General features: G+C 44.4%; 1 long non-coding RNA gene across 2 annotated transcripts; it reads right to left on the bottom strand.

Annotated features, from left to right (window-relative positions):
* Positions 1-173,045: 173,045 nt before the first annotated feature.
* LOC137546021 (uncharacterized) lies at positions 173,046-281,880 on the bottom strand. Of its 2 annotated transcripts, none has more exons than XR_011026153.1 (3): positions 281,807-281,880; positions 230,654-230,749; positions 173,046-173,102 (listed from the first exon to the last, which is right to left on the bottom strand). It is a non-coding gene; the product is annotated as an uncharacterized lncRNA (long non-coding RNA). The 2 variants fall into 2 exon arrangements; XR_011026152.1 differs by lacking the exon at positions 173,046-173,102 and adding an exon at positions 229,469-229,532.
* Between the last annotated feature and the right edge of the window lie 6,478 nt (positions 281,881-288,358).

The raw sequence follows: 288,358 nt of genomic DNA, 5'->3' as shown, positions 1-288,358 counted from the left end.
AGAAATCCACTTAGAACAGGTGTATGAACTTATAGGATAGAAGAAATAAGAATGAAAATTTTGTTACAGAGTCTCTTTAACATATATTGACACTTTTATGGAAAAAATATTTGAAGGACACTAACAAGGGGAACTCCAGATGCCTGTGCCCCCCCCCCCCCCCCCTCCTCCTCTGGTGAAATGGGTATAGAGGCATTAATGTGCCCCTTACCCACTTCAACAAAGGGTTAAAAGTTAAATACAGTGAAAATACAACAAAAGAACCGCCAACAAAAAAAGTTCCTTAATAGTCTTAATTAACAATACATATGTTTAAAGCGGTTTAAAACTCTGACAAAAAATTCAACAAAAATGTGTTTTCCTACTTTTTATAACCCATACAATTATCATATTTGCTTTTCTGCACAAGTATTATTATTCATTTAGAAATTATAACTTCCCAAAGTTAGTGTATTTACTTTGAAAGCTTCTGGTGCATTGTATTCATAACTGTTGTAATTCTGTTGTAAATGCAGCCGCCAGTGATTTCTGACCTGTGTTTCAGTTTGGGACTCATTAGCATAAGTTTCTGCACAGCCAGAGAATGTTTACTTATTTGTATCAAGTAAAGAATGTATACAGAATAAGCTTATCACCAGTTCAGCAGCAGCCCCTGCAGGAGAAAAGGTCAGTCCTGTGATGTAACCCTTTAAATGCTGTTTTACTAAAAGAAAAAAAAGACAATGGCCTCAATTCACTAAACTTATCTCCTGTCTTTAATAACTCTTCTAGAGTTGTTACCATGGTGATAAGGCATGTAGTATTCAGGAAACATTTTACCTCAGGCAAGCCTAAAGTTAACTCTTCTGTCTTTAAATTAACTCTCCAATCCTTAAAATAACTCCAGAGTTAAAGACAGGCTATTAACTGCGTGTGAAAATAACTACAGAGGAGGTAAATTAACTACAGAGGAGGTAAATTAACTACAGGAGAGGTAACTTAAGGAATGAAGAGGTAAGATAACTCTCTCACGTGTGGAGGTAAGTTTTCTCTTGCCTTATTATATAGTTACATAGTTACATAGTTATTTTGGTTGAAAAAAGACATACGTCCATCGAGTTCAACCAGTACAAAGTACAACTCCAGCCCGTCCCCCACATACCCCTGTTGATCCAGAGGAAGGCGAAAAAACCCCCACCAGGCATGGTCCAATTAGCCCCAAATGGGAAAAATTCCTTCCTGACTCCAGATGGCAATCAGATAAAATCCCTGGATCAACATCACTAGGCATAACCTAGTAATTGTAGCCATGGATGTCTTTCAACGCAAGGAAAGCATCTAAGCCCCCTTTAAATGCAGGTATAGAGTTTGCCATAACGACTTCCTGTGGCAATGCATTCCACATCTTAACCACTCTTACTGTAAAGAACCCTTTCCTAAATAAATGGCTAAAACGTTTTTCCTCCATGCGCAGCTCATGTCCTCTAGTCCTTTGAGAAGGCCTAGGGACAAAAAGCTCATCCGCCAAGCTATTATATTGCCCTCTAATGTATTTATACATGTTAATTAGATCTCCTCTAAGGCGTCTTTTCTCTAGACTAAATAAACCCAGTTTATCTAACCTTTCTTGGTAAGCGAGACCTTCCATCCCACGTATCAATTTTGTAGCTCGTCTCTGCACCTGCTCTAAAACTGCAATATCTTTTTTGTAATGTGGTGCCCAGAACTGAATTCCATATTCCAGATGTGGCCTTACTAGAGAGTTAAACAGGGGCAATATTATGCTAGCATCTCGAGTTTTTATTTCCCTTTTAATGCATCCCAAAATTTTGTTCGCTTTAGCTGCAGCGGCTTGGCATTGAGTACGATTATTTAACTTGTTGTCGATGAGTACTCCTAAGTCCTTCTCCAAGTTTGATGTTCCCAACTGTATCCCATTTATTTTGTATGGTGCTAGACCATTGGTACGACCAAAATGCATGACTTTACATTTGTCAACATTGAATTTCATCTGCCATGTATGTGCCCATATAGCCATCCTATCCAGATCCTGTTGCAATATGACACTATCTTCCTGAGAGTTGATGATTCTAGCATGATCTTAGTGAATTGAGGCCATTGTGTTATATTATATGCTGTAAATAATCTTTTAGAGCAAAGAAGAAATGCTAGGTTATATTCCACTTTAATTAATCCTCCCACTCCAGTATACTCGGAAATTATCCCACTCCAATATCCTCTAAGGCAGTGATGGCTAACCTTGGCACTCCAACTGTGACAAAACTACAAATCCCATCATGCCTCTGCCTCCCCAAGTTATGCTTAGAGCTGTCAGAGTATTGCAATGCCTCATGGGACTTGTAGTTTCACCACAGCTGGAGTGCCAAGGTTAGCCATCACTGCTCTAAGGTCTTAATTAAAGATCCCCGAGGAGCAACACTGCACCAGTGCCAACAGCGGGGAGTGAAGTGTTGGAAATGCTCCAAATCGTCCCTAAAGGAAATGAGCCATAAGTGTTCAGAGATGGTCAGTGAGTTGCAGGGCACATGAAAACGTCAAGCAAATTGTTTTCATTGCAACGTGAAACTGGACCAATTAAAATCAACAGGTAGTGCGTTCTGTGACCTGAATTCCAAGTCGCATACAGTTTGCATGACATTTGCATGCAAGACAGAATTGCTTACATGTCATTGACCATCTCTATTAGTGTTAATAAGGCAAGGGATTTGGGGGTGCAGATTGCTATAAGCAAGGCTTTATGCTGCAGCTGTACCAAAGAATTCTGCTGTCCTCCAATATTTTTTTACAGTAACAACTCTAATGCAATAAATTGGTAAATATGTTAATACTTCTACAGCGCTTTTCTTCTGTTGAACTCAAAGCCCTTTATAACTGCAGCTGCTAAGAGTATGCTCCTTATGCCACCCTGGGGCTGGAGGGTGTGGGACTCTTGCCCAAGGACTCCCTACTGAAAAAGTAGCAGCTCCAGGTGTGATCTGTAAAGCTTTTGTGTGAAGAAAAAAATCACGTCAGTTATCATTTAACGTAAGTAAAAGACAATTACAATTACAATGTTATTTTCACTATACCTGTAGGGGCTTCTTAAGTACATTGTTGTCAAAGAAAATATAATTTATTATAACCTTTATCCTTTCAAAGGGCAAATCCAGTTAATTAAACCATATCTCAGACCAGGCATTGACTGAATACCACTAATGATTAATGCCTTGTAAATACATTGTCTTTCAACAAATACAGCAACTTCAGTCATCTCTCAGTACTTGTTTTACATTGTCAGTTTAAACTAAGATTTTCTAATGACCGTGTTGTCTCTGCTGCTTAGCAAGGTGTTCTGAGAGATGGACATTCACAGATTACTTGGGTGTTAATTGCTTTCTGCTTTATTGTTCCTGGTCTTGCAGTGAAGCTACTTATAAATATGCTATTATAGCTGGATATGCAAAGCACGAGCTGATTTTAAATGAAACATCACTCTAAGAAAACCAATGCTTCACTTGACTGAGCTTGCATGCTCTTGCCTATGGAGGAGGGAGGGAGGGAGAGGTGGAGCTGTATAGCTCATAGATTTCAATCCACTAAGGGCTATATAGCGACTGTATCATCTCAAAAATATTTCCAGAATTCGTCCCTTCCTTTCACTGGAGGCAACCAGAATGCTTGTTCATGCTCTAATCCATACATGTCAAACTCCGGCCCGTGGGACAAATCTGGCACTCAGAGCCATTAAATTTGGCCCTCAAGTGGTTTCCCCATTTTACATTATGTTTGGCCCACTCTAGACCACCAGATAATCTATATTGGAGGTGGAGACCTAGAACACCAGGTAAGTCATATTAGGGAGCTAAGGGGGAAAGCACTAAACTCTAGGGAACTGTGTATGGGGAGGGTGGTGGACTCTAGACACCAGGAAACTGTATATTGGAGGGAAGACCTCTAGACACCTGGGAACTGTATAGGAGAGGGAGGACCACTAGACACCAAGGAACTGTATAGGGGTTAGAGGGGGGCCATTAGACCAGGGAACTTCATAAGGGAGAAAGGTGGCCAGTAGACTAGGTCCCGCTGTACAATTTCGGTGCACTTTGTATTTGAGTTTGACACCCCTGCTCTAGTCATATCCCATCTTGACTACTGTAACACCCTACTCTGTGGTTTACCAAAGACCAGACTGGTACCTCACTCCAGTCCCTACTAAACTCTGCTGCCCATCTCCTCCACCTCTCCTCCCACTCCTCTGAGGCAGGTCCTCTCTGCCAATTTCTCCAATGGTTACCAATTGCCCAAAGGATCTAGTTTAAAGGGACTCCGAGCAGTGCCTGTGGGTATGCCTTTAAGCATACCCACAACTAATTAATTATATCCTCACACCTACCGGCATGATGTTTGTAATTACATCCCCCTGGGTTCCTTGTATTTCATTGCATTGCACTGAATGGAGCTGCCAACACTGGGGAAAGTGTCGTCCTGCATAATACAATGCTGAATAAGGAATCCAAGATGGCGCCGCGATTTCGATCACGACAATAACGAAAACTAAAAGGCGTAGGGTGGCGGTTTATATATCATTGGAAAGAGGTGAAAGAGAGCTTCAAAATGGTATACATCTTTCCATAGTTACTGCACTGCTCGGAGTCCCTTTAAACTCCTCACACTATCATACAAAGCTCAACACAATCTTTACCTCCATACATTTCCTCATTAATCTCCAGATACATCCCCACCCGGAACCTCAATTCCTTCCAGGAGACTCTTTTGTCCTCTAGTTTGGTCACCTCCTCTGACTTCCTCTTTCAGGATTACTCAAGGGCAGCCCCTCTCCTTTGGAATTCTCTCCCACAGGCTGTCTGTACAGCGCTGTGGGAGATGGCAGCACTATATAACTAATGATAATAATTTAGGGTTACCCTTGTGACAGCTTTGGTCATCATTTTATCCTTAGTCATTAGCTATGTTTCTGACATTGAACATAACGTACCTATCCTCAGTCTTTGTTGTGTTATATTAAAATGTAATTCTTCGGTAATGTAAATTCTGTTCATGTTTGCAATATATCTTCTTTATTGTAATTACCAGTTAAAATATGCTAAGTTAGTGTAATCCTTACTGGGAATTTGGATACATTTATCTTTGTTATTCATATCTAATTCACTTTTAAATGTCCTGCTAAGCTTTCACATAGTTTAATTTGCAGTGTCTTATTCATACTTTTGGTTCAAAGAAACTAGTTGAAACTTATTAAGTATCGGCTCCCAAGTGTAAGAGAAAGAGCTTAGAGGTTAAAATGCGAGTTCTTGTCACCAATGGGATTGACAATAGGACACAATGAACCAAGCTGACCCTTTATCCCACGTGACCTTCTAACAAAGTCAAGCTTTACACAATGCCTCTCAGACTTTGCTTCTGCATTCACTGACCTCATGATAACGTGTTTATCTTATGCTAGCACAATTATTATGAAAACGTTTTTTTTGTAGTCTTTCTCAAGTTACCGACATTGCCAGCATACTTAATTGGTATTGCTAATGAATGTTGCTAATGAACATAAAATAATCTTTAAAGGTGAACTAGTCCACCTAGTTGTTATAGGAACAAAACTAGGGTCAAATAAAGACAGCAGGTTAACCAAAGTCAATATAGTAACATTTTTTGGGGGGGTGTTTATCTTCTAAAATAGGATCAAATGTTATCAAAAGTGTGTTTTGAGCCATGCTTACTTTATTGGAACTGCAGCATTAAACTCTAAGTACAGGAATTTATATTTACTTCCTACCCTCCCACTGAAATTACTTAAAGTAAGCCGGAGCAGGGCTATTTAAAAGATTTTATACTTACCCAGGGCTTCCTGCAGCCCCATGTGCATCACTGCATCCCTCCCGCCAGTCAGCTCTGCACATGTGTGGCCCCTCCACGCATGTGCAAAAGAGCCAACTAGAGCCACTGAGCCAGATTACTGGGACCAATACCAGGCGAATGGAGAAGAATGGAGGAAGCCAAGGGTAAGTATAAAATCTTTTGAATAGCCCATCTCAGGTATACTTTAACATTAAGAAGGGCTCCCCCACTAGTGGCATAGATATAAGCTGCAGGTTCACAAGGTTCATTGGCCTGCTGTGATCTTTGGTACATTCGTAGACTAGCAATGCCCACCATTTATCCCTGTAGTGCCCTCTATTGCCCCATATTATAGCAGTGCTCTGTTTTGGATCCTGTTATTACCATGCCATGCTCTGTGTAGAGCCCCCGCTCCACCCTCCTCTGTCGTCCTTCAGCAGCAGTCATCCCTGGTGCTACCTGGAGGACGCTACGATATTGTGCACTGTAGTAAACTTCTTAGCTGTCCCATGAAGTGCCTGCATTTGATGTCCCCAGCAGTGCCCCCCCCCCCCCCATGCACCCCTTTCTGGTGCAGAGTAATGGAAGAGGAGCTTGTCAGAGATTGTCATTATCTCTCCTGGTCTGCCAACCGATTAGTGCCTGAGCCTGCTGGCATCTGATGTAATATTAAGTGGGCACAGGTGTGTACAGGTAAACAATCAATATCAATCAGCCTACATGGAATGATACACAGTAACCGTTAAACTAGGCATTCACATTTATAATTGATAAGTCATTAAATTAAAAATAAAAATGATCAAAATTAATGACAAGTCAAAAATATTTCAGGAAATAATGTTCAAAACCTGATCAGTAAAGTCGGCTTTATCGACAGAGATGATGAGGAAGCACAAGTGGGAGTGGGCTGCCCGTTCCTGAGATGGTGAATAAAAATAGTGATAGGGCAAGCTTTTCTGTCATGTCCAATCGCTAACTAGTTGATGACGGATGTTAGAGAACACCTGTGCACCCTTGGAAAAGATGCCTAAAATGATCTTGAATGATCCCTCTAGGTGGCCTAACCTGCAAATATGTACAGGCTGAAAGGGAACCCGAGGTGAGAGAGATATGGAGGCTGATATGTTTATTTCCTTTTAACCAGCTGGGCGGTATGGACGAGCTCAGCTCGTCCATCACCGCCGGAGGCTGCCGCTTAGGCCCTGCTGGGCCGATTTTAGTGCAATAAAAAGCAGCACACGCAGCCGGCACTTTGCCAGCCGTGTGTGCTGCCTGATCACCGCCGCTCTGCGGCGATCCGCCGCGAGCAGCGGCGAAAGAGGGTCCCCCCAGCCGCCTGAGCTCATTGCGGCCTTCCTTGTTTATTCTGGGCGCCGGAGGCGATCGGAAGAACGCCTCCGGAGCGCCCTCTAGTGGGTTTTCATGCAGCCAACTTTCAGTTGGCTGCATGAAATAGTTTTTTTTTTATTTAAAAAAAACCCTCCCGCAGCCGCCCTGGCGATCTTAATAGAACGCCAGGGTGGTTAAAGGGAGTCTGAATCGATTTAAAAAACAAAAAAAAGATACTTACCTAAGGAGAGGGAAGGCTCTGGGTCCTATAGATCCTTCCCTCTCCTCACGGTCCTTGTGTTCAGGGCCGGTTCTAGACTTTTTGCTGCCTGAGGCAAACTTGTGAGGATGCGCCCCTTTAGCCACCACCCCCTGATTTGGAATGATCGCACAGCACCCAACAATTTACTCTGATGCATTAAATGTTCTCACATGACATGCTGCAGCTCTACAAAATAGCACACTGGCTGACTGTGAGTCTGTGACAAACAAACTGCTGACCCTCAGCCACTCCATCCTCCTCAGGAAGGTACACACAGTACAAAAATGCTGCCCCTGAAATCTCTGCACCTGACCCCTGTCACTCCGTTCTACTGTGTCCCTGTGTACGTGCATCCATTACGTCTGGCGCCTATGCACAGCATGCAGCCGTGGGTGGGCATCGGGCAGCGGGTGTAGATGGGCGCGGGCGTGCATATGTGTGGATCACCGTCATACATGCGTTGCAGGGAGGCAAGCGCAAGGTCACAGGCAGCACATGGCCAGTTGCCTAGCGCTCGTTATTTAATGGGCAGGCTATATATATATATATATATATATATATATATATATATATATATATATATATATATATATATCTGGTGTCTATAAGAGACCAGCAGGGCCAGACCATAAACTCTAAAAACCTTGACATATGTGGCTTCCCATATACCTAGTCTTGTTTATGCTGACATGATATTTCAGCACTTCCTAATTGTTGTCTGCAGTTTGGTATCAGCATGGAAAATTTACTTCATGCAGCAGGTTTTCTGAAATAAGACGAAGTGAATTTTTGCTCCCTCAGCAGTATTCAGTGTGAAATGTTTATACAGACATGTGGCAACAGCAATTCCATTCAATAATCATCCAGGTTATGTGTGAAGAAGAAGAATGAAAATTGTTTGGTTACCGGCTATTCTAGATCAGCCCTCCTGTCACTCATGCAGTGATTGTAGGCGGCAGTGCGATGTGCGTGACATACGCTGCTTAGGAATCTTTATAGACAGATGCGGTTTATGGTTAAGTTGGAAGTTAATTTTTAAAAAACGGGCTGAGGCAGTATAAAATTAAACCTGACCTCAAGGTAAATATAGACAAAGCTCCACCATTTAATTTTGTAATGAATTCAATGATAAATAGATAAGTACATTTTTAAAGTGTAACCCCAACTTTTTAAAAGAAAACTATGGTAAAAATAAATGATACATAGACTTTCTTTTGTTAATGTTATTGTGCTCAGTAGTCACAGATGCAGCATAACTTACACTAGGTTTATTTACAGGATTTACCAGCTTTCTAAACTGTTAAGCAGTGTCTTCACTCATTTTTCTAGCCAAGGCACAACAGGAACCAATGACCCGCAACAGTCTAGATAATTGTATCCAGCAATACAAGTAGAACAGTGCCATCTACAGGCCAGATGTATGAACACCATGGGCTTGATTCACAAAGCGGTGCTAACCTACTTAGCACGTCTAAAGTCTTTAGACACGCTAACCAGGGTGCTAAGTAGGTTAGCACCGGTTTTCTCAATAAGATTGCTAAGTACCGCGCGCAAAGTTTTTGCGTGCGCAAAGTCCTATGCGCGCGCTAACTCCCATAGGCTTTAATGGGCACTTCGCGTGGAGCGCCCTGCGCTCTGTGCAGTGCGCGCGTAAAGTTTTACGCACATAAAGTAAGTAAGGTGTAAGGTGTAAGTAAGGTAAGTAAGGTGTTACGCGCGAAAAGTTTGTTTAGACGCGCTAAGGGGGTTTTCACAGGCGTGCTAACAGTTAGCACCGCTTTGTGAATTTGTGAATCAAGCCCATAAATGTTCTAGCCAAGAAATCTTTATTACATACATATGCAGGAATTTCCACTTCCACTACTTCCAAGCAACTATGGTAACAGTTAACTGCTAGGTGGCTGAAAGTGGAACATTATTCTGTGAGTGTAAATAAATAAAGAAGTAAAAAATAAACTTTTTCCATTGCAATGCAAACTCCTTCGATTTTCTATCTTGAGTGCTCCATTTTAATGGCGAAGCAAACATTCTAGAGTGTCATCAAAACCCTATGTTTCTGTTCACAGCCCCACGTACATCAAATACATAAATAACCAGCTACTGCTCTCTTTCAGCTGGTAATACATATCTGAACTCTAGTACAAAAACTGAAAGAGCAAAACAAAGATGTAAGCTGTTTTTAATAAAGTCTGCTAAAATATTTTTCCCATAAAAGTGGTGATATAGATTAAGTACCATATCTTGCTGTAATATCAGCTTCAATAATCCTCCACTGTAAACATTATGATCTCATACCGGTAATGGCTGCATTGTAAGCTATTTCCGCCTCCTCTCGCAGATGCACTGCACACCACACACCGCTCTCCATCTTCCCTACACTTCCAACAGAAGTGTGGCTGTGAAAACGGAATTGTCGGGAAGATGGAAGCAGCAGACAGCTCGGTGGTGAGAGGTGGTGACATGGCTAAGTTAACCATCTGTGCCATGGGCCCTTGTACATGCCAGAACAGTTTTGCATTTTGCAAATCTGGTCTCACTCATCCTTAATGAAGAAGACTTAATAAGTGTGATGTTATTTCACATTACCAATTAGGAGACCTGAGGAGGGGCTTTGCCCAGGCTATGCTGTTTAAATGGAGAGTAAAGGAAGGTGTGGTCATAGTTTAGATTAGGCTAAATATGCTCAATAGCTTGGCCATATGAATTATGGGTCTGGTTGTACAGGGGCGTAACAATAGAGGATGCAGCCCCTGCTCAGGGCCGTTTTGGAGGGCAGGAGGGGTCACAACTTAAGAGGAAAGCGTGGCCGGGGAGGGGGGACAGTACCTCCTCCCTCACCTCGGGCTCATCACCCCTCAGTGCGCTCCCCTCCTGCAATTATCAGTGGCAGTGGCCGGGCGGAGGCAGGATCACATACCTCCCTGCGTTCCACCGCCGAAGCTTCCTCTAAGAGTCTGATGCTGCTTCCTGTTTAAACAGGAAGTAGCATGAAGCACTTACAGACGGACCTCTGCGGTGCATAAAGGTATGTGTCCTGTCACCGCCCCCCCCCCCCCCCCCCCCCCCCCGCTGCCATTGATAATTGCAGGAGGGGAACAGTGAGAGGAAAGCCCGAGGTGAGGGAGGGGGCCGATGTGCGGCCATGCTTTCCTCTCATGTTGTGAACTCCCCTGCCCTCCAAAATGGCCCTGAGTGGGCCCAGTGATTTTTTTTTTGCAGGGGGCCCCGGGGATTTCTAGTTATGCCCCTGTGGTTGTACTAAATGTATTAACATTTTTTCGCAGCTTAGACATTTTATTTAGAAAAGGGTTTTGTACAGTAACAGTGAGTAAAATGTGGTATATCTTACAACAGAAAGTAGTTACAGTAAATTCTATTCCTGAATTTAAAGTGAATCTAAAGTGAAAATAAACAAATGCGACAATATGTGTAGTACAGATAATAAATAGAATATTAGTAGCAAAGAAAAGAGTTTCATATTTTTATGTTTAGTTTTTTTCACACAATCTCACCCGGGTCTGGTGGGGGTCTCTGGGGTCAGCATGGACGGGTGCACGGCTCTCCACATGGGTTCTGTATGCCAGTGAGTGCTGCAGGCTCGTGGAGATGGACTTTACTTCGTGTCGCTGGGAGACAGGGAAGCACTCTCCAGCGCCGTATCTAAACCAGGAAGTGGTTTACTCACACAAAGTCAATCACAAGAGACTGGTCTGGTTTCTATTGGCAGGCTACGTTATTGGCTACGGTGGTTAGACCTCCTATTTTGGCGGTGGCTGGCATTTAATTGTGGATGATGCAGTCAGTCATTGCTTGTGATAGCGTTAAGTCGCTAAAGCTAGCTGCTGGGCTTCCCTTGCTGTAGCTTCATGTTACTTGCTTGATACCTGTCTGGACTTTTGTTTGTACCTTGACTATTCTATTGCATGGACTGACCCCTGCATGTCTGACCACTCTCTGGTCTACTCCCGCTCTTTTGATAATTGTGTTTGGCCCCTGGCTTGCTGACTTTGAGTTTGAAAACAATTGTGATTGACAGTCATCTGATATATGTGTATGACCCCTGGCTTGCTGACTTTAAGATTGACTCCAATCATTACTGACCATTATCTGTCTATGACTCAGAACTGTGTAACTACACTAGTGGCCTGAATCATTGTTTAGTGGGAACTAGTAGGACCATTGTGTTACGGTCTTCAGTCCCTATACCTTGCGCATTAAGGCTTGGGTGTAACCGTAGTCAAACAGACTGTACTTTTCTCCCGTTCAAGTGGGGACACGCTACCCCAGGTGAAGATTATTGAGGCAAATCGGGGCATAGGGACTGATATAAGATGGTGGAACTACTGGTCCTAACAGTTATATAGCTTTATTTATAGCACTGTCACAGTTGCAGTTTAGAATCCATACTCTGCCCTTTTTCTGCAGTAAAGCCTGATCTTAAGCTGTGTCTCACTGTTTCTTAGCTGTTGAAGCTATTATTTGTCTTTCAGAAAATGGGGCTTGGGGTCTTGGTCACGGAAGTATATTCGACCATTCGGTCAAGCGGCAGTAAAGGGGTAACAGTGCTGGATCGAGAAAACTGAAAGAGGACAGGGAAGGCTCTATAGAATCCAGAGGCTCCCCTGTCCACAGGTTTGTATCTGACTTTTTTTCTGTGTTCACTTCACATTTACTGTAACTGTCTGCCTGGAGTACAATTTTGGTTTTTAAATATAGAACCCAAGTTATAGTGCTGCTCTACTGGCATGCAGACAATCTGTGAAACAATTCATTTGGTACTGGCAGAATAATTTATATATTATTTAGAACGTTCCTAGAAATGGTTGCTAGTTATGCTATTTTTGTTTTGTGTATAATTAACATTTTACAACTTTGTCTTGTAGCAGGTGGCGGAAGAATGAAACTCATATCCTTAAAAATAAATCAGACGTATTTGAAGTCTAAGAATACATGAATAGATTGCTTGCTACATAACACAACACAAAGAAATCTGCTCTAGGGCCATTTCACATGGCAAACACAGCTGAGGCATCTGATTTGCCATGACTAGAAACGGCAACAAGACTTAAATATATTTCAATGGAGGTGTGAGTGATAGTGCTCGGTTAATAACATGAGCAACTAATCGATGGGGTATTTCAACAGGTTAGCTTATCAGAGCTCGATTTACATCTTAGAAGCATCTCTTGCAGAGGTATAACTATAGTCCCATTGACCTCCTGCATCTTTGATGGTGCGCCCGTTGCCAGGAGCATTCTGCACATGCATGCTACATAGTCGTTTCACAACTACATAGTGCGCATTCACAGAGAGGTCCCAGCCATGGGCGCGTGTTCAATGACATGCAGCACCGGGCAGCCCCTGCGCACTGCTCACCAACCCTGGCCGACCCAGAAGTAGCTTCGGGCGGTCTTTATAAGGTAATGGAGGGGGGGGGAGAAGACCATTTTAAACATTTTTTAGCACTAAGGTATCCTTTAAATCAGGGGCATAGCTAGAAATGACAGGGCCCCATAGCATTTGTTTTCCTGTCCCCACCAGCAGCTTAACATGAGGGAGGGGAGAGATGCAATCAGAGAAAGATTGAACCCCACCCTACATGGCAAGTGAATTTCAATCAATTTCAATAGCAGAAGTCTATGGCACATCAATTAGACTGCTAGCATTGCCCTCCTCAATGTAATGCTCCACTATGGGCCATTGATCCTCTCCCCTCCCTCACAGTAAGCTACACTGCGCACGCACACACACACACACACACACACACACACACACACACACAGTAAGGGTAGAAAGAGGAGAGGAGAGGAGAGACGGGCACTGCTGCGTAAAAGTCCTTTATTGTGGCCGGGTTACACAGTGGTACAGCAGTGGGGGGAAGGTATGCCTGACAGCTGTTTCACAACTGTCAAAGTGGCTTCTTCAGAGGCTTTTATGCAGCAGTTCCCGTCTCTCTTCTCCTCTTTCCAGAATGTTGATGTTACCGGAGCCCGCTGCAGGTAAGCCCAGTGGTGGCCGTTCCGTCTCTGCCGCATACTGGTGCCAGCTTCTTTCTCTTTTCTTCTATTGTTGCCACACAGTAAGTGTGGGTACACACCATGCAAGTTTCCTGTGAAATGAACAGGAAATTTACTGACACTCAATACTTTCCAACATGTCTGATCTACTTCCGATCGGTAAAGGGATTAAGCACTACCCAAAATTGTTCCATTTCTCAATCAAAAGGAGATTGGATATGGGATTACGATGGGAAATGTCCTGATGATCTGATGGGAAAATTGCATTATGTGTACCAGGCATACATTGCACACCTTCACCCCCCCCCCCCTCCCCAACACTGTACATTATACGGCACTACACACACACACACAGTAAATTACACCTCTCCCCCACACACACACAGCAAGTTATAGCCCTTCACCCCCCCCCCCCCCCCATAGTAAATGACCCCAGCACCACACACACACAGTAAGTTACAGATAAAAATTAGATTGGACAGGCTGGGGGGCTGGGCTAAATTTAGTACCCGGCCTTGTGGCCTAAAGATAAGAAGCAGCAGCATGCTGCCAGGTTCGGGAGGCATTGGATCAGTAGCGTATTGGCCGTAGTGATGGAGGGGCCCATACTACTCACATATGCTCCAGCAGTGCCTGGGGGGAGCCAGGAGGATAGGCTGGGAACAGAGATCACTTTCGCCTGGAGGCATGCCAAGCAGAACCACTGATTGGAGGATTGGGGCTGACTGGGGTCTTGAAGCCGGAGTGTTGCCTCATTGCTGATGCAGGAGAGTATAAGATGGTGCAGAGGCGATGTGCTGACTTGCTAAAAAAACAGGCGGTGAGGCAGCCTACAGATCTGTGGAAGAGGCTGGCTGGATGGATCTTCAGGGGCTTCATGTGCAGCAGCGAGGAACCAAGCTTCTGTGTCAAGGTCCTGAAGCGTGGTTGCAGTGGCCTAAGAAAAGGGAAGCCTCTGGATCCTAGTGAGGCTTCCTTCACTGTCCTCTGATCCAGCATCACTGAGCGCGAACCCTCCAAAGATTACGGACAAGGGCTTGTCGGTAATGAGATTGGGGCTGTGCTCTTCTTTAACCATGCATGCGGCCGTACCGTGCTTGTGCGAGTACGGCCTGCCTGCACAGTAAACCAGAGCTGCTCGTGCATGAGTGGCTGCATGCTACTGTGCAGGTGTGGCCATGCTCGCACAGCTGCAGCAGGGCCGCGCTTGTGCCAAAATAGAAGTGTGTACCCGATCAGCTGGAGGATCCCGGGGAGCAGCGGAGGACGCGTACGTTAAAAAGGGGCGCTGGGAAAAAAGGGCGCCGGGTTTTTAACGATAAGCATGGATAACGTTTAAAAATGTATTGTACTGTATTTCGTTTAAAATTAATGTTTTTTAAAGTTATAAATCATTAAATAATGTGCATTAAATCGGCAATTGTAAAAACGTTAATCTTTCGTTTAAATACTGAAACGTATAATAACGTTTAAAAAAAAAATTACTAAGTAACCCTCCCTGTACCTACCCCTAACCCCTAGACCCCCCTGTTGATGCCTAAACCTAAGACCCCCCCTGTTGGTGCCTAAGTAACCCTCCCTGTACCTACCCCTAACCCCTAGACCCCCCTGTTAGTGCCTAAACCTAAGACCCCCCTGTTGGTGCCTAAACCTAAGACCCCCCTGTTGGTGCCTAAACCTAAGACCCCCCTGTTGGTGCCTAAACCTAAGACCCCCCTTTTGGTGCCTAAACCTAAGACCCCCTGTTGGTGCCTAAACCTAAGACCCCCCCTGTTGGTGCCTAAACCTAAGACCCCCCTGTTGGTGCCTAAACCTAAGACCCCCCTGTTGGTTTTTTTCGTTTAAAAATAATGTAAAAAAAAAAATGTACTGTTTTTCGTTTAAAAATAATGTTTGAAAAAAAATATTGTACTGTTTTTCGTTTAAAAATAATATTTAAAAATGTATAAATCATTAAATAATGTGTAATCATGAGAAGCAGTAATAAAACATTAAGTCTCCGGGTGCCGCTTTTAAAACGTTATTTTTCACCGGCGCCCTTTTTTCCTATCGGGCGCCCATTAAACGATATTTATTATAGGAGTGAATGGCGGCGCCCGATTTGTCCACTAGCCTCAGGCGCCCGAATTTACTGTTACCGCGGAGGACAGTGAGGGAAGCCTCAATAGGATCCAGAGCCTTCCCGCTATTAAGGTAAGTATGTATTTTTGAACCAGAGCTTCAGCTTGGGTCCTCTATAACTGATATGCTTACTGTACCAAGGGAGTGCCTATTTGCAGAATCTTGATAGTAAAAACTGAAGAAAATAATATTAAAAAAAAACAGAGAAAAGGAGAAGCTTATAAAAAAAAAACCCTAACGGCACTTGGTGAATTATGTGGTAATGTTGCACATGTAGCTGCTCTGTATAGCAGCGGTCCCTTAGATAGGCTTTACATGTGACTGGAGTGACAATATAAAGACAAATGATCAAGCGGAGTGCCGTGCTTCCCGGGAGATGAAACAAAAGTGGGCAGCCCTCACACAGAGGCACAAGCAGTCTCAGGTAAGAGTGTAGCGGGTACAAGATCTTCCTTTTAGTAAAAGCATCTCCCCTGAGAGGCGCTATCACAGCTGGTATTAGTGTTGATATTAACACTTACACATTGCGCACCTTTTGTTTTCATCCTCAAATGTTGTCAGCGTCGATAATGAAATATTCATTGTGGTGATATTACCAAAGGTTAGAGTTATATGAAGCGGTGGCGTGTGTCTGCGGCTGACTGCTGCTGGGACACATACATTATTAAGTGTGAAGACACCAGCAGATCAGTGGCAAACATTTGTTTGCCTTGCATTTTGTCTTATTCAGTCATTTTACCGTCTGGGGAAGAGAAATGTGACTAGCAGGCAGGATCTGTGTAGGTGTTTGTGCATGTAAACAGCCACTACATTAAAACACCTGACAGGTGATGTGAAGAACATTGATCATCTCATTAAAAAGGCTCTTTTCAAAGAGTGGGGAATTAGAGCAATAAGTAAACAATCAGTTCTTCAAGGGTATACATCTTAAAGGACAAGTATCACAAAAGTGCAACCTTTAGAATTCCTACTTTACATATAAAATGTACATTTCTTCCAGAGTAACTATATTTCTTTAAAAGTGGACTATAAATTACCATATTTTTCGGCATAAAAGATGCTCCGGATTATAAGACGCACCTAGGTTTAGAAGGCAAAAACCAGAGGAAAAAATATACTAAATCTTGTGCGCCCATGGTCCTGGAGCATCTTGGAGATGTTCTCCCCCTAACTATTTTGTCCTCCTTGTTCCTCATGTGTCCCCATGTGTCCTCCTGTGTCCCCTTCTGTTCTTCTCTGCCCCGATTTATCCCCCTCTGTCCTTTTCTGCCCCCCATTTGTCCTAATCTGCACACCATGTGGCCTTCTCTGCCCCCCATTCATCCTCCTCTGCCTCCCATTTGTTCTACGCTCCCGCGGAGTGTCCTCCTCTGCCCCCCAGGGGGAGCGGAGGATAAGACAGTAGGACAATACAGGGAGCCCCAGACATTGCAGCTTGTCGGTGGTTCATATCGGTGGGTGTTTGTAAGTTGGGGACCGCCTGTATTTAGCATATAAAACACAGGAACTTTTTCTCCCCATTTTTGGGGGGAGAAAAACTGCATCTTACATGCCGAAAGATGTGAGATTTTGGAATAGTCCATCTCCTCATGGGAAATTCTCAGTACTGCCTTTATTCTTTTCAAAAAGCATTCCCTGGAAAGGATCTATACAAAGATGTCAGCCAGCACACTATTTTGGCAGTTGGACTGAGCAACTGTGGTTCAGTATAGTGTTGGGCGAACAGTGTTCGCCACTGTTCGGGTTCTGCAGAACATCACCCTGTTCGGGTGATGTTCGAGTTCGGCCGAACACCTGATGGTGTTCGGCCTTTTAAGTTCGGGTTCGTTCCGAACTACTGAATGGCCGCCGAACAGGGCCCTGTTCGCCCGAACATGCCGCAATACGGCCCCCCTATGGGGTCGCAGGCATAAGGGGGGAGCATGCCCCGATCGCGGGGGGGGGGGTCGGAAATTCCCCCCACCCCCTCCGCTAGCGCTCCCTCCTCTGCCCGCTTCCCCATACAAAAGTTTAAGGCAAGTTAAATAGTACTTGGTGGCTGGCACTGGCAGTGGAGTGAGGAGGAGGAGGAGTCCGAGTAGCAGAGTGACGCGTTGAGGCCAGGCAGCGGGCGGTTCAGCGGTAGTACCCTTGTGGTACTTCCGCCCTTTCTCTGACCTCACGTCCTCTGCATACGAGGGTACGCGTCACGCGTACCCTCGTATGCGTCATCACGTAGAGGATGTGAGGTCAGAGAAAGGGCGGAAGTACCACAAGGGTACTACCGCTGAACCGCCCTCTGCCCGGCCTCAACGCGCCACTCTGCTACTCGGACTCCTCCTCCTCCTCACTCCACTGCCAGTGCTAGGCCAGCCACCAAGTACTATTTAACTTGCCTCAAACTTTTTTTTATGGGGAAGCGGGCAGAGGGGGGAGCGCTAGCGGAGGGGGTGGGGGGAATTTCCGACCCCCCCCGCGATCGGGGCATGCTCCCCCCTTATGCCTGCGACCCCATAGGGCCCCCAAAATGGGCATGTTCGGGGGTCCCATTGACTTCCATTGAGTTCGGCGTTCGGGCCGAACATGCCGAACATCTGGCCCATGTTCGGCCTGTTCGGCCCGAACCCGAACATCCAGGTGTTCGCCCAACACTAGTTCAGTATGCGCTTTTGTAAATAAGAAAAAAACTAATAATCCCTATGAGGAAATGGACTTGTCCAAAAACTATCAGATCTCTCAGATTTGTCTTGCCTACTGTAAGTGAAACCGACATAAACAAAAAAAAAGTAATTTAGAGTGCATTTTACTCCGCGAGAAATGTACATTTATATGTATGCATTTAAAATTTTACAGTTTTTTGTGATAGTTGCCCTTTAAGCAGAATAAACTGTCAAGTGTAACGATACAAACAACTTTACATAGTTACATGGTTAGTTTTGTTGTCAAAAGACATTTCTTTATCACGCTCAACCAGAAAAATACACAAAGGCCAAACTGTGAAGGTTAGATAACTGGGCCAGGGCATCTCCAAAATGGCAGGTCTTGTGGAGTGTTTCTGCTGTGCATTGGTTAGTGTCTACCAACAGTGGTACAAAGAAGCACAAATAATGAACTGGCATCAAGATCCTGGTCAATCAAAGCTCATTGATTCAAATGAGAAATAAAGCCTTGTCTGCCTGTTTCATCTCTCAAAAGCACAGGGTGTTGTGAATAGAACTCCTGCCTAGCAGTGCTGAGTCTCTGGTCCAACTCTAGGCCAGTACAGTATCTGCAGCAAGGAGTTTGAATGCTCTCCATATGTTTCTGTGGGTTTCCTCCAGGTACTCCAAATTCTTCCCACATCCCAGAATCATAAGAATAACACACACACACATACAGCCTTAGACTACAAAAAGAATAAGAACATAACACAATGATCGACATTGGAAGAGATCACAGATCAGATTGTGAGCTGCTCTGGGGAACAGTTAGTGTCATGAATATATACTGTGTAAAGTGCTGCAAAAGATGTCAGTGCTATATAAATACACAATATTAATTATTACGGCTGCCGTCAACATAATGTTGGGCATGAAAGAAAAGCATCAGAACAAACAAGGCATTGAAACTTGCTGTTTGTTGTGTGGTCTGCAGACCAGTGTACCCGTGCTGACCCTTGCCCACAGGGCCAGGCTGAGGCAGAGGTGAGAGAGGCTCCAGCCTCAGGGCACAGTGTAGGAGGGGGTGCAAAACTCACTCAGCTATCATTCTCCTATTGCGTTTGAAGCAGAGAGAAATAGGAAAAGGGGATACATGACAGTGACTGCAAGCCAGATAATTAGAGAATAATGTGTTGGGAGGTTGGGGGCCCTCGGGCGCCTCTTAGTCTAATACCATAATACCAATCAGTGTGTGACGGCTGGGGTGGGAGGGACCGAGGGGCGCACTTTGGTGTCTCAGCCTTGGGTGCTGGAGGACCTTGTCCCGGCTCTGCTTGCCCTTCATAGTGCTTACAATGGGTATGTCAGACCTGCACTATGGAGCAATGGAGGAAGCTGGACTGCTGTGATTAATATGTTTTCTTTTACATATTCCCAAGATCTCATAGCCTTCAAGCTTTTTTGGACATGTGCTGGACCAACAGTTTTAATCCATGGAGCTGCCACCTCCCAATTTAAGGGGCTTAAAGAATCTCTTGCTAATGTCTTGTTCTATATACCACCCGAGTCCATGACTCATTAGAACAGGCAGCACATGGGAGGCCTACACAATGTTAGGCATATGATGTTAAAGTTTTGTCTGATACTTGATTGTTAGAAAGATTATTGAAGTAACAATGAAGTCTCCCAAAAATAAAAAGAGAACTAAAGAGAGGGAAGGCTCTGGATCCGATAGGGCCTTCCTGGTCCCCTCACCATGTCCTTGGTCCACCACTGTAGAGCACTCAGAGACACAAGTGCTTCCAAAGCCTTCCAAAGATTCCCAGAGGTGGCAAATGTAAACGATGGACATTTGGGGAACAAGGACACCGAGAGAGGACCGGGAAGGCTTTATGAGAACCAGAGCCTCCCCCATATCTATTTTTTTTCTAGGACACTTAGGACAGATTTATTTTGACAGTCTCCTTATCATCATTATTACTACAGATGGGCCCCCGGTTCGAATCCCAGCCAGTGCACAATCTGCACTGAATTTGTATGTTCTCCCCGTGTCTGCGTGGGTCACCTCCAGGCACTCCGGTTTCTTCCCACTCCAGTTTCTTCTAACATCCCAAAAACATAGAGATAAGTTCATTGGCTACCCTCTAAATTGTCCGTAGACTACGATACATACACTATACAATACATGCATAAACCAATGACTGTGGTAGAGACAAGATTGGGAGCCCCTCTGAGGGACAGTTAGTGACAAGACAATGTACTCAATGTACAGCACTGCGGAAGATGCCAGCGCTATATAAACACTGAATAATAATAGCAACAGATTAAGGTGGCGAGGTCAACAGGCAATCAGATCATAAAACATAGGCATATTCCTACTTCCAATTCTATAATATAATGTATAGATAATTATTCTATTCTGTTTATTCATAGCTAGCCGTATCTCAAGGAAAAGCTAATTTTTGTCTTTTGAGGTCAAACTAGTGCAGCACAAGAGTGGTGACGTTGCTGATGTTGATGTGAAATGGGAACATACTGGACAATTAAGTGGGGGTCTGAAATCATAAATAAGAGATGAGTCACAAGTAACATTATGCTTTGTTATTATAGTCACTATGCATTTACGCAGTACCAACATATTTCTTGCCATAAATATTTTACCAACCAGTTACATGGACAAGCATGGGCAATGTGGATCCAAACAATACAGGACATTAAAATTTGGTGTGAAAGTGGTATGAAACTCAGCATTTCCTCTTTGTTCTAAAAAATTATTTACAGCATAAAATCTACTACCACAAAAAATTGTAGCAGAACAGCATTCAAACAGTTATGCTAAGTACACACGATGCATTTTTTTCGGTCGATTTTCCATTAAATCGATTTTCGATTCGTTTTTCCGCTCGATTTCCCGCTCTATTCTCTTACTTTTTTCTTATCAATTTCCAATCACTTCTATGAGAAATCAAGCAGTAAAACGATCGAAAGTAATATCGGACATGTCAGAAATTATCGAACGCATCTATCAAATGCAAAAACGTATCTTGTGTACCTAGCATTAAACACAGTTTTTCTTCAGTGGCTGCATCAGAAGAGGTGATAACATTATCTTTTGTTTACATTCCTCTGTTGCTACAATTAGTATCCAGCCAGCAGCGTGCTGAAAGGGAACTGTACTGAGCTGAGAGCGGAGGGAGATAAGAAGATATCAACAGATAAGTTTTAATATATAAATACAGCAGCTATTAAATTAAATGCAATGGCAGCTTTCAGAGCAGATAAACGGTACTTTGGGAACTTGTAATTTATAAACAGGCAATATTACTTGTGCAAAAAAGAGATTATGGTAACTTTATGGGTAAGAAAAAATTTTATGTCAGTGTTTTATTCCACTTTAAATATACATTCTACTTTAATTATACATACAAACATATTAGGCAAATTTAATTTTAAAGTCAATTCGATTTATTTAATAAAAAAAAAAACCTAGAGTAGCCAGTTTTAGACGCATGATGGATTCAGTAATGACTTATGACCTTTCGAGCACCACCTGTAGATGTAGCCACTCTATTCTGTTGAATATTTATGCCTTCCTGCCTGAGATGACACTGTGAATATTATATTTATTTGTCAGCATGGCCTTGATGTCGGGCCGCATTTCACCCAGACATGCAATAAAGTAGGCACTGTGGCATACCAAGATATTTTTTTCTTCCTCCCTCCGCTAATAAAATCAGCGAATGCACGGAATGTATAAGAGAGGGCCACTGAGCTCATATGACATTCATGCAGTAAATGCGCAAGCTTTCCCCACGCAGGGGTCTCTATTAGCCCAGCGTGGTGCCAATAGAAAGTCAGCGAGAAGTAGCTTTGCATTTAGTTTCACCGAAGTGAATTAATTTTCACGTCCCATGCCATGCAAACTGCGTTTCAGCTGAGTCAGCGCTCTTCATTTATGTGACCTGGTTTCGTAATCCCTTTATTAATATTATGAAAATAGCTTTCCACCACCATTTGAAGAGATCAATAGGAAAAGCACAGTACAGAAAATACATTAGCTCTCAGAGGTCTCTGTTAGGATTATTTGCATCAATACAAAATGAATTAATCATGGAGCCCATTTGAATAATCAGTCACAGGCTCGCCTCCACTATACGTTCCAAGCTACGCTTAATTTCTTCTGTAGATTCCTTTGTTCTTTGTCTGTTCAACACACTGAGCAATCCCCATTTTCGGAGTTCGCTTTCTCGGGCTTGTCTCGCACTTTATCTATTAATTTATTTTCAACTTTATTATTTTTAGACAACATTTTTTTCTTTCTTTCTTTGTAGTTTTCAGATGCAAGCTTAGGAGTCGCACCTGCTCTACAAGATAAGAAGGTCACAGAGAATGCCTGTCTGTGGAAAGATAATTGAAGGAATTTGGAAAAATAATTGAGAAGCCTATTTCCACTAATGTATTTGTGCATTATTTTATTTTTATGCATTTTTTTTTCTAGTCTGGCAGACGGTTGATGATGTCCTTTTATTCAGAGGCCAACAACGGGTTTGAAGAGAATGACAACAAGGAGGACCAATTTAAAGTCCAGTTCAAACTAAAATTTTTGTTGGGTAATTTTAAAATGAATAACAATATGACCTCCATCAATTTGTTATTGCTATTCATTCAATGTTGTTCCTATTTGTGTCTTTATTGAGATTTTACCTTATTTCCTGTCCTGTATACATCAAAGTGTTTGATGGGAATTCTGAAGGTACTGAGGAGGAACAGGAAGTGAGGCAGAGCAATAAAGAGCAGCATTACTAATGCCTACCTACCATGCAAAATGCATTTAAGGTGGACCTGAACTCTTGCGCAGGACAGAAGGAAAACGGAGAGAAATGCACCCTGTATATATTTAAAGCGTTTAGCCTGTCTTTTCCACCTCATCTGTGTCTAATAACAAGTTGTAATTTGATCCCTCAGCTGTATCAGCTGACTTCCACAGCAGAGAGGCTAATTGGAAGGCACAGAATGTGAACTATATGTCTGTTTCCAAGAAAGCAAGAAGTAGATACATTGCAGATTTATTGCAGGATTTGTATCGTCTGTAACAAAGAAATGTTTTTTCTTTGTTACGTATCTTTTAGAGCAGACAGGAAGTTCTGAGTTCAGGTCCGCTTTAATTTGTTGCTTCCTCTTACTCACAGAAAGGGTTTTCTTTTTTTTTGTCACATGTATCTAATCTTTTTTGCTTATAGAAAGCAATAGGTACCAATAGGGATGCTTAAAGGCATATTCAAGTACTGTATATACTTGCGTATAAGCCTAATTTTTCAGCATAAAAAATGAGCTAAAACGTTACCTCCTCGGCTTATATGTGGGTCAGTGGAGCAGAACAGATGGTGGCGCAGGTTTTGTTACTGGCAGAGGATTCTAAGGAATGTACACTAGTGATCCTGCTCTTGCCAGGTGGCTCCCTGCTGTGTCCATGCCACTCATTCCCCTGCAAAATGTTGTGCAGAGTGCACTGCTCAAGACTACCTGTGTCCCCTGGCTTGTGGAGCGGAGAGTGCAAGCAACATGTCAGCGGTGCAATGATTGGGTGTCCATCCTGTGTGACAATCACTGTCTCTCATATTTATGACGCCATCTAGCGGCGTCTTAAAACACAGCTGTATCATCCTTGGCGCGCATCTGGCTATAGGGAGAGGTGCTGACTTGCACTGTAGGAACATCAGACTACTGTGGAGGGGGCTATACTGGGTAGGGGGCTTATACGCAAGTCAATCACTTTTTCTGGGTACCTTGGCTTATACACGGGTCGGTTTATATGCGAGTATATATGGTAAACCCCAGTAGAACTTATTTGAATTTCCTTCTTAGGCCTTTCTGGATTTTATGCCAACAATTCACATTAATCCAGAACAATTTAAATATGATGATACTGTGTATATATACCACTGGAAATAATCAGCACTACCAGCTGCCAGTTATTTGTATTGGTGTTGTTCGAATTTGGCATAGCCAATTCGGAACACCGGAATACTGCCGACTGCCACTGCTCAGCCCTAAACAAGCAGACAGGGTCAGGAGGAGTTTGCTTCCTTACAAGTCACATCTTGCATTTCACATCTAAACCAGAAGAAAGAATCTGTGTCCCATGAAACGCAACGTGACTTGCAAGGAAGTGTAGTCCTCTTGGCCCAGTTCGCATGTTGGGTGCTGAACAGTGGCAGTCATGAGTGTTCAGGTGATTCGACTTGCCTATGCTTAATTCATACACCAACACTACCAGATATTGATCGCCATTCATAGCAGCCATCACCATAAGCATTGGAGCAAAGTGATGGCTGGGAATTATATTCTAAATTATGTATGCTCCTACGAGTGGACATGTCTACAGGCATACACAAGGCCAGATTTAGTTAAGTGCACATGAAAATGAGAGTTTTTTTACCTACAGTAACATCAAGGGCCTAAAATACAAGTTAATTAAAAAATATAGGACAGATGGTAAACAAACAAAACAAAACAAACACAGAAAACTTATATCGCGCTTTTCTCCTGGCGGACTCAAAGCGCCAGAGCTGCAGCCACTAGGACGCGCTCTATAGGCAGTAGCAGCGTTAGGGAGACTGGCCCAAGGTCTCCTACTGAATAGGTGCTGGCTTACTGAACAGGCAGAGCCGAGATTCGAACCCAGGTCTCCTGTAAACCATGGTATGGCATGCAGACATAATGCTAAAATCTTATGTGGGTGTATATTTTTAGTGCGATTGTGTGTTTTTGTTGTCACGCTATCATCAAAGATGCCTGCTGGCTACACAACACCGTGTAACAGCTACACTGTTGGCATGAAAAACAAAATATTACTCTCAACTCCTCCCCAGCCCAAAGCAACAATAATCTAATATAAATAAACATATTACTTTAATACTATCCCACTTCCAAACCAAACATAATGTCCTCAATTCACTAAGCTTATCTCCTGTCTTTAATAACATTTCGATCACCATGGTCACCAGTTATCACCATGGTGATGAGGCATGGAGTATTCAGGAAACATTTTACCTCAGGCAAACCTAACATTAACTCTTCTGTCTTTAAGTTAACTCTTCAATCCTTAAAATAACACCAGAAGTTAAAGACAGGCTGTTAATTAACTGTGTGTGAAAATAACTACAGAGGAGGTAACTTAAGGAATGAAGAGATAAGATAACTCTCTCACTGGGCAATATGCAATTCGAAGAGATAAGAAGCTTAAAACATGCGAGCTTCTTATCTCCTCACATCGCTCAGGATTTACCGGCAAATTCAATTGCCAGTTTCACCTGAGCGATGTCCTTGCGTAAAGGAGCATAACTCAGGCGAATACTAAGTATTCGCTGAGCGATGCTCCTGTGTGGCCAGCGATGTGGAGCGAGGCATTTGTGCCGTTGAGCTGTCCTTCATCACCACAGCACTGCAGCCTCGCTCCCCGGAAGATGCGCGCGCATCGTCGCAAGAGCCAGCGCATCGTCGCAAGGCTCTTACTCGCCGCCTGTCACCCCCTGCCGCTCGTCGCTACCGCGGGACCCGGCAAAAAACATATCATACATCCACTAGGTGGCCCAATGAGAATCATCCTGATTCTAATTAGACCAATGAGAATCAGGATGATTCTCATTGGGCCACCTAGTGGACGAATGGGGAGCCCCGGCGGGAGACTCAAAGATGGGTTGCCGGCTCCGAGAATAGAGATAGAGAAAGAATGAGCGGAGGAGCGGCGTGGGACATGCGGGGAGACGGAAACGATGGTGGTATGTTTTTTAGCTACATTTTAAATAGGTAAGGAGTCAAAACTGACTCCTTTACCCATTTAAATCCTTGGCATCTGGGGTTTCCTTAGTAAAGGAGGCTCCCAGATGCATAAAACAGCTTGTCGACACCGGCGATAGGTCTTTTTACCTGCTCAGAGCAGGCGAAAAGTTATAATCAATGTTTGGCGGGAAGCATTGCTTCTCGGGGGGTGTAAAATGCAATTGCATAGGGGGAAAGGAACTTGCTAGGCGTTTATATCGCCCAAGCGAGTTCTTTTCTGCCCCGGGGGGTGTAAAATGCAATTGCATTAGGCGACCTTACTGACGCCTAATTTAAGAACTCGCCAGCACTCATCGCTGGCAAGTTTGGTAGTTGCATAGGGCCCACTGTGTGGCGGCACGTTTTCTCTTGCCTTATTGTCTCCAGCATGATCTTAGTGAATTGAGGCCAATGTCTTAACCATTAAGTCTATTTTATTAGTGTACAGTGGTACTTCCAACCCAACACTGACTAGTGGTTATCAAATACATATAGCACAACATGTGCAGGGCCAGTTGAGATTTGCCAAGATTGCCAGTTTTTTGTTACAATCATTTTTTTATTAAGTTTTATAAAATAAAGAACATGCAAGGAATATATGAACAGAATATCACATGAGATCAAATAAGAACTATCGTCTAAACAAGAATAGACAATGATCAACGATATTAAGAAAAATAACATCTGTGAAACACATTGATAACATATAACTGGTAAACACAGATACAATTGGCAAATCAATTAACCAGGAAAATGTAATATGGCAATTGTATTTCCGTGAGGAATAATGTTATTAGAGATGTGATGGTTGAAAATATATCTCAGATTGCCAGTTTCTAAACAGCCGATAGAACATTTGTTTGAGTTTGTAATGAGGACTGAATAATGATTTGTGTGACTATTAGCCCTAGGCGTCTGTGCGTGATGATGCAGTTTTGCCCCTATTGTATACTTGAGCACTACCTGCAGTGGCATAATTAAAATACATGGTGCCCCCCAGCAAAATGTTGATGGGGCCCTCCAGTGTTCATACCCCTTCCTTTCATGCCTTTCATGGCATTAGGGCCCATCTCACAAGAGTCATAAAAGTAGTGTGACCATCATGATCTTCACATCCATAACAAGTGAAGCTACCAAAACACCTGATCTGCAGTACAGTCCCCTGTATCACGGTAACGATACTTCACAGGACCATTACGCACATTGCTATGTACGCAATGTGCGTAACTAGGGAAGGCATGCTCCTCAGTAAGGCAGGGAGAGCGGGCACTCTTTCTCATTAAGCTGCGCTGCTTAGTAGTGCAGCTTGATGAATCAGGCTGATTGTTTTCTAGTACAGGAAGAGTTAAAAACTTCAATTGAAATATATGCAAAAGAGCTTCTCTGAGCTATTCAACCCACTGGGTTGAATACAGATCTTTTTTTCTGAAGCGCTTAAAGGGACACTTAAGTCAAACATAAAAAAATGAGCTTTACTCACCTAGGTCTTCCAATAGCCCCCTGCAGCTGTCCGGTGCCCCCGCCGTCTCCCTCCTATCCTCCTGGCCCCGCCGGCAGCCACTTCCTGTTTTGGTGACAGGAGCTGACAGGCTGGGGACGCGAGTGATTCTTCGCGTTCCCAGACACATTAGCACCCTCTATGCTGCTATATGGTATATGATATATGCTATAGCAGCATAGATGGCGCTATTTTGGCCAGGAACGCGAAGAATCACTCACGTCCCCAGCCTGTCTGCTCCTGTCACCGAAACAGGAAGTGGCTGCCGGCAGGGCCAGGAGGATTGGAGGGAGACGGCGAGGGCACCGGACATCTGCAGGGGGCTATTGGAAGCCCTAGGTGAGTAAAACTAATTTTTTTTTGTTTGACTTAAGTTTTCCTTTAAACAGCAAAGAAACAGTGAAAGACAGCTTAAAGAGGAACTTCAGCCTAAACAAACATACTGTCATTAAGTTACATTAGTTATGTTAATTATAATAGATAGGTAATATAATCTCTTACCCACCCTGTTTTAAAAGAACAGGCAAATGTTTGTGATTTCATGGGGGCAACCATCTTTTTGGTTGAAAGGAGGTGACAAGGAGCATGAGCCACAGTTCCAACTGTCCTGTGTGCTGATCACCCATCCCAGTTGCTAGGCAACATGAATAACAACATAGGAAATACCATCATGCTTTGCACAGCATCAGGGAAAAAAGCCTGGGCAGTTTTCTTTGATGGGGTGGAGCTTTTGTGCAGCTAAAAATAAGGCTTCTGTAAGAAAAACAAAGTTCTGACGCGGTGAAACTGTTAAAGAAACACCAAGCCTTTTCAGTGCTGCTGAGTAGATTTTTAGTCTGGAGGTTCACTTTAAGGTAAGGTTTTACTGCAGGAAAGTTCAAAGGGTCATTTGGTATTTCTTTGTTTAATAGCTTAACCACTTGCCGACCGCCCACAGCCCATGGGCGGCGGCAAAGTGGATGCCTTAAGGACCGCAATACGCCTTAGGGCGTTGCGTCCTTTTCCTATGCCGGGGGAGCGATCGCGTCATTGATGACGCGCGCTTCCCCCGGCAACTGGCTCCGCCCACCCGCCGTAACATCCCGCCGGCCATACGGAAGCGCCGGCGGGATGTTAACCCCGCGATCGCCGCTACAAAGTGTATAATACACTTTGTAATGTATACAGGCTGCCTCCTGCCCTGGTGGTCCCAGTGTCGGAGGGACCACCAGGGCAGGCTGCAGCCACCCTAGTCTGCACCCAAACACACTGATCTGCCCCCCCCCGCCCACTGATCGCCCACAGCACCCCTCAGACCCCCCCCTGCCCACCCCCCAGACCCCTGTTTGCACCCAATCACCCCCCTAATAACCCATCAATCACTCCCTGTCACTATCTATCAACGCTATTTTTTTTTATCTCCCCCCCTGCCCCCTGCCCCCTCCTGATCACCCCCCCACCCCTCAGATTCTCCCTAGGACCCCCCCAGACCCCCCCCCCCCTGTGTACTGTATGCATCTGCCCCCCCTGATAACCTGTCAATCACCTGTCAATCACCCATCAATCACCCATCAATCACCCCCTGTCACTGCCACCCAACAATCAGCCACTAACCTGCCCCTTGCGGGCAATCTGATCACCCACCCACACCAATAGATCGCCCGCAGATCCGACATCAGATCACCTCCCAAATCCATTGTTTACATCTATTCTCTCCTCTAAACACCCACTAATTACCCATCAATCACCCCCTATCACCACCTGTCACTTTTACCTATCAGATCAGACCCTAATCTGCCCCTTGCGGGCACCCAATCACCCGCCAACACGCTCAGATTGCCCTCTGACCCCCCCCTTATCAATTCGCCAGTGCATTAATTACATCTGTTCTTCCCTGTAATAACCCACTGATCACCTGTCAATCACCTGCCAATCACTTATCACCCATCAATCACCCCCTGTCACCCCCTGTCACTGCCACCCATCAATCAGCCCCTAACCTGCCCCTTGCGGGCAATCTGATCACCCACCCACACCAATAGATCGCCCGCAGATCCGACATCAGATCACCTCCCAAATCCATTGTTTACATCTATTCTCTGCTCTAAACACCCACTAATTACCCATCAATCAACCCCTATCACCACCTGTCACTGTTACCTATCAGATCAGACCCTAATCTGCCCCTTGCGGGCACCCAATCACCCGCCCACACGCTCAGATTGCCCTCAGACCCCCCCTCCCCCCCTTATCAATTCGCCAGTGCATTAATTACATCTGGTCTTCCCTGTAATAATCCACTGATCACCTGTCAATCACCTGCCAATCACCTATCACCCATCAATCACCCCCTGTCACCCCCTGTCACTGCCACCCATCAATCAGCCCCTAACCTGCCCCTTGCGGGCAATTTGATCACCCACCCACACCAATAGATCGCCCGCAGATCCGACATCAGATCACCTCCCAAATCCATTGTTTACATCTATTCTCTCCTCTAAACACCCACTAATTACCCATCAATCACCCCCTATCACCACCTGTCACTTTTACCTATCAGATCAGACCCTAATCTGCCCCTTGTGGGCACCCAATCACCCGCCAACACGCTCAGATTGCCCTCTGACCCCCCCTTATCAATTTGCCAGTGCATTAATTACATCTGTTCTTCCCTGTAATAACCCACTGATCACCTGTCAATCACCTGCCAATCACCTATCACCCATCAATCACCCCCTGTCACCCCCTGTCACTGCCACCCATCAATCAGCCCCTAACCTGCCCCTTGCGGGCAATTTGATCACCCACCCACACCAATAGATCGCCCGCAGATCCGACATCAGATCACCTCCCAAATCCATTGTTTACATCTATTCTCTCCTCTAAACACCCACTAATTACCCATCAATCACCCCCTATCACCACCTGTCACTTTTATCTATCAGATCAGACCCTAATCTGCCCCTTGCGGGCACCCAATCACCCGCCAACACGCTCAGATTGCCCTCTGACCCCCCTTTATCAATTTGCCAGTGCATTATTAAATCTGTTCTTCCCTGTAATAACCCACTGATCACCTGTCAATCACCTGCCAATCACCTATCACCCATCAATCACCCCCTGTCACCCCCTGTCACTGCCACCCATCAATCAGCCCCTAACCTGCCCCTTGCGGGCAATCTGATCACCCACCCACACCATCCGATCGCCTGCAGACCCGCAGTCAGATCACCTCCCAAGTGCATTGCATCTGTTCTCTCCTCTAAACACCCACTAATTACCCATCAATCACCCCCTGTCACTGCTACCCATCAGATTAGACCCCCATCTGCCCCTAGGGCACCCAATCACCCGCCCACACCCTCAGACCCCAGCCCTGATCACCTCGCCATTGCATTACTTGCATCTATTCCCCCCACTAATCACACCTTGAGACACCCATCAATCACCTCCTGTCACTACCTGTCACCCCCTAGCACACCTACCCATCAGATCAGGCCCTAATTTGCCCCGTGTGGGCTCCTGATCACTCGGCCAAACCCTCAGATCCCCCTCAGACCCCCTTCTGATCACCTCCCCAGTGCATTGAGTGCATCTATTTTCCCCTCTAATCACCCCCTGAGACACCCATCAATCACCTCCTGTCACCCCCCTAGCACTCCTATCCATCAGATCAGGCCCAATACAACCTGTCATCTAAAAGGCCACCCTGCTTATGACCGGTTCCACAAAATTCGGCCCCTCATAGACCACCTGTCATCAAAATTTGCAGATGCTTATACCCCTGAACAGTCATTTTGAGACATTTGGTTTCCAGACTACTCACGGTTTAGGGCCCGTAAAATGCCAGGGCGGTATAGGAACCCCACAAGTGACCCCATTTTAGAAAAAAGACACCCCAAGGTATTCTGTTAGGTGTATGACGAGTTCATAGAAGATTTTATTTTTTGTCAAAAGTTAGCGGAAATTGATTTTTATTGGGTTTTTTTCACAAAGTGTCATTTTTCACTAACGTGTGACTAAAAATAAAATCTTCGATGACCTCGCCATACACCTAATAGAATACCTTGGGGTGTCTTCTTTCTAAAATGGGGTCACTTGTGGGGTTCCTATACTGCCCTGGCATTTTAGGGGCCCTAAACCGTGAGGAGTAGTCTAGAAAACAAATGCCTCAAAATGACCTGTGAATAGGACGTTGGGCCCCTTAGCGCACCTAGGCTGCAAAAAAAGTGTCACACATGTGGTATCGCCGTACTCAGGAGAAGTAGTATAATGTGTTTTGGGGTGTATTTTTACACATGCCCATGCTGGGTGGGAGAAATCTCTCTGTAAATGGACAATTGTGTGTAAAAAAAATCAAACAATTGTCATGTACAGAGATATTTCTACCACCCAGCATGGGTATGTGTAAAAATACACCACAAAACACATTATACTACTTCTCCTGAGTACGGCGGTACCACATGTGTGGCACTTTTTTACACCCTAAGTGCGCTAAGGGGCCCAAAGTCCAATGAGTACCTTTAGGATTTCACAGGTCATTTTGCGACATTTAGTTTCAAGACTACTCCTCGCGGTTTAGGGCCCCTAAAATGCCAGGGCAGTATAGGAACCCCACAAATGACCCCATTCTAGAAAGGAGACACCCAAAGGTATTCCGTTAGGAGTATGGTGAGTTCATAGAAGATTTTATTTTTTGTCACAAGTTAGCGGAATATGACACTTTGTGAAGAAAAACAATTCAAATCAATTTCCGCTAACTTGTGGCAAAAAATAAAATCTTCTATGAACTCACCATACTCCTAACGGAATACCTTGGGGTGTCTTCTTTGTAAAATGGGGTCATTAGTGGGGTTCCTATACTGCCCTGGCATTTTAGGGGCCCTAAACCGTGAGGAGTAGTCTTGAAACAAAAATGACCTGTGAAATCCTAAAGGTACTCATTGGACTTTGGGCCCTTTAGCGCAGTTAGGGTGCAAAAAAGTGCCACACATGTGGTATTGCCGTACTCGGGAGAAGTAGTATAATGTGTTTTTGGGTGTATTTTTACACATACCCATGCTGGGTGGGAGAAATACCTCTGTAAATGACAATCTTTTGATTTTTTTACACACAATTGTCCATTTACAGAGGTATTTCTCCCACCCAGCATGGGTATGTGTAAAAATACACCCTAAAACACATTGTACTACTTCTCCCGAATACGGCGATACCACATGTGTGGCACTTTTTTGCACCCTAACTGCGCTAAAGGGCCCAAAGTCCAATGAGTACCTTTAGGATTTCACAGGTCATTTTGAGAAATTTAGTTTCAAGACTACTCCTCACGGTTTAGGGCCCCTTAAATGCCAGGGCAGTATAGGAACCCCACAAATGACCCCATTTTAGAAAGAAGACACCCCAAGGTATTCCGTTAGTAGTATGGCGAGTTCATAGAAGATTTTATTTTTTGTCACAAGTTAGCGGAAATTGATTTTAATTGTGTTTTTTCACAAAGTGTCATTTTCCGCTAACTTTTGACAAAAAATAAAATCTTCTATGAACTCACCATACTCCTAACGGAATACCTTGGGGTGTCTTCTTTCTAAAATGGGGTCATTTGTGGGGTTCCTATACTGCCCTGGCATTTTAGGGGCCCTAAACCATGAGGAGTAGTCTTGAAACGAAATTTCTCAAAATGACCTGTGAAATCCTAAAGGTACTCATTGGACTTTGGGCCCTTTAGCGCAGTTAGGGTGCAAAAAAGTGCCACACATATGGTATCGCCGTACTCAGGAGAAGTAGTATAATGTGTTTTGGGGTGTATTTTTACACATACCCATGCTGAGTGGGAGAAAGATCTCTGTAAATGGACAATTGTGTGTAAAAAAAATTAACAAATTGTCATTTACAGAGATATTTCTCCCACCCAGCATGGGTATGTGTAAAAATACACCCCAAAACACATTATACTACTTCTCCTGAGTACGGCAATACCACACGTGTGGCACTTTTTTGCAGCCTAACTGCGCTAAGGGGTCCAAAGTCCAATGAGCACCTTTAGGCTTTACAGGGGTGCTTACAATTTAGCACCCCCCAAAATGTCAGGACAGTAAACACACCCCACAAATGACCCCATTTTGGAAAGTAGACCCTTCAAGGTATTCAGAGAGGGGCATGGTGAGTCCGTGGCAGATTTCATTTTTTTTTGTCGCAAGTTAGAAGAAATGGAAACTTTTTTTTTTTTTTTTTTCCTCACAAAGTGTCATTTTCCGCTTACTTGTGACAAAAAATAATATCTTCTATGAACTCACTATGCCTCTCAGTGAATACTTTGGGATGTCTTCTTTCCAAAATGGGGTCATTTGGGGGGTATTTATACTATCCTGGAATTCTAGCCCCTCATGAAACATGACAGGGGGTCAGAAAAGTCAGAGATGCTTGAAAATGGGAAAATTCACTTTTTGCAACATAGTTTGTAAACGCTATAACTTTTACCCAAACCAATAAATATACACTGAATGGGTTTTTTTTTTAATCAAAAACATGTTTGTCCACATTTTTGCGCTGCATGTATACAGAAATTTTACTTTATTTGAAAAATGTCAGCACAGAAAGTTAAAAAAATCATTTTTTTGCCAAAATTCATGTCTTTTTTGATGAATATAATAAAAAGTAAAAATCGCAGGAGCAATCAAATAGCACCAAAAGAAAGCTTTATTAGTGACAAGAAAAGGAGCCAAAATTCATTTAGGTGGTAGGTTGTATGAGCGAGCAATAAACCGTGAAAGCTGCAGTGGTCTGAATGGAAAAAAAGTGGCCGGTCCTTAAGGGGTAGAAAGCCCTAGGTCCTCAAGTGGTTAAAATATAGTGTGGTTTTAAAACTGCAACTGTAACAGAATGATGCAATTTTATTAAATGAAAAAAAATCTATATAACTGAAAATACAAACATGAGACTCTTTTCTTTGTAATTAATGTTCTATTCATTATTTGTACTACACATACAATTCATTATATAATAAGGGTTTTTTTATCACTTCAGATTTGCTTTAGGGTTGGTTCTCATTGGGCGCTTTAGCGCGAACGTGTTTGCGTCCGTGATCGTGATTCAGCAGCCCAAATCTCACAATTTGCGCTTGTGATTCCCGTTCAATAGAATGAGAATCACAGCACAATCGCCCCTGAAATGCTGCATTCAGCGCTTTGATATTAATCAAAATCGCAACCGCTGCAGTGTGAATGTAGCCATAGGGATACATTAGTAGCATCGCTTTGCTGATCGCCGCCAATCAGCAAAGTGCTGAAGAATCGCCCCAGTGTGAACCAGCCCACAATCTGTAGTTCTTAGAGAAGGCAGTTGCAAAAAAACACAAAAATCTATGATAAGACCAAGATGCTATCTTGACCTGAAAATCTGATTCAGTCTGTTCAGGAAAACTCTTAGGGCTTGTTTCCACTGTTGCGACGCGATTTCGGCCGCATTCCGACGCTTGTAAAAACGCATGCGGATGCGTTTCCACATGCGTTTTTACCCGCGATTTCGCATGCGATTTCGCATGGCAGGGTGCCATGCGAAATTAACCATGACACTGCCAGGGCTAAATAAAATTGAAAAAGGTGCGAAATCGCACGCGAAATCGCGGGTAAAAACGCATGTAACAAACGCATGCGTTTTTACTATTAAATACATTAGCGGCGATTCGCACGGATTCCCGACGCAGGCGAAATCGTTGGCTCTTTTGTGCATTTTTTTCACGCTGAAAAAAACGCACCTCAACAACGCTACAGTGGAAACAGGCCCATCCACTTGTATTACATGTGCGGATCTGCATGCGTTGGACGCATGCAGATTCGCGATAGTGGAAACGAGCCCTAAAAGTGAATCTCCAGACAAAAAATCTACTCAGCAGAACTGAAAAGGCCTGGTGTTTCTTTAACAGTTTCACAGCATCAGAACTTTGTCTTTCTTATAGAAGTCTCATTTTTAGCTGCATTTTTAGCTAATCTCCGCCCCATCAAAGAAAACAGCCAGGGCTTTTTTCCCCTGATGCTGTGCAAAGCATGATTTGATCTCCTATGTTGTTATTCACGTTGCCTAGCAACTGGGAGGACACAGGACAGTTGGAACTGTGTCTCATGCTCCCTGTCACCTTTTTTCATTCAAAAAGATGGCTTCCCCTATGAAATCACAAACCTTTGCCTGTTCTTTTAAAACAGGGTGGGTAAGAGATTATATTACCTATCTATTTTAATTAACATTACTAATGTAACTTAATGACAGTATGTTTGTTTAGGCGGAAGTTCCTCTTTAACCACTTGCCGACCACCTACTTCATATTGGCGGCGGCAAAGTGGCAGCCCCAGGACCACGTAACGCAGAATGGCGTCAGGTCCTGGGGCACTGTTTTGCCGGGGATCGCGCGCTGGGATGCGCGCGCATCCGCCGGCAATAGACTCCGCCCACCCGCGACGTCAACCCGCCGGCCAATCGGAAGCGCCGGCGGGTTGTTAACCCAACGATCGCCGGATAGGAAGCGTATAATACGCTTTGTAATGTTTACAAAGTGTATTATACAGGCTGCCTCCTGCCCTGGTGGTCCCAGTGTCCGAGGGACCACCAGGGCAGGCTGCAGCCACCCTAGTCTGCACCCAAACACACTGATCTGCTGCCCCCTGATCGCCCACAGCACCCCTCAGACCCCCCCCCCTGCCCACCCCCCAGACCACTGTTTGCACACAATCACCCCCCTAATCACCCATCAATCACTCCCTGACACTATCTATCAACGCTATTTTTTTTTTAGTCCCTAAACTGCCCCCTGGGTACTCCTGATCACCCCCCACCCCTCAGATTCTCCCCAGACCCCCCCCCCCTCTGTACTGTATGCATCTATCCCCCCTGATCACCTGTCAATCACCTGTCAATCACCCATCAATCACCCCCTGTCACTGCCACCCATCAATCAGCCCCTAATCTGCCCCTTGCGGGCAATCTGATCACCCACCCACACCAATAGATCGCCCGCAGATCCGACATCAGATCACCTCTCAAGTGCAGTGTTTACATCTGTTCTCTACTCTAAACACCCACTAATTACCCATCAATCACCCCCTATCACCACCTGTCACTGTTACCCATCAGAATAGACCCTAATCTGCCCCTTGCGGGCACCCAATCACCCGCCCCACACGCTCAGATTGCCCTCAGACCCCCCCCCCCCTTATCAATTCGCCAGTGCAATATTTACATCTGTTCTTCCCTGTAATAACCCACTGATCACCTGTCAATCACCTGTCAATCACCTATCAATCACCCATCAATCAACCCCTGTCACTGCCACCCATCAATCACCCCCTGTCACTGCCACCCATCAATCAGCCCCTAACCTGCCCCTTGCGGGCAATCTGATCACCCACCCACACCATCAGATTGCCCCAAACCTACCCTCAGATCACCTCCAAAGTGCAGTGTTTACATCTGTTCTGCCATCTAATCACCCACTGATCACCCATCAATCAGCCCCTGTCACTGCTACCCATCAGATTAGACCCCGATCTGACCCTAGGGCACCCAATCACCCGCCCACACCCTCAGAACACCCTCAGACCCCAGCCCTGATCACCTCGCCAGCGCATTGCTTGCATCTATTCCCCCCACTAATCACACCTTGAGACACCCATCAATCACCTCCTGTCACCACCTGTCACCCCCTAACACACCTACCCATCAAATCAGGCCCTAATTTGCCCTGTGTGGGCTCCTGATCACTCGGCCAAACCCTCAGATCCCCCTCAGACCCCCTTCCGATCACCTCCCCAGTGCATTGATTGCACCTATTTTCCCCTCTAACCACCCCCTGAGACACCCATCAATCACCTCCCGTCACTCCCCTAGCACTCCTATCCATCAGATCAGGCCCAATACAACCTGTCATGTAAGAGGCCACCCTGCTTATGACCGGTTCCACAAAATTCGCCCCCTCATAGACCACCTGCCATCAAAATTTGCAGATGCTTATACCCCTGAACAGTCATTTTGAGACATTTGGTTTCCAGACTACTCACGGTTTTGGGCCCGTAAAATGCCAGGGCAGTATAGGAACTCCACAAGTGACCCCTTTTTAGAAAAAAGACACCCCAAGGTATTCTGTTAGGTGTATGAAGCGTTCATAGAAGATTTTTATTTTTTGTCAAAAGTTAGCGGAAATTGATTTTTATTGTTTTTTTCACAAAGTTTCATTTTTCACTAACTTGTGACAAAAAATAAGATCTTCTATGAACTCGCCATACACCTAACGGAATACCTTGGGGTGTCTTCTTTCTAAAATGGGGTCACTTGTAGGGTTCCTATACTGCCCTGGCATTTTAGGGGCCCTAAACCGTGAGGAGTAGTCTAGAAAACAAATAGGACGTTGGGCCCCTTAGAGCACCTAGGCTGCAAAAAAAGTGTCACACATGTCGTATCGCCGTACTCAGGAGAAGTAGTATAATGTGTTTTGGGGTGTATTTTTACACATACCCATGCTGGGTGGGAGAAATCTCTCTGTAAATGGACAATTGTGTGTGTAAAAAAAATCTAATATATGTCATTTACAGAGATATTTCTCCCATTTGGTTTCAAGACTACTCCTCACGGTTTAGGGCCCCTAAAATGCCAGGGCAGTATAGGAACCCCACAAATGACCCTATTTTAGAAAGAAGACACCCGAGGTATTCCGTTAGGAGTATGGTGAGTTCATAGTAGATTTTATTTTTTGTCACAAGTTAGCGGAAAATGACACTTTGTGAAAAAAAAAACAATTAAAATCAATTTCCGCTTACTTGTGACAAAAAATAAAATCTTCTATGAACTCACCATACTCCTAATGGAATACCTTGGGGTGTCTTCTTTCTAAAATGGGGTCATTTGTAGGGTTCCTATACTGCCCTGGCATTTTAGGGGCCCTAAACCGTGAGGAGTAGTCTTGAAACCAAATGTCGCAAAATGACCTGTGAAATCCTAAAGGTACTCATTGGACTTTGGGCCCCTTAGCGCAGTTAGGGTGCAAAAAAGTGCCACACATGTGGTATCTCCGTACTCAGGAGAAGTAGTATAATGTGTTTTGGGGTGTATTTTTACACATATCCATGCTGAGTGGGAGAAATATCTCTGTAAATGGACAATTGTGTGTAAAAAGAATCAAAAAATTGTCATTTACATAGATATTTCTCCCACCCAGCATGGGTATGTGTAAAAATACACCCCAAAACACATTATACTACTTCTCCTGAGTAGGACAATACCACATGTGTGGCACTTTTTTGCAGCCTAACTGCGCTAAGGGGCCCTAAGTCCAATGAGCACCTTTAGGCTTTACAGGGGTGCTTACAATTTAGCACCCCCCAAAATGCCAGGACAGTAAACACACCCCACAAATGACCCCATTTTGGAAAGTAGACACTTCAAGGTATTCAGAGAGGGGCATGGTGAGTCCGTGGCAGATTTCATTTTTTTTTGTCGCAAGTTAGAAGAAATGGAAACTTTTTTTTCCCTTTTTTTTGTCACAAATTGTCATTTTCCTCTAACTTGTGACAAAAAATAAAATCTTCTATGAACTCACCATGCCTCTCAGTGAATACTTTGGGATGTCTTCTTTCCAAAATGGGGTCATTTGGGGGGTATTTATACTATCCTGGAATTTTAGCACCTCATGAAACATGACAGGGGGTCAGAAAATTCGGAGATGCTTCAAAATGGGAAAATTCACTTTTTGCACCATAGTTTGTAAACGCTATAACTTTTACCCAAACCAATAAATATACACTTAATGTTTTTTTTTTTATCAAAGACATGTAGCAGAATAACTTTCGCGCTCAAATGTTTGACTAAATTAATGTCTTTTTTGATGAATATAATAAAAAGTAAAACTCACAGCAGCAATCAAATCGCACTAAAAGAAAGCTGTATTAGTGACAAGAAAAGGAGGTAAAATTCATTTAGGTGGTAGGTTGTATGAGCGAGCAATAAACCGTTAAAGCTGCAGTGGTCTAAATGGAAAAAAGGCTCTGGTCCTTAAGGGGTTTTATGACTGCAGTCCTTAAGTGGTTAAGAAACATCAAGCTTACAGATTTGATTCAGCATGTCTGCAATGTGTTCTATATAGTAACCAAAGTTAACAAAGTTATCCTCCAAGTTTCCCTTTATTACCTTGAGTTACATGAATCACGTTAAATCATTAGAAACAAGACTCAAGTGAAATGCATTTCCTTTTTGGACACAGAACCTTACAAAGATCTAATACTGAACAAAATAAAGTGCCTGCTCTTGTCTTGAGGACGCAAATGTCTAAAATAGTAGTAAATCAAGAGATGCAGGAACAAGTCATGCAGGAACACTATACGCAATATAGCATCATAAGTGTCCTGAATGGAATGGCAGCCCTGCTCCTCACAACCATTACATATGAGCAAGAGGTTATTTAGCCAGTACATGTTATTGTGCTCCCTAAGGAGTTGTGGTTCACTAAAGAGGTGTAACTAAATAAAGGTCAAACAGATAAAAATATGGTCGGAGAGAAGGCTGGAAGCTGTGAGCGAGCGTTAAAGTGTCTTATTTTCTTCAACATTTAGTTCTGATTATTAAAAGCTTTTGAAATGTCACTGCCTTTCATTTGCCACAGTTTTTCTTTCCACTGTCAAAAAGGTTTAAATTATATGGGAGTGTTGGAAATAACAGATTTGTTAAATTTCAGGGAAAGCCCTCCGGAACACGATTTCAGTGGCACTCTGGCTTTAGTGCACGGTAATTAAGAGAACTCTTGCTATTTCAAGGCACTTGTAAGAGAACAGTATTCTGCTGCATGTCGATAACATTAAAAAATAAATAAATAAATAACACTCACAAAGAGGTAAGAAAAAGAAAAAAAAACACCCAGTCCATTTTATGTATATGTTTCTTTATAATAATATGGAACGTGCATCTTTATGATATCACGTACTTTAAAAGAGGAACTGTAGTCAAAATAACACAATGGATGAAATTGCTTATTTTTAGTTATTTATAAATGATTGAATCAGTGTTTGCCCATTATAAAATCTTTCCGCTCCCTGATTTATTTTCAGAATATTTATCACTGGTGGTAACATCTTTAGTCCTGGCAGGCAATCACTGTGGAATGTTCGTTTTGCTATATTCACAGTGACCGTTACGTTGCATTCCTTGTGACAGCAGGAATGCAATGGATGGTCAATTTACACACAAACAACAATCATTAACCCTCTGCAATCATGACACTCATATCACGCTGCAACACAAGAAGCAATAAAAATAACTAGGTTGCAAAGTTATGCAGTTGTAGAAAGGGAAAATTTGCTTTCAAAATGGACTGCATGCAATAGCATTCTGCACTAGACTGAATGTGAATTATGTTGCATGTCCACTCTTTCTATTGTCCAACTTTTTGTATGCAAATATTTACTCTGTTGTATGTCCTGCTAAGGCCTTGTAAACTACTAATAATTCTGGGTATGGCAATAGTCGTATTTGTTGAATAAAGTTGATTCTGATTCTAGACCTTTACACAGCGATGAGGTTTTTCCTGTTATGGTAAGGGACCCTTCTCTACACATACCAGCACGCAAACAAACACAATTCATGCTCATAACCTGGGATTCACACTGAGTCGGGTTTAACCATTTTGGTTTGGTTGATTTGATTACTCTAGCATTGAAGTCCCAGGTTCGAATCCCAGCCACCACCATTTGCATGGAGTCTGCATACTCTCCAGTTTACTCTGCTTTTTCCCACATTACAAAAACATACTAATCAGTTAATTGGTTCACATCCCCAAAAATGGTGTTATACCAAAAAAAGGGACATGACTATGATAGGGATTTGACAGTGAGCTTCTTTGGGGGACAGTTAATAATACCATGAAGCCCAAGTCATATACTGTATATCAGCGCTGGTCAATCTACGACCTGCGGGCAGTATTCCTCTCCTTCCCCCCTCCCTCCCTGCAGAGAAGTTAAAACTCACCTGATCGCCGAATCTAGCGTTGCGTCTCCATGGCAAATGGGCATCACATGACAGGTTGTTCGGGACGTGCCAGCGTGTTACATGCTGACTGCCAGTGTGTAATACGTTTGCAAGTCTCGACGTCCCGTTGCCATGGAGACGTGATGCTGGATTCAGTAACCAGGTGAGTTTTAAGTTCCCCCTTACCACTTGTGACTCTGCAGGGAGGGAGGGAGGAAGGAAGGAGAGAGGAGGGGGAGAATTTCAGGAATGCGGCCCACGGTCTGCAGAATGTGGTCTGGGCCATGTACAGTTTGACCAGCACTGCTGTAGAGCATACTATTTTTACCTTGTTGGCAAGGTTCTTAGTGCCCCTAGGTCAATTTCCCCTTTTCTCCCCTTCCATGTGCAGCCCCCCTCATCCATGTGTAACATCCATGCACAGCAGCCCTTCTCTTTCAAGTACAGCTCTCTTGGGCAGGAGCACCCCTGTTCCATGTGTTTTTGCTTATTTTCAGGCACTCTTTTCAATTTGCAGCCTTCTCCTCCATATGCAGCAGCCCCTCTTCCATGTCCAGCTGCCCCTCTTTTATGTCGAGCTGCCCCATTGAGCTGTAGCCCCCCAAGACCCAGGCCTTTGGGGGCTTTCCAGAAATCCAGTCCTGCTTGTTGGTGGTATTTTACTAGTGAAGAAAGTGCAGGAAATGTATCAACATAAAAATTAATAGTTTTGTTTTGTTGCAGTGGCGTAGCAATAGCCATGGCAGCTGCCCTGGCCCTGGACCAGAGGGGACTCATGTGGTAATTGATGTGTTCGCTATTCATTTTTTGTGTGTGTTTCTCCCCCCTCTGTTTGCCGTGTACATTGCATAGAAATGTACGTTGCCAGTCAACTCATATCCCATAGGGTAGGAGCACAATGTTCTGATGGCCCTTCCAATATTCTGCTATGGGGCCCCATAGTCTTTTGCTATGCTTCTGTTTTGTTGTTTGCACGCATATAACTAAGTAAAATAACTAAGGTATTTTAAAGAGACTCTGTAACAAAATGTCCAGCCTTATTTCTTCTATCCTATAAGTTCCTATACCTGTTCTAATGTGCTCTGGCTTACTGCAGCCTTTCCTAGTTGCCCAGTGGCTGTGTTATCTCTGTTATCAAATCTAATCTTCTTACCTCTGTCGGCTCTGTCGGGCTCAGGCATTCAGGCTGGAATGTGCAGGTCTGCTTGTGATATCATAGAAGCTATACACACCCTCTCCAGGCCCCCTCCAAGCTCTGTATAACTCACACACTTAGCTAGTCTCAGCCTATCACATGCTGTTAGCAGCCATGTCTTTTGTTTGTAAACACTGCCTAAAACTGGCAATTACAATCCAGGATTGCAGCAGGGAGTGGCAGAAACAGCACAGGAGAACATAGTGAATAGAATGGTATGCTTTTTATTGTAAGAACTTTAGAGTACAGATTCTCTTTAAAGAGGAGCTGTCAGCCATACTATCTCAGAAAAAAACACATATATAAGTAGATAAATACTTGCTCTACGTACTTAAAATATGTATTGCGCTGTCCACATTTTGATTTTAGTGATTTTTCTATAGTTAAAAAAAAAGAGAAAATCCTTCTTAACATTTCCCATTTTAACTATGGCTATTTTGAAGTCAATCCCAATGTCATTTCCTCCCTTCCTCTCCTCTATCTGATTGTGTATGCATTACCCACGCTTGTCCCAGTCTTCAGGCACTCCCACCCAGCTCTACAACAGAAAGTGCATTGTCTCAGCATGAGAAATATTGACCAATCAGAGAGGAACAAAGGTGTGGGAGGGGAAAACAGGAGGGAAAGAGGCTTCAGCTAATCAGGCTGCATTAATTAAAGGGGAACTTCAGCCTAAACAAACATACTATCATCAAGTTACATTAGTTATGTTAATTAGAATAGATAGGTAATATAATCTCTTACCCACCCTGTTTTGAAAGAACAGGCAAATGTTTGTGATTCATGGGGGCTACCATCTTTGTCATGGGGGCAGCCATCTTTTTGGTTGAAAGGAGGTGACAAGGAGCAGGAGACACAGTTCCAACTATCCTGTGTCCTGATTACCCCTCCCAGCTGCACACGCTAGGCTTCAAATGTCAAATTCAAAATGTAAATAAAAATAAAATAAAAATTGCACCAAAACAGCAGAAAGAGAACAACAACACCAGAAATCCCATCATGCTTTGCACAGCATCAGGGGAAAAAAGCCTGGGCAGTTTTTTTCTGTGCAGCTAAAAATGAGGCTTGTATAAGACAAACAAAGTTCTGATGCTGTGAAACTATTAAAGAAACACCAAGCCTTTTCAGTGCTGCTGAGTCGATTTTTAGTCCGGAGGTTCACTTTAAGTCTGAGGGGAAAGTAGAGAAGCAAAAAAGGACACCCCAGCATGCCCTGCAACTTCCTTTTTGCGGCAAAGTGCCAAATAAGAGTTAGGTAAACTGGGGAATGATCATTTATAAACAAGAAAAGTATTAGTATTTTTAGCTTTTGGACTGCGTGGTTAGCATCCTTATTACTTGTTTACCAGATAAAAATAAAGAAATAATTGATTTTTTATTTTATACCGGACAGTTACTCTTTAACTATTATGTTGCTGTACTTGATTCCTCAGTAGAAGTGTGTCACCACCAGTTAAGATTAAGGAGAATATAACCCATGTAATACAGGCCTTTAAAAAAGAAGATTCAACCAACACATGAGAAGTGAGCTTCAGCACGGCAACAGTGCAGAAGATTACATGATGCAAGCCAGATTAAGGCAAACTGTCTGACTTTTTTACTCAGATATTATCAGCAGCTCCCTGATTGAGTTCACTTCTTACCTTGAGCTGCTCTCCAAATGTACTTTTATCCCTAGGAATGAAAAATGTAATTATACAGTTGTTTAAAAGGTTATTGCAAGTACACCAGACTTGTGTTGTTTTAGAAATTCCATATAAACAGTATAGCTGGGCAGGCAAGTCTGTGTACCGCACAGTAAGTAACGATCATTATGAGCATTGCATTATAGAAAGCTTCCGTAATAGTAGTAGCTGTTGAAAGGCTCTGTTTAAGATCCATTAACAATATCACTTACTAGTCCATTAATTTACATTAAGCAAATTAGATGTATTTAATGTTAACTAAATATCTTGTTAAAGTGCCCTAATGAAATGGCTTGGTGAATAAGATGGATTGATCTTTGCGTAGTCTGTTTCCAGCTAATATTTTTTTCTATTAGTTAGCATTTGTTTTAGAGTACATCACACTGCAGTTTGGTAATGTACATCTCCAGGGCATTTTGTTCTCATCTATAAAAGGTCCTTATTGCAAATGTTCTAGAATTCCTCACTTAAACATGAGTGGCATAAACAGACAATATATGGAATATTTTTGAAGGGCCTTGTTACAAGGGGCCATACACTAATAGATAGCCCCAGATCAATGATCAGATAGATCCCTCTCTGAATCTGATCACAAAGGGATCTGTTAGTTGCTAACACACTGTACAAGGCCGGCTTTATACTTTCTCCACCCCTAGGCCAACTTTCTTGCAGCTTCCCTTCCATGTGCCGCACCCCCTCCTATTCCTTGTGCAGCCTCCTCTTCCATGTTTAACATTCATGTTCAGCAGCCTCCTTCAGTTCTCTAAAGGTCCCTTGGGCAGCAGCTCCCTATTTCCATGTGTTTCGCCTTATTTGCAGCCTCTCCTTCCATATGCATCAATCTCTCTTCTATGTCCAGCTGCTGCCCAAGGCCTGGACCTTAGTGGCCTTTCCAGAGATCCAGGCATGAAGTCTATTGAAAATCTGTGGCGTCACCTCCACCTGCCAAGCCCCCAGGTCTCCCCCATGTAATGTGTTCACCTGGATGTTTGTTTGAGGAGATAACTCTCACTTGTCCACCAGTGTACCCTACCCAGTGTCTTCTCTGCATGCCGCAGTGCTCCTCGCCTGTTTCTTCTCTCCCGGGGCTCCTGTTTCATTTGACAAACCCTAGAGATCAAACTCTAGTGCTTCAGCGTGAATGCTGACAGGCCTCTAGTGTTAGGCCTTTAGCGTTTGTCACATGGCACAGGCACCACAGGTGAGAAGACACCAGGAGGAACAGCGTGTCATGGAGAGATGATACCATAGGAGAATGTACACTGGCGAGCAGATGAGAATTAACTCTGTTGCCAACACTCCTGATCAAGCAATATGTTCCATCCAGCGTGATCGACCAATTCAATAAATTTCAGTCAAAAATTGATCGATCAGCCATAGCTTGTGACATCAATTTCTAGCAGATGCAGTCACCATGCATGTGGTGACAACATGCCTTGTGGCCATGTTTCTTCTTTAAGTGATACTAGCCGACCCACGGCGTAGCATACGCTGCATAAGTGGGTAGCGGGCAGGAAGGGGGTATTGGGCACAGCGGCGGGGATGGGGGTTGGACCCCTCCTCCCTCACCTGGGTCCCCCATGTGCGCTTCCCCTCCAGCTTAAGCTCAGCCGAACCCCCCTCCCTCACCTGGGTCCCCCATGTGCGCTCCCCTCCAGCTTAAGCTCAGCAGGACCCCCCTCCCTCACCTGGGTCCCCCATGTGCGCTCCCCCTCCAGATTAAGCTCAGCAGGACCTCCCCTCCCTCACCTGGGTCCCCCATGTGCGCTCCCCCTCCAGATTAAGCTCAGCAGCAGCCGCCACTATTATTAAGAGGCAGCGGGTGGGGATGACTCACCTCTTCCGCGTTCCAACATGCATTCCACTGTCGTCACTTCCTGCAATGCCGCCCACTGTATTGTAAGTGGACGACATTGTAGGAAGTGACCACAGTGGAACGCACACTGGAATGCAGAAGAGGTGAGTCATCCCCGCTCACTGCCTCTTACTAATAGTGGCAGCTGCTGCTGAACTTAAGCTAGAGTCCGACCCCTCTCCCTGCCGCTGTGCCCAATACCCCATTCCTGCCCGCTACCCCCTCCAGCTCAGCGGCAAGTCTAGGACCGTCCCTGGGGGCAGGGCGCTACTTAATAATAATCTGAACATTTATATAGTGCTTTTCTCCTGCCGGACTCAAAGCGCTCAAGAGCTGCAGCCACTGGAACGCGCTCAGGAGGCCACCCTGCAGTGTTAGGGAGTCTTGCCTTGAACTCCTTACTGAATAGGTACTGACCCTAGCCAGGATTTGAATCCTGGCCTCCCATGTCAAAGGCAGTGCACTTAACCAGTACTCTATTCAGCCACTGCTACTTTTCTTCTTGCTTGGACCGGTTCTGAGGGCAGGGCGCTACTTCTTCTACTTGCTTGGACCGGCCCTGGGAGCAGGGCGCTACTTTTTCTTCTTGCTTGAAGGTTGAGGCATGTACTCTATTATATATATATAGATATTCCACCCAGCGTGACTGACCATTTCAATTGATTTCAGTCCAAAATTGATCAATCAGCCATAGTTTGTGACATCAATTTCTAGCAGATTCAATCACCTTGCATGTGGTGACAACATGCCTTGTGGCCATGTTTATACTTTAAGTTGTAAAGAAAAAAAAAAAAAAAAACCTGCTTGCTCTGCTTGATAAAATAGTACTTTGTTCAGTTTCCAAGAGGTTAAAATTCAATCAAGTAAATTGAAATGTTGCTGTTATTTATGGGGGTTTATTTAATGTGTGAAATGGATAATGCAAGATTTCTGTTTGTTGCATTTCAGTGGTTTCCAGGTCAGAGAAACCCTAATTAACAGTGATATATGTTTTCCCTTGGATCATAGATTGAGCTCTTCTAACTACAAACATGTAAAATAATTAATCTGTATTAACTCATCGTACTAATGAGCATTTCATATCAACAACTTGCAACCAATATATGTAATGTCTGAGATAAGTCCCAGAAATGCCTACAGCTACAGTTAAAGGGCCCGATCTATTGCCATTTTCCATGACAAACCTTACCTGGATTATTTTTAAATTGCCTGCTATCACTAGGCAAACATTTCATTCCCTTGCCTGGGTCATTGCAGGCTATAGCAAGAATTGGAAAAACACTAGTAAAATACTGTTGAAGCATGCATGTATCTGCAGCACCATGCAACCGGGGCTTGCTAGGACCCTGAAAGATCCAATTCACCGTGTGTCACCAGAAAGAAAGGAAGAGTGTGGGTGGCACTGTGGTGAAAAATGGGCATAGCCAAGAGTGGATGTGGGTGGAGCCAACTAATGTTGTAACTCAAAGGCAGTGGGCCCTGAGTGTCCCCCCAAAACACATTTGGGCAAAGGGTAAAGACTTTTTTAACCACCAAAAAACATACACATAATAAGGCACCGTTTCCATGATGTTGTGGATAAGAAGATTTGTATCATGGATATGCAGTAGATAAATTTGCAGAAACTGCATGATGCTATCATGTCAATGTGGACCAAATGAGAAATTAATGCATTTCTGAAGGCAAACAGGGGTCCAACTCAGTACCAGCAAGATGTACCTAATAAAGTGGCCAGCAAAATATATCAGTTTTCTTGTCATTGTGTTTTTTGTGGGTTATGTATTAGTGTATCAGTTAGTAAACATGAGGGTCACATTCTGCAACAATAGCCCCAAAAGGTCAAATGCAGCCACTATGACCATCAAATAATAAATGCAACAGTCAATACCCCATACAAGCAATTCAGGAAACATTACACCTCATATGAAATACAGGAAACGTTACGCCACATAAAGGAAATGCAGAATACGTTATGCCACATATAGGAAATGTAGGAAACATTTGGCCTCATATGAAATACAGGAAACATTATTCCGCATATAGGAAATGTTACAAAATATATGGGAAATACAGGAAACATCACACCACATATAGGAAATGCAGAAAACATTCTGCCCATCTTTGAAAGCACTCGGGGACATGAGTGCTTTCAAGCAGGGCACGATTTACCATAAGGCATTGTAGGCACGTGCCTACAGGCACCTGTTGATGGAAAGGCGGATCACTCCTCTTCCTGGGTGCTTCCCTCCAACCTTCCCTATGCAGAGTCCTGAGCAGAGTGTGAATGAGAGGTTACTCACACGGGTCTCTGTATTCCACTGACAAGAGCTCCCTTCAGTCAGGTGCACCTCTAGCTACTTAATACCGAGGTCCATGTAGCTACCTAATACTTGAGGGCACCTCTAGCTACTTAATACTGAGGGCACCTGTGGCTACCTAATACTAAGGGGCACCTATGACAGGCAAGGGAAGTAAGGGAGAAGTGACAGCTTGGACAGCCAGCACACTTACGGTGCAGTGTGGTGGAGGTTTGTAGGTTCATGCAGGGCAACTGTGCCTATAGGCTCCTGTGAGTAAATCCGGGCCTGCTTTCAAGACTTTAAATTTTAAATGAGGGTGACGGCGCTGGAACAAGAGGAGCAAGAGAGGACAAGGAAGGCTCTATAGGATCCAGAGCCTTCCTTGTAACTTCACATTTACTTTAATTTACTTTAATTTAAAACATGTCACCATGACCATGTGTATACACACACATCTGTACACACACACTTCAACAGCACACCAGTTCTCCTTTAGGAAAATCAAGCAACATAAAAAACCTGAAAGGTGTGTTCACTAAAGCACATTATAGTTTTCATTTAACTTTATTGGTTGAGACTGGAGTATAGTATCTTCTTAAAGAGAACATGAGCTAAAGCTCGGGTTCAAAAATACTTATTTACCTGAAGAGAGGAAAACCTCAGGACTCTATTGAGCCATCCCTCTGTTGTCCTTTCTCCCCCTCTAATCATCCTCTGTTATGAGTGCGGCCGTGCATGTGCAGTAGCAAAGAGCTTCTTGCACACCAGTGGCTCCGGCTTACTGTGCATGCACAGACATGGCTGCATGAAAGAGGAGGTGTGTGGCCCTGATATGATTGTCGTCATCTTCCAGTGGCCCGCACTCAGCGCATGGGGTCATCAGAGCACTGAGGGAAGCTTCAATAGGATCCTGAGGCTTCCCACTCTTTAGGTAAATATCTCATTTTGTACTTGATCTTCGGCTCGGGTACACTTTACTCAAGTGAAACATTCTTATTGTGAACTAACATAACGATCTTCTCTAACAGGGGCGCCTCTAGCCATTTTGTCACTCCAGGCAAGAAAACCTGTGGCGCCCCCCCCCCCCCCCCCCATGAAAATAATCTTAAAGTACCCCTGACTTAGACCTTGGTCCCGATATTTTTAATATCGTTTACGTTATTGGTGCTGTGTGACTAGCACACAGCACCATCCTCCCCCTCCTGTGCCCCCTGTAGACCCCATTATGCTCAGTCGTAATCTTCGACTGAGCAGAACGTCGAATATGGACGGGGAGGAAGTGGCGGTTCCTTGTCCCCTCTGCCCATCCATAATGCAGCTCCTCCACCTGACGTTCTAGTTCCGCTCATGAAACACTGCATGCAGCAGGCCGCGGAGCTGCGCTGTGTGCGGACTTGTGATTATTGAGGTCGGATATCCTTTCAGCCTCAATCACCACAAGACCGCACACAGCACAGCTCCCCTGCGCGCTGTCTGCAGCAGATCATAATGGGAACTGAAGCGGCAGGTGGAAGGGGCTGAGTTGAGCACGGGCACAGGGAGGACGAACTGCCACTTCCTCCTTGCCCATATGTGATGTCAGAACGGGGGCCGCAGGGAGTGCTGGAGGTGGAAGGATGACGCTGTTTGCTAGTCACACAGCACCAGGGAGGAAAACATATTAAAAATACTGGCATCTGGGGTACATTAATGCTGCAATGTTTCACCATAAAATAATCATAAGGCTGCAATGTTTCAGCAGAAAATAATCATAATGCAGCAATCTTCCACCAAAAAATAATGGTAACATGCAGTATACATCACCAGTCTGTGTCCACCAATGGCTCCGCCTCCGCACTGTCTCACATACACATGCCCCGGGTGGTTACCAGCGTATAAGTGGGTGCCTGTGTGATGTCACATATACACCGCCGTAGGGCACATGTATGCGAGGCAGAGCAGAGACGGACACTGCCAGGTAACCTATACTGCACAGGGTACCTGGGGACACAATTTACATTAGGGGGATAGCGTCGGGCGGTCAGATGCGGCGTCACAAGTCCAATTCCTGATCAGTTTCAGCATGAAATTGATCGGGAATCAGACTGTGGTGTATGGGCAGCTGACAGATCTCTCTCTGATCAGATTCGTTCAGAGAGAAATCTGTCTCTTGGTTGATCTGCCTATCATGGCTAGATGTACGGGCACCCAGAGCAAAGTCCTAGATAATTGCTCTAACTTGTGTGCCCTTGTTCATCTCCCCCACCCTTCCCCCCACTGTCAGTATGCATGCAGCTGTATATTGCTTCTCTCCCCCCCAGCACGTGACGTCAGCAACGGTTTTTTATCAGGAGTGACGATCTCCTGGCAGCAGCAGCGCTGATAAGAGCAGCAGGGGTCAGGGGATGTGTGTCAGTCTCCGACAGGCAGCTGTGCACTGTGAGCTGCTCAGAGCTGTGTATACCAGCATCGTACAGCTCACATGTTACAATGCCGATATACACAGCTATGGGCTCACACAGTGCATAGCTTCCTTGTCCTCCTCTCTCTCCTGTACTGATCAGCATTGCTGCGCTGATCTCAGTCTCCCCCCTGCAGCTCACCTCTGCCTGCTCGTCACACGGGGACACAGGGGAATCTTCAATTGGTCAGACAGCGTGAAGCCCAGGGACCCGAACTTCTTGCTGGCGAGGGGGCGGAGTTAGAGGCAGCACCGCACGCACGCAGTAAACAAATCGTGCGGCTGCTGCTAGGAGAGGGGCGGGATAGGCGATTAGGAGGAGGTGGAGGAGCGGGTGATTTCCTGGCTGCAAGTCTATTGGCTGGGCCTGGGCGTGGGGCGTGGATACAGGCGGCAGAGCACGTGGTGTAAATAAACCACGATCAGAGCAGCCGCAGCTGATTGTAATAGCGCTGATCAGCCGCAGTCTCCCCCCCCCCCCCCCCCCCCGCAGCAGTGCGCCCCCCTTTCATGCTGCTCCAAGCAGCTGCCTTTAGTGCCAGTGGCTTTAGGCGCCCCTGTTCTCTAATGTAAATATGTATATACGCTGTGATGGCAAGAAGCTGCTAAAGAGTTACAGCTTATGTGTGCAATTAAGAAATGTATTCTTCCTCATCAATAAATCTGGAGGGACCAATAAGAGGATGGTTAATTGATGCCAGTGCCATATGTGCCATGGGAGTTCAGAGCTGAAACATGCCGCTCTACAAGGGGGATTATTTAGTTAGAAGATAAACACCTCCAAAAATAACTGAGGTTTAATTAGGTTTAAATAACATGTATTCTTGTTTGCAGCCAGTTTTGTGACGCGTAATGATAGTAGTCAGAACCGTTACTACAGGAACGTGAGGCAATGGATTCAAATGACTCTGGAACCATGAAGCCATGAGCTCCCAGCATAACTACATCATTTATTTGTCAGCTGTGTGTTTATACAGTATGACATATAATAACATTTTGATTCTCATCCTCATATTTTTTGTTAAGTTATTTGTTCTTTTGACTGAGGTCAGTAGACTTATTAATAGCGATGGCCAAATATGATGTCTTCGCTCTACTGCTGACCCAGTAGATCAAATCCCAGTTTGCCAACCTTATCTCATCACTTCTGTTTTTGTTGTTGTTGCTGCTTTCTTTTGTTTTGTTTTTTATTTGTTTTTTATTGGCACCACCTACTCACAAAATGAACTGTTGGTTTGGGATTTCCTACTACCGCTTCAAATGTATACCCAATTACAAAAACAGGTTACCAGTGAGAAAAAGTAAAATTTTTGGGTGAAAGCGGGTTTTTTTAAGTTCAATTCTAAGAAACTAGAGTATCCTCAAAATGCCTATTTCCAGTAGTTCTGCATCAGTTCTGCATCCGTTTTTCTGCATCCAGATTTCTGGACGTGGCTATTTTATATTACGATTCTATTTACGATCCAATTAAATCCGAAATGTCCGATCGGGATTCGATTTGATTCAATTTGATTTGCCGTTGCAAAACAATGGCAAATCGAATTGAATCAAATCGAGTCCTGATGGGACACGTCGGATTTAATCCGACCGTAAATAGAATCATAATCGAATCGCACAAAGAATCATATCGTGTAGATGGGGCTTTAGGTATAGATAAGGGAGTATAGTGAACAGGGAAAAGAAACTGCAAACAAAAAGATATGAAAAACCTGAGATTTTGTTTCTTTACATCAAGTGTCATTGAGCCTTCTGGCCACTAAGCAGAAAACATGCATCTATTTATATTTATTTTAATGGAGAGCCAAGATGAGAGCAGATCTTTGACCATAAGAGCACATTTTGTCTAAAGCAAAGCGTTTCAATGCAAATTAAGGCCTGTACACACGCAATATCAATGTCGCTTGTTGGGGGATCGGTAATCGATCCCTCAGGTGACATTGCAGGACCAAGGCTAACAGTTGTGTCACTAAGCTGCAGGCTAGAGATGCTTTCTGCTGCCATGCAGGGAGTTGGAGGGACAACAGAGAGCAGCGGAAGTGACGTCACGTCACACATGAGCCTGGTAAGCAAGGAGAACAATGCTGTGGACCATAGCTCGGACAAAGTGATCTGCCAGGACGGATCACTGGCAAGCATTCAAGAGGGTCAGGGCTGCCATTCACATACTGGATTCTCAGCAGCGGTGGTTGTTATCGGCCGCCTCGGCCAAGTTTCATCTGGTGTGTGTACGGAGCATTGGACTGCATCAAATGATTGCATTACTAAAATAAATTAGTCTCCAGTATAGCTCTTCAATTGGATTAACTATAGACATCCAAATGACTGTAGGCACACTGTTGAAAACAGACTTAACCACTTTACCCCCGCCCGTATGAATTTCTCCGTCCCTTTTTCCATCCTTTAACCCCCAGGGACGGAGAAATCCGTACTTTCCGCGTTCCCGACGCTGTCCGCGCTCCCGCTCGTAAACACGCCGCCCGCCGCTAGTAAACACGCCGCCGCCCGCTCGCCCGGAGATCAATGAATGGGAAAATCCATTCCCGTTCGTTGATCTAAGTCCCACAATGATCCGCTGCTCTCCTATGGGCAGCGCGATCATTGTGAGAAAAAACTCACGTGTCCAGCCTCCTTATACTTCCTCCAAGCTTCCGGAAGGAAGCTTGGAGGTCGCATTAAAACAAAAAGTTACTGTGGCCATCTTGTGGCCAAATAGTAAACTACACCCTACACATTTTTCACATACAAATAAATGATTTTTACACAAAAAATTAACTCATTACCTCCCACACTCCCCATTTTTTTTTTTTTTGTAATTAAAAAAAAATTCAAAAATTTACAATTAAAAAAAATACATAAATAGTTACCTTAGGGACTGAACTTTTTAAATATTTATGTCAAGAGGGTATAACACTGTTACTTTATAAACTATGGGCTTGTAATTAGGGATGGACGCAAAACTGAAAAAAATGCACCTTTATTTCCAAATAAAATATTGGCGCCAAACATTGTGATAGGGACATAATTTAAATGGTTTTATAACCGGGACAAAAGGGCAAATACATTTCATGGGTTTTAATTACAGTAGCATGCATTATTTAAAAACTATAATGGCCGAAAACTGAAAAATAATTATTTTTTTCCCCACATTTTTCCTATTTTCCCATTAAAACACATTTAGAAAAAAATAATTCTTGGCATAATGTCCCACCTAAAGAAAGCCTAATTGGTGGCGGAAAAAACAAGATATAGTTCATTTCATTGTGATAAGTAATGATAAAGTTATAGACGAATGAATGGAAGGAGCGCTGAAAGGTGAAAATTGCTCTGGTGCTCAGGGGGTAAAACCCCTCAGTGGTGAAGTGGTTAACTAGCATCAATACTGTTTATAGGCCCAATTTACTAAAGCTGACCTACAGCCCCTCACACAGGCAAAATAAGGCTGATTTCCTTGTACATCATTGCGCAAAACAAATAATTGCTTGAAGAATAGCTCATTCTGAATCATTTGCAGCACAAAGCTTTCATAGAAAACGGTTAACATACGCTGGAAGCATTTTCAGAATAACAAATACAAACTGTAAAAGTAATATTTGCAATAAATTTAGAATAACTGCCTTTATTTAGCATACTTAATAAAATAAAGAAAAAAACCTGGATACAATAATGGTATGATTTGAAATGGTTACAAACAATTCAATACATTTATTTATTTTTTTCAGTTGAATGGAATCCCTGCTGCCTGCTCTGTTGATTTCTCTTTGGGAACTGCATATGCGTGTACGCACATTTGCATTCATTCACTACCGTTCTTGCATTATGAAGTCATAAAGGAAACATTTTCAGATATTAGGTAGAGAAATACCTGCTAGCAAGAGCCAGGACGTTTTAGGACCAGGTTTATGCTCATGTATTCAGTAGAAGGGAAAGCTGGATGCTAGCATCTGCTGTACACTGACAATGGTCTGAAGCTTAAAGAGACTCCGTAACAAAAATTGCATCCTGTTTTTTTATCATCCTACAAGTTCCAAAAGCTATTCTAATGTGTTCTGGCTTACTGCAGCACTTTGTACTATCACAGTCTCTGTAATAAATCAATGTATCTTTCCCTTGTCAGACTTGTCAGCCTGTGTCTGGAAGGCTGCCAAGTTCTTCAGTGTTGTGGTTCTGCTATGCACTCCCCCCTCAGGGGGGAAAGAAACACACAAATGATCTCTTGAGATTCAAAAGGAATGCTGTATACAGCCTGCTTGTGTATGGATGTATTTTCTATGTGTGGACATACTGTACATCAACCTACTTCCTGTTTTGGTGGCCATTTTGTTTGTTTATAAACAAACTTTTTAAAACTGTTTTTAACCACTTTTAATGCGGCGGGGAGCGGCGAAATTGTGACAGAGGGGAATAGGAGATGTCCCCTAACGCACTGGTATGTTTACTTTTGTGCGATTTTAACAATACAGATTCTCTTTAAAGTGTACCCGAAGCATAAAAAAAAGTTAAAGGGTAACTTTACCCAAGGATTGAACTTCATCCCAATCAGTAGCTGCTACCCCCTTTCCAACAGGAAATCTTTATATTTTCTCAAACGGATCATCAGGAGGGACTATGTGGCTGAAATTGTGGTGAAACTCCTCCCACAGTGTGATGTCACAACCATAGTCCTGACGGTTTGCTCTGTGTGAACCTCGTTGCATTGTGGGAAAAATGGCTGGTAAGAAAGCAAAGTTTCCCTCGTTGCCTAGAACTCTCAGTAAACGAACTTTACGTACAGTTCACCTGACAAGACTAAAGCTGTGGCCACCTGTGATACTGTAAATGTCAGAATGTAAATCAGGGAGAGGAAATATTTTATAATGGGCAAACACAGACTAAATAATTTGTAAATTAATATTGTAAAAAAAAAAAAAAGCAATTTTATCCATTATGTTATTTTCACTACAATTCCTCTTTAAAAACAAAGTAAATACTTACCTAAGGTGACGGAAGCCTCTGGATCCTATAGAGGCTTTCCATGCCATCCTCAGACCCCATGAAAATGACCGGCAAGGGCTTGTCAGTGATTACATTGGGGTCACGCACCTCTTCATGCATGAAGTACAGACGTGCCTGCACATGCTGCCGCGTCTACTGTGGCAGGCTTGTGCCAATCAGAAGAGGACTGCAGGCCCGATGTTAAAATGAACCTCCAGACTAAAAATCTATTCAGCAGCACTCAAAGGGCTGGTTTCTTTAACAGTTTCACAGCATCAGAACTTTGTTTTTCTTACCCAATCCTCATTTTTAGCTGCACAGAAGCTAAGCTCCACCCCATCAAAGAAATCTGCCTGGGTATTTTTCCCCTGATGCTGTGCAAAGCATGATGGGATTTCTGATGTTGTTGTTCTTGTTCTGCTGTTTTGGCGCAATTTTTTTTTTTTGAATTCGACATTTGAAGCCTAGTGCGAGCAGCTGGGTGATCAGGACACAGGACAGTTGGAACTGTGTCTCATGCTCCCTGTCACCTCCTTTCAACCGCCCCCATGAAATCACAAACATTTGCCTGTTCTTTTTAAACAGGGTGGGTAAGAGATTATATTACCTATCTATTTTAATTAACATAACTAATGTAACTTAATGACAGTATGTTTGTTTAGGCTGAAGTTCCTCTTTAAGGAGGGTTTCAGTGAGCGGTATGGGATTCCTGCTCCTTAGATAAGTATTTACCCTCAGGATCTCTTTAAAGTAAAACTAAAGTCACAGAATGACTAGCACATTTTTTAACATAAAAAGGCTGCAATAAGTAAGGATAAATAATTATAACATGTGTCTGTTTCCAGCTCATCTTACAATGAATATGCATAAACTACAATATACAATAGCTCAATGTTCTCTGATCCTCACTGCTGCTTCCATGGCCATTCTCTGCATCAGAAACTCCTATTGTTTTACAGGTTGTGGCTTAGTTGGCACCTTTTAACTCACATGGTGGAAATGCCCAGTGATTTCTATTTTTCGGAACAGATTTTACGACCTGAGCTCTGAGATTTTCTAGAAATTAATTACCCCTAAAACGTTCCTGCTTAATATGAAAGTACCCTCCCTTTCTGAGACAGAAAACAGTTTGCTGTTTAAATTGCAAATTACCTTAGCCTTGCTGCAAAAAGATATAGCTTGGGATAGGTTTATCCAGTAAATTAATGGCATGACCCTGAACAAATATGACCCACTTTGTCACTAGCAGAATTTCCTCTTTCCATTTGACTTGGGGTTCTTGGTTAAAGTCCAGACATGGTAGACAAAGTTTGTATCATCAGAATAATCCATACAATGTATACATCCTGCCAATTGGATGATAATAGTGTCAGGTAGCTCCACCCTAATTTATTTTCTGGTTGTGGATCAAACCAAGCAAAGTAACTTTTATCCTCCTGGAGTATTAGGTTTGGTAGAAATGCTGAGAATAAACTGGATAAACTGATGGATAATATGTTCTTCTCTGTAGGGTAGAAGGATCAACATCTACACCAGTTGTTTGAATTAGTTAGTAATTTTTGTTGTTCATTATATCATAATTTCTTTATCGGTATAAACAGATCACCCTGTTAATGTACGGAATTAGTTTTGAATTTTGTATTCTAGTAATATGTTATTGATCAAAACATGAGAATTGGAATGCTCTATGTTTTTTGTATATGTAAAAAAATAAAATAAAAAAAAATAGTTCCTAAAGCACCAATTTACTTGATGTGAACATAGGCAGTTTAATTTTATAGTATTTCTTTTTTGCCTCCATGTAGCATTAGTATGTTTTTCATTAAACGGACTGCAGACTCCTTCGAGTGCCTGTGTAAGCGCTTTGCACGTGAGCAGGGTGTAACATTATGATTGCTAATTAACGTTTGATTTATGCCTTTATTGTTTGCATTATAATTTTTCTTAAACAAATTGTATGAAATTATAAATTACACACACAGTTCCCTGAACACAGACGCTGCCTAAATCAGGCACTGATTGTCTAGCAGTGTATTAACTGCATAACTAGTGCTGAATTTACATAGCAGTCTCTGTCCGTGGTGCTGAAAGTATGCATGTAGAATACCAAAAGCATTGCATGAGAAATCTCATACCTGATGTCTCATGTAAAAGCTTCCTACAGACTTCTTACTATATTCCTTTATGCATTTTGTGACAGTGTTTGCTTTTTGTAAAAAAAAAAATTCTCACCCTTTCCTTACCCTGATTTATATTCTAATATCAGGCAAACTCAGTTAACCCTTTGCACACTCAAACATAAATGCTTTCATGCAAATCAGTCATCCAGGATCCACTGCTGCCCCTGTAGCTAAGTTAAAAAGGATCCATAACCAAGGAATGCACTTCATCCATCCAGTAACTGATACCCATTTTACCATGAGAAATGTTTTCTCATGGTTTTTTTCACCTTTTCACTAAAGTTCCTCTTTAAAACCTGGGGTTTTTGTTACAAAAGAATACATGTTCTTGCATTGTTACGTACGCTGCCGAGAGGCTCCCCAGAGTAGGTTTATGTCCTAACTCTGGCCCTGAGTATTTTTCACTTGAAATGTATCACAGGTGGCAACATTTTTAGGGCTGTCCGGTGCAGCTCTGTGGATTGATTTTTTACTTAATGTTCTGAAGCCAATGCAAATAATACCTGGTGTCCCAGAACGCTCTGGTGGGGAAGAACTCTTCATAGCTAAACAGCCTAGGTTAAGCATCACTGGGAAGGCAGGATTTCATACCAATATAGAGTAATATGTAGACAAAGGAAGAGTTACTGATGCTGAAACCAGGATAACTATTGTAAGAGTGAATATCCTGAATCATTTTGTACATTCTACTATATGTCACTATGTTGCCTATTTAACAGAAACAATCTACATCTTGCTACTGCTGCTGCTGCTGCTGCTGCTGCTGCTGCTGCTGCTGCTGCTGCTGCTGCTGCTTTTGCTACTGCTTTTGCTACTACTACTGCTACTGCTGCTGCTACTACTACTGCTTCTACTAGTTTAAGGCCGGATTTAAACTTGTATCACCTCTAGGCCAGCTTACTAGTTGCTCACCTTTCATGTGCACTATCCATTTACAGCAGCACCTCTCTCTTTCATGTACAGCTCTATTGGGACTGCTACTACTACTGCTGCTGCTACTACTACTATTCCTACTGCTACTACTGCTACTGCTACTACTGATGCTGGTACCACTACTGTTATTGCTACTACTGTTGCTGCTACTACTACTACTCCTACTGCTACTGCTACTACTGCTGCTGATACTACTACTGCTACTGCTGCTGCTGTTGCTACTACTACTGCTGCTGCTGTTGCTACTACTACTGCTACTACTACTGCTACTGCAGCTGCTACTACTACTGCTGCTACTACTACTACTGCTGCTGCTGGTGCTGCTACTACTACTACTACTACTAGTTCAAGGCCGGATTTAAACTTGTACCACCTCTAGGCCAACTTACTAGTTGCTCACCTTTCAGGTGCACTATCCATTTACAGCAGCACCTCTCTCTTTCATGTACAGCTCTATTGGGCAGCGCAGTAGCACCCCTCTTCAAGGTGTTTCTCCCTGTTTGCAACCTCCTTTTTTTTATTTGCAGCCTCCTCCTCTATATGCAGCTGCCCTTCTTCCACATCCTGCCGCCGCCCTTTGGGTGCAGCTGCCCAATGCCCAGGCCTCCGTGGCCTTTCAAGAAATCTGACTTGTATTACTAATGATGATGATATTAATAATAATGATAAAAATAATGAAGAGAAGGAAAGGAAAAAAAAAGAATACAACCAAAATGCTACTTTTTGCTGAAGTGAAATGGTTAGGGTCCTGTAGTTCTCATACATCCCAGGGTGATGTGTCAACCGTGACTGGAATATCTATTTAATGCGATGTTGCAGATTAAAATATTTCAGCCCACGGAGAGAAAATCTGCGGGAATTAAGTCTTCAGTAATTTAGAGGGTTTATAACATGGGGATTTCTCCTTGTATTAAGCATTGATAATCTTCTGGCAATTACAGTTATCACTTACAGCATTTGAAGAAAATTGTTGATTTATGGGCTGAAAGCTATCCACAAAGGGATTTACAGCAGCTTTTGACCTCTACATTAAGTCAAGAATTCTTCGGAATGTGATACTTGATTTTATTGACACGTCCTTGCTTATCACTGGGGCGACATAACATGACGTGTAAGCAACTGCACTCAGCTGATAATGCATTCTGAAATCTGCTTAGATTACCTGTACATCATAATGGCAAGATTAACCGTAAAGCATGTTTACACTTTGTGGTCCGGCGGAGAAGACAACGGGAGATGAGTGTTTTATCATCTGCACACACAAAATATCCATAATAAGAAGCAGTTAAAGATTTCTCATATTTTGAGAGTAAATGGCCAGTAGTTTTAAAGCAGATCCGAACTCAGAACTTCGTCTCTGCTCTAAGAGATAAGCAACAGCATAATAACCTTTAAAGAAAAAACATTTCTTTGTTACAGCTGATGCAAATCCTGCAATACATCTCTAGTGTGTCTACTTCCTGCTCTCATGGAAGCAGACATACAGAAGTAGACATCCTGGGCCATATGCAATTCACTTTTTTTACCTGAGTTTTCTCCTAGGTGATATTTTTAAACTTGTCAATAAAATGCATTTTAAGCCACCAGAAAGAAAGAAAATACTAAAAAGAATTTTAATATTACTTTTTCACCTACTTTTTGGTACTTTTTAAATTAAAAAGTGCTGGAAAACTATTTTAAATTGAAGATGAAAAATTATCTCCTAGGAGAAAACTCAGGTGAAAAAGTGAATTGCATATGGCCCCCTGTGTTTATAAAATTGCTGCTCTGCCGAGGCAGCCAGCTGACACAGTTAAGACATCAAACTACAGTTGGGATTACTCACGGATGAGGGGGAATTAGATAAGCTAAACTCTCTAAATACATACAGGGTGAATTTCTCTAAGTTTTCCTTCTATCCCGTGCAAGAGTTCAGGTCCACTTTAAGCCTTTAAAAATGAAACCATAAGAAAAGTTCTTCATTCAAAAGCCTTAACCCTTACACTTAATGCTTAGCTGGAAAAAAACAGTCCTTCTTCAGATTGTTAAATTAGCTGTCGCCATAGACTATAATGTAATTTGCAGCTATGGCGTGTCAAATGAGTAAATTGGGCACCTAATTAGGGTTTGTCTTTTATGTAATCGAACACCGAATATTGGCACTGGAGTTTAGCTATTATATAATCAAACTCTGTATCTTAGTAAACACTTCATTAATGGAAGTCTGAGTTCAGTTATCATATAACACCCGATTATCTACGGTGCACGTAAAGTTGACTACAATGATCGGCTATGATCCCTGGCTATACAGTTGTGAACCTTAATTGACGTATAGGGCTCGATTTACAAAGCGGTGATAACCCAGTTAGAGACTTTAGGCATGATAACCATTGCACCACGCTGGTGAAAAGCCAGTTTAGGCATAAGTTTAGGTGTGATAAGTTTAGGCATGCTAAGTTTAGATAAGTTTAGATCGCACGCAAAGTCCCGCACGCAAAGCAGCGCCATTAAACTCTGTGCGAAGTGCACCAGACTTTGCTAGCGCAAAACTTTTGATCAGCTGTGCACTGCGGTGCTAACCCAGTTGGTGCTTACACTTATCACGCCTAAACTTATCACACTTAAACTTATCATGCCTAAACTTATCACACCTAAACTTATCACACTTAAACTTATCATGCCTAAACTTATCACACCTAAACTTATCATGCCTAAACTGAGTTTAGGCGTGATAAAGGGCTTTTCACCAGTGTGCTGTTAGCACCGCTTTGTGAATCAGGCCCATAGTGTGATGAGACAGACATGTGTATGTATAGTGGCATGCACACAAATAACTTGGTTGTGTTCATTTTATGCTTTTTTTTGCCTAAAAGAAAAGTTAATATTCAGAATCAGAATCATTTATTTATTCGTTTATGTATTTTAAAAACTAGTGCTGTATAGAATATGAGCAGTTCAGTACAAATCTAGAGGACAAAATCCAGATAAGAGGTTTAGCATTACTAGCCGGTTCTTATGAAATGGCATAAATGAAACTGGAAGTGATGTGAAGCAAAAGTCACATGTGACTCCCAAGATACTGCATGAGGACCGCTGCTATCCTATACAATAAAATGCAAGTGCCCCTGCGTCATCAACTGAATGGTTGTGTGTCCCTGGCTTTTTTGAACTGAGCATGTGCGCAGCCAGGACAGTTAGGACACAGGGCCGGACCTGACAGTTTGCTGTTTCTGGTTCACAGAGGTTCTCATTGCATTGTGGGAAATAACAGCTTTTTCCAATTGCCAAGCAAGCAGCTCCCTGTGTGCATAAACTTCAGACAGTGGTGGGGAATGAGCAAGCGGGACGCGTATGTGTGCGCATTGCCGGGGGTAGCGGCTGTGACCTAGCGCCCGTTTTTTAACGGCCAGGCCTTCTTACTAGTGGAACATACAATATCAGTCTTTCAAGTCTACAATTTCTAGAGTTAATATCTGAGTTATTGGATTATTTACACAGAATGCAGGGGGGGGGGGATGTTTTCTACAAAAAAAAATCAGTCTCATTGGATATTTATTATTATTTTTTTTACACTGATGAACGAAAATATTGATTTTATTGCGTTTGCCATGCTAGATAACCACAGGAGATTTATATTTCCCACATTCCCATTACAACCCTAATCCTTGCACATCATCTGACATTTAGAGGAGGCAATGAAAATGGGATCCGTTTGTGATAAAGTTAGGCTTGACTAAGATAATTATACTTTTTCTGCTGCAGAAATATGTACTTTAAGAGGAAGCTTCATTCTCCAGTCTGTCCTCTAAATATTTAAGAAAACAGACTTTACAAGTATCTTCTCTGAGGTAAAAGCAAAAGGAAATTATAGTCGCAGATTCAATAATTACCCTAAAGTGGTGCAGCCGATTATAACTTATTCAAGCTTACGTTCTTAACACATTTATGAGCAATTTTAACTCGGGCCTATTTATGAGAGGATAGGGTTTATTTTGAAATAAATAAAAATCATGGTGAAGTGCATCAGTACTCTTAGTCATGCTGCTATTTGCTCTCTTCATTCTGTAAAACTGTTCTAAGAAAAAAAATGCATGCTTTTGTGAGGCAGTAAATATATGACATTGACTCCTTCCTTTTTGTGTTGTCATGTGACTCTCCCTGGGACATAAATCAAAAATGGGGGCCTAGAGTAAGTGCCTCAACCTTCAAACAAGAAGAAGAAGTAGCGCCCTGCCCCCAGGGCCGGTCCAAGCAAGAAGAAGGGGCTGGTCCAAGCAAGAAGAAGAAGTAGTGTCATATCAAACCAAGGGCAAAGAGGGATAATTTGCATATTCAGTAGCAGTGCATTGTGGGTAACCACAAATGTTCACTTATAGCTGAATTATTGCAGATTTGCTTCTGTTTTAAGAAGGAAAATTACACAAAGATTTGCTTTTTTTTAGTAGGAGGGCTTTTTGGTCTCTTTTTTTTATCCTCCTATACATTCTTAGTAGTTTGGGTCACCCTGAGCTGCTTGGTTACTCTGTTGTACTGGTCCAAGCCCTATCTCATACAGCCTTATCAAATCCCTGCTATGGACTGATGAGGACCAAATGTCTGAAATAGGCTGTCACATGTGGGGTTGATATGACTGTGTAAAACTTAAAGCTATAGGCATGTTTGACTTGCCAAGGGTGAAAAGGAATACTTTGCATATTTAGTAGTGGTGCATTGTGGGTAATCACAAATGTTCACTTATGCTAGGTACACACCATACAATTTTCTGTTAGATTCTTCTGTTAGATTTACCTACAACATGGAAAAAAGCTATCTGGCAGGTAAATCTAAAGGAAAATCTAACAGAAAATTGTATGGTGTGTACCTAGCATTACAGCTGAATTATTGCAGATTTTCTTCTGTTTTAAGAAGGCAAATTACACCAAGCTTTGATTTTTTTTAGTAGGCGGTCTTTTTGGTCCCTTTTATCCACCTATATATTCCGAGTGGTTTGGGTTACTCTGTTGTACTGGTCCAAGCCCTATCTCATACAGCCTTATCAATCCTTGCTATGTACAGATGAGGACCAAAAGTCTGAAACAGGCTGTGTCTACATGTGGGTTTGATATGGCTGTGTAAAATTTAAAGCTATATGCTTGCTATACACCAGTGGTTCTGGATGCTTGCTTGGCTTACTAAGGGTGAAAAGGAATTATTTGATTGATATGACTGTGTAAAACTTAAAGCTATAGGCATGTTTGACTTACCAAGGGTGAAAAGGAATTATTTGCATATTTAGTAGCAGTGCATTTTGGATAACCACAAATGTTCACTTATAGCTGAATTATTGCATATTTCCTTCTGTTTTAGGAAGGCAAATTACACCAAGCTTTGCTTTTTTTTTTTAGTAGGAGGTCTTTTTCAGGAATCAGGAATCAGGAATACTTTATTTCGCCAAGCATGACTGGGTCATGCCCGGAATTGGGTTTGGCACGGTACATATAGCTCCGAAGAGGCAGCAATAGAACAGAAGTTGTATTACACTATATAACACAGAGGACAAGCATTAACATTCACATTACATTACACTAAGCATTTACATTCACATTATATTACACTAACATTTGCCTTACATGCAAGAGCAGCAGTTATACCCGTACAAGGACAAGAAGACAAGAGTGGCCTATCATTAGTTGTTGTGAGCAGATTGGAGTATGTGGAGGGAATTGAGGAGGCTGACTGCCACGGGAAAGAAAGAGTTACTGTGTCTGGAAGTCCTTGTGGAGATGGCCCGAAGCCTCCGTCCCAGTGGGAGCTGACAGAAGTAGCGGTGGCCCGGGTGGGTGGAATCGTTAGCGATCCTCAGTGCCCTCGATTTCAGCCTTCTCTTGTGTAGGAGGTCAAGTGGGGGAAGAGGTCTCCCAATGACCCTCTCCGCTGCCCTGATGACTCTCTGAAGTGTGAGCCTGTCGCTAGCGGTGGCTCCAGTGTACCAGACCAGGATGGAGGAGCAGAGAATCGATTCAATGGTGGCAGAGTAGAAGCTGGTCAAGATCTCTGGGGCCATGCCGAACTTCCTCAGCTGAGGGAGGAAGTAGAGTCTCTGCTGGGCTTTTCTTTGGATGGCAGTGATGTTAGGCCTCCAGCTGAGGTCACTGGAGATGGTAGTGCCCAGGAGGCGGGCACAAGGCAATCTGGCCACTTCCGTACCGTCAATGTGAATTGGTGGAGGGGTGGGTGCAGACTTCCTGAAGTCGACGATTAGCTCGACAGTTTTTGTAGTGTTCAGCACAAGCTTGTTCTCCTTGCACCATTGGGAGATGCTTTCCACCTGCTGACCGTACTCCTGGATGTTGTCCTTGGTGATGAGACCGACAATGGTGGTGTCGTCGGCGAACTTGATAACCTTGACCGAGTCCGCCTTGGATCTGCAGTTGTTTGTATAGAGGGAGAACAGCAGTGGAGACAAGACACAGCCTTGAGGGGCACCTGTATTCGTGATCATGGGTTGTGAGTGGATGCCACCCAGCCTGACAGTTTGGGACCTGTTGGTGAGAAAGTCTGTGATCCAGAGGCGCAGGCTTGGGTGCACACCAAGTGTGGCTAGTTCTTCCTGTAGGATGCGTGGACAAATAGTGTTGAATGCCGAGCTAAAGTCCAGGAGTAGAATTCTGGCATACGTGCCTGGTCTGTCAAGGTGGTCATAAATGGACTCCAGGCAGATGTTAATAGCGTCGTCAGTGGACCTGTTCGCCCTATACGCGAACTGATGGGGGTCTAGAAGGGGCAGGGTGGAGATCTTGAGGTTGGATAGGACTACTCGCTCCAGAGTTTTCATTATGATGGACGTAAGGGCTACCGGCCTGAAGTTGTTCAGGTCGGGAACCCCCTGTTTCTTCGGGACAGGTATGATGGTCGACCTCTTGAAGCATCTGGGGACTGTGCCTTCACTTAGTGATCTGGTGAAGATGGCGGAGAGGATGGGAGCGAGTTGCCTGGAACAGGTTTTCAGGCAGGCTGGAGACACGCCATCCGGTCCCGGGGCTTTCTTTGTGCTTGACCTTGACAGGAGTTGCAGGACATCAGCCTCACTCGCCACTGGGGAAGGAGGTGGGCTCCTGATGTTCTCTGTGGGGCGAGGAGGGGGATTTGGCGGCTCCAGGTGTACCCTCGGTTCTTCCTGACTCTCAAACCTGCAGTAGAACTTGCCGAGTTCTTCGGCTAGCTCCGGACTGGGAGGTGCATGTTGGGGGGGAGGCTTGTAGTTGGTGGCAGCCCTAAGCCCCTTCCACACAGCTCGAGTGTCATTTGAGCGCAGGTTTTGTTCCATCCTCTCAGCATAGACCCTTTTGGCAGCCCTCAGTTCTCGATTTAGGTCATTCCTTGCCTTCCTGTAGTCCTCCTGATTGCCTGTCTTGTGTGCGATCTCTTTTTGCCTCCGCAGATGCCGTAGCTTGTTGGTGAACCACGGCTTGTTGTTCGGGTAGACCTTGAAGAATTTGGTTGGTACGCACGAGTCTTCAGAGAAGCTGATGTATGAGGCAACATTGTCTGCCCACACGTCTATGCTTGGTGCTTCCAAGGACTCCCAGTCAGTGCAGTCGAAGCAGGCTTGGAGTTGGAGCTTGGCCTCGTCCGACCATACTTTGGCGGATTTAAGAGTTGGTTTAGCAGATTCTAGGCGCCTCTTGTAGGTGGGGATCAGGTGTATGACACAGTGGTCAGAGGAGCCAAGAGCTGCCCCTGGGACTGCTTTGTAAGCACCCTTCAGTGCTGTGTAGCAGTGGTCGAGAGTGTTCACGCACCTGGTGGGGCACTCCACATGCTGGTGGTAACGTGGCATCTCCTGGTGAAGATTTGCCTTGTTGAAATCGCCCATAACAATGAATAGGGAGTCTGGGAGGGACGTCTCCCATTGTGAGATGGTTTCGCTGAGGTCCAATAAGGCACCTCTGACGTCAGCGTCGGGGGGAATGTACACCCCAACAAGAACATAGGAGGAAAACTCACGTGGCGAGTATGACGGCCTGCAGTTGATCAGTATGAGTTCGAGGTCGGGGGAGCACTTCCTGGTGAGTACTGTCATGGTGGTACACCATGAGGAGCTGATATAGAAGCAGACACCGCCACCTCTTTTCTTCCCGGAGAGGACAGGGACCCGGTCTGCACGGGTGAGGCTGAAACCTGGGAGGAGCAGAGCGTTCTCAGGGATGTCCTTGTGTAACCAGGTTTCCGTGAAGCAGAGGACTGGCGTCGTACTGCTGAGGTCCTTCCTGTCGCAGAGCAGGCTCAGTTCGTCCAGCTTGTTGGGGAGGGAGCGCACATTCGCCAGGAGGACTGAGGAGATAGCTGATCGTAGGCCCTTCCTCTTGAGTCTCTCGCGGGCGCCTGCCCGACAGCCTCTCCGCCTTGGGCCTGAACGAGGGCCAAAGGCCGGGTCCAGGACCAGTTGGATGTGGTTCCAGACCAGCTTGGACAGAAGCCTGGCTACAGGGGGAGAGGGGCCACAGGGTTCCCACTGTAGGAGCTGGTCCATTTATCCCCCTATACATTCCGAGTGGTCACCCTGAGCTGCTTGGTTACTCTGTTGTACTGGTCCAAGCCCTATCTCATACAGCCATATCAATCCCTGCCATGTACTGATGAGGACCAAAAGTCTGAAACAGGCTGTCTATATGTGGGTTTGATATGACGGTGTAAAATTTAAAGCTATATGCTTGCTATACACCAGCAGCTCTGGATGCTTGCTTGGCTTACCAAGGGGGAAAAGGGGTAATTTGCATACTTCGTAGCAGTGCATTGTGGGTAACCACAAATGTGCACTTATAGCTGAATTATTGCAGATTTCCTTCTGTTTTAAAAAGGCAAATTACACCAATACAGTGTGCGGCATTGCAGGAAGTGACGACAGTGGAATGCACGATGGAACACAGAAAAGGTGAGTCATCCCCGCCCGCTGCCCCTTACGCTACTGTGTTTAAGCAGGAAGGGGAGCGCACATGGGGGACCCAGGTGAGAGGGAGGGAGGTTCCTGCTGAGCTTAAGCTGGAGGTAGAGCACACATGGGGGACCCAATTGAGGGGGGTCCAACCCCCCTATCCGCTGCTGTGCCCAATACCCCCTTCCTGCCCTCTACCCTCTTATGCGGCGTATGCTACACCACGGGTCAGCTAGTAGTAGAATATTTTCTGTAAATTTACCAATATTCCACTGAAGTGAAAAAAAAAATACCATTATTTTACCACAGCTAAACCTAAAGGTGGCCACACACCATACAATTTTTTAAATATCTGTTCAATTTAAGAATTGCAATTAGTTTTTCTGAATGATTGTAACATTTAAAAAATATGACCAATGTACTACACACATACGTTCATTTTTTCCCCGATTATGATAAAAATGATTGGAAACTCTGAGAAAATTGCTAGGTTGTGTATGTGAATAAATTTACAATCTGACACACACCACACAATCCTTAGAGAAATGTAAGAAAAAATTTTTCCAGCATTCTGGATCGCTAAAAATAAAAAAAAGGGTAATCCAATCGGATTTTTCAGTCGAATGAAAAAAAAAAGCTTTTGATTTTTTTCAGGAGATCCGATCATATTTTTCGAATTTCTGTAAAATCGGATCATTTTATTGTATCATGTGTGGCAACCTTAAGACCACTGAAGCCTCCCACTGACGATTCCTAACCTTAACCCCACTCCCTTCCCCCCATGGCTAACCTTAAACCTCCCCTCATGTGGACAATCTTAAAGAGAAACCGTGACCATAAATTGAACTTCATCCCAATCAGTAGCTGATACCCCCTTTTACATGAGAAATCTATTCCTTTTCACAAATATATCATCAGGGGGCGCTGTATGGCTGATATTGTGGTGAAACCCCTCCCACAAGAAACTCTGAGGACCGTGGTACTCCTGGTAGTTTCCTGTCTGTGAACCCTGTTGCATTGTGGGAAATAGCTGTTTACAGCTGTTTCCAACTGCCAAAAAAGCAAGCAGCAGCTACATCACCTGCCAGCAGTAAAAATGTTACCATAAGATAAATGTCAGAATGTAAATTGGGGATTTAAAAGATTTTACAATGAGCAAACACTAACTAAATCATTATACATCATTATTGTTAATTACATTATTTGCACTGGAGTTCCTCTTTAAACCCCCCCGCCCCAGATACCCTTAACCCTCCTCTGTCACTGATAACCCTAATCCTCCCACACACACACAATGCTAACTGGTTAAGTCCCTGCCACAGCAAATACAGTAATTAAAAAAGTACATTTTCTGGAATCACCATAGATGCCCATTAAAAGACTGTTCATTTCCCCTTTTTAATGGTATTTCAATGGACTCCTATGACGGCACCCAAACTTCTGTTGTTAGTGGGAGCCCACATTTCTCTTTTCCCTCCCTGGGATCCTAGTTTGTCTTCACTTCTCTCTTTAGGCTATGCTGTACGTTGTCACAGCACACTGCATTGCCTACTGGAATGGGCATTGCTGGCTTTTCAATTACCTCTATATATCACTGTAGATTATATGAAAGAGGGGCACTGCAATGCTTTCTGGGAGGGGAAGTGACCTCAAGCATCAGACAGGTGGTGAATAGCCCATCACCTAGAGAATGGAGGATGGGTAGATTAGTGTTAGGCGTAGGTAGGGCTTGGGTTGGTGTGAGAAAAGGGTTAGGAAATGCGATATTCTACTATTGGTAGTAGTGCACAATAGTACAGTATCAGTAATTTTACCGATTTTCTATTAGCGCCTTCACCTTGCACCCAAAATAACAGTTGTGCCCCTTTTAAGCATACATGTACAAAGAGGGTGGAGGAAATAGTGAAGTATGGGAGGTTTAAGTATAGCTCAAACTTTTCCATTACATCCCTTCTGTGCAACACATCAGTACGAAGAAAATACTAACCACATACTTGAGGAACTTAATAGCCCTAGTAAAATGAGTGATCTACTAGCTGTGAGTGATCTACTAGCTGGGGCTTAATTCAAATAAGCAGTTAGGCAGTTTTCTGGTGGTTTCCAATCAAAAGGCCAATGTCTGGCCCTTTGGAAAATAAGCGACATGATAATACTCTATAGGAGTGTCAGGCAGGGCACACATGGAAGTTGGCATTAGCAGCATTCCATCGCAAGTGATCCAAAAACATCAAAACCAAAGCTTCCCATAACGCTACTATGGGATCATCAGGCAGAGTACACCACACCAAAGTTTTTTTTTTTTTTTTTAGTTGTGCCCTTGCTGAAATTGTATGTTGTAGTATTGGGCCTGACAAGACTGGATTTAAACTTTCTCCACCCCTTGGCCATCTTACTTGTTTTCCCACCTCCATGTGCAGCAGCGCCCCACTCATTCCATGAGCAGCCCCCTCTTTTATGTTTAGCTAGCAGCCCCTTGCCCAAATTCTCAAAAGAATTGTAAAGCTTTGATGCACCTTCCCCTCAGTGTCTCACCCCCACTCCGTCTCCCTTGATGCAATCAACCCCCAATGGCACCAGTACAGAGCTTGTGGTATGCGCACACAGCTATGCATAACGCATAATTGCAACCTAAATTAGTATTATAGATATCCATGTACAGCAGCCCCTCTGTTTCCTATACAGTTACCTTAGGAGGCAGCTCAGCTCCCCTTTTCAATGTGTTGCTCTCCATTTGCATCCTCCCTACCTCACACAAGCAATGTGCATTTGTGGGAATATTTGCATACTTGTCTGTCACCGTCACACCATTCAGAAATACAGCAGCTGTGTTTCCTAAGCTGTATGACTCTCAGCAGACCAGATACATCTGAATGCATAATAAACTACTTCCAAACCCCAGATATTTCCTATGTTTTCTCCTTCTCGCTAATCCCCAATCTTCGTACCATGTCACTTTAAACGGGAATACAAATTCCCGGATTGATCTCAACCTCGGCTTCTGCCTTTCTTTGAGAAATGAATGCAGATTGTTCAGAGAAACTCTCGGAATGTTATATAAAGCCAAAATAAAATAAACAAGAACAAGTTTACGTTGATGGATTTTATTTGGCTGTGAAAGTCCCTGATGAGGTATAGTCGGCATGCTCAGACATAACTACTGAATTGAAAAACCTAGAGGTAAAAAAAAGAAGCTCTCGCTGTGGGATTTGCTTTGAGCTGCAAAATTTGATACAAATCAGGACTAAAATTATTGACTGCAAGAAAGAATGAATAGAACTTTGTGTGAAAAGAGTTCACCTATTAGGTAAAAGAGCTGTAAAGTTTAGAGAAAAGGATTAGCATTGCTTCGAGGATGAACAAGTTTATTTGTCGATGGAAACTTGTATGATTTAATGGTTTAAATTAAGGTCTTATTCAAAAGTTACTGCGCAGTGCCCCTTATTTCCATCCAGGTACCAAGTAAGTGAATCAGACTGCGCTAATCTGAAATAATCAAAACAAAAACAAAACATACAGGTGTCGTGTCTTGATCAAAGGGATGCAAACTAGTGTACAAATGTCAATAGCCTTGGAACTTGTATTATAAGTCCCATGCACATTCCTGACTAAGGTGCCTGATAACAACCCCCTCAGCTGATAGTCATAATGAGTACAGCGTCCGCCGACCTCCAACCCCCGAACGATATCCCCAGCAGAACAGATCATCTCAACCATGCAACGGCCGATCGCATTGTCTGTGCGGCTCCCGCGACCGCATAGCAAGAGAACCTATCTTCAGCTACAAAGCTGGCACGCATCTATACAGATCGGCCAGCGATGTCGCCCTAGGGCAGTGATGGCTAACCTTGGCACTCCAGCTGTGGTGGAACTACAAGTCCCATGAGGCATTGCAATACTCTGACAGCTCAAATCATAACTTGGGGAGGCAGAGGCATGATGGGATTTGTAGTTTTGTCACAGTTGGAGTGCCAAGGTTGGCCATCACAGCCCTAGGGGATCGGGTCCCAAGCCCCGAGGGGCTACATAAGTCAACAGGTGTGTACGCACCTAATGAATTCTCAGAGCATATATTTACATCGACCTGGGAAAGTAGTAGTTCAGGCCAGAAAAATGCCTCTGATTTCATCGGATGGTTATTATCTATATCACCTTCACGAGAATATGAGGGTGAATTAAGCACAACAACTTCTAAACATGCGAGGTGCCCTCTAATGATGTATGGCAAAGTCCAGAATATGCACTAATGGTTTTCTTAGATCTGTGAAGACATGCAATTGCACAGCCCTGGACACTATCCTATTTGAAGGGATTAGCAGCTTGCCACATGTGAGTTAAGGTGCATACACACGTCTGATTTTATGCCATTCAAACCAGACATTTCAACGACTTGTCATTCAAACAAAAAGTTGTTCAGACTCCTTGTACACACAGACCACAAAACGTTTGAAATGCTAATTACAGCTAACTTATGCTGCATACACACTTGAGATAAAAGTCTTTGGATAATGCAAGATCACAGACCAATTTTACCCCCTTCCATGTAGTATGAGAGCCATACTCTACACAGTGTATTCTATGGAGCTGAACTCCCCATCAGATAAAATCTTTGCAAGATGCTGCACACAAAGATGCCCGTACACACTCAAAAGATCATTATCTGCAAAAGATCTGTTCCTGCAAAAGATCCATTCCTGCAGGGGCTGGGAAAAAAGGGCGCATGCCGCTAGTGGACAAAAAGGGCGCCGCCATTCACTCCCATAATAAATAGCGTTTAATGGGCGCCGGGTAGGAAAAAAGGGCGCCGGAGCTAAATAAAGTTTATAAACGGCGCCAGGAGCTAAATAAAGTTTACAAACGGCGCCCGGAGCTGTTTAATGATTTATAACTGAACTTGTGGTGATTTACGTTTATAAAATGCACCCGTGCCGAATAACGTTTATGAAAATACTAAACATATTTATCTTATTTAAATAATTAAAACATTATTTAAAGTTTTATCCCTTACTGTTTGTAAAACATTATTATTCACAAAATAAAGCGATCAGTACGTAACGTAAATTGCAAAATATTTTTTTAATCCACAATTAGTAAAACATAATTATCCACATAATAAAGGGGGGTCTTAGGTTTAGGCACCAACAGGGGGGACTTAGGTTTAGGCACCAACAGGGGGGTCTTAGGTTTAGGCATTAACAGGGGGGTCTTAGGTTTAGGCACCAACAGGGGGGTCTTAGGTTTAGGCATTAACAGGGGGGTCTTAGGTTTAGGCATTAACAGGGGGGTCTTAGGTTTAGGCACCAAGAGGGGGGTCTAGGGGTTAGGGGTAGGTACAGGGAGGGTTACTTAGGCACCAACAGGGGGGTCTTAGGTTTAGGCACCAACAGGGGGGTCTTAGGTTTAGGCACCAACAGGGGGGTCTTAGGTTTAGGCACCAACAGGGGGGTCTTAGGTTTAGGCACCAACAGGGGGGTCTTAGGTTTAGGCACCAACAGGGGGGTCTTAGGTTTAGGCACCAACAGGGGGGTCTAGGGGTTAGGGGTAGGTACAGGGAGGGTTACTTAGGCACCAACAGGGGGGGTCTTAGGTTTAGGCACCAACAGGGGGGTCTTAGGTTTAGGCACCAACAGGGGAGTCTAGGGGTTAGGGATAGGTACAGGTAGGGTTCTGTGTAAGAGTAGGCTTAGGTATAGTTTTAGTAAAATTTTAGTAATAATTACTAATGTATTACAACACTTATTACGAACGTAGTTATATTTATATCATCTTTATAAACAATATTTTCAGATTTTATTATAAGAACAAACCATAAATGACTGTTATTCACAATAATATACAATTATAACAATTAAACATATATTATTGGTTTTTTTATAAACGTAATTATAAGTTTAACTTTTGAAACAGGGAAGATTAACGTTTTCACAATTTCCGATTTCATAAACATTATTTAATGATTTATAATTTTGTTAAACATTATTTGTAAACGAAATATAGCACACTATATTTATAAACCCTATTAATGATTAATTATTATTTAGAGTTTACACCCCGCGCCCTTTTTGTCCAGGCGCCCTTTTTGTACGTACGCTTCCTGCAAAAAGCATTCATAGTCTATGAGATCTGCAGATCATCATACACACCTTGTTTAACAGGCAATCATCTGCAGATCATCTGCAGATCATCTGCAGATCAGATCTACCAGGATGGATTTTCAGATCTGCAGATGATTGCCAGATATGCAGCTGAAGTCTGTTAAACAAGGTGTGTATGAGGATCTGCAGATCTCATAGACTATGAATGCATTTTGCAGGAATGGATCTTTTGCAGGAAGAGATCTTTTGCAGATACTGATCTTTTGAGTGTCTACAGCATCTTTGTGTGCAGCATCTTGCAAAGATTTTATCTGATGGGGAGTTCAGCTCCATAGAAAAGACTGTGTAGAGTATGGCTCTCATACTACATGGAATGGGATAAAATTGGTCTGTGATCTTGCCTTTTCCAAAGACTTTTATCTCAAGTGTGTATGCAGCATTACATGTAGTCTGACTAGTCAATAGACTGGAGAGAACAATGGACCAGATCAAATGCACAGCTGAGCAGCTAATTTGTAATCGTAGGATGTCAACCTTATGTCTGCTTCCATGAAAGCAGGAAGTAGACACACTGCAGATTTATTGCTGGTGTTATGTAAGTTTTAACAAAGCAATGTTTTTTTCTTAGAGGTTATTATGCTGTTGCTTATCTTTTAGAGTAGAGAGGAAGTTCTGAGTTCAGGTCCACTTAAATGATTTAATCAGGCATGATCAAAAACAGCCGAAGAAGTGAATATAACAGTTTTCACTCAGCACTAGACATCACATCTACCAAGCTGCATATTTATGATGCATAAACACTAGGAGAGACTTTAGGAGCAGATGCTCATTTATTTCAATAATCATGCAGGTTGCACATAACATTTTGTCCAGAGGTTTCTGCATCTGAATATGTTCTGACTCTGTCCATCAATACAAATGCCTAGGCTCAAAAATCACTAGCCTAGATTGCTTAATGGGTAATGTGTGCAGTTTCTATAGCGAGTTGTTCGCAGCTACACAGCCACGGAATGATCATGTTATAGCTTCCAGCTCACAGAGTACCAGGGTACATCATTAATTTGCTGTATCCATAGAAAAGCAGCTGAAAATCCCAGCGTCAGGAGGCCAGCAAGAAAAGTAAGCCTAGTGGATCAGAGGCGAGCAGAAAGCACAAGCTAACCTGTGCAAAAAAATCCATTTCCAAACAGCTGCCAACTGTTAACATGTTCATCCCCAGGAAGACAAACAGCTATATAGCACACATCTAAATGAGTTAGCCATCTGCCTAGTTGTCTTATTTTACTCTGCAGTAATAACTTCAAGTGAACTTTAGGTGAAAATAAACTGATGAGATAAACAATTGCATCTATCCTCCTACTTCTAAAAATGACTTTTTGATATCTCACAGCTTTATGTTATGTTAAAACAAAAAAAGGAGAAATAGGGCCCTTTTCCTTCAAAACTGGATCACCAGCATTTTGCAGATCGCTAGTGCACCGTGATTTACATGTAAATCACAATGCACTTTTCCATTGACGCGCTTCAACTTTCCAGAAAATCGCAATAGTCGGGCTCCGCGATAATTGGTACAATTGGGTTTCACTTCTGACGGCTCACGTCGCAATCGCCGCAAGTGGAAAAAGAAGCTTTTGCAGGCCCAAACGCAATTGCGATTGCGCTTGCAAATGAAACATGTTTTGTCTCAGCTCAATGAAACAGTTTGCCCTATGTCTCAGAGAGATAAAATACAGTATATGAACTATTGACCTTTTTATCTATACCCTGCTCTCAGAGGTCCAGTTCTCTGCCAGGAAAGTGTTTTATGGCTGTAATTCCTTATTAGTGAAGGACGCTATAGTCTGGCTGGGTCCCGACTACAGGGAAACGCTTAGTTACATAGCTGAATATTACAATAACTCTTTCAGGCAGAGAAAGAAGAAAAGGAAATTAGCATGGATACGTATGATTGCCACTGTACATACACAGGGGCAGCACGGTAGCATAGTGGTTAGCGCTCTCACTTTGAAGCGCTGCGTCCCCAGTTTGAATCCCAGCCAGGTCAACATCTGCAAGGAGTTTGTATGTTCTCCCCGTGTCTGCATGGGTTTCCTCCAGGTACTCTGGTTTCCTCCAACATCCCAAAAACATACAGATAAGTTAATTGGCTTCCCCCTAAAATGACCCTAAACTATGATACATGCACTACATGATACATACATAGACATATGACTATGGTAGGGATTAGATTGTGAGCTCCTCTTTGGGACAGTTAGTGACAAGACTATATTCTCTGTACAACGCTACGTAAGATGCTGACGCTATATACATACTGAATAATAATGTCTATTTCATAATGTATGTGAATTTATGTCCCATGTTACTTGAAGTTCGCTTTCTGCAATGTTTACTAACCCATAGAGAATTGTCAGATACTGTACTCAGTTTCTTTAGTATTTTTGGACTGAGCAGCCCAAATATAGAACCTGATTTGCTGTGAAAACTTACATAAATATAGATGTCTAAAGAAACAATCTTTACAGTTTTTTTGTGATAACTATTCAGCTACGCTACCAGCCTCACCTGCCGACTGAGCATCATGTAGCGTTGTGTGGAGAGGGGAAGGTCAAGGACAAGCAAAAAGCTCCCTACAACAGCCACAGTGAGGAAATATGACAGTAATCAGCTAAGGATTTTCTCCTTTTAGTGAGCTGCAGAGGATCAGCATAGCATACAGATGTATGCCCTGTACTCTATATGGTTGTACTCTTTACCACCTCAGACCACTGTCATCAGCCCGCCCTCTTCAGTATAGGTAGACCCCCCCACCCTTCCCTCTAGTATAGGTAGCCTGATACACTCCCCCCCCCCCCCAAGTATAGGTAGTCAGATGAGGAGCCACCCCTTTCCCTCCTGTATAGGTAGCCAGATTACTCCATTAATCCCGCCTTCTCCCCGCCCCTACCTTTCAGTATAGGTAGCCAGCTCGCCTTCACACTGCAGTAGCCATCAGTGTCACTCATTTCTCCACTCGTCTCCCGGGCAGATGCTTCCTCTTTCTTTTAGTCTCCAATGCTGCCCAAGTCCATAGCCGCCACAATGCAAACGTGCACAGAGAGCAAGATGGCTACTGCAAAGGCGGCTAACAGCAGAGTACCGCAGTCAGCCGCTCGCCAGATCTCCCTGCATTGCAGTATTTGCAAGCTTGCAAATGCTGCACCAGCTTAGCCTGCTGCTTTGGTGCCCTTCCTCCTGTGGTGCCCTAGGCCATGGCCTAGGTGGTCTGGGCCTAAATCCGGCCCTGTGTACCAATTGTAGCGCACAGTGTGTGCTCTGTGGCTTGAATGTGCAGCCACGTGGACCAATCATCCAGGACACAGCCTATGAGGCCGTTGCAGAAATCCAGCCTCACTGAGTAGAAGTTCACCGATGTTTGGACACTTCTGCATAGTGCAGAGTCACTATCACGCATACATGCAAAAAGGGCGTCGGGGAAAAAAGGGCGTGGGGTGTAAACGATAAGCGGTAATATCGTTTATAAAATATTGTGTTGTATTTCGTTTACAAATAATGTTTTACAAATTAAAAAACTTTTAATAATGTGTATGAATTCGCAAATTGTGAAAACGATAATCTTCCCTGTTTTAAAGGTGAAACTTATAATTTCGTTTGTTAAAAAAGCAATAATATATGTTTAATCGTTATAATTGCATATTATTGTGAATAACCTTCATTTATCGTTTCTTCATATAATAAAATCTGAAAATATTGTTTATAACGATGAAAAAAAAAATATAAGTGTGTTCGTAATAACTATTGTAAAACATTAGTAAATATTACTAACATTTCACTACAACTAAACCTAACCCAACTCTCTCACAGAACCCTCCCTCTACCTATCTCTAACCCTTAGACCCCCTGGTGGTGCCTAACCCTAAATCTCCCCTGGTGGTGCCTCCCCTAAGACCCCCCTGGTGATGCCTAACCCTAAGACCCCCCTGGTGGTGCCTAGCCCTAAGACCCCCCTGGTTATGCCTAACCCTAAATCTCCCTGGTGGTGCCTAACCCTAAGACCCCCCTGGTGGAGCCTAACCCTTAGACCCCCCTGGTGATGCCTAACCCTAAATCTCCCTGGTGGTGCCTAATCCTAAGACCCCCCTGGTGGTGCCTAACCCCAAGACCCCCCCCCCCCCCCCCCTGATCGCGTTATTTTGTGAATAATAACGTTTTACAAAAACAGTACGAGATAACATTTTAAATAATGTTTTAGTTAAATACGATACATATGTTTAGTATTTTTGTAAATGTTATTCGTTATGGGTGCATTTTGTAAACTTAAATCATCACAAGCGCAGTTAGAAAACATTAAAAATCTCCGGGCGCCGTTTGAAAACGTTAATAATCTCCGGCGCCCTTTTTTCCTGTTCAGCGCCCAAACGATATTTATTGTGGGAGTGAAGGGCGACACCCTTTTTGTCCACTTGCCTCATGCACCCAAAATTCCTGCTTCCCACTATCACAGTGTTTTTCAGGCAGTTGTGTGTAATTGTTTTTTTTTTCAGGCAGTTGTGTGTAATTGTTTTTTTTCAGGCAGTTGTGTGTAATTGTTTTTTTTTCAGGCAGTTGTGTGTAAAGGCTCGTACACACGCTTGATATTATGGAACGACGGGTCAAAATTCAGATCGAACATGTTGGAAATAATTAATCTGGCAGGTAAATCTGCCAGAAAATTGTATGGTGTGTACCTAGCATAAATCCTTACCATAGTCATATGTCTATGTATAAAGGTCAATTTAGGGAAAAGTCAATTAACTTATCTGTATGTTTTGGGGATGTGATAGGAAGTCAGAGTGCCCGGAGGAAACCCACACAGACACAGGGAGAACATACAAACTCTGTGCAGGTAGTAACAATATACTCTGTACAGCACTGCAGAAGGTGTCGGCACTATATAAATACTAAATAATAATAATAATAAAGAAGCTAATTGGTGTTTGTTTATGAATGGTGAACAAATGTCACACTTTGCATCACTGGCTTAAAGCAAACCAGTCCTTAAAACAATCCTTAAAGCAAACCTAAAATAAACATATCAGATAATTATTTGTATGTGTAGTACTAATGGTATTTATTAAAATAGAACTAAGTTTCATATTTGTATTTTCAGTTTAACAGCAGCTGTGACGGTGTGATCCAAAACAGAATGCATTAATTATTTTCAGCTGCCTTTCCCTTACCAGACAATGGGGTTGATTCACAAAGGTTACTTATTTTTCACCTTAACTGTAAGGAGTGCTAATGCATGAGATAAACAAATAAGGAGAGATAATTTATGAGATAAATAGATAAGGAGAGCTAAACCATGAGCTATGTCAAATAAGGAGAGCTAAACCATAAGTTATGTCAAATAAGGAGAGCTAAACTATGAGTTAGGTTAGATAAGGAGAGGTAAATCATGAGTTAAGTCATTTAAGGAGAGATAAATTGTGAGTTAATAAAAAGGGTGAGTTCATTTAGCAGAAACGCTTTGTGAATCAGGCCCAATAGCCTTTTGGTTTTAATTTACTCCTATTTACTTTTCAGGACACCCAAGATGTATTTGACAAGCTGTTTTGCATAGATAACAATGCCACTTTTTTAACGTTTGCTGTACTACAAAACAGAAAGTGACTTTTTAGCAGGTCTAGTACTATCTGTACCTATGTTTATCTCATTGTGTCACATATTACTCCAGGTATGCTTTAAAGAGTAAACATGTATAGCCTGGCGCTACATTTCCATGTATTTTTAAAATTAGTGGAAATTCGATTTAACAGTGTCAGCTGCTTTCAAAGATCCTCAGAGCCTCCCTTTAAATATTCCAAGGTTTTAAGCAACGTGTCTAAAACAATCTCTTCTTCGTTATCACCCTTTGATGTGAAGAGGGTGAAATAAACAAAACAAAGCAATATCTAGCAAGAAACTGGAAATGTGTGGCAGAAAATAAATTGAATTTGCGCTGGTGGGATTGTTTGTTTGCAGGATGCTTCGATGATGGGTCTCGAAGAAAAAAAAATACACGGACAACAGCGCATTTGCATAAGCTTTCTGTAAGTCTGTTTCTCATTAATTTCCTTTCTCATTGTTTTACTTCATTGACTGTTCAGGACAATGTCACCCAGCGCCGAACGCAAAATGATTTTAATCTAAGTTGCTTGTAGGTTCAGTAGCGAGAACAAGCTGGTGAATCTCCTACTGTCATATCACTTCCAGTGAACTTTTTTTTTTCTCTGATTTTTTTTAACTCTGATCATGTAAACTGTGAGGAGGGATGCTGTTATACTCAGCCTTTTGTCAAGTGCACCTCTTTCTTTACAGAATGTGACCTAACCAGCAATACTATAGGACCCTGTAATACTGGCAATTGCTTTGTATATATGTGAAAAGCCAATTCCAAGGTGCACGAGAGGATTTAAAATCTCCAATTAAAGTGAATCCGAGATGAAAAATTAATTATAAGAAGTAACTTGTCTATATATCTTATCTAAAGTTTAGACAGTCTACACAGCAAATCTAGCTGCAAACAGCTTCAGCAGTTTATCAATGTATTCCTGTGATACGAGAGCGGCCATTTTCTGTTTGTCACATTACACACAGGCTGTAATGATCCGCTCAGCTGGCTGCACAGGCAGCCAGCTGTTTGACCATTCCTTGTGTCTGAGGGATGCAGGTCTCTGGATAAGAGACCTGGCTTTGTCTTGCAAGTTCCAGACCTGCTCTGCTGCTGAGGGATTTGCATACATTGGTTGTGCAAATCATCTAGCTGCTGGCAGTATAAAGGTTGGGATCACCCACAATCCTTTGCTGGTCATAAGGGTTTGTCCAGTGAAACACTCCTGGAGTGTCAGCCATGCTTATAGTTTAAAGATTAGCTAAGAGTAATTCCTGGGACTGCACTAGGCATCCTTGCTAGAGCAGTCAGGATTGTATTATTTGTATTGCCTGTTCTGTCTGTCTGTGGGGTGCTAACCAGAGCAGCGGTTGTTACTGGTAGGCCCTTCTGTTCATCTGTTTCTCTTGCTGTACTTGGATCACACTCGCTCTGGCGGAAAGAGCAGTGGATCCTGCTAGCTCTGTTGCCTTACTTGGATCGCACTCGCTCTGGCGGAAAGAGCAGTGGATCGTATCTCTCACTTATTCCTGTTTTCGTGTATCTGTCTTGTCTGATACGAACGCTTGCTGGAGGCTCGGTGAGGTAACCGTTAAGCAAGCGCTCACGTCCTCTGTTTCGTGTTTGTCTGTCGGTGGTTAGTTAGGCGTGCTTGTCTCTGTTGTGCTTAACAGGCGGAGACCGCGCTGTAAACGCGTTCGCTGCTGCGAATGAGTGCGGTGTTCGCGTTTAGTTAGCGTTTGTTATTTTCCTTATCTTCTCATTGTATGATTTGCTGTGCCTTTGCTACTCTCGTGCCCTGTCTTGCTTTAGCCTTGTGTCACCTCTGGCAATCGCCTCTATCGCGATTGCGTTCCTACTTCATATCTGCTGTTGTGTGTGCACCGTCGCGGGTTGGCGACTAGATTGGTGCACACACATACAATCTGTCCCTGTGCTCATTCTCATTCGCAATCGCTCCTCTTGCGATTGCGTTCTCTCTTGGTTTCCTCGGTTGTGTGTCCACCATCGCAGGTTGGCGGCTAGATTGGTGGACATACATACATTCCTCATCTGTGCTTATTCGGTCTTGTGTCGCTGTTAGCAATCGCCATCTCTTGCAATTGCCTTCTCACCTGATCTTCATGGTTGTGTGTTCATCGTCGCAGGGTGGCGAATAGATTGGTGGACACACATACCCTCTGTCGCTTTGATCTCTCTCTTTCAGGTCTATCTTGCCCTGCGTCTCTTCCCTTCGTACAATTCCTGTCTAGCGTCTGTGGCAGGGCAGAGGATTTCTCCCTCTGCACTCCACAGCTCCATCTGCCAACAGGAATTCCCCTCTACAGGTGCGTTGCACCTTTTGCTGGGTTCCCTCAAATTATACGCTTGTGGAGGATTTCCGCAGTGTCAGCGCACGTCCTGTGCGCTGATCACGGAGAGAATTCCACAATCGTTACACAGGCAAGTTGATCTGCATCTCCAACCCTCAGCCTGTGAAAACTTCACTCCCCTCTCCTCCTCCCTCCTCCCCTCTGCCTCTCTGGCTAGTAACCTCCTCCTCCTGCCCAGACTGAGCTCACACAAGCCCTTGCTACATGAGTCTGAGTGCCAAGGCACTCTGGAGAAGCTGTGGGCGAGGCTTGTTTAGTTTATAGAGAATTAGAGTATTAAAACAAAAAAAAAAGTATTTGGCTTGAGGAATGAACTATAAACTATATGAGAGGAACACAATTATGCAATGAGTAAAAGTTTATCTCAGATCCACTTTAAGCACCACCAGCCCTTCTCCAATCACCTTCAGTTGTTTAGAGTGCATTGACAAAGCTGTAATAAAGAGTAGAGGCTCTCAAAAAAAGAACACAAATAAATGAAGTGTTATTGAAAAAAAAAAAACAAAGTGGTCAGGGAGTGGCATAGGCAATACCATGGTAACTTTCCCCCAACACTGTGACTGTTGTCTGTTCTAGCACTTCCTATGCATGGAAGTGCCCTTCCCCTCTTCTTGACAGTCAACAGATCAATAACTGTGGGATATCATTTGTGCAGTGTGCATATACATATTCCCGAATGCTCAGGTTTCAGAATCATCATGTGATGATTTGCTCAGCTGGCTGTGCAGGCAGGCAGCTTTTTGACCATTGTGTAGGTTTGCATGCTGCAGGACTCTGGAAAGAAGAGCTTCTGTCAGTTTTGCAGCTTGTGCTTGCTGAGGAATTTGCATGCATTGTCATGCAAATTGCCTGGCCACATACATTGGAGGCGTGTACTATAAGTACTATGTGTGCCCCACAATGCTTTGCTGTTCATATGGATTCCTTCCTGTGAAACACTCTGGAGAGTGTCAGCCATGCTCTTTGTTTGAAGTAAAAAAAGAGAGAGAAGGAGGAGCGCTCCTAGTGTGACATCGCTTTATTAAGACAATTGCGCAAATAAAAATTCACTTACTGGATGTAAGTTGAATGCAAACATGTAAAATCCTTAGAGTCCTTCCTTGGCGGTTGCACCTCAAACTACCGTGGCCATCGGAGTCGAAAGGATCTGGTGGAAAGTGATCCTGGATGCTCCCCCAAGGGATAAAACGTATGCTGGCTGCGTTATTACGTGTTTCGGCGTTCCACGCCTTCGTCAGATCTGAGCGATGTCACACTAGGAGCGCTCCTCCTTCTCTCTCTTTTTTTGTTCCTTTGACCAAGCCTCCTTGACAGCCGGGCTCTAAGAGGAGCAGCTAAAGTGTGACTCCACTCGACCACCCCTGATCACCGCCTAGCAGCGCAAGATTGCACATCTTTCTTTGTTTGAAGTTCAGCTTAGAGTTATTCCTGGAAAACTGCACTAGGCAGGTTTCCTTAGTGCAGTTAGGATTGCTTATCTGTTTGTTTGTTCTGTTGCCATTGTCCTGTCCCAAAGGTGGTCGACAGGAAATGGTTCTGATCTCTGTTCTTGGAGTATAGCTGGTGCAGCGGTTGCTACCAGCTAACTCTTCTGATCTGTCTCATTGGATCGCGCTAGCCACTTTTCGCTAGCGCTGTGGATTCTTCTGTTCCGTCTCATTGGATCGCGCTAGCCACTTTTCGCTAGCGCTGTGGATCCTTCTGTCCTGTCTCCTTGGATCGCGCTAGCCACTTTTCGCTAGCGCTGTGGATCCTTCTGTTCTGTCTACCGGGATCGCGCTAGCCACTTTCCGCTAGTGCTGTGGATCCTTCTGTTCTGCTACTCTGTAGCTGGATCGCGCTAGTCACTTTCGCTAGTGCTGTGGATCCTATCTCCCGCCTGTTCCTGTTTTCGTGTGTCTGTCTTGTCTGCTACGAGCGCTTGCTGGAGGCTCGGTGAGGTAACCGTTGAGCAAGCGCTCACGTCCTCTGTTTCATGTTTCATGTTTGTCTGTCAATAGTTAGTTAGGCGTGCTTGTCTCTATTGTGCTTATCACGTGGAGACCGCGCATAACCGCGTGCACTGTTGCGAATGAGTGCGGTGTCCGCGGTTAGCTAGCGTTTGTTATTTTCCGTATCTCCTCATTGTATTATTTGCTGTGCCTTTGCTACCTCGTATTCTGTTCTGATCTGCCTTGTGTCACGTCTGGCGATCGCACCTCTCGCGATCGCGTTCCTGTTTCATATATGCTGTTGTGTGTGCACTGTCGCGGGGTGGCGACTAGGTTGGCACACACACACATACAACCTGTCCCTTTGCTCGTCTCATTCGCAATCGCCTCTCTTGCGATTGCGTTCTGCGCTTCGTACAATTCCTGTCTGGCATTTGTGGAGGTACAGAGGATTGGTTCCTCTGCACTCCCCAGCGCCATCTGCCGACAGGAATTTTCTCTCTACGGGTGCGTAGCACCTTTTGCTGGGTGCCTGCAAATATACGCTTGTGGAGGATTTCCGCCGTATCAGCGCACGCGTTGTGCGCTGATCACGGAGGAAGCTCCACAATCGTTACACATTATATGCAAGTTAGGAGTGCTTACAATGGAAGGGATTGTTTAGTCCCATAAGTGACAGTGGCTCCCCTCTCTCAGAATAAGTACATTAAAGTGTTTTTAGACACTATTGAAAAAGAGTTGTGGAAACTACGTTTATCCCCAATTGCTGAAGATTGGAATTTGAGTAAAGATGAGGTGGACGCTTTGAAAGAACTAACATTAGCACCCAAGATAGTTATAAAACCAAGTGATAAAGGGGGAAACATTGTAGTACTCGATGAAGATATGTATATCAATGAATTAGAGAGACAACTCAGTGATAGAAACACATACTTACCTCTACGCGAGAATCCTTTTCCTTACATAAAAGACAGAATCAATGATCTGCTTGATGATGGCCTTTTCCATAATCACATCTCTAAAACAGAATGGGAGTATCTTAAGGTTGATATATATAATGTTCCCACCATATATGTCCTGCCCAAATTACATAAGTCCCGTTCTAATCCCCCAGGAAGACCTATTGTTTCATCTGTTGGTAGCCCCACCCAGAGAATAGGTCAATTCATAGATAAGAAATTGAGTCCATTGGTGCGATCCCTACCATCATATGTTCAAGACACCCGTGATGTTTTGGGTGTCCTTGCCGGTCTCGAGCTGCCCCCGGGGTCCATCCTTGTGGGGATCGACGTTGAATCATTGTACACCTCGATCCCGCATGAGGATGGGCTCCGGGCAATGTCCTTCTTCCTCCATGAGAGATATCCTACCGCGGGGGCCCATAATGAGTTTCTCGTCGAATGTATGCAATTGATTCTTACCCAGAATTGCTTCAGCTTCAGTGGTAAATATTTCCGCCAAGTACGCGGAACATCGATGGGGGCGGCGTGCGCTCCGGTATATGCGTGTTTACACCTAGGATTGTGGGAGCGGAGAGATGTGTTCCCTAATCCGGAATTCGGGGCGCACGTCGCCCTATGGATTCGATACATAGATGACGTCTTGGTGGCGTGGAGTGGTAGTGTAGGCGAATTGGAATTATTTGTCTCTACCCTCAACTCTAATGGACGTAACATTAAACTCACATACTCATATGGTGATGAGATATCGTTTTTGGATCTGCGCCTTAGAGTTGATGGAAATAAAGTGGTTTCCACATCTTTTCGGAAGCCCACGGCTGGGAACACGCTTCTCCACGCCACCAGTCATCACCCACCCTCATTAAAAAGAGGTATCCCTTATGGTCAGTTTCTCCAGTTACGGAGAAACTGTACCAATGAGAATGACTTCCGACGTGAGTCCAGGGACATGTATGAACGATTCCGCGAACGTGGATACACACATTCAGTTTTGCGGAAGGCATTAAAACGGGCATGGAACCTGGACAGAAAGGATCTCTTGGCCGCTCGTGGTGGGAGGTCCGGTGTGGAGGGAGGGGGACATATGCGGCTCGTGACCGGCTATGGTACCCATTGGGAGGGCCTGCGGGAATTATTGTCCACTTTTTGGCCAATTTTGACAGCTTCGGATGAGATAGCCAGGGTGGTGGGCCCCCGCCCACTCCTTACTGCCAAAAGAGCACCCAACCTCAAGGACAAATTAGTCCGAAGTGAATTAAGTGTCAATAATGACACGTGGCTACAGAGAGGTGTACCCAATGGGTCGTATAAATGTAGTAAGTGTAAACTCTGCCCGTTTATTGAACGAACCGGTGTGTTTGAAAACAGTACGGGTACTGTAGAATACGATATACGAGCGTTCATTAATTGCAATACGACACGTGTCGTTTATATGATTCAGTGCCCGTGCAGGCTCAAATACATTGGCAAGACAAAAAGGGCCATGAAAGAACGGGTGTTGGAACATTTCTGTAAAATTAAGGGAGGTAAAACAATAGGAGGTATATATGATCATTACAGAGAATGTCACAGCAATGACTTGACAGGCACTCTGGTTAAGGGCATATATAGGTTAAAGGTGTCCACTAGGAGGGGAGATTTTGATGAACTATTATACTGCAAGGAAGCATCTTGGATTTTTAAATTAAAGACTGTGGCACCACTTGGTCTAAATGCAGAACTGGATTTAACCCCATTTCTGCGGATCCGACGGTATGATTGAGCGGTTGGGCTATGTGTGAACCCGCAATGAAAGATGGGTGCCATGTAAAATAGGTGCCCTAAAAAACAAATAATCAAAAGTAACAAAGAACAGTGGGGGGGTTTGTGTCCATTGTTGTTCTCCCGTTGTGATCTATCCAGAACACAGTCTATAGTAGATGGATCGTGGACTTATGAACTACATGGATCTCCCCCCAATGCAATTTGCCCTATAATGGATGGATTGTGGATTCATGAACTGTGCGGATCTGTCAATAGCTGCATCACTTTATTGCAAGAGGTGGAGGCCTATTTGATCAAGTGCCTGCCGTTTATATGTCGTTTACAGAGCGTTTACGTGTCCTTCCTTCTTCTGTGATATGAACTAGCAACGCCTCTGTTGGCCTCTTTAAGAACTGGCACGCCTGTCCTGTGTAAATACCGATTTAAGATTGACACATTTCTGTGTGGCTGTTAGCCTATCCAGCCGCCCGTAGATCATGAGGTTATGATGAGAGTGCGGAGAGAGGGCGGGCCTTCAGACTGTTCTTAATCACATGGCCGTATGCTGAAGTCACACCCTGATGAAGCGTCACACATGACGCGAAACGTCGGTGGGCGGAGCCACACAGCTTGAACTTCCAGCCACATTTTCGCGCTAATGAGTACTTGGCGTCTCGTGCCCGGTTGATCCTCCCGCCGATGGTCTCGCTGCAGGGAGACAGCTGACTGTATTGCACCCAGTTTGGGGTAACTTGATCGCTGTGGGGAGTAGATGATAAGGACGGCTCTGCACTTGTCCAAGCGGTCTGATGAGCAGTGAGAGCAGTGAGAGAAACCGTATCCTGTGTACCGGAAATGCTAAAGAAATGCCAAAGAAACGCCAGCATCTGTGATTGGTGAGACCCATCCTTTATTTCCCCTATGTGGATATGTGAACTGTCATCACTCCTAGGGTATATGCCGTGTTGACCCCGACTATATGGAGACGGTGGGGTGATTATGCCATTCCATTAACTGTGGCTATTGCCTGGAGTTCCCACTGGAGTGTGGAATATTCAAGGGGGGCCCCCATCAAATATCATATCACAGGGCACCAGTATGCTAGCGCGGGATGTTTGGAGTATGCATGTGTGAGATATTCTCTATATATATGCTATACTGAACTGGAATATGTATTGTCTATTGCTGGTTTGATGGCTATACTAGCTTTTGCATATGCAATTTTAATTATTGAATCACGAGTGTTCTTTTTATACGTGTATATTATTGAAGATTCACCATGTCCCCTTTCCCTAAACTAATAAAATTTTGATACTTGACACATTAAGGTGGCTGATAACCCGTAAATTTGCATGATATGTTGGGAGTTAACTGTGTTTGGGTTTTGCCCCGCCCACTATCTTCTGTGTGGGTAAGATGGCCAAGTAACTAGGGACATTTGGTTTGCCCCTCTTTTTTCCTTGTATAATTTTGTTATGGTGCAAGTTTGCTTCCCAAAGGTAACCTCAATTGATGGAATTTCTCCTAGTGAATGACAAATTAACTGGTTGGGAAGGGGTTGCAGGCCCCCATGACCTGGGGGTCCATCTGATCACTGGAGTCATATGACCAGTGTAGCCACCATGATCTCCTCCATTCATAACAAGAGGATATGTCCACTTCTACACCTGCATAATGGGAAGAATCCCTTTCTCAAAGGCAAGGTGAGAAGCCCCTCCCCTCCCCTTGTGCCCTGAACTGTCTGCAGAGGCACACTTCTGCTAAAAGTTAAGTCTCAGTGGTAGTTATGATTAATACATGTATTATTAACAGAAATATTAGCTTAATGGATATGGATTAAATGTGTTAAATTAACCCAACATTGACCCTGTTCAATAATGCACAGGCCTAGATTTACACCACAGGAGCCTATAGGCACCTATGTACTGGCACTCTATACTTCGTCCTCCATGAACCTATAAACTCCCCACCAAGCCGCACCGTAAATGTGCTAGCTGGCCTGCTGTCACTTCTTCCTTACTTTCCCTGCCCTCTGCAGGTAAACACAGGTGTCCTTAATAATCAGCATACCTCTGGCTACCTAATACCAAGAAGCTAGAGGTACACCCAGGTATTAGTAGGTAGCTAGGGGTGCCCCCAACTGAAGGGAGATCATCAGTGGAATGCCGAGAGCTGGGTAAGTAACTGCTCAATTAAGCTCCACTTGGGACTCTGCATATGGAAGAAGGGAAGTAGGGAATCGAGGTGGGAAGTGAGCTGCCTTTCTATCATTAGGCGCCTGTAGGCACAAGCCTATAGTGCCTTATGGTAAATCAGGCCCTGATTATGCATTTATAGTGTATTGCTGAATGTGCCCCCTGAAGTTAGTTGAAAGCCTCCTGGCTACCAGTAGAGATGGCCCGAACCGTTCGCCGGCAAACGGATCCCTGCGAACTTCGGTGGTTCGTGTTCGCCAGCAAAAGCAAACTTTTCCAGAATTTCGGTTCGCCCCCATAATGCACCATTAGGGTCAACTTTGACCCTCTACATCACAGTCAGCAGGCACATTGTAGCCAATCAGGCTACACTCCCTCCTGGAGTCACTGCCCCCCTTATAAAAGGCAGGCATCGCTGGCCATTTTACTCAATTGTGTGCCTGCAGTAAATAGAGAAGGGACAGCTGCTGCTGCTGCTGCTGCAGACTTTCATAGGGAAAGATTAGTTAGGCTCTTGTAGGCTTGTTAGCTTGCTCCTTGCTGATTCTTATTGCTAAAAAAGCACCCCACAACAGCTCTTTTGAGAGCTAATCTTGTTCTTGTGATCTATTTTTTTTCCATGTGTCCCACTGACACTTGTGTTGCATAGAAAGCCTTGATAATTCACACTGTGTGCGTGCCACTGTCAGGCCCAGCACATTCAGTGACTACCTGTGTGTGTGACAGGTGCACATTGTAATGCCCATTACTGCATATACCTACCTAACTGTTGTTTACAGTGCACCCACCTACCTATGTGAGCTGAGCACACGCAGTGTCACTGTGCCTGTCCTCTACCTGTCTGTGTGTGACAGGTGCACATTGTAATACCCATTACTGCATACACCTGCCTACCTGTTGTTCACAGTGCACCCACTTACCTACGTGAGCGCACGCAGTGTCACTGTGCATGTCCGCTACCTGTCTGTGTGTGACAAGTGCACATTGTAATACCCATCACTTCATATACCTACCTGCTGTTGTTCACTTCAGTGCACCCATCTACCTATGTGAGCGCACGCAGTGTCACTGTGCCTGTCCGGTACCTGTCTGTGTGTCCAGCATGGCCGTCACTACACAAACAGCTGTTTGCAGTCACTGCATACCTTTCACTGCATCTTTGACTGCACATTGTATTATACCTGGCAGTCAGTGCATACCTTTCACTTGAATGGGTGGCAGACTTGCCCTCCATAACAAATTCTCGTTACAGGTAGTATAGTCTATCAGTGTCATCTACAGCAGGGCCTTGAAAGTCCTTCTTTTGGTCACTACCTCAGGACATGCATGCCATGCCTGCTGCCTTCCTTGGATGTGTGGTAGCCGTTCCTGCTCCTTTGCCCACAGCGTGCCTGCTGCCTTCCTTTGATGTGTGGTGGTGGTAGCCGTTTCTTAGGCTCCCACTTCGGACCAGAATCGAACCAGGATTCCCCGGCCATTACCCGTGGTCACTCACAATGGCAGACTTGCCCTCCATAAAAGATTCTCGTTGCAGGTACTGAACAGCAAGCAGAACAAGTACTTAAAAAATAGATGTAAGCTTTAACAATGGTAGAGAAAGAACCATTAAAAGTTGATAAGGCAGTCACACATTACCTGACATCACTGAGTGAGGAAGAGCAATCTCGCCATGGTGCGCACCAGTCCAGCACGGCCGTCATACCCAAACAGCTGTTTGTGGTGTGTTACACAGTGAGTTTGCTGTGTCAGTGTGAAGCAGTACTCTAATTACACTCCCTGATTGATGTATACACATGCAAGATTTTTTTAAAGCACTTTAGGCCTGCAATTTAGCATTCAATGTGATTTCTGCCCTTAAAACGCTGCTTTGAGTCCAATCCAGATTCTTCCCTGGGGACTTTTCCACTGGACTTTTGGCATGTATCCTACTCCACCATGCCCCCCTCCAGATGTTAGACCCCTTGAAACATATTTTCCATCACTTCTGTGGCCAGCATAAATTTTACTAGTTTTCAAAGTTCGCCTCCCCATTGAAGTCTATTGCGGTTCGCGAAAGATCAGGCGAACCAAACTTTCGAGGTAGGTTCGCAAACCCGGTTCGCGAACCTAAAATCGGAGGTTCGGCCATCTCTAGCTACCAGTTGTTTACAAGCCTGTTTTTGTGTTAACAGCAATCTATATATAATATACAGTAGTAATGTGGCTGTTGCTCCTCCACTACCCTCCAAACTAGCTACTAGTATAACTCTCTTATCTGAGACCAGTTGGCTTAACATTAGTCTGATTTACGCTCTCTGTATTCCATTTCTTTGTCCAAGGATGTCGAACTCCCGTCCTCAAGGGCCAAGGTTCTCACTCTTTTTTGGAGTAGCTCAAAAGAATTGATGGGACTGAATCAGGAAAGGTGTGGTTCATCAAGAACACAATTCTTCATTTCCCAGTCCATACTAAACACTGGCATGGATATGGCCCCTGAGGACCTGTATCTGGACTAAAATCAGACCTTATGTGCAAATAACAGCTTTGAGATTCTGATCCCAACTATTTCTGCAAAGTTGAGACAAAATGTGATAGGGCGAAGGAAGGCCCAGATGGGTGCACAGTCTGCTGGCAAAGTGGAAGCAAAGACAACTGGAGATTAGTAGAAACAGCAATACGTTGTTTTATTGATCAGAGGGCAATATTTATAAGTACGCTTGACCTTACATTTTTTTCATAGAAGAAATGGGTGAAATAAACTTTTCATTGGGTGGACCTTCAAAAACAAAACAAGTGGGTTTTAATATCCATCAAAAGCTTACGCCTCGCTTAATAACTTACAATAACATGCGGCTCCCACAATTAGCAGCCGAGGAAAAGCTTCTGATAGCGATCCAAAAAAACAGATTTATAAATATATAAATACTACGCTTTTCTTGCATTAAGTGGTTGAAAAGTGATGGAAAAACACTGCAGGCTCAGTACGACGACTCCCCGATGGGAGCCAGATGGTGCTGGAGTGAAAAGGAAGACCTTCCAGGAGAGGATAAACACTCAAAGTGCTGCGTTCTTTTTACAAGAGAGGAATTACAGTAAAACAAAGCAATTAATAGCCATAGAAATCAATCATAAAGAAAGTGATCAGGCGTGTGGCTTAGGAACGCAAGGTGCCGATGTCTGTGGTCTTGTTTATAATATCGCTAATGCACCACTTTTTTGGGAACAAAACGAGTCGCACCAAAGGAAGTAACTGGCATCCACAAGTGATTTCTTTAGAGCAATAAAATTGGCACCACCAAAGCGAACTTTTATGTAGAGCGGCTTTTAAACTTGCTGCTTGTTGTGCATCACAAAGATCCTTGCTGTGAAACCCATTTAAAAATTAAACTTTATTAAAAAGTCTAATCAGTCTATTCAGTTCTTTTTCTTCATGCTTAGAAACAAATTAACCTTTTGTCCGCCACAACGTCTATAGATTGTGTTTTCTACATAACTAGTGGTATACACTGTATATTTGATATGATTTAAGGCTGAACAGGATACAAGGGATCGTCTGTTTCTAGGGCCAGAGCTACCATAGGAAAAAATGGGCAATTGCCCCAGGGCCCCAGAGCCTGTAGGGGCCCCCAAGGTTTACCTCCCCCATCTTAACTGTTGCTCCCCAGGGACTCTGCAGAGTCTGTTAAAGAGACACTTAAGCCAGAAAAAAAAAAGAGTTTCACTCACCTGGGGCTTCTACCAGCCTCCTGCATCAGTCCTGTCCCCTCGCAGCCACTCACTAATCCTCTGGTCCCCCGCTGCCAGCTAGCTTCGTTTTTGCCAACAGGCCTGTCAGGACTGGCCACACATAGCTTTTTCCGCATTCCCGACTGTAATTAGCGCTATTGCGGTATACAAAAATACGCGTTGCCACATTACGCATGCATAGATATGCGGCAATGCGTATTTTTGTACGTGTTGCGGCCCGCAATAGCGCTAATTACAGTCGGGAATGCGGAAAAAGCTACGCGTAGCCAGTCCGGACGGGCCTATCGGCTAAAACGAAACTAGCTGGCAGCGGGGCACCAGAGGATTAGTGAGTGGCTGCGAGGGCACAGGACTGCTGCAGGGGGCTGGTAGAAGCCCCAGGTGAGTAAAACTCATTTTTTTTTTCTGGCTTAAGGTTCACTTTAAGTTGGGAGGTGATTGGGGGAGGGTCAGCAGCCAGCTCAGGGGCCCAGGAGGGAAATTTGGCTGCAACAAAGGGCCTCCAATGACGCTTTTTGGTCGGGGGGTGTCTGTTGGGGGGCCTTCAGACTAATTTTGCCCTAGGGCCCAATTGTTACTTGAACCAGCCCTGTCTGTTTCTACTTAAAGTGGACCTGAACTCTTGCACAGAGGGAACAGAGGGAAAACAGAGAGAAATGCACCCTGTATGTATTTAGAGAGGGACAGAGGGAAAACAGAGAGAAATGCACCCTGTATGTATTTAGAGAGGGAACAGAGGGAAAACAGAGAGAAATGCACCCTGTATGTATTTAGAGAGGGAACAGAGGGAAAACAGAGAGAAATGCACCCTGTATGTATTTAAAGAGGGACAGGGAAAACAGAGAGAAATGCACCCTGTATGTATTTAGAGAGGGACAGAGGGAAAACAGAGAGAAATGTACCCTGTATGTATTTAGAGAGGGAACAGAGGGAAAACAGAGAGAAATGTACCCTGTATGTATTTAGAGAGGGACAGGGAAAACAGAGAGAAAAGCAACCTGTATTTAGAGAGTTTAGCCTGTCTAATTCCCCCTCATCTGTGACTAATTACAAGTTGAGTGATCCCTTAACTGTGACAGCTGCCTGCCAAGGCAGAGAGCTAATTGGTAAACACAGGATGTTAACAATATGTCTGCTTCCATGAAAGCAGGAAGTAGACACACTGCAGATTTATTGCAGGATTTGTATCAGCTGTGACAAATAAATTTATTTCTTTAAAGGTTATTATGCTGTTGCTTATCTTTTAGAGAAGAGAGGAAGTATTGAGTTCAGGCTCGCTTTAAAGTATATCTCTGGGCAAAAAACAAAAATTCTTCAGTAGATATTCCTGATGCAAATAATGTAAAGAACATATACAGTAAAGTCTTGGTTCAAAGGAACTCAACCATCTGAAAGTCTCAGCGAACTTGAAGTCAGTGGTGCAAGCTATGGGGGGTAGTGATGATTGTAATCTGCTAATTATGATTAACCACTTAATGATCGCCTAACGCCGATAGGCGGCGGCAGGTCGTAAGTAGTTTTACATGGAAACGGCCGCTCGTTCGAGCGGCCTTTCCATGTCAGTTCACGGAGGGTGTCTCCGTGAACAGCCTGCGAGCCTCCGATCGTGGCTCGCAGGCTAAATGTAAACACGCGGGGAAGAAATCCCCGGTGTTCACGTCGCACGGCGCAGATCGCCGGCATCTGATAGGCTGAAGTCTATGAGAGGTGGTGCAGGATGGATCGCCGTTCTGTGCCGCCCATGGGAAGGAAGGGAGGGAAGGAAAGAGAGGGAGGGCGGAAATTGCTGCGGAGGGGGGCTTTGAGGAGCCCCCGCTACACGCAGATAGCCGGCGGCGATCAGACCCTTTCAGCAGGACATCCCCCTAGTGGGGAAAAAGGGGGGAAGTCTGGTTGCCCTGGCTGCCTGCTGATCTGTGCTGTGGGCTGGCACAAATCAGCAGAAAATAGCCCGTTCCTTATGTGGTTAAAGAGAACCAGAGACGTTGGGGGAAAGATTTTATACATACCTGAGGCTTCCTCCATCCCCATAAGCCTGGATCGCTCCCACGCCTCCGCTGCCTCTATCCGCCGGTACCGGGTCCTGTACTTTCGGCCAGTCAAGTCAAGCACAGTGCGTCACTGCCGGCGGATGCGGCAAATTTTCCGCATGCACAGTGGCTCCCTCCATATCCTTACGCATGCGCCTCCATACTACGCAGGCGCATGTATAAGGATATGGAGGGAGCCCCTGTGCATGCGGAAAATTGGCCACGTCTGCCGGAAGTGACGGGACCCAGTAGCGGCGATAGAAGCAGCAGAGGCGTAGCTAGGGATTACAGCGCCCGGGGACAAAGACTATTAATGCGCCCCCTAAGGTGAAGGGTCGTGACCAAATGTGGGCATGGTTATGGGTGTTCCACATTTGGTTACGCCCCTTCAAATGTACATGGAGGTTAGCAGGCTCACGCTCACCCACCCTCCCTCAGTATGTACCTTCCAGCATGTTCCAAGACAAATTCAGCAATCATGAGCCCCCCCATCAAGACAAATTCCGCAATCATGAGCAAACATGAGGCCCCCAACATGACCAACTCAGCAATCATGAGGCCCCCAACATGACCAACTCAGCAATCCTGAGGCCCCCAACAAGACAAATTTAGCAATCCTGAGGCCCCCAACAAGACAAATTCAGCAATCATGAGGCCCCTAACAAGACAAATTCAGTAACCATGAGGCCCCCAACAAGACAAATTCAGCAGTCATGAGGCACATAAATAGACAACATTTTACATAAATAGGCAAAATGCCCCCTTAATATGATAGACACCTCTCACCTGGCAGCAGTTCCCCGAAATACACTCAATCTGACAGCAGTGCTTCCCCAAAAATAGGTAGCCCCAGGTCTATAGGTGTCCCCAGAATAGGTGGCCAGCAGTACAGATGTCCCCAGAACAGGTAGCCAGGGGTAGAGATGTCCACAGAACAGGTAGCCAGGGGTATATGTGCCCAGTATATGTAGGCAGGGGTATGTGTCCCCAGTATATGTAGCCAGAGGTATATGTGCCCAGTATATGTAGCCAGGGGTATATGTGCCCAGTATATATAGTTTTAACAACAAAATATCTCTCTGTACTGAATCATAAAATGTAACTTTTATTAGGGATCAACAAAATAAAAGAAAGAATCTGGCTGAAAAATACATGAAAGAGCCTCCGTAACAAAAATTGCATCCTGTTTTTTATCATCCTACAAGTTCCAAAAGCTATTCTAATGTGTTCTGGCTTACTGCAGCACTTTCTACTATCACAGTCTCTGTAATAAATCAATGTATCTTTCCCCTGTCAGACTTGTCAGCCTGTGTCTGGAAGGCTGCCAAGTTCTTCAGTGTTGTGGTTCTGCTATGAACTCCCCCTTCCAGGCCCTTCTATGCACACTGCCTGTTTATTATTTAGATTAGAGCAGCTTCTCTCTTCTCTCTTATCTTTTACAAGCTGGATAAATCGTCCTCTGAGCTGGCTGGGCTTTCACATACTGAGGAATTACAGACAAGGGCAAAGCTGTTTGCAGGAAGAAAAGAGCAGCCTGAAACTTCAGTGCATGAGAACTGCAGGGGGAAAGAAACACACAAATGATCTCTTGAGATTCAAAAGGAAGGGTGTATACAGCCTGCTTGTGTATGGATGTATTTTCTATGTGTGGACATACTGTACATCAACCTACTTCCTGTTTTGGTGGCCATTTTGTTTGTTTACAAACAAACTTTTTAAAACTGTTTTTAACCACTTTTAATGCGGCGAGGAGCTGCGAAATTGTGACAGAGGGTAATAGGAGATGTCCCCTAACGCACTAGTATGTTTACTTTTGTGTGATTTTAACAATACAGATTCTCTTTAAATATACTTGCAAGTAATGCTGGGCCTACTAAGTCAGCATATATAGGGATAATGGAATTATCCAAGGCCCTATAGCAAAACTAGTTAAATCTAAAATCACATAACTCCCACCAAACAACCCGACATGTTTCACTTCTAACTGAAGCTTTTTCAAGGGAAAAGTGCTAAGAAAGTGCAATTAGTGATAAGGTGCAATAGTACATGTACTATTGCACCTTATCACTAATTGCACTTTCTATAGTTTTGCTATAGGGCCTTGGATAATTACATTATCCCTATATATGCTGACTTAGTAGGCCCAGCATTACTTGCAAGTATATTTAATGTATTTTTCAGCCAGATTCTTTCTTTTATTTTGTTGATCCCTAATAAAAGTTACGTTTTATGATTCAGTACAGAGAGATATTTTGTTGTTAATACTGAAGTTCAGGTTTTGTTGAATCCCAGTATATATAGTCAGGGGTATATGTGCCCAGTATATATAGCCAGGGGTATATGTGCCCAGTATATGTAGCCAGGGGTATATGTGCCCAGTATATGTAGTCAGGGTTATATGTGCCCAGTATATGTAGCCAAGGGTATAATATGTGCCCAGTATATATAGCCAGGGGTATATGTGCCCAGTATATGTAGCCAGGGGTATATATGCCCAGTATATGTAGCCAGGGGTATTTGTGCCCAGTATATGTAGCCAGGGGTATATATGCCCAGTATATGTAGTTAGGGGTATATGTGCCCAGTATATGTAGGCAGGGGTATATGTGCCCAGAGTAGGTAGCCAGGGGTATATGTGCCCAGAGTAGGTAGCCAGGGGTATATGCCCAGTATATGTAGTTAGGGGTATATGTGCCCAATATATGTAGGCAGGGGTATATGTGCCCAGAGTAGGTAGCCAGGGGTATATGTGCCCAGAGTAGGTAGCCAGGGGTATATGTGCCCAGAGTAGGTAGCCAGGGGTATATGTGCCCAGAGTAGGTAGCCAGGGGTATATGTGCCCAGAGTAGGTAGTTAGGGGTATATGTGCCCAATATATGTAGGCAGGGGTATATGTGCCCAGAGTAGGTAGCCAGGGGTATATGTGCCCAGAGTAGGTAGTTAGGGGTATATGTGCCCAGAGTAGGTAGCCAGGGGTATATGCCCAGTATATGTAGTTAGGGGTATATGTGCCCAATATATGTAGGCAGGGGTATATGTGCCCAGAGTAGGTAGCCAGGGGTATATGTGCCCAGAGTAGGTAGCCAGGGGTATATGTGCCCAGAGTAGGTAGCCAGGGGTATATGTGCCCAGAGTAGGTAGCCAGGGGTATTTGTGCCCAGAGTAGGTAGTTAGGGGTATATGTGCCCAATATATGTAGGCAGGGGTATATGTGCCCAGAGTAGGTAGCCAGGGGTATATGTGCCAGAGTAGGTAGCCAGGGGTATATGTGCCCAGAGTAGGTAGCCAGGGGTATATGTGCCCAGAGTAGGTAGCCAGGGGTATATGTGCCCAGAGTAGGTAGCCAGGGGTATATGTGCCCAGAGTAGGTAGTTAGGGGTATATGTGCCCAATATATGTAGGCAGGGGTATATGTGCCCAGAGTAGGTAGCCAGGTCAGGTGTCCCCCTCCCCAGCAGGAGGGGAGCAGCGCAGAGAAGAGGAAGAGCTGCTCTCCCTTCCTCGCTCTCCCCTCCAATGTCCGGGTGGCTGGCAGCGGAGGGCGGAACTTACCTCCGTCTCGTCGGAGCGCCAGATGGATCTGCCACTACTCTGGTCTGGTCCAGACCAGAGCAGCGGCTGCACACCCGAACTTCCGGACGGCGCTGGAGCGAGACGGAGGTGAGTTTCGCCCGCCGCTGCCAGCCACCCGGACAGTAATGGAGGGGACAGCGAGGGAGGGAGAGCACCTAAGGTGAGGGAAGGAGGGGGGAGATGGCCCCCCTTCCCCACCGTCCGCACAGCTCTCCCTCTTCTCTGCGCTGCTCCCCTCACCCCCCGCGCAAAAAAAAACAAAAACCTGGCCGAAGCTCAGCTGGGCGCCCTTGGGGACCAGGCGCCCCCGGGCACTTGTACTACCCCGGCCCCCCTAGCTCTGCGCCTGAGAAGCAGTGGAGGACGGTGGCATGGGAGCGATCCAGGCTTATGGGGCTGGAGGAAGCCCCAGGTATGTATAAAAGCTTTTTCATTTTTTTCATTAGCTTCGTCTCTGGTTCCCTTTAAGCAAATTTTTTCGCTATTACAGCCATACATAATTACGATTTGGACATTCAATTGATTTTGTGTAATCCATTTGTAATTTTGCATATTTTGGCGTAATTTTGTGCCGACTTTAGCGGTTAATAGCAAAGCCCCCATACATGCCATTGTCACCACAGAAGAGTGGGAACAAAAACACTTTGTAGTTTTTGAGAAATAATGATTTTAAAAATGCAAAGGAGAAATAGTTTGTCATTTTTCTGAGTTTAAAAAAAAACATTTTTCCTTTGCATTTTTAAAAATACATTTAAGAAAAAAATTTTTACTTATTCTCTCACTCTTCTCTTTACCATACAGGTCCTTCTCAAAAAATTAGCATATAAGTGATAAAGTTCATTATTTTCTGTAATGTACTGATAAACATTAGACTTTTATATATTTTAGATTCATTACACACAACTGAAGTAGCTCAAGCCTTTTATTGTTTTAATATTGATGATTTTGGCATACAGCTCATGAAAACCCAAAAATCCTATTTCAAAAAATTAGCATATCATGAAAAGGTTCTCTAAACGAGCTATTAATCTAATCATCTGAATCAACTAATTAACTCTAAACACCTGCAAAAGATTCCTGAGGCTTTAAAAAACTACCAGCCTGGTTCATTACTCAAAACCGCAATCATGGGTAAGACTGCCGACCTGACTGCTGTCCAGAAGGCCATCATTGACACCCTCAAGCAAGAGGGTAAGACACAGAAAGAAATTTCTGAACGAATAGGCTGTTCCCAGAGTGCTGTATCAAGGCACCTCAGTGGGAAGTCTGTGGGAAGAAAAAAGTGGGGCAGAAAACGCTGCACAACGAGAAGAGTTGACTGGACCCTGAGGAAAATTGTGGAGAAGGACCGATTCCAGACCTTGGAGGACCTGCGGAAGCAATGGACTGAGTCTGGAGTAGAAACATTCAGACCCACTGTGTACAGGCGTGTGCAGGATATGGGCTACAGGTGCCGCATTCCCCAGGTCAAGACACTTTTGAACCAGAAACAGCGGCAGAAGCGCCTGACCTGGGCTACAGAGAAGCAGCACTGGATTGTTGCTCAGTGGTCCAAAGTACTTTTTTTTCAGATGAAAGCAACTTTCACCTGTCATTCAGAATTCAAGGTGCCGGAGTCTGGAGGAAGACTGGGGAGAGGGAAATGCCAAAAAGCCTGAAGTCCAGTGTCAAGTACCCACAGTCAGTGATGGTCTGGGGTGCCATGTCAGCTGCTGGTGTTGGTCCACTGTGTTTTATCAAGGGCAGGGTCAATGCAGCTAGCTATCAGGAGATTTTGGAGCACTTCATGCTTCCATCTGCTGAAAAGCTTTATGGAGATGAAGATTTCATTTTTCAGCACGACCTGCTCACAGTGCCAAAACCACTGGTAAATGGTTTACTGACCATGGTATTACTGTGCTCAATTGGCCTGCCAACTCTCCTGACCTGAATCCCATAGAGAATCTGTGGGATATTGTGAAGAGAAAGTTGAGAGACGCAAGACCCAACACTCTGGATGAGCTTAAGGCCGCTATCGAAGCATCCTGGGCCTCCATAACACCTGAGCAGTGCCACAGGCTGATTGCCTCCATGCCACACCGCACTGAAGCAGTCATTTCTGCCAAAGGGTTCCCGACCAAGTATTGAGTGCATAACTGAACATGATTATTTGAAGGTTGACTTTTTTTGTTTTAAAAACATTTTTCTTTTATTAGTCGGATGAAATATGCTAATTTTTTGAGATAGGAATTTTGGGTTTTCATGAGCTGTATGCCAAAATCATCAATATTAAAACAATAAAAGGCTTGAACTACTTCAGTTGTGTGTAATGAATCTAAAATATATGAAAGTCTAATGTTTATCAGTACATTACAGAAAATAATGAACTTTATCACAATATGCTAATTTTTTGAGAAGGACCTGTACATAGCAATTTGGGTGAAAATGGCATGTTTGGAGGCTTTGTTATTAACTGCTAAAGTCGGCACAAAATTACACAAAAATTAACCAGTGACCAGGCGATTTTTACAATTCTGCACTCTGCAGCTTTAACAGTTTATTGCTCGACATACAACTTAGCAGCCAAATGAATCTTGCCTATTATTTTTATTGCGTTTTTTTAAATAAAATTAGCTATTTTTTTTATTCACCCCTCCCATCTTCCCTCCCTCCTCCCGAGATCCAAACAGTAAGATCACCTCTCATAGGCATCAGCCTATGAGAGGGATTAGATTGTGAGCCACTCAAGGGGACAGCTAAATGACAGAGCAAACTAAATAACTAGGTTTTTTTTCCCTGACAGCCTGCCAGCTCCGCCTTCCAGTTCCGATCGCGATTGGCAGGCTGTTTATGGAACAGAGCTTCGTACTTCAGCGGGGAAGAATGTGCATCCCCCACTAATCTCTGCCCACTGCTCATGATGCCAATCGGCATTAGGCGGTCCTGGGGGAGCCACTCTGTGACCGCCCCTTGGCGTTAAGCGGTCACAGAGCATTTAAGCAATGTACAGCCATCATAAGATTAAAAGATACAGGCCCAGTAATCAGCCATAAACCACTTCTAAGTCTATACTAGGCCAGTCTCTATCACAGCCTGCCTATCAGTACTGTAAAAAAAAATGATATTTACACAAAAGAAATAGCATTTTAATGTACATTAATCAAAAGACAAAAGATCAATAACATGAATTCCTCTTTATGCATGCAGTAGTCCTTTCACACACAACAGACATGACGGTGGTCCCGATGTTGTTCATTGGCACACACACCACCAGCGCCGCCTTTTCCGGTGATGTTATATGGCTCTGCCACAGAAATATGAAACAATCACAAAACAACACCAATGGCATTTTCTTATCGCTGACCACAAGGTCATCGGCAAGTTATTGCAGTATAAATCTCCAGGCACAACACTTTAGTGTGGGATTATCTCTCCATATTAGATCTGAGCAATACCGAGTGAATTTCATAATGTTTGTTTTTCTTCCAAATATTAGCCGTAACGCTGAACTTCTTATTGCCTACCAGAAGGCAAAATAGAAGCTCCAGGCTTCACTTATCATGTAAGATTCCGGGGAGATGAATTAAACTTCATGTTTTACTTTCTTTTTTCTCTATATCTGGGCAGCATATATATATTTTATGACTTATTCATATTTTTCCAAATCAGGATCTGGGAGCTTTAAGCTCTGTCCGTGGACAGGAATTCATATGGCAACTTCATATTGATCTTTTTGAATGTATTGCCTTTCCCCCCTGGCATCTCAGATGTATACTTTTATTGAGTTTTCCTCTATATCCCTCACAACTGGGGATCTATCACTATTTGGCTACTAAATAGTTAATAATGCAAATACTAATGTGAGGTGTATACAGCACAATTACATGTTTTCTTTCACAGTAATTGTAATATACAGTGTATGCCTTGCAGTGATATATGTTTTACATTTTTTCAGTCCAAATGTATGTTTATTGTTTTATATTATATGAATTGTCACCATATGTATAATCCTGATTCCTGAGGAAGAATTATATGTTCCAACAAAACGTGTTGCTGACTTGCTAGCAGTGATGAGCGAAAATGCTGATCTTCTTTTCGCATTCATTTTAATGAAATTAATGTTACATTCGACTTTCGAGCAAAAATGCTCGAAAATCATTTTGTGATAAGTTTGTGATTTTTCAAAAAAAAATTTTAAATGTTTGCGCTAAAATGAAAAATGTTTCACTTTTCGTGAATTTTCTCAGTAAAATTACCAATTGTTTTCACCTTTTGGTGAACTCTCACCATATTGGGAAAATACAATGTATTTTCGCAAATATTTTCTCAAAACTGAAAATAGCATTTTTGATGTGAAAATTACTTCACAAGCAACACTGTTTGCTAGCATATGATACAATATATCACTCTCAGTAGCATAGCAATGGGGGGTGCAAAGGTTGCAACTGCACCAGGACCCTTAGGCTAGAGGGGCCCCCAGGGACCCTCCTTCAGCCTGCAGTATTAGCTCTTTATTGGTCCTGTGCTGGTAATAACCACTAATATATATGCTTTGAATAGTAGTAATCATTAGCAAACTGTTCCCCATCCCCTTCTTACACCTCTGTTACTGTGGTTGTCCTTGGCAAGTTCTGGTGCACTGTATCAATTTTTATGTATTGAGTGCTGAGGGCAGTGTAAAACTTGCAGTTAGCTTTAGTAGCTACGCCACTGATCTCTGTATTGTATGTACCAGTGACACATACAGTATGTACCAGTGAGAATATGGACACCTTTTTAACAACTGTATTTCTGATTCTTGTAGAAAGGGGTGTTTTAGACAAGACAAAAAACATGTTCTCCTGGCGGACTCAAAGCGCCAGAGCTGCACTAGGGCACGCTCTATAGGCAGTAGCAGTGTTAGGGAGACTTGCCAAAGGTCTCCTACTGAATAGGTGCTGGCTTACTAAACAGGCAGAGCCGAGATTCGAACCCTGGTCTCGTGTGTCAGAGGCAGAGCCCTTGCACTTTTTCTCCACCAAAAGTGGGGGGGAAAAGTCACTGCGTCTTACAGTCCGAATGTGCAGAAATGAGGTCCCCCAGAAGCAGGTGCAGGAGGTACTGAAAGCCCACACCTATGCAGCCGTGGGCTCAGAGTCCTGCATCTTGCTTCCTGCATTCACAATGCATCAGCTCTCCTCCTCCACTTCACCCTCCTCCCACGCAGCTGAGCGGCAGGCACTCTTGCTCTCTGAGCGCCCTGTGTTATCCGGCTTGCTGGCTGGAATGGAGCTCCATTGACTAAGGTCTTCCAGTAACTGCAAAGGCTCCGGCAGTAGGAAATCGGCGGCAGAGGACATTGGTGGCTGTCACTACCCCCACCCGGAGGACATCGGCGGCGGCGGACATTGGCGTCTCCGAGTCACGTGAGCCATCAGCTGGAGCTGCCCACGTGACTTCGGAAGGCATCTGGCACCAGCGATGTCCTGCTTTCCTACTGCCAGCTGGAGGATGGAAGACATCGGTGATGGAAGACATCAGTGACTCTGAGTCACTACCGGCATCCGGAGGGCATCGGCAGAGGCGGACATTGGCGGCTCCGAGTCACGTGGACCATCAGCTGGAGCTGCCCACGTGACTCCCGTACTTGCAGTGGCTTCGGAAGGCATCAGGCACCAGCGATGTCCCTGCTTTTCTACCACCAGCTGGAGGGTGGAGGACATCGGCGGTGGAGGACATTGGTGGCCCTGTATCACTATCCCCCTCTGCAGGGCATCGGCGGTGAAGGACATTAGAAGTTCTGAGTCATGTGGGCCATCAGCTGGAGTTGCCCACATGCCTCTAGTTCTTTTAGCACGAATGGACCAGACTGCAGGGGACCCAGGACGCCATCCCCATTAGCTCAGGATCAACTGCAGCATGCCTCTCCCCTAGGATCGGTAAGTATGAAACATGCATTTCGTGTACATAGTGGGGGCAGGCATTGTGGTGGGGGCAGGCATTGTGACTTAGTGTAGGTAGTGAGGACATTGTAACTTAGTGTAGGTACTGTGGGGGTAGGCATTGTAGCTTAGTGTAGGTAGTGTGGGCATTGTAGCTTAGTGTAGGTAGTGTGGGCATTGTAGCTTAGTGTAGGTAGTGTGAGCATTGTAGTTTAGTGTAGGTAGTGGGGGCGGGCATTGTAGTTTAGTGTAGGTTGGGTGGCATTGTAGTTTAGTGTAGATAGTGAGGGCATTGTGGCTTAGTGTAGGTAGTGGGGGCATTGTAGCTTAGTGTAGGTTTTGGGGGGCAGCAGTAAGTATAATGTAGGTAATGGGGCAGCATGAGTGAGTAGTTAGTGTAGCTGGTGGGTCAATAAGGGTTAATGTAGGGTAGTTATTGGAGCAGCAGGGGCTAGTGTAGCTGGGAAGTCAGTGTAGCTTAGCTAAAGACAGTTTGGAAGGAAAAGGACCCATAAGATGCCCCTGGACCATAGACGCACCAGGTTTAGTAGTTTTTTTTTTCCTGATTTTTGCCCTCTAAACCTAGGTGCGTCTTATAGTCCGGAGCGTCTTATAGTCTGAAAAATACGGTACATGTTACACTATAACAGTTTTGTACACTATTGTTATATTACTTGCTGCTGCATTTGCCATGAGTCTCCTCCTGATTTGGGGATTTACGTAACAGAACAAAATTAAATGTGCCTTCCTATCATGCGAATCACCAAACTATTGTGTTAAAATGCTAGGCTCGCTCAAGCCTTTTAAATTTGTGTTGAGTATGAGTAATAATGTTTTGATACCTTTTTGAACAACAAAGTTTTTGTAATGGTCAATACAGGTTACATTTGTTTTAGTACTTTCTTGTGCAAGTTCCTGGACTCTTATGCTGTGTAAGTGTGGCCCCTAGTGGGACTATATCTGCCCTAAATAAAACAATACAATTTAAAAATAGGATTGAAGGCTAAAAAATCAATGTTAGAGCGTTTTTTATAGAAAACCTAAACTGAAAATCCAGGCCCAGTCCGCCCATGATGCCAAATGAGGCGACTTCCTCAGGCGGCAAAAGTCTGGGGCAGCACCAGGCAGAAACAGGAAATGAAGAGAGTGCCTGGCCAACCTATACTGGGGGCAACTGTACCTGGCCAACCTACTGGGGGCAACTGTACCTGGCCAACCTATACTGGGGGCAACGGTACCTAGCTACTAATACCGGGGGCACCTATGCCTGGCTACCTACCTATACCGAGGGTGTTTTGGGGCACTCACCGCAGCTAAAACATGCTGTGAAAATTGTTGGGTGCTGTGCAATCATTCCAATTTGGGGGGGGGGGGGGGGGCAAGAACAAGTAATCTAGACACTGGCTCGTGACTCTTTTTATCCATACAGCTATCCTACCAAAGTAGATTTTATTCAGGCCCTGGGCATTTGGGCGCAGGGCGAGCTGAATGACGGCTCTCCCTGCTGCCACTAAACTCCCCGGCAGTGTTAAATACTATTCCCCCTATGAGTTGTAGCAACTCGGAGAGAGATGTAATTCGGGGTCTGGCAATCACTGGATCCCCGAATTATTCGTACGCGCCCTGCGCTGCATAGCACATAAAGCCCAATTAACTGATTTGGCGCTATGTGCTCAAGATCAGTGCAATTATTTCCTGAAATGTCCTACTTTATTTGCTTAGCAAATGTAAGCTTATCTCTCCTCAACATACATCTAAGGATAATCTCAAAGGGGAAAGCTAAGAGGCCATAAACATACGCTACACTGAATTAAACAGCGTAAAGCTGTGGCTTGACCAGTTTTCAATAGAATCCCTCCTAGAATATATTGAAAATCAATGTGCTGTGATAATAGGAATAACTTCTGATGTGATAGGAATCTATTGCTTTTCCGCATCGGGCGGCAATCTACAAGTGTATGGCCCTCTTAAATGCTGCACAGCTTTATGTCAGAACAATCAGGTGATAAAGCTCCCTACTGAATTAGTGGGGAAGTCTATAAAGGGACCATACACTCATCAATTTTCTCATTCGATTCCTTACAGATTACATTTATCTGCTGATTTTCATAAAAAATCAGTTGAAAGTACCAATCGAACAGGAAGGAAAATTTAAAACAATTGAGGGCAGAGCAAGAGCATTGGCAGATTGATGGCCTATATAGCTTGCACTACATTGGACTGTGCTAGAATCTATTGGAAACTGATGTGCAGTGTAGGAAAGGAATTGATCGTTTTGGAACAAACCTATAACTGTATGGCCAGCTTTACTTTCCTTTAAAGGGACCCTAAACAGGTTATAAAAACAGAATTTGTGGTTAGCTGGGGCTTCCTACAGCCCATCGTAGCCTGCGAGGCCCCCGTCCTTCTGGCTCCATCCCTGGTCCCGGTCCAACGGCGACTTCGGCCTGAAGTCATCAAGGCTGCTTCCATCATGAAGGCGTGAGTTTCCTGCGCATGTGCAGTTCTCTAAAATTGAACCGCGCATGCACAGGCCTCGCACGCTGGGAGGCGTGATGATGCGTAGCCGGCTATCGTGAATACACCTATCGTCCGCAGCAGGAAGCTACCTTGATGACTTCAGGCCAAAGTTGTTGTGTAATGGAGCTGAGACCAGGGGAAGGAGTCAGGAGGACGCCGGGGGATCTTGTGGGCTATGGTGGGCTGGAGGAAGCCCCAGGTAAGTGCAAATTCCGATTTTATAACCTGTTCAGGGTCCCTTTAAGTCACTATATATATATATATATATATATATATATATATATATATATATATATATATATATATATATATATATATATATATATATTTATATTCCTTATAGTAGAAGCCATTCCTCCTATTGCATTTTTAAAATAATTCAAATTGAAAGAAATGTAATGAGTATAGGGAAACACTGCAAAACTCAAAAGCGATTTGGAGTATGCGCAGGAATTTATGGCAACTGGTGAACTATCACCTGCGACGGTTCCCAGAAAATAAATAAATAAGAGGTTGACTTTTTTTTCTAGCATTCTCATTTTATACTTTATTTCCACCCCCTCTGTCTTGTACCGTAAGCTATGCACATCTCCATAGAGGCCTGCGCTTCTCCTGTTAAGCCACAAAACACATTTAATGGATTGCATTGATTAATCAGGTTAAAGCACCAAATAACCAAGAAGGGTCATCAGATGTTTATCTTTGCATGTACAGCTTGTGTTTGTGAACTCCAGCAATCACATTGACTAATGCCGTATTCCCGGGGGACTTGCCACTGTCTAGAAGCCAAAATACACATAAAGTATTTCAGAAAGAACAGCTGAATTCTTAAGTCTTGTTAAGATTTGAACATGGCAGGGACCCGTTAGCTTCTTTTAATGTCTAAGGTCTCTGCATAACGAGCCACAGGGGAAGCTTTAAAAGGTGTTCTGAGAAAAGGCTCCAACCATTGAGGGACTAGACAGAGATAACATCGTTAGCTAGGTGCTGTAAACGCCTCACAAGTGATTCAGGTGGATTTCTAAAAGCTGCACTCTAGGCTGTTTGGCAAGAGGAAGATTTGAAAAGGCTTCTATAAACCCCACTATGCAACATCTGTGGAGTAATTCAAAGCTATCCGTTGTTACCTTCCTAAATCTAAGCATATCTTGTCATATCTCCAGATGAACTGTGGAGAGCTAGATGTTAGTATTGTAAAGCGCTGTAAATTTTGTCTTCCTCTAAATAGTGTATTACGGTTACGGACCAGCTAAAAATGAAAAACCGAGTGTTCAAAGTCATCTTGTGCAATGAACAAACAATCATCAAGGCACGTTTTACAATCACCTGCCTATTAGCATATTTGAAGCCTTGCCAAAACCTATATAGTCTTAAGGTAGCCATACACTGGTCGATTTGCCATCAGATCGACCAACAGATAGATCCCTCTCTGATCGAATCTGATCAGAGAGGGATCGTATGGGTGTCTTTACTGCAAACAGATTGTGAATCGATTTCAGCATGAAACCGATCACAATCTGTGGTGGTGGTGGTGCTGCCGCTGCCGACCTCGCCCGCATGCCCGCATACCCGCGTACATTACCTGCTCCGCCGGCGCGACTCATCCGGTCTCCGCTGTCTTCTTCTCCGCGCTGGTCTCCGGGTCCGGCAGGCTTCACTTCTTCCTGTCTGGGGGAAGTTTAAACAGTAGAGCGCCCTCTACTGTTTAAACTTCCTGCCGGGACAGGAAGAAGTGAAGCCTGCCGGACCCGGAGACCAGCGCGGAGAAGAAGACAGTGGAGACCGTGGGAGTCACGCTGGCGGAGCAGGTAATGTATTGCAACTGTATTGTGTCGGTCGTCGGGCATTCAAACGCCGCTATCGACACACTCCCAACCCGCTGGCGATCGAGAATAATCTTCCCGCACGGACGAAACGACGGGAATCTATGAGAACGATTGATTTCGGATGGAAATCGATCGTTCTGTCAGTGTTTGCGCAACAATTTCACAGCAAATTTGATCACTGTGATCGAATCTGCTGTATATCGGCAGCAAAATCGTTAGGTGTATGGGCACCTTAAGTGTACTTACGTTTATGTGTAGTTAAAACGCTTCAGAATCAGAATCAGAATCAATTTTATTTTGCCAAGTAAGTTTTCACCTACAAGGAATTTGTCTTGGCAGTTACTTAACAAACACAAACAAAAACAATACAAGGACAGACAGTGTGTATATTACAAGTCAAGGACATTATGCAAGTATAGTGGCAGTATGCAATGTGAGAATTGTTCATTTTCAGTTCTAGCTGATTACTTTCAAGTCCTAGCAGCTCTAACGTGGTTCTGCATTTAGTATGGCTACCACTTGAGGAAAAAAACTGTTCCTGTGTCTAGAGGTTTTGGTAGCGATTGACCGGAATCTTACTCCTGAAGGCATGCACTGGAAGATGGAGTGAGCTGGGTGAGAGGGGTCAGAGGCAATTTTGGTTGCTCTCTTTCTGCACCTGCTAGAGTGAAGATCCTGCAGGGAAGGTAAGCTACAGCCAATTATCCTTTCCGCTGTTCGTATGATGCGCTGCAGCCTCACCTTTTCTAATGTTGAGCAGGAGCCGAACCATACAGTCATAGATGATGTTATGGTGGATTCAATGATTGCAGTGTAGAACTGCACCATTACATTTTGAGGTAGGCCAAACTTTTTCAGCTGGCGTAGATGGTACATCCTCTGCTGCGCTTTTTTGACAATAGTGGCAGTGTTGTCGTCCCATTTTAGGTTGTGTGAGATTGTGGACCCAAGAAACTTGAATGATTCTACCTGGGTTATTGTGGAACCATTTATGGTTAAGGGGAGGTGCTGGGGGGGAGATCTCCTAAAGTCTATTATCATCTCCATGGTTTTGAGAGCATGTAGTTCCAAGTTGTTGCTGCTGCACCAGGAGGAAAGCTGTCCCACCATATGCCTGTATGCAGACTCGTCCCCGTTTTGTATGAGACCAACTACTGTTGTGTCATCTGCAAACTCCAGAACCTTAACAGATGGATCTGTGGAGATGCAGTCGTAGGTGTACAGTGAGTAGAGCAGTGGGGAAAGCATGCAGCCCTGGGGTGCACCAGTACTGACTGTCAGAGAGCTTGATGTGTGCTTCCCAAGTCTGACCTGCTGTCTCCTGTTGGTTAAGAAATCGGTTATCCATTTGCAGATGGATTCAGGTATGTGTAGCTGGGAGAGCTTGCTGTGTAGCAGGGATGGTATTATGGTATTAAATGCAGAGCTGTAATCTATAAATAAAATCCTGGTGTAGGTTCCTGGGGTGTCTAGATGCTGTAGTACATAATGCATACACATGTTCACGGCATCATCTGCGGATCTATTAGGCCCAGGGGCGTATCTATAGGGGTGCACATAGGGCACTTGCCATGGGCGCCCCCTAGGGGGGGCGCATCCCCCTGTAATCAATAAATCTCCCCTTTAGGTCCAGCGTCAAGGGAGTGCGCCGCTAGCGGGTAGCGGCCGCCTATTTACTTATGCACCTCCTCCCCGGCCCCGCTGCTCTGCCTCTGGCTTCTGTGGTGGTTGCCATAGCTGCTGCCTCCCATACCTCCCCCCGGCCTCTGCTCCTCCTGATTGGCTTACTTGATCGCCGCCGGCGCCGGACCACGGGTTCAGACAGCCGCTCTGTGCCCCCTGCTTCTGTGAGTGTGGTCGCCATAGCAACGTCGGCGACTCACTCACCTCCAGGCTCCACTTGCATCCTCCTCCTGATTGGCCGGCCGGGCTGGCTACCTCACCGGGCGGCGGGCGCCGCCGGTTCAGTCAGACAGTTTTCCTCCTTCTGCCCCGTTCGGTCCCAGCGTTTGCACTGCAGTCCCCATAGCAACAGCGGCCGCGCCCGCTGGCCACTTTCTCATTCCCGGCGGCCGGCGACGATCCTCCTTCCTGATTGGCTGCCTCGACTGTCACTGTGCCGCTCGGGCTGATGGGGGTGGGACCGTGGGAGAGAGGAAACAGTGTGTAGTAGCTACAGAGTGCACAATGCACATAGAGTGAGTGACTGACTGTCTGCAGAGTCAGAGAAGCAGGCAGCTGGCGCAGCACAGCAAGATCAACTGGCTGCTGGTGAAAATAAGTAACACAAGGTAATAATAATATAATAAGTGATTCACTCACCCACCTCTGTCCCCTCACTGACTAAAGATACCAGAGCCAAAGGTTAAATAGGAGGCAGGCATACATGATGTTGTCTGTTGTTGGTAGGGTAAGGTTAGGATAAATAAATACCACTTTCCGTTACCCTCCCTCACTCGCCCTTCTAATGCAGTAATTGATGTTCTTTTGGCGGACCCGGGCACCTTGCAAAACCTAGGACCTGTCCTGGACATACTGCGTATGCGCAGTATGTTCTCTCTTTTCCCCTGTGCCTACATTAATAATTGTCACCATGCATAAGCATGCTCGCTCCCCTCGCTTCTGTCCTGCGTATACTTCTCACTGCAGTGGAGGGCGCATGCCGAAACACACGATCGAGGGGAATGAGCATCCTGTATAGTGACATAATTCAGGGTGGCGCAGTATGTCCAGGTCCTAGGTTATGCAAGTCGCCCAGGTCGGCCAAAAGCAATTACCGTAAGTCAGGAGAATGGCGAGTGACGAGAACAGAACGGAAGGCACGGTTAGTATTTGCTTATACCACCCTACCCACAACATATGCCTATTTAAGTGTTTTATCTCTGGTATCTTTTAACCTCCCCGGCGTTCAATTTTCCCAGGATTTCTTTGCAAAAAGTGATAAAATGTATTTTTAAAACTTTTTTTTTCCTGTAACTTGCCAAAATGTGTCAAGCAAGGGTCTAGTATACAGTGCAGGAGAGTTTTGATGTGTATGCACGTTTATACTGTTCATAACATGTTTTTATGGATGGACATTTCTGTCCATACCGCTGGGGAGGTTAAGTACTGTATGAAAAAACATTACAGAATTATTCGGCAGCAGCAGTTGGTTTAATAACAGTTTTGCTGCCCCTATGCTGCTAGGCATGCTTTGCGTATTTGTCACCACGTACTTAAAGAGACTCTGAAGTCTCTTATAAATCGTCTTTTTATTATAAAATCATGTGTAATATGATAGCCCTACCTAAACCGCCGCATCCCCGCCACTCTAATCTAACTAAATCCCCCCAAACTCCCCAGGAGGCAATCCGGGCAGCGCTTCTGTGAGAGGCAGAGCTATATGAGCCGCAGCTCTGCCTCTCAGCGCGTCTGTCAGCCCGGATCGCAGCCTCTCCCCCGCCCCTCTCAGCGCCCCTCTCCGTCTTCCTTCGCTGCGAGGGGCAGGGGAGGGACGGAGATCCCCTGCTGACAGACGCGTGTAGAGGCAGGGCTGCAGCTCATAGCTCTGCCTCTCACGGAAGAGTAGTGGGCAGCAAAATCCACAACAAAGAAAGTCGTGGATTTTGCAGGGGAGAGGAAGGGCGAGTTTGGGGGGAATTAGATAGTGTACAGCAGCGAGGATGCGGCGGTGTAGTTAGGGCTAATATGTTAAACAATATTTTGTAATAAAAAAAATGATTTTTAAGAGACTTCATGGGTCTACAAAGGTCAGGGCCTAGCTGTGGCAAGGAAGCAGACAACGCCGCTGGCAGGAGACTGAGGCAAACAGGGGTGTTATAAGTACTGTGGAGCAGCAAAAATTAAGCCATGGCCCATGCGCAGTGATTTGTCGATGGGGGATGATGCAGCTTGTAAAGGGTCGTGCTCTAGAAAACATGATGATGAAGTGTGCGAAATGTCTGTACGGAGCAGTACAAGTTGTTACGACACCTGCCACTGCTTTCCCACTGTCCCACATTTGATTTCAGTTTCTATAACCATTCTACAGCAGGCCACTGCTTTCCCACATTTTAGTTCTTGCAATTTCCATCCATTCACAGCAGGCCAATGCTTTCCCACATAAGTTTTTCTGGGATTTTCCCAGAACTGAAATTATGTGGGAAAGCACTGCAGTGGACTGCTGTAGAATGGATGGAAACTACTGTAATGTGAGAAAGCAGGGGCCTGCTGTAGAATGGAAATTGTAAATGTATGTGTATCATAAGATTTCTTCAGTTGAAAATAGAGATTGTTCACGTGACGTTCTTTACTTACCTGCGGCTTCTTTCAGAATCCAAGCCCTGAAGTCTTGTAGTTCCCTGATCCTCTTGGTCCTCATCCTTGATCCGTTGTGTGGCCCTGTAAACTACTGCGCATGCATTGGCCCGGAGGCGGGGCATCTTGCTCACACTCCCGTTTGGCGTTATGTACAGACACAGTCTATGCTCCCATTTGGGGAAACGTGATCAAGTAGGCGTGCTACCAGGCCAGCGCATGGGCAGTAGTGCACGACTTAGCTAAGTTTCACATTTTACCGAGCCAGACAGCGGATCAAAAATGAGGACCAGGAGGACAGTAAGCAAACTACAAGACTACGGAGGCTGGTGTAAAGGTGTAGGTGTAAAGAGATCCAGGCCCATATGCAATTCACTTTTTCACCTGAGTTTTCTCCTTGGTGATATTTTCACACCATGAGAATGCTCAAAATAATTTTGATAGTACTTTTTTACCAACTTTTGGGTTTTTTCAATTGTAAAATGCTTAAAAGTTAATTTAGAGAATATGAAAATTATCACCTAGCAGAAAACTCAGGAGAAAAACTGAATTGCATATGATCCAACTATGTTAAAGGATACCTGAACTGACAAATAATCAGGAAATAAAGTACATACATGTATGCACAATGCTATCTGGATTAGGACTGTGTCCTCTGTTCCCTCCACCCACAATTGCAATCCTCAGTTTTTTCCATGTTTGGTCTCATTCTAGGGCCCACCTTTGAAGTTTGAACTGCATATAATGGCTGCATGCATGCGCAGTTGGGTCCATTACACCACGGTGGCCATGTTTATGTCTGTCTCCTGAGCGTGGCGTGCATGATTACAGCACTTGTTGCACTCAGGAGGCAACAGGGAGCATGACACAGTGAATTAATGGACCCAATTGCACATGTGCAAAGCCTATTATATCTAGTCCAAAAAGATCTCAACCTAGAATGGGAGCAAATACAGAGGAATGGAGGATTGTAGGGGAAACCACAGCCCTTGCCCAGATAGCATTATGCTTACATGTATGTACTCTATTACTTGCCATTTTTTCAGCTTCAATATCATTTAAGCACACTTTCCACTTAAAATGAATCAGGAGCAAAATGCACATTCTTGACCTGCATGTTTTTTCAAAAGACCATAGACACTGTAGACGCTAATAGAATCCATGCAAGTCTATGAGAATAGACAATGTCTGTTCTCACATGGCTGTATCCCCCTTCGATCCTGTGTCTTCCACTGTTATTCGTGTCCTCCACTAGCACCACTGCTGTGCTTGGGGACAAGCGCCAGCATATAGCTGAGAGATTTTGCATCTACAATGTTATTTTATTGTTCATGTTTGTTTTAATGAAGCTTTGAAATGAGAGGAAAAAAAAACCCTGAAGATACTCTTGAGTGTTTTATGTGGTGTTATTATTGAATTAAGTCTTATGTTGTTGGAAGGGGGGGGGGGCGCAATTTTAGTGCTTGCCATAGGCGCTGTTCTCCCTAGATACGCCACTGATTAGGCCTGTAGGCAAATTGCAGGGAGTCCAGCAGGGGATCTGTGATAGACTTCAAATAAGCCATTATGAGTTTTTCGAATGCTTTCATAACCAATGATGTCAGGGCAACAGGCCTGTAATCATTTAAACATGTAGGTTTTGATTGTTTTGGAATTGGTACAATAGTTGAGCTTTTAAAACATGTCGGGACAGTTGAGAGTTTCAGAGATGCTTTGAATATGTCTGTGAATACAGGAGCTATTTGATCGGCACAGAGTTTCAGACATTTTGCAGAGACAGTGTCTGGCCCCATTGCTTTCCTAGTGTTTTGTCTTTTGAACAGTCTGTTTACATCTGATTGGCATATTGGTAGAGCATGCACATCTTGTAACAGGTTAGCAGATTGTGTCTGGCTTCCTGTGTTGTGTGGGTGCTGAGGCACCGCAGGGGTTGGAGACCTTGGCTGGCTGGAGGACTGCTCAGTTTGCCTGCTGCAGAGATGCAAATTATGCAAATTGACTTGGTGTGTTTGGCTTTTGTTGGTAGTGTCAAACCTGCAATAAAATGTATTCAGTTAATTTGCAAGCTGCAGGTTGTATAGTGATTGTGGTGATTTCTTTCTGTAGCTGGTAATTTCATGTAGAGATTTCCATATTATGGAGGAGTCGGCATTAGAACATTTTTCTTCAAGTTTTTTAGAATAATCAACAACACTGTAATCAATAGGGATGCTCATTCGGATTTTCGCATTTTTTCGGAAAGGAAATCCACATTTCCGACTGGAAAACAGAAAATGGATTTCTGTAGAAATACTGCATTTCTGCAATTCGGTAATTTTAGCCCAATCACAGAACTCAGAAGCACTGGACCAATCAGAAATTGCAGAGTCAGCTCAGAAGTATTTGGCCAATCAGAGGATGCAAAAAAAATGTCAAAAAAAATTTGGAATTTGGAGATAGGAAAACTGAACTCAGAAATCAGATATCTGCGGAAATACTGTATTACTACAACTCGGTGATTTGAGCCCAATCGCAGAACTCGGAAGCATTGGACCAATCAGAGAATGCAGAGTCAACTCGGAAGTATTAAGCCAATCAGAGAGTGCAAAAAATGACAAAAAAAATACTACTCGGAAATCAGAGCGCGAAAATCAGAAATCCACAGAATTGGTAATCGGCATTGGCGGAAATCAGAATTTCAGCGGAATTGGAAATTGTCGGTAATCTGCATCTCTGACCATCCCTAATCAATAGTTTAATGTACCTGCATTTCTGAAATGAGAAAAGAAAAACTAAAAGTTAGATACTTACCTCAATAGAGGAAAGCCTCTGAATAGTCCACAGGCTTCCCCCATACTACTAAACCCCACCCAACCAGCACTGGGACCCTCTGAACATATTTGAACATGCTCTCATGGCCGTACTCCCTTTCGTGTATGTACGTGGACACACTGCAGGAGTATAGTCCATGCTTGCACAGTGGCACCCTCATGTACAAATTTACAGGAACATGAGAGAGGCCACAAAGAAGAGGAGGCTCCCGGCCAGTAGTGCTGGGGTCAAAGAGGATATGGCAAGCCTCTGGATCATTCAGAGGTTTCCCAGTTTAGATAAGTCTCTGGCTTTTTTTCATATTTCCTTTTGATCACTGGTTTGCTTTTAAATACTGCCATGTGACTCACACTATTTACACTGTATCTCTGGACTGCGTAACACTAGTTTGCAGTCTTTACTTGGTGTGTGGTGAGGGGGTTGATAAGCAGTGAGATGAGATGGAGGACTGGTGTCCACATGAACGTGCATACTGCATGCAAAACAGCCATTGTGAACATAGTGCCCCGCAACCACCCTTTGTACCCCCATCCAAGGCTCAGCGATTGAAATGTAACATCTACCATGGGCCCTTATACTTATAAAGCAAATGATTGTATTGAATGGAATGTGGATTACAATAAAATAACTTCATTTGTGGAAAAGACCGGGTGGATCTTTTTTCTTTAAACCACAAATTTGCTTCCCTTCTTCATTCATTATTCAATGGAGCACACCGGGCTAGAAGCATGTTTTCACAATTTGGAGGAAAGGACATCGTTCGCCACCAAGACATGCTTGGAAAGTGAGATACGTAGACTACTGTTTATTTGTTTGTTTGTTTGTTGTTGTTTTTTAAGGTTTGTTATGTTGATTGAGTGAATTTGGATTAGTAAGGTATATCTGGCCTGGTAATATTTTTTGCATCTTGGATAGACGTACATTTGAGAGACAAAATAATTTCCGCATGCAACCTATCAAATTGGTATTTGTGACTCTAAAACTAAGATGATGGTGGTGGAGAAGATGGTGGTGTGTGTGTGTGTGGGGGGGGGGGGGAGTAAGGTGCCTTGCCTTGCACCATAATGGCCAGAAATTAGCATTTTCTGGAGCAGGAAGTTAGCAGGAAGTGGATTAATATTGCATTTACGGTACCAGATGGTTTAGGGAACATTTTCAATATGACTCATATCAGCATACTAATCCTTATCTTTGTTTTTGTCTAAATGTTTGCACTGGATGATGCCAACTGGAGATGACTGGAAAGTTTATGCAAATCTTCTAACTCTTTCAGAGTCACATTAATTGGAACATAAATAGAAATGTTGGTGCCAGGGGCGTAACTAGAAATCACTGGGCCCCCCTGCGAATATTTGGATGCCCCCCCCCCCCCCCATAGGTGGCAAATAATCGTAATGGGGCAGCGTTTCACTGTAAATTAATTGTAAAGTGGGAAGCATTTGTGGGTAGAGTTCACCAGAAAATCGTAATGTGGGCCAGAAAATCATAATGTGGGCAGAGTTCACCAGAAAATCGTAATGTGGGCAGTAGTTACCAGAAAATTGTAACGTGGGCAGCAGTCACCAGAAGATTGTAACGTGGGCAGCAGTCACCAGAAAATTGTAACGTGGGCAGCAGTCACCAGAAAATTGTAACGTGGGCAACAGTCACCAGTGAATTGTAACGTGGGCACCAGTCACCAGAAAATTGTAACGTGGGCACCGTTCACCGGACAATCGTAATGTGGGCACCGTTCACCAGAATATCGTAATGTGGGCCACAAAATCGTAATGTGGGCAGAGTTCACCAGAAAATCGTAATGTGGGCAGCGTTCACCAGAAAATCGTAACGTGGACAGCATTCACCAGACAATCGTAACGTGGGCAGCGTTCACCAGAAAATCGTAATGTGGGCCAGAAAATCGTAATGTGGGCAGAGTTCACCAGAAAATCGTAATGTGGGTAGCAGTCACCAGAAAATCGTAACGTGAACAGCAGTCACCAGAAAATCCTAATGTGGACAGCATTCACCAGACAATCATAATGTGGGCAGCGTTCACCAGAATATCGTAATGTGGGCCAGAAAATCGTAATGTGGGCAGCGTTCACCAGACAATTGTAACGTGGGCAGTGTTCACCAGAAAATCGTAATGTGGGCCAGAAAATCGTAATGTGGGCAGAGTTCACCAGAAAATCGCAATGTGGGCAGCAGTCACCAGAAAATCCTAATGTGGGCAGCAGTCTTCAGAAAATCGCAATGTGGGCAGCAGTCACCAGAAAATCCTAATGTGGGTAGCAGTCACCTAAAATACTAATGTGGGCAGCAGTCAGTCATCAGAATATCGTAATGTGGGCAGCAGACACCAGAAAAAAAATGCCCCTGTAAAAAAAACAACAACAAACTATTCACTTACTTGTCAGGAGTCTCTCCAGGCCTCTGGTGCGCAGCTCCCCGACGATCCTCCTGTGCACTGCAGCACATTTCCCGCGCTGACAGGCTGAGACACAAATAGTCTCCAGTACAGGGCTTTGGCGGCCATCTTGCTGTAGCCCTGCTCTGCCTGCCGGAGGAATATGCAGGCTGCTGGAGCAGAGCTGCGGGGAATGAACTGGCGCAGCGTCTATTAGACGCTGCGGCCAGTTGAGCACCTTGCTGGGGGGTCCAGAATCGCGCGGGTGGCAGCGCTCCCCCCACGCATAGTGAGCGGGCCCCAGAGCGGCCCCGGGCCCCTCTGCGGCTGATGGGGTCACATCCCCGGTAGGTACGCCGGTGGTTGGTGCAGTGGCCACTGCTTTCAAAATAAGCAATGCAGCTCATTTTTGCAATTCAGTATTTTTCTATAGATCATGTAGAGGTCAACCTGAGGAAGACAAAGCCTCTGACTGGTTGGCCACTTCCAATATAAGAAAGGCAGTGATTGGCTAGATCTCCTGGCAATTTAAATCTCAGCTGGTAAGCCACTCATTGCTAGTGTTGATCATAATGGGTAATTTCACTATTGTGAGTTTAAAGTGATTTTTCCAATTACAGTTTTGATCACAATTATGATTTCATGGACAATCTTGATTTTGCAAAATTTCGCAAGTTACACAAAATGAAGCTTAAGGAATTCACTAACATGTGGGGCATGACAAAACACATTTTCACACAAATGCATTGAAGTCTATGGGCATGTGAAAGTTATATTTTTGTGATCTTACAAGTCATTGCAAAACAATGCATCATAATTATGATTTTGTGCAAAATTAATTTTTAAATGGTTTGAAATTGCGCATTACGATTTGCATTGTGATTGTGAATTTTGGTGTGAGACTCAAGCTCATCAATGCACATTGCATAGGACCAAAGATGGTGTGTGCTAGTTGCCATTATTCAGGAACAAAATCTTCTTCGAAATTTCATTGGCCAATGGTTTGTGCCTTCAGTTTATCATACGTGTTCAGCGGCCGTTTTCTGGTTCATCTCGTCCTAATGTAAAAAAAAAAAATAAAAAAAAAATCGCTGAATGCCATATTGGTTCCACTCAAGAAAGCAATCATGAGATAGGGGCTGGCTCTAAGCACACTGATTCCTCTACATGGGCTAGAATGAAGGCCTATACGGGTTTGTTTCAAATGTTCTCAGACAGCAGTGTTTTTACAAAAAAAAAAAAAAAAATTTGCTCAAAGAGATGGCTGGATTAAAAAAAAAAAAAAAAAAATTTAGCTACTTAGTTATGGAAAGGAAAACCTCTGGAGGATCCATGTCCTCCTCAAGACCACCACCACTGCCTGGGACCCTCTGGACAATCACGGCTGTGCTCCTTTCCGTGTATGAGCGGGGCCATACTGCACATCAGGGGCGTAACTACAGCGGAGCCTAGACTTGTGAGGGGGCCCCAACTATTACATCCACTCCCTCTGACAAAGGAGCCCATCCTTATTTTTGTGGCTACACTTGTTATTGGTGTGAAGATTACAATGGCCACACTTGTTTTATGACCTGTGAAAGATGGGCAGCAAGGCTTTGAGGGTCACAGAGGGTTGGCAAGGGAAAGATATGAACATTAGGGGGCCCCATGAAGGCTTTACTGTGAGGCTCCATGATTTGGAGTTACTCCCCTGCTGCACCTGCGCAAGCATGGCCGTGCCTGAGCATTAGCACAGAGCCCCTTGGGTACAAGCGGATCCAGCTTACTGGGCATGCATGGCCTTGCCTGAGCATTAGCACAGAGCCCCTTGGGTACAAGCGGATCCAGCTTACTGGGCATGCATGGCCGTGCCTGAGCATTAGCACAGAGACCCTTGGGTACAAGCGGATCCAGCTTACTGGGCATGCATGGCCTTGCCTGAGCATTAGCACAGAGCCCCTTGGGTACAAGCGGATCCAGCTTACTGGGCATGCATGGCCTTGCCTGAGCATTAGCACAGAGCCCCTTGGTTACAAGCGGATCCAGCTTACTCGGCATGCATGGCCGTGCCTGAGCATTAGCACAGAGCCCCTTGGGTACAAGTGGATCCAGCTTACTGGGTATGCATGGCCGTGCCTGAGCATTAGCACAGAGCCCCTTGGGTACAAGCGGATCCAGCTTACTCGGCATGCATGGCCGTGCCTGAGCATTAGCACAGAGCCCCTTGGGTACAAGTGGATCCAGCTTACTGGGTATGCATGGCCGTGCCTGAGCATTAGCACAGAGCCCCTTGGGTACAAGCGGATCCAGCTTACTCGGCATGCATGGCCGTGCCTGAGCATTAGCACAGAGCCCCTTGGGTACAGGCGGATCCAGCTTACTGGGCATGCATGGTCGTGCCTGAGCATTAGCACAGAGCCCCTTGGGTACAAGCGGATCCAGCTTACTGGGCATGCATGGTCGTGCCTGAGCATTAGCACAGAGCCTCTTGGGTACAAGCGGATCCAGCTTACTCGGCATGCATGGTCGTGCCTGAGCATTAGCACAGAGCCCCTTGGGTACAAGCGGATCCAGCTTACTGGGCATGCATGGCCGTGCCTGAGCATTAGCACAGAGCCCCTTGGGTACAAGCGGATCCAGCTTACTGGGCATGCATGGCCGTGCCTGAGCATTAGCACAGAGCCCCTTGGGTACAAGTGGATCCAGCTTACTCGGCATGCATGGCCGTGCCTGAGCATTAGCACAGAGCCCCTTGGGTACAGGCGGATCCAGCTTACTGGGCATGCATGGCCGTGCCTGAGCATTAGCACAGAGCCCCTTGGGTACAAGTGGATCCAGTTTACTGGGCATGCATGGCCGTGCCTGAGCATTAGCACAGAGCCCCTTGGGTACAAGCGGATCCAGCTTACAGGGCATGCATGGCCGTGCCTGAGCATTAGCACAGAGCCCCTTAGGTACAAGCGGATCCAGCTTACAGGGCATGCATGGCCGTGCCTGAGCATTAGCACAGAGCCCCTTGGGTACAAGTGGATCCAGCTTACTCGGCATGCATGGCCGTGCCTGAGCATTAGCACAGAGCCCCTTGGGTACAAGCGGATCCAGTTTACTGGGCATGCATGGCAGTGCCTGAGCATTAGCACAGAGCCCCTTGGGTACAAGCGGATCCAGCTTACTGGGCATGCATGGCCGTGCCTGAGCATTAGCACAGAGCCCCTTGGGTACAAATGGATCCAGCTTACTCGGCATGCATGGCCGTGCCTGAGCATTAGCACAGAGCCCCTTGGGTACAAGCGGATCCAGCTTACTCGGCATGCATGGCCGTGCCTGAGCATTAGCACAGAGCCCCTTGGGTACAAGCGGATCCAGCTTACTCGGCATGCATGGCCATGCCTGAGCATTAGCACAGAGCCCCTTGGGTACAAGCGGATCCAGCTTACTCGGCATGCATGGCCGTGCCTGAGCATTAGCACAGAGCCCCTTGGGTACAAGCGGATCCAGCTTACTCGGCATGCATGGCCGTGCCTGAGCATTAGCACAGAGCCCTTTGGGTACAGGCGGATCCAGCTTACAGGGCATGCATGGCCGTGCCTGAGCATTAGCACAGAGCCCCTTGGGTACAAGCGGATCCAGCTTACTGGGCATGCATGGCCGTGCCTGAGCATTAGCACAGAGCCCCTTGGGTACAAGCGGATCCAGCTTACTGGGCATGTATGGCCGTGCCTGAGCATTAGCACAGAGCCCCTTGGGTACAAGCGGATCCAGCTTACTGGGCATGCATGGCCGTGCCTGAGCATTAGCACAGAGCCCTTTGGGTACAAGCGGATCCAGCTTACTGGGCATGCATGGCCGTGCCTGAGCATTAGCACAGAGACCCTTGGGTACAAGCGGATGCAGCTTACTGGGCATGCATGGCCGTGCCTGAGCATTAGCACAGAGCCCCTTGGGTACAAGCGGATCCAGCTTACTGGACATGCATGGCCGTGCCTGAGCATTAGCACAGAGCCCCTTGGGTACAAGCGGATCCAGCTTACTGGGCATGCATGGCCGTAGTCGCACAGGCACAATACACAGCAGGGAACAAGGCCATGAGAACATGTTCAACAAGCTCTTGTTGTATATTTTCCAGGGGTCCATGCGTGCTAATGGTGGGTAACAGTAAATTCGGGTGCCTGAGGCAAGTGGACAAATCGGGCGCCGCCATTCACTCCCATAATAAATATCGTTTAATGGGCGCCCGACAGGAAAAAAGGGCGCCGGAGAAAAATAACGTTTTATAAGCGGCGCCCGGAGACTTTTACTGTTTTATAACTGCTTCTCATGATTACACATTATTTTATGATTTATAATTTTTTAAACATTATTTTTAAACAAAAAACAGTACAATCTTTTTTAAAACATTATTTTTAAACGAAAAACAGCACAATATTTTTTCACACGTTATTAATGCTTATCACAGGGGGGTCTTAGGTTTAGGCACCACCAGGGGGGTCTTAGGTTTAGGCACCAACAGGGGGGTCTTAGGTTTAGGCACCACCAGGGGGGTCTTAGGTTTAGGCACCAACAGGGGAGTCTTAGGTTTAGGCACCACCAGGGGGGTCTTAGGTTTAGGCACCAACACGGGGGTCTAGGGGTTAGGGGTAGGTACAGGGAGGGTTACTTACTATTTTATTTTAAACGTAATTATACGTTTCACTTTTTAAACGGAAGATTAACGTTTTCACAATTGCCAATTTCATGCACATTATTTAATGATTTATAACTTTATAAAACATTATTTTTAAACGAAATATAGTACATTATATTTTTTAACGTTATTCATGTTTATCGTTTAAAACCCAGCGCCCTTTTTTCCCAGCGCCCCTTTTTAACGTACGCCTAATGGTGGTCTCCAGGAGGACGTGATTAGCCTCTGGAGGATCCTCTTCTTAGAAAACTAGCCAACTTTTTTTATTGTACTCCACCTTGGGTATACGTTAAGCGAAAGGATACTTTTCACTATAAAGCCAATTTTACAAGAACCTTGCCTTCTGTGCAGCACGTATACCGGTATATAAAATAAACTTAATGGAACGTTTTAAACTTGCTTGAAGGTCTGTGGTGACACAACCCCTTTAGTTACTCTGTGGAAAGAGCAAAGGTCTGACATGAAACTCTGCAGCTGACTGAGTAATGAGTCTTCCCTGCTGACTGAAGTCCGGCTGAGCTGCTGTTATTTGGAACCGGAATTATGTTCGGGGATCATCATTGTAGAGAAGGCTGTCACTCAAACGCACTAACAGAGAGAAACAATTCCTGACACACATGAAAGTTCTGTGCCAAAAGACTTCCATAGCTGCCTGCTGGGACTATCAATAATAAGAACACTACACATTAGCTAAAGACTGTACAGATGAATAGCAGGCAAATAATATCACTTATGTATTCAGTAATGAACAATTAGGTCAAAACGCAGGGGGGGAAACATAATATTTTACCTTTCAAAGGCAGATGTCATTTATATTATGAGTTTTGCAGAAAGGTAGAATGTGCTGAAACCGCTTGTAAGCACTGTTTCTATCAGCTAAGAAATTGTTGCTTGCTTGTGAAAAAGTGTGATGATGTCCCCAACAGTGGCGGAGTGCAAAGGTTGCAATTGCACCAAGGCCCATGGTTTTAAAGTGGACTTGAACTCTTGCACAGGACAGAAGGAAAACATTAAGAAACCCATCCTGTAGGTATTCAGAGAGCTTAGTCTGTGCAATAAAAGCTAATGCAACTTACAGTATTTTGTAACTTGGCGTACTTTTTGGACTGTGCTTAGCTGCGCATGCGTGACTACTTTCACTTTTCCTGGATGTTATTATTTGCAACCGCAGGTGTTTAGTTCCCTCCAGGGGGGGAGGGGGGGAGGTATTAGTTGCCCACCAAGGGGCTCTAGGTGGGTTATTAGTTGACCAGTAAGCAGGGCCGGCGCTACCATTAAGGCAAGGGGCAATTGCCCCCAGGCCCCAAGTTTCTCTTATAAAAAATATGATTTGTCCACCGGGTGCTGTGCGTGGACCGGGTGGTGGAAGACACGAGGCAGCAGCAACCCTGAGTGCTCCCCCATCTATGCAGAGATGCGCAACGGAAAGTATCGGTATCTCACCTGTCAGCGTCGCCCGGGAAGTTCAGCAGGTCTTCTCTAGAGTTGGGCCGAACCTCCGATTTTAGGTTCGCGAACCTGGTTCGCGAACTTCCGCGGAAGGTTCGGTTCGCGTTAAAGTTCGCGAACCGCAATAGACTTCAATAGGGATGCGAACTTTGAAAAAAAAAAAAATTATGCTGGCCACAAAAGTGATGGAAAAGATGTTTCAAGGGGTCTAACACCTGGAGGGGGGCATGGCGGAGTGGGATACATGCCAAAAGTCCCAGGGAAAAATCTGGATTTGACGCAAAGCAGCGTTTTAAGGGCAGAAATCACATTGAATGCTAAATGACAGGCCTAAAGTGCTTTCAAACATCTTGCATGTGTATACATCAATCAGGTAGTGTAATTAAGGTACTGCTTTACACTGACACACCAAACTCACCGTGTAACGCACCGCAAACAGCTGTTTGTGTAGTGACGGCCGTGCTGGACTGGTGCGCACCATGGCGAGAGTGCAGGTTTTGGTGGCTTTACAGCCCATATGGTCGCCTGGCTGATGTAGCTGAATGACAGAACAGTGACTGTCCAGCTGATCAAATTTGGTCTGACCACAATGAGGCAACGACCTTATTATCGTGGGTGTGCCCCCCGAGACACTCATCTAGGCGCCGGTCATTGCTTCATTGTGATAGGCAAGCCCCTTCACCACGGCAAGGTAATGATCACGAAGGGGAATGGGCGCATGTACATGCCTTTTCTTTTGTTGTTGCAGCTGCCCGCAGTGCAGCCAGAAAAATTAGGCAGTCATGTTCACGCACCAGAAAAATTATTACAGCGGCTGCTGCTAGCAGCGGCCTAAAAAATTCAGCAATCCTCCTGGAGTCCCGGACCCTGTTGGTGGTGGCGGAGAAGGTAGTCAAGCGGCCTGCAGGCAGACATGCTGTGTGGAGGGACTGGGAGCGACTTAGTCTTCTTGGGGCAGGCCAGGCAGCCAGTCACACGGCGTGCAGGCAGAGATGCTGTGAGTGCGGGGACTGACTTAGTCTTGGGGCGGGCAGCAGCCCTCCGGGATCCATGCCTCATTCATTTTGATAAAGGTGAGGTACTTAACACTTTTGTGACTTAGGCGACTTCTCTTCTCTGTGACAATGCCTCCAGCTGCGCTGAAGGTCCTTTCTGACAGGACGCTTGCGGCAGGGCAGGAGAGAAGTTGGATGGCAAATTGGGAGAGCTCTGGCCACAGGTCAAGCCTGCGCACCCAGTAGTTCAAGGGTTCCTCATCGCTGTTCACAGCAGTGTCTACATCCACACTTAAGGCCAGGTAGTCGACTACCTGCCGTTCCAGGCGTTGGTGGAGGGTGGATCCGGAAGGGCTACGGCGAGGCGTTGGACTAAAGAACGTCCGCATGTCCGACATCACCATGAGATCGCTGGAGCGTCCTGTCTTTGACTGCGTGGACACGGGAGGAGGATTAGTGGCAGTGGTACCTTGCTGGTGTTGTGCCGTCACATCACCCTTAAAGGCATTGTAAAGCATAGTTGACAGCTGGTTCTGCATGTGCTGCATACTTTCCGTTTCCGGTGAGTTGGTAACAGGTCCGCCACTTTGTGCCTGTACCGAGGGTCTAGTAGTGTGGCCACCCAGTACAGGTCATTCCCCTTGAGGTTTTTTATACGGGGGTCCCTCAACAGGCAGGACAGCATAAAAGACGACATCTGCACAAAGTCGGATCCAGTACCCTCCATCTCCTCTTGCTCTTCCTCAGTGACGTCAGGTAAGTCAACCTCCTCCCCCCAGCCGCGAACAATACCACGGGAAGGTTGAGCAGCACAAGCCCCTTGCGATGCCTGCTGAGGTTGTTCTCCTGCCGCTGTCCCCTCCTCCTCCTCCTCCCCCAAAGAAACACCTTGCTCATCATCCTCTGAGTCTGACTCGTCTTCTGCACACGACTTCTCTTCTTCCTCCTCCTCCCCCCTCTGTGCTGCCGCAGGTGTTGAGGAAACAGCTGGGTCTGATGAAAATTGGTCCCATGCCTGTTCCTGCCGTAACGGTTCCTGGTCACGCTCATTCACAGCTTCATCCGCCACTCTACGCACAGCACGCTCCAAGAAGTAAGCGTAGGGAATTAAGTCGCTGATGGTGCCCTCACTGCGGCTCACCAGGTTGGTCACCTCCTCAAACGGCCGCATGAGCCTGCATGCATTTTCCATCAGTGTCCAGTTGTCGGGCCAGAACATCCCCATCTTCCCAGACTGTTTCATTCTACTGTAGTTGTAGAGGTAGTGGGTCACGGCTTTCTTCTGTTCTAGCAGGCGGGAGAACATGAGCAGGGTCGAGTTCCAGCAAGTCGGGCTATCGCAAATGAGGCGTCTCACCGGCATGTTGTTTTTGCGCTGAATTTCCGCAAAGCGTGCCATGGCTGTGTAAGACCGCCTCAAATGCCCACAGAACTTCCTGGCCTGCTTCAGGACATTCGCTAAGCCAGGGTACTTTGCCACAAATCTTTGAACCACTAGATTCATGACATGTGCCATGCAGGGTATGTGTGTCAGCTTCCCCATATGCAAAGCGGCAAGCAGATTACTGCCATTGTCGCACACCACGTTGCCTATCTCCAGGTGGAGCGGGGTCAGCCACTCATCCACCTGTTTCTTAAGAGCAGCCAGGAGAGCTGCTCCAGTGTGACTCTCCGCTTTGAGACAAGACATGTCTAAGATGGCGTGACACCATCTTACCTGGCATGCAGCATAGGCTCTGCGGAGCTGGGGCTGTGTAGCTGAAGAGGAGAACTGCCACTCAGCCAAGGAGGAGGAGGACAGCGAAGAGCATGTAGCAGGAGGAGAGGAGGTGGCAGGAGGCCTGCCTGCAAGCCGTGGAGGTGTCACAATTTGGTCCGCTGCGCCCTGCTTGCCATCGTTCACCACCAGGTTCACCCAATGGGCTGTGTAGGTAATGTAGCGGCCCTGCCCGTGCTTGGCAGACCAGGCATCCGTGGTCAGGTGTACCCTTGACCCAACGCTCTTCGCAAGAGATGACACCACTTGCCTCTCAACTTCACGGTGCAGTTGGGGTATGGCCGTTCTCGAAAAATAAGTGCGGCCTGGCATCTTCCACTGCGGTGTTCCGATGGCCACAAATTTACGGAAGGCCTCAGAGTCCACCAGCCGGTATGGTAACAGCTGCCGAGCTAACAGTTCCGCCACGCCAGCTGTCAGACGCCGGGCAAGGGGGTGACTGGCCGAAATTGGCTTCTTCCGCTCAAACATTTCCTTCACGGACACCTGACTGCTGCTGTGGGCAGAGGAGCAGGAAGCGCTCAAGGGCAGAGGCGGAGTGGAGGAGGGTGCCTGTGAAGGTGGAAGGGAGAAAGCGGCAGAAGCAGATAATGCACCTGATGGAGGAGGAAGAGGAGAAGGAGGGTGGCTTTGCTTTTGTGTGCTGCTGCTGCTTTTGCTCAGGTGGCCATCCCATTGCTTTTTGTGCCTTTTCTCCAGGTGCCTTCGTAAGGCACTTGTCCCTACGTGAGTGTTGGCCTTTCCACGGCTCAATTTTTGTTGGCAGAGCGAACAGATGGCTTTGGTCCGATCTGAGGCACACACATTAAAAAATTTCCACACCGCTGAGCCACCCTGGGATGTGGGCACTATGGGGACCTCAGCAGCTGATGCTGAAGGGCAAGTTGGCTGGCTGTACATAGGTGGCGATACATGGTGCCGGACTCTGCCACCAGCTGTTTCTGACGAAGAGCTGCCCCAGCTTCTTTCAGCAACTTCTCTCCTCCTACTACTCTCTGACTCCCCCTCTGAACTGTCCCCCTCTTCATCTCCTCTATTGGGAACATACAGAGGATCCCTATTACCGTCATCATCGTAGTCATCCTGCCCAGCTTCGCTTGCCTCAGACAAATCCAAACTTGCACCATCAGTAGGTCCTTCATCCTCCTGACACGTTACATCCATAGTGTTGCCGCGTAACTCAGACATATGAGCTGGTGAAAATTCATCTGGCTGTAACAACAATGGCTGTGCATCAGTGATTTCACCACTAAATAATTCTTGCGAAGTGTCAAATGCAGCGGAAGTGGTGCTAGTAGTAGCGCTGGTGGCTGAGCAAGATGAGGTGTTCTGTGTCGCTAAATACTCAACCACGTCCTGACAATCTTGGGAGGTGATGGGACGTGCCTTCTTCCGAGCACTGTACTGTGGGCCAGGTCCACACGAAATTACATTTACACGACCTCGCGCAGACCTGCCGCGTGGCCTTCCTCTGGCTCTGGCACAACCTCTTCCTCTACCTGTTTTGTCCATATCGGGTATGCACGGAGTGGTATATCACACTGCGTGCACTCACGTAGGTAGGTGGGTTCACTTAACTGCACAGGTATGCGCACTGATGCGGTGGGTTCACTGAACAGAACAGGTATACAGTGGCGGGTTCACAGAACAGGTATGCAGTGGCAGGTTCACTGAACACAACAGGTATGCAGTGGCAGGTTCACTGAACACAACAGGTATGCAGTGGCGGGTTCACTGAACAGGTATACAGTGGCGGGTCCACTGAACAGAACAGGTATGCAGTGGCGGGTTCACTAAACAGAACAGGTATACAGTGGCGGGTTCACAGAACAGGTATGCAGTGGCAGGTTCACTGAACACAACAGGTATGCAGTGGTGGGTTCACTGAACAGGTATACAGTGGCGGGTCCACTGAACAGAACAGGTATGCAGTGGCGGGTTCACGGAACAGGTATACAGTGGCGGGTCCACTGAACAGAACAGGTATGCAGTGGCGGGTTCACTAAACAGAACAGGTATACAGTGGCGGGTTCACTAAACAGAACAGGTATACAGTGGCGGGTTCACAGAACAGGTATGCAGTGGCAGGTTCACTGAACACAACAGGTATGCAGTGGCGGGTTCACTGAACAGGTATACAGTGGCGGGTCCCCTGAACAGAACAGGTATGCAGTGGCGGGTTCACTAAACAGAACAGGTATACAGTGGCGGGTTCACAGAACAGGTATGCAGTGGCAGGTTCACTGAACACAACAGGTATGCAGTGGCGGGTTCACTGAACAGGTATACAGTGGCGGGTCCACTGAACAGCACAGGTATGCAGTGGCGGGTTCACTGAACAGGTATACAGTGGTGGGTCCACTGAACAGAACAGGTATGCAGTGGCGGGTTCACTAAACAGAACAGGTATACAGTGGCGGGTTCACTAAACAGAACAGGTATACAGTGGCGGGTTCACAGAACAGGTATGCAGTGGCAGGTTCACTGAACACAACAGGTATGCAGTGGCGGGTTCACTGAACAGGTATACAGTGGCGGGTCCACTGAACAGAACAGGTATGCAGTGGCGGGTTCACTAAACAGAACAGGTATACAGTGGCGGGTTCACAGAACAGGTATGCAGTGGCAGGTTCACTGAACACAACAGGTATGCAGTGGCGGGTTCACTGAACAGGTATACAGTGGCGGGTCCACTGAACAGAACAGGTATGCAGTGGCGGGTTCACTGAACAGAACAGGTATACAGTGGCGGGTTCACAGAACAGGTATGCAGTGGCAGGTTCACTGAACACAACAGGTATGCAGTGGCGGGTTCACTGAACAGGTATACAGTGGCGGGTCCACTGAACAGAACAGGTATGCAGTGGCGGGTTCACTGAACAGGTATACAGTGGCGGGTCCACTGAACAGAACAGGTATGCAGTGGCGGGTTCACTGAACAGGTATGCAGTGGTGGGTTCACAGAACAGGTATGCAGTGGTGGGTTCACAGCACAGGTATGCAGTGGTGGGTTCAATGAACAGGTATACAGTGGCGGGTCCACTGAACAGAACAGGTATGCAGTGGCAGGTTCACTGAACAGGTATGCAGTGGTGGGTTCACAGCACAGGTATGCAGTGGTGGGTTCACAGAACAGGTATGCAGTGGCAGGTTCACAGCACAGGTATGCAGTGGTGGGTTCAATGAACAGGTATACAGTGGCGGGTCCACTGAACAGAACAGGTATGCAGTGGCAGGTTCACTGAACAGGTATGCAGTGGTGGGTTCACAGCACAGGTATGCAGTGGTGGGTTCACAGAACAGGTATGCAGTGGTGGGTTCACAGCACAGGTATGCAGTGGTGGGTTCAATGAACAGGTATACAGTGGCGGGTCCACTGAACAGAACAGGTATGCAGTGGCAGGTTCACTGAACAGGTATGCAGTGGTGGGTTCACAGCACAGGTATGCAGTGGTGGGTTCACTGAACAGGTATGCAGTGGTGGGTTCACAGCACAGGTATGCAGTGGTGGGTTCACAGCACAGGTATGCAGTGGTGGGTTCACAGCACAGGTATGCAGTGGTGGGTTCACAGCACAGGTATGCAGTGGTGGGTTCACAGAACAGGTATGCAGCCAGACAGGAACAAGTTAAGCCTAACTAATCTTTCCCTGAGAGACAGTCTGCAGCAGCTCGCCCTACTCTCACTAACGCAGGCAGCACACGAGTGACCGTAATGGCCGCCGCTGCCTGCCTTATATAAGGGGGGGTGGGGCTCCAAGGGCTAGTGTAGCCTAATTGGCTACACTGGGCCTGCTGACTGTGATGTAGAGGGTCAAAGTTGACCCTCCATGTGCATTATGGGGCGAACCGAACTTCCGCAAAGGTTCGCCTGCGGGACGCGAACGCGAACCACCGAAGTTCGCGTGGAACCGTTCGCAGGCGAACCGTTCGGCCCAACTCTAGTCTTCTCTACTTTCCATAGTTTAGCGTCTCCTCTCTGCTGCCCTCTAGTGGCGCCTGTCAGTACTGCACCACTGGAGGAGTTAGGACATGCTGTGACTGTGCGACATGGAGAAGATTTGCAGAAGGTCACGGCGACGCTGACAGGTGAGTTGCATCCTCGCACCTCACTGCTCTGCATATGGGGGGCAAGGAAGAGACTTCCTAATCATGATGGAGTGAGGGCACATCTAGCTATTTACCTACCACGTCAGAACATCTGGCTGTCTATACTGGGGGGGTTGTCTAATCATGGGGGACGCATCTAGCTATCTATACAACTAGGGGCCTACCTAATGATGAGGGACACTTCTGGCTATACTGGGGAGAGGCACCCAATCATGGAGTACACATCCAGCTATCTATACTGGGAGGGGTAGGCTACCTAATCATGGGGACATATTCGGCTATCTATGCTAGGTGGGAGACTGGGAGGGGGGGGGGCCAGCAGCAGTCAGGGGTAGTTAGGGGGGCTCCAAAGTTACTTTTGCCCCGGGGCCCCACTGGGGCTAGAACCGGCCTTGCCAGTAAGGGGGGTTACTATTTACTTCCATCAGGGTTATTAGTTGCCCACCAAGGGGGGGGGGGGTATTACTTCCCTCCAGGAGGTGTTATAATTTGCCTACCAGGGGGTTCTTTGCTCCCTCTGGGGGGGGGGGGGTATTCGTTGCCAAGTAGAGGAGGGTTCTGTGTGAGAGTTGGGTTAGGTTGAGCTGCATTTTCTAATACAAATAGCTTGAAGTCAATGGGTAGGCTGCACTTTCTGATAGCTATACCTAACAATGCTTGCAATCGACTGCAAAATCATATAAAGTTGCAAACATTGTCACCACACCTGCCTAATTCCCTCTCATCTGTGATTAATTACCACTGTAATTTGATCTCTTCAGCAATGTCAGCTCAGGAATCTCCTCTGCCACGGCAGAGCTGCTAATTTGTTAACGCAGGATGTTAACCCTATGTCTGGTTCCATGAAAGCAGGAAGTAGACACACTGCAGATGTATTGCAGGATTTTTATCAGCTGTATGAGAGACATGATTTTCTTTAAAAGTTATTATGTGTTGCATATGTTTTAGAGCAGAGAGGAACTTCTGAGTTCAGGTCCACTTTAAGAGGCCCACACGGGACCCTCGTCGAGTTATTGCATTAGCTCATTGTAAGGCGTCTATTTAAAAGAGCCACTTGTTAATTTACTAATTGTAATTTTGTCTTCTCATATATCTTCCCAAAATAGAAGGTATATGCGATAATTAAACTGCAAGTGAGCTACTCCCAAGTATGCAAATTGCCTCTTTGTGCCCTTGAGAGGGGGAGGGGGTTTCCATGTTACTTAATATTTTATATGAGGGATATATACATGCTGACCCAATGATCGCTTTATGGCTGGCTACATACTAGTAGATATTTTTAATAGCTTTAGGGCCATATGCAATTAACTTTCTCCTGAGTTATCTCCTAGGAGATAATTTCATCTTCTCTTTAAATTAACTTTTCAGCATTTTACAATTGAAAAAGTACCAAATGTTGGTGAAAAGTACTATCAAAATTATTTTTTGTATTTTCTTGCTTGCTGGTAGTTTAAAGTGGATCTGAGATAAACGTTTACTCATTGCATAATTGTGTTCCTTTCATATAGTTTAAAGGGCATTCCTCAAGCTAATTACTTTTTTGTTTTGTTTTAAAACTCTAATTCCCTATAAACTAAACATGCCTCAGCCACAGCTTCTCCAGTGCCTTGACACTCTCAGACTGATGTAGCAAGGGCTTATAGGAGCTCAGTCTGGGCAGGAGGAGGAGGAGGTGTTACTAGCCAGAGATTTCAGAGGCAGAAGGGAGGAGGAAAAGGGAGTGAAGTTTTCACAGGCTTAGGGCTGGAGATGCAGATCAGCTTGCCTGTGTGTAATGATTACAAACAGAACATGGCTGCTCTCATTGTATCACAGGAAGAAATCATAATATATTGTTGAAAATTCTCAAAATAATTTTGATAGTACTTTTGTACTTACTTCTCAGTACGTTTTTAGTTGAAAAGTGCTGGAAAGTTATTTTAAATAGAAGATGAAAAATTATCACCTAGGAAAAAATGCTGGAGAAAAGTGGAACTGCATATGGGCCAAGGTGTGAAAATATCTACTAGGTTAAAAGTCTGGAAGAAAAAGGTGAGCTGCATATGGGCCTTAGATGTTTAAGAGCAGGAGCATAACTACAATTCACTTTGATAGGTCCCTCAATGTGCACACTTAGTATTAGGAGTAGGAAGAGGGAGGGTTAGTGTGAGAGGAAGGTTAGGTATAGTGATAGCAGAATATCAGTAAAATGACCACTATTCTATTATTGGCATTATGCAGCGTCCAATAGCAGAATATTGGTAATACTTATCTATATATATAATAGGCTAAGTGCCTCAACCTTCAAGCAAGAAGAAGAAGTAGCGCCCTGCCCCCAGGGCCGGTCCAAGCAAGAAGAAGGGGCTGGTCCAAGCAAGAAGAAGGGGCCGGGCCAAGCAAGAAGAAGAAGTAGCGCCCTGCCCCCAGGGGCAGTCCTACACTTGCCGCTGAGCTGGAGGGGGTAGCGGGTAGGAAGGGGGTATTGGGCTACAGCGGTGGGGAGGAGGGTCAGACCCCACCCTCTCCCTCACCTAGGTCCCCCATCTGCGCTCCCCCTCTAGCTTAAGTTGAGCAGCAGCCGCCGCTATTAGTAAGAGGCAGCGGGCGGGGATGACTCACCTCTTCCGCGTTCCAGTGTGCGTTCCACTGTCGTTACTTCCTGCAATGCCGTCCACTTACAATACAGTGGGCAGCATTGCAGGAAGTAACGACAGTGGAACGCACGCTGGAAAACGGAAGAGGTGAGTCATCCCCGCCCGCTGCCTCTTACTAATAGTGGCGGCTGCTGCTCAACTTAAGCTAGAGGGGGAGCGCAGATGGGGGACCCAGGTCCCCACTGCTGTGCCCAATACCTCCTTCCTGCCCGCTACCCCCTTATGCGGCGTATGCTGCGCCGCGGGTCGGCTAGTAACAGATATTCTACTAGTGGCTTCACCAGGCACCCAAACTACCGGACGCTTTTTTTTGTGTATGCACTGTTTGTTTGCATGCTGATCTTTCGCCTGAACGATTGTTGGTAATCGCGCCTTGCACGTCTGAACACCATTGAAAGTCTGCAAACAGCTTTTTTTTCCCAGACTATCTATTTTAAATAATATGTTTCTACAGAAAGAGATTCAAGGACAGTCAGGTTATGCACAGGAATCGCGGTTTTGTTATTGCCTGCACTTTCTTATTCACAATGTCTTGGGCATTTATTGCTGACTGCCAGCAAGATTATGGGAAATGTTTACCCTGGCAAAGCTGCCAATCTTTATTTGTGAGCAGTCTGGGCTGTGTACAGTATCTGTGATCAAGATGCCGTTGTAGGGCTTAATCTGCTCCGGTAGCAGAGAAGTCAATTCACAGTCTCTGCGATTTAGCATTCCTCTTCGCCTCCCCCTACAATCGCCCCATTTTTGTCATGATATATAAGGCAGAAAATGTAATGTGACTTTTATGCTGGGGTCTGTGCTGTGATTCCGCTGGCCTTAGGTAAACATAATTTTTCATACTCTTTCCGCATGATTTGTTTTCTATAAAGTGTGCTGTTTTGAATTTAGTCACGTGTGTTTCCGAGCCTCGGCAACAAATAGTACACTGATACATGCTTTCTTCTGACATTTCTTTTATCCTGAATCTCCTTAGGAGTAGTCTATGAATCGACCTTGTGCAACATTGAAGGGAAACTAGCTCGTATTTTCAGCTAGCGTTTACTGCTGCAAAATGTGTTTATAAGTCAAAATCAAATTCCATTTACCCACTGCTCTGTGTTTATTATGCAGCCTGAAACCTGACCCTGCATTGCAAGTATTCCAATCTAATCATAAATGTTTCTGCTGCAATAAATCTTATCTCAGTCAGCCTGGCTCTATTTGGTACATCGCCGACAAAAGGGAAGCTTGTCATCTCTCCTCCCACATTCCTGCTCCTCACTGATTGGCTGAGGGCATTCAGTGTGACACGAGGCTGAGAAGGGAAATGCTGCTGAAATACGATCTATGCTGTGCTTATAAGGCAAGCTAGATATGACAGTGCAGTTTCTAGGAGAACAAAAAAAAAGAGTAAGGGAGGAAATGACATCAGGGTTGGCTTCACTCAGAAGAAATAAAAATGGAAAATGCCCGAAACAGTTTTCTCTTTATTTACTATATAAAATTCACCAAAATTGAACCGTGGACAGTACAATACATACAGTATGTTATGTAAGCAGAACAAGTATTTATCTACTTATACTTGGGCTGGAACAGTGGAGTTGAGGAGGTTGGGGGAAGCGTCTGGACTATCCAGAGGCTTAACACTGCTGAGGTAAGTATTCATTTACAAATTAATGTTATTAAAATTATCGTTTGAGTTCAAACTGCAATCAATAAGAATGTGTAAAACTGACAGCAACCTCAATGTGCTCTGAAATGGGCTTTAAAACCATGGCGCTATGGCACAGTGAAAATCTTGCTTAGTTACTGGTCTGCTCTGTATCCCTGCTCAGCACAGAAGCCTTTGTTACTAAACACCTTATCACTCCACTCTTACCTTCTGTTAAAAACTATTTAGAATGGCTATGTTCTATACAGTATACACATAAAAACAGAGTAAGTAAGCTGGCATTAGAGATGACCCGAACCTCCGATTTTATGTTCGCAAACCCGGTTCACGAACCTACCGCGAAAGTTCGGTTTGCACGAACTTTTGCGAACCGCAATAGACTTCAATGGAGAGGCGAACTTAGAATTTTAGAAAAAATTATGCTGGCCACAAAAGTGATGGAAAAGATGTTTCAAGGGGTCTAATACCTGGAGGGAGACATGGTTGAGTGGAATAAACATCAAAAGTCCCCCCAAAAAATCTGGATTTGACACAATGCAGTGATTTAAGGTCAGAAATCTCATTGAATGTTCAATTGCAGGCCTACACTGCTTTACAACATCAGGAAGTGTAATACTCCCTTCCTCCCGGAGGGAGGAGGAGGGTCTTGTCTTCCAGGGAATTGTAGGATTTCAAAAGGCAGCTTACATACATTGGCCTGGAATCAAACCCAGGTCTAGTGCTTGGTAGGCAGCTCTCCTCACCACTATACCACCACCAATGCTACATGCTGAAGCCAGCCTAGTATGTACCATTATGATATATCTAAGAGAAAAATGAGTTTTCTTAGGGATTTGTAGGATGTCAAAAGCCAACTCACATACATTGGCCAGGAATCAAACCCAGGCCTACCACGTGGTAGGCTGCTATCCTAACTAGAGACGTCGCGAACCTCCGATTTTAGGTTCGCGAACCCTGTTCGCGAACCTCCGCAAAAGGTTCGGTTCGCGAAAAAGTTTGCAAACCGCAATAGACTTCAATGGGGAGGCGAACTTTGAAAATTTGTAAAAATTCTACCGGCTGGAAAAATGATAGAAAACATGTTTCAAGAGCTCTAATACCTGGAGGCACACCTGATTGAGTGAAATACACATCACTGCTGGAGGACCCTCCTCCAAGCAAGGTTCTTATACCATTTGACTCAGTTGTCTGCCTACACTAATTAGTTATGGGACAGCTGCTACACACTCTGCTAGGGAGATTTTAATTAGCCTCTTGTGGGTCACCTCCCTCCTACCGGAGGGTCTCATCTGCCAGGGAATAATCCTATTTCAAAAACCAGTATAGCTAATACCATGGCTGGGAATCGAACCCAGATCTCACTGTGTGGTGGGCAAGCACACTAACCACGGTACCACTACAGTAATAACTGAAGCTGGCCTAAAATTTACCATTTATGCTCAATGCAATAGAAACATTAGGTTGCTTAAAGGGAACCTTAACCACTTCCCGACCGCCCACTACACAGGGGCGGCGGGGAAGTGGAGCCCTTCAGGACGGCCTCACCCACAGAGGCGGCGGTCCATTTAAGGGCATGGGCGGAGCGATCGCGTCATCCGTGACGCGATCCTCCGCCGGCGCCTGTCACCGCTCGCTCGCCGCAACATCCCGCCGGCTATACGGAAGCGCCGGCGGGATGTTAACCCCGCGATCGCCGCATACAAAGTGTATAATACACTTTGTAATGTTTACAAAGTGTATTATACAGGCTGCCTCCTGCCCTGGTGGTCCCAGTGTCCGAGGGACCACCAGGGCAGGCTGCAGCCACCCTAGTCTGCACCCAAGCACACTGATTTCTCCCCCCCCCTGCCCCAGATCGCCCACAGCACCCATCAGACCCCCCCCTGCCCACCCCCCAGACCCCTGTTTGCACCCAATCACCCCCCTAATCACCCATCAATCACTCCCTGTCACTATCTGTCAACGCTATTTTTTTTTTATCCCCCCCCCTGCTCCCTGCCCCCTCCTGATCACCCCCCACCCCTCAGATTCTCCCCAGACCACCCCCCCAGACCACCCCCCCCTGTTTACTGTATGCATCTATCCCCCTGATCACCTGTCAATCACCTGTCAATCACCTGTCAATCACCTGTCAATCACCTGTCAATCACCCGTCAATCACCCATCAATCACCCCCTGTCACTGCCACCCATCAATCAGCCCCTAACCTGCCCCTTGCGGGCAATCTGATCACCCCCCCACACCAATAGATCGCCCACAGATCCGACATCAGATCACCTCCCAAATCCATTGTTTACATCTATTCTCTCCTCTAAACACCCACTAATTACCCATCAATCACCCATCAATCACCCCCTATCACCACCTGTCACTTTTACCTATCAGATCAGACCCTAATCTGCCCCTTGCGGGCACCCAATCACCCGCCCACACGCTCAGATTGCCCTCTGACCCCCCCTTATCAATTCACCAGTGCATTAATTACATCTGTTCTTCCCTGTAATAACCCACTGATCACCTGTCAATCACCTGCCAATCACCTATCACCCATCAATCACCCCCTGTCACTGCCACCCATCAATCAGCCCCTAACCTGCCCCTTGCGGGCAATCTGATCACCCACCCACACCATTAGATCGCCCGCAAACCCGCCGTCAGATTACCTCCCAAATGTATCGTTTACATCTGTTATCTTCTCTAAACACCCACTAATTACCCATCAATCACCCATCAATCACCCCCTATCACCACCTGTCACTGTTACCTATCAGATCAGACCCTAATCTGCCCCTTGCGGGCACCCAATCACCCGCCCACACGCTCAGATTGCCCTCAGACCCCCCCCCCCCCCCCCCCTTATCAATTCGCCAGTGCATTAATTACATCTGTCCTTCCCTGTAATAACCCACTGATCACCTGTCAATCACCTGCCAATCACCTATCACCCATAAATCACCCCCTGTCACCCCCTGTCACTGCCACCCATCAATCAGCCCCTAACCTGCCCCTTGCGGGCAATCTGATCACCCACCCACACCAATAGATCGCCCGCAAACCCGCCGTCAGATTACCTCCCAAATGTATCGTTTACATCTGTTATCTTCTCTAAACACCCACTAATTACCCATCAATCACCCATCAATCACCCCCTATCACCACCTGTCACTGTTACCTATCAGATCAGACCCTAATCTGCCCCTTGCGGGCACCCAATCACCCGCCCACACGCTCAGATTGCCCTCAGACCCCCCCCCCCCCCTTATCAATTCGCCAGTGCATTAATTACATCTGTCCTTCCCTGTAATAACCCACTGATCACCTGTCAATCACCTGCCAATCACCTATCACCCATCAATCACCCCCTGTCACCCCCTGTCACTGCCACCCATCAATCAGCCCCTAACCTGCCCCTTGCGGGCAATCTGATCACCCACCCACACCAATAGATCGCCCGCAGATCCGACATCAGATCACCACCCAAGCGCAGTGTTTCCATCTATTCTCTCCTCTAAACACCCACTAATTACCCATCAATCACCCATCAATCACTCCCTATCACCACCTGTCACTGTTACCTATCAGATCAGACCCTAATCTGCCCCTTGCGGGCACCCAATCGCCCGCCTACACGCTCAGATTGCCCTCAGACCCCCCCTTATCAATTCGCCAGTGCAATATTTACATCTGTTCTCCCCTGTAATAACCCACTGATTACCTGTCAATCACCTATCAATCACCCATCAATCACCCCCTGTCACTGCCACCCATCAATCACCCCCTGTCACTGCCACCCATCAATCACCCGCTGTCACTGCCACCCATCAATCAGCCCCTAACCTGCCCCTTGCGGGCAAACTGATCACCCACCCACACCAATAGATCGCCCGCAGATCCGACATCAGATCACCACCCAAGCGCAGTGTTTCCATCTATTCTCTACCCTAAACACCCACTAATTACCCATCAATCACCCCCTGTCACTGCTACCTATCAGATTAGACCCCTATCTGCCCCTAGGGCACTCAATCACCCGCCCACACCCTCAGAATGCCCTCAGACCCCAGCCCTGATCACCTCGCCAGTGCATTGCTTGCATCTATTCCCCCCTCTAATCACACCTTGAGACACCCATCAATCACCTCCTGTCACCCCCTAGCACACCTACCCATCAGATCAGGCCCCAATTTGCCCCGTGTGGGCTCCTGATCACTCGGCCAAACCCTCAGACCCCCTTCCGATCACCTCCCCAGTGCATGGATTGCATCTATTTTCCCCTCTAACCACCCCCTGAGACACCCATCAATCACCTCCTGTCACCCCCCTAGCACTCCTATCCATCAGATCAGGCCCAATACAACCTGTCATCTAAAAGGCCACCCTGCTTATGACCGGTTCCACAAAATTCGCCCCCTCATAGACCACCTGTCATCAAAATTTGCAGATGCTTATACCCCTGAACAGTCATTTTGAGACATTTGGTTTCCAGACTACTCACGGTTTTGGGCCTGTAAAATGCCAGGGCGGTATAGGAACCCCACAAGTGACCCCATTTTAGAAAAAAAAGACACCCCAAGGTATTATGTTAGGTGTATGACGAGTTCATAGAAGATTTTATTTTTTGTCAAAAGTTAGCGGAAATTAATTTTTATTGTTTTTTTTTCACAAAGTGTCATTTTTCACTAACTTGTGACAAAAAATAAAATCTTCTATGAACTCGCCATATACCTAACGGAATACCTTGGGGTGTCTTCTTTCTAAAATGGGGTCACTTGTGGGGTTCCTATACTGCCCTGGCATTTTAGGGGCCCTAAACCGCGAGGAGTAGTCTAGAAAACAAATGCTTCAAAATGACCTGTGAATAGGACGTTGGGCCCCTTAGCGCACCTAGGCTGCAAAAAAGTGTCACACATGTGGTACCGCCGTACTCAGGAAAAGTAGTATAATGTGTTTTGGGGTGTATTTTTACACATACCCATGCTGGGTGGGAGAAATTTCTATGTAAATGGACAATTGTGTGTAAAAAAATCAAACAATTGTCATTTACAGAGATATTTCTCCCACTTAGCATGGGTATGTGTAAAAATACACCCCAAAACGCATTATACTACTTCTCCTGAGTACAGCGGTACCACATGTGTGGCACTTTTTTACACCCTAAGTACGCTAAGGGGCCCAAAGTCCAATGAGTACCTTTAGGATTTCACAGGTCATTTTGCGACATTTGGTTTCAAGACTACTCCTCACGGTTTAGGGCCCCTAAAATGCCAGGGCAGTATAGGAACCCCACAAATGACCCCATTCTAGAAAGAAGACACCCAAAGGTATTCCGTACGGAGTATGGTGAGTTCATAGAAGATTTTATTTTTTGTCACAAGTTAGCGGAAAATGACACTTTGTGAAAAAAAACTATTAAAATCAATTTCCGCTAACTTGTGACAAAAAAATAAAAACTTCTATGAACTCACCATACTCCTAACGGAATACCTTGGGGTGTCTTCTTTCTAAAATGGGGTCATTAGTGGGGTTCCTATACTGCCCTGGCATTTTAGGGGCCCTAAACCGTGAGGAGTAGTCTTGAAACAAAAATGACCTGTGAAATCCTAAAGGTACTCATTGGACTTTGGGCCCCTTAGTGCAGTTAGGGTGCAAAAAAGTGCCACACATGTGGTATCGCCGTACTCGGGAGAAGTAGTACAATGTGTTTTGGGGTGTATTTTTACACATACCCATGCTGGGTGGGAGAAATACCTCTGTAAATGACAATCTTTTGATTTTTTTACACACAATTGTCCATTTACAGAGGTATTTCTCCCACCCAGCATGGATATGTGTAAAAATACACCCCAAAACACATTGTACTACTTCTCCCGAGTATGGCGATACCACATGTGTGGCACTTTTTTGCACCCTAACTGCGCTAAAGGGCCCAAAGTCCAATGAGTACCTTTAGGATTTCACAGGTCATTTTGAGAAATTTCGTTTCAAGACTACTCCTCACGGTTTAGGGCCCCTAAAATGCCAGGGCAGTATAGGAACCCCACAAATGACCCCATTTTAGAAAGAAGACACCCCAAGGTATTCCGTTAGGAGTTTGGTGAGTTCATAGAAGATTTTATTTTTTGTCAAAAGTTAGCGGAAATTGATTTTAATTGTGTTTTTTCACAAAGTGTCATTTTCCGCTAACTTGTGACAAAAAATAAAATCTTCTATGAACTCGCCATACTCCTAACGGAATACCTTGGGGTGTCTTCTTTCTAAAATGGGGTCATTTGTGGGGTTCCTATACTGCCCTGGCATTTTAGGGGCCCTAAACCGTGAGGAGTAGTCTTGAAACGAAATTTCTCAAAATGACCTGTGAAATCCTAAAGGTACTCATTGGACTTTGGGCCCTTTAGCGCAGTTAGGGTGCAAAAAAGTGCCACACATGTGGTATCGCCGTACTCAGGAGAAGTAGTATAATGTGTTTTGTGGTGTATTTTTACACATACCCATGCTGAGTGGGAGAAATATCTCTGTAAATGGACAATTGTGTGTAAAAAAAATTAACAAATTGTCATTTACAGAGATATTTCTCCCACCCAGCATGGGTATGTGTAAAAATACACCCCAAAACACATTACACTACTTCTCCTGAGTACGGCAATACCACATGTGTGGCACTTTTTTGCAGCCTAACTGCGCTAAGGGGTCCAAAGTCCAATGAGCACCTTTAGGCTTTACAGGGGTGCTTACAATTTAGCACCCCCCAAAATGTCAGGACAGTAAACACACCCCACAAATGACCCCATTTTGGAAAGTAGACCCTTCAAGGTATTCAGAGAGGGGTATGGTGAGTCTGTGGCAGATTTCATTTTTTTTTTGGTGCAAGTTAGAAGAAATGGAAACTTTTTTTTTTTTTTTTTTTTCTCACAAAGTGTCATTTTCCGCTTACTTGTGACAAAAAATAATATCTTCTATGAACTCACTATGCCTCTCAGTGAATACTTTGGGATGTCTTCTTTCCAAAATGGGGTCATTTGGGGGGTATTTATACTATCCTGGAATTCTAGCCCCTCATGAAACATGACAGGGGGTCAGAAAAGTCAGAGATGCTTGAAAATGGGAAAATTCACTTTTTGCACCATAGTTTGTAAACGCTATAACTTTTACCCAAACCAATAAATATACGCTGAATGGGTTTTTTTTTATCAAAAACATGTTTGTCCACATTTTTCGCGCTGCATGTATACAGAAATTTTACTTTATTTGAAAACTGTCAGCACAGAAAGTTAAAAAAATCATTTTTTTGCCAAAATTCATGTCTTTTTTGCTGAATATAATAAAAAGTAAAAATCGCAGGAGCAATTAAATAGCACCAAAAGAAAGCTTTATTAGTGACAAGAAAAGGAGCCAAAATTCATTTAGGTGGTAGGTTGTATGAGCGAGCAATAAACCGTGAAAGCTGCAGTGGTCTGAATGGAAAAAAAGTGGCCGGTCCTTAAGGGGTAGAAAGCCCTAGGTCCTCAAGTGGTTAACTGAGAGTGATATGGATGTTTCCTGTAAACAATACCAGTTGCCTGGAAGTCCAGCTGATCTTTGTGACTGCAATAGTGGCTGAATCACACCCTGAAACAAGCATGCAGCTAATCCAGTCTGACTTCAATCAGAGCACCTGATCTGCATGCTTGTTCAGGGGCTGTGGCTAAAAGTATTACAGACACAGGATCAGCAGGCGATTCAGGCAACTGGTATTATTTTAAAAGGAAAAATCCATATCCTTCTCCGTTTAGGTTCCCTTTAAGGATTTGTAGCATAAAAGCCAATTTACATTGGCTGGGATTTGAACCTGGGTCTCACTGTGTGGTGGGCAAGCACACTAACCACTGTACCACTACAGTAGTAACTGAAGCTGGCCTAAAATTTACCATTTATGCTCAATGCAATAGAAACATTAGGTTGATTAAAGGGAACCTTAACTGAGAGTGATATGGATGTTTCCTGTAAACAATACTAGTTGCCTGGCAGTCCAGCTGATCTTTGTGACTGCAATAGTGGCTGAATCACACCCTGAAACAAGTATGCAGCTAATCCAGTCTGACTTCAGTCAGAGCACCTGATCTGCATGCTTGTTTAGGGGCTGTGGCTAAAAGTATTAGAGACACAGGATCAGCAGGCGATTCATGCAGCTGGTATTATTTTAAAAGGAAAAATCCATATCCTTCTCCGTTTAGGTTCCCTTTAAGGATTTGTAGCATAAAAGCCAACTCACATTGGCTGGGATTTGAACCTGGGTCTCACTGTGTGGTGGGCAAGCACACTAACCACTGTACCACTACAGTAGTAACTGAAGCTGGCCTAAAATTTCGAATCTCAGCTCTGTCTGTTCAGTAAGCCAGCACCTATTCAGTAGGAGACCTTAGGCAAGTCTTCCTAACACTGCTACTGCCTATAGAGCATGCCCTAGTGGCTACAGCTCTGGTGCTTTGAGTCCGTCAGGAGAAAAGTGTGATATAAATGTTATTTGTCTTGTCTACTTTTTCTCTTGTATTGAGCATAAATGGTAATTTTTAGGCCATCTTCAGTTACTACTGTAGGGGTACAGTGGTTAGTGTGCTTGCCCACCACACAGTGAGACCCAGGTTCAAATCCCAGCCAACGTGAGTTGGCTTTTATGCTACAAATCCTTAAAGGGAACCTAAACGGAGAAGGATATGGATTTTTCCTTTTAAAATAATACCAGTTGCCTGAATCGCCTGCTGATCCTGTGTCTCTAATACTTTTAGCCACAGCCCCTGAACAAGTATGCAGATCAGGTGCTCTGACTGAAGTCAGACTGGATTAGCTGCATGCTTGTTTCAGGGTGTGATTCAGCCACTATTGCAGTCACAAAGATCAGTTGGACTGCCAGGCAACTGGTATTGTTTACAGGAAACATCCATATCACTCTCAGTTAAGGTTCCCTTTAAGCAACCTAATGTTTCTATTGCATTGAGCATAAATGGTAAATTTTAGGCCAGCTTCAGTTACAACTGTAGTGGTACCGTGGTTAGTGTGCTTGCCCACCACACAGTGAGATCTGGGTTCGATTCCCAGCCATGGTATGAGCTATACTGGTTTTTGAAATAGGATAATTCCCTGGCAGATGAGACCCTCCTCCGAGGGAATGGGTAGGTGGGAGGTGGGAGGAGGCCCACAAGAGGCTAATTAAAATCTCTGTAGCAGCTGTCCCATAACTAATTAATGTAGGCAGACAACTGAGTCAAATGGTATAAGCACCTTGCTTGAAGGAGGGAGGGTTTACATCAGTGAGACCAGTGTGTTTGGCAATAATGTGTCTGCTGACAGTGATATGGAGCGAATCGAACTTCCGCAAAAGTTTGCCTGATTCAGGCGAACGCGAACCCCCAAAGTTCGCCTGGAACTGTTCGCAGGCAAACCGTTCGCGACATCTCTAATCCTAACCATTATACCACCAACACAATCGATTTAAACCTGGGTTTAAATTGATTGGTCTATTTTCAAACTGCATATATTTGCATAAATATTTGCATAATTTCGGAACAGTTTGCATCTCATTGATTATCCCTAGTCCTAAAGTAGTTAATTTTGGGAGAAACTTCTTCCTCTTGTGAAACTGATTACTTGCAAATGCTTTCTGTTTTCTGAAGACAAAGTTATACTTAGCGTCAAGACAAGCCAAAAATGGCGCAGGAAATTTGGGTGCACCTTGCGCCGCCATAGGCCATAATGTGAATTACGCATATTGCGGCTCTCACACAATAATTTGGACGCCATCAAAAAAATGGAGCCCAATTTACTATAAAAACAGTGTAATTCGGACGCCAGCAATAGCTGGCGGCTGAATTAGTCTTTCCCCTGAGTCCACAGGCGGCCTGGAGGGTGAATAGTAATTAACACCACCGGGACTTTTGCAGGAGCAGGGTAAGACATTTTTCATCTTTGCCCTGCGTTGAAATTTCCTGGTGCCTTGAGTACATGCATGCCTTAGCGTAGCTTTTCAATAGGACCTCTTTAGCTTATTTATACCCTTTCCAAAATATTAGTGGTTTTAGTTTTCCATAACTTGGTACTTTTTAATACCTTTAAAACCATAAAAAATGGAGCATATATTATTGTGAATTTCCAATATGCCTTTCTCATGCTAAACAGATTTAATAAAAGTACAAGTTCAATTAAATAATTCTCAAAATTAAATCTAGGCAAACAGAGCTGAGCTTAACACTGTGTACGTGTTTGCAATACCAGTCGCCCATCAAACACTAATAACTGGAAGGCAAAAAACAGGAAATATCTCCAACCCATTCTTATTTTGCCGTTTAAAGTAGACTTGAACTCATACACAGGACACGAGGAAAACACAGAGTAATCCACCCTATTTGTGTTTAGAGTTAAAAGCCTGTCTAATTCCCCCTCAGTTACAAGAAATCACAGATGTAATTTGATCTGTGTCAGCACAGGAATCTCCGCAGCCTCGGCTAATGTAACACATGACACAGGATGTCAACCCTTTGTCTGCTTCCATGAAAGCTGGAAGTAGACACACTGCAGATTTATTGCAGGAGTTCTGTGGGCTTCAACAAATAAATATTTTTCTGCAAATGTTATTATGCTGTTGCTTATCTTTCAGAGCAGAGAGGAAGTTCTGAGTTCAGGTCCGCTTTAAACTCTGGGATTCAGAAATGTCCCTTTTCAATGCTTCACGGATTGTTAAAAATATTTATAAAAAAAACCTTCTAATTTACTTTATCTAAAGTTGTTGCCAGCTTTCTGCATTACTGTGCCCTTTCTGTTATCTGGTGGGTGAGACTTGTACTTCCCTCACCGCCCCATAATACATGCTTTATATCCTGTTAGCCGCACTTTCACCTAGGTGATCTCTCCTCTACTGGTCGTATTTTGATTTCATTCCAACTACTAGTGAATGGGTTCTATTTTAAACTAGTAAATGTAAATGAATTGTGGCTTGCAGCACTTAGCACGTATTAGCAGGCAGAAGTCTCTTGCTCAGAGTCCAATCTTTCCGGCACCTTTGCTGACTGCTGAGCATCACCTACCGCCATCATTAGGCATCAGTCATATTTACAGCATGTGCATTACGGCTTTCATTCTGAAAAGAATGTTACAGGGAAGCATTAGCATGTGTCTCTCATTCTGTTTGTTTGGTCCCCAAGGCAGCACCATGTGTATCTGTGCCTCTTTCGATGATGCACTGAGGGAAGTTGGCCAGAGAATGAGGGAGAGAAGTGGAGAGGGAAAGCTCTGCCCGAGATAGCTTACTTGGCTGCCGCACTGCGCTGACGATTTAGGCACTGCCATAGACAGGGGCGTAGCAATAGGGGTTGCAGAGGTAGCCACCGCATCGGGCCCTTGGGCCAGAGGGGCTCCGAAGGGCCCTCACTCTACTACAGTATTAGCTCTCTATTGGTCCTGCACTCATAATAATCACTTCTATAGATACTTTGAATAGTGCTATTTATTAAAAAACTGTTCACCATCCCCTTCTTGCACCCCTGACACTGTAGTTGCCATTGGCAGGTTTTGGTGCCCCGTATCAATTGTTGAGTATAGAGTGCTTGTGGGGCCCCACCGTAAAACTTGCATTGGGGCCCACAATTCCTTGGCTACGCCACTGGCCATAGACCATAATGTTAATGATAGTTATAGCGGTGCTCACTGTGTAATTTGGGCACCAGCAATAGCCAGTCACCGAATTACACAAAGGAGCAAATTAGGTAGTCATTAGGGGAATATATTTGTTCTACAGAATAACTCCTAGAGCAGGGAGCACGGAACTTTTGGCTTCTCCCTGCACCCAAATTTGCATGCACCCTTTTACAACAACAAGTAAACATCTGTTAAACGCTTTTCTCCCATAGGACCCAAAGCACATGAGCTTGTTTCAGATCAGTACATAGCGATGTGTACAGGGGGAAAGGTTATGTCGGTGATCATAAATGCCAGACTAAACAGGTGGCATTTCAGTTTTGATTTAAATGTGTCCAGGGTTGGAGCTGTCTTGATTAAGTTTGGCAAGGCACTCCACAGGGTAGGGGCAGCATGACAGAAAGCACTGGCTCCAAAGATTTTTAGTTGGACTCTGGGGGTGGTCAAGTTATTGGATCATTTTAATCTGAGGTTGTGGGAGGTGTAACGCAGTGGTAACAAATCCTTAAGTGGTTGGCTTGTTAGCAGCATTCTGTACTAGCTGCAAGCGGTGTAGGTCTTTAATTGGAAGGCTGGCATAGAGGGCATTGAAATAGTCCAGCCTTGATGTGATGAAGGCGTGAACTAGGGTTGGAATATCCTCTGAAGAAATGATGAGTTAATTAATTTTTGCAAAATTCCTTAAATGACACAGCTCACAAAAGCTAAAATGTGATTTCTGAAGTTTAATATATATACGAAAGCTGCCTGTGTTATAACCAGTTAGTATAAAATGCCCAAAGTGCTTCCCTGCACATCTCTGCATGGGGGGTGGGATGGGGGCAGGACTTTTGAAGGAATACAGGGGAGAGATGGCGATGTTAAAGGCGATACCCAAGGGACATAGCAATGCTAGGGGGCATGAAGTACTATAGGCAGTAATAGGAGAGACATGACAGTACCACAGTACCCTGGCAATAGCTAGGAGATAATGATTCCCTTGTGTCTGGGAACTCATGGAGAAACGTGATCAGTTTGATCAGGTGATAGATTTTTAAGGCTCTAATTTTCTAGTCAGGAACGTGTGCTAAAGCAGGCAGCAGAGCCGGGATGAGGTCCTCCAACACCCAAGACTGAGACACCAAAGTGCACCCCTCCATCCCTCTCACCCCAGCCGTCACACACTGATTGCTATTATAGTAAGAGGCGCTCCAGGGCCCCCAACACCTTCATCTCTAGTCATCTGGCTTGCAGTCACTGCCATGTATCCCCTTTTCTTATTTCTCCCTCAAACACAATAGGGGAATGATAGCTGAGTGAGTTGTGCGCCCCCTCCTACACTGCGCCCTGAGGCTGGAGCCTCTCTTGCTTCTGCCTTGGCCTTTCAGGCAGTGCCAAACTGCAAATCATAACTTTACAAACCTATTAGCTGATAAAACGTCATGTTTTTCCATGAGATTTCTTAGCCATGAGAATCCCTATTGAAGGGCATGATAAAATTGGTTGCAAGGCTGGTAAGGCACAGCAGCACTAGAAAAAATGCAAAAGGTGCATGACAATACTGGGTGTAATACTTGGGGGACATTTGCAAGTCTGTGGGGATTGCTAGGATCAATTCCCGGTATCAAGTCCTACTCTGTATGAATGGAAATAGCGCTTTGCCACTTCTCCAGTCTTGTATGCTGGGTGTAATTCTCCACATCTGTTCTTATTTTGTATTTAATCCTGCACTACAAATGACAGTCATGACAGTTATTCAAACTTTCCTATTATATTTCCAACACATTAATCATTACTTGCCATAGTAAATGCTGCAGTACATTTCCACATCCACATCAAGATCTACTAGCCTTTTGTTTCTTTGCTGCCTGACTTTGCTAACTGGTACATTTCAATACCTTTTTCTAATAAAGGATAAGAAATGTAATTCTGTTTTTTACATAAGGAATATAAAAAACACGACACACACACATTGCGGGTCTGATTTGCATAGAATTCTCCAGAGATCTTTCCAGGGGACTATCACAAGTGATCCAGCAATCCTGGAATAGATTCTTTAGAAAATGTCTACTATTATGTCATAAAAGATTGTAGCCCTTGCCTGGGGTATATAAAAACATAGTAGGGTAGCTGAAATGAAGCGCGAAATTTGGGGACTGGTGAGCCACGGAAATGTGGGCGTTGCCATGGGCGCCCATACAAATATCATTTACAGAAGGAAATTTGGGCGCCAAAGGCAACCATATATATAGGGGGTTGCGGGCCTTACACTATTTATTAGGCACATTCGACCTAATTTTCTTTCTGTAAACGACATTTGAAGGGATGTCTATGGCGGCCCCTATAGTTACTGTTTTTTGCAATGGGTTTGTGATGGTAGGATAGTTAAGGTTAGGCATCGGAGGAGGGGTGGTTAGGTGTAGGCCTCCCGGTGAGGTGGACGAGGTTAGGCATTGGAAGCGGGTGGCTAGGGTTAGGCATTACTGGGAGATGGACGAGGTTAGGCATCAAGGAGGGGTTGTTAGGATTAGGCATCGGCAGGGGTGGTGGTTAGGGTTAGGCATCGGAGGGGGGTTGGTTAGGGTTAGGCATCACTGGGAAATGGACGAGGTTAGGCATCGGAGGGGTGGTGGTTAGGGTTAGGCATAGGTAGAGGGAGGATTCTGTGTGAGAATAGGGTCAGGTTACAATAGTAAAATATTGGTAAATAATACCGATATTTTACTATTGTAATTTGCACTTCATAGTAGTAGAATATCAGTAAATTTACCAAAATTCTACAACACAATATTTCAAGCGTTCAAATTTTTGGCGCCTTTTTTGCATACATGTGACTGAAAGGTTAGTAAAGCAGCAGTTGTGTGATTGCAGCAACAGGAAGGGAGCAGTAAAGGTGGCCACACCCGATACAATAAATTGATCCGATTTTACGGCAATACGATAAAAAAAGTTCGGATTTCCCCAAAAATTGAAAGCTTTTTTTTTTTTAATTCAAGCAAGAAATCCGATTGGATGTACCGGTTTTATTTCATTAAAGTTGATCCGGAATAGTGCATTTTATTATCATTTTTTATGAAAATTGGATGGTGTGTGGTAGATTGTTAATTTATTAGAATATACACTCAAGCAATTTTCTCAGAGTTTCCAATCACTGGGGATTAATTGAACATAGGTGTGTGGTACATTTGTCAGATTATTGAAATGTTACAATCAGTCAGAAAAATTGATTGCAATTCTTGAATTGAACAGATATTTAAAAAATTGTATGGTGTATGGCCACCTTAATTCTGGTAAGTTGTTATATTGCAAAAGGAATAATCCATGTAATTTCATTTTTTTTAAAGTGTACCTGAGATGGCTTAAACAGAAGAATTTATACTTACCTTTGGCTTCTTCCAGCCCCATGTACTCCGTGGGCTCCCTCGCCATCTTCCTGGGCAGCTCCGTTGCCGGGAGCGTTCTGCGACTGAAGCCTCTGCACCAAAGAAGATTTAGGTCCCGTTCACACTGCACGCGTTTCCAGCTGCGTTTTGGAAACGCGTGCAGGTGGCCGACACGCACGACATCAGACATTGCATAGAGTGCAATGTCTGATGTTCACACTGCATGCGTTCCGGACCTGTGCGGTCCGGGAACGCATGCTGCACGCATTTTTTGTAAAAACGCGTGGCTGTCCCATTCACTTTTCAGTGATGGGATCAGCCACGCAACGCACACAAACGCGGATGGCGTGCGTTCGTATGCGTTGCATTCCGCATGCGTGGCCATCCGCGTTTGTGATGTGAACGGGGCCTTAGGCCTCTTTCACAGTGCGACGTTAAAGTCGCAAGTTACAAAATGTTTAAACGCAGACTAACGCACAGCACTACAAAGTCTGTGTGACATTCACAGTGCACACGTTGCTTTGTATGTAACGTGTAGCAATATTTAGAAGGTGCTGCAGACTGTGCGTTATAGGTGGTTTTAGCTGCGTTAGACTGTTTGCACATGCTCAGTAATGTTGTTTTATTATTTTTTGTGTGCAGGAGAGGAGGAGGTCAGAGTCCCTATTTTGCCTAGCCACATGGCTAATTTATATTCACTGCACTGCAATGCCTGTTCTCTTCCTGCTAGCAATGATTCATATGAATCATTCTCTGCCTGCTAGCAAAGATTCAGATGAATCATTCTCAGTTTCTGCCTAGCAATGATTCATATGAATCATTCTCAGTTTCTGCCTGCTAGCAATGATTCATATGAATCAATGCCAGTTCTATCGAACGAAAACGCCGCACCAAGAGCCGCATAACGCGGCTCTATGAAGCGTCCACCTTTAGCACCACCATGAGCTGCGTTAGGGGAACGTTATGCGACCTCAACGTCCCCTGCAACGCAACATCCCACTGTGTAAGAGCCCTTAAGACAAACGAAGCCGACTGGGTGGATGGCAAGAGAGCCCACAGAGTACATGGTGCTGGAGAAAGCCCCAGATAAGTATACATTCTTCTATTTAAACCTTATCAGGTTTCTTTAAAGTATGGAAGCCTGAATAAACTCCAAAATGTTGCAGAGAAATGTAGCTTATGCATATGCTTATACGATAGTTTGCATTTTTTTCCTCCCTTGTTGTCTTTTTTTTGTCTATCGCCTGCTCTACAACAAGACTGTGTTTTTTAGGCACTTCTTCTCACACAAATAGAATAAGAAGTGAAACATAATGGAATGATGTGTAACATTCTGCACACAATTACCTTGCACAGAGGATGAAACCATACATTTTTAAACCATTTTGCACAGCCAGACAATGAAGAGGCATTTGCCGAATAAGAAAAGCAGGATTTAACGGCACAAAAGAAGTTCAGTACAGCGCAGCATCCTACAGCAGGGTTTTATAGGGTCATTATTTTGCTGAAATCATCCTTTCTAGATCATGATGTGCTACAGAACAACTTTTTCTTTTTTTATGCAGTCACATTTGGATACGTTGCAACTCATCCTTCAGGTCACATTTTATCTGCTGTACAAAAATGTAAACACTGCACCAAACAGAGAGAACAGCCGGGGAATAGAGGCGCAATCCTCTTCTGCGCATTTACAAAAATCATTTTCAGCAATATATACACGTGTATACCACCAAGCTTAGATTTCCGTTCTGTGTAAAATGATTTTAAAAATCTAAATCTTGTCAACACAAGTTGATGTAGCAATCCGGTGACAATGAGAGATCTAAGTCTAGAGGGAGTCTAAGATAACAACTATCGAGAAAATCGTAAAATGTAAAATACATGTAAACACATACAAATAAGAAGTATGTTTCTTCCATAGTAAAATGAGCCATAAACTAATTTTCTCCTATGTTACTGTAATTTACAGTAGGTAATACAAATGTCACAAAACGGAGTGGTTTTTGGACTAGTGCATCTCCTCATGGGGGATTCTCAAGGTTTTCTTTATTTCCAAACACAATTAGTGAATAGCAGTTGCTCCATCCAACTACCAAAGAAATGTGAAGTGAACAGGGAGCCTACTCAGCATCTTTGTATAAATCCTTTTCAGGGAGTGTCTTTATAAAGATTAAAGGCCATGCTGAGAATCCCCATGAAGAGATGGACTAGTTCAAAACCTGTCAGTTCAGTCAGATTTCTACTAACTCATGTAAGTGACAGCAACATAGGAGAAAAGTAATTTATAGCTCATTTTACTCTGGAAAAAAACATACTTATTATTATTATTATTATTATTATTTATTGTATTTATAAAGCGCCAACATATTACGCAGCGCTGGACATTAATTTAGGTTACAGACAATATTTAGGGGTGACATACAGCAATATGACAATACAGGAATACATGCAAACCAGATCATGCAGCACAGTCTGAGTACAAGGTAATGCTTAGTCAGTCACTGGAGGGGAGCATGGAGATTAGGCAAGTTAGGTTCACTCAAATGCATAGCATGGATGCACAGTAATGGAGGTGCATGATCAGGTAGGACACAAAAGGAGGAGGACCCTGCCCAAAGGCATATTTGTATGAGTTTACATGTATTTTATATGTTACAATTTTTAGCCATGGTGGTCCTTTAAAGTGGTATGAAACTCAGCATTTCCTCTTTGTTCTAAAAGATTATTTACAGCATAACATCTAACACAAAATTAAAAAAAAAAAAACTGTAGCAGTTAAAAACAGGATCTACGGTGACACGCTCCTTGCTTCAGTGGGAAGCTTCTGGCCACATACAAAGAGCTGATAACATTATCTTTTGTTTACATTCCTTTGCAAGATACATTTAGTACCCAGCCAGCAGTGTGCTGAAACTGAACTGCACTGAGCTGAGAAGCAGCGAGAGGTGAGAAGTGATCACTAGATAGTTTTTTAATATCTAAATGTAGCAGCTCTGCAATAAAATGCAATGGCAGCTTTCAGAACAGATAAACTGTACTTTGGGAATTTGTATTTTGTAAACAGACAATTTTATTACTTGTGCACAAAAGCAAATATGGTAACTTTATGGGCAATAAAAGGTAGGAAAACAATTGTATTGAATGTTAGTTCAGAATTTTAAAACATTATCATTAATAGAACAAAAAGGAAATAATCTGCACCTATCCACCAATCCTCAGTAACCTCTAGCTGTTTGCTCAACCTTCACCCCTCCCCTCCCCATCTTTTCAGTCTAAAGACATGTTTGGAGATGTATGGACAAATGGCTCCAGTACACAGAGCAATAACTCCTCCTCTCCTAGTGGCCATGTGACTAACTATGGATTGTTTCAGGGTTTGTTCACCCTAAGGGCACATTCACATCGCGCACAAAGTCCCTCGCGTAAAACTTTGCGCGCGCAAAGCGTGGTGTGCGCGAAACGGCGCATCGCGGTGCGACAAAAACAGCACACCCGACGCGCCTATAAGGTCACATTTGGTGTGACCTTAACGTCGCACCATGGAGTGGTACGCGCGCAAAGTTTTACGTGCGGGACTTTGCGCGCGATGTGAATTTAGTAAATGGTGCTAGCCCAGTTAGCACCCTAGTTATCACGCCCAAAGTCTTTAGGCATGCTAAATGGGTTAGCACCGTTTACTGAATCAAGGCCATTGTATTTATTCTTTTCCGGATCACAGAGTTCACTTCCTGACTAAAGTCAGGAAGTGAAAAAACACAATCGCTCTGCAAAAGTGCTTAGAAAAGTGCTTAACAAAAACATCCAATGCACAGAAATAATTTTAAAAAACGCGTCAAAAGATGGCCAACACGAACGGCCACGCAAGCAGAACGCAATGTGAACGAGGCCTCAGTCTGAATAAAGGTGGTCATACAGGTTTTTTTTGCTTTTTTAGTCAACCATTTTTTCTCTTAATACTATACTATATACTTACAACCAATTTTTCTGATTTTTTTTAAAGATCTTATATAACATTACATTTTTGTATTTTATATACCACTTTTCCTACACATTTGACCAGATATTTATCAAAAATGCTAACAAAAATTTTTTTTTTTTTTTTGCTAACAAAATCATTTTTTCTCGATCTGAAAAGAAACATTTTACCTATACAATCAATCATTATTGTAAAAAAAAAACATGAAAATCTGTCGATTTAGCTACTTTTTGTATGGGGACCTTATCAGGTTGCCGCACATATTATAGTTTTAACCGTTTTTTCTTTTTTTAAATTTTTTCAATTTATATCAATATATTTATGGAAAAAGTGACCAGAATCACCCAGGGCCAGTTGACAAATATTGTACATTATGATTCTGCAGTTATTGCAAATTACGATGCTAAATTAGGATTATGCAAAAACTGTGCTCATCATCAATATCTTTCGATGTACCTCTTATATACCCCAGTAACTGCTATGCTGTAGGACAGTGCTGTCCAACTTCGCCGGCATGGAGGGCCGATTTTTTTCCAGGCCACATGGTGGAGGGCTGGCAGAACCACCTGTCAGATTGGCTGCAGATGTCCCCACAAAATGCTGTCAGAATGGCTGCAGATGCCCCCACAAAATGCACTCAGATCGGCTGCAGATGTACTCACAAAATGCACTCAGATTGGCTGCAGATGTCCCCACAAAATACACTCAGATTGGCTGCAGATGTCCCCACAAAACGCACTCAGATTGGCTGCAGAAGTCCCCACAAAATGCCCTCAGATTGGCTGCAGATGTCCCCACAAAACGCCATCAGATTGGCTGCAGATGTCCCCACAAAATGCACTCAGATCGGCTGCAGATGTCCCCACAAAATGATTGGCTATTTCCAGCCCCCCTCCGCTCCCTTCCCCTCGTTCCCCCGTGCTGCTGCTGCCGCCGCCTCACCTCTCAGATCGGACCGGGCAGGAGATAGGAAAGAACCAGCCACACTGGCGCACGGCAGCCGCGCGGCGAATTTAAATGCAGGAAGTGACATCATCGGTCACGTCCAGCATTTAAAGTCCCCCGTGCGGCTGCCGTGCGCCGGTGTGGCTGGTTCCTTCCTATCTCCTGCCCGCCGCCGATCTGAGAGGTGAGGCGGCGGCAGCAAGGGGGAACGAGGGGAGGGGAGCGGAGGGGGGCTATAAATATTACATTATAGCCGAGGAATGGGGGAAACTTTAAAAAAAAAAATCCCCTCAGCTCTGGGGACTCGGGGGCTAACACTGCCACAGCAGGGGGGCCGCAGCAGAAGGCCTGGCGGGCCGGATGCGGTCCACGGGCCACCAGTTGGACAGCACTGCTGTAGGACAATGATGGAGAAGAAAATTCAGGACCTGTTCATATGTGTTGACAATGTGTGAGAAATTCCTCATTAATCCAGGTCAGGATCTATTGTAAGGAAAAAAAAGTAGTTTCAATTGGACATTGTTGTTATTGGTACAAATGACTTGAGTTTTATCAGCAATAATAGGCAAAACTTTTGTAAGAGTAAGTCTTTAACGGGACCCGGAGCAGAGGCATAAAATGAAAATCCGGACTTACCTGGGGCTTCCTCCAGCGGAGCCCTCCGTAGCCCGCAAGGTCTCCCGGCATCCTCTGGGTCTCTTCCACCGTCCCGCTGGTGGCTGTGATAATCTGGTGACTTCCGCTGAAGTCACGTATGCGCGCACCCGGGGAGTCATCATGCCGGTCGACGTAAGCGTACTGCACATGTGCGGTTCAGTCTTTAGAGAATCGTGCATGCGGACAATGCTTATGGCATGCACAGCCGGGTGCGCGCATGGGCCACGTATGCACAACTTGAGTCGAAGTCGCCGGATTAAATGGAGCCGCCAGCGGGACCAAGGAAGGGACCTAGAGGATGCCGAGAGATCTCGCGGGCTACAGGGGGCTAGGGGAAGGCCCAGGTAAGTCCAGATTTTAATGTTATGCCTCTGCCCAAGGGGCCTTTAAACAGTGTGATTACTGCAACTTTGCTTTATTCTGCTTTCTTGTTTGATGATAGTTCAGCTTTATAGAGGCACTGTAGTGACATATTCAGAACACCCACTTTTATAATAATTATCCTGGTTTCAGCATCACAAACATTTCTTACATCTATATATTGCTGTAAATTGGTATGTTTTCCCTGCTCTCCCAGTTATGTTTAGGCCAGGTTGTTAATTCTGCAGAATTCTTCTCCTAAAGCAACAAGGGTCCATATACAATTCACTGTTTTTCCTGAGTTTTTTCTAGGTGATATTTTCATTCCTTGTCATAAAATGCCTTTTAAATCACAGGCAAGCAAGAAAATACTCAAAATAATGCTAATAGTGTTTTTTCACCAACTTTTGAGCATTTTTTCAATTGTAAAATGCTGAAACGTTATTTTAAAGAGAAGATGAAAATTTCTCCTAGGGGATAATTCAGGAGAAAAAGTTAACTGCATATGGGACAAGGGCCCACATGCAATTAATCTTTTCTCCTGAATTTTCTCATAGGTGAAATTTTCAGAATTGTCAATAAAATGCCATATAAAATCACCAGCAACAAAAAAAAATACTCGAAATAATTTTGAAGGTACTTCTTCACCTACTTGTTGGTACTTTTTCCATTTTCCAAGTCCTGAAAAGTTATTTTAGGATCTCCTAGGCAAAAACTCAGGGGGAAAAAATCAATTGCACATGGGCACAGAGCCCATATGCAATTAACTTTTTCTCCTGAGTTATCTCCAAGAAGATAATTTTTGTATTCTCTTTAAAATAACATTTGAGCATTTTATAATTGAAAAAGTTGGTGAAAAAAGTACTATCAAAATTATTTTGAGTATTTTCTTGTTTGCTGGTGGCTTAAAGGGCATTTTAAATATCACCTAGGAGACAACTCAGGAGAAAAAGTGAATTGCATATGGCCCCAGGTTTTATTTCTGCTGGCTTTGGAACGTACAGTCAACAAACATTCAGCAGTGATGCACCTGCCAGCAGTAAAGATGTAGCCATCTGTGATACATTTTGTAATGTAAATCAGAGTGATAAAAGTTTTTACAATGGGCAAACACTGAATAAATGATTCATAAATGAATATTGTAGAAAATCAGCAATTGTATCCATTGTGTTATATTCAGCAAAGTTCTTCTTTAAAGAGGCCCCGAGGTGGGCTCAAAAAATAAAATAAAAAGTAGGCTACTTTATCCGCAGAGCTGAGCGAATGAGGTAGCCGCAAAAACCGCCGCTCCCCGCTGCTCCTGTGGGCCGCACTGGCCCACTTTCACTTGCGTAACCTCTGGGTCACGATGCTGTACTGAGAGACTGTGTTGTCTCTCATAGCATATGGGGAGGCGGGGGAGCAGCAGAAGGAGTGGCCATGGGAGAGAGCTGCCCAACGGCAGCTCAGGAAACACTGTAAGAACGCCCCTGGCGGGCGTTTCAAACAGGGAATTCCTCTCCCCTGTGTTTACCTCCGAGTTAGTGACAAATCTCGGAGGGCTATAGCACGGCGGTGGGGGGGGGGGGGGGGCAGAGAGTGGTGGTTGGGGGACACAGAGCCATGGCATTAGGCAGAGAACATGGCTCTGTGCCCCATCTGCCCTCCAAAGATCGACCTCGGGGTCTCTTTAAGATTCCAAGTATTGTTTTGCTTTTCCTGTGCTCAGTTTTTTATTTCCCTTTTTCACCCGTTGCATCTAGAGAACAATGCAATTTCCACTGACAGTTATTGCAATGATGGGCCTATTGAGTTATTCCATTGCACAAATTATGTATGTGAAAACACTAGCGCAGTTAATTGAGTAAATATTATAATAGTAAAAATGCTCAGCAAAACTTAACCTCATGAAAATGAATACAGTAAAACAGGAAATCCAAATAAAAACCAGAAGACTTGTGAACACTGTACATAAAAATTTACATTTTACTCTGCACAACACTGGGCTTCATTCCAAGCCAGAGGCAATGTAGCTCATTTTACTTTTCTAAATGTTAGTTGCTTTTCTAAAATATGTGCTCGTTTTTGTTATGGATTACATTAAAATTTACAAGAGGGCTGGCAAGACTTCCACAATGACAAGCATTATAGCGACGCAAAGGCATAAAGCAGCATATAGAATGACACAAAATGACCAATTTATAGAAGTAAGACAAGAAAACTGTGTGTTTAGCATTAAAAATGTGTGTGTCATTGTCTCATCTCATCGGAAAGCATGGGCATTGTGCCAATGTTTAATAAAATTGATTCAGGAAAGAGAAGAAATGAAAATGAGAGGATAGCAGTAACAGGAAACAGAGGGAATCTGGGACAGCAAAGTATATATACATGCATAATGCAGACTCATGAAAAATCCCTATATGTATGGGAATAAATCAGATAATAACTGCAATACGTGCCAAAGCCCAGACACCGACTCACTAGTCCAGTGATAAAGGCCTTTTTTTTTTTATAGAAGGTCTCGCAACTTTATTAAAGGGGAACTTCAGCCTAAACAAACATACTGTCATCAAGTTACATTAGTTATGTTAATTAGAATAGATAGGAAATATAATCTCTTACCCACCCTGTTTTAAAAGAACAGGCAAACGTTTGTGATTCATGGGGGCTGCCATCTTTGTCATTGGGACAGCCATCTTTTTGGTTGAAAGGAGGTGACAAGGAGCAGGAGACACAGTTCCAACTATCCTGTGTCCTGATTACCCCTCCCAGCTGCACACGCTAGGCTTCAAATGTCAAATTCAAAATGTAAAAAAAAAAAATTGCACCAAAACAGCAGAACGAGAACAACAAAATCATAAATCCCATAATGCTTTGCACAGCATCAGGGGAAAAAAGCCCGGGCAGTTTTCTTCTGTGCAGCTAAAAATGAGGCTTGTATAAGAGAAACAAAGTTCTGATGCTGTGAAACTGTTAAAGAAACACAAAACCTTTTCAGTGCTGTTGAGTCGATTTTTAGTCCGGAGGTTCACTTTAACTCATTAGGCCTTAAAGATGAACTGTGACCAAGGATAAACTTCATCCCAATCAGTAGCAGATTCCCCTTTTCCCATGACAAATCTTTACCTTAACTCAAATAGATCATCAGAGATGTCTGTATGGCTGATATTGTGGTGAAACCCCTCCTACAGTGCGATGTCAGTACCTACAGTAGTTCTCACTGCCAAAATTGTAAGGAGGCTGGCTGGTATCCTACTATTTTGGCAGTTAAAGAGAAACTCCAACCAAGAATTGAACTTTATCCCAATCAGTAGCTGATACCCCCTTTTTACATGAGAAATCTATTCCTTTTTCAAAAACAGACCATCAGAAGGCGCTGTATGACTGATATTGTGGTGAAATCCCTCCCACAAGAAACTCTTGAGTACGTACTCCTGGCAGTTTCCTGTCTGGGAACCTTGCTGCATTGTGGGAAATAGCTGTTCACAGCTGTTTCCAACTGCCAAAAAAACAAGCAACAAAAACAAGCCAACAGTAAAAATGTCAACAGTAAAAATGTCAACATGTAATAAATGCCAGCGTGTAAATCAGGGATTTAAAAGATTTTACAATCGGCGAACACTGACTAAATCATTTATACATAAATATTGTAAAAATGAAGCACTTTTTTATTACATTATTTTCACTGGAGTTCCTGTTTAAACTGCTATTCAGGCAGTGCTTTTGAAAACAAAGAAAGGGCTGAGAATACCCCATGAGATGATCAACTAATCCAAAACCTGTCAGTTCTGTCAGATTTTAACTGCTTACTTTTTCGCTGGAGCTGTCCTTTAACAGGTACTATAATCAACTGTTTAATTCTGGTTCATTAAACTTTGGACTATCACCTGACAGGACGTGCCAATGGTAGAGCAACATATAAGATAAATGGCTTACAAATGGGAAAATCAGACTTGGAGAAGGACTTGGGAATACTGGTTGATGTTAAATACTCGTCTTCAATGCCAAGTAGCATAAAAGCATAAAATGAGAAATACAATCACAAGCAGTGCTGCTTGGATACCCCTTTTTAAAATCCGGATTGGATTCAGATCCGGATACCCAAATGTCCGATCCGGGTTGGATATCCGAGTTCAAACTTTTCTATTCCGAATCCGAATCGGATATCCGACCCCAGTATCCGGGGTATCCGGGCGGATTCAGATATCTGGCTAGAAAAAATGGACGTGGCCTTTACATTGCTTTAAAAACGTTTTTTTAGGGTAAATGAGGCATGTAGCATCATTATTTTTAAAGGGAAACACTAATTGATGATGTAAGGACTTAAAATCCCCCCCCCCCCAAATAAAAAAAAAATAATGGCTGTCAATTAACATCAGGACTAGATTCCAGACAGACAGCGGTCGTGCAGCCCACATTGTGTCCTAAGGGCCCTTTCACACCAGAGGGATTTTTCGGCGTTTTAACGCCACGGCTGAAGTTGGCGTTTTGCTAGGTAAAAGAAAGTCCATAGACTTTCATTTTACCTTTCACATCTAAATCGGCGTTTTGGAGCGTTGCGTTTCAACGCTCCCAGGAGCTTTTTCAGGGCTGTTAACAGCCGAAGTTGGCTGTTGGCGTTTCAATGATAGTCAATGGAAAACGCCAACTTCAGCCTTTTCAAAGCCTTTTCAAAGCGTTTTACAGCTATCTTGTTCACTTATTTTTATAGAAGAAAAAAAAAAAGGACGTTTTCATATGGGCTGTAAAACTCTTTCAAAAGGCTTTGAAAACGCTTTGAAAACGCTATGTATTGGCGTTAAGCAAAAGGCTGACTTTCAGCCTTTTCTACCGCAGCCTCTAGTGTGAAAGAGCCCTAAGTCCAACAGCACAACTGGGACATGGCAGTTTTCGGCCCAGACACCTCAAAAAAAATTACGCAGTAATTGTGTTTTGGGTTAAATATAGGTGGTATCAGCACAGCAGCAGTGGCCTGTGGCACCCTGGCGGTGGGAGCAGCAAAGGCAGCAGGAGCAGGGCAATGCAGCAGCAGCAGTTGTAACGTCTGCCAGGAGCATGCCGGACGTGGCACTTGGCAGTGGCACGTGGCACTTGCAAAGTGTCACGTGCAAAGTGCCACCTGCCACATGCAAAGTGCCACGTGCAAAGTGCCATCTGCCACGTGCAAAGTGCCACATGCAAAGTGCCACGTGCAAAGTGCTACGTACAAAGTGCCACGTGCCTAAGTGCAAAGTGCCGCGTGCAAAGTGCCGCGTGCCAAGTGCAAAGTGCCATGTGCCACCACCTGCCACGTGCAAAGTGCCACATGCCAAGTGCAAAGTGCCACGTGCCAAGTGCAAAGTACCATGTGCAAAGTGCAGAGTGCCAAATGCAAAGTGCAAAGTGCCAAATGCAAAGTGCAAAGTGGCAAGTGCAAAGTGCCAAGTACAAAGTGCCAAGTGCAAAGTGCCAGGTGCAAAGTGCAAAATGCCACATGCAAAGTGCCATGTGCAAAGTGCCACATGCAAAGTGCAAAGTGCCACGTGCAAAGTGCCACGTGCAAAGTGCCAAGTGCCACGTTACATGTGCCAAGTGCCAAGGGCCGCGTGCCAAGTACCAAGTGCCGAGTGACAGTCAGATAGCAGAGGAGAGGACACTAATGGTCACACTGGCACTGCTCAGCAGCACAGCAGTTCTGTAGTAAGGTAACACAGTAGTACTATAACAACTACTAGCACAGACTGCAGTACTACAGTACTAACTACACAATAACACAGTAATCCTATCCCCTAATCCCTAACCTAACCTATACTGTAGCTAGCTAAGGCTAATAGCTGGCCAGCAGGCAGCAGCTGGCCTGGTGGTCTGTGCACAGGCTCAGCACACACACAGACACATAGCAGCTGCCTGCAGCCCAGCAGCACAGCACACACAATGAAATCAAGCTAATTAACAATATAACAATAGTGTAGTGATAGTGAAGGGGTTAATCACTGAACAGCTTTAGGTTTATCACTGTATACAGCACTTGCTTAGCCAGCAGCACTGGAGCATGTCTCTAAGTGAGCATTAACAAGCAAGGACAAAGTTTCTCATCATGGCATCCCTCCTTATTATACAGGGGGGCCTGGCCAGGGTTCCTTTCTGTGATTGGGTGCCAGGGCTTAGGCTGGGAGCCCTCTGATTTGCTCAATGAGGCCAGGTGGGGCTGGCCAGGGTTCCCTTCTGTGATTGGTTGCTAGGGCTTCTGCTGGGAGCTCCTGGGAGCCCTCTGATTGGCTCAATGACGTCAGGGACGTCATCTCCTTAGTTACAGTATCGCAACAGTCGGATTTCTGTGGATATCCACGGATATCCGGATAGCCTGCCAACTATCCGCAGGTAGCTATCCAGATCTGGGCCCAGGTATTCGGAATCCGAATCCGAGCGGATAGCTGAAAAAGTTCGGATTATCTAAGTAACCCGAATATCCGAAATCTTGCTGAGCAGCACTGATCACAAGATGCCCTCTACCATACTCTATGGCTCAATTGGAATGATGTGGTCGATACCCTTGAGCCACACTCACCCCTGTCCCTCCTTTCCTCCACCCTTTTTCCTTCCCATTCCCTCCATAAGGTAAACTTTGTTTATTTCATAAGCATATCAAGGTTTCTCGCCGTTTCTGATGAGCAACACTGTATACTCCCCCTGCGTGGGGCTAGATGATATCATGTTGACCTTGTTGTACATGCTTTATACAATTAGAGATGGCCCGAACAGTTTGCATGCAACTTCAGTGGTTCGCGTTCACGATTGAACGCGAACTTTATGGCGGTTCAACCCGCCCCCTATATTACATAATTAGGGTCAACTTTGACCCTCTACATCACAGTCAGCAGGCACAGGGTAGCCAATCAGGCTACACTCCCTCCTGGAGCCCTCCCCCCTTATAAAACGCAGGCAGCGTCAGCCATTTCACTCACTTGTGTGGCTGCAGTAATTACAGAAGGGAGAGAACCTTGCTGCTGCTGACAGGGAAAGCTTAGTTAGGCTCTTGTGTTAGGCTTGTTAGGTTGCTCCTTCTTGCTGATCTTATTTGCTAAAAAGCACTCCTCATCCTCAACAGCTCTTTTGAGAGCTAATGTTGTTCTTGTGATCTATTTTTGTGTGTGTGTGTGTGTGTGTGTGTGTGTGTGTGTGTGTGTGTGTGTGTGTCCCACAGACACTTGTGTTGCATGTACAGCCTTGGTAATTCCTACTGTGCCACTGCCAAGGCCCAGCACATTCAGTAACTACCTGTGTGTGTGACAGGCAGCTGCACATTTGTAATAACAATCACTGCATACCCACCTGTTGTTGTTGTTCAGTGCACCTACCTACCTACCTACGTGACTGCACCTGTTCAGGGTAGGCCTCCAATTTAGCATGCAATGTGATTTGTGCCCTTAAAATGCTGCTTTGCGCCAAATCCCGGATTTTTCCCCGGGACTTTTGGCATGTATCCCACTCCGCCATGCCCCCCTCCAGGAGTTAGACCCCTTGAAACATCTTTTCCATCACTTTTGTGGCCAGCATAAATGTTTCTAGTTTTCAAAGTTTGCATCCCCATTGAAATCTACTGCGGTTTGCGGAAGTTCGTGCAAACCGAACTTTTGCGGAGGTTCGCGCCATCTGTTTGTGAACCGAAAATTGGAGGTTCGAGCCATCTCTATATACGATGAATAAACACCCTTGAAACTAAAATCTCAAGATGGCTAAGGGGTGACCTGATCAACATGTATAAATACATCAGCTTGGCAGATGAGTTTTTGTACCTAGGCATGTACAAGCTTGGACAAGGGGACATGATCTGCGTATGGAAAAAAAAGGTTTAGACATCTGTTTAGGAAGGTGTTCTTTACAGTAAGAGTTGTTAAAATATGGAATATTTTACCTCAGAAAGTAGTTATGACACATTCTATGGGCTTGATTTACAAAGCGGTGCTAACCTACTTAGCACGTCTAAAGTCTTTAGACGTGCTAACCAGGGTGCTAAGTAGGTTAGCACCGGATTTCTCAATCAGATCGCACGCTAACCTTGCGCGCGCAAAGTTTTACGTGCGCAAAGTTTTATGCACGCTAAGTTCCATAGGCTTTAATGGGCACTTTGCGCAGTGCGCCCTGCACTCGTTTAGACGTGCTAAGGGGGTTTTCACAGGCGTGCTAATAGTTAGCACCGCTTTGTGAATCAAGCCCTATATCTTAATTTAAAGTGGATCCAAATTAAAAATACAAGATTTAAGATATAAAATCTATTTTCTAAATTATAATAATAAATAACAGCCTTTTTTCAGCTGCATGATGACAAATATAAAATATTTTACATTTATTGGAGGAACCCCTCCCCTTCCTTTCATATTGCCGGGACAGAATCTGGCAAACTGGTGGAGTAGGAGGTGTCCGGTAAAGGAGGAATTGCTAATGGCTGCCACCTGTATAACCCTAGTTATGAAAAGAGAAGGGTGAAAAGCATGCACTGAAATGCTCATAGGTTTGAAGGAGTGTTTATTTATCTTTGTATGTGTCAGAGTGGTGCAACTAAATATTTTGAATTAAAAAAATGTTTGGTTTGGGTCCGCTTTAAGAGGATGCTTTCCTTGCATTGAAGGGCATCTGTGCCTATAATTACTAGTTATTTTTCCAGCAAAGTTGATCCAGGGATTTTATCTGACTGCTACCTGGAATCAGGAAGAATTTTTTTTCCCGTTAAAGGTTAATTGGTCCAAACCTTAAAAGGATTTTTTTTTGTTTTTGTTTGTTTTTTTGCATTCTCCTGGTTAAACTGGGATACAGTATATGGGGGTGCAGGAGAGGAAGGCATCTAATGCCTATCTATTTATTTATTTTCATGTTGGACATAATGGATTTTTTTTAACCTAACTACAGTAGGTAACCATGGATTTTTCTCAGCAACTGAATGAAGATCTGAAAATGAAGCTGATGCCTACACACCAGCATAAAGGCTATATAATTCTTGTGGCTTACAGTTCCCACTGTCACACCAGTGGAGATGTCTGCATTTTGGCAAGCACCGGTAGTTGCTGACTTACCAATGACACTGATACGAAAGGCCCAAGCATGTAAAATCGATAGTGTGGGAACAATACATTTAAAATATATCTTGTCATTTTTAAGAAAATCGATTTTAAAAAACTGGTAAAATGACATTTTGCTGTGGTACACTGAGGGCACAGAGTGTCAGAGGTGACACAGTGTGGGGCTAAGGTGACACAGAGGAGGGCACTGAAGCCACATGGAAACAGAGGTGACACAGGGGGGGATACTGGAGGCACATAGGGCAAAGAGTAGGTACAGGGGACAGAGATGGCATAGTATTTTGACTGATGGACAGATTCAGGTTAAGAGCAAACCTACAGCCCCTTATTAACGGGGGACTACCTGTACTGTGTAAGATGCAGCACTACAGTCAATAGTAATAAATACCAAGGAGAAAAGCGCTACACCTTTTAAATACAAGCACTATGAGCGCCTGTCAAGTGGAAGACCACGAGGGTGAATCGAGTGGCGTACCGTTCTGTAGCGGTATTGGAAGTGCACACCAGTCCGCGACAGCAGGGGAACTACAAGAGCCAGCTGGTGCCCAACTAAACGAGGGAGAGCTCGTAACCAAACTCTAAGCTGAAATTGAAGAACGCAATCTGTGAGTGCAATTGGTTTGTATACTACAATAAATGTGTATGGTTTTACGCTATGTAAGGCATTTGTTTTAAGGTCACACTATTATGGAAGTCAGAAGTAAGCAGCACACGCTGGTTGTTTGAAGAGGAAGATCCTTTGGTATCAAGTCTGTAATCCCATATGGTGGGGGGCGGCCTGAAGTGTCCCAAAGTGCTACTAGACCTGAGTGGAGGTCTTTGTATCCGGTGAGTGTCAGCTCACAGGGTGTTGGTGGAGGTAGTAGGAATTTGCTGAAGAGTACATGAAGATCATAGTGAAAAACGACTTCTAACAGATGTGGAATGTGCATGGACTCTATAGAATTGGTGTGTCTTTTGCCCACAATATGGTGGTTGTGTAGTCACTACCTTCTGATTAGAATACTACAGTCAATGGTACTGCTCACCCAAAAAAAATGTATTTCTATAGCGTACTAATCACCTCACATGTAATGTGAATAGTGCCATTAGAATGCACTTAATGCATTGCTTTAATGACAACACGCACTTTACCCTGTGCAGTAATGCTACACGTTACTACGCACAGGCAGTAATGCATACAGTGTGACTGAAGCCAGAATAAAGTTTCAATGTTTATTTGCAAAGTTTTGTCATCCCATGGAACTGCTTACACAACAAGTAAAGTCTGGAGACTCTTTCTGTCTGCTGCCTTAAGAATGTATAGAAACAAGGACGGATGTTTACAGTGCAGGAAATCTCCAATATCCCATGCATCAAGAGTTCAATAACGAGATGACAGGGAAAACAGAACACAGAACCAACAATGGAAGAAAATACCAATAAATCCATATAAAGTGACTTCCAAGAGGTGATAAATACAGCTTAACAACACTATTGATGGTCAGTGCAGAGCAAGGAGAAGGGGTCAAACAGAGTAAACACTCACTCAAGCATTGAAAATGGCTGAGGACACAATAATAACTCAGTATGTTTGGTCTAGAAGCAACACAGGAAGCTTTTTCAATGCGAGTATTTCTTTGACATTGTCACTGGACTTAAAATGATTGGAATCAATGCATTCCTTGACCCTGGTAGAAGTTGCCGTCTTACCTTGACCCACACAGTCATCAGAGTCTAATTCTTCTAAAAACAGCACTGTCTATACATATATATATATATATATATATATATATATATATATATATATATATATATATATATATACATATATACATATATACAGTATAATATTTATTGGCAATGTTTTTTATTTTACAACTGAAACAAGAATTAACTTTCATGCACAACAGAGAATTACTGTGGATATTGTGCTCCACCGGACCAGGTACACCTTTGGTTCAGCCCCTCCATGATGCCAGCCGCTATTCCAGAAGTAAGGGCCGCCATGGCCAGACGCTTGTGTGACAGCCAGATTAACTTGACCAGCCTTGCCGAATGCTGCCTAGGAGTCAGGACCCACCACAGAAATAAATTCTACTGCATCTTTTGAACTGGAACACTTTGGCCAGCACTGCCAGATATCAGCAATCGGGATCCTCAGCAGCGTCAGCTATCACAGCCGAGAACTGGGTCATCACTGTCTAGCCTTCTCCTCCCTCTGTTCCGCTGTATTTCCTCCCCCCTTCCATGTCTCCTTAGGGATTACAGATGATTGCCAAGTGTGACTGGTGGCGCCGTAGTATGGCCTCGGCTCTCGTCTTTCAGACATTTTCCTCCTCATTCTCACCATCCAACACCCCCCATTCACGAATCTGTATGAGCCAAAACCAAGTCCAAGTACGAACCCACTTTTGTCCTTAGCAAGATTATTGATTCTGATTCTGTCACCGGGGAATAAACATTATGGAAAGCCTGGGTATGTATTTGCCTTTGCCTACCACATGGGGGTCGGAATCAGTCACGTGGCTGTAAATTATTCCTGAAACAAGCAATTATATCACTTTAAAAATCTCCTCTAGTGAATACTTTTTTTTAAAAGGAAGACTTTGTGGTCATAGTCTCTAGTTGTCATCAGGGGCGTTTCTAGGGTCCCTGGAGATCAGTGGCACCTGTGGGCACCAGGAGGGGAGGTCGGCAAAAAATGGGCGTGGCCATGCGGTGAGTGGGCGTGGCCATGGGTGGGGCCAAATGTACATGAACTTAGCAGCGGTGTAAGCTACGGATAACGGGCCTGCCCATCGAAATATTGGACGGAGCCCCCTGTCCTTTATTTCGATCATTTACAATCAGTATAGGCATAGATCAAAGATGTATACGCACATACAATTTTGATTGGTCAATCACTGACCCCCAATTTCCCACCCCCGTGCAGTAAGTGGGCCAACAGACAATGAATTTTATGAACAGAGCTAAAATTGGCTAATCAAAATTGTATGTGTGTACCAGGCTTTACAGCTAATACTGTACATACTGAAAGTAGCAGGGATCAGCATACAATACAGCTGGTTTACAATCAATAAAGGCACAGAGTAACACCTTACACTGTACACACTGGAGGTAAATCAGCACACAGTGCAAGCACTAGAAAACAGCGTATACTGTACATACTGTAGGCAGCAGAATTCAGCACACTGCAGCTAGCGTGCCAAAAATATGACGATCACGTTGTGTGGCGTGCTTATCGCGCCGCACCAAAAAATGGGTGGGCCATGGACCAGAATATAGGTGTGGTAACGGGTGGAGACAAATTTACATGAACCTAGCAATGGTGGGACATCAGATTAGGACAGTGGTGGCGAACCTTTTGGAGGCCGAGTGCCCAAACTGCAACCCAAAAGTCACTTACCGGTATCTATCGCAAAGTGGCAACAGCAATTTAAACTAAATACTGTACAAACGTTTTAACTCATACATGAACATTATGGAAAATCCAAGTTGAAAATAAACTGTGAAGATAAACAATTTCATCCATCCTACTCCTGAAAAATGTATTCAATTTTTTAGAACCTCCCAGTTTTATTTTCTGTTTTAAAACGCTAAAAAAGTAGGTTTAATGCTATTGTCTCATATGATAAGGATTCAGCTTTTCCCATAGTCTCGCAGTTAGCAATCATGTGACCCCCAACAAGACATATTCAGCAATCATGAGGCCCCCAACAAATCAGGAGGCCCCCAACAAGACAAATTCAGCAATCATGAGGCCTCCAACAAATCATGAGGCCCCCAACAAGACAAATTCAGCAATCATGAGGCCCCCAACAAGACAAATTCAGCAATCATGAGGCCCCCAACAAATCATGAGGCCCCCAACAAGACAAATTCAGCAATCATGAGGCCCCCAACAAATCATAAGGCTCCCAACAAGACACATTCAGCAGTCATGAGGCACATAAATAGACAGCATTTCACATAAATAGGCAGAATGCCCCCTTAATATGGTAGCCCCCCCAAGTTAGGTAGTGAGTGACAGGGACCCCCAGGTTAGCTAGTGAGTGACAGGCGCCTCCAGTTAGGTAGTGAGTGACAGGGACCCCGATAGTGAGTGACAGGGAGCACCTTTAGGTAGTGAGTGAGTGCCAGGGAGCCCCTTTAGGCAGTGAGTGAGTGCCAGGAAGCCCCTTTAGGCAGTGAGTGAGTGCCAGGAAGCCCCTTTAGGCAGTGAGTGAGTGCCAGGAAGCCCCTTTCGGCAGTGAGTGAGTGCCAGGGAGCCCCTTTAGGCAGTGAGTGAGTGACAGGAAGCCCCTTTAGGCAGTGAGTGAGTGACAGGAAGCCCCTTTAGGCAGTGAGTGAGTGACAGGAAGCCCCTTTAGGCAGTGAGTGAGTGACAGGGAGCCCCTTTAGGCAGTGAGTGAGTGACAGGGAGCCCCTTTAGGCAGTGAGTGAGTGACAGGGAGCCCCTTTAGGCAGTGAGTGAGTGACAAGGAGCCCCTTTAGGGAGTGAGTGAGTGACAGGGAGCCCCTTTAGGGAGTGAGTGAGTGACAGGGAGGCCCTTTAGGGAGTGAGTGAGTGCCAGGGAGCCCCTTTAGTGAGTGAGTGCGTGCCAGGGAGCCCCTTTAGTGAGTGAGTGCGTGCCAGGGAGCCCCTTTAGTGAGTGAGTGCGTGCCAGGGAGCCCCTTTAGTGAGTACGTGCCAGGGAGCCCCTTTAGGGAGTGGGTGCGTGCCAGGGGAGCCCCTTTAGGGAGTGAGTGAGTGCCAGGGGAGCCCCTTTAGGGAGTGAGTGAGTGCCAGGGGAGCCCCTTTAGGGAGTGAGTGAGTGCCAGGGGAGCCCCTTTAGGGAGTGAGTGAGTGCCAGGGAGCCCCTTTAGGGAGTGAGTGAGTGACAGGGAGCCCCTTTAGGGAGTGAGTGAGTGCCAGGGAGCCCCTTTAGGGAGTGAGTGACAGGGAGCCCCTTTAGGGAGTGAGTGAGTGACAGGGAGCCCCTTTAGGGAGTGGGTGCGTGCCAGGGAGCCCCTTTAGGGAGTGGGTGCGTGCCAGGGAGCCCCTTTAGGGAGTGGGTGCGTGCCAGGGGAGCCCCTTTAGGGAGTGAGTGAGTGCCAGGGGAGCCCCTTTAGGGAGTGAGTGAGTGCCAGGGGAGCCCCTTTAGGGAGTGAGTGAGTGCCAGGGGAGCCCCTTTAGGGAGTGAGTGAGTGCCAGGGGAGCCCCTTTAGGGAGTGAGTGAGTGCCAGGGAGCCCCTTTAGGGAGTGAGTGAGTGACAGGGAGCCCCTTTAGGGAGTGAGTGAGTGCCAGGGGAGCCCCTTTAGGGAGTGAGTGAGTGCCAGGGGAGCCCCTTTAGGGAGTGAGTGAGTGCCAGGGGAGCCCCTTTAGGGAGTGAGTGAGTGCCAGGGGAGCCCCTTTAGGGAGTGAGTGAGTGCCAGGGGAGCCCCTTTAGGGAGTGAGTGAGTGCCAGGGAGCCCCTTTAGGGAGTGAGTGAGTGACAGGGAGCCCCTTTAGGGAGTGAGTGAGTGACAGGGAGCCCCTTTAGGCAGTGAGTGAGTGACAGGAAGCCCCTTTAGGCAGTGAGTGAGTGACAGGAAGCCCCTTTAGGCAGTGAGTGAGTGACAGGGAGCCCCTTTAGGCAGTGAGTGAGTGACAGGGAGCCCCTTTAGGCAGTGAGTGAGTGACAGGGAGCCCCTTTAGGCAGTGAGTGAGTGACAGGGAGCCCCTTTAGGGAGTGAGTGAGTGACAGGGAGCCCCTTTAGGGAGTGAGTGAGTGACAGGGAGGCCCTTTAGGGAGTGAGTGAGTGCCAGGGAGCCCCTTTAGTGAGTGAGTGCGTGCCAGGCAGCCCCTTTAGTGAGTGAGTGCGTGCCAGGGAGCCCCTTTAGTGAGTGAGTGCGTGCCAGGGAGCCCCTTTAGTGAGTGCGTGCCAGGGAGCCCCTTTAGGGAGTGGGTGCGTGCCAGGGAGCCCCTTTAGGGAGTGGGTGCGTGCCAGGGGAGCCCCTTTAGGGAGTGAGTGAGTGCCAGGGGAGCCCCTTTAGGGAGTGAGTGAGTGCCAGGGGAGCCCCTTTAGGGAGTGAGTGAGTGCCAGGGGAGCCCCTTTAGGGAGTGAGTGAGTGCCAGGGAGCCCCTTTAGGGAGTGAGTGAGTGACAGGGAGCCCCTTTAGGGAGTGAGTGAGTGACAGGGAGCCCCTTTAGGGAGTGGGTGCGTGCCAGGGAGCCCCTTTAGGGAGTGGGTGCGTGCCAGGGAGCCCCTTTAGGGAGTGGGTGCGTGCCAGGGGAGCCCCTTTAGGGAGTGAGTGAGTGCCAGGGGAGCCCCTTTAGGGAGTGAGTGAGTGCCAGGGGAGCCCCTTTAGGGAGTGAGTGAGTGCCAGGGGAGCCCCTTTAGGGAGTGAGTGAGTGCCAGGGGAGCCCCTTTAGGGAGTGAGTGAGTGCCAGGGAGCCCCTTTAGGGAGTGAGTGAGTGACAGGGAGCCCCTTTAGGGAGTGAGTGAGTGACAGGGAGCCCCTTTAGGGAGTGAGTGAGTGACAGGGAGCCCCTTTAGGGAGTGAGTGAGTGCCAGGGAGCCCCTTTAGGGAGTGAGTGAGTGCCAGGGAGCCCCTTTAGGGAGTGAGTGCGTGCCAGGGAGCCCCTTTAGGGAGTGAGTGAGTGACAGGGAGCCCCTTTAGGGAGTGAGTGAGTGACAGGGAGCCCCTTTAGGGAGTGAGTGAGTGACAGGGAGCCCCTTTAGGGAGTGAGTGAGTGCCAGGGAGCCCCTTTAGGGAGTGAGTGCGTGCCAGGGAGCCCCTTTAGGGAGTGAGTGAGTGACAGGAGGCCCCTTTAGGGAGTGAGTGAGTGACAGGGAGCCCCTTTAGGGAGTGAGTGAGTGACAGGGAGCCCCTTTAGGGAGTGAGTGAGTGACAGGTAGCCCCTTTAGGGAGTGAGTGAGTGACAGGTAGCCCCTTTAGGGAGTGAGTGAGTGACAGGGAGCCCCTTTAGGGAGTGAGTGAGTGCCAGGGAGCCCCTTTAGGGAGTGAGTGAGTGCCAGGGAGCCCCTTTAGGGAGTGAGTGAGTGCCAGGGAGCCCCTTTAGGGAGTGAGTGAGTGCCAGGGAGCCCCTTTAGGGAGTGAGTGAGTGCCAGGGAGCCCCTTTAGGGAGTGAGTGAGTGCCAGGGAGCCCCTTTAGGGAGTGAGTGAGTGCCAGGGAGCCCCTTTAGGGAGTGAGTGCGTGCCAGGGAGCCCCTTTAGTGAGTGAGTGAGTGAGTGAGTGACAGGGAGGCCTCTCTCTAGCCGCCGCCGCTCCCTCCCCTACCTCTCAGCAGACCTCAGGATCAGCGGCGACCCGACCAGATGTACGAGCGGGCGCTGGACGCACCCGCTCGATATGCGGAAGTGATGTCACTTCCGCATATCAGTGCGGGCGCTGGGTCCTAGCGCCCGCACGATTGGTCGCCGGCTCGCCGCCTGATCCTGAGGTCTGAGACGCGGCTGCGGCGGCTGGAGGGAGCCGCTGACAGAGGGGGCAGCGGCGGCCGGGAGATCCGTGGCACCCCAGGAAAGATTGGGGGCACGTGCCCCCCTAAAACAGGGCTAGCGACGCCCCTGGTTGTCATGGATTTGAACAGCTGCAAACCAGATAACCACTCTTTTAAGCAAGTCCTACAACCAGATAGTAGATCTTTAGGTAGGTAAAATGACTGTCCATCCTTAAATAAATAGACCCCTAAGTGTCCAGCTAGTAAAACTCAGCGTACTTTCCTGAAGAATTCTTAGCAGGTTCCCAGTCAATACCAATATTTCTCACTTAGTTTCTGTTCAAACTACGCAGATCATAAATAATAACAAAATCCAGAAAGACGATGAGAAGCGTTGCAAGATGTAAACTGAAAATACAATTTTAAAAAGTTATTTCTCCAACTTACTGTTCCCGTGCCGGTCTAAAACTCTCCCAGGCTTGGTGCACTGCTATGCCTGAAATGAAAACCATTCTGTTAAGGTTGCTAATCTTTTAGGGCCTTGAGCTGTACCAGAGATTTAAAGCAGTAAAATTTGCAGCAACACCTATGGGATTCTATATAAAACAACAGAACAAGAGCCCGAGGTGTAGAAATGAGAAAAAAAAACAAAGCACAAGTATCGGTTTAATATATGAAAAAGCTCTTGAAGGTCCTTATAGGTTTCAACATAATCACCATTCACTACTGAAAGCATTTCAGCACCAAGTATATTTTCTCTAAAATGCTCTTTAGAAAGAAATGTAATTTTCCTTTGGAAATGTTTTCCTTACTTGAAACAAATTGCTAGGCACAATCAGATTTTGGCACAGGAGGAAATTGGCATCAGAACCACTAAGATTCACATCTGACAGAACATAATTGGTCCAGCGGCTGCATTAAATAATTCACAAATGAAATATATTATTGGTTCCAAGGTTTTTTCACCACTGAGCGAAATGAAGAAAATCATGGTAATACTTTCTTTCATAAGATTTATTTTTTTCTGGTATCCTGGGCATAAGCTAAATAATCAGCCATAAAAGATCTCAGAAGCGCACTCGTACTTGCCATTATGTAAAGCGTATCGTGCAGACATTTTTTTAAGAACCTTGGAAGAAGGCTGAGCATCCTTGAATGTATTAGGAAAAAAAGGCAATACAATACAATTATATGTGCTGAACTGTATAATATCATAGACGGTAAACCGCATAACGCATGAGATGATGCCAAGGTGCAGTCTGCTAGAGCATCGGAATTGATGACATCTCTGATAATGGCTTTCTGGCAGTCAAAGTTGGGAGGCCATTAGTGATTCTGATGTTCTAAAATGTGAAATCCATCAGTTGCCTTCTCACTTTTAAGTCTTTTGTGGCCAATTTGTAGATATGGGACTCTTCAACTCCGAGAGGGAGCAGCCAGATGTCCACTTATTTGCAGTTGTGTGTGGTCTGGTATTAGTCATGGAGAGAATCTGAAGACAAGGTATTACCTAAACAACTTGTTATGTTTTCAGGTTATCTATTTGCAGTGTTTGTACCTGAGTCTTTACTTCTCATGGGCGGTGCTACACTGGGGCACTGCCCCCCCCCCCTACCCCCAGGAATCACTGTGCTCTCCCCTGAGTCTTCCCCCACTGCTCAGTAACATACATGTTTCGAGGGTCGAGCATACAGTGAACAGGATAGGGTCAGTAAACACTCTCCATGTCAGCCTGAGTATATAGAAGCATTAAGTAAGCCAAGGGTCTTTTGACATAAATATCTCACAAGCCTTGCAAGATCCCTTGTAATTAAAGTGTACCTGAACTCAGAACGTCTTCTCTGCTCTAAAAGATGCATAATAGCCTTCAAACACAAAACATTTCTTTGTTACAGCTGATACAAACCCTAAAATAAATCTGGACTGCTTCTACTTCCTGATTCATGGAAGCAGATATATTGTTAACAGTCTGTGCTTTCAAATGAGCTTATCTGCCATCTCTGCCATTAGCAGTCATGTGACACAGGGAGAGATCAAATTACAATTTGTGATTAGACACAAATGAGAGAAAATTAGACAGGCTATACTCTCTTAATACATAAAGGGTGCATTTCTCTCTGTTTCCTTCTGCCCTGTGCAAGAGTTCAGGTCCACTTTAACCTTTCGATGACCACAGTGATTAACCCCCCCCCCCCCTAAAGACCAGGCCTTTTATTGTGAAAATGGCCACTGCAGCTTTAAGGCCAAGCTGCCGGGCCGCACAACACAGCACACGAGTGATTTCGCCCCCCCTTCCCCCCACCAACAGATCTCTTTGTTGGTGGGGTTTGATCGCCCCCCAGTTGTTTATTTTTTTTATTATAAATATTTACAGTCACTTTTTTTTAATAAATATGTATTTTTTCTCCCTTCCCCAGCCACCTTCCCTCCCCCAGCCAGCCTATCACAACGATCAGCTGTGATAGGCTTCAGCCTATCACTGCCGATCGTTCTTTTGTGCCCCAGGGGGACAGCCGTGTCACACGGCTATCCCCAGTACAGAGCTGCTGCTGATCGCAGTGCTGTACATACTAATTGAACGGCGATTATGCTGTCCAACAGTCTCCCGAGCGGCGATTGCTGCTCGGAGACTGAAGGCAGGTCGGAGCTCCGCCCCCAAGCAGGAGATGTGCACGCACCCTGCACCCTGCGCGTGATCTCCTGCAGTAGCTGGCCACAGGACCTGACGCCTATTGGCGTTAGGCGGTCCCGAGGCTGCCGCCGCGTTCACGCCCATTTACATGACACGGCCGTCAGGTAGTTAATGTATTAGGAAGACATTTATATTATTATAAATAGCCTGATTCAAAACTTCCTGTCTGTAAAATTCAAGCTCTAGTCTCCATCAGTGCTTAGCTACTAAGATAAGGAATCACACACACACTGTGTTTGTCGCGTACATACAGAAAGGGCGTCAGGAGAAAAGGGCGCGTGGTGTAAACGATAAGCGGTAATAGCGTTTACAAATAATGTTTTAAAAATTACCCCGCGACACAAAGCAGGTATTTTAAAAACTTCCTTCCCCTTTAAATGGGCAACACGCTCTATTAAATACCTAGGAGTTCATATTCCAGCCAACCTATCGGAACTCAACCATCTAAATTACATCCCCTTGCTGGCCAAAATAATTTCTGATCTCCAAAGTCGGTCCAAACTAAAAATCTCCTGGCTAGGCAAGGCAAATGTTTTCCAAGCTATCCCAATAAACATTCCAAAAGAATTCTTTACCAAACTCAGAAGCTCAGTCATTTCCTTTCTTTGGGGAGGTAGAAAATCACAGAGCCACTTCAACTTGTTCATTAGACCTAAACCTGAGGATGGACTGGGCATCCCGTTTCAAAAAATACCACGAGGCTAATTGATTCTAATTCTTGATATATTCCACAACGGTGCACAAAAGTAATGGGTCCCTATCATAACCTCAGATTCCCCGCTAGATCCTAGAGCTCTTCTATGGACTAATAAAAATCTCAGACCACCCAGGAACGTACTACCTTTCTGGGTCAAGGAACTATTATGCTGAATACACACGTTGAGATTTCCCGTTCGATTCCCGGGATCGAACGGATCGAATCGATTATTTCCAACATGCTCGATTCGGATTTCGATCGTTTCTGCCGTCGATTTGGCATACTTAACATGCAAATCGACGGCAGAAACGATCGAAATCCGAATCGAGCATGTTGGAAATAATCGATTCGATCCGTTCGATCCCGGGAATCGAACGGGAAATCTCAACGTGTGTATTCAGCATAAGAGGGATGGGACAGGGCGAGATCTGCTTATAACTTATCTTCAATTCCCAGTCCCCTAAGTAGCATCCTAGATAACCCGCAATTTAGCCTATATGTTCACGCCCCTCGGTTCATGGGTAGACAGAAATGCCTGGCCTCAGATTAGACATTGTATTTCTGGGCGCTCCCTGGCCGCACCCGAAACATGGGCTGTCAAGGAAATCCACACAAACCCCACCCCCCCCTCCCCCACCCTCAATGTCTTGAAAAACTTCAATTCCAGGGGTTCTACAGAGACCTATCTAAAGTTGGGAACGTACATAGAGATCTCACATTCTCCGAACGGCTCTGTTCCCTACAGGACAAACCTGAACACATGATTTCGCAGGTCTACTCTATCCTGGTCAGCTCAGTTGGGGAGATCAATCTCAGAAACATTCAAAACAAGTGGCATAGCGATTTTGGTAAAACTTTAGACCCTGAAGATTGGGAAAAATCTTTCACCCTCTTCCACAAATCTTCTCCTTCAGTTCTCGCTCAGGAGAGAAACTATAAGATCTTCTCCAGGTGGTACAGAGATCCCCAAACTCTACATAGATTCGACCCTCAGACACCCGATATTTGCTGGAGATGTTCAATCGTCGGTTGTTACAATAAAAAATGTCAGTTAAAGGGACACTTAAGCCAGAAAAAAAAAATGAGTTTTACTCACCTGGGGCTTCTACCAGCCCCCTGCAGCAGTCCTGTGCCCTCGCAACCACTCACTGCTCCTCTGGTCCCCCGCTGCCAGCTAGTTTCGTTTTTGCCGACAGGCCCCTCAGGACTGGCCACGCGTAGCTTTTTCCGCATTCCCGCCTGCAATTAGCGCTATTGCGGGCCGCAACACGTACAAAAATACGTTGCCGCATTACAAACGCGTATTTTTGCGTATTTTTGTACGTGTTGCGGCCCGCAATAGCGCTAATTACAGTCGGGAATGCGAAAAAAGCTATGCGTGGCCAGTCCTGACGGGCCTGTTGGCAAAAACAAAACTAGCTGGCAGCGGGGGACCAGAGGAGCAGTGAGTGGCTGCGAGGGCACAGGACTGCTGCAGGGGGCTGGTAGAAGCCCCAGGTAAGTAAAACTCATTTTTTTTTCTGACTTAAAGAGAACCCGAGGTGGGATTTACTTATGCTTGTGGGGCACAGAGGCTGGTTGTGCACACTAACACCAGCCTCTGTTGCCCCATGGTGTGCCTCCAAGACCCCCCTGCGCACCGCTATACCCCTCGCAGTGCTGGTGACACGCAGCGTGTCGCCAGCACAATGTTTACCTATGCGGCGTCAGTCAGCGCCTCTCCCCCGCCTCCTCCATATCGGCGCTACCCGCCCGCGTCCCTTTCCTCCCGCTGATTGGAGGGAAGTGACGCGGGCGGGTAGCGCCGATACGGAGGAGGCGGGGGAGCGGCGCTGACAGACAGCGCATAGGTAAACATTGGACGGGCGACACGCTGCGTGTCGCCAGCACTGTGGGGGGTATAGCGGCGCGCAGAGGGGTCTTGGAGGCACACCATGGGGCAACAGAGGCTGGTGTTAGTGTGCACAACCAGCCTCTGTGCCCCACTAACATAAGTAAATCCCACCTCGGGTTCTCTTTAAGGTTCACTTTAAATATATCATATAGGAGACACACACAGTGATATTTGAGAAGTGAAATGAAGTTTATTGGATTTACAGAAAGTGCGCAATAGTTTAAATAAAATTAGGCAAGTGCAAGAATTTGGACACTATGGTCATTTTATTGATTCCAAAACCTTTAGAACTAATTACTGGAACTCAAATTGGCTTGGTAAGCTAAATGACCCCTGACCTACATACACAGGTGAATCCAATTATGAGAAAGAGTATTTAAAGGCGTCAATTGGGAGTTTCCATGCTCTTTTAATTTTCTCTGAAGAGTAGCAACAAAACAACTCTCAAATGACCTGAAGACAAAGATTGTTCACCATTATGGTTTAGGGGAAGGATACAGAAAGCTGTCTCAGAGATTTCAGCTGTCTGTTTCCACAGTTAGGCACATATTGATGAAATGGAATACCACAGGCTCAGTTCAAGTTAAAGCTCCAAGTGGCAGACCAAGAAAAATCTCGGATAGACAGAAGCAACAAATGGTGAGAACAGTCAGAGTAAACCCACAGACCAGCACCAAAGATCTACAACATCATCTTGCTGCAGATGAAGTCACTGTGCACTTTACACAAGGAGATGCTGTATGCAAGAGTGATGCAGAGGAAGCCTTTTCTCCGTCCACAGCACAAACAGAGCCGCTTGAGGTATGCTAAAGCACATTTGGACAAGCCAGCTTCATTTGGAATAAGAAGCTGTGAACTGATTGAACAAAATTTTAGTTATTTGGGCATAACAAGGGGTGTTATGCATGGAGGAAAAAGAACACAGCATTCCAAGAAAAACACCTGCTACCTGCAGTAAAATATGATGGTGCTTCCATCATGCTGTGGGGCTGTGTGGCCAGTACAGGGATTGGGAATCTTGTCAAAGTTGAGGGACGCATGGATTCCACTCAGTATCAGCAGATTCTGGAGACCAATGTCCAGGAATCAGTGACAAAGCTGAAGCTGCGCTGGGGCTGGGTCTTTCAACACAACAACGACCCTAAACACTGCTCAAAGTCCACTAAGACATTCATGCAGAGGAACAAGTAAAACGTTCTGGAATAGCCATCTCAGTCTCCAGACCTGAATATAATTGAAAATCTGTGGTGTGAGTTAAAGAGAGCTGTCCATGCTCGGAAGCCATCAAACCTGAATGAACTACAAATGTTTTGTAAAGAGGAATGGTCCAAAATACCTTTAACCAGAATCCAGACTCTCATTGGAACCTACAGGAAGTGTTTAGAGGCTGTAATTTCTGCCAAAGGAGGCTCTACTAAATGTTGATTTCATTTCTTTTTTGTGGTGCCCATGTTTATGCACCTGCCTAATTTTGTTTAAACAGTTATTGCCTACTTTCTGTAAATCCAATAAACTTTATTTCACATCTCAAATATCACTGTGTGTGTCTCCTACATAATATATTTAACTGACATTTTTTATCGTAACAACCAACAATTTATACAGGAAAATAATGACGATTAACCTCTTTCCGGCCGCATCACGCCGATGGGCGTGGCCGCGGTGGCAGCCCCAGGACCGCCTAACGCTGAGTGGCGTAAAGTCCTGGGGCCAGCTAATGCAGGAGATCGCGCGCATGGTGTGCGCGCATCTCCTGCTTGGGGGGCGGAGCTCCGCCCCGCCTTCAGTCTCCGAGCGGCTTTTGCCTGTTAGATGGCGTGATCGCCGTCTATTTACATTGTGCAGCGCTGCGATCAGCAGCAGCGCTGCACTGGGGACAGCCGTGTGACACGGCTGTCCCCCTGGGGGACAAGAGAGCGATCGGCTCTCATAGGCAGAAGCCTATGACAGCCGATCGCCGTAATTGGCTGGCTGTGGGGAGGGAGGGAGGGAAGGGGTTTAAAGAAACAGTTGTTTTTTTAAAGTGGCAAACACTAATATTTATTATAAAAAAAAATAAACATGGGGGAGCGATCAGACCCTACCAACAGAGAGCTCAGTTGGTGGGGAGAAAAGGGGGGGGGGGGAATCACATGTGTGCTGTGTTGTGCGGCCCTGCAGCTTGGCCTTAAAGCTGCAGTGGCCAATTTTACTAAAAATGGCCTGGTCACTAGGGGGTTTAGCCCTGCAGTTCTCAAGAGGTTAAAAAGGTTGCCCAAACTTTCGCATTCCACTGTATATGTGTGTGTGTATGTGTGTGTGTGTGTGGGTGTGGGTGTGTGTGTACCTTATAGCCTATCACATTTTTGGATGTGTTTATAGATAATGGCAAGTGGTGTTGCCTGGTTCTCTTTATGTCTACCAGTAGTAAAGATGACTAGCTGCAAGCTCAAGGTGGATCAAACAACGTAAGAATTACAAGGCGAATATAAATAATTTCTTGATCTATCTTCTATTTGTTAACTTTTCACATTACAATGAATTGATTTTTGCCATAGTACTGTCTTTCAGTAAAGTTTACCTTTAAGTACATTGCATTTATTACTTGGCAACTTAATAATGATAAACTAAGTTAAACTGTGTACAGCAAACTGTGCTTGGATAGCGGGGTTAAGAAAAAGGCACTTGCAAAAGATGGAGACCCCCTGGGTCTTTGGCAAGTAGGAGATTTTCTTTTTCTTTGAAGTCCCTTCTTACACGTAACACCACACTGAAGAACAGATGTGGGGTCAACGAGAAAAATGTTGCTGGCTTTAAAACTGAAAGTTAAATTTGGAAATGCTTCTACTTGGGTAAGGATGTTGTGCCAAATCATTACAGACCAGCAGCCCTGGCACCTTCCTCAGATGGTGCTTATCCAAATGTAAACAGACGCAATGTCACATAGTCCATTACCTTCTCCTGTTGATGTAATTCCACCTATTGACATTAATATCCCATCCACGAGGGAACAAATAAAATATTGATATAAACATAATGACTTCACCTTTAGAACATTAATATCTTCCATGCAGAATAAAAGTTGGTCCAGTTATTGTCGTCACTAAGATGGCATAAACGCTTGCGTGACTTGCCCACATGAACCCTGCTAATTTGATGCAGAAGGCTGCATTACTTCATAAACAAATGATGTAGCGCGCTTTTGTTCTCAGTTTTGTGCCGAAAAGTAATTAGATGTTTACCCAAGGCAGTACGAGATTGTCACATGGAATATCAAACCAAGATAGATTACTATAATAATAAACCAGGTAGCACTGAAACGACGGTTAGCAATTTTACAGAAAATTGTATATTTTGTGTTCTCTGCACTGGCTTTATTATCTTCTGTTTACCAAAATAAGCAACATGAGTAATTTGGCTAAAGGTATATGTAGCAGCCAAAACAATTGTGTGCAATCATTTTTGCTGATCGTGACAATTTGGCCCAGCCAAGCAGCATGCAACTTTCTATGGAAAGGTGTGGGGGGGAGGGGGGGGGAGCTGGAGGCTATGCACAACACCTGGTGAAAAAGCAAAAAAAAAAAAAAAAAGGGGGGGGGGGGGGTTGAAAGTCACATTAAAAAAAGGAAGTGGATCAAGTCACCTTGATGAAATTAGGGTGTACAAAAGAAGAGAAGGAGCCCAATATAGTGTAGTTTGTCAGGGTAGGTAAGACAAAAGTAATCATAAAAAACAGGTACTCTCAAACCAGAGTTGCCAAACGCAATCACCTTCAGCGACAGCGAGTGGGGGGAGCGCCAGTCCCATGATCCAGTTAAGAAATGGTTTCTTTTTATATGTGATCATTCCCTCTAAAAATAGAGTCAAATATCTTTGCCCTCCTGAAGAGGGTGACATGTAGTACAGGGGATTGAGAGGCACCCAATTATATATAAAAATATAAAAATGTTAGTAACAATGGGGAAAGGTAAAAGATAAGAGCAGCTTACCTAATAGAAGGGTCTAGGCTTATATGCTTGAAAGTAGAATTTATTGCACAAAACAGATAATGTGTTCCGTGGGCTATATTCCAACTTCCTCAGGTCAGTGCCATGCCTAGGCAACAGTGAAAGTTTTATATACATTTGGGTGCCTCTCAATTCCCTGTACATTAACCACTTGCCGACCGCGCACTCATAACGCGCGTCGGCAAAGTGGTAGCTGTAGGACCAGCGATGCACATCTGCGTCGCTGGCTGCAGGCTAATTAATCAGGAAACAGCCGCTCGCGCGAGTGTCTGCTTCATGTCAATTCACGGCGGGGGGCTCCGTGAATAGCCTGCAGGCCGCCGATCGCGACTCGCAGGCTAAATGTAAACACAAGCGGAAATAAACCGCTTTGTTTACATTTGTACAACGCTGCTAACAGTAGCAGCGTTGTACTAGATCAGCGATCCCCGGCCAATCAGCGGCCGGGGATCGCTGTCACATGACAGGCAGGAGCCTGTTAGAGGCTGCACAGGACAGATCCGTTCCTGTGCAGCCTCCGATCTCCGGGGCAGGGGGGGAGGAGAGGGAGAGGGGGAATCCTGCGGTGGAGGGGGCTTTGAGGTGCCCCCCCCGCCAGACACACGCAGGCAGGAGCGATCAGACCCCCCCAGCACATCATCCCCCTAGTGGGGAAAAAAGGGGGGCGATCTGGTCGCTCTGCCTAATGTTTGATCTGTGCTGGGGGCTGTAGAGCCCACCCAGCACAGATCTCAGTAATCAGCGCTGGTCCTTAAGGGGGGGTAAAGGCTGGGTCCTCAAGTGGTTAAACAAAGAATGCCCGTAAAAACATAAAATCAACAGCTTGATTATCACAACTCTAAAGGTCTAACAGTCCAATTTCTAGCAAAAAATTGTTAGAGCGATCAGACATTCTGATCGGATTGGTTGTGAATAATCTCTGTTGATGGGCACAATCGATTACAAACGAAAAAAATAGTCGTCCGATTGGATTTTCATCAAACCAAAATTTGGATTTTCTTGTTGGTTGTGATAGGAAGCGAAGATTGGTTTATTGATGGTGTAGTGAACGATTTTTCTTCTGATCAGAATTATCTGATCGCTCGAATGATTTTTGGCTAGAAATTGGATCGTTAGTGGCCACTTTAATGGTGATGACCACTAATGATCCAAACTTTTTCATCCAATCTTACCATTTCTATGTAATATAAGGGACTGCCTAAATTGTTCATTCAATATATCCACAAAATTTTCTCTATTATACTACATAGATTTGGTAAAGTTGGATGAAAAAGATTGGATTCACTAACGGTTGAATTTCTAGCAACAAATTGTTCAGGTCGGGATCTCTGCCTCCACGAGCTGGGCGCGGCCGTGCAGTCCGCATAGACGCGAGTGCGGTTGCACAGCTCTAGGGCCTCCCCCGATCCACACTAAAGGAGACAGCTTGTAGCGTGGATCGGGGAGAGGCCCTAGAGCTGTGCAGCCGCACTCGTGTCTATGCGGACTGCGCAGCCACGGCCAGCTCCGGCAGCCATTTTAGTGGAGGCAGAGAGCCCGACCCGGGCTGTGGGGTTGGGAGCCGGCCCGGGGGAACATTGAGCAGCGGGGACCCGGCGGAATGGCACGGAGGGCGCGGATGCCGTCCTCCGTGCATTCAAATTTCACGCAGGTATTTAACTTTTTTTTCCTATTTCGCCTCGTGAGTCCTTTAAGAATCCATGGTGGCCATTGGCTCACAGTGATCACGGGGTCAAGAACCAGTGAAATCGGCTCCTGGCCAGCTCACTGAGCTCTGCTGTCATACTGACAGCATGGCAGAGTGAGCTATAGCGGCGGGAGAGCAGCGCAATCAGTGGTAGCAGCGTGTCGGCGGTGAGCCCGGTTTTTGTACCAGCAGTCTCTGGTCCTTAAGGGGTCAGAGACTGCTGGTACTGAAGAGGTTAAACAATACAGATTGCCTCACTGTCTCGCTGAATCCAATACCTGATACCAGCATGTAACTAGTGCAACTAATCTGAATACTCACCCTGGGTCAGTGGCTTAAAACATTAGAATCATGGGATGAGCAGAAAAAAAACAGATGATTAGAATAAAATCAAAATAATATAAATATGGCAGCCACCATATCCCTTTCACTACAGTGTCACATTTATGGACAGTGAGTAATGTGAGAGGTTATATGTAGGGATGCTCATTTGGATTCTGCTGAATTAAAATTTCTAAGTTTCCAATTGGATATCAGAAAAAAAAAATAGGAAATTTCATCCCAAACACAGAATTCATAACCATTGGACCAATCAGAGAATACAGAATTTTTACGCAAAAACCTGCATTCCGCGGTAATGTTAGACCAATCACAAGACTGATTTTAAATTTTTCCGATTTTTTTTTTCATTTTTTTTGCATTGTCTAATGCACAAAAAAAAAAGGACAAACAAAATACTCCTCATAAATCGGAAATCAGAAAAAGAGAAAATCAAAATCGGAACTTGGCATTGGCGGAAATTGGAATTTACATGGAATTGGAAATGGGCATTTTTGACCATCCCTAGTTATGTGTAGTCTCTGTAAAGATTTGCAAGAAAAATTTTCAATTCTGTATAAATGTGTAAAATAACATAAAATATTGCTACATGACAAGAAGAAGCAATAACGCCAAATAAAGTGCTTGACTGTAAATCTCCTTTATGGTTCCCACACACGATACAATAAAAACGTTTGATTTTCCTGTTTATTCGATCTAAATGATCGAATCAAATGAAAGTTGAAAATATTTTTTTTTCGATCAAGAAATTCAATTTAATTATCCCGTTTTTTCGAGAAAAATCTTATCGGACATGCTGTAAAAATCTCTATATTCGATCTAAACAAACTAAATTATCTAATCAAAAAAAAAAAAATTAAAAATTGTACCATGTATGGCCACCTTAAAGGGACTCCGAGCAGTGCAGAAACTATGGAAAGATGCATATCATTTTAAAGCTCTCTTTCTCCTCTTTCCAATGATATATAAACCGCCACCCTACGCCTTTTAGTTTTCGCTATTTTCGCGATTGAAATTGCCATGGACGCGATTTCAATCGCGAAAATAGAGAAAACTAAAAGGCATAGGGTGACGATTTTGGTGTCGCCAGAAAAAGGAGAAAGAGAGCTTTAAAATGATATCCATCTTTCCATAGTTACTTGTATTACACAGGACGACACTTTCCCCAGTGTCAGCAGCTCCATTCAGCAGAATGGAGCTGCTGACTTTAGGAAAAAGTCGCCCTGTGTAATACAAGTAACTATGGAAAGATGGCTATCATTTTAAAGCTCTCTTGCTCCTCTTTCTGGCGACACCTAAATCGCCACCGTACGCCTTTTAGTTTTCTCTATTTTCGCGATTGAAATCGCAGCCGCGGCAATTTCAATCGCGAAAATAGCGAAAACTAAAAGGCGTAGGGCGGCCGTTTATATATCATTGGAAAGAGGAGAAAGAGAGCTTTAAAAATTATATGCATCTTTCCATAGTTTCTGCACTGCTCGGAGTCCCTTTAAGATGTATGTTGTCTATTCAGAAAGGTATAGTGTGGTATTATGTTCTGGTACCTGGCTCCTTTAAACTATTCATGCTTTAGATGTTAATGTTCAATAAACGCTCGGATTAGAAGGTCGCTTTTTAAGGGTGGAGATGGTTGGGATAAACACTAGGTTCACATTTAGACTGGTTAGTAGGAGTCTAGAAATTCCTGCCAAAAGCGAGATTTTTTTCCTTCTCTTGGAATGCTTGAGGATGGTTGCCCTGGCAACCTCTCTTCCACAGTCAAAGCTACTGATTTATCTAATGTGAAGTAGCGTTTGATCTCTGATAATTATCAATTTCCTTCATACAGCTATTCAATTCCAAATGCTTCATCATAAACAGAGCCAGTTTCACTTCTGTGAGAAAAGATCAGTGAAGATGAGATTCCTAAAGTTCCTATTCTATAACAGCAAAAAGAGAAGGCAACAAAGCCAAGTGTTCCAACATATTTTCTTCTAAAACATCTTCTTGAAGGCTTGTATGATCTCTACTGTTACATATTCATGTTATTTTTACACAATATAAATATAAAGGAAACTGTTTAGCAGGAACATTATTATTTGCAATTCATACATCCTTCTTTTTCACCTGACAGCACCTCGCTAAGATGAAAAGACCATAGACAACAAACAGTGCATAATGATTCAATTAAGTGATTAATTTCAAACATGTTTGATTGACTGCAGGGCCGGGCCGAGGCATAGGCTGGAGAGGCTCCAGCCTCAGGGCGCAGTGTAGGAGGGGACGCACAATTCATTCAGCTGTCATTCCTAATTGTGTATGAAGCAGAAAGAAATAAGAAAAGGGGATACATAGCAGTGACTGCAAGCCAGATAACTATATATTAAGGTGTTGGGGAGGTTATGGGCCCTGTGGCCCTCTTAGTCTAATAGCAATCCGTGTGTGACAGCTGAGGTGGGGGGGATGGAGGGGCGCACTTTGGTGTCTCAGCCTTGGGTGCTGGAGGACCTTGTCCCTGCTCTGATTGACTGCTTCAGACGTTACATTGAAATCCTCCTCTCCAATGTGATGAAGATGAGGAACAGAAATGTTATACATTGTCTGCTCTGCTTTCTGCAAGTGATGTCTGGTCATACCACCTAAATTGCTCAATTATTTGACCTTGGCCGTGAGCCTCTTTGAGTCAAGTATGATCTTCTTGGTAAGTCTTAATCCCAAATACGTCAGTACTATGCATGTCCAATGCAGCCAACTGGAATATTTTTTTACTGTTACTGACAGTTCCAAAGTCAGAACACTCTGGGAGGATATTTCCGTATATCGAAACAGCATAGGCTAAGCATCATTGGAAGGGTGGGGTTGCATACAAATAAACAGCAATGTAAAGATATAGGAAGTGTTTCTGATGCTGAAACCAGGAAAATTACCATAAAAGAGGGTATCCTGAGTAATTAACTGCAGTCTACTATATGTCACTACAGTGCCTCTTTAATCCATTAGCAGCTTCAAAGGAACTTTTGACCTCAGTTGGCAGAACTTGTGTTGCTGTAAATTCTTGGAATGCTTTGCTGTCTCTCTGTGATAGCAGAAAATATAGAAACTGAAAGCAGAAGTCCTCTGTTATTGTCTCACACTGCCCCCTAGTGACCAAAAATACACATTACAGAAGTACTAATAATTAGCTAAGAAATGTAACAAATAAGAAATAAAAATATGCTAAAATAAATTGGCCTCTAAATAAACTGGCTGCTAAAGGGTTAAAGGTGGGTTCAGATGCTAGAGAAGCTGTTGGTCGCTGAGTGATGTGAGGCGAGTTACTGTATCAGAAAAGAGAGCCACATGATGGTGTCTAAAATGAAACAAAACAAAAAAAACTATATGTATTGAACTATGTGTACTGTGCAAAGAGCTTGGAGCTGCATTGGGACATTCTTCTCTTTTCTAGATTACTTTTAGGCTATTTTAGGGAGATCAGAACACCTAGCTAATTTCTTAAGCATAAGGCCTCTCAAATACCTCATTACCAGTAACCTCTCATCACCAGAAAAAAGGCAGATCTACAGTATATTTAGCTAATGGACAACTGTAGTAAGAATATATGGCTGCCATATGTATTTCTTCTTGAACAATGCCAGTTGCCTGGCAGCCCTGCTGATCTATTTGGCTACAGTAGTGTCTGAATCACACCAGAAACAAACATGCAGCTAATGTTGCCATATCTGAGAATAATGTCAACAACACTTGCTCTGCTGCAAATTTTTTTAGGGTCTATGGCTAAAAGTATTAGAGACTGATGCCAGGCCAAGGAAAACATAACAGAAATGCACCCTGTATGTTTTTAAAGAGTTTAGCCTGTGTCTAATCACCAGAGCCATTTCTTGGGCAGTGCAAGCAAGACAACCGCCAGATCAGCAAGTAGAAAGGGGGGGGGGGGGCACAGGCAGAAGGACATAACCACTAGGGCGATGGTAACGCGTGGTGCAGCCAAATGGAAGAAGAAGATTACCAGCTCGATCACCTTCCTTGACTCCTCCTAGACTGCCTGTGTCAAGACGTCAAGTCATCATCCCGTCACCACCGCGTGATGACACCTGGTGTCCTATAAGCGGTACTGCAGGCGCCCATGGAGGAGTCGGCTTTCCGGGCTCTCTTCGCCTGTGTGTTTTCCTGGTCCCTGCTTCCTCCTGGATGTGCGGCTGGTCACTAGTAACTAGGAAGATCTACTTGTGACCTGTGGCTGTGTGACTGTCCCTAAAGAGTATGGGTCCACGAGTCCAAAGGGGTGAGAGGGGAGCAATTTCTACACCCTCACTCTGGGTGCAATTTACCCTAGAAACTGCCCTGCTAATCACTAGTTGGTATTTGATCTACCCTGTGTCACATGACTGCCTATGGCAGATAAACAGATAAGCCCATTTTAAAGTACAGGCTGCAAACAATATGTCTGCTTCCATGAATCAGGAAGTAGAAACTGTGCAGGATTATTTTAGGATTTGTATCAGCTGTAACAAAGAAATGTTTTTTGTTTAAAGGTTATTATGTTGTTGTGTATCTTTTTTAGAGTTCTGAGTTCAGGTCCACTTTAAAATGTTTATAAGTAGGTTGTTATTTGTGCACTTACAGTATTTGAGTCTTCTAGCATTTATATGCAGTTTGTACCATGGAAGTTCTGGACTTGGAGACCCAATCAGTCCTGACCCTACTTTTATTAGCTGTACATGGCAAATATTCTGTTCCCGGTGACCCTGACCGTTTTTCCTGGCCTGGAGCCCTGTGACCTTTGATCTTAATTTCTTCTACACTAATGTTGGCTGCTCAGCCCTTTCACATGTCACCACTTACTTCAACTCCACCGTGTTTCCTCCCTGGTGACATAAAAGGTCTACAATGTACCTGGCAATTATGACAGATGTCTTGTTTGAAGTATTTGTAAAACTAAGCTAACAGCTCTGGGTGAGGCAACTAGTGATTGTAATGCAGGGAGCGTATGGGTGGGTGAAGCAATGTCTGCCCATTACACAAATGGAAATCTCCCAGAAGAAAGTAGCTGGCAATTACTTATCTGTGCCCCCTATTGTGAACTGCCACACTCTACAGCACATTTTTAAACTCATATATGTAAATGGTAGACACCTTGTATTTATAGGGTAGCAGGACACAGAAAAATGAAAATGAAACGACCATATTAAGGACCCCTTCATTTCTAGCCCCCTACAACTGCAGCTATATATTCTAAGACTAGTACTAATCAGGATGTGCTTTCTCTTTTGGGCGGGAGGGTTCCTAGAGATGAGCGTAATGACCTAATTACGATTTTGCGAAATTTCGCGTAATTAGTGTAATTACGATTATGGCCGTAAGTACATAATCGTAATGAAGAAGGATTTCGCAAAATTTCGCGTAAGCATAATTTTGCATTACAGTCTTATCATGCCGTAATTTCGCATTAAACGCTACCGTAATTTCGTGTTAAACCGTAACGCTCCGTATAATATAAAAAAGCCGCCGACTTTAAGGGTTAATAGCAAAGCCCCCTTAAATGCTAAGAGCCTCAAATTTGGAGAATATATTAAGGAGATCAGGAGGAATGAGAGGAAAAATTTTTTTTTCAAAAAGACCTTATAGTTTTTGAGAAAATCGATGTTAAAGTTTCAAAGGAAAAATGTAAACATTTAAAAACCCGCCGACTTTAACGGTTAATAGCAAAGCCTGCTTAAAGTTTAGGAACACCAAATTCCCAGGGTATATTAAGGGGATCAGTGGGAATAAGAGGAAAAAATTTTTTTTCAAAAAGGCCTTATAGTTTTTGAGAAAATCGATTTTTAAGTTTCAAGGGCGAAAATGTCTTTTAAATGCGGAAAATGTCAGTTTTTTTTGCACAGGTAACAATAGTGTATTATTTTCATAGATTCCCCCAAGTGGGAAGAGTTTTACTTACTTCGTTCTGAGTGTGGGAAATATAAAAAAAAAACGACGTGGGGTCCCCCCTTCCAGACCTCTTTAACCCCTTGTCCCCCATGCAGGCTGGGATAGCCAGAATGCGGAGCACCGGTCGCGTGGGGCTCCGCACCCTGACTATACCAGCCCGCATGGTCCATGGATTGGGGGGTCTCGGAAGGGGAGGGGCAGCCAAGCTTTCCCCTCCCCCTCCGAGCCCTTGTCCAATCCAAGGACAAGGGGCTCTTCTCCACCTCCGATGGGCGGTGGAGGTGGAGGCCGCGATTTCCTGGGGGGGGAGGTTCATGGTGGAATCTGGGAGTCCCCTTTAAAAAGGGGTCCCCCAGATGCCCACCCCCCCTCCCAGGAGAAATGAGTATAGAGGTACTTGTACCCCTTACCCATTTCCTTTAAGAGTTAAAGTAAATAAACACACAGACACTTAGAAAAAGTATTTTAATTGAACAAAAAACATAACCACGAAAAAAGTCCTTTAATATTCTTAATTAACCATTAATACTTACCTGTCCCTTTAAATAAATGATCCCTCGCAATATCCTCAGAAATGTTCTATCAGTTACAATGTAACAAAGTTATTACAATGTAACAACTTTGTTACATTGTAACTACGCCGCACCCGACGTCACTCACCGGCGTCGCCGCCGCCGCCACGTCTGTGCTGCAGGACCCGACAGAGCTCTGAGCTATAGCTCAGAGCTCTCTAAGCATCTTTGTATTTGGGCTCCAAGGAGCCCCATTGGTCCTTAGCAGACCAATGGGGTTCCTTTAAATCAGAAGGAACCCCATTGGTCTGCTAAGGACCAATGGGGCTCCTTGGAGCCCAAATACAAAGATGCTTAGAGAGCTCTGAGCTATAGCTCAGAGCTCTGTCGGGTCCTGCAGCACAGACGCGGCGGCGGCGGTGAGTGACGTCGGGTGCGGCGTAGTTACAATGTAACAAAGTTGTTACATTGTAATAACTTTGTTACATTGTAACTGATAGAACATTTCCGAGGATATTGCGAGGGATCATTTATTTAAAGGGACAGGTAAGTATTAATGGTTAATTAAGAATATTAAAGGACTTTTTTCGTGGTTATGTTTTTTGTTCAATTAAAATACTTTTTCTAAGTGTCTGTGTGTTTATTTACTTTAACTCTTAAAGGAAATGGGTATGAGGTACAAGTACCTCTATACTCATTTCTCCTGGGAGGGGGGGTGGGCATCTGGGGGACCCCTTTTTAAAGGGGACTCCCAGATTCCACCATGAACCTCCCCCCCAGGAAATCGCGGCCTCCACCTCCACCGCCCATCGGAGGTGGAGAAGAGCCCCTTGTCCTTGGATTGGACAAGGGCTCGGAGGGGGATGGGAAAGCTTGGCTGCCCCTCCCCTTCCGAGACCCCCCAATCCATGGACCATGCGGGCTGGTATAGTCAGGGTGCGGAGCCCCACGCGGCCGGTGCTCCGCATTCTGGCTATCCCAGCCTGCATGGGGGACAAGGGGTTAAAGAGGTCTGGGAGGGGGGACCCCACGTCGTTTTTTTTTATATTTCCCACACTCAGAACGAAGTAAGTAAAACTCTTCCCCCTTGGGGGAATCTATGAAAATAGTACACTATTGTTACCTGTGCAAAAAAAAACTGACATTTTCCGCATTTAAAAGACATTTTCGCCCTTGAAACTTAAAAATCGATTTTCTCAAAAACTATAAGGTCTTTTTGAAAAAAAAAAATTTCCTCTTATTCCCACTGATCCCCTTAATATACCCTGGGAATTTGGTGTTCCTAAACTTTAAGCAGGCTTTGCTATTAACCGTTAAAGTCGGCGGGTTTTTAAATGTTTACATTTTTCCTTTGAAACTTTAACATCGATTTTCTCAAAAACTATAAGGTTTTTTTGAAAAAAAAATTTTTCCTCTTATTCCTCCTGATCTCCTTAATATATTCTCCAAATTTGAGGCTCTTAGCATTTAAGGGGGCTTTGCTATTAACCCTTAAAGTCGGCGGCTTTTTTATATTATACGGAGCGTTACGGTTTAACGCGAAATTACGGTAGCGTTTAATGCGAAATTACGGCATGAACGAAACGCAAAATTATGCGTTGAAAATTACGCTTACGGTATTTTCAATTACGATTTTAATGGCAATTACGCTACCGTAATTTCGCATCGTAATCGCAAATTTCGCATGCGTAATTTTAGTAATGCGAAATTACGAAAATTTTGGCTCAACTCTAAGGGTTCCCCCACCTATAAAGATTCCACTTCAGGCCCTTGCAACTCTGGCCTCAATTCACGGAGCATTATCAAACGTTTATCAAACACTTTATCAAACGTTTGATAATTTACCTCATGCGTAAAATCTTACTAAGGTGTTATATATTTGTTGAACGTTTTATCGGTAAAACATTTGCTAAATATATAACACCTTAGTGAATTTAAAATGAGATTTTACCCATGAGGTAAATTATCAAACGTTTGATAAAGTGTTTCATAAACGTTTGATAATGCCCTGTGAATTGAGGCCTATGACTATGGGTGTATTGTAAGCCCGACACGTTAATTGACCTTGTGGGTGATTTTTTGTTCTTTGTGTCTGTCCAGCTACAATAAAGTGCCGGATTTTATGCCTCCCTCATGGATGATTGCAGATCATCTCTTTTTTTCTCCTCACTGAACTCTGCTCAGCATACTGGATCCTGTACCTGTGAGTGACATAGTAAAGGGGTTTCACAGCGGTATGTAATTTGTTAATTCATAAGACTATTACTACACCGCTGCTGAAAAAGTGCAAATATTCTATCTTCTATAGATACTTTGTAGCTTGATTCTTTTTCATACCGTGGCCACTGACAGTTCAGCATTAAAAGGAACCTAACCTGAGGTAGGAGACACATGGAGGCTGCCATATTTATTTCCTTTTAAACAATACCAGCTGCCTGGCATACTGCTGATCTATTTGGCTCCAGTAGCCTTTGAATCACACGCCTAAAACAAGCATGCAGCTAATCCAGTCAGACTTGAGTCAGACATCTGATCTGCATGCTTGTTCAGGGTCCATGCCTTAAAGTATTGGAGGCAGTGGACCAGCACGACAGCCAAGTAACGTGCATTGTAAGGAAATAAATATGTCAGTCTCCAAATGTCTCTCCCCTCGGGTTCACTTTAAAGGAAAGTGAGAAATCACTATAGAGATAAACAAGATAAGCCTTATTTTATATATAGGTATCATCTTGTAATAGTAAAAAAAAAATCATGACAATTTACACAAAAAAATAGATTTTTCCAAAATGTCTGCTCTTTGCAATTTCATAAAGTTGTGTTATGTATGATTTTTTTTCTTTTTGTTAGTGCTCTATGCTTAGGTACTGTACATTAAAGAGTAACTGTCAGGCTGCAGAAGCTAATTTAAACCTCTATTCTCCTGTGTTAAACAGTTTAGAAGGAAGCTCAAAAGCCATTAGTGAAGATAAACATTTCAGTTACCTTTGATGTGTGCTTATCTTAAAGTCTGTTATAGACCCATAAAGACGCAAGCCGCAGCTAAACTGCAAAGCATTCTGGGGCCCTCCCCTCGGCTGCTAATGAGACGGTACAGGAGCTGCTAATCAGTCCAGCGTGATAACACTGATAAATCTCGGGGCAGAGTACACTGCAAGAGTCAGCTATTGTTCCTAGCCACATGGCTCATTAATATTCACTGCACACCGTGTTGTTCAAGAACGAGCTTATCTGTGATCAGAAGCAGGCAGGACATGACGACACATTTGGCTTCACAAACATGGAGCCTGCCATGAGCTGTCAGGAGCATCTATCTCTGCATATACTATATACAAATTCTGTGAAATCCAAACGTGGACAGTGAAATGCATATGTAATGTAAGTACAGCCAATCTTTAGCTACTGATATATGTGTTTATTTTCTCTGAGACCCTATACCTAACAGCTCCTCTTTAAATAGTCATCATTTGCATTTTCAGTGATGTTATTAATTATATTATCACAGTGCTGAAAAAAAAACTGTATTTGGCAAAGGTCTATCTAGAAGGTGTATTGCTGATAACAGGTTCCCTTTGAGATCATCTGTTGTACCCATGGTAAACCCTTTTAGGTTTTAAGGAGGCATTAAAAACATCTCCTAGCATCAGGCTAGTTGACTGCACCAAGCAAATGAGGGCGCCCTCTCCAGATACAACTCTTTGAAGGAAAGTCATTATAAGCTCTCACCCAGAAAGATAAGACTTCGGAGGAAAAACAAACAGCAAACACCAAGGTTAGAGGCTTTAAAAGTTTCAAAAGAGAAAGTTGGGAAGCACTTGAAACAAGACTTGGCTGCCGTTTATCTTTTATCTTCAGAAAAAAAAAGGAAAAAAAACTTGCCAGGGTGTTATCGTCTACATTATTGAACCGGTCTACTTTTATAGTGTTTGAAAAGAGTACATTCATAAAACCTTGTCAAGTACTTCCCAAAGTACCCAGGGATACATCTATGGTTAGGATTTTACATGGCTTAGCATGCCTTAAGATGAAAACGCTTCCTTTTTTTATTTTTTTATATTCTTATTGTTTGGTTTTTGCCTGAGAAAGCCTGTTTGATCTAGGTGTATTGAGTTGCGCTTCATTTGTTGAATTATAATGATGAGACCCAATTGGCTTTCCGGTCTACCTTTATTTTTATTTATTTATTTTTTGTATTTATGGGAAACTAATATTAACATTCCCATTACAGCTTAAACGGCAAGACTTTTAGAAACAATCAATTAGCAAGAATATCTTTTTTTTTTCTTTCCGTGTGAATAATTGCATTGAGATTCAGTAACAAACTGCTTTTTATAGGGCTGTTTCACTCACCGTTGGTTTCTGAATTGTAAATTATAATGATGATTTTGAGCGTGAAAAAAAGACATAATCATTTCTTATTTTGTACTAAGACTCTACCGGTTTTTATAGGAAGCAGAATAATTGTAAAACCAGCAAAAAAATAAAAATAGGCTTTACCATCTCAGGGAGAAAAAAAAAGATAGAGATGAGCAATTATAGTCACAGGAGCTCATTTTTATAAAACATTCTAAAGGAAAATGTTCTAATTGTTAGTATGCTTTTTTTCCTTTTGTGAAATATGCTACAATGGCAAGTTTGCATTTGTGTTTTGTTAAGGTAAATACAGTAAGAAAAACAGCTTTCTTTTTTTGCTATTCATCATCTGCAGGTTTTCAAAACGACAACAAAAGATCTGGCTAGATACAATCAGTAGACTACATGCTTTTCTTTGTAAAGTTCTTATACTTGATTGCAACCGATAGTGACTATAAGTGCCCCAGCATTTTTAGAATGAACCTCCCCTTGAGGGAGGTTCTTCATTGAGTGTTTCCAATGGGGGGGGGGGGGAAAGGGTTGGGGGGCAGCATCATAACTTACCTACAGAGTGCTGCTTCTTCGTTCCCCTGCCCATTTGGGATGTGCCATATTCTCTTTGAATTTGCCGCGGCAACCACAGTTTCTATGTTCCCAACAGTGTGGTGCATGTGCCACTATTCATGCCAGTAGATGCAGTCTGTGGGGAGGTTGATTCTAAAAAGAAAAAATTGTGGTGGTGCTCCATTGCCTTTAAAGCAAAACTGGAGTGAGAAAAATCACTTCAGACTTATACTTACCTTAGTAAAGGGAATGCTTTGGATAGCATATTTGACCGAAATAGCTCTGCAGAACTACTCACATCCTGAAGTACGTCCAAGCAGGTTCAATAGCTACATTGGAGAAATGTGCTGGAATGGCAAACTAGACAGAGGAGGAACAGGCAGGCTCTATGCTATACAGAGCTTTACCAAGGTAAGTATCACACCTGAAGGGGGTTTCCTAACTTTTGATGAACTTTAAAGTGAACTTGTGTCTAACTTTTTTATTGAGTGAGATTCAAACTTGTTTTTGAGGATCCAGGGGGCTCCAATCTAGAGCTGTTTTTTCTGTTCTTGTTTCCAAAGTAAGATGTGATACATCTTGCCACTCATTGCTCTGGTCTTGCTCTGTTTGTGAAAGCAGCAAAAGTCTTTTGGGAGGGTAACGGGATAAGCCCTGGATCCTATGTTGTGTAAAGGCAGTATCTGTAGTTCATTGGGAGGTTGGGACACCAGTAACAGTAATTGTTACAGAACAGTAATTGACACCAGTAACATTTGGGACGCCAGTAACAAGGCCATGGTTAGCTGAAGTTCACCTGTAATATATTTAGGAACTGTTCTTCTTATACTTCATTATGGTATTGCTTGGATCCCAGTCATGTACAGTCCCAGTTAACCAGAATTTAGGCATCTGACAGTCTCAACTAACTAGCATGCCTGGAGGAGAATGGGGGTATTCCTATACTATTTGCAGAGTGGGTGCGCAGCAGAAGTGACCTACAGATCATCTGGGTACTGGTGGTCTTCTTCTCTCCTGTAGCTTCCAGCCACTTTGCGGCATCCTCATAAGCGATTTGCGCTGTGCACCCACTCTATTCTGCCTGTTATCCAGGGGGGAAGACCGTGAGGTTAGTGTTGTATTTAACGCCGGTTGCTTGACTTCTCAAGCAGCTGGCAAGAACACATAGCCGGCATCAGTCAATCCCAACCTGTGTTGGATAAATGAGACTCTACTGCATTTCCCATGGTCCAGGACATGACACAAGACAATAAAAAAATAATGACTTTATTCTGCACTGTTTATTTAATATGAACTGTTGAAGGTAACATGGAAGATCTTTTCCCAGGCTTTTTAAAGTTTTACTTCTGTGTTTGAAAAATGTTCATACTTTGGAGACATGCAGAATTAGACAATAAATTTGCCTTAGTTAGATAGTCAACCTGCCTTACCTATATACTGTTTTGTGTTTTTTTCATTGTTTGCTTGTTTATTTGTTTTGGGAGGAACAGATTGGGGTTCATTTTACTAGTATTAATAATCATTTTCTAGCCCCTTTCTCCCAGGGAACTGAATGTACACTAAAATTTTGTAGTCACATGGGGGTTGATTCACAAAATTATCTCTAAAATTATCTCACCTTACTAAAGCTGTGTACAAACTTACTATTGATACTTAGTTAGTGTTGCCCACTGGGATCGAACTGCAGGGCCCCAATGCTGTACAGACATATCGCTATGCAACAGCTAAGTAATGCCTTGGTGGGGGAGGAAGGATGATGACATAGGGCACAATGGAGCAGCTTCAGCAGGAGGGGTACAGAGGGGAACTATAGACCTGACTGCCGATTGTTGCTTAAATATTCCGCATGCCAGATCAGTGAACAACCTTGGTAGAACTCAGAGGATATGCCTAGTAAAGCTAAATTCCACTTAACCATCCAACAGCCTTGGCAGAGATCAGTCTGAAGTTAGTACCAGCCTTTATTTACTCACGATTTATCCCTTTTATTCTTATTTAATTTAGCATTTACCTTTCCTTATCTGTTTATCTTATAAATAAGCTCTCAATTATAGTTGAGGTGAAAAATAAGTAAGATGAGACAATACATGAGAAAAGCTTTATACATCAATTCCATAGTCTCAGGAACATACATATGTTTTAGACTTATTTTTAAACTGTTCAGGAATGGAGCTTCTCAGACTGACTGTGGGAGGGAGTTCAATAAAGCTGGGCTGCATGTGTAATAGTCCTTGTCCTATAGGTTTTTAAGTGCCTCTTGTGAATCATCAAGTTACATTTATTTACATCATAACAGATACATATAGGTATGATGATACCAGTGATCGTGTTACTAGGAGCCACCAAGCCCACATTTATACTTTGCAAGCACCTAAGTCAAGTATGTTGTGGCTCCCCTTTCATGTGCAGCAGCACCCCTCCCATTCCATGTGTTGCCCCCTCTTCCTTGTGTATCCTCCATGTACAGCAGGCCCTCTCTTTCATGAACAGTTCCCTTGAGCATCAGTTTCCATTTTTCATATATTGCTCTCCATTTTCAGCCTCCTCTTTCATTCATAGCAGCCCATCTTTCATGTTCAGGTACTCCTGCTGGCTGCAGCCGCCCAACACCCAGGCCTTTGTGTCCTTTTCCAAGACCTGGGAGCGACACAATTGGCATCATCAGGTTCCTATTGTCTGAACACAGAAATATCACTGGGTACATTAATGCCGTTGATTAATATGACTCTATAATGGATTACTAATGGTTAGAAGTTCTGAAACAACACAACAGCTCTGAGCAAATTCCAGTGTGATGTCTTAAAATAGACTGTAGTGCTGAAATGGTCTACTACAGAGATATTTAAAATCGGTATTTACACTTTAGCCCAGAATCGAAAAATTCACTTACCTATTGGCAAAGTATACCAGCTATACCAGCCTGTATGGAGGACAAGTGGTTAAAGTAAGGCTTAAAAATAAAAAAAAAAATAAGATATATCCTCGAGGAGATGAAAGACTCTGGATCCTCCTGGGGCTTCACCATTCCTCCACCGCCAGGCTATTCCAAGCTCAGACCTCCAAAGCACTGTGCCTCCCTAGTAGTAAAGACCTGCTCAGGTTTCCACACAAAAAAAAAAAGAAGCCCGAGAGGGTCCATGCAGCTGTGCAGACACAGACACCCCGCGCATGCACAGTAGTATGGACCCAATCAGGCTTGACTTTCCCGGGTCTATGTTACTGTGCATGTGCAAGCCAACAACAAGGGCTTGTTAATGATTTTGTGGAGGGGACAGCACTGGAACAGCCAAGTGGAGGAGTATTGGGGAAGCAGGGGCGTAACAATAGGGGATGCAGCCCCTGCACTCACCGGGGGGGGGGGGGCTGGGGACCCTCTGGGGCCCACTCAGGGCCGATTTGGGGGACAAGAGGGGTTGCAGCATGAGGGGAGAGCGTAGCCACACATCGGCGGGGAGGAGGGACAGTCCCCCTTCCCTCATCTCGAGCTCTCCTCTCAGCGTTCCCCTCCTGCATCTATCACTGGCAGCAGCGGCAGGCAGGACACATACCTCCATCCACCGCCAATCTCTAAGTGCTTCCTTACTTCCTGTATAAACACTAAGTAGTGTTACGCCCTTAGAGATCGGAACCTCCGGCAGTGAATGTAGGTATGTGTCCTGCCTGCCGCACGTGTCAGTTAAGATGCAGGAGGAGAGAGCTGATAGGAGAGCCCGAGTTGAGGGGGGGACTGTCCCCCCTCCCCACCAATGTGCAATGCTCTCCCCTCATGCTACGACCCCTACTGTATGGCCTTGAGCGGGGGGGGGGGGGGCGAACTACTAGTTACGCCCCTGTGGGGAAGCCTCTGGATTATCTAGAGCCTTCCATCTATTAAAGTGAATGATCCTCTGAGGCACTTTTTTCCCTGCAGGTACACTTTAAAGAGGTTCGGAGAGGTGTGAAAACCCTAATTCTTTAAAGCAGACCTCCAGTGTAAATGACACATTCAATGGTTCCTCCGCTAATATAAAGTTATAAAAACCTGCCTTGTCTTTTCCTCCCAAAATCTCTCCCCGAGACCCAGGTCCCCAGCTTCAGGCACATAGCCCCGCTCTCCGGCTGAAAAACACTCTGGTGTTTCCTCTATTTCGATATTTTGACACACTTTGTTCCTGATTCACAAAGTGGTGCTAACAGTTAGCACACTGGTGAAAAGCCCTTTATCACGCCTAAACTCAGTTTAGGCGTGATAAGTTTAGGCGTGATAAGTTTAGGCATGATAACTTTAGCACCAACTGGGTTAGCACTGCAGTGCACAGCTGATCAAAAGTTTTGCGCTAGCAAAGTCTGGTGCATAGAGTTTAATGGCGCTGCTTTGCGTGCGGGACTTTTAGCGCGATCTAAACTTATCACACCTAAACTTATCACACCTAAACTGGCTTTTCACCAGCGTGGTGCAATGGTTATCACGCCTAAAGTCTTTTAGGCGTGCTAACTAGGTTAGCACCGCTTTGTGAATCGAGCCCTTTGTGTACATCAAGAATGGCATCACTGGACATTGTACTGTCCAGTTTTTGTACATTTATTACGATAAATGTGTGACTAGGCCGCCATATCAGCAGCGTGATGGACATCATTGTGTAGGAAAGCAGGTATGTGCGTGCTCTGTTCTACTATTCAACGCAACAGAGTCATGAATGGCAGGACATGGCTCAAAGAGTATGACATTTTGCTGCTTGCCTGTTGCTTAGGTGATCTGCACTGAAGTGAGGGATATGGTGCTCCATATCAATTGTTATGTATAGAGCCGCATATGGCCGCATATGGGTGCTACTTTGGCTGGGAACGCGTAGTATCAGTCGCGTTCCCCAGCCTGACGGGTCCTGACGGTGAAACCGGAAGTGGCCGCCAGCGGGACCCGGAGGATCAGAGCGACTCGTCGTGGGCACCGATCAGCTGCAGGGGGCTGAGGTAAGCCCCAGGTGAGTAAAACTCAATTTATTTTTGACACTTAAGGTTCACTTTAAGGGGTCCAATGTTAAACTCACACTGACGCCTAGAGGTCCTAAGCTACGCTACTGCCATTAGCCAATGTAGCAAAACATAATGTGTTGCGTGCTGTCATATATTGCAGGTAATTACCGGTAGGTTTCACTCTTCACTAATATGACCTTGCTAACCTGGAATATGATTGTGATAGAATCCTGCACTTTGCATTATTGTCCCTGTTTGTGCTACTAAATAAGCTTATGAATCTTGCAAAACACTGTAATGGCTTGGCATAGTATTACACCAGTGGGGCGCCTTGGCATACTTTTCCTTTTTATGACTTGCAATGCAACGGTAAGCTTTTATGCTTAAAAGAGAAGGAATTGTATATCTGTCAGGCAACATTATTACAAAGAATGGAAAAGTTTCAACCTGGCCTCTGTTATAAAACGGGAATGAAAATAACATTGAGCACACCTTTACAGTATGAAAGCCAGAACATTTTATTACGGTCAATAAACCACAAGCTTCAGCATATATAAAGCCAAATCCTCCTAACACAGACAAAAAATGCAAAAAGGTATACATAAATAAGGTCAAGAGTACACAGGAGCTCCTCTAAAAGTTTAGCAGAGATCTTACCGGGATGTATGAGAATCTGGCAGAATTGGAGGCAGGCTCTGCACAACTGATGAAAAGTCAATGTCAAGCGCTTAAACGTCTGTTTGATCTGCCAGCTATTTCTCTAATGCTTTACGAAAAAATCTGTTTCTCTTGTTTAAGAGTAGAACACTTGGCAAAAAAAAAGAAATTGTTAAACCATTTAATCTGTGTAGGATGCATATTTTTTTATGCTGTTAATATTATTTTGAGTGCTTGTTTTATATAGATCAGGGATGAGCAGAAACTACGCCAGTGCGAATTTACGCATCGTAGTTCGCATCTACGCATCATAGTTCGTAGGCGTAGTTTCAAAACTACGCTTGCGAATTTACGCATAGCGAAGTACTGCTACGCATAGTTTACGCCCACTACGCGTAGTTAACATGTGTATTGCGAAGTGAACTACAAATGCGTTACGAATGCGTTACTCGCGTCTATTTTTCCGCGTATAATTGTATGCTTACAAAATTACGCGTTGGAAAGGGGAATGTACACGTAGAATAGTTCCCCGGCATAAGCATTTAAAGAGGGATTAATGCAGAAATTTTTACGCATACGGGCATAAGCGTCCGAATACACTACGCTTCGCACTACGTGTAATTGTGCATTTTAACGCGTAGTGTACGAAATGCATACGAAGCGAATATTTGATTTCGAAGCCATAGTTTAGCCAAGCGTAATTGCTTAAAACTACGCGTAGTTCCAGCGTAGCAAAGTTGGCTGACTACGACCATCCCTGAAGCCTTCTGCAACCCAATGGAATACCAGTGGAACAGTTGAAAAGGGTATGAGATGTTGTTCGCAGTCGTGCCCACTATTTTCTTGAGCATCCTTTACAACAGGAGGACAGCGGAAAGGGTTAGGCATCACACGGGGGGTCAAGGTTAGACACTTCTAGGGGGGTTAAAACTAGGCTCTACCAGGGTAGAGTTAGGCATGGGTAGAGGGAGGGTTCTGTGCTAGAGTAGGGTTAGGTTAGGTCATATTAAAATATTGGTCAATATTACGGATAGTTTACTATATAAATTAGATTTGTTCTTTTAGCATCGGCCTGGTTCCTAGCATTAGGTAAACTGTCTTCCTATTACTCCCCTTTCCACTTATTTAATCATTAAGTTGGTATTACTATAGAGTAGGGATGGTCAATGAGATGCAAATGATTTCAAGTTGATGCAGCATTATGCACATTCATGTAGCTTCCAAAAATGAATCAAATCCTGCTGGGGTAAAATTCAATTGATCAATTTTCCAGCTGCATAAATTTGCATATAAAATGGGTATAATCCTGCATCAACTCAAAATGATTTGCATCTCAGTGACTGACCATTCCTACTACTTAGATCCTTTAGGGATTGTCCCTCCAAGTGACCAAGTTTACTAAGATGCTAAGCTTCTCCAAGAGATCTTTTCTATTCATATCATTCCATTCAAAATGTCAAGGGCAATATGAAAGCACAAGGTGAACTTAGCCAGAGATATTCCTTAGTTTTAGTGCCACATCTTACAAATGCAGCTTGTCACAGTAAAGCAAGTGTGATAATGCCCATAATGCTACTTTGCACTTTCAGACACTTAAATCAGAATCAGACAAAAGAAATACCGAGAGCCCAATATAGTGTAGTATGCAAAACAAGGGGTTGGAAATGAGAAGTATATAATGTATATATTCACAAACGTGGATTACCTCCTAGGTAACCACTGTATAGGCAGGTGAGGAGATTAGACCTGTCCTCACTCAGGATTAAAAGTCGCTCTCTCTAGATAAGAAAATAAGGGGCAACACCCCTCCACCAGGGGTGAATATTGATAATGTAAGAGTGAACAGAGGCGCCAGCAGGATAAAAGGTTCTAAAAGGCTTAAAATCCCTCAGGAGGTGGTGGTGGACTCGCCTCCCCGAAGCAGACAAGATACCGTCAGTTTTATGACAACAGGTTTATTAATATACTCCAAAACAAACCTTGCAACACGTTTCAGGGTATGTTCCCGCTTCCTCAGGCAATAAACAGATAGGAGTACACTGTAAAGACAGAGACAGATAGCGTGTCCTTAGACCAATGTATATGTGTGCTGATGATTTTTGGTGTATAGTTATGTTAACGTGAATAATGGGTAAACAATGCTGTGGTTAGAGGTATAATGGGAGAGGGGGTGAGAAGCTGTGCGAGGATTGTTATAAGAGTAAAAATTGTAGTAGAAAAAAAGGGGGGGAAAGGGGGGGGACAGGGAGAAAATAAGGGTGGCAAAACACAATGCAATCAGATGTAGTAAAATGCAGTAAAACAGACTCACCAGTATAGTCTCAAGGTCATGATTAGTGCCTCTGTACCAGTGAGTCTGGAAATCAAGGTTTTTATACCTAAGAGTAAATGGGTGGACCAATTGCATGGTTTATAAGGGGTGGGGGCTGTACCTAAGTTCAAAATGAGAAAAGGCTCCAGTATTTTTTTTAAATTGCTGCCGAAGATCTAGCTATGCCCTTCAGCATTGCAACAGCCCGCCCCCAGTTAGGCAGCTGCTTTCTTATTAGTGGCTGCCGAGCTGGGGGCAAACCATGGCAGCGCGTGTGCGCGTGTGTGCGAGAGAGAGAGTAATACAGCCTGAGAGTCTGAAGGTATACAGTACATGCAGAGTAAATTAATCACACAGACTGATGTAAAATCTTTGAGAAAAAATACAGCAAAGCCAGTACTTGTCAGGGAACAACAACAAAGTTGGTTGAAGTCTTGTTTGAGAAAAATCTTTGGATCCTAAAATTCTTTTGTACAACATAGAGGACAAAGAAGGACACAACCTTGAATTCAATTTTCAAACTATACATCCTATAAAGTCTGATTTCTCTTCTTGTCTCTATCTTTAAATCAACGGCAGACCCCCAATCTGACCCCGCATAACTCCAACTTTCCTGTCTGACTGTAGCACAACTTATAGTCCTTTTCCTGTAATTATAGACTAAAAGAAGTGAGAATTACTGATTAATGATAGTGAACAGTTAGCAGCTGGCAATTAGCAAATGCATCTTTTAGCAATGTGATGAGTGGTAATAACGATGTTATTCTTCTGAATAAAGTATGTTAATTATCAAACACTTTGACCGCGATGGAACTGAACGGCACTGAATAGAAGCATACGTTTGTGCGCTAAACCTTTCTACTCAGCCAGTCAGGCAAAGCTCAAGAACATGTTACATGCTCTCTTTAAGTAACTGTATAATTAGTTCCCAGTGGATTTTCCCAAGCTGCCTTGCGTGTCTTATGATTCTACTTTGTGTCTGCTGACCACATTTGACCCGACAATGAAACAAGACCAACTAAAGAACATGGTAACTGCTGGAATAGTTGTGAACGTATGGCACTTAGTGGTAGGCCAGTCAAACCTCTCCCCATAACCTCCCAAGCTGCAGTCATGCTCTGGCTATACCATTGAAGGGGAGGAAGAGATAGTGGGTGTAACAGAGGGTGTAGCACATCTTCTACTTAACAAGACACCAACATTTACTGTATATCGTGCTTTTCTCCTGGTGGGCTCAGTGCCAGAGCTGCAGCCACTAGGGCGCACTCTATAAGCAGTAGCAGTGTTAGGGAGTCTTGTCCAAGGTCTCCTCACTGAATAGGTGCTGGCTTACTGGACAGAAAGACTCGAGATTCAAACCCAAGTCTCCTGTGTCAGGGGCAGAGCCCTTAATCACCCTGTGGGATTGGATACTAATCTACACTCACCTCCCCTTACACAGCTCTCGTAAAATCTTACATCACACTGACCTTCCCCTCTAGTACCTTTACATTCACCTTCCCTCTTGTAAGGGAAAAAAACAACATTCACATGACTTACACACAACCCCAAGTCACTTAAATCCCTCCCTCACTCCACATCCCTCCACCATACACAGTGTGCCACCACCCTTTATAGCTTACCTTCCATACACCCATGTATTTCCCTCCTTGGTAGTCTAGTACTGCTCCTTGCACTGTTACTCCGGGGTGGTCTAGTGACACCCACCACCCCCATTGCTGTCACTCCCCAGTGCATACTACTTGCATTATTCATATATTGCAAATATAAATCTATTAATAAAGTGCCCTCAACCTTAGTGTTCATTCAATTGGTCGTATCATCTGATATGTGTGATTAGCAATCTCATTATTCACATATATTCACATTAAGGCTTAATCATAGTTATGCACATGCCCAATGGGCACTACTTTGCTAGCAGTTACTAAAGGATATGGTTTTTTATTTTCCTTTTGGTGATTGTTGTAAGTGCCAAGAATACCTAGGTGAGAAGTAGGGAGAGACCAGGAGCCCAATGGTGCAGTATCGTTAGGTATAGGGAGGATAAAATCATATAAATATACTGTATACTCACAAAGGTGGGTTGCAGTTCCCGCAACCACTGTATAGGACTGCTGGGAATTAACCATCCCTGCTTGGTACTCCAGGTCCTGCTGGATACTGCAAAGCTGTTACCTCCAAAGGAGATCTAACTAGTAATGGGTAGAAATGTTCAATGTGTCATCCGCTCAAACCTTGTCATAAGAAACAGAGCTGGAACCAGGTGACTCATGCCCCAACCATGGAAAAAGAAAGGTGAGGTTCCGCTCAATGTTGCAAAAATATCAAAAAATGACTTTATTAAATACTACGATGATGCTATGATTAAAGGAGTACTATCGATTGAAACGACTTTTTTTTTTAATACTGTATATTAGTGTACACATTACCACTAGTGCTAGGGGCACTTTATTTATTCACCCAGGTCTCTCTCTTGCTATCCCTGCTTAAAAATTCATTTCTCACACAGCTCATAGTAGTTTGGGTCACCCTGAGCTGCTTGGTTACTCTGTCACACAGCTCACAAATATATTTCACTGTGTCACTCACAGCATGCAGCAGACATGAGGAGAAATAGGCTGATCTGAGGTGGTAACAGGTAACTAAATGAGCTGGAATATTGCTGGAATATAACTAGCTATAAACAATAGTCTGTGTTTACACTCAGTCTGGCTGCCTGCTTGTGGTGATTCACTCCAGGCTGCATCCACTTTACAAGCTGCTGAGAGGGGCAGACCACTGTTTACAATTAGCATTATTAGTATCTTTATCAGTCAAGAGAAGCAAAGATAATAAACACACATTGCTAGAATCTTTAACCCCTTACCACCATATCAATAAGATTCTTTCAGCAAGGTGATAATTAAACTATAAACTGAGGAGTTGATAGCAACTCCCCTGTGCAGACATGGGCTTAGCCCTCTGGGAGCCCTCAGCATATAGATACATTTGTATCAAACACTGACGGCCAAAACTGACGGAGGATTTTACAGCTGAGAGGAACAGCTGTGTGAGGAATCAAATTGCTCCTAGTACTTGTCCTAATGTGTGCTACAACATACAGCATTTAAAAATAAATGCATACATCGATAGTATTCCTTTAAGGACCAGTGTGTGTCCGAAACATGTCGGTGTATCTTGTGCTGTGTCACTAGTATTTAATAAAGTCATTTTTGATATTTTTGCAACATTGAGCGGAACCTCATCTTTCTTTTTCCATAGTAATGGGTAGGATGGAGGCGCCCAATGTGTGTTCCATTTTGGTATTTTTAAATGCAAATAAAAAAATTATATAATGTCCTTAGAGGCACCTACACTCTATCCCCTATGCTATCAAGTTGAACTGGTGTCAATATCTTTTCTTTTTATTATATAATTTTTTTATTTGCATTTAAAAATACAAAAATAGAACATGCATTGGGCACCTCCATCCTACCCATTACTAAAGGATAGATTGTGTGTGATATTTTGATGCAAAGAAGTCATCTGAATGCCATGCAGAATCGAAAAAGAATTATTTCTCCGTATTGTAAAATCAGCTACAGTTTCTCAGAGGGGTCTCACTTTCTATTGCTTTTCTTTGGATCAAAACAACTGGAGCTATATAGAAAGGTTGAACTTGAAGTGTATATGTCTACTGCACCTATTTAACTGTGTGGGCACTTCCTAGTCTTCAATGCAAGGTCAAGTAACTAAAATAAAGAGATACTTCCTGGAAACAGTCCAGGCTAAGACCTGCAGCTCCCCAGTGACAGGAGCGCCATAGATTAGCCAAGCAGGCTCTATGGTATAATACTAACATTTATAGACGTGATAAATAAGGAATGGCAAATCCCGCAATGCAGTAGGAAACGAGCCTTCAGCGCTGATGGGGCTCATTGTAACAGCATATTAGCACTTCAGAAAGTAACATTTACAAGGTCATCATTGCTAATTGAGATGGAGATAAAATACTGTCATATTTAATGTATTGGGACTAGCACACTCTCAAGCCAGTCAAATATTTACACTCGATAACTGCTGTGAAACGTTCACATGTGGTGGCAGGCATCTTCAGAATGTATTTTTACAGTAGAGAATATCTGTGTTCGGCCAGCGTGGGAAGTCCGAGTTTAGCCGCATATTAGTGAAAATAAACAGAATCTCCTTATTTATTCATTTGTAAATAGTACCCATGGTCCTATTTATTTGTCATCTATTCATTTTTCTTTTTTTAGCAGGCATGCTCTTTTTAGATAGAGTTTAAAGACTCACATTTGTTAGCGAGTCATTATGTCCGAATTTGAGGAATCTTCCTTAACTGAGTAGTGTTGTCTTGGTCTTGTTGTTACCACCTTTTGGGGTTACTGATTAAATGTTTGACTCTGCCTCACTTTTCTACCTTCCGCCTCTTTTCACTCTTTTTCCTGGTCCTTTTCTTTGTCATTATATGGAGAGGGGTGTTTTAGCACTTTATCATGCAGAAATAAAAATTAAAATAAGTTGACAGACTGAATCCAGATGCCCTTATGTAATTGTACAGTACTGGAGGGAAAGAAACAAAGACAAAAGGGAGCCCAAATGGTGCAGTATGTTACAAGTATTGGGCTTAAAAAATATTTCTATAGAAGGGTACTCACAAAGGTGGGTTGCAAAAGGGGCAACCGACCACTTCAGGCAGGTGGAGTGTTTTGAACCTGACTCCACTCAGGTCTACCAGCAGTCCTGGACTCGGTCGCTCTCTTAGCAAAAAACCTGCGCCCCTTGAATAGGTGCGCAAGGCTCCCCTCCCGGAAGGGTGGGGGAAGTACTGTACAGTAGAGGGTAAAGAGGCGCCCAATGTATATAAAACACTTTGAAATCAATAAAATGAAAAAAGATTGAGGTGGCTTACCTTACAGACGACAAACTCACTTTAGGTAAGGAGGTTTAATTGAATATTAAGCACAGGCAACGCGTTTGGGGCGCCCCGAATGCGGCATACAGACTGCTAGGGCACTTTTATTTGGCCTGAGGAAGTGGGCGTGGTCCCACGAAACGCGTTGCCTGTGCTTAATATTCAATTAAACCTCCTTACCTAAAGTGAGTTTGTCGTCTGTGAGGTAAGCCACCTCAATCTTTTTTCATTTTATTGATTTTAAAGTGTTTTATATACATTGGGCGCCTCTTTCTTTACCCTCTACTGTACCCTTATGTATTTAACTTTTTCTCCTGACTTATCTCCTAAGAGATAATAATTTTACATCTTCTCTTTAAAATAACTTTACAGAACTCTGCAATTGAAAAAGTACCACAACGTAGGTAAAAAATTACGATGAAAATTATTCTGCGTATTTTCTTGCTTGATGGTGACTTAAAAGGCATTTTATTGACAAGTTGTGAAAATAACACCAGGGAGAAAACTCGGGCGAAAAACCTAATTGCAAATGCCCAAAGTTCTTTCAGACTGGCTTTTTTAATGGGTATTTCTTCAGTTAGTTTTACTTTTCTATTGTCAGGGCACCTGGCCTATGTTGCATAATTTGTGCTTCTGCTTGTTTAGTGGGTACATACAGTGGGCTTGATTCACTAAGGCAAATAGCATGCCTTATTAAAGAGGATCTGTAACGTCAAAACGTCCCCTGGGGGGTACTCACCTCGGGTGGGGGAAGCCTCCGGATCCTAATGAGGCTTCCCACGCCGTCCTCCGTCCTTCAGGGGTCTTGCTGCAGCCCTCCGTGCAAGATGACGTCAATATTTACCTTCCCGGCTCCTGCGCAGGCGCTCTGACGGCTGTCGGCTCCGAAGTCGGCGGAAATTCCCGATCGCCGACGGGTCTGCTCTACTGCGCAGGCGCAAGTTTCCGGCGCCTGCGCAGTAGAGCGGACCCGACTGAGATCGGGTATTTCTGTCTACTTTGGAGCCGAAAGCAGCCACAGCGCCCCCGCTGGAGCCAGCAAAGGTAAATATTGAATTTACAGTCGGGTCTGTCACCGGCTGTTTGGAGGGCTGCAGCAAGACCCCCGTGGGACAGAGGACGGTGTGGGAAGCCTCATTAGGATCCGGAGGCTTCCCCCACCCGAGGTGAGTACCCCCCAGGGGATGTTTCTGATGTTACAGAGTCTCTTTAAAGTTAGCACGCCTTATCAAAGTTAACACGCCTTATCAGAGTAGCATAGCAAACTTATGCCTGCTAATTGGCAATGAGAGAGCTCCACTCGTCCTGCCCTGAGCCCCTGCGGGTTTGTAGCGCTCGCTATGCTACTCTGATAACTTTGATAAGTGCTAACTTTGATATGGCATGCTATTTCTCATAGTGAATCAAGCTCAGTATGTTGCTGCTCTTATTGATGGACTATCTGTAATTATTTTTGCAAAAAAAAAAAAAAAGGTGTTTTTTTTTTATTGAAGCCATTCTCCAGGAACTAAAACAAATGTATCAATAGCCTATTTTTTATTAGGCGTCATGTAGCCATTTCTACAAACTAAACAGCCAAGCTCCCTTCTAAATCCCCAAGTCAAGAGTTAAAAAAATTAAAATAAAATCAGTATTTTTTTACTTGAACTATACTATTCATAGCCAAAAAAATACAAATCCCATTGTTATTCTCTTTGTGTTTTGCTGTGCTTTACCACTATTCAGTTTGTTCTCAATCTGCACTTTGATGTCACGTCTCTAAAGGGGAGCACTGCGGGTTTCTTTTCAAAGATCAAAGGTAGACATGGTCATGCTTCACTGGGCTTTTAACAGCCTTCTTAGGCAAAGCATCATCGGCTAAAGGTTCAAAATGTATAATGCAAGCGTGTTATCGATCCCTTTCTTATTTTTAACTTGTTTAAAAATTTAGAACTACAACTGTCCCTGGAAGGGAAATTTCACTATTGTTGTGGATAGCTCAGTATTTTCAGCTTGACTCAGGTTGGTTGTATATATTGCAAGGATACATGACAAGAATTTTTTCAGCTTGATTGCGCTGAAGCTCAGGATCAAAATCGCATACATACCTTAATCACTTAAGTATCAGAGGTCTCTGCCCCCTTAAAGGATACCACAACTGAAACTAAGTTTGCGGCAGTGTGTGGGGGAGTGCAAGTAAATACCTTCAGCTCCTTCTGACCCCCTCCATCTGCCTCCGCTCTGTTCTAATATACCTTCCGGTGCCCGGCGACTCTCTTGACCCCCCACCCGGACATACTGCGCCCTGTGCGCGCAGTATGTCATACCCTCTTCACTTCTGGCTGGTGCATAACGATCGGCTCAGAAGCACTCTGATTCCTCTGCCTCCCCTGGGCTGCGTGTGCGCTCCATTAGACTAAGCGTTACATGATTAGCATCCCCCTGCTAATACATTTCCCAGCCTGGATCCAGCGATCGCGCGGCCTCCCCGCACAGCTCCGGTCTCTCTCTGGGGAGGATCGGGTCTGCTCAGGACCTCGGTGCTGTCATGACGTCATGTACGATCCTCCCCATAGAGAAGAGCAGAGCTGTGCGGGGAGGCTGCACTGATCGCTGGATCCAGGCTGGGTAATGTATTAGCGGGGGGATTGGGGGGATCAGCAGCAATCGGGGGAATGCCGGCCACCTGTACTAGCTAGCCTAGTGCTAGCTAAAGCTTTTTCAAGCATGCGATGTGTAAAATTATACTGGGGGACTCTGAGGCTGCAAAACCTCCTGAGCGGTGTAACGCTCAGGAGGTTAAACTGAAACCGTGACCAAGAATTGAACTTCATACCAATCCTTCGCTAATAACCCCTTTCACATGAGAAATCTATTCCTTTTCACAAACAGATGACCGGGGGGGGGGGCACTGTGGGGCTGATATTGTGGTGAAACCCCTCCCACAGAACACTGTGAGGACCATGGTCCTGGCAGTTTCCTGTCTGTGAAGTTGAACCTCATTTCATTGTGGGAAATAACTGTTTCCAACTGCCAAAAAAGCAAGCAGCTGCTACTGTACTTCCAATGACATCACCTGCCAGCAGTAAAAATGTCACCATGTGATAAATGTAAGAATGTAAATCAGGGAGAGGAAAGATGTTCCAATGGGCAAACTCTGACTAAATCATTTATACATAATTATTGTAAAAATGAAGCCCTTTTTATTACATTATTTTTACTGGTGTTCCTCTTTAAGAGAGGGAAACTGATCAAAAGCTCCCTGTTGTTGAGCGTGGCCCCTCTTCATGGTGGTGCCACGCAGTAGTGGCGTGAGCCCGTCCGTGCATGCGCAGTACGACGTGTACACCACTTTGTATTGGTCTTTCACGTGGAATTCTTATAAAATTGATTCATGTTTGTGGCAATAATATGACAAAATGTGGAAAACTTCAAGGGGGCCGAATACTTTTGCAAGCCACTGTATATGAGTAGAACAAGTATTTATCTACTTATATATGTGTTGTTGTTTTTTCCTGGGATAGTATGGCTTTCCCTGTTGCTTTAAATAAAAAATAATTTTATATATTTACTTTTTCAGTCCTGAATCTCCCATATGGCTACTCTGATAGGTTTGATAGGTCAGAAGACCAGAAGGAAGAGTGTGATATTAACGACTTCACCACTGAGGGGTTTTACCCCTTGACCACCAGAGCAATTTTCACCTTTCAGCGCTCCTTCCATTTATTCGTCTATAACTTTATTATTACTTATCGCAATGAAATTAACTATATCTTGTTTTTTTCTCCACTAATTAGGCTTTCTTTAGGTGGGACATTATGCCAAGAATTATTTTATTCGAAACGTGTTTTAACGGGAAAATAGGAAAACATTTGGGAAAAAAATCATTATTTTTCAGTTTTCGGCCATTATAGTTTTTAAATAATGCATGCTACTGTAATTAAAACCCATGACATTTATTTGCCCATTTGTCCCGGTTATTACACCATTTAAATTATGTCCCTATCACAATGTTTGGCGCCAATATTTTATTTGGAAATAAATGTGCATTTTTTTCAGTTTTGCGTCCATCCCTAATTACAAGCCCATAGTTTATATAGTAACAGTGTTATTCCCACTTGACATAAATATTTAAAGAGTTCAGTCCCTAAGGTAACTATTTATGTATTTTTATGGTAATTTTATTTTTTATTTTTTTTATTACAAAAAAAAATTGGGGGAGTGTGGGAGGTAATATATAATGTAAAACTATGTATTTGTATATGAAAAATGCTTTTGGGTGTAGTTTTACTATTTGGCCACAAGATGGCCACAGTAACTTTTTGTGCATGCGACCTGTAAGCGTAGGAAGTATGCTTACAGGAAGTACAATGAGGCTGGGAAACTTTTTTTTTCACAATGATCGCGCTGCTTCTCATAGAAGCAGCCGATCATTGCTGGGGGCTTAGATCAACGAACGGGAACGTTTTTTTCCGCTCATTTATCTCCGGGCGAGCGGCCGGCGGCATGCACGAGCACGGGAGTGCGCGCACGAGCGAGCGGGAGCACGGACAACGTGGGAAAAGGGTGTTAAAAGGAGCGTAGATATACGCACCAGTGGTGGTAAAGTGGTTAACATTGAGTCAGACTGAAACTTAAATCCATCCAACCCATTCATCACCTGACTTTTGGGTTGGCATAGTAACTGAATTAACAGAAAAGGATGCTGAATAATGAGCTCATACATGATGTCTTCCATACGCCACTGTACACATTTGTAACATGTTTCACAATTAACTGGTGTGGTCTACAGAATGTAGCTTCTGCATATATTAAAGTTACAAGTTCTTATTCTCATGATCTGTTCTTGTAATCACTGTATGGTCGTTGAGTCACTTTATTCTGCTAATCGGTCTCCAGAACAAACAGGAACAATTTGCAATGGTTGGACAGTTTGATTTCACCTGCTGGCTCCAGTATTTCCCATGAAGATGAAGAGCAAATCGGACTCAGCTCATGTAGGAACTTGGAAGGATGGTAGTTAGACTCCCTTGGCCATACAATGTCACATGTTTAATGAGTATACATTGCACTGTTGCTATTTATGCAGCTGAGAAGTGGCACTTCATAAGAATAGCATTGGCACCTTTTAGGTCGCGAGGTTTATTCATTTTACACTGACATCAATGACATTGCCACTATTTGTCAAGAGGGAATTGTATGAAAATAGGTCCCTTCCTTTCTAACCCCCCAAAAGGTTACTATAGTCCAATCAGCTTTAATCACTTACAGTCCCATCTCTGGCATAATTATCAATGTCACACATTTGGGACAATAAGCATCTTCGCCATGGTTTTGTTGCATTATGTACAGTTATGGGATCCCATAAAACAACATATTAATGTATAGTAACAGTCCACAATCTAATATCGTATGACACCATTTCTAAGGTGTAAGCAACAGGGAAAACATTTACATTTTAAAATACGTGTGTACATATGTTTAAAATTAGCACAACAGTCAAAGAGGTATGCAAGGAGTTTATAATATCAGGGGCATAGCAATAGACCCTGCAAGGTATGCAGCCGCAGGGGGGCCCAGAAGCCGCAGGGGGCCTCGTGGGGAGAGAAGTTTCTTTTCCCTGTCCTGGGAGACTAACAACTAAGGGCACAAAGAGAAAAAATGTTCTGCTCTCTGCACAATTGTTCTAATGACTGCATCTGCTTAACCACTGATAAGGAATCTCTAGTTTTGTAGACAAAGATTTGTAGACTGGCTCTATTCAGTGTGCAGCAGGGCCTTGTGTACAGAGCTTTGCCCCAACCTCTCTACCTCACCCCAAGTGCTGTGTACTGTAGTGAAGGTGGAGGAGACTGCAGAGCCAGTTCTGCTCCATCAGAGGTCGACAGAGTGAGTGTTATAAGAAGTTGTGGCTGGGAGCACACTTGTCTGTTTTCTGTGTGCCCATTTTTCTGTATGCATTTTCTGTACACCATTTGTGTCCTTATGTGTGAAAACATGCATGTTTTATCACAGAAGCTAATGAAATTGATAGAGAAAATGCCTGCAGTGCTTCACTGCTGTCTGTTTTTATCTGCATGGGAAAACTCATTCAAGTGTGCACTAGCCATTTGAATAACATTGGTTCTCAGTTTACCTATGCACAATGCGAGGGAATGGGGGGCCCATCCAAAGTTTTGCAGGGGGGGGGGCAGTGATTTATAGTTATACCCCTGTATAAAATACAGTATAATATTTTATACTTCTTGGGGGCCTCTTCCCCCATTGTGCTAATTGTTCCACCTCCCTGATTGGAGGGACCTCTGGTCCACTGGTGCCCCGCCACATCTCCAGACCTATTTTAGAGTACGTCCACCATTAACTCATCAGATATATCCGAGAGAAGACATGTTTGTGTATCCCCACCTGACTTATGGGTTGGTGGGTCTGTTTGCAACCCTCCTTTGTGTGTACCATCCCTCTTGCAATTGTTTGCCACATTGATGTACATTGTTTCTTATTATCCCGTTAAAATGCATTTATAATAAAATAATTTGGTACTTATCCGTTAGCCGGGCGCATCCGGCAGGTGGCGCTAATTACTATTCCCCCTCCAGGCCGACATGGATAGTAGGGAAAGATGTAACTCTGGTGGAGTTTTGTCGCCACCTAGAGGATGCGCCCGGCTAACGGATAAGTACCAATAATTCTTAGCAAAAGGTACCACCCAATGAAAGCTTAATTGGTTGCGGAAAAAAAAACAAGATATAGATCATTTTGATGTGATAAGTAGTGATAAAGTTATTGACGAATGAATAGGAGGAGCGATGAAAGGTGAAAATTGCTCTGGTCTATAAGGGGAGAAACCCTTTAGTGGTGAACTGGTTAAAGGACACCTGAAGGTGTCCTTTAACAAATATGTAGAAATTTCAGTCCTATTTGTAAGTTAAATAAACGTGCATGCACATTTTGAATGTGGTAAAAGTAAGTAAGCATCTAGAATTAACACCTTCTAAAATACCTAACATTAGAATCAGGTGCATCACATCAGTTCAGGTGCAAATAATTAGAACATCCTTAGCGAGGAACTTGGAGTAAGTTATCTTAATTACGATTATTTTTATTGATTGATACAGTGCCGGAATCTTCTGTGGTGCTATACATAGTACATACATAGTACATAATGGGCCTGATTCACAAAGCGGTGCTAACAGTTAGCACGCTGGTGAAAAGCCCTTTATCATGCCTAAACTCAGTTTAGGCATGATAAATTTAGGTGTGATAAGTTTAGGTGTGATAAGTTTAGGCATGATAAGTTTAGGTGTGATAAGTTTTAGGCATGATAAGTTTAAGCACCAACTGTGTTAGCACCGCAGTGCACAGCTGATCAAAAGTTTTGCGCTAGCAAAGTCTGGTGCACTTTGCATAGAGTTTAATGGCGCTGCTTTGCGTGCGGGACTTTGCATGTGATCTAAACTTATCTAAACTTATCATGCCTAAACTTATCATGCCTAAACTTATCACACCTAAACTTATCACGCCTAAACTGGCTTTTCACCAGCGTGGTGCAATGGTTATCACGCCTAAAGTCTCTAACTAGGTTAGCACCGCTTTGTGAATCGAGCCCACTGTTACATAAGCAATGAGGGGATAGAGATAACACGCAGTTGAACCACTCAGCTGATAAATTGTACATAGATGTAGTATATGCACACATCACATTGCTCAACAGTGATTGCAGACACTAGGAGAGGTTATTTAAACCTCATTGTTTTAAGCATTGTTCACATCTAAAATCGCAATCGCTGAGGCCAGTGGAAATGAATAAATACAATGGGCTTGATTCACAAACGGGTGCTAACATAGTTAGCACGCCTAAAAGACATGCTAACTAGGCTGCAAAATAGTTAGCACATGCAAACTACTTAGCACCGTAGTTAGCACATGCAAACTTAGCACCGTAGTTAGCACATGCAAACTTAGCACTGTAGTTAGCACATGCAAACTTAGCACTGTAGTTAGCACATGCAAACTACTACTTAGCACCATGCTAACTAGGGTGCTAAGTAGTTTGCACGTGCTAACTAGGGTGCTAAGTAGTTTGCATGTGCTAACTACGGTGTTAAGTAGTTTGCATGTGCTAACTATGGTGCTAAGTAACAGTGCTAACTACTTAGCACCCTAGTTAGCACGTGCAAAGCATGTTAGCACATGCAAAGTGGCTTTTCACTGGCGTGCTAACACTTAGCACCCTTTTGTGAATCAAGCCCAATATATTAATTCATGAGAGCGCTAACACAATCGCAGCATAAAGAGATTTTGTGAGTGTTTTGTGCTTTTCCTATAGCTTCCATTATAGCAATACAATAAATAAATACAATTAAATAGTGCAGGCAGCCCTTTGGTCAGCGGAAAGCAGACGGAACTTGCAGATATGAACAGTCCCATAAGGAATCATTGCACACGCGCTTTTAGGCAATTTTGAAAATCACTGGCGCTGAAAAAATAGCGAAAATGTCCTAGGTGTGAACAAGCCCTTAGTTTGAGGGAACACATTAGCTGCAATTGTGGCTGTGAAAGTCTATAGCCCCGCTCAGGAAATGCTCGTCGTGACCTTTCATTCATGTTTTGCATTTGTGATTCTCCACACATTTTTAAATCACACCGCTTTCCGCTTTTTTCTGCATGTCGCATTACAGTATATGCCGCCGCAAACAGAACATTTCGGAACAATCGCAGCAACACATGTACAAAAAACGCGATCGCAGAAGCCAACAGAATCACAGGCGAAACCGACCCTGCAAGTGTGTTCCCTCCCTGATGGCTTCTTTGTAGTTGTAGTGTGTAGAATTGCCCTGGCTGAATCAAAAGAACTATCTAAGGCCTTCAGAAAGCAGAATTCACACACTGTGCCTGTGACTATTAGTGTGGGAAGTGGTTAAAAAAAGATTGTCAAAAAACTGGACCTCTAAAGAACCGGGACCATTGGCTTGGAAGATCAAAGACAAGCCCTTGCAATGGGAGGGGCCAAAAGGGTGTATAGCTGAAACAGCATGTCAATGCTCCAGTGCTCTCAGTAGGGTAAAAACACACTAGACCGAGTTTAGTACAGGTAATGAAGTTCATACACTTTGGCCTCAATTCACTAAGATCATGCTGGAGATAATAAGGCAAGAGAAAACTTACCTCCACACAGTAAGAGAGTTATCTTATCTCTTCATTCCTTATGTTACCTCTTCTGTAGTTAATTTACCTCCTCTGTAGTTAAGTTACCTCCTCTGTAGTTATTTTCACACACAGTTAATTAACTCTGGAGTTATTTTAAGGATTAAAGAGTTAACTTAAAGACAGAAGAGTTAACTTTAGGTTTGCCTGAGGTAAAATGTTTCCTGAATACTACATGCCTTATCACCATGGTAACAACTCTAGAAGAGTTATTAAAGACAGGAGATAAGCTTAGTGAATTGAGGCCTTTGTCTGTTAGGACCTGACCCGATATGTACTAGCAGTGACAATGGTTTGTCGCTCTCGATCACCCTGTCGTTATTGTACGACTTTGGGTGGGCGAGCAGTATATAAGTACAAAAATAAAATAGAATAAAATGCGAAAACAAAGAGGTCAAGTATCTATGGTGTAGGTATGGTCAATTGCATATATTGCCCAGCAAGGCTGGTTATACACAACACTCAGTTGTGACCAATCGATAGTTTGCATGTGTATGCTCAGTTGGTGGGAGGTCTTTGCTGATCCCCCTTGTCGCCTGGTTCACACTGGCAAGTATGTGATACCAAACACAAGGTGTAGCTATTCCCACCAGACAGGCCTACAAATAAATACACGTGTTGGCAGACTGTAGGACTAGTATGTGCAACTGCAGAGATCCACAATAGTGTTAGTGGTCTATTGTCCCATAATCTACATAGTAGTAAATGCCAACAATCCTTCACAGAAGGTAAATAAGTCACTGAGGATAATAAAGGGTGATATATATATATATATATATATATACAGTGATAGTGCAGATCGACTAGTGCTAGTTGCACTCCATTACTGGAGCTTTGTCAGGAAAAGACACATAATGTATGAAAAATAATAAACAGCCCCCCACCACATACACCACAGCAACAGCAGCCCAGATCAGAGCTGTAGCGTTTGCCACAAAATGCTCATTCAATACATTTGCAGAGATCATTAGTGGCCTCACCTGTGTATGCCACACCTCCTCCAAAAGCATTTTCCTCATGCTCACTCCATAGAGGTATAGCTGGGATCTAAATGTGTCCAATCGTATAAACAAACTGCACCGTGTGCTGTATGCAGAAAGCAGCACTTTAGCATTAACTTAGAGTAGGGTAACACAGTTTTCCATTGCCCTCAAGGGCTGTGACATGGGGTGAGAGGATTATTGGTGACCTCTGAAGGGGCAGTAAAACCTTAACCAATGGCATAACTATTTTGCATGTATTCCTGTATTGTCATATTGCTCTATGTCACCCTAAATATTGTCTGTAACTGTAACTAATGTCCAGTGCTGCATAATATGTTGGCGCTTTATAAATACAAGAAATAAATAATAAATAAATAGGTTCACTGAGGAATGCAGCTAATGCCTGGACAAGTAAATATGTAGCAGACAGTGGGCTTGATTCACTGAAGCATGCTAAGTGTAAGCACGCCAGTGAAAAGCCACTTAGCACAAGCAAACTGGCCACTTAGCACGTGCTATTTTAGCGCACGTAAAAGTTTGCATGCGTAAAGTTTCGCGCAAAGTTTGCTTCGCGTGCAAAATCAGCCGATTCTCATGCTAAGTAGCGTGATAAGCATACCTTGCACGCAAAGCGGTGCGCACAAAACTTTATGCTCGCAAGCTTTTACGCGTGCTAAAATAGCACGCGATCAGTAACACCTTTGCCGTGCAAACTACTTAGCACCCTAGTTTGCACGTGCAAAGCTTTTAGGCGTGCTAACTGTGTTAACACGCTTTATTGAATCAAGCCCAGCATACAGGAAATAATTTTCCTGGCCCCATCATCTTTCAATAAACCACACAGCAGTCACCACACCCACTACGACCACAGCTACTCCTTTGTACAACATCTAAATGTATTACCGTACACATTTTTTTACACAATTGTTTACTTGTGTGACTAAAATATATATCCCATTAGCCGGGATTTAATAACCTGCTCCATTCTGCTGTATACTTGTTATCCTATGAGATATAGAGGTGCACAGATAGGGCTTTCAGGGAATCTCTGTACATGTGGTAGCCGCAGATACAGAATTATTATTCATATAAGCAGAATTCAGTCCTAAATGACCTTTCTCATTGATGTTATTCAATGAATAATCTGCAGAAGCACCAGTCTTGTCATATTAAGCGGTGCATGGCGGCATTAGTACTGTACACCTCCAAGGTTTCTGTAATGATAAATGGTTCTATTGCAGCTGCACTAGTTAGCATGCACAGTGTCAAAATCCCAGAAGCCACAATATTCCCTGCACCATATATCAATGATTGCAGCGTGTTACGCAAAACATAATGGATTCCATTCAAATGAACTGCACAATTGGGAAGAATTCACATTTTATTTAGAGATGAGGGGAGCTTTATTATTTTAGATGGGATTAGAAATTCACCAGCTTTTGGGTCAATAAATAGACTGATTTGTATGGAGTCAATAGAAATGCTAAACTTGGGTGCTTAAAGGCTTTTTGAGGATTTATGTGTAAATAAAAGGAGAGCAGAGAATCTTGCCAGTTGGATTTAGCTTTTTCTTCTCGACTATGTGGTTAACCCTGCGGGCTCCACAGGTATCTGAGTCACGATTAAAGCAAGACTGCTGATCATTTCACAAAAGATTCTGTACAGCTTTGCCTTGAGGGACAAGTAAGTGGAACGTATAGTTACTGACCAGCAGGTATGTTTCAGTGACTATAGTAGACTGAAATCAAACTGTCTAGCAAAGGTTGCTGAACTTTGCATTTCATTATCCATCGGCTCTGCCTCAAACTGACACCTCTACACGCAGCTGCCCCCAATCTAAACTAGCACAACTATTCTTGTTGTTTTTATGAAATCAGCATAGACAGCCATACTATCCCAGGGGGGAAAAAACATGTATAAGTAGATAAATACTTGTTTTACTTACATAACATATGTATTGTACTGTCCACATTTTGATTTCAGTGAATCTTATATAGCAAATAAAGAGAAAACTGCTCCAGGCATTTTCCATCTTTACTGCCTCTGACTGAAGCCAACCCTGATGTAATTTCCTTCCGTACTCTTTTTTTTTCCTCCCAGAACCTGCACTGTCAGATCTAGCTTGCTTTATAATCACATGTGAGCACAGTATAGATCGTATTTCAGCAGGGGTGAGGTGTATTTTCCATCTCAACCCTGTGTCACACTGAACTGCCATCAGCCAATCAGTGAGGAGCAGGAATGTGGGATGAGAGATGACAAGCTTCTCTCTCCTTGCCAATGTACCAAATAGAGCCAGGTTGACTGAAATAAGATTTATAACAGCAGAAACATTTATGATTATATTGGAATGCTTGCAATGCAGGGTCAGGTTATAGACTGTATAATAAACACAGAGCAGTGGGTACATGACATTTGATTTTATGGCTGACAATCCCACTTTAAAGCAAGCCTGGAGCAAAAGTAAACTATCAAATAAACAATATCTATAGCTCTAATCCTAAAGAAGATTTTCCTGAATTCTCAGTCTTATTTTGGGTTAAAAGGTTAACCTATTTTGGTTCCTGGACGTAGTTTCTACGTCCAGGAACCATGCGCGCTACCGGCCGCGGATTCAGTAGCCAGGGAATCAATGTATCGGGCTATGGTGCCCGATCACTGATTCCTCTCCCCCGCTGAAAAAGCGACAGCTTCTCTCGTAAGCTGCGACTTTTCTGGCCGTTCCCTTCCCGATGCGTCACTCTAAGCGTGTGTTACACTTAGAGTGACGTCATGTAAACAACCTCATGGCCGCTATCTTGTGGCCAAAAAGTAATACTACACCTGTAAGAAAAAAAAAATACAAATTAACACACATTTACATTATAAATCTATTGTTTACCTCCCACCCTCCCAAAACTACCCAAATAAAATGTTTACTATAAAAAAAAACCATTTGAATAAAAAAAAAAAAAAACATGTAAATATTTACCTAAGGGTCTAAACTTTTTAAATATCAATGTAACGATAAAATATTGCTATATTTTTTTATTTTAAACTTGTAAATAGTGATAGATGCAAAATGGAAAAAAATGCACCTTTATTTCCAAATAAAATATTGTCGCCATACATTGTGATAGGGACATAATTTTAACGGTGTAATAACCGGGACATATGGGCAAATACAATACGTGAGTTTTAATTATGGAGGCATGTATTATTTTAAAACTATAATGGCTAAAAACTGAGAAATAATGAATTTTTCCATTTTTTTCTTATTCTTCCTGTTAAAATGCATTTACAGTAAAGTGGCTCTTAGCAAAATGTAGCCCCCAAAGAAAGCCTAAATGGTGGTGGAAAAAACAAGATATAGATCAGTGCATTGTGATAAGTAGTGATAAAGTTATAGGCTAATGAATGGGAGGTGAACATTTCTCACGTGAAAACGACGGAACCTGAATGGGTTATTAAACCCCTGATTAGTTATCAGTGAGGTGTGTGCAGAGAGAATGTTAGTCAAAGCCCTGGATTTTTAACCCTTACAATTTATAGAAAAAGGGAGCACAGACTAGGTCTGAGTAAAATTGAGAATTTACATACATGTTTATCTCATCACAGGCCTAATTCAGTGAAATGTGGTAAAGTTGCGGTGTGCATGGAGCACCTGGTGAATGTGCCATTACCAGCACCGTGGGAGCACCGCCCATTAACCCATCACCGACTTAATGCGTGCATTGTTATAGTAACACATGCCGTATTGTGTGTTACCATAGCAAGACATGCATTACAGCAATAATTTGCATGGTGCTAATGGGTAAACGGGGTGTTCCCCCGACACTAGTAACAGTAAAATAGTTGTGTGCTTTCTGCACACAGCAACTTTACCACTACTATTGGAGAAGAGGCATGACTGTTACGTCAAGCAGCATGGATGGGGGTGTGGGTGGGTGCAGAGATGTGAAATGACAAAGATGAGCATGGGTGAGGGGGTTGGGGGTGGGGTGGTACAGCATCGGGGGAGGAATTACTTACAAAACCATCCATAAATGTTTGTTATAACATTTCTGGATATGGAGATCTCCTCAAAATGACTGACCTGGTACACGTATATACAAATGAAGTCTAAGAAATGAGACCACCTGTGCATTTGTACCAAGCCAGTGGAGAACATTTATCATCGGAGGAACCACGGGAAGCTTGTGATGATCAAACATAAATCAAGCTTCTGAAATTATAGCTGTTGGCTTGGTCTGGTTTTTCAGAGACTTTGTAACTCGTGTAGCTACAGTTAATGTGACAGTTTAGTGAACATCCAGGATGAATTTGTGATGGTTATTGAGATAGAAAGAGCCACAGAAAGAAGAAGTGGTGTGTGAGATGATTATTTTCAGGGATGGTCTATGAGATGAAAATTGTTCCGTGTAGATTAGAGCAAGATTATGTAAATGTATGCATCTTGAAAAGTAACCAATTGAATTCCACTTTGCCTGGATTTCATTGGTATATTTTCAAGCTGCAGATATTTGGATACAGAATTGACATAATCCAACATCATCTCAGAGCTACTTTGTGTACTACCAAAAAAGGGCCCGGTTGCTGCTAATTAACATTAAACTCAATAGTGGCGCTCAACTATTCCAGTAGCCTTAAGTGTCTTAAAGGATACCAGAGCTCTACCTATAAGAAGAACCAATACTTACCCAGTGCTTCCTCCTGCATCATAAACACGTGTGAGTTCCTCGCTGTCGTCCCGCGTTATGCCGTTCTGCCGCAATCAGCCCTACGGTAATTGGCTCAGTCACGTCAGTCCAGGTCTATTGCTCATGCGCAGTAGCGCAGAAGACCCAGACTGTTCCCGACTGAACCTATTACCGGGGCTGATTGCGGCAGAACGGCAGACCGTGGGAGGATGTTGAAGGACTCACACGTGTTTATGCTGCAGGAGGAAGGAGCGGGTAAGTATCGGTTCTTCTTATAGCTTGAGCTGTGGTACACTTTAATTGCCTGCTTCCAACAATTTGCATCTCATTAACCATTCATAATTATGTTGGTTTAGTGTGTGGCAGAGTGGGGAGATTTATGACTCCAGTTCCTCTGTTGTGACTCCAGCTGATTTGTCATATGTGGCTTGTCTGATTTAAAAATAAGGAGTGAACAGATTTCATAAATCCTCCCCAGTGACTCAGAAAGTGATAAAGAAAAGTAGTCATTAACCTGCTGAGCGGTCTGGACGAGCTCAGCTCGTACAACACCGCCAGAGGCTGCCGCTCAGGCCCTGCTGGGCCGATTTTCACCAAATAAAGTGCAGCACACGCAGCCGGCACTTTGCCAGCCGCGTGTGCTGCCTGATCGCCGCTGCAGCGCGGCGATCCGCCGCGTGCAGCGGCGAAAGAGGGTCCCCCCAGCCGCCCGAGCCCAGCGTAGCCGGAACAAACAGTTCCGGCCAGCGCTAAGGGCTGGATCGGAGGCGGCAGACGTCAGGACGTCGGCTGACGTCCATGACGTCACTCCGCTCGTCGCCATGGCGACGAGGGAAGCGAAACACGGAGGGCCGCTCATTGCGGCCTTCCGTGTTATTTCTTGCCGCCGGAGGCGATCAGAAGATCGCCTCCGGAGCGCCCTCTAGTGGGCTTTCATGCAGCCAACTTTCAGTTGGCTGCATGAAATAGTTTTTTTTTAATTAAAAAAAAACCCTCCCGCAGCCACCCTGGCGATTTAATCAGAACGCCAGGGTGGTTAAAGAGAAACTCCGACCAAGAATTGAACTTTATCCCAATCAGTAGCTGATACCCCTTTTACATGAGAAATCTATTCCTTTTCACAAACAGACCATCAGGGGGCGCTGTATGACTGATATTGTGGTGAAACCCCTCCCACAAGAAACTCTGAGTATGTACTCCTGGCAGTTTCCTGTCTGTGGGCCAGATTTATCAACGCATTACCGACAGTTTTTTCTTCTAAAACTGTTCTAGTCAGCAGAAGAACATTTCTGCATGATAGTAAGAAACTTCCCAAAGCCTATGTAATAGCGGCAGTTTAGGGTGGATTTCTAGAGCTACACTACAGTTAAGAAAAGTGCAAATCCATTCCTTAACTGCTGCAGATTAAGAAGTGCTCATTAGCAGTTCTTCAGATAGTGCAGGCTAGATGTGATTTGTGAAGGGCTCCTCCCCCCTCACTCAGAGCCTGCTGACAGCAGATGTGTTAGTTACCTCAGCAACAGCCATTCCCCTCACACACTGCACTGCCTGAGACGTTCCTAGCTCCTTCTATTCCTTACAGTTTAAGAAAGAATGTGCACTATCTAGTGATTTCTTAGGATGTCTGAGACAGTTCTGCATGGATTTCTAAAAACCTACTAATATTTTGTCTCAGACACTCTTGATAAATCTGGCCCAGCGAACCTTGCTGCATTGTGGAAAATAGCTGTTTACAGCTGTTTCCAACTGCCAAAAAAGCATGCAGCAGCTACATCACCTACCAATAGTAAAAATGTCACCGTGTAATAAATGTCAGAATGTAAATCAGGGATTTAAAAGATTTTACAATGGGCAAACTGACTAAATCATTTATACATAATTGTTGTAAAAATGAAGCACTTTTTTATTACATTATTTTCACTGGAGTTCCTCTTTAAGTTGACAGACAACAAGCATTGGTAGCATGAGATAGGCATTATAAACTACCACCAGCATACAACTCCTAACAATAGCCCCCTCAATCCCTGCAATCGCTGGGTCAGGGCCCTGAAGGGGCGTACGTTAAAAAGGGGCGCTGTGAAAAAAGGGCGCAGGGTTTTAAACGATAAACATGGATAACGTTTAAAAATATAATGTACTATATTTCGTTTAAAAATAATGTTTTATAAAGTTATAAATCATTAAATAATGTGCATGAAATTGGCAATTGTGAAAACGTTAATCTTCCGTTTAAAAAGTGAAACGTATAATAACGTTTAAAAAAAATAGTAAGTAACCCTCCCTGTACCTACCCCTAACCCCTAGACCCCCGTGTTGGTGCCTAAACCTAAGACCCCCCTGGTGGTGCCTAAACCTAAGACTCCCCTGATGGTGCCTAAACCTAAGACTCCCCTGTTGGTGCCTAAACCTAAGACCCCCCTGTTGGTGCCTAAACCTAAGACCCCCCTGTTGGTGCCTAAACCTAAGACCCCCCTGGTGGTGCCTAAACCTAAGACCCCCCTGTGATAAGCATTAATAACGTGTGGAAAAAATATTGTGCTGTTTTTCGTTTGAAAATAATGTTTTAAAAAAGATTGTACTGTTTTTCGTTTAAAAATAATGTTTAAAAAATTATAAATCATAAAATAATGTGTAATCATGAGAAGCAGTTATAAAACAGTAAAAGTCTCCGGGCGCCGCTTATAAAACGTTATTTTTCTCCGGCGCCCTTTTTTCCTGTCGGGCGCCCATTAAACGATATTTATTATGGGAGTGAATGGCGGCGCCCGATTTGTCCACTTGCCTCAGGCGCCCGAATTTACTGTTACCCCTGAAGGGGCCCATTCTTCTACATATAGTTGATAATAGTTGTTCAAGTACATCAACTCTAAAAAAAAAAAAGGTTGACTGTATAGGACTCCTAAAGGATGAGGGTGGGAACTCAATGGTGGATGACCAAGGTAAGGCAGAGTTATTAAATGCTTTCTTTGCTTCTGTCTTCACAAAGGAAACAGCACTGTTGCAAATTACAGATGCAGAAGAGTCTCAATCTTCTAACTGTAATATTAAATACTTAACACAGGAAGAAGTGAAGGCAAGACTAAATAAATTAAAAATAGACAGTAGATGTGATATACTTGGACTTTGCAAAGGCCTTCGACACTGTTCCCCACAAAAGTCTGGTGCAAAAGATGAGGATGCAAGGACTGGGGAAGAGTCTGTGTGCATGGATAGGGAACTGGCTTAGGGACAGAAAACAAAGAGTTGTGGTGGTCAATGGATCGTACTCAAAATGGGAGACTGTTAGCAGTGGGGTCCCACAGGGGTCTGTACTGGGTCCAGTGCTCTTCAATTTATTTATTAATGACCTAGTAGATGCAGTAGTGAGCAATGTTGCTATTTTTGCAGATGATACAAAATTGTGCAGAATCATCAACTCTCAGGAAGATAGTGTCATATTGCAACAGGATCTGGATAGGATGGCTATATGGGCAAATAAATGGCAGATGAAATTCAATGTTGAAGAATGTAAAGTCATGCATTTTGGTCGTACCAATGGTCTAGCACCATACAAAATAAATGGGATACAGTTGGGGACATCAAACTTGGAGAAGGACTTAGGAGTTCTCAACAACAAGTTAAATAATCGTACTCAATGCCAAGCCGCTGCAGCTAAAGCTAACAAAATTTTGGGATGCATTAAAAGGGAAATAAAAACTCGAGATGCTAGCATAATATTGCCCCTGTTTAACTCTCTAGTAAGGCCACATCTGGAATATGGAATTCAGTTCTGGGCACCACATTACAAAAAAGATATTGCAGTTTTAGAGCAGGTGCAGAGACGAGCAACAAAATTGATACGTGGGAAGGAAGGTCTCGCTTACCAAGAAAGGTTAGATAAACTGGGTTTATTTAGTCTAGAGAAAAAAAAGATGCCTTAGAGGAAATCTAATTCAGTGGTTCCCAATCTTTTCCGGCCCGGAGAACACTTTCTGACCAACGGCGGGGGGAGGGGGGGGGGTTGTGGGGTGCGGGTGTTTGCGCGACCTAGTGGACAGTGCCGTGCGCAGCAGGCTATGGGGGGGGCTGGGGTGCGGCTGCATAGCTAGCATAGTTGCCCCAGTATAGGGAGTTTGGTTGCCCCAGTATGGCTAGTATAGTTACCCCAGTATAGTGCCCCAGTATAGCTAGTATAGTGCCCCAGTATAGCTAGTATAGTCCCAGTATGGATAGGTAGTGCCCCAGTATAGTGCCCAGTATGGGTAGGTAGTGCCCCAGTATAGCCAGTAAAGTGCCCAGTATAGCTAGTATAGTGCCCTGTATAGGTAGGTAGTGCCCAGTATAGCTAGTATAGTGCCCAGATAGCTAGTATAGTGCCCAGTATAGGTAGGTAGTGCCCAGTATAGCTAGTATAGTGCCCAGTATAGGTAGGTAGTGCCCCAGTATAGTGCCCAGTATAGCTAGTATAGTGCCCAATATAGCTTCCTAGTATGGGTAGGTGTGCCCCTCCTCCCTCCGCGGCCACCGCTCCTGTTACCTTATCATGAGCAGGCGGCCGCTTGTCCGATTAGATTCCCCCGTAGTAGCCGCTCTCCTCTGTGGCATTTCCTATTACAGCAGCGCGCGCTCGGCGGCTGCTGTGATGAGCAGGAAGCGGTACAGCGGCTTCCTGCAGCGGCGATATGCATCGCCGTTACCATGGGAACCGCTGTACCACTTCCTGGTCATCACAGCAGCCGCCGAGCGCGCTGCTGTAATAGGAGATGCCACAGAGGAGAGCGGCTACTACGGGGGAATCTAATCGGACAAGCGGCTGCCCGCTCATAATAAGGTGACAGGAGCGGCGGCCGCGGGGAGGGGAGGAGCGAGAGGCCAGACCTGAACGGCACACCAGGCAACATCCCGCGGCACACCGGTTGAAAAACGATGATCTAATTAACATGTATAAATACATCAGAGGGTAATATAATAGGTTGGCGGATGAGCTTTTTATCCCTAGGCCTTCTCAAAGGACTAGAGGACATGATCTGCGCATGGAGGAAAAACGTTTTAGCCATTTATTTAGGAAAGGGTTCTTTACAGTAAGAGTGATTAAGATGTGGAATGCATTGCCACAGGAAGTCATTATGGCAAACTCTATACCTGCATTTAAAGGGGGCTTAGATGCTTTCCTTGCGTTGAAAGACATCCATGGCTAAAATTACTAGGTAATGCCTAATGATGTTGATCCAGGGATTTTTATCTGATTGCCATCTGGAGTCGGGAAGGAATTTTTCCCTTTTGGGGCAAATTGGACCATGCCTTGTAAGGGTTTTTTCGCCTTCCTCTGGATCAACAGGGATATGTGAGGGAGCAGGCTGGAGTTGTACTTTGTACTGGTTGAACTCGATGGACGTATGTCTTTTTTCAACCATAATAACTATGTAACTATGTAACCAGAAAATAGGAAAAAACAGTAGCCTGCACACTCGCATTTCCCTGTAAATCCAGAGGAAGATGAAAAACGCTTACAAGACATGGTTCAATTAGCCCTGAAAGTGAAGAAAAACCTTCCTAACTCCAGATAGCAAAATCCCTGGATCAACAACACAGGTTTTACTTAGTAATTATAGCCATGGATGTCTTTCAATGCAAGGAAAGCATCTAAGCCCCCTTAAACAAATATAGAATTTGCCATAACTACTTCCTTTGGTAATACATACCACATTTTAATCACTCTTACTGTAAACAATTTTATTCTAAATAAATGGCTAAAACATTTTTCTTCTATGCGCAAATCACGTCCCCTAGTCCTTTGCGCCAACCTAGAGACAAAAAGCTCCTCTGTCAAGCTTTTATATTGCCCTCTGATGTTTTTATACATCTTAATTAGATGTCCTCTAAGGCGTCTTTTCTCCAGACTAAATTCGCCCAATTTATCTAACCTTTCCTGGTAAGTGAGATGAGCAACAAAATCGATTGGAGGGATGGAAGATCCCACTAATCGATTTTGTTGCTCATCTCTGCACCTGCTCCAAATCTGAAATATCCTTCCTGTAATGCAGTGCCCAGAACTAAATTCTATATTCCAGATGCAGCCTTACTAGAGAGTTTAATAGGTGCAGTATTAAGCTAGCATCCTGAGTTTTTATTTTCATTTTAACGTATCCCAAAATTGTATTTGCTTTAGCTGCAGCAGCTTGGCATTGAATACAATTATTTTACATACTTAATGCAGAGCAGCAGCAGAGCGTTATACATTACCTGCACCCCGCTGCAGGACAGGTTCCTTTTCACTTCACGTGACAGGCAGCTTATTGGGCCATTCAAAGTGCGGCGATCACATCCTACAAAGACACTGGAACCGATGGGGCTCACGGTGGGATTAAAGGAGCAGGCAGTATTATGAAAGGAGTGGGCGTAAGTTAGCAGCGCACGCTACGCAACACTACAGCCCGTAGCGTGCGCACAGGATTTTTAACTCACACTGCTTAATTTAAGTTGTGCTGCTTTAGCAGCTTATTGAATCAAGGCCTATGTCTGCACTGGACTGGACTGCCTGCATCAGCATGCAAGTAAGCATAGGTTCAATGCAGGGAAGGGGGTGGAGCCTTCTTCAGAGAGATGACAGGAACTGGTTACCAGTATTTAAAGTAAACCTGAAGTGAAATAGGTATGCTATAATGAATTTTACGTGTAGTATGGATTATGAATAGAACATTAGTAGCAAAGAAAAGAGTATCTTATTTTTATTTTCAGTTATATAGCTTTTTTTTATAACATTGCATCATTATGCCACATTTGCAGTTTACTAACCACACTCTGTAGTTTAAACTATAAAACGTATCAGCTAATGAACCTTTGAACTTTCCTGCAGTAAAACCTTATCAGAATCTGCCTTTCACTGTTACTTGGCTGTTTAAGTGCTTCAGAAAACAGGCCTGTATTCGTCCCAAGTTGGGTCGAAGAGCTCAGAGAAGCACTTTTGCATAGATAACAAATGAAGTTTCTTAACTCTTCCTGTACTGGAAAACAATATGAGACTCTTTTCTTTGCTAGCAATGTTCTATTTCTTAGCTGTACTACTCATACAAGTTACACCACCATCTTGCAGCCAGTTAGTTCTAATAGAAGGGATTTTTACTGTTTTTTATTCTCTTCCGTGATATATTTTGCTATTTGTTTGTGGAGAGCACACACTAACCTTGACATTGTCTGCAAAGCCTCTAAAGGGGTCACGAAAACACATTCCATGCATGATGTCCTTGGCATAAGCACAATATCAGCAATCTGGAGAAAATGTGCCTATCACTACTTTAAACTGTGTGTGCTTTGTTAATTTCCATTTTATGTACATTTTAAAAACTCGGTCTGTAACCTCCAGCATCCGCTGAACAAATAGTGATATCTTAGCATAACCTTTCCTTCCCCTCGAGACCTCTGCTAGCAACGTTCCTACCACATCCAAGTCCGCCTGCTCATTGTAGACATTCATTCTTATTCACCAGCTCAAACCACGCACCAGCAATTGCTACGGCAATTTTCATCTGCTCGTGGACATACACTATTAGCATTTAAGAACAACAAACATTCTTTCGCTATGTACTCGGGTCAGGTTATTGGGTCATTACTGACAAGCACAATGATTTAGCTAACTTACTCTTTTACTGATGAAATGCTATATAGCCAACGTTAAAGCCTTTCTGGACATAAATTGCGGTTCGGGGTTAAAAAAAAACAGCTTAGCATTTAATGATAAACAAATAAATACTCTACCAACCGAGGATGTTGAAAATGAAGATATTTTCCGAGTACAGTTGACTTCCTGTCCGGTCATTCTGTAGAAGGGCCCTAGCCAGTCTTGCTTTGCAGTCTCCTTTAATAAAATATAGAATTATGGGAGTTTCAGTACACAAATTCTGTCTCTTAAGCTAGGCAGAGATAAAAGATGATCCAGGTTATGTTATCATTGTTCATTTGTGCATCCATCAGATGGTAAGTGTAAGGCTTGTCAAGATTTCATGAAACATTGAGCCAGCCAAGGAGTCTGTGTGACTCATTTTTCCCAGAATTTTGCTCACACTGTAAGAGACAAAGACCTTCAACACACAGATTGCTAGTTTAAAAGGAAACCTGTGCCCTTTTTCAGTCACTGAGGATCTATAAACCGGAAAATATAGGCTCAGATTATTTATATCACCGTGACACGTGTTGAGAAGTCTAAAAGGGCCCTACATACTCTTTAGATCCCACATTTAACTATTAAAAATGTGTCAAAACCAGGGGAAAAAAAGTTTCTTATTTTTCCTTCTCAGGTTTTAAGGCAAGCTGTACAGTCCACAGAAGCATCAACTATTGCAGTCTTCTTATGTACTATAAATATCTGGGGTGCATTGGGCCCACTACAAATTATGGTTTCTAATAAATTAACTAAAGGACAACTGTATTGAGATCTATGGAGGCTTCCATATTTACTTTCTTTTAAGCAATACCAGTTACCTGGCTATCCTGCTGATCCTATCTCTAATACATTTAGCCAAAGACCCCGAACAAGCATGCAGCAGAACAGGTGTGTCTGACATTATGTCATATCTGATAGCATTAGCTCCATGTTTGTTTCTGGTGTGACTCAGACACTACTGCAGCATACCTCCCAACCTTTTGAGATCAGAAAGAGGGGAACTTAAGCCACACCCCTAGTCACGCCCCTGTCACGCTCCTGATACACCCCTAGTCATGCATACTATAAAGATTTCATCAGAAAATATGTTGTTTTATGATTTAAACCACACTGGGCCTTTCTATCCTGGTTCATTTTCCTTCACATTATAAGAAATATATCAATTTAAAACATTGGAATAAAGTCGATGAAAGACATTTTTCAGTAGAAAAATACATATATTAATATAGATCTGTACATCAGCCCTGAAAGAAGGACAAATAAGGGAGAGAGTGACTGGGATCCCAAGGAGGGTTCCAAAAGAGGGACAGGTGGGAGAAGTTATAATAGAAGCACATTAGACCAGGAGAATAAGCAGGAAATGAGCTAATAGTCCTTTTCATCATTCTTAATTTGTGCTGTTCAGCTTATTCTAGTACATTTGTAATTGCAGCATATTAAACCAGGCAATGAACAGCAATGCTGCTTATCTTCATAGTGTAGCTGTAAACAAACTTTTACTGATCATCATTGCTTTGCACTGTGAATCTACAGCCAGATTCCAGTGTGTACAGATCTCTGTGCTCCAGCACCCATTCTGCCACCACTGACGGCAAGCAAAGTACAGGGACAGGCTGATCTGGCTCTCTTCCCTCCTGTAGCCACTCTGCAATACTCTGGCTTGGTCTTGTCTGCTTCTCTGAAGTCAGGGTCGGACCCATCAGCACCACCAGAGACCGAACTTGAGGATTGCAGAGTGGCTGCAGGAGAAAAGACAGCCACATCAGCTGTTCTCCTGCACTTGCTTGCTGTTGGTAGAGGAAGAAACGGTGGTGGAGCATGGGGTCTGTCTGTACACACTGTAATCTGGCTGCAACATCTAAGGAAGGAGAGAGAGCAGGTAAAACAGGATAGCAGAGCACCCTGTGATTGATGCTGGAGCACTGCAGAGGGTACAAGCACACTGTTGAGTTGTTTTAGGCAGGGAAAATTCTAAGTACAATGGGGCCCTGCCCCCCCTCCCCTTCTTTAAGCAGCATCAGACACAGTGGGGTAGCAATAGGGGGTGCAGAGGTTGCGACCGCATCGGGGCCCTTGGGCCAGAGGTGTCCCGAGGGGCCCTCTCTCAAGCACAATATTAGCTCTTTGTTGGTCCTGTGCTGGTAATAATCACTTCTATAGATGCTTTAAATTGTAGTAATCATTAACAAACTGTTCCCCATCCCCTTCTTGCATCTCTGATACTGTAGTTGCCATTGGCAGGTTTTGGTGCACCGTATCAATTGCTATGTATAGAGTGCCTGGGGGGCCCCATGTAAAACTTGCACCAGGCCCCATAGCTCCTTAGCTACGCCACTGATCAGGCCCCTTTGTCCTGACCCTCCCTCTCCCCCAGTTTTACCCTGGGGGTCTCTCCTTCCTCCCCCCCCCCCTCCCACCCCCAGGTGTAAAGTTTTTTTCCGGGGCCCCTGCAGTTCTTCCCGTTGGCGTCTCTTCTCAGTGACTCATGTAACATGTCGCTGAGTCACAAAAAATGCGTCCAGCGGGGATAAAGGTGGGAGCATGCAGACTGATGAAGAAGTGCACTGGCTGGTACAGGTGAGTTTACCGCACTGCCAAATACTCAGCAGAGGCCTTGGCGACCACTATACACTTGGGGGGTGTCAGCTGGCTCTGGGCACTGGGCAACTTCCCAGTTTGCCCCTATAGAAGCGCCAGCCCTAAGTTTGGGTACATAATCTGGGAGGGGAGCAGGCAATACCGAGATGGCTTGTGTACTTTGGTGGAGATGTAGCGAACGGTTCGCCGGCGAACGGTTCCAGGCGAACTTTGGGGGTTCGCGTTCGCCTGGACCAGGCGAACTTTGGCGGAAGTTCGATTCGCCCCATAATGCACTATGAGGGTCAACTTTGACCCTCTGCATCACAGTCAGCAGGCACATTGTAGCCATTCAGGCTACACTAAGCCCTGGAGCCCCACTCCCCCCCTTATATAAGGCAGGTTTGCCGGCCATGACACTCACTCGTGTGCCTGCTAGAGACAGACTAGGGACAGCTGCTGCAGACTTGTTCTCCTAGGGAAAGATTAGTTAGGCTCTTGGCTTGCTCCTGGCTGATTGTTATTGCTAAAATAGCACCCCTCAACAGCTCTTTTGAGAGCTCTAATGTTTTCCTGATGTGTTTTTTTTTTTGTGTGTTGCTCACTGAATTATACAGCCCTATCTGTTGCAGCTGGACCTTGGTAATTGTTATTACTGTGCCAGCCAGGCCCTTCCTAACTATCTATACTGGGATACCTACCTAACTACTGGGGCACCTACTTACCTATACGGGGACACCTACCTGCCTACCTATACTAGGGGACCTACCTATGGCTACCTACCTATACTGGGTCTCCTACCTATGCCTAGCTAACTACTGGGTCTCCTACCTATGTCTAGCTAACTACTGAGGCACCTACCTATGCCTACCTACCTATACTGGGACTTCTACCTATGCCTACCTACCTATACTGGGACTCCTACCTATGCCTAGCTAACTACTGGGACACCTACCTATGCCTACCTACCTATACTGGGTCTCCTACCTATGCCTAGCTAACTACTGGGACACCTACCTATGCCTACCTACCTATACTGGGACTTCTACCTATGCCTACCTACCTATACTGGGACTCCTACCTATGCCTAGCTAACTACTGGGACACCTACCTATGCTGACCTACCTATACTGGGTCTCCTACCTATGCCTAGCTAACTACTGGGACACCTACCTATGCCTACCTACCTATACTGGGACTCCTACCTATGCCTACCTACCTATACAGGGTCTCCTACCTATGCCTAGCTAACTACTGGGACACCTACCTATGCCTACCTACCTATACTGGGTCTCCTACCTATGCCTAGCTAACTACTGGGACACCTACCTATGCCTACCTACCTATACTGGGTCTCCTACCTATGCCTAGCTAACTACTGGGACACCTACCTATGCCTACCTACCTATACTGGGACTCCTACCTATGCCTACCTACCTATACTGGGAATCCTACCTATGCCTAGCTAACTACTGGGACACCTACCTATGCCTACCTACATACAAGAAGATAATAAGGTTGTTGCTTCATTGTGGACAGACCAAATTTGATCAGCTGGACAGTCACTGTTGTTCTATCATTGAGCTACCACAGCCCGGCGACCATATGGGCTTGAAAATCGCCACGGCCTACACTCTCGCCATGGTGCGCACCAGTCCAGCATGGCCGTCACTACGCAAACAGCTGTTTGCGGTGCGTTACACAGTGAGTTTGGTGCGTCAGTGTGAAGCAGAACTCTAATTACACTCCCTGATTGATGTATACACATGCAAGATGTTTTTAAGCACTTTAGGCCTGCAATTTAGCATTCAATGTCATTTCTGCCCTTAAAACGCTGCTTTGCGTCACATCCAGATTTTTCCCCAAGACTTTGGGCATGTATCCCACTCCGCCATGCCCCCCTCCAGGTGTTAGACCCCTTGAAACATCTTTTCCATCACTTTTGTGGCCAGCATAATTTTTTCTATTTTTCAAAGTTCGCATCCCCATTGAAGTCTATTGTGGTTCGCGAACTTTTACGGCGAACCGAACCTTCCGCGAAAATCGGAGGTTCGCGACATCTCTATACTTTGGTGGTGAAGTGGGTGCTGGAGCAGTGGGGAGGGTATGACAGTAATGTTAGGCCTGGTTCACGCAGGCGTTCTGAGGCGTCTTGGCCAAAACTTTTTTGCAAGTATACAGAAAAGCATTTGGCAGCAATTGGCGTTTTCACCTACAGAGGGGGACGCAGAGGCACAGCTTTCAACAACCCTGGAAGCAACCTGCAGCTTTCAGGGTCACCTCAAATGACGGGCAAATTAGGAATCAAAGCGTGGTGCAAACAATGTTAAACAGAGAATGATCCAGAGGCTTCCTGTGTCCTCCTCAACCTTAACAATGCTCACAGGGACACTTCCCCCCGAACCCCTTCATGGCCACACCTCCCTCCAAGTACAAGTGCAGCTGCTCTGCGACTGCATGAGTCCTGGCTTCCCTCTGTGCATGCATGAGAACAGTCCAAGCACGCCCAGCAGCAAAAGCTGGCTTTGTGCTACTGGGCATACACAGACCACGCTCACGCATGTGCAGTACGGTAGCACTATTCATGGTTTTTTTTTTTCACATAAATAGCAACAAAACTGGAAAAAAAAAGTTTGCGGATTGCATTAAGAGTGCTTACTGAGCATGCTGAAGGAAGTCAATGTGAAAATTCACAATAAATTACAACTATTTTGCTATTTTACAGTGCAAACTTGGAATCCCAAAAATTCTGATTTTGTTTGGAATTTTGTGCACAATTTGGGAATTTCTGTGGATTTGAAATGTAGCAATGCTGGCAATTTCTCTAGCAGACCAATACCATTGGCTTAAAGTGGACCCAAATTAAAAATACAAGACTTCAGAAATAAAATCTATTTTCTAAATTATAATAATAAAGAGCAGCCCTTTTTCAGCTGCATGATGACAAATATAAAATATTTTACATTTATTGGAGGAACCCCTCCCTTCCTTTTATTTTGCCGGGACAGAATCCGGCAAACTGGTGGAGTAAGTGGTGTCCAGCAATGGAGGAATTGCTAATGGCTGCCATCTGTATAGCCCTAGTTATGAAAAGAGAAGGGTGAAAATCATGCACTGAAATGTTCATAGGCTTGAAGGAGTGTTTATTTATCTTTGTATGTGTCAGAGTGGTGCAACTAAATATTTTGAATTAAAAAAATGTTTGGTTTGAGGCCTCTTTCAAACCAAGACGTTGCGTTTTAGGGGACGTTAAGGTCGCATAACGTGCCCCTAACGCAACGCATGGTGGTGTTGAAGTTGGACGTCAGATTGAGCCCGTTATGAGGCTCTTGGTGCTATCCTGGGAAGTCCAGATCCTTTCAATGATTCGGATGATTCGAATCGGATCATTGAAAAGATCCGGATCTTTGAACCGAATCTTTGAATTGTTTTACTAGGGAAGCAGAAAGCAGGGGTGCAGCAGAGTAAGAGGTGCAGGAGAATGAGGGCACATTGAGGGTGCTAATGGGGAAGGGAGAGATGCAGCAGGAAGATTGTGCTTGTGCACAGAAGCTGCAGTTCCAGTTTCTTCCAGACATCCACTGTGAACCGAATCCTTCATTGTGATGATCCGGAAGATTCGACTCACAAAAAAGATTCAGATCAAAGATTCGTTCATGATCTGGACAACACTACAGTGCAGTGAATATTAATTAGCCATGTGGCTAGGAACAATAGCAGACTCTCCCCTTACCTTACTGAGCATGTGCAAACAGTCTAACGCAGCTAAAACCACATATAACGCACAGCATGCTGCACTTTCTTTGAACGTCCAGCGTTACACTGTAACGCAACGTGGGCACTGTGAACAGCCCATTGATTTTTCATTACTGTGAGTTGGGCTGCGTTACAGGCTGCTCTAACGTGTGCCTGTAACGTCCCAATGTAAAAGCAGCCTTAAAGTGAATGTTTACCGGTTAAAAAAAGAAAAAGTCAGATACTCACCTAAGGAGAGGGAAGGCTCGGTCCTAATGAGCCTTCCCTCTCCTCTCCCGGTGCCCGGTCCCGCGCAGGATCCCCCGTGGCAGTATTCGACCAGTTCGGTCAAATACTGCCACTTCCGCATGCCGAAGGGACCTTTCGGAAGCCTTCGGGAGCACTCAGGCTCCTGAGGACAGGGCCGCTCCATACTACGCATGCGCGAGCGCCCTCTATGACGCGCTCGCGTGTACGTAGTATGGAGCGGCCCGTCTTCGGAAGCCCGAGTGCTCCCGAAGACCTCCGAAGTTCCTGCGGCAGCGGACGCGAACGGGGGAGCCAGCGCAGCACCGAGGGCACCGGGAGAGGAGAGGGAAGGCTCATTAGGACCTAGCCTTCCCTCTCCTTAGGTGAGTATCTGACTTTATCTTTTTTTAACCGGTACCCATTGGCTTTAAGGTTTCTTGCACACAGGGACGTTACAGGCGCACGTTAGTGCAGCCTGTAACGCTCCCCCAACGCACAGCAATGTAACACAAGTGGGCTGTTTACACTGCCCACGTTGCGTTACATTGTAATGCAGCAAAGTGCTGCATGCTGTGCGTTCTACGTGGCTAAGCCGCGTTAGACTGTTTGCACATGCGCAGTAATGTTGGGGAGGAGCGGAGAGCGGCCAGGCACATGGCTAATTAATATTCACTGCACTCAGTGACGTGCAGTGTTTACTTCCTGGAGCGGCCGCTCTGTGCGGCGATTGGCCGGGCGGGACCACGTGATGCCGCATGCGTCCAAGAGTACGCATCACGGCATCACGGACGCCAGAGTGAGCTGCACAACGCGGCTCACTCCGACGTCCACACCAGAGAGCACCAGGCGTTGCGTTAGGGGCACGTTATGTGCCCTATAACGTCCCCTAAACGCAACGTCCTGGTGTGTAACTAGCCTAAAGGACAACTGTAGTGGGAAGAATATGGAGGCTGCAATATTGATTTCCTCTTAAACAGTACCAGTTGCCTGGTAGCCCTGATGGTTTATTTAGCAGCAGTAGTGTCTGAATTTCACCAGAAACAAGCATGGAGCTAATCTTATCAGATATAACAAGAGACAGAAACACCTGATCTGCATGCTTGTTCAGGGTCTATGGCTGCAATGATTAGAGTCAGAGGATCAGCCAGGCAACTGGTATTGCTTATAAGGAAATAAATATGGCAGTCTCCATATACCTCTCGCTTCAATTGTCCTTTAGTCCGAGTCGCAACTCAGACTACAAAAGCAAAGCCTTTATGACTTTTAACCCATTGATTTCAATGGTATTCAGACTCAATTCTTTGTAAATGCCGAACATTTTTACCCATGCAGCCGAAGAGGCACATTCAATCTACCACTTAACAGACAATCTTTAATTAAAGCAGTTTGTTGGATTACATACAGGATTTACCGTGGTGATCCTGGGGATGAATGAAAATGCCTGTAAAAAATATATTTTTTTTATGTGTATTAACTATTGAGAGGGCTCGAAAAAATCTACAAGCGAAGATGAAAACCCCTTTTAAATATCACGGCGGCATCAGCTGAACCAATTAAAGTGGGTTAAAGAGAATCTGTATTGTTAAAATCGCACAAAAGTAAACATACCAGTGCGTTAGGGGACATCTCCTATTACCCTCTGTCACAATTTCGCCGCTCCTCGCCGCATTAAAAGTGGTTAAAAACAGTTTTAAAAAGTTTGTTTATAAACAAACAAAATGGCCACCAAAACAGGAAGTAGGTTGATGTACAGTATGTCCACACATAGAAAATACATCCATACACAAGCAGGCTGTATACACCCTTCCTTTTGAATCTCAAGAGATCATTTGTGTGTTTCTTTCCCCCTGCAGCTATCTTCCACTGAAGTGTCAGACTGTTTCTTCCTGCAGAGTGCAGACAGCTCTGCCTGTATGTAATTCCTCAGTATGTGAAAGCCCAGCCAGCTCAGAGGACGATTTATCCAGCTTGTAAAAGATAAGAGAGAAGAGAGAAGCTGCCGTAATCTAAATAATACACAGGCAGTGTGCAGAGAGGGGCCTGGAGGGGGGAGATGCATCACAGAACCACAACACTGAAGAACTTGGCAGCCTTCCAGACACAGGCTGACAAGTCTGACAAGAGAGAGATAAGTTGATTTATTACAGAGATGCTGATAGTAGAACGTGCTGCAGTAAGCCAGAACACATTAGAATAGCTTTTGGAACTTGTAGGATGATAAAAAACAGGATGCAATTTTTGTTACGGAGTCTCTTTAAAGCTGTTTTAGATAATACGCGAGAAATATCTGAAGTCCGGTTCTTGCAATAGAAGAAAATTTCCACGCTTTCACATTCAAATTACTATAATTTATGTGCTATTAACCATGTATAGCCATAAGAGCAATGACATGCTCACCAGGCTTTATTGAATGGATCATCTTACATTGTAATAAAAATCACAACGGGGCATTTCAATGGTTGCCAACAAAAGAAAGCGGGAAAGAGAAATCAGCTTAATGTATAACTGCTATTGTGTGAGTTATTTAACTTGACAGACACACAAAGCATTAAAAGGTATATCAAAATAGCAGCCATTTCCAAAGTCTTATTACAATGGCATACACATGCTATGGTAGAACACAATGTCAGTTTCTCAATGATAAAGTCACACTTAAAGAGAATCTGTACTCTAAAATTCTTACAATAAAAAGCATACCATTCTATTCATTATGTTCTCCTGGGCCCCTCTGTGCTGTTTCTGTCACTCCCTGCTGCAATCCTGGCTTGTAATTGCCAGTTTTAGGCAGTGTTTACAAACAAAAGACATATCAAGTGATAGGCTGACAGTAGCTCAGTGTGTGAGTCATACAGCTTGCAAGGGGCCTGGAGAGGGTGTGTATGGCTTATATCCAATCACAAGCAGCACAGCACATTCCAGTCTGACTGCCTGAGCCCGACAGAGCCGACAGAGGAAAGAAGATTAGATCATATAACAGAGATAATACAGCCACTGTGCAACTAGGAAAGGCTGCAGTAAGACAGAGCACATTAAAACAGGTATATGAACTTATAGGATAGAAGAAATAAGGCTCAAAATTTTGTTACAGAGTCTCTTTAAGCAAAAAAAAAAAAAAACCTATGATATAATGAATTGTATGTACAGATAATTAATAGAACATTATTAACAAAGAAAAGAGTCTCATATTTTTATTTTCAGATATATAGCTTTTTTATAACATTGCCTCATTCTCTAATATTTGTAATTTACACACTACACTCTGCATTTTAAACTATGAAACAGAGCAGAGCTAATGATCCTTTGACATTCCCTGCAGTAAAATCTTACCAGAAGTTGTCTTTCACATTTTCTTTTGATGTACAGTATAAGTGCTTCAGAAAATAGCACTGTAGCCGACCAAAGTTTGGTCAAAGAGCTCAGAGCAGCTCTTTTGTTCAGATAACAAATGACATTTTCTAACTCTTCCTGTACTGGAAACAAAATGAGACTCATATCTTTGCTACTAATGTTCTATTTAGCTGTACTAAACATACAAATAATTGGCCCGTATGCAATTTACTTTTTCACCTGAGTTTTCTCCAAGGAGATCATGTTTTATCTTCTGTTTAAAATAACTATTCAGCACTCTGAAATTGAAAATGTACTAGGTGAAAAGGACTATGAAAATTAATTTAGAGGAAACCTGAAGGGACTTTAAAAAAACAAATACTACGCCTGCGCAGGAAAAACCCGGAACCCATTGGGAAAGTGCGAACGAGGGTGCGCACGGCCAGGGCCACGCAGACGCAACGGCTGAGATCGAAACTTAGCCGCAGCGGGGGACCGGAGGATTGTGTCGTGATGGCACGGGCACAGGGTGACTGCAGGGGGCTGGCAGAAGCCCCAGGTAAGTGAAACTCTTTTTTTTTTAAGTCCCTTCTGGTTTCCTTTAAGCATTTTTTATTTGCTGGTGGCTTAAAAGACATTTTATTGATAAGGTGTGAATATATCACCTAGGAGAAAACTCAGGAGAAAAAGTTAATTGCATATGGGCCATTATATGATACGTTTATTTTCACTTCAGATTTCCTTTAAGCCACGGAATAGGGTGATTATACATGGAAACAAAGCAGAGCATGCTCCTGAAACTGAAATGGGCCTACGAAACGCTGCTTGCATTTTGGTTGTGATTCCAGCACCTGACAGGTTAAACACCTACAAAATTCAGCTGCTTAATTGAGTGAAAAAGCAATCTACACCATCTCTGGTAAACATATGGCTAGAAGACCTTTGCTAGATTCAGTTGTCAATCTAGCTGGTTTATGAAAGGACGCAAATAATAGCTTGGATTATTTTTCCAGCTCATGAGACGTAAGCTCTTCCAAAGGAAATCTTTGACCAGTTGGTGAGGAGGAAATCTTTTCTCCGCACCTGAATGGGTGCTGCTCTTCCTCGCAAACAATTATTGTCCTTCAAATATGCTTTAGTGCTCATCACCACTGGAAATAATGGAAGCTCTCATGAATTCGGGAATAAATCTCAATATCATTACTGATCAATAATAAGTGATTCAGAGCTGTGTTCCGGAAACCCTCTGTCCAATGGGATCCTGAAATACAAAAGCATTGTGACAGCATGATAGCATTATATATATATATATATCCTACTAATATAATAAATGGGAAAGTTCGGATGTTTGGATGTTTGGATGTTTGGATGTTTGTTACTCGATCACGCAAAAACGGCTGACCGGATTTGAATGAAATTTGGCACACACATAGTACATTACCTGGAATAAAGTATAGGATACTTTTTATTCCCATAACCAAAAAGAGACAAATACAAATTTCACTGGAAAATGTAAACTGCAGCCATACACTGTTACACTGGAGGTGTGTTTAGCTTCTAAGGGTAGAATGGTTAATTTGCATATATTCAGCAGTGATGCTCTGGGAGACATCTCAAGCTCACTCCAACCTGAATTATCGCAAATTCTTTCTGTTTTAAGAAAGCAAACGTTTGTTTTTCTTAACATCTTAGTAAGGGGGCTTTTAGGACCATTGTAGTCCCTTACACACTCCAATGAGTTCTGGGTCACCATGAGCTTTCTGGGTAGCATGTCCCTCTCGGTGTTACAAGCCCTACTGCATAAAGCTAAATTAATCTATACTATGCACTGATAAGGATCAAACAATCCAAAACAGCCTGTATGTGTGTTGGATTATTATGGCTCTGTACAATTCAACAAGCTGACACATCATTGCATTCCAGCGGTTCTGGAGGTGTGTTTAGTTTCTAAGGATAACAATGGTTAGTTAGCATATTTTCAGCAGTGATGCACTGGGAGACATCTCAAGCTCATTCCAACCTGAATTATCGCAAGTTCTTTCTGTATAAGAAAGCAAACTTTTGTTTTTCTTACACTGTTAATGGTAGGGGTTCTCAAAATTTGCACAGTTGGTCATTGGGTGACTAGGGTTATTATTCAGAAAAGTGGTTGGAGCCTATAAAAGCCAATCAAAATTCACCTAATGATTTTCAAGGGGAATATTTACATTTCTGCCATTCTTGCACTGTTAATGGCACAAGCCTTAAAGGATACCACAACTGACATGTGGCATAATGAGATAGACATGGGTATGTACAGTGCCTAGCACACAAATAACTATGCTGTGTTCCTTTTTTTCTTTCTCTGCCTGAAAGAGGTAAATATCAGGTATGTAAGTGGCTGACTCAGTCCTGACTCAGACAGGAAGTGACTACAGTGTAATCCTCACTGATAAGAATTTCCCCCTTTTTTATCTCTTTCTTGCTCTCAGAAGCCATTTTCTTCTAGGAAAGTGTTTTATAGTTGGAATTTCTTATCAGTGAAGGTCACACTGTAGTCACTTCCTGTCTGAGTCAGGACTGAGTCAGCCACTTACATACCTGATATTTACCTCTTTCAGGCAGAGAAAGAAAAAAAGGAACACAGCATAGTTATTTGTGTGCTAGGCACTGTACATACCCATGTCTATCTCATTATGCCAAATGTCAGTTGTGGTATCCTTTAAACCTGGTATAGTTGATCATTGGGTGACTGGGGTTCAATTTCAGAAAGGGGGTGGAGCCACAAATAGCCAATCAGATTTGTTTCATTCCAATGCAAATTATTGTTGCTAAACACCGCAAAGCTCACAAACTTGGTAATTGAGTAATTGATTAATTGTGTGTTAGGGTTAGGAAAGTGGGCACAGCCAACACCAGCCAAATACATAAGCGGGCAATGCCGGGTCATAAGTGGGTGGAGACAAATACAAATTTTACTGGAAAAATGTAAACAGCATCCATTCTTACACTGTTAATGGTAGGGTTCTCAAACTTTGCACAGTTGGTTACTGGGTGACTGGGGTTAATATTCAGAAAAGTGGGTGGAGCCTACAAAAAACAATCAAAAATTACCTATTGATTTTTCAGGGGAATATTTCATTGCTGCCATTCTTGCACTGTTAATGGCACAAGCCTCAAACCTGGTACAGTTGATCATTGCGTGACTGGGGTTTAAATTTATATAAGGGGGTGGAGCCCCAAACAGCCAATCTGATTTGTTTCATTTTAATGCAGGTTATTGATGCCAAAGACCGCAAAGCTCACAAACTTGGTCATTGAGTAATTGTGTGTTAGGGTTAGGAAAAGTGGGCGCAGCCAACACCAGCCAAATACATAATCGGGCAATGCTGGGTCATCAGTAGGCGGAGACAAATATAAATTTCACTGAGAAAATGTAAACTGCAGCAATTCTTACACTATTAATGGTAGGGTTCTCAAACTTTGCACAGTTGGTCACTGGGTGACTGAGATTAATATTCAGAAAAGTGGGTGGAGCCTACAAAAGCCAATTAAAATCCACCTATTAATCTTTAAGGGGAATATTTAATTGATGCCATTCTTGCACTGTTAATGGCACAAGCCTCTTGCACTGTTAATCACCTGTACCTGGTACAGTTGGCCATTGGGTGATTGGGGTTCAAATTCAGAAAAGGGGTGGAGCTACAGCCAATCAGATTTATTTTATTTCAATGCAAATTATTGATGCCAAAGACCTCAAAGCTCACAAACTTGGTCATTAAGTAATTTTGTGTTTGGGTTAGAAAAAGTGGGCGGAGCTAGCACCAGTCAAATACATACCTGGGCAATGCCGAGTCTTCAGTGGGCGGAGACCAACACAAATTTCACTGGGAAAATGTAAACTTCAGCATTCTTACACTATTAATTGTGGGGTTCTAAAACTTTGCACAGTTGGTCACTGGGTGACTGGGATTAATATTCAGAAAAGTGGGTGGAGCCTACAAAAACCAATCACAATTCACCTATTGATTTTCAAGGCAAATATTTAATTGCTGCCATTTTTGCACTGTTAATGGCACAAGCCTCAAACCTGGTACAGTTGATCATTGGGTGACTGGGGTTAAATATTTAGAAAAGGGGTGGGGCTACAAACAGCGAATCAGATGTGTTTCATTTCAATGAAAATTATTCATGCCAAAGACCACAAATCTCACAAACTTGGTCATTGACTATTGACAATTGTGTGTTAGGGTTAGAAAAAGTGGCCACAGCCAACAGCAGCCAAATACATACCCGGGAAAGATCAGGACATCAGTGGGTGGAGAAAAATAAAAATTCCACTACTAGAATGTAAACTAAAATTTGGCACACACATAGTACATTACCTGGAATAAAGTATAGGATACTTTTTATTCCCATAACCAAAAAGGGGACAGAGACAAATACAAATTGCAGCCTGTAATGATCGCTGCTGCAGCAGCTATTGCTGGAAGTAGTGCTGCAGCTCAGGCAGTTCTGATGTCTTTCCATGCAAGCTGTATAGCCTTGTCTGTCTTTCCCTGCTGTCAGCTTGTGACTGATTATCATTCACCTGTGTGGGAATCTGCATGTCTGCTCCCATTGGATGACCTCAGTATAAAGATTTGCTTCCTGCAGGGTTTCCTTGGGTTTTCATAGCTTCAGCTTAAGCCTGCCTTGCTGTCGCTTTAGCCCCCGATCGTGTTTCTTGTTATAAAGATACTTTGCTGGTCTTTGCATCATATATTGGTTCATTGCCAATATATATGCATACCAGCACGTTTATTATTTTCCTTGTATTTGTGTTACGTTAATACATCAGTGTCGCTGATGTATACGTACACGAACTGTTTATATCCTGTGTGCAGTTAGTCAGCCTTCCAGCACGTTTTGGTAGTTTGCGCGTACCGTGACCACCCGTGCTGAGCTAGTTATCCTGTTCCTGGTACCGTTTGTGGATTGCGTTCATCTCTGCGAAGAGATAACGAATCCTTCTGAATCCTGTTCTGTCACTGTTTGTGGATTGCGTTCATCTCTGCGAAGAGATAACGAATCCTTCTGAATCCTGTCCTGTTACCGTTTGTGGGTTGCGTTCATCTCTGCGAAGAGATAGCGAATCCTTCTGAGCCCTGTTCCCTGATTTGCTCCAGTGTTAGTCAGCGTTCCTGCTTATGTCATATATCGGTTCATTGCCGATATATACATATGTTAGTCAGACGTTACAAATAGTTTCATTGATAGCTGTAATTGTAATACGCTAGGAAAACATACTTATTGTATATTTATCTGTGTTACGTTCATCTATCTTAATCCTGCTATTTTCTGACTGTCCTGTCCTGTCTTTGTGAGGCACGCCATCGCCGCATCGCATTGGCTGCCTCATTCCAGTCTGTCTGGTTTTGGACGCTTGCTGTCGCTAAGTAGCCGCTAGCTAGCAAGCGTTCATTCTGTCTACCTGTCCTGATCTCCTCAGTTCTGGTTTATGCGCTCAGCGCTACTTTGCGCTGAGACGTTATAACGAAAGCATTGTTTGTGGCTGTCAGATCTGCACCGGCTCTGTGCGCCACAATCTCCTATTGGAGTCAGTCCTCCCCTCCACTATACTAGGGATAGCCTGTTTCCTGGTGCTAGTGTGTGTACCTCCTCCACGCCAGCTCATGCGTTGCATGCTGACTGTGGAGAATACACCACCAAGCCTTACATTATGAAAACCCCATTACCAATCCCCATTGTGGGGGGGATTCTCAGAAAGTATGACACTGTTAATTATGGTTCCTGTTCCTTTAAGAAATTTGAAGAACTTAGCTCTGAAACAGAAAATGAGTTTTTCTCTGAATGTGCCAGGTTCCTGGCCAATCCCGATCTCCAAGCGACTCCTGTTTCAACCTGGGCACTCCAGCTAGTTTATATTTTGTTTAAAGGGCAATTGCTTCAGTGGGCATGTGATGTTCTCAATCATTCCGATTTGAATGAGAGACCACTGGAATTTCTAGCGTTTGTGATCCATAACTGGTTGCGCATAGATCCATTGCCTTTTCCTCTAAATGAACTCCTGGCAGCAGGCCAATCAGCTGCTCCTTCAATTGCTTGCAAGAATGAGCAGCAAGCAGAAAGTGTTACTGATAATTTTCCTGCAGCTTTGAATAAATCATCAAAAACCGCAAGGTCAAAGGCAAAACGCAAACGTTCTAAAAAACGTGTCCAATCTGCAGAGTCGTTATCCTTAGCGACTGAGACCTATAATGAGATTCTGCCATTAACAGATAATGAAATGCAATTGTCTTTCAGGGGAGTTAAATGGACTTATGAAACTACTAATGAACTTTCATCACTGGCTAGGGAAAATAAAGATTTTGTTTAAAAGAATTATCTGAGTATGATTATGAGGAGATATTACAGAGTATTGAACAAATCAACTTATTTGTGAAGCAAGGAAAGTTTGCATACACTACAGTTAAACACTTGCTACAGGTATTAGAGATTCTTAAGAATAAGGAATCTGCCAATCACCTGCTAATTAACCCAATATATGTCCCTGCCACAATCATATCTGCAAACTGTGATCTGCCTGTTAAGTATGCTTGGAATCCTCCATTTGAGAAAGGAGAGATGGAAGCTCTGGTCAATGAATGGAAGAATGATTCAAGTTCATTTTGTCAATTTTACAGTCTGCTCTAATAAAACTTGGTGAATTTCTGCCCAGCAAAGCAGAAGCCATTGAAATATTGTCCTCGTCAGCAATTGTGTTAGATACCTTGCCCTGTACACAGTCTGATTTAACCAATGTTGAGTCCCTCTCCAGTGTTGTAACAGCCGAAGAACTCCAGCCCTGTCCTCTGAATGTTTCAGAAGTCTTGCCCTGTAACATGGATAATTCTGATTCTCTGGTCAAAATAATAGAAATCTCAGAATTTCAGTCCGGTCTGATGTGTGTTCCTGAAACCCAGCCCTGTATCCTGAAAGATTCTGGTTCTCTGGCCGCTGTGGCAGAGGTTCCAGAGTCCCCTTCCTGTCCAGAGAATTCCTCAGTTTTGCCTAGTCCAGTGGGGGCTGCTGCAATGCTGACTTGTTCTGCAGCGCCTCATGAGCTCCAATCCAGTGTATTAGATGAGTCTCTGTCCAGTCCAGAGGTAGTTGTGGAGTCCCTATCTGGTTCAGTGCATACATCAGAAGATTTGTCCTGTCTTGTTAGTGCCCCTGAATCTGATTTGTTACTGACTTTGCTGGAATCAGCGACATCTAAGTCTGATCCTGCATTCTCGTGTAAAAATCCAGTAGTTGCGAAGTCTAGTCATGATGATTTTTTTTTGGCCAGTCCTGGTTTTGGTCCTGTCTTGGCTGACCCTGAGGCTCACAGTTCCTTGACATGCCCAGAGGTTTCTCTTGTGCCAGTGTGCCCAGATGTTCTTTGTGTGCCAGAATGCCCAAGTGTGTTTAAGGTGTTAGCGTGCTCTGATGCTTCCTTAGTGGGAACATGTTCTGATGTTGCCAGTCTGCCTGCATGCCCAGAGATGGTTCTGGTCCCTGAAAGCCCTGATATTGATGTTTGTCCTTGTGGCCCTGACTTGGGAATTGCCCTAGGTTCCATAGGGGTTCTTGATAGTTCTCCATGTGAGCCTAAGGGGCATTCTGACCTATGGGGATCTCTTTGGAGCTTCAAGGTGTTCTAGGAGGTCTCTGAGAAAACTTGTCCTGGTGCCTTGGACTGGTTCAACAGTGGGTTTTGTGTTGGTAAAGACAGTACCAGTGGGCATTGCAAAGGCTTTGGCGTTTCTGAACTGTTCCTGGAAGGCGGTGGGTATCGCTCAGGGAGTTTCGGAGGGCTTTCTTCTGGAAATCATGGTTCTGATGGGTGTCACACTGGGGCTTGTAGTACTGATGGGCATGGTTCTGTAGGTTCTGGTTCTGATGGGTCCAGTCTTGTGGGGACTGATTCTGGAATTCGGTCTTGCCGGGCTGTCCCGGTCATCATGAATTATCAGTCAGACTGTTTTGTTGGAAATTTCAGTTTTGAAAAGCGTCTGGAATCCGCTTTTAAAGGCGGGGGTACTGTAATGATCGCTGCTGCAGCAGCTATTGCTGGAAGTAGTGCTGCAGCTCAGGCAGTTCTGATGTCTTTCCATGCAAGCTGTATAGCCTTGTCTGTCTTTCCCTGCTGTCAGCTTGTGACTGATTATCATTCACCTGTGTGGGAATCTGCATGTCTGCTCCCATTGGATGACCTCAGTATAAAGATTTGCTTCCTGCAGGGTTTCCTTGGGTTTTCATAGCTTCAGCTTAAGCCTGCCTTGCTGTCGCTTTAGCCCCCGATCGTGTTTCTTGTTATAAAGATACTTTGCTGGTCTTTGCATCATATATTGGTTCATTGCCAATATATATGCATACCAGCACGTTTATTATTTTCCTTGTATTTGTGTTACGTTAATACATCAGTGTCGCTGATGTATACGTACACGAACTGTTTATATCCTGTGTGCAGTTAGTCAGCCTTCCAGCACGTTTTGGTAGTTTGCGCGTACCGTGAGCACCCGTGCTGAGCTAGTTATCCTGTTCCTGGTACCGTTTGTGGATTGCGTTCATCTCTGCGAAGAGATAACGAATCCTTCTGAATCCTGTTCTGTCACTGTTTGTGGATTGCGTTCATCTCTGCGAAGAGATAACGAATCCTTCTGAATCCTGTCCTGTTACCGTTTGTGGGTTGCGTTCATCTCTGCGAAGAGATAGCGAATCCTTCTGAGCCCTGTTCCCTGTTTTGCTCCAGTGTTAGTCAGCGTTCCTGCTTATGTCATATATCGGTTCATTGCCGATATATACATATGTTAGTCAGACGTTACAAATAGTTTCATTGATAGCTGTAATTGTAATACGCTAGGAAAACATACTTATTGTATATTTATCTGTGTTACGTTCATCTATCTTAATCCTGCTATTTTCTGACTGTCCTGTCCTGTCTTTGTGAGGCACGCCATCGCCGCATCGCATTGGCTGCCTCATTCCAGTCTGTCTGGTTTTGGACGCTTGCTGTCGCTAAGTAGCCGCTAGCTAGCAAGCGTTCATTCTGTCTACCTGTCCTGATCTCCTCAGTTCTGGTTTATGCGCTCAGCGCTACTTTGCGCTGAGACGTTATAACGAAAGCATTGTTTGTGGCTGTCAGATCTGCACCGGCTCTGTGCGCCACAATCTCCTATTGGAGTCAGTCCTCCCCTCCACTATACTAGGGATAGCCTGTTTCCTGGTGCTAGTGTGTGTACCTCCTCCACGCCAGCTCATGCGTTGCATGCTGACTGTGGAGAATACACCACCAAGCCTTACACAGCCATTGTTACACTGGAGGTGTGTTTAGCTTCTAAGTGCACAATGGTTAATTTGCATATATTCAGCAGTGATGCACTGGGAGACATCTCAAGCTCACTCCAACCTGAATTATCGCAAATTCTTTCTGTTTTAAGAAAGCAAACTTTTGTTTTTCTTAACATCTTAGTAAGGGGGCTTTTAGGACCATTGTAGTCCATTACACACTCCAATGAGTTCTGGGTCACCATTAGTTTGCTGGTTAGTCTGTACCTCTCGGTGTCACAAGCCCTACAGCATAGAGTCAAATGATTCCATGCCATGCACTGATGAGGATCAAACAATCCAAAACAGTCTGTATGCATGTTGGATTATTATGGCTCTGTACAAATTAACAAGTTGACACATCATTGCATTCCAGCAGTTCTGGAGGTGTGTTTAGCTTTTAAGAGTAACAATGGTTAATTTGCATATATTCAACAGTGATGCACTGGGAGCCATTTTAAGCTCACTCCAACCCGAATTATCACAAATTCTTTCTGTTTTAAGAAAGCAAACTTTTGTTTTTCTTACTCTGTCAATGGCAGGTTTCTTAAACTTTGCACAGTTGGTCACTGGGTAACTGGGATTAATATTCAGAAAAGTGGGTGGAGCCTACAAAAGCTAATCAAAATTCACCTATTGATTTTCAAAGGAGTGGAGCCACAGCCAATTAGATTTATTTCATTTCAATGCCAATTATTGATGCCAAAGACCGCAAAGCTCACAAACTAGGTCATCCTTGAGTAATTGTGTGTTAGGATTAGAAAAAGTGGGCAGAGGTAACACTAGCCAATTACATACCCGGGCAACGCCGGGCGACCAGCTAGTATATATATATATATATATTACCAAAGACATTTAGTAGTAGGGGCAAAAAGTCTAATGAATACATTGCCAAGTGAGAAGTTTAACATAGAAAGAGGTGATATTCGCCATGTAATTCGTTCATGTTGTTTGAGCCTGCTAGTCATCATCTTTACTACTGGCAGCAGTGGCGTAGCTACAAACCTCTGGGCCCCGATGCGGAATCTGGATGTGGGCCCCCCCACGGCAACAACAGCCCCCCTCCCCCGGCAACACCCGACGCACACACATATCCGAATCCCTATAGCCAGCTATAGGTCCCCCCAGTATAGGTAGCCAGGCATAGGTAAGCCAGTATAGTTGCCCCCGGTATAGGTTAGCCAGGTAGGTGCCTCCAGCATAGGTAGCCAGTATAGTTGCCCCCAGTCAGGGCCGGTTTAAGCAACAATGGGGCCCCAGGGCAAAATAAACCTGGGGGGCCCCCCAACATATACCCCGGAACAAAAATCGGCATTAGGGGACCTTTTTTGCAGCTGGTATAGTCAGGGTGTGAAGTCCCAATCGGTCGGAGCTCCACATTCTGGCTATCCCAGCCTGCATGGGGCACAAGGGGTTAAAAAGATTCAGGAGGGGGGACCCCACATAATTTTTTTTTTTAAATTCCCACACTCTAAACTTAAAAAAAAATTGGGAAAATAGGAAAAAATGCCAGGGATCTTCATACAGCCATATTGCGGCTGTATAGCTATCCCTGGCCAAAGCTCTGCGGCTGCGTATAGATCCCCTGGAAACCCCGTCAGGAAATTTATTGCGCATTCATTTGATGCATGTAAAATTACACTACCTTTAGGTTTGCTACTAAAAGTGACATTTACCGCATTTAAAAGTATACTTTTTTCCTTCTTAACTTTAAAATCGATTTTCTCAAAAACTATAAGGTCTTTTTGAAAAATTGTTTTTTCCTCTTATTCCTAATGATCTCCTTAACATATCCTGCAAAATTAGGGTTCCTAGCATTTAAGGTGGGTTTGCTATTAACCATTAAAGTCGACAGGTTTTTAAATGTGTTTTTTTTTCCTTTGAAACTTTAAAATCGATTTTCTCAAAAACTATAAGGCCGATTTGAAAATTTTTTTTTTCCTCTTGTAGCCACTGGGGGCCCCTACAAGCTCTGGGGCCCTGGGGCAGCTGCCTCCTTTGCCTTAATGGTAGCGCCGGCCCTGCCCCCAGTATAGGTTAGATAGGCAGGCGCCGCCGGTATAAGTTAGATAGATAGGTGCCCCCAGTACAGGTTAGCTAGGTGGGTGCCTCTAATATAGGTAGCCAGAATAGTTGCCCCCAGCATAGGTTAGATAGGTAGGTGCCCCCAGTATAGGTTAGTTAGGTAGGTGCCTCCAATATAGGTAGCCAGTATAGTTGCCACCTGTATAGGCTAGCTAGGTGCCCCGAATACAGGTTAGACAAGTAAGTGCCCCCAGGTTAGATAGGTAGGTGCCCCCCAGTATAGGTTAGATTAGGTAGCTGCCCCCCAGTATAGGTTAGATGAGGTAGGTGCCCCCCAGTATAGGTTAGGTAGCTGCCCCCCAGGATAGATTAGGTAGCTTTCCCCCAGGATAGGTTAGATTAGGTAGCTGCCCCCAGGATAGGTTAGAGTAGGTAGCTGCCCCCCAGGATAGGTTAGAGTAGGTAGCTGCCCCCCAGGATAGGTTAGAGTAGGTAGCTGCCCCCCAGGATAGGTTAGAGTAGGTAGCTGCCCCCCAGGATAGGTTAGAGTAGGTAGCTGCCCCCCAGGATAGATTAGGTAGCTGCCCCCCAGGATAGATTAGGTAGCTGCCCCCCAGGATAGATTAGGTAGCTGCCCCCCAGGATAGGTTAGATTAGGTAGCTGCCCCCCCAGGATAGGTTAGGTAGGTAGCTGCCCCCCCAGGATAGGTTAGGTGGGTAGCTGCCCCCCAGGATAGGTTAAGTAGGTAGCTGCACCCCCCCCCCCAGGATAGGTTAGGTAGGTATCTGCCCTCCCCAGGATAGGTTAGGTAGGTAGCTGCCCCCCCCAGGATAGGTTAGGTAGGTAGCTGCCCCCCCCCCCCCAGGATAGGTTAGGTAGGTAGCTGCCCCCCCAGGATAGGTTAGGTAGGTAGCTGCCCCCCCAGGATAGGTTAGGTGGGTAGCTGCCCCCCAGGATAGGTTAGGTAGGTGGCTGCCCCCCCAGGATAGATTAGGTAGGTAGCTGCCCCCCAGGATAGGTTAGGTAGGTAGCTGCCCCCCAGGATAGGTTAGGTAGGTAGCTGACCCCCCAGGATAGGTTAGGTAGGTAGCTGCCCCCCCAGGATAGATTAGGTAGCTGTCCCCCCAGGATAGGTTACATTAGGTAGCTGCCCCCCAGGATAGGTTAGATTAGGTAGCTGCCCCCCCAGGATAGGTTAGGTGGGTAGCTGCCCCCCAGGATAGGGTAGGAAGGTAGGTAGGTGCCCCCCCCCCTATAATGAAGGGGGGAGCCGCAGCTGCGGGGAGGGCAGTCCGACCTCTCCCTCCCTTCCTCTCCCCGGGCCCCCCCCCCCCCCCTTCAAATGCAGAGTGCGCGGCGCACGGAAGCGCTGTAGGCAGAACTCACCTCCGTCCCTGCGCCGCTGATCTCCTCCCGCTGTATAGATGTTGTTACACACTGCTTCCTGTCCGGAAGCAGTGTGTATCAGCATCTATACAGCGGGAGGAGATCAGCGGCGCTTGGAACGCAGGGACGGAGGTGAGTTCAGCCTACAGCGCTTCCGTGCGCCGCGCACTCTGCATCTGAGGGGGGGGGGGCCCGGGGAGAGGAAGGGAGGGAGAGGTCGGGCTGCCCTCCCCGCGGCTGCGGCTCCCCCCTCCCAATAGCGCGCACGGGCCGCACGGTCGGCACTACAAAAAGACATGGGCCCCTCCCCCGCCTCTGCAGGAGCTGGGCCCGGTCGCCGTGGCGACCGTTGCGACCACAGGCCCTACGCCCCTGACTGGCAGACAAGACAGCACCAACTGCCATTATCTAGAATCACACCCACAAGATGCAATTTAAAATACAATATCACAAAATTCATGAAAATAAGAAAAACATGGATCAAATTAATATACATAAGATGTGCAGCGAATGTAAAATCACCATTCCGCAGGACGCACGGAAGTAGTGAAATCACCGCAAGCCTACCTAATACGTGGCTACATGTGGCAATGTAGTAAGTATAAGCGATCGATCGCAGTAGCGGCGCACATGCGCAGAGCAAGGGTATTCCAGTGATGGATGAGCTGGGAATGGCGCTAGGGTCCTTTTATACTTTATGCATTGGTATGCATTAGTGTGCGTTAGTATGCGTTAGTACGCGTTGGTACCCCGTTTTTTCCATAGCAGTGTTTTGTGAAAAAGCTTTCCCTTGCACGGTGGTTTGACAGCTCACTATAGGACCTAAAGAAAGAAGTGCGCAGACTAGAAAGGAAGTGGCGAAAACCTCAGAATTCAAAAGATAAACACATCCTTGTCTCTCACCTGGAAAGCTACCAAAATGCGATCACGAAGAAAAAATCCTCCTACCTATCACAGGAGATCGCAAAGGCCGCCAACAGGCCAGCCCAACTATTCCGCACAGTTGATAGACTATGTAACCCATCCTGTCTAAAGCCTACTATAACTCCCTCAAAGGAGCTATGCGAGAAATTTGCTTGCTCCTTTACTGACAAAGTATCCTCTATTCGGTCTCTCATTCAGTCCACAGCACCTAAGACTTATTCAACTCCTGGAAATAGTTGCAAAAACAACCTAACACCCTGGACTGGCTTCAAAAACATTAGTGAGTAAGAGATCTTAGACATCCTCCGTCGCCTCCGCCAGACAACCTGCGACCTGAACCCTGGACTAACTAAACATATGCTGAAATGCCCTGACCTGCTTGGTCCAGCATTTCACAAAATAGTAAATTGCTCTCTGCAAGCAGGGAGGTTTCCTACCTCTCTAAAAGAAGGAATCAACTAGCCCCTTCTTAAAAAAACCTTCCATGGATCCAGATGCAATGAGCAGCTACAGACTTGTCTCCAACCTCCCCTTCTTAGGTAAAGTTATTGAAAAGGCTGTCTATCTGCAACTTGAAACCAGGCTGTCAGTAAACAACATCCTGAACCCTCTACAATCTGGCTTTAAGAAACACCACAGCTGTGAAACAGCCCTCATCCAAGTCTGCAACGATCTGCTCATGGCAAGGGACAGAGGGGAATGCTCCATCCTAATCCTGTTGGATCTCTCAGCGGCTTTTGATACAGTTGACCATAAAATCCTGCTTAACAGACTGCAGGAGTACTGTGGCATCAGTGGATCAGTCCTCCAGTGGTTCAGATCATTCCTGACTGACAGAGAGTGTCACTAGGACCTATCATGTCCAAACCTGCACCTCTACAATTAGGAGTGCCACAAGGATCAATCCTATCCCCTCTGCTGTTTGCAATCTACATGTTGCCACGCGGTACTCTTATCCAACGACATGGCCTGACGTACCACTGCTACACCGATGACACACAGCTATACCTGTCCTTCAAACCTGGTGGAACAGACCCTACCCCAAAAATAAACTCTTGCTTAGCTGAGCTACAGGCATGGATGAATGATAACTGGTTGAAACTGAATGCTGACAAAACTGAGGTCCTTTTCGTCCAAAGCCAGCGCTAACCATCAAAACAGCTCTATCCTAAAGCAACACCAATCAGGATTGGGAATTCAGACATAAACAGCTCCAACCTTGTGCGCAGCCTTGGCGTACTAATCGATGGGGAATTGAGTTTCAGAAACCAAATGTCATCTGTAGTTAAATCTTCCTACTTTCATCTGAAGAACATTGCAAAGATTAAACATCTGATTCCCACAGAGGATCTTCCAACCCTAGTTCACGCCTTCAGCACATCACGGCTGGACTACTGCAATGCCCTTTATGCTGGCCTCACCAAAAAGAACCTGCGTCGCCTGCAATTAGTGCAGAATGCTGCTGCCAGATTGCTAACAAACCAGCCTCGCCACTGTCACATTACACTGATCCTTCGCTCACTGCAATGGTTACCAGTAGAATGGAGAATACTCTTCAAGATTGGACTGCTGACATTCAAATCCCTGCACAATCTGGGCCCCTGGATACATGAAGGACTTGCTGAAGCTGCACCACACCTCTCACAACCTCAGACCAGCAAGTTCTATAAACTTGGTCACTCCTGAAAGGAGTCGTATCTATTTAAGTTCATGTCAGATATCAGATGCTTTAGACTACTTCATTTCCTGGCGCCAGGACATAACGTGGTTAACAGAACACACAGACACAGGAGATGTGAGCACAAATTATGCTACCTCTTTATTACAGTTGCTTTCCTTATATCCTACTCAATACAGGATTTTGCTCATGCGCAGTATATCATCATATGTCACCATAATTACAGAAAGTCATGTGATTTACGAGAATTAACACAGTTCAATGATCACGGGGAAAACATGTTATTTATGACATTCCAGGTGTCCCCATTTGGGGCATTTATGGGTTTTGCCCAGAGAGAAGAATTTGGCTATTCTCTACCTCATGTAGCCAGCTCTTCCTGCACAGATGTGTGTGGGTGGCTGATTGTTCTATAGACACATTAATATCACACTGAATAGATACATGAGGCACAGACTTAGATACATGTATGCTTGTATATGAAATTGATCTATATACTAATATATATATACATACATATATATATATATATATACATATATACCTACATATCCTTTCAACTCCCAGAGTGCACCTCAAAAAATCTGGAGACAGAGCCTTCTGTCATGCTGCCCCTACTCTTTGGAACTCCTTGCCACACCCAGTAAAGACAGCACCATTCCTGGAGCTATTCAAATCCAGACTGAAAAGCCACCTGTTTAGCCTGGCATTTCCGGACTTCTTCCTCTGTACCGCGATGGTCTTGCCTTGAACTCCTTACTGAATAGTTAATGACCCTAGCCAGGATTTAAACCATGGCCTCCCATGTCAAAAGCGTCGCGCTTGACCAGTACACTATCCAGCCTTACAAGTGTGTGAAAACGTTGAGTTTCTTCTTCATGCATGATACAGAACTGGGACAGAAGTGTACAAAACGGAAACAGGAAATGTGTTACTGTTACTTCCATCTCCAAAATATCTGCTCTAATCATTTCCCGTCTTGATGATGGCACTACCTACTCTGTGGCCTACCATAAACAGACTGGCACCCCTCTCATCCACCTCTCCTCCTGCTCTTCTGATGCAGCCCCTCTCTACCAATCTCTACATTGACTGCCAATCACCCAAAGTATCCAGTGCAAACTCCAAACATTATCATTCAAAGCTCCCCTCCATACATTTCCTTATTAATTTCCAGCTATCATCCCTCCTGGAGCCTTCGCTCTTCTCAAGAGACCACTGTGTCATCCAGTTTGGTCGCCTCCTCTCACTCTTTCATCCAGGACTTCTCACGAGTGTCACCTATCCTTTGAAACTCTCTCCCACAGCCTATCCATGTTGCTACAAGCCTAGAAATTTTCAAATGAACCCTCAAGACACACCTGTTTAAACAAGCCTTTAATTTGCTCTAGTTATAATTCAAAGCTCACTGCTTCATCTACTCCCCCAGTGTCTCCATCCCACTACCCTCTAGATTGTACGCTCGCAAGGGCAGGGACCTCTCCTTCATGTTTCCTGTTTCAGTGCATTTCAATTGTATGTATCTCTACTTATATCACTATTTGTCCTGATTGTATAGTATGTAAAACTGCTCATGCATCTATGCTACCCATTATTGTACGTTTTTGTACATTGTACAGCACTACCTAATATGTTGGCGCTATGTAAATAAAAAATAAAGAACACTCGCAACACTTCTCAAAACAACTAATTCAGGATCTTATTAAAGCCCAATTCCAGGACAAAATATTGCTTTGAAAAGAGTTTAGTTTTATCACTGTCTATGTACCGGTTGGAGAGATTTTCCTTTTGCTTTCTGCACCCAGGACCTTTGTGAAACTTTGCAGCTCTAATATGAAAACAGGAACAGGAAATAATTAACAGCAACAAGAATAGTCAGGTTATAAGAGCTGGTATCCACTTGCAGAATTGGTCACCCAAAACAATTGTTTGTGATCATTTTGTCTTTGACCCCTGAATTCCCACTGACTGGTCATTAGCAACTGGGCACACTGGAAAACCCTATCACACCGCTACTGTTATTATTAAGGGAAACCAGAGTGTTGTGGTCAGTAACCCTTAACCCTCCAATGTTGGTGCCTCTCCCCCCCCGCTTAATGCCTAACCCTAACTACCAATAGCTGTAGACCATAGGCATTAGATTGCCGCATCAGGTGCCCAAATAACCGATTGGGTGCCTGCCCAATAGCTGGGAATGTAACTGCCAATCGCGGCGCCCAAAGATCCTGTTTTGCAAATGTGCTGTTTTCACAAACGTGCTGCATTTTTTTGAATGAGTTAACTTCAACGAATGTGTAATAATGCACTTTCCTTCAAAGATCACATTGCAAAACCGCGTTTTGCGGTGTGAACTAAGCATTAGACAGTCTCTTGCTTGTGTTCGAACTCAGGACTCCAAAAATAGCCTCAGGGTCCTGAGCCACCAATGTCAACGTTCAGCATTATACCAGCTGTAATTAAAGTAATCAGATTAGCATATAAAGTCTCTTTCTAGGAAAAGGACAGTTTGCAGGACCAGGGAAGAGGCCATTTGTCAGCCCCCTCGTGAAAAAGACATTCATTAGCACTATAGATAGCAAAGTGCTTCATAGCATCCATTTTAAGGAAAGGTTATTGAAGAAAGGGGAAGCAGTCGCATGCAATCCATCTACCAGCCCGTGACACAGATGACCCACAGCAGTCAGGATTCAGGAAATGGCCTATCTTTGAAGCAGCGCAGGGTTCATACATGCTCAGCGACCTTCTGATGGCAATAGACGAGGTGACTGCTCAGTCTTAATATTGCTTGATCTCTCTGCAGCATGGGCTGTCTTGGTAAAAATAAATTCACGGTACTGACAATAAGAAGGCACACAAACACAGCTAGGGTGTGGCGTAGAAGCACAAGAACTGATAATGGTATATTGTTTATATCCAATTCTTGTCCCTTTCTGAGCATTTAACGTCACCGGCTAGGCAGGACACAGTCACTTCTCAGAAAATCTTCTCTGCTATTCAGGCTGGTAAACACAGTGATGTTATAGCTCTGAAATCTTGTGTGTGGATGTCAGGGATCCCTGCCACATGTAGGTGTACTAATTATACAAGATAGCAAACAGGTGCCTTTCTCTCTGCTTTATGAGAACAATTGCAGTTATTATGTTGTTCAGAAGATTTTGAATTGCCCTTGTTGAGCCGTGTACAGCCAGTGCTGCCACTCTTGTAATCAAACACTGCCCTCTGCAGTTCAGTTGCGGAATAATCTGTCCTGTTAGATTTGGGCTCTGATATTTTCTCTGTATGATGGGACTTGCTTAGGCTCTATCCAAAGATATAAGGTAGCTTCATCTCTGAACAGGTTGTTTTTTTCTTCCTAGCATTCTTTCTTTGGCTATACCATGGTCTAAATAACAACAGTGTTCACAGAATTATCCTTCAGGGTGTATTTTGAGGGGGTTCTTGTGCTAAAACAGACACGATGGAATGTATTTAGAAGCATAGTAAGAAGGCAGTGGAAGGATTCAGTATCCAATAACAGCTAACCAGAAATCTATTTCTCATCAGTTTAATCTGCTTAGTGGAAACAGCATCTGCAGGTTATACTGAGCATCAAACTGATCCTATTTACAGCTGCTATTTTACAGTGTCTGATACAGACAGAATGGAAAGGAGTCTACACAGCCTTTGTTAGGTTATATTCAGTAGCGGTGCATTGTGGGTAACCACAGATGTTCACTTAGAGCTGAATTATCGTAAATACCTTCTGTTTTAAGAAGGCAAATCACACTAAGCTTGAGTTTAAAGGACATTGATCATGAAAAATTGTAACATTTAAAATGCATGCATATAGGTGGACATTCCTTACAGCTTAAAATCCACTGCTAATTACTTTTTTCCTATGATGCTGTCACTAACAGTAAATAGTGAAAATCTGACAGGTCTGTCACGTTTTGGACTAGTCCATCTCCTCATGGGGGATTCTGTTATTTTTTATTTACAAAACCATTTACTGAACTGCAGTTTCTCAGTCCAACTGCCAAAATAGCGTGCAAATGAGTAGGGAAGCTGGCTGACAACTTTGTCTAGAGCGTTTCCAGGGAGTTTTTTTGTAAAGAATAGTATTAATACTGAGAATCTTCCATGAGGAGGTAGACTTGTTCAAAATATGTCAGATCAGTCAGCTTTTTACTACCTACTGTATGTGATAGCAACATAGAAAGATATGTATAATTTATTTGTATGTATATTGAATTTTACAATTTTTCGCAATACTTGTCCTTTAAGGCTAAGTTCTTCACCAGCTAAATGACGGTAGTCCAGCAGGGGTTAAAGCACTGGTTTCGTGATTACACAGCACTGTTCTGATTCCAGTTTAGTTAGAGCGCTTGGCCTTCCTCCTGACATGACTTGTGATGAGTAGGAGGTAAATGCTGACTGCAGCTTCCTGTGTGGATGCAATCACTTGGTTACACCTGGTTCCTTGGTTACACAGGATAATGCAAGGTATTGGCAACTGGTCAGCTACCAACTGTGCAGCAGAGGCATAGCTAGGGTTTTCAGCAACCCCCCCCCCCCCCCCCTGGACAAAATGGGCGTGGCCATGAAACAGAATGTGGTCATGGTTCTGGGTGGAGTCAAATGTACAAATGCTGTCTAGATAGCCATATGTGCCCCCTTCCCCCGTTTGGATAGCCAAATGTGCCCCCCTTTAAATAGCCAAATGGGTACCCCTTTAGATAGCCTGATGTGCTCCCCTTCCTTCCATTTAGATAGCCAGGTGTGAAACCTTATAGATAGCCAGATGTGTCCCCTTTAGATAGCCAGATGTTCCCCCCTTTAGATAGCCGGATGTGACCTGCTTTTCCTGCTGCTTTCCTGCTTCTGCACTCCTCTGCAGAGGGAGGGAAATAAACAGGGGCACTTCAGGCAGCCAGCAAGCCTTCTCTCATGCACATGGGATTGCAATGGCCATGCTGTGCACCTTTACAGTGCTGCGCCAGGGGACAAATGTCTTCCCTTGCGCACCCATAGCTACGCCTCTGCTGTGCAGTTTACATCATATTTAGCTGCCCATCTGGACGATCTGATAGGCTTGTAGCATGTGACCCAGAAACATAGAGACAGAGCTTGCAGGTTGAGAATGTAACACGGACTGAAATACTCCATCACTTATGTGTTCTGCCTGCAGTCAGTCATTAATATTGTTAAATACTTACAAGACCTGCAGTATCCAAATGTTGTGTCTATCTTTTTGCTCTAATGTACAGATCCATACAATACACGTGTTTATCCACCAGTTCACACTGTACCAGATGAAAAACTGAACCATTTTCCAAAAACACATCAGTTTCTTTTGGCATCAGTTTTTCTTCCGGTCTTCCTGTTGCAAAAGACCAATGGGAATCCTGCCTGAGCACCAGGTAAGATTTTCATTGGTCCACCACACAGTGAACTATTGAGAATCCTCCCTGGGGAGGTACACAATTCCCATTGGTATATTGCAAATGAATGGGAGCCTGATGGGGCTCTGCAATCTGTATACCAGCGTGTCTTCCGTGCAGGGACCCAAATGGATGTCGGCAGGTGATTATTGTAAAGTTAATCTGAAGCTACATGTGACATGGGATGTTGATTCATGAAAAGCAACATGCGCGATACGCTGCGTATCGTGTATTCTTAAGTAACGAGTGCTTTTATCTAAGTAGCGCGACTGCGATACTTCACTAGCGCGGTTGCTACTACATTAATTAACGTAGTGGACCAATGAAAATCTTCCCTGGTGCTCATGGAACATTACCATTGGTCTATTGCAAAAGAAAATAAGGTGAAATTTGGTTTGCGAGCATAATTAGTTCTGGAAACATACTTGTAATCCAAAGCACTCTTATACAAAAGCAAGTTTCCCCATAAGAATTAACCCCCTTGGCGGTATGAAAAATACCGCCAGGGGGCAGCGCAGCAGTTTTTTTTTAATTATTGTTTTTTTAAATACATGATAGCCGCTGCTCAGCGGCATCCCCCCAGCCCCGCCGATCGCCTCCGGCGATAGGCGATCAGGAAATCCCGTTCAAAGAACGGGATTTCCTGGAGGGCTTCCCCCGTCGCCATGGCGACGGGGCGGAATGACGTCACCGACGTCAGCGACGTCGGGACGTCATTGGGAGACCCAATCCACCCCTCGGCGCTGCCTGGCACTGATTGGCCAGGCAGCGCTTGGGGTCTGGGGGGGGGGGGGGGCCGCGCGCCGCACCGGATAGCGGCGATCGGGCGCGCGGCGGCGGCGATCGGGGTGCTGGCACAGCTAGCAAAGTGCTAGCTGCGTCCAGCAAAAAAAAAATTAAGTAAATCGGCCCAGCAGGGCCTGAGCGGCACCCTCCGGCGGCTTACCCCGTGTCACACACGGGGTTACCGCTAAGGAGGTTAATGGAAACCCAGTTGATTCATTCCACAATCCAAAAACAGTTATAATAAAATAGTATAAAATAAAAATGTAAACAAGACTTTCACTATAACTAATAGAATGATTGCCACCTGTTGGCTCCCCCAACCTTGTGTGTGTGTGGCTTTAACAAGGAACTTATCCAATGACAGTTACTTTTGAGGATTTCATGGAAATGTGACTTTGTAGTCTCTACACTCAGATTTAGTACAATTAAGTACAGGGGCATAACTAAAAATCACTGGGCTCTCCTGCGAAACTTTGGATGGGGCCCCCTCCCCCCTCGCTTTCTGCACAGGTAAATTGAGAACCAATGTTATACAATTGGCTAGTGCACACTTGAATGTGTTTTCCCCATGCAGATAAAAAGAGACAGCAGTGAAGCACTGCATGCATTGTTTCTATCCGTTACATTGGCTTCTGTGATAAAACGTACGTTTTCACACATACAGACACAAATGGTGTGCGCATACAGAAAAATGACAGATGAGTGTGCCATTAGCCTCAGCTTATTACACTCATTCTGTCCATCTCTCATGGAGCAGAACTTGCTTAGCAGACTTCTCCCACATCACTACAGTACACTGCACTTGGGGAGGGGTAGGAAGGCTGGGGGTAGAGCAGTGCTGTAAACAAGACCCTTCTGAACGCTGAATAGGGACTGTCTACAAATTTTTGTCTACAAAACTTTGTATTATTCCTTATTAGTAAATGAGCAGATGCAGTTATTAGAACAATTGTGAAGAGAGCAGAAAGCTTTTTCTGTCCGTGCCCTTAGTTGTCTCTCAGGACAGGGAAAAGAAATGTATTCCCCCACAGGGCCCCCTGGGGCTTCTGGGCCCCCTGCGGCTGCATCCCTTGCAGGGTCTATTGTTATGCCCCTGATTACGTACAATCCAGCAGCGCCAAAGGGAGAAGAACTATCAGCTCAATTGTGATGACGTGACGCATGTATACTTTTTTTTGCTTGTATATCAAGACATTGCTTGTATATCAAGTCGAAATAGCTCAACATTTTTTTGCCTGTATTGCAAAGCTGTAACGATGTAGCGTCCGTCAGCAAGTATACAGATATCTGATTATGTGGTGATCTGCAGTAGCACCAATAATGCAGATAAACAGAACAGGTAACATAAAACTTTATTGCACTGGTGTAGTGATTGGTGCACACAGTAATCAGGAGAACTCCCCGAGTGATAGCCCTTGGAGACTAAGGCTATCACCAGGGAGGGAGTGGTCGTACAAGCGAGGTCGGCAACAAGTCGGTCAGCAGCGGTACAGAATCGTTAGGCAAAATCGAGGTAAAATACAAGCTAGGGTCGTTACGGGTCGGACAGACAAAGTACAAAATCAGGAGGCAATATCAGAGTCGGGTCGGTCCGGGGTCGGCAACAATCAGATAGGCAGAGTACAAAATCGAGAGACAGAGAGCAGAGTCAAGGGTATCAGGCAGGTAATCGGCAACAGATCAGATAAACAGGGTACAGAATCGGCAGGCAGAAGAATGGTCAGAATAACAGGCAGAGATCAAAACACAATAAGTAATACAAAGGTATTGAATGCTACAAATTATAGCTATTAAAGGTCTGAGCGCTAACACAATGTGTTCGCAACAGCAGACAAGGAACAAATGACAGGCAGCTCCTAAAATACTGAGGAGCACTCACCAGCGCCGCCCAGAAGCCCAGCCAATCAGGAAGCAACAAATTGTCAGCTAACCCCCAGGTCAGCTGACACGCTTCCTCAACACATAAGTGCGGCGGGGGTCCGCGCGCACGCGAGCCTGATGCTCGCTCACAGCCCCTTTCCAACCGGACCTCCCAGATGACGGTGGGAGGCCCGGGGACACCACGGCTGATGCGGAAGCGGCAGCTGCGCCGATATCCGCATCCATACCCGGCGTGACAAAAGCGCTCTTAAACCAATTTACTCTTAAACCAAGGTTTTACTGTACCAGTGTTACCAACCTGCAGAGGACTCAGGAAAGCAGACGTGATGGCGACAGGCATCCAGCGCGTGGCAATGCCAAAACTAAACCGACAGAACTTGATGAAAAACTGATGCCATTGTAAGAAATTGATCCATTTAAATAGAAAACAGATGAATTTATATGGGATCAGTTTTTTTCATGCAGTAAAGTGTGAATCCAGCCTAAATCTGCGTGCAAACTGGAATTACTTATATCTCTTAAAGTAAACCCGAGGTGAAAATAAACTGATGACTGAGATAAACAATTATATTTATCCTTCTAGTCCTAAAAATGTATTTTTTATGTACCTCAAGGGTTTATTTTATATTTAAACATACACAAAGTAGGTTGGATGTTTTACGAGTTCTAATCAGTGGCAGCCTATTAACCTTTTCAGGACAATAGGCTTACACCTCCCTAGTGACCAGGCTATTTTTTACAATTCAGGCCACTGCAGCTTTAAGGGCTCACTGCAGGGCCGTACAACTCGGCACACAAGTGATTTCTCCCCCTTCCCCCTTTTCTGCCCACCAACAGAGCTTTGTGTTGGTGGGCTGTGATCGCTCCCAGAATGTTTATTTTTTAATATAAATATTTATTTGTTTTTGCAATACATTTTGTTATTTTTTTTTATATTTTCTTACGCCCCCTCCCCCCCCCCCCCCACCAGCCAATAAGCGTGATTGTCTTTTTTTTTTATATAATATTACCCTTTTTTTCCCCTCCCCTCGCCAGCTAATGACAGTGATCGTCTGTCATAGGAATCAGCCTATGAGAGCCAATTGCTCCTGAGCCTCCCAGGGGGACAAGCGAGTGACAGTATAGCGTTGCCTTAGATCGCAGAGCTGTACAATGTAAATAGACGGTGGTTTCGCCGTCTAACAGCCTCCTAGCAGCGATCACCACTGGGAACTGATGACGAAGCAGAGCTCTGCCATTTAAGCGGAGATGCTCACGCGATCTCCTGCAAAATACACTCCCAGGACTTCATGCCAATTGGCATTGAGCGGTTCTGTGGGAGCCGCCACGTTCACACCAACTGGCGTGGAGCTGTCGGCGAGAGGTTAAATGTCCCAGAGTTAGAAAAATGTCAATAATTCATGTATTTTATCTCACCCTGCCCTCAGAAGTTTTATTCTGCCAGGAAAACGTTTATGGCTGTAATTCGCTTATCAGTGATGTTTACTATATTCCAAACAAGGTACTGACAAGACAGAAGCTATCACTTCCATGCCTAGAAATTAACTCTTTCAGGTAGCAAAATACAACAAGTAAAACAGTCTGGGTGCACAGTACATACACATGTTTATCACATCACAAGTCACCTCTTATCATCATGCCTTCACGGTACCAGGGACGGATCTAGACCAAGTTGCGCCTGGGGCAAGGTCAGGTTTTGGCGCCTAAAGGTCAATTTTTGGCGCCTAAACTGCCATTCCCTATCCAGTTTTGGCACCTAAAGGTCAGGTTTTGGCGCCTAAAGATCAGGTTTTGGCGCCTAAACGGCCATTCCCCATCAAAATTTTGCAGCCTTCTTAAGAATTCAACAAACTCCGCTGCCTGGGGCAAGAGAACCGCCTGCCCCCCCCCCCCCCGATCCGTCTCTGCACGGTATGCAAGACCACGGGTGCATTGAGTGCGGGTCTCTTGCCTGGGAGCAGGAAAAAAGGGCGCATATGGCTAATGGACTAAAAGGGCGCACCATAAGCTCCAATGCAAAATATTGGCGCAAAAGAAGAAATTAGGGCGCCGGTTAAAAATTGTTATAGCTAATACCTTAAAATTTTGTCTAGATCATGTTCCCTTTTTTCCAGATGCCCTTTTTGCATGTATGCCTCTTGCCTACCCATGCCACACAGAAACATGTTTCCTGTTAATCATCTCAGAATTCGGGTAAATACGTGTCTGTAGGTAATGTGGAACAATATTTGCTGTAGATTTGAGAAAATAGGATATGCTATGGTTGTCTCGCTCCTTTTCTAAGGCATCAAGCTGTTCAGCGAGAAGTTGCTATTCAGGTTAACAGATGGTTAAAGGACCTTCGTTCCTAATCTTGGTGGTTCATAAAGAACATAAAGAACAGCATGCTTGCTCTTTGAAACCTGTTGTGCAGCCAAATATAAATCTCTGACGGGCCACTGGCTGGAATCTATCTTTCTGCAGCACAGCACTTGAACTTTTGCTCCTCAGGACTATAGAGAGATGATTCCATACAGTACAGAACGCATTGATGATGGCAGCCTGACACACAGCAGCAGAAACAGAGATTTATTGATTAGCTGCTTTTACAGAAGAGGCTAATTAGTTCTTCTGAAAGGGGTAATGCTATTCCCTCTTGCCAATTAGTTCCCTTTATCTCTATTTCAAGTACGGGGAAGAGCCCTTCATATGCTGACGAAAGCTTTAGAATCATATAGAATAAGAAATGTTCATTTACAAAAGAGAGCATGTAAACAACAGGGTAGCAACAGCATGAGGTCACCTGCACGTGTCTGGTGCAAACATGTACACATCCCTCATGCGGATCTACCACTGCACTAGTTTCCAGCCTTCTACTAGCTCCACATGCTCCTTCTTTGGCATCTTAGTATACAGACTTCACACGGCAAGCAATGAACGTGAGATTGCCTGCCGTCAGTGGTGTAGCAATAGGTGGTGCAGAGGTAGCAACCGCAGCGGTGCCCTTGGGCTAGACAGGCCCCAAGGGGCCCACCCTTCTAACACAGTATTAGCTCTTTATAGTTCCTGTAGCTCCTGTGCTGATAATATTCACTTCTATAGTTTTGATTTAGATTTGAATAGTAGTGATCATTAACACACAGTTTCCCAGGGACGGATCTAGACCAAGTTGCCCCAAGTTGCGCCTGGGGCAAGGTCAGGTTTTGGCGCCTAAACTGCCATTCCCCATCCAAATTTGGCCGCCTTTTTAAGAATTCAGCAAACTGCGCCTGGGGCAAGAGACCTGCTTGCCCCCCCCTAGATCCGTCCCTGCAGTTTCCCATCCCTTTCTTGCAGCTCTGACACTTTGGCTGTTCTTGATTGGCTTTGGTGTGTTGTATGAATTGTTATCTATTGCATGCTTGGGGGCCCCAATGCTAAACTTGCACTAGGGCCCACGGCTTCTTAGCCACGCCACTGTCTGCAGTAATGGATTTAAAAGTGGACCTGAACTTTGCACAGTTTGCCTCATCTGTGACTAATCAATACTGTAATTTGATCTCTCGGTTGTGTCAGCTGGCTGCCTTGGCAGAGCAGCTAATTTGTAAATACAGGATGTTAACCCTTTTTCTGCTTCCATGAAAGCAGGAAGTAGACACACTGTAGATGTATTGCAGGATTTGTGTAAGCTGTAACAAAGAAATGTTTTTCTTTAAAGGTTATTATGCTGTTGTGTGTCTTTTAGAAAAGAGAGGAAGTTCTGAGTTCAGGTCCGCTTAAATTTAGGGCCCATTGAGGCTGATTTACAAAGCTTTTCCATTGAATTTTCTCACCTTATTTATTAACTCACAATATAGTTCTGCTTAAACGACTTAACTCATAAATTCTCTCTCCTTATCTAATGTAACTCATGATTTATCTTTGTTTATCTGTCTATCTCATGAATTATCTCTCCTTATTTGTTTATCTTATGCATTAGCTCTTCTTACAGTTAGCGTGAAATATAAGAAAGCTTTGAGAATGAACCCCCTTGTCACTACTCTATGTGATATGAACATTAGCTATAAGCTGGGAAAAGATACGTGGCTATCGTAGTTTTGGGACACCCTGACCTTAGCCCTGCCCTCTTTTCGCCATATCTTTACTTACTAATTGATGGTTTACATTTTTTTAAATTGTGTCTTCAAACTAACACACACCCCACACCCCCCATTCATCCTACACACGCACAGATACACACACATTTTATTGGCAGAACCGCACTGAAATTGATTTAGGGCTGTAGGGAGAAGCTTGTTTCTTTGGGCAGATGAGAATATCAATTTACCACACTACTATACACCAGTGGCCTATGTGCATTTATTTAGGCAATACCAAATGTTCCCCTTAGATCAGGCTTTCTCACCCAGGGTTCTCTGGAACCTCAGGGTTCCTTGGGTACTCTGCAATGGTTCCTTGGCATTTTCCCCCATCATGGGGGAAGTATAATAGAGCACATTATAATAGGGGACACCGTAAAAAAAACACTAAATTGGGGGTCAGAATAATAATGAGCACATCAATAAAAAGCACCAGAATAAGGAGACAGTATATTGAAGGACACTTTAATAGGTGGTAGTGAAATAAATCAGCCACACCCTACTTTTTAAGTCCATGCCTCCTGCAAAATAAATGCAGGGGGGGTTCCTTGAGTTCCAAAAATTATTTGCAGGGTTCCTCCTGGTTAAAAAGGTTGAGAAAGGCTACATTAGATGTTCCTGAGATCTCACTAATTTCTAAACCATTTCTAAAAGATTAAACTTAAACCGAATCAGTAGCTGACACCCCTTTTTCCACTAGAAATCTTGACCTTTTCTCAAAAAGATCATCAGGGGGCCCTGTGTGGCTGATACTGTGGTTAAACCCCTCCCACAGAGTGATGTCATGACCATGGTACTAACAATTTGCTGTCTGTGAACCTTGTTGCATTGTGGGAAATAATGGCCTTTTCCAACTGCCAAGCAGTATCTTCCTCTGTGCATAGAGCTCTCAGTATGTTCTTTCCCCATGATCACCCATCGTGAGCAGATAGGTCTCTTCATGACATTATAGAGGATTTTATGAACATTTTGGCAGCTGTTCAGGCTGACACAGAGTTTTTTTTAGCACATTATTAGAACGGTGCTAATTCCTTTTCACCGAGAAGTGGCTGATGTACTGCAAGCCTTTTGTAAGAAGCCATTTTTGGCATATCCAGTAAAAGACAGCTAGCATCCTCTGGAAAGATGCCTATGTAATATATACAAGCGCCATGAAAAAGCAGCCTGGCAATCTAGAGGAACAGATTATTGCCTGAAATATTATGTCTTCCCACACATAGACTCTGCAAGATCGCTCTAAATGCTAAAGTGCTCCTTAGAGACGGAACATATTTAAAGGTTTTCACCTTCCTTAAAACCTGTAAAATGGCTATATTAGATTATCTTTAAATTGTTGAGGACATCAACAGTTTCTAAATGGTACATCTGCTTGCATTTCCTCACCACAGTGCTGCTATACACTGAACAGATGGCAACCATAAACCTGGCCATATATTGTAGTGCACCCACTGAAATACAGAGCCGGGATGTAAAGGAATCTGAATACAGCTACTGCTCAGCCACCAGCATAGCAGCCCCCTCACCATATATGATTATGCTTGTTCCAAAGGCACATTTTAATATTCTCTTCTTTTAATTTCATCTGCTCATTTGAAATTAGATTAGGGGTTGCATTTTTTGTTTCTCAAGATTGTCTTCAAGTATAGATTTGCTTAAAGCAGCTCTATAGTCATAACATACAATTTAAAACCTGTCTACCATCTCCTCTACTGAATATAATTATCCTCCTACCTGCCTTCAGCCCAAAGAAATGTCATCTCCGTTAAAGGGATACTTACACTAAGTGAAAACAAAGTGAAGAGATAAACAAATGTATCTTTCCTCCTACTAATAAAATGACCCTTTGATATGCCACAGTTTTATGTTAGGCTTAAAAACTAAAAAAAATCAATAACAGATTTATTGGTTTGTCTCAGCTGAATATAACAGTCTGTCTCTGTGTCTCAAAGAACATATGATCAACTGACCTTTTTTATCTATCATCAAAGTATTTTATGGCTGCAATTCCTTATTAGTAGTCTGACTGGGTCCCGACTGGAGAAAAACTGTCAGTTGCATAGTAGAATATTAACTCTTTCAGGCAGAGAAAGAAGAAAAGCATCACAGCATAGTTATTTGTGTGCTAGGCACTGTACATACACATGCTTATCTCACTATCTCATCATGTAACACGTCATTTCAGCTTCCCCTTTAAGATTGCAGTTCCTCTACCCCTCTTTCTTCTCTTCTCATCATAGTAGCTTTTGTAGAAGCTGCCATCTTGCATAATAATGTAATATCCAGTTTAATCGGTAAGCACAAATACTATTTTCCTGAACTGTACAGTTCACCTTGCACGCAACCTGAAATTATCCTTATTTCTAATGCCGGGAATACACGGTTCGTTTTCGACATCATCATCATTTCCGACACGTCCGATCTCCTGCCCGATCGTTTTGCCGTTTGATTCCGCATTAAGCACAATGGAAAAAGATAAGAAAAATGAGCGGAAGATAAGAGAATTGCCTGCGGAATCAAGCCGGGAATCGATCGAGCGGGAGAATCGAGTGGCAAAATCGAGCCGTGTATGCCCAGCATTAGGCTCCTTTCACACTTTAGCTTGTGCAGTGCAGCACATCAGAGAATATAATCGCGTCATAACTCAATTCATTTATATACCTATGGTGCTTCCACACTGGCGCATGTATTCTGCAGTGCGATGAGTTCCGACGAAGTTACGCAGAGCATGCAGTGTGTTACTGGCCGATGAGCACTGTGCAAGCATAACATCCATTGACTTTATGCTGCACTGTATAGATCACATCACTGCTAGTGCTAAAGTGTGAAAGTGTGACAGTGAATAAAATGTGATGGTTAGTCCATTAGAAATGTGGTGGTTAGTAAATTAGTAAATGTGATGGTGGGTAGTAAATGTGATGATAAGTAAATTAGTAAATGTGGTGGTTAGTAAATGTGATGGTTAGTAAACATGGCAGTTAGTAAATGTGATGGTTAGTAAACATGGCAGTTAGTAAATGTGAAGGTTAGCAAATATGGTGGTTAGTGGAAGTGCAGTAGGCCATCACATGGTCATGCCTGGTCACAATTACTGTAGCTCTGTCACAGCTAGGATGGTATGAGACATTTTTAGCATTGCCTAAGAGCCTTATGGTTAGTCAATGAGATGCTAATAATTTATAGTAGATGATTATTTGATGTTATTTTTATGCAAATGTTGCAGTTTGGAAATGTACCACCAAATGCAGTGGCTCTTAATTTTGATTGGTCTAGTTCCAAGCTGCATAAATTTGTGTCAATTCAAAACTCTTAGCATCTGTCTGACCTTCCGGACAGCTCACCTCAGCAGCTTTTTTAAATGGAAATCGAATGAAAACTATTAGGTGTAGAACGGTGATTCAGGCATCAAATGAAAGAGGAGAGCACAAGCTACAGAAAGGTATGCATCTTTAAGTACTTTGCAGTACTGGTCAGAGTCTTAAAGAGACACTTAAGCGAAAAAAAAAAATGATGATATTATGATTTGTATGTGTAGCACAGCTAAGAAATAAAACATTAAGATCAGATACATCAGTGTAATTGTTTCCAGTACATGAAGAGTTGAGAAACTCCAGTTGTTATCTCTATGCAAACAAGCCACTAAGCTCTCCGACTAAGTTAGTCGTGGAGAGGGCTGTTATCTGACTCTTATTATCTCAACTGTTCCTGGACTATTTACTTTTCCTCTGCTAGAGGAGAGGTCATTACTTCACAGACTGCTCTGAAAGACTCATTTTGAATGCTGAGTGTTGTGTAATGTGCACATATTATAGAATGATGCAATGTTAGAAAAAACACTATATACCTGAAAATAAAAGTATGAGAATATTTTCTTTGCTGCTAATCTTCTAGTAATTATTCATAGTACACAACCAATTCACTATATCATTTTTTTTTTTCGCTTCAGTGTCTCTTTAAGGGCTTACCCATGAGAGGTGCTCGGAGTCCCTTTAAACTACGTTCACACATTCCATTATTTTCCCCCAGCAGGGATCGAGAAACAAACCCTTTGGTGACAATGTGGGTCCCAATGCTGTACAGACACATCACTAGCCAGCTAGTAAGGTGTTCGGTTGCTATGGAGGGAGGAGGGACAACGAGAGGAGCTTGACATATGGTGGTGCTACTCCACAGCAGAAAATCAAGATGTCGCGTCTGAGCAGTGGCGTAGCAATAGGGGTTGCAGAGGTAGCGAGTGCATCGGGGCCCTTAGGTCATAGGGGCCCCAAGGGGCCTCCCTCAAGCACAATATTAGCTCTTTATTGGTCCTGTGCTGGTAATAATCACTTCTATAGATGCTTTAAATAGTAGTAATCATTAACAAACTGTTTCCCATCCCCTACTTGCACCTCTGTTACTGTGGGAATCCTTGGCAGGTTTTGGTATCAATTGTTATGTATGGAGTGCTTGGGGGGCCCCATGTAAAACTTGCACCAGGGCCCATAGTTCTTTAGCTACGCCACTGCGTCTGAGCATGGCCACGCCCAGATGTGACTCTATGGGGGGGCCACCTGTCAACACTAACAAGCACCCAGCTGGTGCACAGGAGCATCTACCAGACAATGAGGGAGCTGACCGCCTGAAAGAGGCCTAAAGAAAGTTCCTCAGCATTTTGAGTTCTGAATGAATGATGATCTTTCCTCCTTAAAGAGAATCTGTATTGTTAAAATCACACAAAAGTAAACATACCAGTGCGTTAGGGGACATCTCCTATTACCCTCTGTCACAATTTCGCCGCTCCTCGCCGCATTAAAAGTGGTTAAAAACAGTTTTAAAAAGTTTGTTTATAAACAAACAAAATGGCCACCAAAACAGGAAGTAGGTTGATGTACAGTATGTCCACACATAGAAAATACATCCATACACAAGCAGGCTGTATACAGCCTTCCTTTTGAATCTCAAGAGATCATTTGTGTGTTTCTTTCCCCCTGCATCTCTCATGCACTGAAGTTTCAGGCTGCTCTTTTCTTCCTGCAAACAGCTTTGCCCTTGTCTGTAATTCCTCAGTGCTCAGTGTGAAAGCCCTGCCAGCTCAGAGGACGATTTATCCAGCTTGTAAAAGATAAGAGAGAAGCTGCTCTAATCTAAATAACACACAGGCAGTGTGCATAGAGGGGCCTGGAAGGGGGAGTTCATAGCAGAACCACAACACTGAAGAACTTGGCAGCCTTCCAGACACAGGCTGACAAGTCTGACAAGAGAGAGATAAGTTGATTTATTACAGAGACTGTGATAGTACAAAGTGCTGCAGTAAGCCAGAACACATTAGAATAGCTTTTGGAACTTGTAGGATGATAAAAAACAGGATGTAATTTTTATTACGGAGTCTCTTTAACATTCAAATCCTAATACTGCTTACAGAGCAAACTCTGAATAGGTTTAACACTCCAGAGACAATCCTAAATATGCTATCTAATACCTTGGTTAGCGGAGCTCCCAAATATACTTTTCTGTGTGACAAGATGCTTCTGCAGTACAAATCCTATTTTAAAGTGGCACAAAACATATAATAGTTCATTCCTGCAGTCTTATAAATAGATAAAATCTTTTTTTACTGTTTTTTTTTTTCTTTCACTCACCTATAATGCAGGTACTTATATACTGTGAAAGGGCTTTGGAACCTCTGAAGGACTAATTCACAGAAAGCTTCTCCTTAAATTGTCCTGGGAATGCCCATTGTTATTCTCTCTCCTAATTACAGAATGCAAATGCCTGTCTATATACGTATACACACACACACACACACACACACACACACACACACACACACACACTTACTTGCATGCACAGAGCTACACATGCACATACATATGCACACGCACACACAGGTGCCCATACACGACTTCACACACAAGCATGCACATACACAGACATTCATATACACACACATGCATAGCCGGCCTTTGACCTGAGCGACCGTAGCGGCGGCTTCCAAGGAGGCACCTATAGCTGGCTAATTATACTGAGGGCAACTACACCTGATTTCCTATACTGGGGGCACTTATAGCTGGCTACCTATACTGAGAAAGGGCACCTACTCCTGGCTACCCATACTGGAGGCACCTACGCCTGGCTACCTATGGGGGAGACCTACAACTGACTTCCTATACTGGGAGTGAAAATTGTCGGTGCTGTGTTATCATTCCAAATGGGGGGGGGGGCTAACTGTCCCACTGATTGTTTTTATTAATATTCCTGAAAGGTTCTCGCCTTCATTTTTAAGTGTATTCAAGATAATGCACTCTTTCTATTATACATATGTGATGTGTCATGGAGATCTGAGCATTTGGCGTGATATGTCACAACTTCAAAAAGGTTGGAAACCACTGTGTGTGTGTGCGCGTGCGCGATGGGGTGCACAACAATCAGGTTTCGCTCAGGGTGCTGTGAAACCTAAGGCCGGACCTGCACACACGCACACACACTCACAAGCATTGGATTGCTGCTCAGACCTCACAACAGTAGTAATAAGCAAATAAAGGCAACAGTAATTGATAGTGTGTCTACTGTCTAAGCCCTAATAGGAAATGCAAAGGGTGGGGGGACACATACACAAAGGCTATTTTGTGTGTGTGATTTACGGGAGGGGGGCCCCATCAAAATACTTGCAGGGGAGCCCATTGATTTCTAGTTACGCTCCTGCCACATATTAACACATTCTACCTTCTGTTACTTCCATCTTAAAAATATTTCCAGAATTTGTCCCTTCCTTTCACACGAGGCAACCAAAATGCTTGTACATGTTCTAATGATATCCTGTCTCGACAACTGTAACACCCTACTCTGTGGTCTACCAAAAATCAGACTGGCACTTCTCCAGTCCCTACTAAACCCTGCTGCCCATTTCCTTCACCTCTCCTCCCGGTCTTCTAAGGAAGCTCCTCTCTGCCAATTTCTCCATTGGCTACCAATTACCAAAAGGATTCAGTTTAAACTCAGCATGCTATCATACACAAGTTTTCACCTCCGTACATCTCCTCATTAATCTTAAAATACCAATCCCGCCTGAAACCTTTGCTCCTCCCAGAAGACCCTTTTGTTCTTTATCTTGGTCACCTCCTCTCACTCATGCGTTCAGGACTTCTCACGAGCATCCCCTCTCCTTTGGAACTCTCTCCTACAGCCTGTCTGTCATGCTCCGAACCTGGAAACCTTCAAACATACCTGTTCAGACAAGCCTGTAACTTGCTGTACGTCGCAATGGAGGTTCACTGCTTCATCTGCTAACTGCTGTGTCTCGCTCCCCATTGTTTGCACCCCACTACCCTCTAGATTGTAAGCTCACAAGGGCAGGGACCTACTCCTATTGTTTGTTATGTTGCTGAAATTATTCATATGAACGTGTACCAATTTTAGTGGTGTCTCAAACATATGTATTTGCACTTGTGTTGCTGAATGCCCTGATTGTACAGCAATTGGGGGCACTTCTGGCTACCTAATTCTGTAGGGCACATCTAACTATCTAATTTTGGGAGGTACCTCTGGCTACCTAATTCTTGGGGTCTGTCTGGCTATCCAATTCTAGAGGTACCTCTGGCTATTTAATGCTGGGGTCATTTCTGGCTATCTAATACTGAGGGGCATTTCTGGCTTTCTAATACTTGGGGCACCTCTGGCCACCACAGCCTGGAGTCATGTTTGCCAAGTGCTAGTGATAAAGGTGTCCCTCAAAAAAGTTCAAGTGCATGGAAAATACATTTAAATACAATCAATCAGCATTGTAGCAGCATAGTAAGAGCCAGTATGGCCAAAGGCATCACTAGCACCCACGACAAAGCCCCCTATCGAAAGTGAAACATGTAGGACACTTTAATGGTGTATTTAATTTAGTTAGGTAGCTTTGTGTGAGCTGTGAAAGAGGGAGATCGGAGATTCCGAACAGTGTGACACCAGATCGTACCAGACCAGACAAGGATCCCGACCCCAGCTCTGTCCTGCACATTGGCGCCCGCACATATGGCAAAATCGGGCATCTGCCCGACCCTGGCCACCCGCTGCCCCCCCCCCCCCTGGCCGCGTGCCCGTGCAGCCAGCAGGAGGGGAGCAGGAGGGGAGCAGCACAGAGAAGAGGGAGAGCTATGGGCACAGTGGGGAAGGGCGGACGTCTCCCCCAGTTCCCTCACCTTAGGGGGCTCTCTCTCCCTCGCTGTCCCCTCCGGAACTAAGTGTGCAGCGGCTGGGCAGCGGGCGGAACTTACCTCGTCTCACTCCTGCGCCGGAAGTTCTGGTGCCGCACTCTGGTCTGGACCAGACCAGAGTAGCGGCTAATCCATCCGGCGCCTGCGACGAGGTAAGTTCCGCCCGCTGCCCAGCCGCTGCACACTTCGTTCCGGAGGGGAGAGCGAGGGAGGGAGAGCCCCCTAAGGTGAGGGAAGGGGGGGGAGACGTCCGCCCTTTCCCACTGTGCTATAGCTCTCTCTCTTCTCTGCGCTGCTCCCCTTCTGCTGGGGCACACCTGGCTACTTATTCTGGGGACATATACCCCTGCCTACATATACTGGGCACATATACCCCTGGCTATATATACTGGGCACATATACACTTGCCTACATATACTGGGCACATATACCCCTGCCTACATATACTGGGCACATATACCCCTGCCTACATATACTGGGCACATATACCCCTGCCTACATATACTGGGCACATATACCTCTGGCTACATATACTGGGCACATATACCCCTGGCTATATATACTGGGCACATATACCCCTGCCTACATATACTGGGCACATATACCCCTGCCTACATATACTGGGCACATATACCCCTGACTACATATACTGGGCACATATACCTCTGGCTACATATACTGGGCACATATACCCCTGCCTACATATACTGGGCACATATATCCCTGGCTATATATACTGGGCACATATAACCCTGCCTACATATACTGGGCACATATACCCCTGCCTACATATACTGGGCACATATACCCCTGACTACATATACTGGGCACATATACCCCTGGCTATATATAAAGGGACATATTCACCTGCCTACATATACTGGGACATATACACCTGCCTACATATACTGGGACATACACACCTGCCTACATATACTGGGGACATATACACCTGCCTACATATACTGGGACATATACCCCTGGCTACATATACTGGGACATACACACCTGCCTACATATACTGGGACATATACACCTTCCTACATATACTGGGACATATACACCTACATACTGGGACATATACATTTGCCTACATATACTGGGACGTATACACCTGCCTACATATACTGGGGCATATATCCCTGGCTACATATACTGGGACATATACCCCTGGCTACATATATTGAGACATACCCCTGGCTATATATACTGGTGACATATACCCCCTGGCTACATATACTGGGGACATATACCCCCTGGCCATGGGCGTAGGGCCCGTGGTCGCAGCGGTCGCCTTGGCGACCGGGCCCGGCTTCTGAGGAGGCGGGGGAGGGGCCCGGGGGGCCCATCTCCGTTTGGTGGGCCATGCGCCCGTGCGCGCTGGTAGGAGGGAGCCGCAGCCGCGGGGAGGGCAGCCCGACCTCTCCCTCCCTTCCTCTCCCCGGGCCCCCCCCCCTCAAATGCAGAGTGAGCAGCTCACGGAAGCGCTGTAGGCAGAACTCACCTCCCTGCGTTCCACTCGCCGCTGATCTCCTCTCTGGCTGGCTCTGCATAGATATTGTTACACACGCAGCTTCCGGCTAAACAGGAAGCTGCGTGTGTAAGCATCTATGCAGAGCCAGCCAGAGAGGAGATCAGCGGCGATTGGAACCAGAGACGGAGGTGAGTTCTGCCTACAGCGCTTCCGTGAGCCGCTCACTCTGCATCTGAGGGGGGGGGCCCGGGGAGAGGAAGGGAGGGAGAGGTCGGGCTGCCCTCCCCGTGGCTGCGGCCCCCCCCCCTCCATTATGGGGACGGGGCACCTACCTACCTGCCCTATCCTGGGGGGCAGCTACCTAATCTATCCTGGGGGGCACCTACCTAATCTAACCTATACTGGGGGGCAGCTACCTAATCTATCCTGGGGGGCAGCTACCTTATCTATCCTGGGGGGCAGCTACCTAATCTAACCTATACTGGGGGGCACCTACCTAATCTATCCTGGGGCAGCTACCTAATCTATCCTGGGGGGCAGCTACCTAATCTAACCTAATCCTGGGGGGCAGCTACCTAATCTAACCTATACTGGGGGGCACCTACCTAATCTATCCTGGGGGGCAGCTACCTAATCTATTCTGGGGGGCAGCTACCTAATCTAACCTATACTGGGGGGCAGCTACCTAATCTATCCTGGGGGGAAGCTACCTAATCTATCCTGGGGGGCAGCTACCTAATCTATCCTGGGGGGCAGCTACCTAATCTAACCTAATCCTGGGGGGCAGCTACCTAATCTATCCTGGGGGGCAGCTACCTAATCTATCCTGGGGGGCACCTACCTAATCTAACCTATACTGGGGGGCACCTACCTAATCTATCCTGGGGGCAGCTACCTAATCTATCCTGGGGGACAGCTACCTAATCTAACCTAATCCTGGGGGGCAGCTACCTAATCTAACCTATACTGGGGGGCACCTACCTAATCTATCCTGGGGGGCAGCTACCTAATCTATTCTGCGGGGCAGCTACCTAATCTAACCTATACTGGGGGGTACCTACCTAATCTCTCCTGGGGGCAGCTACCTAATCTATCCTGGGGGGCAGCTACCTAATCCTGGGGGGCAGCTACCTAATCTATCCTGGGGGGCAGCTACCTAATCTATCCTGGGGGGCACCTACCTATTCTAACCTAATCCTGGGGGGCAGCTACCTAATCTATCCTGGGGGGCAGCTACCTAATCTATCCTGGGGGGCAGCTACCTAATCTAACCTATCCTGGGGGGCAGCTACCTAATCTAACCTATCCTGGGGGGCAGCTACCTAATCTATCCTGGGGGGCAGCTACCTAATCTAACCTATCCTGGGGGGCAGCTACCTAATCTATCCTGGGGGGAAGCTACCTAATCTATCCTGGGGGGCAGCTACCTCATCTAACCTATACTGGGGGGCACCTACCTAATCTATCCTGGGGGCAGCTACCTAATCTAACCTATACTAGGGGGCACCAACCTAATCTAATTTATACTGGAGGCACCTACCTATCTAACCTATACTGGGGGCACTTACTTATCTAACCTGTATTGGGGGTACCTAGCTAGCCTATACAGGTGGCAACTAAACTGGCTACCTATATTGGAGGCACCTACCTAACTAACCTATACTGGGGGCACCTACCTATCTAACCTACGCTGGGGGCAACTATTCTGGCTACCTATATTAGAGGCACCCACCTAGCTAACCTGTACTGGGGGCACCTATCTATCTAACTTATACCGGCGGCGCCTGCCTATCTCACCTATACCGGGGGCAACTATACTGGCTTACCTATGCCTGACTACCTATACTGGGGGTACCTATAGCTGGCTATAGGGATTTTGATATGTGTGTGCATCCGTCGGGTGTTGCCGGGGGAGGGGGGGCTGTTGTTGCCGGGGGGGGGGGCCCACATCCAGATTCCGCATGTAGCCCCTGGCTACATATACTGGGGACATATACCCCTGGCTATATATACTGGGACGTATACACCTGCCTACATATACTGGGACATATACACCTGCCTACATATACTGGGCACATATCCCCCTGACTACAGATACTGGGCACATATACCCCTGACTATATATACTGGGCACATATACCCCTGCCTACATATACTGGGCACATATACCTCTGGCTACATATACTGGGCACATATACCCTTGACTACATATACTGGGCACATATACCCTTGACTACATATACTGGGCACATATACCCCTGGCTACATATACTGGGGACATATACCCCTGGCTACATATACTGGGGACATATACCCCTGACTACATATACTGGGCACATATACCCCTGACTACATATACTGGGCACATATACCCTTGACTACATATACTGGGCACATATACCCCTGGCTACATATACTGGGGACATATACCCCTGGCTACATATACTGGGGACATATACCCCTGACTACATATACTGGGCACATATACCCCTGACTACATATACTGGGCACATATACCCCTGACTAAATATACTGGGCACATATACCCCTGACTATATATACTGGACACATATACCCCTGCCTACATATACTGGGCACATATACCTCTGGCTACATATACTGGGCACATATACCCCTGCCAACATATACTGGGCACATATACCCCTGGCTACCTGTTCTGGGGACATCTCTACCCCTGGCTACCAGTTCTGGGGACATCTATACCGCTGCCCACCTATTCTGGGGACACCTATAGACGTGGGGCTACCTATTTTTGGGGAACCACTGCTGTCAGATTGAGTGTATTTTGGGGAACTGCTGCCAGGTGAGAGGTGTCTACCATATTAAGGGGGCATTCTGCCTATTTATGTGAAATGCTGTCTATTTATGTGCCTCATGACTGCTGAATTTGTCTTGTTGGGGGCCTCATGGTCACTGACTTTGTCTTGTTGGGGGCCTCATGATTTGTTGGGGGCTTCAAGATTGCTGAATTTGTCTTGTTGGGGGCCTCATGATTGCTGAATTTGTCTTGTTGGGGGCCTCATGATTGCTGAATTTGTCTTGATGGGGGGCCTCATGATTGCTGAATTTGTCTTGTTGGGGGTCACATGATTGCTAACTGCGAGACTATGGAAAAAGCTGAATCATCATCATATGAGACAATAGCATTAAACCTACTTTTTCCGCTTTTTAAAACAGAAAATGAAACTGGGAGGTTCTAAAAAAATGAATAAATTTTTCAGGAGTAGGATGGATGAAATTGTTTATCTTCACAGTTTATTTTCAACTTGGATTTTCCATAATGTTCATGTATGAGTTAAAACGTTTGTATTTAGTTTCAATTGCTGTTGGCACTTTGTGATCGTAAAGTGACTTTGCAGTTTGGACACTCGACCTCCAAAAGGTTCGCCACCACTGTCCTAATCCAATGTCCCACCATTGCTTAGTTCATGTAAACTTGTCTCCACCCACAACCACACCCACATTCTGGTTCATGACCACACCCATTTTTCGGCGCGGCGCCGCATGACGCAGCCCCATACACAACACTACCCCAAATTCTCGCGCCGACATGCTTTTTCCTCCCCCCTTTTTGCCCCCCCCCCCCCCCTGGAAAATTTTCTGCGGACGCCCATGGTCTGCAGTTGTATCAACTGGCATTTTACTAGGAAATCTCTTTTGCCCTTTAAGAGTTAAGTTTTAATGATTATTACCCTTCACTGGAACATCCCTATGCAGGCAAATTATTGTTGTATATATTGAATTCAAAAAGTGTTTTTGTCACTGCCCTCGTCATCCAACCTTTTGGGGTGACCCAGGTACTTCATTCTGACACTGCTGACAATGGAGGGGCATAAAGGTTGTTTGTTTTATGTTTAATTTGCTTTTGATGTATTACAGTTCTCACGATATGACAGAAAAGCCAGTTTATGCATTGGGTGAGTTACCTTAAAAATTATTTCCCTTAATTGTAATGCAAGTCTGTGGTTTGTTATATGCACATACAAGGAAGAACAGGAGTGTGCCGACCTGGGTCTTTGCCCATGGTGACACAACTACCAGGAAGTTCAAGATGGCAGCTTCCATAAATCTTTAGATGTACGGTAAAGAATACCATAGTGCTAAAAATATGGCAAAAATGATGCCTACTGTGTGTGTGGGGAGTACTGCAGAAGATTACCGCACCTCCCTTGCCCCGGCGTCAGCCTCCATTTTGCTGCAAAGTGACCTTTTTCGAAGTCCTGGTCGGCGCGGTTGGTGCCCTCTGACCTGGACATACAGTACTATGTTGCGCATGTGCAGTATGTCTGCTTGGGCACCTTGTGACCACGCTCCCTGCTGACCTCCAGTCCAGTGTGAATGCGCACCAGGTAAGTCTTTCCACTGGCGCTCACGCGTACTCCCCTAGACATACATGCTCCGACCCGTACTTTTTAGCAGGCAAATATGCAGGGAAACGGAGGCTGACACCGGGGCATGGGAGGTGCGTTAGGCCTCTGCACTACTCCCCACACACACAGTAGGAGTAACTTTTGCCATATTTTGAGCACGTAGGTATCCTTTAAGGAAATAACTATGTGCTGCATACGGTACATTGATTTAGCAGTTCTCTGTTTTGTCTAGCGATGCCTTGTAAATATTTAGCATCTCATCTCTAACAAGCTGCAGCAGTCTTCAGCAATAAAGAACACATCACCAGCAATCCAGCAATGAGGGCAAAGCGGCTGCCTATACAAACCGTGATGAATTCACAGAAAAAATGCAATTAAGTCTCTATCTTTTGATTTTTATTTGAATATGAACCCTCTTTAATAATCACTTATTACCGTATTTTTACAGATTAGAAGGAACATGTTGTAAAGGTTAAATAATCTACAGAATGAGTACATATTTCAAAACAATTTATGGTTATTTAGTTTATGGAATGGTGCTTAAGAATTTCCCGTTTTTAAACTGTGCAGTGAATTACAGCAGCAGGTTTTGTGGTGCATTAGTGCCCCCTTGAGGATGCTTTGCTTTCAAACACGCTTTCAAAGCCTGATGTTCTTTACCAGATGGATGAGTGTATAAAAAAATGATTCGAAATGAAAGGAGCTGAAGGCTATTTAGTTTGACATTAAGGGTCAGGTTTATGAAGCTGTAGACCTGATGTGGCAGGTTTATCAAGCAAGTCCCCATTCAGGTCAAATTTTGTAATTTACTACTGTTCCATGTTTCTTAAAGTGTACCCAAGCCAAAACTCAGGTACACAGAATTAGATACTTACCTAAAGAGAGGGAAGCCTCATGATCCTATTGAGGCCTCCCTCCCTTCTGTGTTGTCCCCCGTCGCTGAGGGCGCCCCCCCGATTAGCGACCATGCACTGTCGGTAATACTAATGGGGCCGCGCTGCTCTTCCTGCTGTAGTGTGGCCGCGCAATAGCTGAACCAGCCCACCCACACATGCACAGTAAGCTGGAGCAGTGGGCTCTGTGTTACTGAGCATGCACAGGCGGGCTTGCGCGGCTACTGCACGGACTCGCTTCCGGAAGAGCTGCGCGGCCTTGCTCTGCAACAGGGGGCTTTACAGCAACGAGGGAAGCCTCGATAGGATCCTGAGGCTTCCCTCTTTTAAGGTTCTATCTGGTTTGGATACCAAGCTTCGGTTCAGGATCACTTTAAGAATTTTCCCATTGCATTAAAGGATAAATGTAGTGATAAGAATATGGAGGCTGCAGCTAATCTGGTCAGATCTGACAATAATGTCAGAAACATCTGATCTGTTGCATGCTTGTTCAGGGTCTATGGCTAAAAGGATTAGAGGCAGAGGATCAGCAGGCAATCCAGGCAACTAGTATAGCTTAAAAGGAAATAAATATGGCAGCCTCCATATCACTCTCACTACAGTCGTCCTTTAACAAGAAGTTTTGAATCAGGATGATACCATTTATTGGCTAACTTAAAAAAAAATAAGTTTTTGGCTTTTGTGCCTTCATCAGACTCGAATCCTGTATGCTGACAAGATGTTAAAGCAGACAGCTATACACATGCAACATCAAAAGGGATACATGGATTTTTGGGGAAACATAAATACATGTCATTACAATGCCTTAATTGAAACAAGACATCCAAATAGGGTCTTGAGAGGATGTTAGCTGATTTACGACAAATAGATAAGACCCTTTGTTTACTCAGTCCTCACATAACTGAAGTCTTCATAGCACACTCTACTGCGATTCTCATTGAATTGTGAGAGTAATGATTTTCCAGCACTGAGGTGAGAAAAAGAACCAAACTTAAGAAATTGCAAGAATTTTTTTTCCAGATGCATTTAGTTCAGGTACTTAACAGGGTTATGATATTTACGCCTTATTTCCTAAAGTTTACCAGGGGTGGGAAACTTAAATCCTTATCTCCAGGGCCAGGTATTGAACTAAATACATTTTCTAATAGTTTGGCTATCAGAATGCTCAAGTGTTACCTTATTTGTGAAAAGAGGCTTCTGCAGCTACAAATCCCACCTTAAAATTATGATAATATAACCAGATGAAAGAGACTTCGTTTTAGTGTCTGTAGGTAGTGCTGCCATTGTCCATGGGTAGGGGCTCAGGTCCAATTAGCCTCCATTTATTATTATTTCTTATTATAATAATAATATAATAATAATAATTTGTTATTATTATATCTTTTGCAGCGCTGTATAGTATATAGTTTTGTCACTTAACTGTCCCTCAGAGGGGCTCGCAATCTAATACCTACCATAGGCATATGTCTGTGTGTGTATCATGTAGTATATGTATTGTAGTCTAGGGCCAATTTAGGGGAAGCCAAATAACTTATCTGTATGGTCTTGGGATGTGGGAGGAAACCAGAGTGCCCAGGGTAAACCCACACAGACACGGGGAGAACTTACAAACCCTGTGCAGATAGTGATAGATAGTCCAACGCTGCAAGGTGAGAGTGATAACCACTACGCCGCCATGCTGCCCATACAATTATCAATGTAGCACCATTTAGAAGACAGTTCAAGAATTTAAAGCTACAAAAATAGTGACTGCGAGCTCTGTTTCACTGTTTGTTTTGGTATAAGAAATACATTTACTACATGTATATGAAGCTGACACTTTATTACTTGCAATTCTCTGCACAGCAAAGCATCCACTGGTAGAAGAAGAGCTGTAAGCCAATCAGATAGCTGGCCTGCCCACTGGTACACTTCTGCAAAAGTTAATGGTATGGAAAGTGTATATGAAATACACTGAAGAGAGATTTATTTCCTTTTAAACAATACCAGTTGTATGGCAGTCGTCTCATTCCTCAGAATCTACAGACGACTCAGCACCGTATTTAACTATTTTTGGACAGATCTCACAGTGATCAGGAGGTCAGGAGCCAATGAAAACGGATCGATGTACGGAACTCCGCTGTGTTTAGACAGATCGGTGGCAGCAGGGACGTGCTCGGGAGCCACTAGTGTGAAAACTACACCGCATCAAGCTTAGGCAGCCACAAGTGCGTCATAGTTTGAACTATTGGCGGCCCTAAACTGGTTAAGACATACTCAAATGTCCATTTATTGGGACAACAACATATACTGTATATACTCGAGTATAAGTCTAGAAATTTAGTTCTGATTCACTTCATAAAAGTATAGGGGTCGACTTATACCCGAGTCACAGGCAAGACTGAGCACACTGAGTAATGTGTGTACTAATAGTGACATTCCCATTTGCAGCAATTTACCCTGTGGTAAGTGATACTTTGAGGAAAGGAAATGCCAAGAAAACACAAGTCTGAAACTCCTGGCCACAACAATTAACAAGGCAAGGGGCAGGGGGAAAATACTGGGCTGCGTAAAAGGGAGTGAAAAAGTGCAGCACTTGGGGGCCTGGATGAAGTATTGGCTGCACCTAAAGGGGTTCTGTGAAGTATTATAATAAACATAAACAGACACTTACCTGGGGCTTCTATCAGCCTTCTGTAGCTGTAATATCCCGCACCATCCTCCTCCGATCACTCGTTCCAAGCCGCCGGCTAATTTCACGTGTCACGCGGCTGCGCAGCCATGGCCGCGCGCGTGCAAGCTCCCACTCGCGTCTCCGGGAGCTTACTGCGCAGGTACAGTACAAGAAACCTTGTACTGCACCTGCACAGTAAGCTCCCGGAGACAGGAGCAGGAGCGCAAATTATTTGTCTTGTTAGACGAATAATTGCCTGGTGCCGGCGGCGGGGAACGAGTGATCGGAGGAGGACGGTGCTGGACATTACAGCTACAGGGGGCTGAGAGAAGCCCCAGGTAAGAGTCTGTTTATGTTTATTATAATACTTCACAGAACCCCTTTAAGGGACAGGAGGGGTTAATGGCTGCAGTACTGTATGCAGTGCAGTCATTAACCCCTCCTGAGCCCCAAATGCAGCGATTAACTTTGCTGGGTAGACTTATACTTGAGTCAATAAAAAATTCCATATGAAGGGGGTTGAATATTGGAGTCGACATATACACGCTTATTATAGCTCTCACTAGTACATTACGCAGTTAGTAAATGGTAATGTTTCGAAGATAGACCCCTCTTTCTCAAGCATCTCATCTAATCTATGCACTCTGCTAATAGAGCTATTTATACAGCCCTACTCTAACCAGAGACAATTCATTAAAAGGAGCAATGCTGTGCCAAACAATAGGAAATCAGCAACCAATCCAGGTCTGAATGGTCTGATCTAACAGAGAGTAAAGGGTGGGTGTTGGAGTCCAGCGCAGCTGATGAGGAAAATGGCATATGACACAGAGAGCCACCTCATGGGCTTAGTCTCATCATTGCTCCCTGGATAAACGGCCAGCTATGAAGGGCGTTCTCTTTCATAACCAGCATTGCAAGGGTCTGATTGATGAGCTTCATAGTTTGTTTTTACCTGTATAGCATTGATAAGAACAAAGCTATGGAAAAAATGTAGTCTTTCTATTCAGACAGAGTCCCAGAGATTTTAATGGGCAGGGTACATTTATTACAAGGAATATTTTCAAGTAATAGAAAAGGAGACATGAGCAAGGTCAAGTATTACACTCCCACTTCATATGCTCACTTCAATCTGAATAATCACAAATACCTTCTGTTTTAAGAAGGCAAACTTCTGTTTTCCATAGCATTTTAGTAAGAGGGTTTTTGGCCCTTTGTTGCCCCTTACACACTCCAAGGAGTTCTGGGTCACCATGAGCTTGCTGGGTAATCTGTGACTCCCACTTCCTGTTCCACTTTCCAGTTACCAGTGCAGATCCTAGCCTGTAGCGCATGCATGAAAAAAGGGCCCAAGTTATTAACAAATTTGGCGCCAGGTATTAACGAAATTTGCTAACGAGAACCATCGTTGTCAAGCTTTATTAACGATAATTACTGTTGCTAAAACAGCCGAGAAATAATAACGAATAAATATTAATGTTAAATGTCGTTACTTTTTTCGTCAATACTGTTTAACCCAACCCTACCCTCACACAGAACCCTCCCCTGGTGGTGCCTAAAACGAATCACTCCCATGTGGTGCCTAACCCTAACCACCCCCGGGTGGTGCCTAACCCTAACCCCCCCAGTGGTGCCTAACCCCCCCCCAGTGGTGCCTAACCCTAACCACCCCCCGGGTGGTGCCTAACCCTAACCCCCCCCCCAGTGGTGCCTAACCCTAACCACCCCCCGGCGGTGCCTAGCCCTAAACCCCCCCCCCAGTGGTGCCTAACCCTAACCTCCCCCCTTGTTGTTGCCTAAAACTAAAAATCCCCTAGGTGGTGCCTAACCCTAACCACTCCCCTTGGTGGTGCCTAACGCTAACCACTCCCTCTGCAGAAACACCCTTTTACATATATTAACGATAATACCTTTGAAAACGTAAAATCTGTACTTATTAACGAAATAATACGACAAAAACTATACTGTTGTAAACTTCTAAAACGATAATACCTCAAAAACTATAATGTTGTAATGTTATTAACGAAATTTTTCGCGGCGCCCTTTTTTCTGCTTTTTTTGCCATATTAATGATAATTGCATTAAAGTCTATGGCGGCGCCCTTTTTTGTCCACCCGCAGCTGGCGCCCTTTTTTCCCACTACCCCTGTAGCCATGTGCTGTATTCTGTAGCCTGCTTCCTCCTCTCTCACTCACTGTTACATGCTGTTTAGCATCCCAGCATCCCAATGGGAGCCATATTATTGTTCCCTGGCACACTCCATTTCATTATTCACGTTACGAGTATTTTGCATGATGATAGATATTTCTTCTTTCTCTGCCTCAGTAAATTTTATTTTCAAAAGCTGCATGAATAGAGAAGTATTTAAATCCACCTGCATCTCTTCTGGCTTCTAATTGTACCTTTTTCATAACTTACGCCATTTAATTTCCAAAGCTGCATTATGAAATTGGTGCATTGAGTGCATTTGTCTTAGAAGAATGAGAAATGTATTCTCACTAGTATAGTCATTTATAATGCGGTTCATCTTTGCCTATTTCTTTTATTGAAAGTACCCATATTTTCCACAGAGTACAAAAGGATTTCTTTGAACACTGTATATTTTCTGTTGAAAATTTCAGACTTGGCAGAGTAAAGCTTTTTCTTCATTCAGCAGTATGTTGTATATGCATACCTCCCAACTTTTTGAGAACAGAAAGAGAGACACTTAAGCCACACCCCTGCCACACCTCTAACCATGCCCGACGCACACACCCCTAGTCACTCACGCATACTATAAAGACTTGTTTTATAATTCAAACTA

The sequence above is a fragment of the Hyperolius riggenbachi genome, chromosome 1 (genome assembly GCF_040937935.1).
Source record: "Hyperolius riggenbachi isolate aHypRig1 chromosome 1, aHypRig1.pri, whole genome shotgun sequence".
Lineage (NCBI taxonomy): Eukaryota > Metazoa > Chordata > Amphibia > Anura > Hyperoliidae > Hyperolius > Hyperolius riggenbachi.
The sequence above is the reverse complement of the archived record's forward strand: the minus strand, read 5'-3'. Positions and strand labels throughout refer to the sequence as shown.